Source organism: Mustela lutreola, chromosome 16 (genome assembly GCF_030435805.1).
Source record: "Mustela lutreola isolate mMusLut2 chromosome 16, mMusLut2.pri, whole genome shotgun sequence".
In the NCBI taxonomy this organism is placed as follows: domain Eukaryota; kingdom Metazoa; phylum Chordata; class Mammalia; order Carnivora; family Mustelidae; genus Mustela; species Mustela lutreola.
Window position 1 is genome coordinate 5991579 of NC_081305.1, and position 285465 is coordinate 6277043.

General features: G+C 46.6%; 5 protein-coding genes and 2 long non-coding RNA genes across 17 annotated transcripts in view; 3 read left to right on the forward strand and 4 right to left on the reverse strand.

Moving 5' to 3' along the window:
• Window positions 1-12092: 12092 nt before the first annotated feature.
• LOC131818710 (uncharacterized) lies at window positions 12093-14782 on the reverse strand. Its single transcript, XM_059153348.1, has 3 exons — window positions 14623-14782; window positions 13939-14484; window positions 12093-12999 (listed from the first exon to the last, which is right to left on the reverse strand). Exons 1-3 carry the CDS (start codon window positions 14780-14782, stop codon window positions 12860-12862), a joined length of 846 nt encoding a protein of 281 aa, XP_059009331.1. The 3' UTR covers window positions 12093-12859.
• Window positions 14781-33899, forward strand: MPHOSPH6 (M-phase phosphoprotein 6). Of its 4 annotated transcripts, XM_059153529.1 has the most exons (7): window positions 14811-14901; window positions 19373-19480; window positions 20138-20250; window positions 24970-25109; window positions 29646-29736; window positions 32691-32785; window positions 33198-33899. In XM_059153529.1, the coding sequence occupies exons 4-7, from the start codon at window positions 25036-25038 to the stop codon at window positions 33331-33333; spliced, it is 396 nt and encodes a 131-aa protein (XP_059009512.1). In that variant the 5' UTR covers window positions 14811-14901; window positions 19373-19480; window positions 20138-20250; window positions 24970-25035; the 3' UTR covers window positions 33334-33899. The 4 variants fall into 4 exon arrangements, with proteins under 4 accessions (XP_059009509.1, XP_059009512.1, XP_059009510.1 ...); XM_059153527.1 differs by lacking the exon at window positions 24970-25109; XM_059153526.1 differs by lacking the exons at window positions 19373-19480; window positions 24970-25109 and having other exon boundaries at window positions 14781-14901.
• Window positions 33900-61257: 27358 nt separating this feature from the next.
• HSD17B2 (hydroxysteroid 17-beta dehydrogenase 2) lies at window positions 61258-137732 on the reverse strand. Of its 2 annotated transcripts, XM_059151899.1 has the most exons (5): window positions 137315-137730; window positions 92060-92272; window positions 84869-85054; window positions 64125-64262; window positions 61258-61697 (listed from the first exon to the last, which is right to left on the reverse strand). In XM_059151899.1, the coding sequence occupies exons 1-5, from the start codon at window positions 137559-137561 to the stop codon at window positions 61354-61356; spliced, it is 1128 nt and encodes a 375-aa protein (XP_059007882.1). In that variant the 5' UTR covers window positions 137562-137730; the 3' UTR covers window positions 61258-61353. The 2 variants fall into 2 exon arrangements, with proteins under 2 accessions (XP_059007882.1, XP_059007883.1); XM_059151900.1 differs by lacking the exon at window positions 92060-92272 and having other exon boundaries at window positions 137315-137732.
• Window positions 137733-137956: 224 nt separating this feature from the next.
• Window positions 137957-152555, forward strand: LOC131817959 (uncharacterized). Its single transcript, XR_009348644.1, has 3 exons — window positions 137957-138292; window positions 142213-143153; window positions 152239-152555. It is a non-coding gene; the product is annotated as an uncharacterized LOC131817959 (long non-coding RNA).
• Window positions 152556-158037: 5482 nt separating this feature from the next.
• Window positions 158038-166225, forward strand: SDR42E1 (short chain dehydrogenase/reductase family 42E, member 1). Of its 6 annotated transcripts, none has more exons than XM_059152077.1 (4): window positions 158058-158136; window positions 158384-158639; window positions 162952-163045; window positions 163612-166225. In XM_059152077.1, exons 3-4 carry the CDS (start codon window positions 162978-162980, stop codon window positions 164732-164734), a joined length of 1191 nt encoding a protein of 396 aa, XP_059008060.1. In that variant the 5' UTR covers window positions 158058-158136; window positions 158384-158639; window positions 162952-162977; the 3' UTR covers window positions 164735-166225. The 6 variants fall into 6 exon arrangements, with proteins under 6 accessions (XP_059008063.1, XP_059008060.1, XP_059008061.1 ...); XM_059152078.1 differs by lacking the exon at window positions 158058-158136 and adding an exon at window positions 160390-160538 and having other exon boundaries at window positions 158205-158639; XM_059152080.1 differs by lacking the exon at window positions 158384-158639 and having other exon boundaries at window positions 158038-158136.
• Window positions 161242-162367, reverse strand: LOC131818038 (uncharacterized). 2 transcript variants are annotated; one of them, XR_009348669.1, is made up of 3 exons: window positions 162221-162367; window positions 161471-161636; window positions 161242-161372 (listed from the first exon to the last, which is right to left on the reverse strand). It is a non-coding gene; the product is annotated as an uncharacterized LOC131818038 (long non-coding RNA). The 2 variants fall into 2 exon arrangements; XR_009348670.1 differs by having other exon boundaries at window positions 161471-161663; window positions 162221-162339.
• A 21825-nt stretch (window positions 166226-188050) lies between the features above and the next one.
• Window positions 188051-285465, reverse strand: part of PLCG2 (phospholipase C gamma 2) — a 147159-nt gene continuing 49744 nt past the window's right edge. The window contains exons 3-33 of the mRNA XM_059153472.1: window positions 284733-284876; window positions 282564-282657; window positions 281779-281826; window positions 273169-273253; window positions 271690-271773; window positions 261858-261901; window positions 259698-259770; window positions 255620-255721; window positions 254452-254570; window positions 252713-252798; window positions 251209-251329; window positions 250729-250897; window positions 247776-247880; window positions 246482-246571; window positions 245717-245892; window positions 244268-244468; window positions 243183-243302; window positions 238055-238235; window positions 236626-236697; window positions 234327-234436; window positions 231137-231233; window positions 229729-229795; window positions 228508-228665; window positions 224998-225100; window positions 223513-223722; window positions 221765-221910; window positions 220908-221022; window positions 219878-220045; window positions 214908-214996; window positions 193432-193616; window positions 188051-192703 (exon numbers count right to left, since the gene is read on the reverse strand). Coding sequence (XP_059009455.1) covers window positions 192661-192703; window positions 193432-193616; window positions 214908-214996; window positions 219878-220045; window positions 220908-221022; window positions 221765-221910; window positions 223513-223722; window positions 224998-225100; window positions 228508-228665; window positions 229729-229795; window positions 231137-231233; window positions 234327-234436; window positions 236626-236697; window positions 238055-238235; window positions 243183-243302; window positions 244268-244468; window positions 245717-245892; window positions 246482-246571; window positions 247776-247880; window positions 250729-250897; window positions 251209-251329; window positions 252713-252798; window positions 254452-254570; window positions 255620-255721; window positions 259698-259770; window positions 261858-261901; window positions 271690-271773; window positions 273169-273253; window positions 281779-281826; window positions 282564-282657; window positions 284733-284876 — 3605 coding nt within the window. The 3' untranslated portion in view covers window positions 188051-192660. The remainder of the gene's footprint in view (window positions 192704-193431; window positions 193617-214907; window positions 214997-219877; window positions 220046-220907; window positions 221023-221764; window positions 221911-223512; window positions 223723-224997; window positions 225101-228507; window positions 228666-229728; window positions 229796-231136; window positions 231234-234326; window positions 234437-236625; window positions 236698-238054; window positions 238236-243182; window positions 243303-244267; window positions 244469-245716; window positions 245893-246481; window positions 246572-247775; window positions 247881-250728; window positions 250898-251208; window positions 251330-252712; window positions 252799-254451; window positions 254571-255619; window positions 255722-259697; window positions 259771-261857; window positions 261902-271689; window positions 271774-273168; window positions 273254-281778; window positions 281827-282563; window positions 282658-284732; window positions 284877-285465) is intronic.

Genomic DNA, 285465 nt, shown 5'->3' on the forward strand with positions numbered 1-285465 from the left:
GTGATTATAATCAAAGAACAAATCATTGCTAAATCCATATCATCTACATGAACCCAGAATAGATATTTCCTCTTTTATTGAAAAATCAAGGGTTCCCTTTACTGGAAATTTCAGTTCCAATGAGTTTCCAGTAACAGTTTCACATTCCAGATACACATTTGTAATACATTTGTATTGGTTAATCGGGCTCAATTTATCTAAAGAGCCACTAAAAGGGCCAATTGTTTATGCAAATTAGGAATCATGGCTGTATTAAAAAGTAATTTATTATATAATGTGCTACCTGAATATACTCAGACATACATCATTTAATTTTTCATTTCATTCCAAATTCTTCATTTATTACATATTCATGTCTCACATGGAAAAAAATGGTTAAGATGATATTTGTTAAGTATGTGTTCATTTCTGAAAAGAAAAGAATATTTAATCAACTGAAATACTTTTTTATTAACATATAATGTATTATTTGCCCCAGGGGTACAGGTCTGTGAATCATCAGGCTTACACACTTCACAGCACTCACCATAGCACATACCCTCCCCAGTGTCCATAACCCAACCACCCTCTTCCTACCCCTCTCCCCCAGGCAACCCTCAGTTTGTTTTGTGAGATTAAGAGTCTCTTACGGTTTGTCTCCCTCCCAGTCCCATCTTGTTTCATTTTTCCCTTCTCTACCTCCCAAACCCCCCACGTTGCCTCTCAAATTCCTCATATCATGGAGACCATATGATAGTTGTCTTCCTCTGATTGACTTATTTCACTCAGCGTAATACCTTCTAGTTCCATCCATGTCGTTGCAAATGATAAGATTTCATTTCTTCTGATGGCTGCATAGTATTCCATTGTATATACATACCACCTCTTCTTTATCCATTCATCTGTTGATGGACATCTAGGTTCTTTCCATAGTTTGGCTATTGTGGACACTGCTGCTATAAACATTCGGGTGCACGTGCCCCTTCGGATCACTACATCTGTATCTTTAGGGTAAATACCCAGTAGAGCGATTGCTGGGTTGTAGGGTAGCTCTATTTTCAACTTCTTGAGGAACTTCCATGCTGTTTTCCAGAGTGGCTGCACCAGACTGCATTCCCACCAACAGTGTAGGAGGGTTCCTCTTTCTCCTCATCCTCACCAACACCTGTCGTTTCCTGACTTTTTAATTTTAGCCATTCTCACTGGTGTGAGGTGGTATCTCATTGTGGTTTTGATTTGTATTTCTCTGATGCTGAGTAAGGTTGAACTCTTTTTCATGTGTCTGTTGGCCATCTGGATGTCTTCTTTGCAGAAATGTCTGTTCATGTGCTCTGTCCATTTCTCGATTGGATTATTTGTTCTTTGGGTTCAACTGAAATACTTAATGAGAAATAACACTATTAAATATTTTACTATCTTGGGGCACCTGGGTGGCTTAGTGGTTAAGCCTCTGCCTTCAGCTCAGGTCATGATCTCAGGGTCCTGGGATCGAGTCCCGCATCAGTCTCTCTACCTGGCAGGGAGCCTGCTTCCTTCCTCCTCTCTTGCTCTGCCTGCCTCTCTGTCTACTGTGATCTCTCTCTGTCAAATAAATAAATAAAATCTTTTTAAAAATTTACTATCTTTAAGGGATATCAGGAGAAGCAATGTGGTACAACTATAAAGCCATCAACTGAGAGGCAGGAGACGTGAGTTCTAAATCTAATAGCATTTATTCAGTACTCACTATATACCAGGCACTATGCTATGTGTTGAATTCATGTTCATTTATTTAATCCTCATAGTAGCCCTATAAACTATGTATTATGATCATCCCATTTTCAGATGCGGAAACTGAGTCACAGAGAGGTGATATAAATTGCACAAGGTCACAGAGCTCACAAGTGGCAGGAGGAGGATTCAAACCCAGACCCTGTGACATCAGAGCCAAAACACTCAACCGTAGTGCACTACAACCTCTCTAGTCCTGGAATTGTCATGATTGTTTCACCTTGTCAGAGCCAATTTCCTAATGAATTAAACAGAAAGTTGGGTAGAAAATTTCCAGATCTAGCACTTAAAATGTCAAGAAAGTCTTGACCTTACAGACATCCTCCTCTGCCAAATTATCTATATTAAAGTTATATGTATCATACATGGCCAAACACGTGTGTCTGGACCCTCTACTAACTGCAAGATGATCCAGAGGAAGAAATAACTAAAAAGCCAACAATGGTATGTAAGTCACAGGAAAAATAAAACTCCTTGGAGGAATAAGATGCAGTTTATTAGGCTAAGTTCATCAATTGCCCCAAACACTGGCATGAGATCAATTTAGGAGGCCATCTACGCAGTAGGGTTTCCTACAACATGACCTCTAAATTGACTAAAGGTCTCCCAAAGTATGCTACAATATTTCTGGACATTAGGCAGTAGAAAATTCTGCCCGCTTCAGAGCAAAAAGTCTCTCTTCTGTCTAAGCCTTCTAAAAGAGTTAGAATTGAATTACTTTAAACCATCTCACCAAACATAATTATGAGTATTTTTGAGATTCCACAAATACCCTCTTTGGGGACTCTAGACACAGAGACACAGAGTAGAGCTATATATTTACAATATGCAATAATATGCAATATTAAATTTATTTCTCTAAACAGTGTGAACTATCCATCAAAGTGACCTACCATTCAGCTTGTCTGAAGGGCAAAATTTTAAATCTAAGTGATTAAAAGCTGAAATCTTATTTTAATAATACAAGCAGCATTGGACAGTATCTTCCCATGGTCAGTGAAGTTCCTACATGCTACACTGTTTCACTGTGAGTAAAGAGGGACATCAAGTGGCCTAAGTTCTGGAAGACTCCTGTCTTGTCAGTGGCATTTTCTCAACCCAAACTGTGGAGCAACTATGATCCTTGATGGAATGGCAGAGCAAAGCAGTGCAAAGGAGAGAAAACTTCAAACTACTCATCTTCTTAAATAATCACTTGAATAATTTCAGCAGAATTTTGTAAGGATCAAATTTCATTGGGTTAGAGACTTCTTTTGGGCACACAGTAATATCTCAATCATCTGCAACAGATAAGGGATATAATAACGTGAATACAAAAATAATTCATGTATCATGGTGTTTGTATGTATGGAGGTATTTGTTTTGTAGACAAATTTGCTTTCCTATTGCATTCTTTTTATGTTAAATAATAAATTTGTTATTCCTAACCAATTTTTTTAAAAAAAAGACCAAAAACAATCCTAAAGCATTGTTGGTCAAACTGTGAAAAATAAATTTGCTACTATAGTATGCAAGAACTTATCCATAACTTTTTAAAAAGGATAGTTACAGCTTGTTTACATCTATCATTTGGAATATATTGCATTATATATTGTATATATATTATATATCTCAAAAATACTCAAAAGTGTTGGGCACTTCTATTCATACACAATTCTAATCTCTTTGTCCTGTTTATGGAATAGATAAGGTAAGAAGACTTTTATGACATTTTCCCACTGAAAGCTAAGGTAGGCAGCTGGAGAACTGCATAGAAAGCCACTAGTGACAAGAACCATTTGCCTGTTATTTAAATGTTTCTTTGCTCAGGAAAGCATGATGTTCCTTTCAGATCCTTTCCTCCCTTAGTCCTTCAGGCCAGTCAGAGTCTACGGATGAGAGGAGAAATGAGAGAATTACCCTTCTGTCTTGTCTGAGCCATTGAAGTCATAGTAAAATAGAGTAGTTGAGGCTGATACGGAAATTTCAAAATGAAAGAGTCAAACCAGTACAAACTGAAATAACAAAATTCATTATAGAAGAGTGAGAACTTCAGAACCAAGGGAAGTTTAATCACTGAAGTGATTCAAGTGTGGGCGAGGAGCCCCAAGACCTCAGTTCCAAGCCTGCTCAGCCTCTTCCAAACTTCTGGGTTATTTAACCGCTCTACATTGTGTTTCCTTATCTGTGAAATGGAAAGACTCACCTCCAAGGGTTATGGTGAGAAATAAGTAATCAGACCAGAGGTGCCGGTCGACCGTGCCTGGCACAGAGCCAGGCACATTATACATGCATTATAACTACTCCTCTTGTTAATCCAGGAGTAAGATTATTCCACTGAGAGTATCTGGACAGGACATCCTGACCTAAGAATGCCTCTTATTTTACATATTGGCATAATTTATTTTTAAATTCTTCCTTTCATAAATTCTCTTTTGAAAATTTAGTTCCAGAAGTAATATAAGTTTTTTAAAAAAGTGAAAACTACTGAACAGGTTAGAAGTGAGAGTCCTTTTCCCATCCCCAATGCTGACTCTGATTATTCTTACTTTAAAAAGTAGCAACAGTTCTTGGCTTGAGGTATGTTTCTGATCCATTTACATGTTTAAACAAAAAGATAGGTTATCTATAATTTTTAAAGTACAAATTGAGCCATGTCACAGAAATTATTCTACGACTTGCTTTTTCACTTGGCAACATATCCTGGATATCTTTCATGATATGTTAATACATTTAGATATATACTGTTGACATAAATTTAATATTAAATGTTATGAAAACAAATAAGATAAATGATGAAAATAAGAATAAAGTGTTCTTTCATTGCTGTTTAACTTGTAAGTGTGATGATGGCACTGTGATTATGCTGTGGGGTTTGTTTTTGCTTTTGTTTTTTGAAGTTTTTACCATTTAGGGATACCTACTGAAATTTTTACAGATAAATTATATATGATGCCTACGATTTGCTTCAAAATAATTGGAAGAGGGATGGAGAGAAGGAAATCATATTTAAAAGAAGATTGGGCAAGAGTTGATAATAAAGCTGGTTGGTGAGTTTATGAATATTAGACTCCTTTTTGTACTTTTGAGTATTTATGAAGTTTTCCATAACAAAAAAATTTTAATTATTTTGTGTCCTTAAAATATATCTACTAAATTCCAAACAGCTATATATTCAATTCACAGCAATTAATTTTGTTAAAGATTTATTTTGTTTTTTTAAAGACTTACTTATTTATTTACCTGACAAGTAGGCAGAGAGGCAGGCAGAGAGAGACGGGGAAGCAGGCTCCCCACCAAGTAGAGAGCCCGATGCAGGCCTCGATTCCAGGACTCTGAGATCATGACCTGAGCTGAATGTGGAGGTATAACCCACTGAGCCACCAAGCGCCCATTTTTAACAATTTTATTCATTTACTCCAGAGAGAGAAAGAGAGACAGAAATGGGGGAGGAGCAAAGGGAGGGACAGGCAGACTCCACGCTCAGCTCAGAGCCCAAGGTGGGGCCTAATCTCAGGAGCCTGAGATCATGACCCAATCAAAACCAAGAGTCAGTTGCTTAATTGACTGAGCCAACCAGGTGCCCCGGTTCCTTCCTTCCTTTCTTTTTTTCTCTTTCTTCCTTTCCTTTCTCTTTCCTTTCCCCCTTTCCTTTCCTTTCCTTCCTTCCTCTTTCTTTCTTCCTTTCCTTTCCTTCCTTCCTTCCTTTCATTCTTTCTTTCTAAGATTTATTCATTTATCTTAGAGAAAGAAAAGACTGAGAGAGAGAGAGCTTTGTGGGGAGGGATGGAGGGAAGGAGAGAATCTCAAGCAGACTCCCTGCTGAGTTCAGAGCCCCATGTGAGGCTTGATCTCATACCCTGAAATCATGACCCCTCAGAGGCTTAACTGACTGAGCCACCAGGGGGGTCCCTATAGCAATTGATTTCTGATTAGATTAATCAATAAACTTAATCATTCCTAATGCCTATCCCATAAGCAGCACAAAAGAAAGCAACTTAGCTTCTTTGTAGGTTGAATGTTACTATAAAAAAATCCAAATATGGGCGCCTGGGTGGCTCAGTGGGTTAAGCCGCTGCCTTCGGCTCAGGTCATGATCTCAGGGTCCTGGGATCGAGTCCCGCATCAGGCTCTCCACTCTGCAGGGAGCCTGCTTCCCTCTCTCTCTCTCTGCCTGCCTCTCTGCCTACTTGTGATCTCTCTCTGTCAAATAAATAAATAAAATCTTTAAAAAAAAAATCCAAATATGATAACCAACCTAGAGAAGCGATGCTCACTAATGATATGGGAGGTTATTTATCAACAAGTGTAAATTATAAACTTTTAAAATTATTGCTTTTTAGAGTTAATGAGGAAGTGTTTTCCTTTTTCTGTTATACTGGAATTATTGCAGCTGGATGAAAAAAGGAAAACATTTCTCTAATCTATGTAGAATCAAGAAGTCAAGAAGATAATGTGTGCTCTGTTCACCCAGACAGGACACATTCCATCAGGAATGCACTCACCAAAATTCTGCCCTGCTGAAGCCAAGAGAAAGCCTTTGTTTTGCCAAAGGAGCTGAACAATTTTTTGAGTTTTTGGTTTCTGTTTTGCTCTACACACACCTCAGTAGTTCCAAGAAGGCAACCAAGCCCTTACTATCTCATATGGCACAGAGCAGAAGTTGTGTGTTTTCTACAGCTCTTCCTGACTTTTGTCAAAGCCTACATTGACTGAAGAGGTAGACCTATGTGCCCTATAGGCAGACGGGATAGCCAGAGTACCTTCTAGGACAGCAATGGGAAGAGTTAAAGCTTTCTCAGTATTGGAAAGAGGTCAGGATTCAGAAGGCCCAGTGAGATGCAGTATCTGGAAAGGCAAGGAAGGACCTGTGAGGTACACCCAAAGAGGTTAACACTTGACCCCCAGTCCTTTCAAAGATTCTTGAACACCAAGGATGCACTATAAACAGTGGAGGAGCAGAATCTAAAATGACCAAGCTGGCTGAACAATGGCCATCTCCAAATTATCCAGAGAGATCTAATGATCAGTGATGAGAGGAAGTTTCACTTATGCTTCAACAGATTCAAGACCCTGAACCTTTGCATGAAAGTTTGAGCCAGGAGGACAGTAATAAATATTTAGTTAATTCCTGCCAGCCCAGAAGTATGAGGCAATCTTAGATTCAGGTTTAAGTGAACTTTAAAGATGTCCAATATTATTTATCAATTTGGGTTTGTGTTTGCTAATTCACAGAGTCTACTCCATTTAAAAAGCAACCATGCCAATAAAAGTGCTAGAAAAGCAACCTTCCTTCATGCTGTAATAACCATCCTTCACAACTACACAGCTTTTTCCATTTGGCAAGGTGTTTTGACATGTTACCTCATTTGATCCTCTCAGAGTTAAGAGGGCTTGGTGGCTTTTGAGCTGTTGAGAGTAGATGTGCAGGAGCAAAAATGGCTTAATGGAAGTGAGGGTTTTCTTCCAGACATCTGGTCACTAGATATTTTCTTAGCTTTGTTGTATTCTCTTGCTCTCTGTCTCACACACATCCTTGTCAGAAAGAAGAAGAAAATTTCACTCAACACTTCATTTAAAAATATCTGGACATTGGGGAGGGTATGTGCTTTGGTGAGTGCTGTGAAGTGTGTAAACTTGACGATTCACAGACCTGTACCCCTGGAGATAAAAATATATGTTTATAAAAAATTAAAAATTAAAAAAAATTAAGCCATGTGATAGTAATAATAGGTACATTATGCACAATAAAGTTTGTATATAGAGATAGAAAAAAATATCTGTGCAAAGTTGTCATTTGTAAGGTGAAATTCACAGAACCCAACGCCAAGGATGACTTCACTGCCTAAGGGGTTGCAATTTAGGCTGCCACCCAATGTTGGTAGTAGGTAATGGTCAAACCTTCTTGAGAACTGGAGAAAAACAAAACAAAGAAACAGGCAGGCATTCCCACAAAGGAAAGAGATTATAACACTTTGTAATGCCTTCTTACTATCAAAATCACATATCTTTCCTAAAAACAATTCAAAAAACATTAAGTTTATTTAAGGAGGATTGTTTTTTGTTTGTTTGTTTGTTTGTTTTTCCCAGCGCAAATGGTTTGGTTCAAATTCTCAACAGCCTTCTTTTCAACTACTGGCTTTGACTTCTATAACCTGATCTCTCCTTTTTTATGAATAAAAAGAACTTACCAGGGGTAAAAAAAAAAAAAAAGAAGACTATTTAGTCTCTACAGCTCTCTGCTTTAAGACTTTTCTTTTGTTCCTCCTCATTATTAGCACACAATTTCCCCTTGGGGAAAATAAGCATCCATCCATCTTAACTGTAGCTTGACTTCCACAATCATACATGTTCCCTTAATACTCGATTTCCGCATTCTTTTTCTTTCTAAGGACTTCCTCCATCCTTCAAAAGGTTCTTTCAGGTTTGGACATAGTGGCTTCATTTGTATAAACTGGTCATATTTTTAATTTTTTTCCTTTTCATAATCCCCATGGCAACTGGCTTCTTTGGAAACTTCCATGGAAAGTCCAAAGATATATCTTTTGACTAAATAGAGTATTTTGAATAGAGTTAGTACAGGAAAATAAGCTGGTTTCATTACCACATCTCTGGCCTTTCATTATTGTTTTGTTTTGTAAAATGAAAAAAAAATTTAAATATCAATTCAGCTAGATAGAACTGATTAGGTGTTCTGGAGCTTACATGTTATTAAAGAATGTGAATAATTTTAAAGATGTTGTGTCACCCATTTTAAACAGCAGTTTTCACATATCCACTCAATAAGAATTAAGTATTTAACTGCCTGAAGCTATGAAAGATTCAGATAACTATAAAACTTAGAACTGTCCTCCTGCACCTGCAGTCATGTTAGGTAACAATAAAAGATAGTATAAAACTAAACCCTGAAACTATACAACAGCCCTATCAGCATTTGGAATGAAAATGGAAATGATCATTTTCAGTTGATGTAAGAGGAAGGCAAAATCTGAATTGGGTTCTGAGTGATGCTGAAAGACAACATTATTCTAGGCATCGTCCCAGAAATAGAAGACAGTAGGAATGTTTACATGGGGGCACAGGTATATGTGGAATGTTTGGAGGCACACTGTCTAGATCAGTTTAGCTAAAGGACAGTAAATTGAGGTATACAAGACAGGGTTGGGGAATAAGGCTAGAGGTATTGGAAGCCGTGACTATTAGCCTGGATTTTATCTCGTAATAGGATTAACTAGTTTAAAAAAAAAAATTTAATCTAAAAGAAGTTAGTATCTAAAAGAATTTTTGAGATGACTTTTGTTTTTCCTTTCTCCATTTCCCTACTCCACTTTCAACCAGAGTGACCTCAAAAATGACATAATTCTATCATACAATTTTAAAGTGTCTTTCTCCTCTTTAAAACAATTCAGTAGCTTCGGTGTCTTTGGAAATCCTACTGACTTAACATGCGGCATTTAGAGATCTGGCCCTACCTTGTCTCTCCAGACTTGTCACTTATACCATAGGTATCATTCAAACTGCTTTCTACCTCACTGAAACCCTCCTTTGTCCTCTCAGTCCTTTCCCTTTCTGGTCTCAGCTTAAATGTCACTCCCTCAAGGAAGGCTCTCCAGGCTCCTCAAATCCAGATTAGGTTTCCTGCCATATCTCTTATCTCTTAGTCTTTAGGACCTGTATCTTGTCTGTGGCATATCTTCAGGGGAGGAGCAGTTCCCCTAGCACCTATTAAAGAGCCAAGAACAAAACAGATGCTCAAAAATATTTGTTAAAGAATGAAAAAGACAGGGGGTATAAAAAACAGGAGTCTATGGCTATCCACAATCATTAGGAAGACTCAATCATTAAGTTCAAGGATAGGCTTGTGACAATGGAAAAGAAAGGATGAATAGGAGCACAATAAAAAAGCGAAATGGAAAGTTCACAGACCTGGAATTCTGAGTTGATGCAATTTGGTATACACAATTAGGAGATTCACCTAATTCAGCAGTGTCCAAATCCTGACTGATCCTCAGAATCATCCAGTAATAAGGATGAATTGGGGGTTTTGATGTGTTTTTTCCTGATAATTCTGTCATTACCACATCTAACCAATGTTTAGGAACTATTTACCTAGATGTCCGGCAAGGCAACTTTCAGCACTAAGTTCTAATTTAACCAAGATAACCACAAACAAGTAAGTGTTAAGAGGACTTGGTAAGTAAATGTAAGAGCAGAAAGGATGTATTACACTAACCGGATTTTTTAGGGGACTGACCTAGTCACAATTTGCATAGAAAAGGCAGCCAGTAAACACTAGCTTATCAAATGAGCCAGGTGAGCAGTAAAAGGAAGGGTCGAGTTGATGCTGGATGTGAGTTTCCCAACTGAGGCTCTACCAATTATATGTCCTTCAGGGCTATGTCAACGAACTCCCTTCCTTCTTGCCACAAATGGGTATTTGTACTTGACACTGCTATTTTGGCTATTACAGACATTATCTCTTCTTTGGTTTACAGCACCCAGTTTCCCTTTAAAGAATTACCCTCCCCCCATTTTGCATAGTCCTACAAGAACCATAATTAGGTCTTGACTCGCTCTTAGACTTTGAAAACCTCAGTGTTCTTAGAGCAGAGAAATCAGTTGGTGTTTATCATTATTGCAGGGACAGTAAGTTAAATCCTGCTTCTGAGATCCTTGGGTTGCCCTGGTTTCTGACCTTTCAACTTGGCCTTGTTCTTAGACCCTTACTTCTAGAAACTACCCAGTATCCTTCTAATAAATCCCCATTTTATAAACCATTACCAATTTTTGATAATTGCAAAAGAAAAACTAATAGGAAGAAATATGAGCCATGTATGTAATTTTAAGTTTTACCACAGCCTCATTTTAAAAAGATAAAATTTTCATGCTAGATTTAAATACATCTGAGCCATTATTTCACCATGTCTTCGATATGAAAAAACATTGAGATATTTTACTTTTTGTTGTTCCAAGTCTTTGAGATGTACCATGTATCCTGTATTTTTTTAAACTTTTTTTTTTTAAGATTTTATTTATTTATTTGACAGAGATCACAAGGAGGTAGAGAGGCAGGCAGAGAAAGAGGAAGGGAAGCAGGCTCACTGCCAAGCAGAGAGCCCAATGCGGGGCTCGATCCAGGGACCCAGGGATCATGACCTGAGCCAAAGGTAGAGGCTTTAACCCACTGAGCCACCCAGGTGCCTCCGTACCATGTATTTTACACGTAGAGCTCACCTCACCTTGGACTCTAAATTTTCAAAGGTTAAAGTGAAATTCAATCCTTCCAAACCTAAAATGTGTATAATGAGAAAATATTTTACACTGCTCGTTCTTAAATTTAACTAAAATTAAATATTCAGTCACAATAGCCACATTTCGAGTGCTCAGCAGCTATATGTAACTAGGATTACTGTATTGGGCTGCACAGCCTTAGGTAAGATCTGCTTCAAGGTGAAGGGACTCAGGGGACCTTTTCTTGATATAACTGGAAGAACTGGAAAGTTTTTCACACTTCCAACAAATTCCATTATGAACAGATCCAGAATTGTGTGGAGACCTACAGAAGTATCTCTTCCCCCAAAATGCCATTACCTTGACTTTGTAAATAAAACAGGTCAACACACTGAGTGTGAAACTTATTCTCTGTATCCTATAATCTAGTAGCATAGAGCATTCAAGGAGTTTTCTTTCCAGTCAGGTGATTTAATCCAAAGTTAAAATTACATTAATACTCTTAAGTCACTTCTCATTTATTACATTTTGATGGGTGGGAAGAGTCTTTGGTGACTAGTTTTAATTATAAGTAATTTCATTGTCAAATAAAAATGTAGAAGTTTGAGGGTCAGGTTGAAGAAATTTGACTTTTATCTCTTGGACAGTAAGTTAATATAAATTTTGGAGTTGGAGAGTGACATGAGGAAGGCAATGTCTCAAAAAAGGAATCTGAATCCAGTCTGTGAGTAGACTGGTAACGAGGGGACCATGTGCCACATCCTTAGCTGATGTACAGATGCTCTTATTTCTGCCAGGAACTGTTTTCCTCTTAATTTGACAAGACATGTGCTCATCCTTCAAGATCTAGTTCACAGTCGGGCACTGTTTCCTGGACGCAGAGAGCAGGTTGGATCACGTCTTCACATCTGCTCCCACAGAACATCTTTCAAAATTCTAAACAGAAGTCAAATTCAGAGATAAAAAAATAGAATGGTAGTTACAGAGAAGGAAGAAATGGGGAATTACTGTTTAGTAGGTACAAAATTTCAATTTTGTAGGTTGAAATGTTAGAAAGTAAAGCACAGACAATGAAGTATCCCCCACATTGAGAAGGCACTTTAAGACTAGAAAATGAAGCAGGTCACTCCACACAGTTTACAAAGAGTTTTATTCAGGGTAACTTACTGACAACAGGGATTGGGCAGAGAACAAGTCACAGCAGCTGCACAGTTATTCTCTGAAAAATCCAGACCTTAATGTACAGATTTCATAAAGGTAAGAAACATGCAAAAGGGCACTGTACTGAGATCAAAGGGTTCAAACACACCTCAAAGGGCTCGCACACACCTGACAGCTAAACTTTAGTTACCTTATGGCAGCACCTGTGTCAAGAAGGGGAAACTACATTATCTCTAACCAAGTCATGGGAGGACAAAACAAGCCTCTCCTCATCCCAGCTTTTGTTGGCATTTCCAAGGCATGTACATTCATCTCCAGGGGTCCTGGAACCTAGAACCCCAAGAGAGGCCACTAAGGAAACATGGACAAGACGGAGAATGGTCAGAACTCCTACAAATGCGTCCCATGTATGTATGAGAGTGATGGTAGCACAAAACGAAGATTGATTGGAAGGCTATTCCCCAGGCTAGATCGTCCCCTTTCAGATCTCAACTACAATGTCAACACTTTTAAGAGTCCCTCCGTTTTCCAGGCCAGAAAGGTTTAGGTGCCTTTGCTATATCCTCTCATGAACCCCATACTTTCCTTACAGGCCTCTTATTACCGTAATTGCTATCTGTCACTAATGACGTGGTATGCTAGCTCGCTCAGGCTACCATAACGAGACAGTACAGACTGGGCAGCTTAAACAAAACTTTATTTTCACAGCTCTGGAGGCGGGAAGTTCAAGCTCAGGGTGTCAGCAGAACTGATTTCTTCTGAGGCCACTCTCGTTGTGTGCAGATGGCCACCTTCTATGTCCTCGCAGTGTTCCCTCTGGATGCATGCAACCATGGGGTCTGTGTGTGTCCAACTTCTTCTTACACAGACACCAGCGGACTGGAAGAGGACCTACACTAAGGGCCTTGTTTTAACTTATTGCCTTCTTTAAGGGCCCTACCTGCAAATACGGTCACATTCCACAACAAAACTCTGATGAATTTTGGAGGGACACGATTCAACCCAAACATGAGGACCTCTACTGTCCCCACTTGGGAAAATGATGACAACTCTTGTCTTGCTCTCATCCCAGAGCCTTCCGGTCGCTCTCCCTTCTTCTCAGAACACCCGGTCTCCAGCTCTTCGTGGAAGAGGTTTTTCTCAACTTTTAAGCGCTAGCGAGCACTATCGTGGGGACAGGAGCCAGCCTGGACCTTACCCAAAGTAACCCTAGGAGTCACTCTATCACATCATCCCTTTTCTTCTTCCCTGGCACTGGCCAGTGAGGTCAGCTGCAGGAAAGGCAGGTCGCGCGTCTTTGGGCTCGGCCGCAGCCCACTGCCTCACACGCAGCTGTGAATGAGCTCCTCCAACCACTTACCGTATCACAATGACTTCACGGACTCCACGGGGAAAACTTGCCAGGCCAGGGCCACCGTCTGGTGTGTGTGTGTGTGTGTGAAAACCTGCACGGACTCCACGGGGAAAACCAGGGCCACCGTCTGGTGTGTGTGTGTGTGTGTGTGTGTGTGTGTGTGACTTCACGGACTCCACGGGGAAAACCTGCCAGGCCAGGGCCACCGTCTGGTGTGTGTGTGTGTGTGTGTGTGTGTGTGTGTGTGAAAACCTGCACGGACTCCACGGGGAAAACCAGGGCCACCGTCTGGTGTGTGTGTGTGTGTGTGTGTGACTTCACGGACTCCACGGGGAAAACCTGCCAGGCCAAGGCCACCGTCTGGTTTGGTTGTGTGTGTGTGTGTGTGTTTCTCCACCAAGTGTGTGTGTGTGTGTGTGTGTGTTTGTCCACCAAGTTTCCGGCCTCCGGGCTCTCACACTTACCAGCTGTGTAAACGCAGGTGAAGTGCCTTAACCTCCCTCCCAAGGCCTCAGGGTCCCTAAGGGCACGATGACAACACCACGGCGTCCGCAGCTGTAAGGAGGTGTAGGTAAAACCGCGCAGGCGAGGCAGCCGGCGCCGAGACCACGCGTGGGGCGTCCGGCCCGGGGCTGTCCTGCGAACCGTGGGGACCGCGTCCTCGGGTGGGCCGCGCAGCACGCAGGCTCCTGTCCTCCCGGTCCTCCGGGACGCGCGGCCGCCCGTTCTCCGCCCGCGAGCCCGTCCCGCGCCGTTCCTCCGAGCGCTCCCGCACCGAGGCGAGGGCGACTGCAGCAGGGGCTTCCGCCGCACTTCCCGAGCCCGGACTGCCTGGGTCCGCCCGCCCCCCGCCTCCGACTCCCCGGCCCCCGCCGCAGCCTTCCCCAGCGTCAGTGTCCTCAGCCTGAGAGGAACGGTGACGCGGGCCGCGGTGCGGGGCCCGGGAAGGCCGCCGTGCGCGATGCAAACGCGTGGCAGACGCGGTCCAGCCGGGACAGTGGGGCGAGCATCTCAGGTCTCAGCGGCTCGACCCGGCCGGCGACGCGCGACGACACTCGCCACCGGCCGCTCCTAGGGGCCAGAACTCGGGCCTCCTCCCACGGAGGCGTCTTTAGCCGTTTCCCTCCCCACGTCAAGTCGCTCTCAGCCCTGCGTGGGCGGCCGTGTCCTTACCCCGAGCTCCTCCGTGAGGCGAGCGCTCCCGCGACGCGCGGACTTCAGGGGACGCGCGAAAGCGCGAGCGACCCGGGGCGGGGGGGTTAGGAGGGCACGGGGCGGGGCGACGTGAGTTGCGTGACACGACGCCATGACGCACGCAGCAGTGCGCGTGCGCAGCGGGGGCTGGTGGCGGTGCGCGGCTCGGAGCGGGAGCCAATATGGCGGCCGAGCGCAAGACGAAATTGTCCAAGAACCTGCTGCGCATGAAGGTGCGGGGACACCAGGGAGGCGGGCCGGGCAGCAAGGGTACTTGGGCTTCAGGACCTGGCCGGGGCCTTGGCGGCAGACGCGCGGGGGCACCAGGGAAGCCACGGAGGGCCTCCAGCTCGGACGTTCATTCATTCACTTAGCGCTTGCTTTGCCTCGGGCACTGGGAACTGGGTTATAAATCCGGCAGATTCCCTCATAAACCCTGCGGTGGGATAGGAAAGAGAGACACGAAAGCAAGCGGGATGCCGTGGCACCGCGTGCGGTGGCGCTCGGAGCGCCGTGCTCCCGGGGCCTGACTTGGCTCCTGCGGGAAGTAGAGATTGAAGGGTAGCCGGGAGAGTGGGCGCCGCCGAGTCTGAGTCAAAGCTCAAGAAACCCTTGGGATTTCCAAGAACTAAAGGTAATTCAGTATGTCTGGAAGGCAGGGAGCAAAAAGTGGAAAAGTAGCCAGTGGCCACAACATGTGAGGGATTTTAAGCTAGATGAAGGATTTTTTTTTTTCTCTTGGAAGCGATGGAGCACGGGTCACCGCGTCTCAGCTCTCCTTCTTCGTTTTCAAAGTTACTTTAACTCCCCTGGAGAATACATTGGTGAAAGAAAGACCTGACAGAGGACGAGATTGCAGTCAGAAAGCCCAAACTAGAAGTTCTGATGATCGGATCGCAAGGTCGGGGGGAATCGAATTAGATAGAACAGTTATGGTGAATGTCATCGACTTCAAGCAAAATTGGTTTTTAGATTCGAAATTGAATCAATTTAACAAATAATTTTAAAGTGGGGGACACAAACAACAACAAAAAAGACAAGGGTAGATTTAAAAGAGAACACAGGATCTTAAAACAGGGGAAACAACCAGGCCTTACAAACTTGAATAGTAATAATAATAGCAAACGTTTACAGTTTCTGCTCTGTGCCAGACAGCTGTTCTAAGTGCTTTGCCTATATCAGCCCTGGTACCCGCCTGATAACTGGGAGGCAGATAAGTTCTTACACCAGCCTTCCAGCCGAAGCACTGAAACAGGCAAGAAGGTAACTTGCCCAAAGTTGCACAATCTAACCTGTAGCGTAGACAGAACCAAACTCAGGCAGTCTGGCTCCAGAGCCCCAGTCCTTAACTGCTGTTCTGTACTGCTTGTCACTAAACACTACAGCACGGTGTTAGATATCATGTTTAGAGGGGAATTTCCAGAAAAAAAGGAAGCAAGGCATAACGTTTGGAAAGATTGGAGAGCACATGTTGCACGTGCCAGATTTGGAGTTGAGCCAGGGTGTAACTAGGGGGAAACAGGGTGAGGGAGGGAGGGTAAGTCATATAACTTGAGGTTTCTTAAAGTACTTCTTTCATACATAGGAGCAAATTTGAATTTTTACTGAACAGAGTCTTCTTTGGACTCAACGGTTTGTAATCAGAGAAGTAGAGTGGGTTGGCGAAGCCGGCACATCAGATGAAGATGTGCTGAGTGGTTAGCTAGGACTCGGACCAAAGATCTGACTCAAGAGTTAAGAAAGAAGTTACCTTCAAAAAAAGTCTCAGCCCCTACCCCAGTGGGGGGAAGACTCAGCAGGACTTTGAAAGCAAAGGAGAGGGGGGGAAAATTACACAGTTTTTCTCGTTGGGTTCGTAGCTTCAGTCATGGATGAGAAAGAACTTATTGGTGGGATAGCAGGAGTTAGTATATGTACAGACAGAGGAGTCTCGCAGTGTCCTGTGAGAACGAACGGAGCGGTTGCAGGAGGTTGCTGTATCCCCTGTAGCTGTTCAGCCAGAGCTCAGTATAGAGCAAGAGTGAAAGAGCTGAGGATTTGATACTGATACATTTGTTTTCAAGTGTACCCGAAGTCCTCTGACTTGGTCACCTGTTGGGGTCTGGACGGTGACCCTGCTGGGAAGCGGCACCTGAAGGATGTAGGAAGCATTTCTGCCAGTGTGATGCAATGACTGCAGAGAGGGCATATTTGTGCGTATAGCTCTTTGAGCGTCTTAAGACACGAGTTAGTAAACTTTCTCTGTAAGGGGGACAGATAACAAATACTTCAGGCTGGCGGGCCGGACAACCACTGTTGTACCTACTCACCTCTGCCATTGTACCTCAGAACCAAATGAGCATATCTTTGCTCCAATAAGACTTTATTGACAATAATTGATGTCCAGCCTAAGGACTGTAATTTGTGAAACCTGCTGTAGGCTCTCACTTGTGAGGAAAGCCAAATCACTGAGCTTTAAGAGAGAGTTCTTAAATGCTCTAGAGTCAGGAGAATGGGATTGCTACCTAAGTTTGGAGTCGCTTGATTCATATTCACAGGGTGCTCTAGCCTTTCTGTGTGTAAAGAATACACACACGCATGTGCGCACACATACACACATATATAGCTATTTTGTATGCCTTAGATAATATCTACTTGACTAAAAATAGGAGATAAAAAGGCAGGTGGGTAGGATTGGTGAGTTGTGTCTCCAAGAATATAAGTTACGAAATGAGGCATCTGGGTTTAAAGAGAACCATCCAAGAATGAGAGTCTGGGAGAATAAGACCTCAGGTCTGGATTTACATTCAGAGAACCTTTATTTTATTTTATTTTAAGATTATTTATTTATTTATTATTTGACAGAGAAAGAGCGAGAATGCATAAGCAGGGGGAGCAGTGGAGAGAGAGGGAGAAGCAGGCTCTCCCTTAAGCAGGGAGCCTGACGCTGGCTGACCTGAGCTGAAGGCAGATGCTTAACTCTCTGAGCCCCCCGGGTGTCCCTCAGAGAACCTTTATTGAACTCCCGTATGCCACCTGCAGCCTGACTGCTAGTAATAAAAGATGGACAAGAGACATGACCTGCTATTTCAGGATCTCTGTCTTTTGGGAGACACAGAAGCAGCATACTGAATAATAAGCCAGTGCTTATAAGACTCTTAGATGCAGGGAAAGATGTTCTTTTATGGGAACAGGTCTGTGAAGAGCTTGACCAGACAACAGTCCGGGAAGGCCCAAAGGACATGTGCTCTGAGCCTTTACAAGTGGATATTTGCCAGGCAGAAAACGGACACATGATGTTGAGTAGTAGAGGCAGAAGGATTGGGAACTACAGGATATGCATTCCAGAAACTGCCAGTTCTTTCCTGGGTGAGGATAGAGACACAGGGAAAAGGGTGAAGACTACAGAAGACTTGAGGTAGAGTGCAAACATTTCCTTTACATTTATTTAAAATAATGATGGATTTATAGGAAGTTGCAAAAAATGTACAGGGCTTCCTATGCGCTCTATATTCCCTCTCTCTTATCACTAGAGTGCGGCGCAAAGCCAGGAAATGCACATAGCCGCCATTTTATGTCACTATTTTACTCGTGCGTGTGTGTATGTATGTGTGTGTGATCTTTCTATACAGCTTATCATGTACAGATTTTTGTAACTACCACCTCTTTCAAGATCTAAAACTGTTCCATCACCATGGGGTTTCCTCAGCCTCTGCATTTGTAGCCACACCAAGTCTTTTCTGCTGTCCTTAACCTCTGGGAAATCTGTTCTCCATTCCTGTAATTTTGTTATTTTAAAGATTTTCTGTAAATGGAATTGTACAATATGTAACCTTTTGAGACTGGCCTTTTTTTCACTCAGCATAATTCACTTGAGCTCCATCTAAGTTGCTGAGTATCAATAGCTCTTTCCTTTTTTTTTTTTTTGCTGACTAGTATTCCATGCTCTGGAACTATCGTAGGACTGAACCATCCCCCTGCTGAAGAGTATTTTGGTTGTTTTCCGTGCTTGGCTATTAACAAATAGAGCTGCTGTGACTATACCTGTATGAGTTTTTGAGTGAACATAAGTTTTCATTTCTCGGAGATAGATGGTCCAAGAGGATGATTACTGGGTTGTATGGTAAGGGCATATTTAGTTGGATAAGAAAATGTCAAGCTGCTTTCTACAGAGGTCATACTGTTTTATATTCCCACCAGCAATATATGAGTGATCCAATCTCACCAGTTCCTCATCAGAACTGGATATTATCACTGTATTTTGTTTGCAAATTTCTTCAAGTTTTGTCATTCTGTTTCATCCTTGTTGGTGAAGCCCTTGTGCCGAAAAACGCTTGTGTTTTTGGAAGGGTTGGAATGGAGGGAAAAGTAGTATAGAGCTTGGACAAGGGAAAGAAAGAGGGATAATTGGAAACTAGTGGAATTCTGGGCTTAACTTCCAAAGTTAAGTTACATAGGATGCCTCCTAGATGTTTTCTGAATTTATTTTTTTCTCTTATTAATACTTTATCATTTTGCTGTGTTCACTGGTCCCCTGAAGAAATACTCTTTCTGGAGGGAAGAGGCTAGCAGCTGGACTGCCCATTTTCTACTGGCCTATTTCGAATTGAGCTTCTGTACACTTTAGAATAAAGAGCAGCCGTAGAGGTGGTCAGCCTTTCAGGGGACAAATATTCACGAAGAGCAGGCTTATGGATACAGCTTTGCTTCTGTCTGTCTTTACAGACCCCTTACTACATATCATTCATCATGCTGAAACTGAGGAAGCAGATCATCTAGACAGAGTCCCTGCCCTCAAGGTCTTCAGAAGAGACAGATGCTCAAAACATTAAGGTGCGGTGAGACTGTTTGAAGATGTCATAGGAAGGATCTAGGAGAGAAATGCCAATTTGGCTTGCAGGTGTCAGAGATGGAGTAGTTTTTCCCATATATCAGAAGAGCTAGGAGTTGTCCAGGTGGAGGAGCACGAGAAAAGGCATTCCAGACCAAGATCAGCAGGTGCAGAGACCAGCGGGCTCCGGCGGGTCATTGAGGGATTCGGAAAGTATGGAGTCTCTGCCCCTGCTTTCTGCTCCTCTCACTTTCCAGGTCCACCTGCCTGGCCTGATCTGTGTCTTTTGTCTTAGCCCTTTCCCACAGATTACTGTGTAAAACTGAAATATTGATGAGCTACTAACTGAATGCAGTATTTTTACTGTTTGTTTTTATTAAAATAGACGAGCTAAAGTACAGGAAAGATCTTTCCAAAGTCTTCTGAAGGCAGTCCACATTACTTCTTTGTGTGCTCCAGAAGGCTTCCCTGCTAGTCTGGTGTGACATTGTCAAGGCAGAGCTAAGCTGCCTTGGTTCCGGGGGCTGCACCCTCCCCACTGAGATGGTATTCCTGGAGAAATGACGGAAAGCATGTGGAGGAATAAAGTTATTTGAGTTTTTCTCAAAACTACGTCGAGAAAACTAGCTGCTGACACTGGTTTGGTTTTGTTTTGACAGTTCATGCAAAGGGGCCTGGACTTGGAGACCAAGAAACAACTAGAAGAGGAAGAAAAGAAAATCATTAGCGAAGAGCATTGGTATTTGGATTTGCCAGAGCTTAAAGAAAAAGAGTAAGTTAATTGGAAATTATATTAATGATGCTTTGGGTCTTCAGAGGGAAATCCCTGTAAATGGGATTCATTCCAGCGGCACAAATCTTATAAAATGGTATCTGTTCGGTTTCTTGAATTAACTTTGCAAATAGTTTTCTAAAATTATTAATCTGTATAAGTTCTACTTGGATTGATACATTTTTACTGGCCATCATCACTGTTCTTTTTTTATATTGTAAAGGTATCTAGCCGCTCGTCTCTGGTAATAACTGGGGAGCATTTTATGAGAATCTGGGTGTGCTCCCTGTCACATTAAGTTTGAGGATTAAGTTGGAAGGTGTGTACTTTAGGCCTCTCCAGTTTTGTTTGAATAATAGAGTTCTTCGTTAGGCTGAGCTTCTTAAAAGCAAGTTAAGAGTTAGGGGTGTGTTTCTTTTCTTTTTCTTTCTTTCTTTCTTTTTTTTTTAATTTTTACTGCTTTTAATACCAATCATCTTAGCTGACATTTATTGAGTCTATAGCATGTGCCAAGAACTGAGCTCAGCAGTTTAAATCTCTTAATTATTTAATCCTCAGAGCAGACTTAGGAACTGGCTACTGTCATTCCAGCCATTTTATACCTGAGGAATCTGAAGCTTGAGAGAGTAACTTGCCCAGAGTCAGCCACCTGGTCGTGCCTAATGCTGGGATACCATACTAGACCATTCCTCTTCCACCCTTAAGCGTGGTCGGTGCTCCAAAATAATTTTGCATAAAGAAGTGGTAGATTCTTATCACCGATTGATTTTTATCTAAATTCTTCTTAAAGCTCTCCTCCTTTCTCTTTGGTGCTTTTCTTGCCTTAGTGAGCTCTGTGGTATTTAAACTTTGTGGTATTATTTAAACTTTCTCACATGTTGGAAGATACTGTTTATTCAGGCACATTTATGTTTTTTCTTTTTGTACCTAATTTTTTTTTTTTTTTTTTAACATGTTGTATTCCCTTGTTCATTTGGCTGACCTTCTCTGGGTCTTTTCTGGAAGGAAAGTACTTTGTTTTCTCTGTTTGCTTTTCTCTGCTGCTTCTCAGAGGAAGCAAGATGGCCATGAGGAAGGGGAAGACAATGCCAGAGACGGTGTGGATTTGGGGGCAGGTGGTTAGGAAGGGGCCATTACTAGTAAAGACCTATAAGTTTATTTTATCCCTTGACTGAACTTGCACAAAGTACTCCAGACTTTTTTTTTCTTTTTTTACTTATCGAGAGGCAGGATAGTTTCTATCTTGTTTTTAGTATTTTTCCCCAAACATAACATATTCCCAGAAAAATGACCTTTAGATTCCTTTCCTAGGGGACAAATGTCTCCATCCTTTTGGGCTGCTAAAACAAAATACCACAGACTTGGTAGCTTGTAAAGAACAGAGGGACATCTGGGTGGCTCAGTTGGTTAAACCTCTACCTTTGGTTCAGGGTCTGATCCTGGGGTCCTGGATTCGAATCCCGCATCAGACTTCTTGCTCCACGGGTAGACTGCTTCTCTCTCTGCCTGCCACTCCCCCTCCTTGTGCGTGCGCTCTCTTCCTCTCTCTCTGACAAATAAAAATAAATAATAGCTATTAAAAAAAAAGAAGAAGAACAGAAATTTATTTCTCATAGTTCTGGAGGTTGGAAATCCAAAATCAAGGGACTACCGAAGTGCTTTGGTGATGGCTGTCTCCCCGGTTCATAGCTGGCACCTTCTCACTGTGTCCTCACCCAGTGAAAGGAGCTAAGGGTTTCTTTTCTTTTTCTTTTTTATTCAAATAAATAAGTTTATTTATTTACTATTTGAGAGAGAGAGAGAGCAGGGTTGGGGGGGGGGGTGTTAGGGGCAGAGGGGGAGAGAGTCTGAGCAGAGTCCATGCTAAGCATGGAGCTGACTCAGGGCTCGATCTCCGTGATGCCAAGATCACAGCCTCAGGCAAAACCAAGAGTCAGAGGCTTAACCGGCCATGCCACCCAGATGCCGGAGGTCTAGGGGATTCTGTGGCGTCTCCTTTGCAAGGTGCTATGCCCATTTAGGAGGGCCCAACCCTCATGACTTCAGCCACTTCCCAAAGGCCTCATCTCCTGATACGATCATTTCTGAAGGTTAATACTTCAACATACGTATCTTGTGTGGGGGATACAAGCAATCAGCCCCTAGCAGTGAATAAGAAATCTTTGCCACCATTCAGTGCCTGTTCGTGTATAGATGTGTATATTAGGTAAGTTGTTGGCAGGAGAAGAAGAAGTGATTTGAGAGCATGACAGAGTAGGGCGCAGGGAAACCACCCGGGATGGTGCATACCCCGTAGCTTGTGTGGTGGGAGTAGTTTCCTCTCCAGGCCCAGACGATCGAGGGGAGGTGGGGGTGACTGAATCGGAAGACGTCTTACAAGAGCTGCTACCTTCATAAGAGGGCACAGCCAGCCTGAGGTAATCCCAAAGGAAGGAAACCTGGTTCCAGACTGCAAAGGACCCCTTCCATGTATATCATTCAAATCAGCCCCACATTGTGCCCCCTGCTCAGTGGGGAGCCTTTCTCCCTCTCTGCTGCTCCCCCTGCTTGTGCTTGCTCTCTCCTTCCCTCTCTCTCTTGTTCTGTTTCAAATAAATAAATAAAATCTTTAAAAAAAAAAAAAAGGAAAGATAACTGTTTCTCAAGACCAAAAAATGTTAATGAGAAGAATGGCTTTATCTTACATTTCCGTGCATCTTTTAGTGTCTGGCATTAACAGAAGTCGGGTTCATTCCTGACTAGGTTCTCTCAAGTTCTGCTCTCAGCCTGCTGTATGTGTTGTTGAGGCATGTACAGAATATCCACCCTGGGGCGCCTGGGTGGCTCAGCCAGTTAAAACCTCTGCCTTCGGCTCGGGTCTTGATCTCAGGGTCCTGGGATCGAGTCCCGCATCAGGCTCTCTGCTCAGCGGGGAGCCTGCTTCCTCCTCTCTCTGCCTGCCTCTCTGCCTGCTTGTGATCTCTGTCTGTCAAATAAATAAATAAAATATTTTTTACAAATCCACCCTTACACAGGAGATGTAATTGAAAGGGGACGAGTATCATAATAACCTTTTCAGATAATTGTTTTTACACAACTCCAAATCCGGTAACTTGTAGTTTCTTTAACGGCAGTGTGGAATCTCACGGTGTCAGTACATTTTTCATAATCGTCAGTCTACCTTGCATTTGGAATAAATCTTTTATCCATGCATCATTTCATAACATCATGCATTTCTCATTTGGAAAATATTAGTTCAGTGAGTTGTATAGATTTTCTAAATGTTAACTCATTTCCTTATAGGATATCAAAAACCATATTCATTAATATTACCGTAGGTTTCATCAGAAAAATCTCCTCTAAGTATTGAGAAGCTCTCGAGTCCAAGATGACATACACAAGCTATTCAGAATTCTCATTTTTGCTCGAAAGCTTGAATTTTGTATCTGGCAACAAGTACTGTCAGTTGTTCCTTTGAAGTGACAAGTTCATTTGATTCATTTTCAGAAAAACGTCTGCCAAGTACCCAAGTCTGAATAACCATAGTTACAGTGTTCCATGAAGAAGGTGGCTAGTTCAACTCAGAACTCAGTCACACAAGTGCATTTCCTCAAGATGGCCATCATGCCTCGCTGTGCAGAAGCACTTACCATTTTGCATGTGGAATATTTTTGAGAAGTGTAATCACGGACCAAGATTAATGAAAATTAGTAGCTTTTTTCCTGCTTCATCAAAAGCATTCTTACTGGCTTCTTTCCCTTTTTTTAGACTTTGAAAACCAGCAGTGACTACGAGCATAGTGCGGTGTTCCTACTTGCATTCATGCCGAGATGAGCTCTTACTGGCAATTGCTTTTGCACCTGCCCTGTAACTGTCAGCACAGTGAAGAAGACATCACCTTAGTGGCACCATGAAAATACCTTTGACTTCTTACCAGTGTTCCCTTTTGCCACTCCTTCCCGGTCATGGAGGCCTCCTCACTCTTTCTCAGATGGGCCCCTTCCACTCCCTTCTGAGGGTCTTTAACTGGTCCCACAGTTTAACTGGTCTTCTTCCCCGGGCTTCATGTTGTGTTCCTCGTTGCTTTCTGATCTGGGCTGATCAGATGTCATCTACCCAAGAAGCCCGTCTAGACCACTTTTCATACAGCAACCAAAGACCAATTCTTTAGATAAAAAGAATTTGAATGAATTGGATAGATCCTGTTTTCATTTTGTAGCGGAACTAACTTGAGCTCACTCCTTGCTGAGTTACAGGTAAGGACTACAGACCCGTAGAGTGGTCACACAAAGGAAACTTTTTGCAGCAGATAAAGAGATCATGGAAAATAAGTTTCAAAGCCATGATTCCCTCAAGTGAGGGTGAGTGGGTTTCTTTTATTTAGGGTTAGAATGAGTATTCAGAAAGAGGGGGCTTTGTCATCACGTGTAAAGGCAGACATGAGGTCCTGTGGGCATACTTAAAAAATATGCCTGTGAAGGAAAAAAAAAAAAAATGCCTGTGTAAATGTATCCTGTGATGTTAATGAAGCTTGTGGTCCTCTGAGGGTGGAGGCGTCCACCCTCAGAAGGGTGTCTCCAAGCCACCTTAAAGGTCCCTCCAGGGGAAGGGGCTAATGGGAGTGCTCTGAAAGCTAATATCACGTGTATGGGGCGGGGTCTTGGGCTCCTGATGCAAGGTGTTGCTTGTTTTTGGTTTTTTTTTGTTGTTGTTTTAAGATTTTGCTTATTTATTTGACAGAGAGAGGGAACACAAACAGGGGGAGTAGGAGTGGGAGAAGCAGGCTCCTGCTAAACAGGGAGCCCCATGTGGGACGGATCCCAGCACCCCAGGACCATGACCCGAGCTGAAGGTAGATGCCCATCGACTGAGCCACCCAGGTGCCCCTTGCTTACTTTTGAAATCGCACAGGGAATCTTAGCAGGGATTAATGGTCTCTGATTTGGTCAGGCTATTTACTGGCCTGATAGAGTGTTAGTTTTTGCTTTCTCTTTGTTCCTTTAAAATCTTTAACCTCTGAAGTTTTTGCATTTCTCTGTGATTCTGACCTCCTAGGAAGTTGTGCTGGTTTGTGCGTGAGCAAGTAAAGGCAGAGAGAGTTCCCAGAAAATAGCTGGGCCTATGACACCTTCTCTGGTGTCATGCTGTGCTTTGTCCTTCTTTTTCAGGGGGACCCCTAACTCTTTCCACTTATAGTTTCTCTTTGGTAAAAGTGGAATTGCTGGGTCATAAGGTTGGCATAGAGTTAACTTTATGAGAAACTTTCAGATTGGTTTCCACAATGATTGCACAGTCTTATTACAGATTCACTAAGGAAATAGAATAATTCTCATTTTTCCATGTCATTCCAGCGTTTGGTGTTACCTTTTTAATTTTATCTATTCTGTCATTCTAAGGGTATCTCATTATGATTTTTTTAAAAAGACTTTATTTACTTATTTGACAGAGAGAGAGAGAGAGAAAGCACCAGAGAGGGAACACAAGGAGGGGCAGTGGGAGAGGGAGAAGCAGGCTTCCTGTAGAGCAGGGAGCCTGATGTGGGACTTGATCCCAGGACCCTGGGATCATGACCTGAGCCAAAGGCAGACGCTTAAGGACTGAGCCACCCAGGTGCCCCTCATTATGATTTTTAATTTGCTTTTTCCTGGTGACTAATGATGTTAAAGAACTCCTACGTGCTTATTGTTGGCATTTCTATATCTCCCTTTGTGAAGTCCCTATTCAAATCTGTTGACTTTTTAAAAATGAGATGCTTCCTTTTTTTTCTAGCGTCTTATATTGCATAATTATCCATTCTTCTATACATCTGTCAATCCATTTTATTTTTAGTGTATTTCAGAGTAAGTTGCAGATATGCATATCATTAACTAGAATTCAGTGTTTGTAGGGTTTTGTTTTGTTTCTTGCGATAAAACTTACATACTTCTATATAGGTAAGAGTTCTTTATATTTTGAACACAGGTCCTTTAACAGATATACATATTATGAATATGTTCTCCTAGTTTGTGGCCTATTTCTTTCTTTCTTTCTTTCTTTTTTTTTTTTTAATATTTTATTTGTCAGAGAGGGAAAGAGAGACAGAGTGCACTAGCAGGGGGAGAAGCAGGCTCCCCCCTGAGCAAGGAGCCCAATGCTGTGATCCCAGGATGCTGGCATCATGACCTGAGCCAAAGGCAGATGCTTCTTTTATTTTACTTATTTATTTTTAAGATTTTATTTATTAGAGGGCACCTGGCTGGCTTAGTCATTTAAGATCTGCCTTCAGCTCAGGTGATGATCCCAGCGTGCAGTGATCTAGCCTTGTGTGGAGCCCTGCTCAGCGGGGAGCCAGCTTCTCTCTCTTCCCCACTCAGGCTCTCTCTTGCTATCTCTTTTGCTATCTCTGTTTCTCTCTCTCAAGTGAAATAAATAATTCTTTTTTTTTTTTTTTTTTTTAATTCACCAGTGGGGAGCCTGGATGGCTCAGTCGTTAAGTGGCTGCTTTCGGCTGGGGTCATGATCCTGGGATGGAGCCCTGCATCTGGCTCCCTGCTCGGTGGGAAGCCTGCTACTCCCTCTCCCGCCGCCCCTGCTTGTGTTCTCTCTCTTGGGGTGTCTCTCTCTGTGTCAAATAAATAAAGTCCTTAAATAAATAAATAGATAGAGATAGATATTTTAAAAACTTCACCAGTGAAGCTATCTGGGTCTAGAGTTTTCTCTAGAAAAATTCTTAATAATGAATTCAGTTTCTTTAATAGATAAAAGGACTGTTCTGATTTTTCTCTTCAGATGTTGTTTTTTTCTGTTGTTAACGTTTCTACTTAGTGAGTTTTCATAGTTTCCGTATTTTAATTCAGGTTCTCTGTTTGTATCTTCATTACATTCCTGTGTTTCTTTAAGTCCTTGAACGTATTTATAATAACTGTTTTTGTTTTTAGAGACTCCTGGCACCCAACTCTTGATTTCAACTCAGGTCATGATCTTAGGCTTGGGAAATCAAGCCCCCCTGGGCTTGGAGCCTGCTTAAGTTTCTCTCTCTTTCCCTCTCCCCCTCTCTGCCTCTGTCCCCCCCCACCCCATCTAAAAAAAAAAATAGTAAGTGTTTTAAGGTCCTTTTCTATTAATGCCATCATCTTTTTTTTCTATTGATTTGTTTTTCCTCTGTGTATGGATCACATTTTCCTGCTACCTTACATGACCAGCAACTTTTTACTGTGTGTTTCACATTACGTGTTACATTGTTCAGTGCCCGGATTTTGTTGTCTTCCTAAATGGAGTGTTGAATTTTCCCTCAGGCAGGTCATTAACATGCCAGTCAGCTTGGTCACTATTTTGTGTAGGTTTGACAGCCTGGACTTCTGTGAGACCTCCCCCCGCCCCACCCCGGTCCTCCTGAGGTGTGAGCTTTCTGCTCTGTGTCCACGGGGTTCAGCATGGTTGCTCCATTCTGGAGAGACACAACTCGGACATTCCCCTCCCTTGTGCAAGGTCTTGTATTTGTTCAACATACAGTTTTAGAATACATTTTCTTTCTCAGGTATGGGATGCTGGAAAATGGTCCCCCAATAATATGCAGGTCCTTGTCGCTGGAACCTGTGTTAGTCTATATGGCAAAATCGACTTTGCTGGCATAATTAAGTTAAAGATCTTTAGATGGGGAGATAATTCTGGATTGTCTGGGTGGACCCTAAATACCATCACATAGATCTTTCTAAAAGGGAGATATAAGAGAAGGCAGTGTGACCATGGAAGCAGAGGTTGGAGTGATGCAGTCCCAATCCCAGGACTCCCGAGTTGTCTGCAGAAGCAAGGAGTGAATTCTCTCCTTCAGCCTCTGGAGGGAGCACGGCCCTGCCAACACCTTGATTTTGGTCCAGTGAAACTGACTGTAGACTTCCAGAATTGAGAACATAATTTTTTTTTTACTTTACCCACCAATGTTGTGGTAATTTCTTCCAATAGCCCTGGGAAACTAATGCACCAGGTAATTGTCCTCTGGAAATTGTTTTCCCCTAACACTGTTGGACTTGCCCTGCACGCAGACAACCTAGTACTCAGCCAGACATTCAAGGGGACCATGCGTGCAGGGCCCAGAATGTCTTTAAGTATCTCCCTCTCTGTGGTATCTTGACCCATGTACTTCTGCCTCCCAGGCAGCCCCGAACTTCAGTGTGTTTGTCTCTTCAGCTCAGTGAGACTGGGCTTGGTTTGGGCCCCCACTCCCCGCTCCATGGTCTAAAAGTCGCTTCCAGGCAGAAGGCAGGCATTCAGTGCCTTCAGTCAGAAAGCTTACTTTGGTTCTTTTTTTTCAGGCACCACATCTCTGTGCTTTGACATGTTCATTGTTTCCTACTGAGTCCTACTTTATCATTGGCGTAGGTAGGAGGCCAGTTGGGCTCCAGCTGCTTTTTTACGGCCACGAGTGAAATAAATGCTTCCTTCTTTTTCACTGTAAATACAAATCTTTCATGAATCATTCAGCACCGCTCTAGAATGGGACCTCTGTGAGAGCAGAGACTCTAACTCGTGGCTTCTAGAATACTGCCTGGCACACAGTTCGGTTAAAAAAGTGCTGGCTGAGTGAGTGAGTGAGTGAATCTTGACGCAAGAAGTAGTGCCTGCTTTCTGCCACGAAGCCCTAAAGACCAGCTATTTCCTTCGCTCCTGTGCTCTGTGGCCGCTAGTTCTGCGCTCTCAGGCTATAGTCACATACACTCCCCCACGGCTGGGATAATAGACTGGTGACTCAGAGGAGACTTCCTTTTGGAGACCAAAATGTCACAACTGCATTCCCTTTCGGGGGCACCACTGCCCTCCCAGTGCCGTCTGCTGTCCAGAGCTTAGCCCCCTCGGTGCAATGTCATTTTTACTAGGGTAGATTTTTTTTCACAGTTTTGGTTTTGGGTCAGTGACCTAGCTACCCTTATTTCTGCCTGTTTTCCATTCCTGCTCATCCAGCCTGCCCGGTGACTCTGCCATCCTGGTGTCCTTTCAGTAAACTCCCACTCGTCCACAGCCAAGAGCTCCAGCTAATACGCTCTCTTAAAGCTGCCTGGGACTCCTGTTTCAGAGTATTTAATAAGGTGGCGGGCGGGGCTGGGACATGGAATCATCAAGAAAATTGCTTCAGATTAGAAAAACCCAGATTTATTATAAATAGCCTAGGTCTCTGCCTTGTGTAGGCATTTATGCAGATTAAATGTGTAATTTGGAGGAGACTGTGCCTGCAGACTCCTGCTCTCCTCATCCAATGCCTTTGCTGGCCAAGATAATCAATTCTTATTTTGACCCCTCTGTTCTGAGTCTTACCTTACTTTTACTCAGTTCCACTAAAGACCATAAGTAAGATCGATTTTTCATTTGAAATGTTGACTTTTATTCGTGGTGCCTTGCTATGTGTAGACATGCTATTAATACAGGTTTATTTTCCCACTTAGGTGTTTCATAATAGAAGAACAGAGTTTCTTGTTATGTGAAGATCTTCTCTATGGAAGAATGTCATTCAGAGGATTTAATCCTGAGGTTGAGGTATTAAATATAATTGCTTCAAGTTTTAAAATTTTCCAATTGAATTCTTTCTGCTAATAATTGGGTTTCGGTTTTTTCCCACCAGGTACCGTTTCTTCTCATTATATACAAAATAACAAGTCTTGAAATACTGGTGGAGCTATTTAAAGAAATTGCAGCCCTTTGCAGCCTCGTTTTGTGGGAGAGTTAGGAGGTGATTTCATGGAGCAGCACACGCTCCCAGACAGCGCCCCGCGAGTGCTAGAGTTTCAGCTCCGCTCTTTCACAGAGACGTCCGGCTTTTGTGCATGTGATGCTATTATGAAAAATTATTTTGTGGCACCTGTAAATGTATCTTTCCTAATGGAAGGATATTACTTAAAAATGGAGCAATTTGACTTTTTAATGGGCAGGTTTTAATCCAGGCTTGTAAATAGATTTTTAAATGAACCTCTTAGAAAAGTTTGTTTGAAAAGTAAATATTCACCTTCTAAGCTATTGATTTGAATTCTCCCAGTTCAGGTTTGTAGAAAAGCACAGACCTTCGTTTAATATTTATTAGAATTTTGGTGTGTGTACTAGAAGCTGTCCCGTCAGGTACTCCACCAGTGAAATGGAGCCTTATGATATAAAGCTTAGTTTGATAACTGACACTTGAAGCCAGGGTTTGTGAGGCCTGGCACCAATGACTTCTGGAGCCAGATAATTCTTTGAGGCTGCCCTGTGCATTTTTAGATGTTCAGCAGCATCCCTGGCCTCTGCCCACTGCATACCAGTAGCGTGCACACGCACACACACACACCCCAGGTGTGACAACCAGAAATATATCCAGACATTGCCAAAGGTCCCTTGGTGCGCAAAACTACCCCTGGTTGAAAACCACTTCTCTGAGGATGCCTGTAGAGAATCACAGTTTGTTTTGGGTTTGTTTTTTTTTTTTTTAATAATTCTTTAATTTTTTTATAGACATATAATGTATTATTAGCCCCATGGGTACAGGTCTGTGCATCGCCAGGTTTACACACTTCACAGCACTCACCATAGCACATAGCCTCCCCAATGTCCATAACCCCACCACCATCTCCCTACCCCCTCCCCCGGCAACCCTCAGTTTGTTTTGTGAGATTAAGATTCTCTTATGGTTTGTCTCCCTCTGGATCCCGTCTTGTTTCCTTTATTCTTTTCCTATTCCCCCAAACCCCCCACGTTGCATCTCCACTTCCTCATATCAGGGAGGTCATATGATAGTTGTCTTTCTCCAATTGACTTGTTTCGCTCAGCGTGATACCCTCTAGTTCCATCCACGTCATCACAAATGGCAAGATTTCATTTCTTTTGATGGCTGCATAGTATTCCGTTGTGTGTGTGTGTGTGTGTGTGTGTGTGTGTGTATACCACCTCTTCTTTATCCATTCATCTGTTGATGGACATCTAGGTTCTTTCCATAGTTTGGCTATTGTGGATGTTGCTGCTATAAACATTTGGGTGCACCTGCCCCTTTGGATCACCACGTTTGTATCTTTATGGCAAATAACCAGTAGTGCAATTGCTGGGTCATAGGGTAGCTCTATTTTCAACTCTTTTTTTTTTTTAAGACTTTATTTATTTGAGAGAGAGAGAGCATGAGAAGGGGAGGGTCAGAGGTAGAAGCAGACTCCCGCCGAGCAGGGAGCCTGATTCAGGGCTCGATCTGGGTACTCCAAGATCATGACCTGAGCTGATGGCAGTCTCCTAACCAACTGAGCCACCCAGGTGTCCCTATTTTCAGCTTTTTGAGGAACCTCCATGCTGTTTTCTAGAGTGGTTGCACCAGCTTGCGTTCTCACCAACAGTGTAGGAGGGTTCCCCTTTCACCGCATCCTCGCCAGCATCTGTCATTTCCTGACTCGTTAATTTTAGCCATTCTGACTAGTGTGAGGTGGTATCTCGTTGTGGTTTTGATTTGTATTTCCCCGATGCCGAGTGGTGTGGAGCACTTTTTCTTGTGTCTGTTGGCCATCTGGATGTCTTCTTTGCAGAAATGTCTGTTTGTGTCATCTGCCCATCTCTTGATTGGATTATTTGTTCTTTGGGTGTTGAGTTTGCTAAGCTCTTTATAGATTTTGGTTACGAGCCCTTTATCTGATATGTTGTTTGCAAATATCTTCTCCCATAGAATCACAATTTTTACCAAGTTAATTGCCAGAGTTTATTTAAAGATTATAGGTTTTCTCCCCCCACCCCTCTTCGAGGGTATATGATAATTAAGGTGTCCTGTTCATACAAGTCAACACTAAAAGTGTTTGGTTATAATAGGTATTTTCCGTGGCTTAGCCTGCTTAAAGCTTTGGATTAGGAAGAGAAAGAAGGCAGTGGGCTGAAGGGAGAGTCAGGGGGAAGCAGAGATGATGAGTGTGTGATGCCCGGAGACTAGGGTTGGGGTAGGCAGGCACTCCGGGGTATGTCTCCTCTGGGGGGAAAAGGATTCTGATGTGGGAGCCTGTTCGAAGATGGCTTCCCTGACTGCTCCTCTGTAACACTGAATACGTTTTCTCTGGGGAAAGGTTTTGAACTGTTTGATTTGCAGATCTGAGCTGTCACAAAACAGGAGAAGGGTTAGGTATATATACACCTGGTTTGAAAGATACCAACTTGAGGGGTACCTGGGTGTCTCAGTGGGTTAAGCCTCTGCCTTCGGCTCAGGTCATGATCTCAGGGCCCTGGGATTGAGTCCCGCATCGGGCTCTCTGCTCAGTGGGGAGCCTGCTTTTCCTCTTTCTCTCTCTCTCTCTGCCTGCCTCTCTGCCTACTTGTGATCTCTCTCTGTCAAATAAATAAATAAGGTCTTTAAAAAAACTTTTTTTAAAAAAGAACCCCTCATAAATTTCGGTTACTCCTATACATTGTAACTTCTGTTTCTCTACCTTCACATACATCCGATACCAGTTTCTTTCATAAGCCTGTTCCAGCCCTGAAAGCGTTGTCATATTTTTCAGAAATTAATGCTCCAGATGAACGCTAAGAACAAGGTGGAAGAAGTTGAAGATGAAGCAGTGGAGCTCGATGTGTCAGATGAAGAAATGGCCAGAAGGTAACAGTCACCTCAGAACCGCATTATAATCTGGACCCAGCGTTCACTGGCTCTCCCATGGGCACTTCCACAGTCTTCCGTGGAGTGGCCCACTGGGAAGGTGGCTTTCTGCTTTCTGTACATTTGGCTGGGTGGAGGGGTTCATACCTTTCAGAGGCCGGCAGTTGAGGGCTCTTGTCCGGTGCTGCTTCTAAATATTTTAAGATATCTCACTTTATTTAGGATAGTACAAAAACAAAACGGTGAAGAATTTAATCATTCATAGAAAAGTTCTTAAGTTTTCAATCAGTTACTTTTAATCATCATTTTGATTTTTCTTTTTCGATGTTGTTTGGTTTGATATTCTCGACAAGACTTGACTCCTCCCTTGTTTTTTGTTTAATTAAACTTGTGCCGTTTACTGTCTTAACAGATATGAGACCTTGGTGGGGACAATTGGAAAAAAGTTTGCCAAAAAAAGAGACCGTGCCAGTTATGAAGAAGATGAAAATGGACACATAAAACCAACAGTTAAAGTAAAGAAGATGTTTCTAAAGCCCCAGGATTAAAGTAGATGCTTTGAGACAGAGCTCAGGGAAGCTTCGTGAGAGTTAACATGTTTTGGAACTCATTCTGATGGCTTCTCTACAATTATTAATACTATAATGTTTATTTGTAAAGAAGTAGACAATTTTGGAAAGATGCCATTTTTGAAACACAGGTGGTGGATGTTATACATCCTTTGCTTAATGGTGTTCCTCAGGATGGGATTTTTAGCCCTCGATCTTCAAATATACAGAGGTAGTTGGTTGCTTCCTAATTAAAGATCTTTTTGACCACAGGTTTTTTTTTTAATAGATCTTTCTAGTCACTGACCTTGAATTGACATACATAAATTAAACCAGTGTTTAAGTTGCCTTTATGTTTATATTTTACATTAAATTACTAATCATGCCAAGCCAATTTATCCATATATTTTGGAATCAAATGTCATGAGGACTTATCATATGTAAATTCATCAAGAGCAAACGTGCCACTCCAGCCCAAAGTACTGGCATGCTGCCAGGTCATTGTTAGTTTGTGGAATTGTGGGGTTTTGTTTAAGGCTTTTATTAATAAAAAATTGTTCTGTAATAAATAAGCTTTCGTGTACTTTTTCTGTTCTCTTATGCTTTCAAATAATAGTTTAAGTCTAAATCGGTATTGAAACTTTTATCCAAATGCTAACTTTAAAAAGCCAGTCATTAATTGAGAATATGATAATGTGTTAAATTGAACCATAAGATATTCATTTTTATGGGTTAAAAACAATCATCAGTTTCTTACTTTAATCACTGTGAAAGTCAGTAACCCATATAAATGTACCCTGTTTAATTCTGTTTGGACAAAGAAATCATTTGCCCAGAGAAGTCACCACTTTCCAAACCAGCAGCTTGCTTGTATAACCTAGAGTTTCTTTCCATATTTTGCTGCTTTTCCTTGGAGCCCTGTGTTTTTACCAGCCCCAGGAAAGAAAATGCACTGGGTTTTAGGATACTTATTCTGAAGTAGGAGTGCCCAGATGTGCTGGTACAAAGTCACACTGTTTTCCCTAAGGCGTATTTAATCTGAGTATTTCCTGCTAGTGTCTCTTCCAACAGCCTTGTATGGATGAGGAAAAACCTCTGCCTTCCCGTGAGTAGCAGGGGTAGCCCTGTATTGTTGCAAAAGTGCGGCGGGATCGAACAAGACGGTTTAGGTAATAGAAAGGGTAATCTGCAAATACTGGCAGACTGCGACTTACCATGACTTCTCTCCCACTCACAGCGGGCTTTCACACCCACATCCCCCTCTGACCTCTACCCTAATCATTATTCCCGATGATCGGTCACTTCTTTGCGTGTAACATCTGTGTCAAGTGGATTCTGTCCTCAAACCTGACACCTCTCTGCTCCTGCCTCTCATTCTTTTAACCTCATGGCGATGGCCACAAGTAAAAATGGAGAACAACATGGGAATGAATCTGCAGTTCAGCCCACAGACCTGGATTCCACGGTATCCGGATTCTAGATTCAGTAGTATCAGAAGACCTGACCTCCATCAAGAGCAGAAAACATAAACCCATACCTGGCCATGGGAGACCCTATCTGGCACTTAATGTAGAAGAGAGCAGACAATGGTTGGACCAAGATGTTACCTGGAGGAAAATAAAGCAACGCAGAAGCAGATCTGGTAAATATTCTCCAAATGAATCACCACTGTGACAGCCCTGCAGAGGGGATCTGCCCTTCAATGTTAGCCAAGGGCCAGCGGCAGTTCTGACATTTGTTTGTTTAGCGAACACGGAGTTCTTACACTTGGCCAGGCACTGTGTTACGGGCAGGGGCTGTAGAGTATCAACTCTGCTTTACACATGAGGAAACTGAGCTACCGAGACCTTCAGTAGGTTACCCGATGCCACACAGCTTTTACGTGCTAGACCCAGGGTTCAAATCCAGATCTACTGACAAAGCCCATGCTCTCTCTCTGATGTCGCCCTGTAGAGGAAAGCAGAAGAATAGAATTGTGAAACAGGCAGAACATAGCCTGGCCCCCAAATAAGACTATCCTTTTTTTAAACAATCTTTCGGAATCTTACAGTACTACCTATACACAGTATTGTTGTAGTACATTTTAAATTATTTCCTTTTTTATAATCTTTTTATAAATGGTATGAGTTAAATTCACATTAACCATCAGTGTTCAACACAAAAGATTAATTTTTTTAAATAGGGTTTTCTCAATATTAGCCATCCAGTATTAAGAAAGAATGTACATACGAATCTATGGTAGCAAGAAAAAAATTGAAAAAGCAATTATTGAATGCTCACTTGAGATACAACTATATATAATCACATACTCATTTAGATCCTTCTATAAAATATTATGTAATTTGAAAGCAGGAACCATGCCTCACTCTGTCTGGTTCCAACCCCACATTCCTCATGCAGAGATTTGTTAAAAATAGGTGTTTTCATAGATAGTAGTGAATTGAATAAAAATGTTCTCCTATTTACCCAATCCCACATAAACATTTTTAGTGACTCTTCTGAAAATCTGCCTAACATAATAGACTCCTCAAAGATTTTGCAGGATGATTCTTTCTGCAGGCATATATTCACAAACTCAAAAATCTTCAAGCCTCAAGAGCAATGAAGTAGAATACACTATTTTCCGCAGGAGATCTTAAATATAAAACCCTTAGTCTATGATGAACTACTCGCTCCCTTCTTTAATCCAGGTACCAAATCCTACTCACTTCCGTCAAACATTGAGATACAAAGCATCCAAGGCCAGTTCTTCCCAGAAATGAATTCTAGGAGTCGTCCTGTCTGGTAAGATCTGGCTGGGGAACTTGGCAGCAGCACCTTAAAAGGGACAAAGGCTGCTTCTGGCTGCCTCTGGTAAAATACAAAACAGAGATAAATGACAGAAGGAACCATTTCGTTATGTACCACAGTTTAGAGAAATGTTGAGAGCCAGGCTGGTCTTCCCTAGCAACCAAAGGATTCTCAAAATTAGAGATCAAATCTGGAGTATTCCCAATAAAATTGAGCCTTGGGGGGTGCCTGGGTGGCTCAGTGGGTTAAGCCGCTGCCTTCGGCTCAGTTCATGATCTCAGGGTCCTGGGATCGAGTCCCGTATTGGGCTCTCTGCTCAGCAGGGAGTCGGCTTCCTCCTCTCTCTCTCTCTGCCTGCCTCTCTGCCTACTTGTGATCTCTCTCTGTCAAATAAATAAATAAAATCTTAAAAAAAAAAAAAATTGAGCCTTGGGTTAAATTTTGAAGTAAGCCGTCAAAGTCAAGATACAGCTGTAAAACCATTTTCTGGTTTTGAGATGTCCAGAGATATCAAGACGGTGTGTCTCCTAGACCTTCTTTGTTACAGGAGAGATTCCAAGAATCTTAAGTTCAATTAAGAAGTCACTAAGTTTTGGGGGTAGTTTGTCTTGTAGCAATGTATAACAAATACCAGCTTTAAAACGTTCGCCCCTCTCAGGTGCACCAGTGCAGCATCTCAGCGGTTATGTGCGCTTCTCTGGCTGCTAGACAGTTCGAGAAGCTTTTCTTGAATACCTGTGATTCACCTCACTGTCCCACCCCACCCCTCCCCTTGTAAATTGGATGACCAAATTTGAAAGGAGGAAAAAAGTTTCTCCGAATTAGCCAGGAGAAATCCATCAAATGGGATAACTTACCATGTAGATGTTGCTGGAGAGAAATGTCAAGGAAGAAAATCATGCCAGAATGTTAGGTTGCTGGCTGGCCCATCTCTACTGAGGACTGTGGTGACATTAGAGCTGCCTTCAGAAGAATTTCCTAACAGGTTATGGCCTGGATCTCCTTGATTCTGGAAAGTCGACATGTGGGTTTTTAGAAATGACAGTGCAATTGGTCAAGTGTACAGTTCTGAGGTTGCTCCTATTTTTTCTACCAAAAGTGGCAGAAGCACCTGAAGGCCTCCAGCAGGAATCTAGCAGGTCCCACCAGGTGAGGCACCTCAGTCAAAAAAGAAAGGTTGGAACACGTATCCCCATGTTGACGCAGAAACAGGTGGGTGAGAGCAGAGGGCTTCGAAACACCCTCCAGCACTCATGAATTGTTGGCAATTTTCAAATGAGAGATTAAGGATTTCTAAACTTTATACCTGAGAGCAGAAGAGCAAAACTAAGAAATGCCTGAAGTGTCCCTGAGCTTGCTTCTCACAAATGAAGAGATCACAGAAAACGAGGTCATTAAATAGACATCAGTGATTTCAGAGGCGGGAAGAAGTACTAATTAGGAAGCTACGAAGAGCTTTCTCATGACTATGAATCATGCAAACCGGAAGCTTATTGGCTTTAGATACTTACGAGTGTTAGAATTAGGCGTGCCTGCTGACTCCCACCAGCACAGCATGCAATGCCCCATTTGGGGGTTGTGAGTTCGAGTGCCGTGTCAAGTTTGGTGACTACCTAAAAATAGATAGATAAGTAGATAAATAAATAAGAATTAGTATTGTCTTATTCCAGAAACTCCAATTCATATTAAACCAACTCTGAGCATAAAAATTCTAATATAAACTCACTCTTCATTTCCTCAGTGAAGGATAAATGTTCTTTCGTTCTTAAGAAAGGAAGGGAAGAGAGGCACCTGGGTGGCTCCGTGAGTTAAGCCTCTGCATTCGGCTCAGGGCATGATCCCAACTCGGATCAAGGGAGGAGGAAAACTGGAAAGCCCTTTCTTTGCTGAACTTCCACGAGAAGAGACCTAGGAAGAGCTGAGCTTGAACCTGAGGAATCTGAAAGTAACTCTTTTCCAAGTTGGGAGCACTGCATCTAACCTGATCTTTTGTTTCGACACTCCGTCAACTGCTAAAACAAATCCTTTTAAGTGAGCCTAGAGGCCCAGAAGCAACCCCGTCTTCAGACACCTGTAGTCAGCCGCAGTGCAAAAGCAGATGACCCACCTTGTGGGGAGCCCAACGCTACGCCACAGGTGCCTCTCGTCACCTCATCTCACCGTGTAGGCATGTCATCTAGCACCATCACAAGGAGGGTAAAGTATAGCCCAAGGCCAGAAGGCAAAGGAAAGAGCCTAAGTATAGCCCAAGGCCAGAAGGCAAAGGAAAGAGCCTAAGTATAGCCCAAGGCCAGAGGCAAAGGAAAGAGTCACTACCAGCAGGAGTGACTCTCATGGACTAGCCCACAAGATTGTAAGGTTGCTGCTGAAGACTGGGGAAGGAGAGGAGTATGAATGGTACTCCAGGAACTCACGGGACTCCCCCCCACTCCCCGGTGCCTCCACATCCAGGGAGAATGATACCTCTCAAGGCCATGGCAACCAAAGGTTGGCAGTCTTCAGAGCTAAAGCTCTGAGTTACCTCACTGGAGAAGCAAGCTAGACCACCCAAAGCGGACGAGCGAGAGGGACCTCTAGAACCAGGGGTAGAAGATGGAAATAATGCAGCAGGGACTGTAATTTGTCTCACCAATCCTCCGACTGTGAGTTTTTCTTTTTCACGCTGGGCACTCCCGTGGAGCACAAGCATGTCCGGATGGCTTACGGCCCGGCGCGCACTGGAGAGGATCCGCTTGGCGCCTGGCCCGTTTCCCTTACATACCCCCTTCCCCGTGCTCCAGCCATCGGGATCCACTTCTCTGTAGAGCTTCTCCAGAGTTGGGGGAAAATGCTCTTCGGGCTTCTGCCTGGACACAGCACGCCGAAGTGCCAGCGACTGCGGCTTCTGGGACAGGCCTCACCCAGTCACTGGTCAGACTTGGTATCGGAACACCCCGCCACCACTCCGGAGCGAGCACCTGGGGGTATGTGTTCAGCGCCAGTTTGCAGATTTCTCCCAGTGGTTGAGCCCCAGTTGCCCTCAGTGCTGACCTGTTTGGTCAGACAGCTCAATGGCCGTTCTCCTTTCTCTTTGCTCCTCGCAAGGGTTTCCTGTACCTCCGAAATAAACTGCTTATCCTTGACTCGTCATCCAAGGGTCTCCTTCTGGGGGGAACTCAAATTAAAACAGTGGCTCTGAGCCAGGCACGTAAACAAAGCAGGCAGGCAGACGGGTGATCGATAGATGGCTGTAGATATGTCTATAGATTGTGACTCGCTGATATTTCTTTAAGTTTCATTTTATTTATTTATTTAATTATTTGTTTTTTACGATTTTACTTACTTATTTGGGAGAGAGTGAGAGAGAGCACGAGAGCAGGGTGAGGGGCAGTGGGAGAAGCAGACTCCCCACTGAGCAAGGGAGCCCGATGCAGGCTTGATCCCAAGACCCTGGGATCACGACCTGAGCCAAAGGCAGATGCTCAATAGACTGAGGCATCCAGGCACCCTTCCAAAAGCTTCTTTTAATTTGTATTCTCCCTACTCCACCTCCCCCTCTTTTTCTTGCAATACATTTGTGGAATACTTACTTGACAAATTTTAATTTAACAAAACTTGGTCAAATCTAATGCAAATTACCCTTTTTTGCTTCCTGTGAGTCATGCAATTTATAACCCAGGGAAAAGCCAGTGCTTTGACATGATTCCTTTTTTTTTTTTTGCAGACTAATGCTGGGAACTTTTATTTATATTGTGAAAGGCATTCTCAAAATGTAAATGCTTGGAGGCTGTGGAGGCAGACATATGTATATGAAATTAAAATCGAGGGCTCGGAGAAGCTGAATAAGTAAAATGAAGGAGAAAGCCAGCAGTAAAGGCCAAATTAATATTTAATTCTGGGAATTGATCATGTTTGAATTGAAAATGTTTCTATGGCTTCCCATTACACTGAAAATAAACACCCGTCCTGCATAATTTGGACCTGCCTTGGGATTTCACCTTCCTTCTTACACCACTGGTAGGTTTATGCACATGCTGTTTTCTCTGCCTGGGTGGTGCCTGTTCCCAAATGTAAACCAGCTATTCCCCAAGTTTAAAAACACAAATCAAACCTAGAAACAAGAGGTGAAATACTCCAGAGCCCAGCAGAGGAACTTAGCAGAAATCAAAACCATAGAGGCGCCTGGGTGGCTCAGTGGGTTAAAGCCTCTGCCTTCCACTCAGATCATGATCCCAGGGTCCTGGAATTGAGCCCCACATCAGGCTCTCTGCTCAGCGGGCAGCCTGCTTCCCTTTCTCTCTCTCTGCCTGCCTCTCTGCCTACTTGTGATCTCTGTCAAATAAATAAATAAAATCTTTAAAAAAAAAAAAAAAAAGAAAGAAAGAAATCAAAACTGTGTGGTCCAAGTGCAAAATGGTATAGCCACCTTGGAAAACAGTTTGGCACCTTCTTACAAAATTAAACTTACTCTGTATTATATTAGCATCATATGGTGACAGATGGTAGGTACGCTTGTGGTGGGCACAGCATAACATAGATGTTGAATCAATACGTTATACACCTGAAATTGATGTAAACTGTGTCAGTATACTACAAAAATTTTTTTAATATTTTATTTATTTATTTGAGAGAGAGACCGAGATAGTGACAGAGATAGCCAGAGAGAGCGCGAGCAGCAAGGAGCGTGAGACGTAGGCTCCCAGCTGAGCAAGGAGCGAGATGTGGAATTCAGTCCCAGGAGCCTGGGATCATGATCTGAGCCAAAGGCAGAAGCTCAACTAACTGAACCCCCTCAGGCACCCTGAAAAAATTTTTTTAAAGAAAAAAAAATTTTAAGTTTTTAAATTTTAAAAAAAATTTTAATTTTTTTTTTTTTTTTTTTTTTTTTGTTCCTGAACACTTTTTTTTTTTTTTTTTTTTTTATTTTTTTTTTTATTTTTTATTTTTTATAAACATATATTTTTTATATACATATATTTTTATCCCCAGGTCTGTGAATCACCAGGTTTACACACTTCACAGCACTCACCAAATCACATACCCTCCCCAATGTCCATAATCCCACCCCCTTCTCCCCAACCCCCTCCCCCCGGCAACCCTCAGTTTGTTTTGTGAGATTAAGAGTCACTTATGGTTTGTCTCCCTCCCAATCCCATCTTGTTTCATTTATTCTTCTACCCACTTAAGCCTCCATGTTGCATCACCACTTCCTCATATCAGGGAGATCATATGATAGTTGTCTTTCTCTGCTTGACTTATTTCGCTAAGCATGATACGCTCTAGTTCCATCCATGTTGTTGCAAATGGCAAGATTTCATTTCTTTTGATGGCTGCATAGTATTCCATTGTGTATATATACCACATCTTCTTGATCCATTCATCTGTTGATGGACATCTAGGTTCTTTCCATAGTTTGGCTATTGTGGACATTGCTGCTATAAACATTCGGGTGCATGTGTCCCTTTGGATCACTACATTTGTATCTTTAGGGTAAATACCCAATAGTGCAATTGCTGGGTCATAGGGCAGTTCTATTTTCAACATTTTGAGGAACCTCCATGCTGTTTTCCAGAGTGGCTGCACCAGCTTGCATTCCCACCAACAGTGTAGGAGGGTTCCCCTTTCTCCGCATCCTCGCCAGCATCTGTCATTTCCTGACTTGTTGATTTTAGCCATTCTGACTGGTGTGAGGTGATATCTCATTGTGGTTTTGATTTGTATTTCCCTGATGCCAAGTGATATGGAGCACTTTTTCATGTGTCTGTTGGCCATCTGGATGTCTTCTTTGCAGAAATGTCTGTTCATGTCTTCTGCCCATTTCTTGATTGGATTATTTGTTCTTTGGGTGTTGAGTTTGCTAAGTTCTTTATAGATTCTGGACACTAGTCCTTTATCTGATATGTCGTTTGCAAATATCTTCTCCCATTCTGTCAGTTGTCTTTTGATTTTGTTAACTGTTTCCTTTGCTGTGCAAAAGCTTTTGATCTTGATGAAATCCCAGTAGTTCATTTTTTCCCTTGCTTCCCTTGCCTTTTGCGTTGTTCCTAGGAAGATGTTGCTGCGGCAGAGGTCGAAGAGGTTGCTGCCCGTGTTCTCCTCAAGGATTTTGATGGATTCCTTTCGTACATTGAGGTCCTTCATCCATTTTGAGTCTATTTTTGTGTGTGGTGTAAGGAAATGGTCCAATTTCATTTTTCTGCATGTGGCTGTCCAATTTTCCCAGCACCATTTATTGAAAAGGCTGTCTTTTTTCCATTGGACATTCTTTCCTGCTTTGTCGAAGATTAGTTGACCATAGAGTTGAGGGTCTATTTCTGGGCTCTCTATTCTGTTCCATTGATCTATGTGTCTGTTTTTGTGCCAGTACCATGCTGTCTTGATGATGACAGCTTTGTAATAGAGCTTGAAGTCCGGAATTGTGATGCCACCAACGTTGGCTTTCTTTTTCAATATCCCTTTGGCTATTCGAGGTCTTTTCTGGTTCCATATAAATTTTAGAATTATTTGTTCCATTTCTTTGAAAAAGATGGATGGTACTTTGATAGGAATTGCATTAAATGTGTAGATTGCTTTAGGTAGCATAGACATTTTCACAATATTTATTCTTCCAATCCAGGAGCATGGAACATTTTTCCATTTCTTTGTGTCTTCCTCAATTTCTTTCATGAGTACTTTATAGTTTTCTGAGTATAGATTCTGTGTCTCTTTGGTTAGGTTTATTCCTAGGTATCTTATGGTTTTGGATGCAATTGTAAATGGGATTGACTCCTTAATATCTCTTTCTTCTGTCTTGCTGTTGGTGTAGAGAAATGCAACTGATTTCTGTGCATTGATTTTATATCCTGACACTTTACTGAATTCCTGTATAAGTTCTAGCAGTTTTGGAGTGGAGTCTTTTGGGTTTTCCACATATAGTATCATATCATCTGCGAAGAGTGATAATTTGACTTCTTCTTTGCCGATTTGGATGCCTTTAATTTCCTTTTGTTGTCTGATTGCTGAGGCTAGGACCTCTAGTACGATGTTGAATAGCAGTGGTGATAATGGACATCCCTGCCGTGTTCCTGACCTTAGCGGAAAAGCTTTCAGTTTTTCTCCATTGAGAATGATATTTGCGGTGGGTTTTTCATAGATGGCTTTGATGATATTGAGGTATGTGCCCTCTATCCCTACACTTTGAAGAGTTTTGATCAGGAAGGGATGTTGTACTTTGTCAAATGCTTTTTCAGCATCTATTGAGAGTATCATATGGTTCTTGTTCTTACTTTTATTGATGTGTTGTATCACATTGACTGATTTGCGGATGTTGAACCAACCTTGCAGCCCTGGAATAAATCCCACTTGGTCGTGGTGAATAATCTTTTTAATGTACTGTTGAATCCGATTGGCTAGTATTTTGTTGAGTATTTTCGCATCTGTGTTCATCAAGGATATCGGTCTATAGCTCTCTTTTTTGGTGGGATCCTTGTCTGGTTTTGGGATCAAGGTGATGCTGGCCTCATAAAATGAGTTTGGAAGTTTTCCTTCCATTTCTATTTTTTGGAACAGTTTCAGGAGAATAGGAATTAGTTCTTCTTTAAATGTTTGGTAGAATTCCCCCGGGAAGCCGTCTGGCCCTGGGCTTTTGTTTGTTTGGAGATTTTTAATGACTGTTTCAATCTCCTTACTGGTTATGGGTCTGTTCAGGCTTTCTATTTCTTCATGGTTCAGTTGTGGTAGTTTATATGTTTCTAGGAATGCATCCATTTCTTCCAGATTGTCAAATTTATTGCCGTAGAGTTGCTCATAGTATGTTCTTATAATAGTTTGTATTTCCTTGGTGTTAGTTGTGATCTCTCCTCTTTCATTCATGATTTTATTTATTTGGGTCCTTTCTCTTTTCTTTTTGATAAGTTGGGCCAGGGGTTTATCAATTTTATTAATTCTTTCAAAGAACCAGCTCCTAGTTTCGTTGATTTGTTCTATTGTTTTTTTGGTTTCTATTTCATTGATTTCTGCTCTGATCTTTATGATTTCTCTTCTCCTGCTGGGCTTAGGGTTTCTTTCTTGTTCCTTCTCCAGCTCCTTTAGGTGTAGGGTTAGGTTGTGTACCTGAGACCTTTCTTGTTTCTTGAGAAAGGCTTGTACCGCTATATATTTTCCTCTCAGGACTGCCTTTGTTGTGTCCCACAGATTTTGAACCGTTGTATTTTCATTATCATTTGTTTCCATGATTTTTTTCAATTCTTCTTTAATTTCCCGGTTGACCCATTCATTCTTTAGAAGGATACTGTTTAGTCTCCATGTATTTGGGTTCTTTCCAAACTTCCTTTTGTGGTTGAGTTCTAGCTTTAGAGCATTGTGGTCTGAAAATATGCAGGGAATGATCCCAATCTTTTGATACCGGTTGAGTCCTGATTTAGGACCGAGGATGTGATCTATTCTGGAGAATGTTCCATGTGCACTAGAGAAGAATGTGTATTCTGTTGCTTTGGGATGAAATATTCTGAATATATCTGTGATGTCCATCTGGTCCAGTGTGTCATTTAAGGCCTTTATTTCCTTGCTGATCTTTTGCTTGGATGACCTGTCCATTTCAGTGAGGGGAATATTAAAGTCCCCTACTATTATTGTATTGTTGTTTATGTGTTTCTTTGATTTTGTTATTAATTGGTTTATATAGTTGGCTGCTCCCACGTTGGGGGCATAGATATTTAAAATTGTTAAATCTTCTTGTTGGACAGACCCTTTGAGTATGATATAGTGTCCTTCCTCATCTCTTATTACAGTCTTTGGCTTAAAATCTAATTGATCTGATATAAGGATTGCCACTCCTGCTTTCTTCTGATGTCCATTAGCATGGTAAATTCTTTTCCACCCCCTCACTTTAAATCTGGAGGTGTCTTCGGGCTTAAAATGTGTTTCTTGGAGGCAACATATAGATGGGTTTTGTTTTTTTATCCATTCTGATACCCTGTGTCTTTTGACAGGGGCATTTAGCCCATTCACATTCAGGGTAACTATTGAGAGATATGAATTTAGTGCCATTGTATTGCCTGTAAGGTGACTGTTACTGTATATGGTCTCTGTTCCTTTCTGATCTACCACTTGTAGGCTCTCTCTTTGCTTAGAGGACCCCTTTCAATATTTCCTGTAGAGCTGGTTTGGTATTTGCAAATTCTTTCAGTTGTTGTTTGTCCTGGAAGCTTTTAATCTCTCCTTCTATTTTCAATGATAGCCTAGCTGGATATAGTATTCTTGGCTGCATGTTTTTCTCGTTTAGTGCTCTGAAAATATCATGCCAGCTCTTTCTGGCCTGCCAGGTCTCTGTGGATAAGTCAGCTGCCAATCTAATATTTTTACCATTGTATGTTACAGACTTCTTTTCCCGGGCTGCTTTCAGGATTTTCTCTTTGTCATTGAGACTTGTAAATTTTACTATTATGTGACGGGGTGTGGGCCTATTCTTATTTATTTTGAGGGGCATTCTCTGAACCTCCTGAATTTTGATGCTTGTTCCCTTTGCCATATTGGGGAAATTCTCCCCAATAATTCTCTCCAGTATACCTTCTGCTCCCCTCTCACTTTCTTCTTCTTCTGGAATCCCAATTATTCTAATGTTGTTTCGTCTTATGGTGTCACTTATTTCTCGAATTCTCCCCTCGTGGTCCAGTAGCTGTTTGTCCCTCTTTTGATCAGCTTCTTTATTCTCTGTCATTTGGTCTTCTATATCACTAATTCTTTCTTCTGCCTCATTTATCCTAGCAGTGAGAGCCTCCATTTTTGATTGCACCTCATTAATAGCTTTTTTGATTTCAACTTGGTTAGATTTTAGTTCTTTTATTTCTCCAGAAAGGGCTTTTATATCTCTCGAGAGGGTTTCTCTAATATCTTCCATGCCTTTTTCGAGCCCGGCTAGAACCTTGAGAATTGTCATTCTGAACTCTAGATCTGACATATTACCGATGTCTGTATTGATTAGGTCCCTAGCCTTCGGTACTGCCTCTTGTTCTTTTTTTTGTGGTGAATTTTTACGTCTTGTCATTTTGTCCAGATAAGAGTAAATGAAGGGGCAAGTAAAATACTAAAAGGGTGGCAACAACCCCAGGAAAGTATGCTTTAGCCAAATTAGAAGAGATCCAAAATCGTGAGTGGGGAGAAAGGGGATAAAAAGAGGTTCAAAAAGGAAGAAAGAAAAAAGAAAAAAAAAAAAAAAAGAAAAGAATTTTTTTTTAAAAAAGAAAACACCTAAGAAAAATGTAAAAAAATATATATATATATTAGATAAACTAGTAAAAAATCGTTAAAAAAGAAAAAGGTAACAGTTAAAAAAAAAAAAAATTTTACCCGAAGGCGAGAAAAAAAAAAAAAAATGAAAAAGAAAAAATTAAATTAACTGCAAGACTAAAAAAAATCACAGGAAAAAAGCCATGAGTTCCGTGCTTGGCTTTCTCCTCCTCTGGAATTCTGCTGCTCTCCTTGGTATTGAAACCGCACTCCTTGGTAGGTGAGCTTGGTCTCGGCTGGATTTCTTGTTGATCTTCTGGGGGAGGGGCCTGTTGTAGTGATTTTCAAGTGTCTTTGCCCCAGGCGGAATTACACCGCCCTTACCCGGGGCCGGGGTGAGTAATCCGCTCGGGTTTGCTTTCAGGAGCTTTTGTTCCCTGAGCGCTTTCCGTAGAGTTCCAGAGGACGGGAATACAAATGGCGGCCTCCTGGTCTCCGGCCCGGAGGAGCCGAGAGCCCAGGGCCCCACTCCTCAGTGCGCCCTCAGAGAACAGCGCCCAGTTACTCCCGTCTGCCTGACCTCCGGCCGCGCTCCGAGCTCACCGAGCCTGCGACCGGTTCAAGGTAACACGGAGCTGCGAGCTTACTGTCGGCTCTGTCTCTGCAGCCGGCTTTCCCGTTCCAATACCCGCAAGCTCTGCGACACTCAGACACCCCCGATCCTTCTGTGACCCTGCGGGACCTGAGGCCACGCTGACCCCGCGTGGGCTTCGCTCCGGTTTAGCCTCTGGAGCGATGTCCCTCCGCGGAACAGACTTTTAAAAGTCCTGATTTTGTGCGCGGTTGCTCCGCCGCTTGCCGGGAGCCGGCCCCTCCCCCCGGGGTCTATCTTCCCGTCGCTTTGGATTCACTTCTCCGCCGGTCCTACCTTTCAGAAAGTGGTTGTTTTTCTGTTTCCAGAATTGCTGTTCTTCTTCTCTTCGATCTGCCGATGGATTTTCAGGTGTTTGCAATCTTTAGATAAGCTATCTAGCTGATCTCCGGCTAGCTGAAGCAGTCTCAGCTTGCTACTTCTCCGCCATCTTGACTCCTCCCTCTTAATTTTTTTTTTAAAGATTAAACATACCCTTGCCATATGATCCAGGAATCACACTCCTTGGTATTTTCAGGGAGGTTAAATTCTCTTAAGATCCTCATCTTATTCAAGAAAAAACTAGAAATACAAATTTATGTGAACATTATTTTTCAAATAGAACATTAAGTATACATGATAAAATTTTGAGTAACCATTAAAGGAATTGAAATAGAATATCACCAAGTTATAAAAAAGAGGTAAAAAAAGAAAAAAAACTTATCCAATAAAAGTCTTAGAAAAATAAGAAATTATAACTACATGTCAATGGTACAGGATAGATCAATCTATCAGTGGAATAGAAGAGAATCCAGGAATAGAGCCCGATCTATGTGGTCAGTAACTTTTTTACAAAGGTGTCAGAGCAAGTCGCCAGGGAAGGGAAAGTCTTTTCGACAAATGGCGTAGGACCAACAGGGTATCCATAGGGACAAAAGTGAATCTTGATTCCTATCCTCACCAGTGTGGGCTTACACAGGTGCATTCATTTCTCAAAAATCATTGAACCATCTCCTTGAGGTGTGTGTGTATGTGGGTACGTGTGTGTTTATCACACAAAACAATATTCAGTTTTAAAAATCTGTTAGAAATGAGTATGTCTAATTCCTCCTCAACATTTGTTCTCACCCCAAATGTTCTGTCCTCAGAGGGGTTTTCCATAACTGCTCTAGACCTCCGGCACCTTCAGCATTCTGGATTGTTCTAGATTGTTCTAACTCCAGCTTGGAAGAGGTAAAGTGTTATGCAGCCAAGATTCTCCTCCCCCTGCTCTATCGCCTCCCCCACTCCTCATGCTCACTCACTCTTCTGCCTGCTTTGAGGCCCTTCCCCAGTATGTTTGCACCATTCCCTCCAAGGCCCTTCAGCATCTTGGCACCCCTTCTCTCCTTGTCTGTCTTCCCATCCCACTCCCTCGTCCTCTTTCACCAGAAAAGCCTGCTAGGATATATTTTGCAAGATGTTGAGGATGGCAAGGCAAGAGATAAGAGCAACCACTCCTGGTTGTTAGTTTGGGCTTTAGAACTCCAAATTTGCTTGCTCTGCCTTCTGGGTGTCGTATCGGAGTTGTGCTGTTATTCCTTACCTGATGAATCGCTGCTCAGCATCCAGAATCATCTTTGCTGCCGCTAGAGCCGAAGGCCTTGCAGGGAGGTAGAGTCAGAGCTGATGGCTCCATTTTCTTCTCCAGTAGCAACTGCTCATCCTCTTGAGTCCGGCACTAACTGGAGCATCCCAGGATGCATTCTAAGGAAGAGATGATGGGAACTATCCTTGGAGACCATAAAACTGGGCAAGGCTGACACAGACTTCTGCAGGTTGTGCATTCCCCAGTATACCCTGCTTATGCAGTAACAGGGGCCTGCTCTCCAGGCTTAAGCCCCCTTACTAAGCTATGGTTCTTTGGGACTGTGTCTTTATGCTAGACAATGTTAAATTGCTTGCTAATTTGTAAAAGGCTCCACAGAGGCTAGTATCCACCCTGAAACATAGCCTGGGGAAGACAGGAAGGGACCTTGGCTTTGGCTGGATGCAGGGTCCTGAGGTCCCAGAAGGCGATGGCAAAGTTTTACAGGCTTCTCTGGGTACATCTGAAGGAAGGCAGCCTAAAGGCATGAGCCAGTTTTCAGTGAGCCCTAGTATCTCATGTTTAGCCACAGTGTAAAATCAGTCACAGACCCGTGCCCAAGTTCCATCATCCACTCACCTTTGGCCAAAGATGCCCTCACCCCTCCCTCACCCCTCCTTGGTCCCCTGTCTCCAGGATTGTGTCTTGGTGTTTCACAACCAATTCCTGGATGAAACTGATTCTGTAGCTTATCACCTTAGGTTAGAACACAGGTTCCTCCCTGTGACCCAGGGCTTGTGGACCTGGGAGCTGTGCCCCTACTTTGGGGTTGGCTTTAAGATCCAGCTCTGCAGCGTCATGTGTCCCCAACAGGTCCCAGATGGGTACTGAAGTTATTTCTCAAGAGTCTAGGAGCAGGAGACTTCTGAGTTAGAATGACTTGAGTAGCCTAAGATGTCAGGCAGAGCGGTTGCCTTCTTACACCTCCTGGGGCCCCCGTCGACAGATTTATTTATGGGCTTCTTTTCAGAAAAGCCAGTGGTGGTTGGCTTGGTGGTTGGAGCCCTGGTAGCAAACAGTTAAAATCTAGAACCCTTTGTAATATATGTCTAGAACTCCCTGGGCACTCATACTTTAATATTACCAATCACACGTTCACATCAAACAACTATTTATTGAGCTGCTGCTTGTCTTCCCCATCATACTGTCATTTCCCAGGACAGCAGGGTTCCATCTGACTTATTCCCAGATATGCCCTCATGGCCAAGGACCATACCTGACACAGGTAGGAGCTCAGGAAAGCTTGCGTGGGAGAAGGAGTTGCTAATGCAGTGGGTGAGAGATGAAAGAGAAAAACTAGGGTTTGATGTTGAATCAGGACACCCTCCTGCTAACAGTATGGGTTGAATGGACAAAGCAGACTGGGCAGATCAGAGGAGGCAGAGGAGCCTAGAGTCACAGAGCCAAACTGCTGGGCTCTAGTTGGGGTGTGTGGGATAGATAATGTTTGAAATGCTTTTCCCTTAGAGTTTACTTTGGTATTAGTATAGTTACACTGAGTTACTTCTGATTAGTATGTGCAAGTATTTTTTTTTTTAATCTTCTTGCCTTCAGTCTTAGGATGTTTCTCATATTGATGCTGTCTCATTTTCAATGCCTTTGTGGACACTGACCCTCAGAAGTCCGAGGAAAGTCTTGATACAATCCTGTCTATCACACAGTGAGTTTGGGGAAGACAGGGGCTGTCTCCTTTATTTTGGATCCACTCCTGCCTCCCAGAGCGGCTCACTCAGTGTTTTTGCTTCAGAATCTACCAGAGTGGAGCTGCCTCCCATCTCTCAACAAGGCAGGAATTTTATTGTTGGCTAACAGTGAAGTAAAAGTCCCAGGACACCAAGACAGAGAGATGAGCCAAGTCTTCCCCTTTTCCTTGACTGCATACAAATCAGGATGTGAAGTATCACCTCCTCCGCTTCCGGTCTCTGCCTCCTTGTGCTTTTCTTCAATTGTCCATTCATAGCTGTCCTTAGAGGGAAATGTTCTGTCCCCTTTTATTATTTCACTCAGGACAGAAATCAAATACCCGAATGAACTGAATTACTGTTCTTTTTTTGCCTTATTTGAAACAAAAGCTGGGTGAACCAACTTTTTCCCAATTCTGCCTAGAAATAAAAATGCCAAGTGTAATTTTCAAGCAGGAAATTTTGACAGTTTAAAGTACATAATTATTATAAGAAAGCATAATTATAAGAAAGAACATTTCAACAAAGGACATGGACACACTGCTTAAGTCTTATGTCTTACTACAGATGGACCAGCCTTTACCAGAAGAGCTGCATGGACCCTGCTATAGCTCCCTTAGGAAACGCATTACAGAATAGTAGCAGAAGGTCTCATGATCGTGCTGGGGGAGACACTCTGACAGCTTTCCGTGGGCTTCAGTGAAACTTGACAAACCATAGGTGACAATGGATGACTGTTTCTCCTCCTGGGCCCTACTCTTCCCATTTCTCTTGGTTACAGCAGGTCCATTTACTAGACGGATGGACCATACGCCTCTGTAAGGTCACTAGCAGCACCCACCATAACTAAAAACAAATTCCCCATCCACTGCCACGTTCCTCATGCATTAACATACAACTCTACACTCGATGCAGCCAAAACAACCCATCAACATATAACAAGGAGCTCTGAAGCCATGGCGCTTATTTATGAAATCCTGACTTAGGACCTGTCTAGGATGGGAAAAAAAAAAAAAAAAAGGCACCCTTTGACGTCAAATTTTCTTTGCCCTTTCACCTTCCTTTAATGAGGGATTTTTTTTAAAAGATTTTATTTTTATTTATTTGACCAAGAGAGAGAGATCACAAGTAGGCAGAGAGGCAGGCAGAGAGAGCAGGATACCCACTGAGCAAAGAGCCCGATGCAGGCCTTGATTCCAGGACCCTGAGATCATGACCTGAGCCAAAGGCAGAGGCTTAACCCACTGAGCCACCCAGGCGCCCTGAAGGATGGTTTTTATTTAGGTCTTTCTTCATGGCTAAGCCAGAGAGGTTTTGCTGATTCTCTGGTTCTCCACTGGCCCTCTCATTAATGAATTAAGTAAAACTTTGGTGAGTGTTCACTGGGTTACTTGTATGAAATTTTCAATATCTTCTGAAAATATTCTTTGCCACCTGTGGAAGGAGGAGTGCGGGTGTCACGGAAGTCCCGAGTCCTGCCTTCCTGGCCTGGAGTCCGAGGAGAGGAATTTGAGGTAGGTACCTATACAGGCTTGCATTCTCCAGCTTATCCTGGGCTCTCCATCTGCAGGGAAGCCCACTCTGCAGGTAGAGAGGAACATACGTATTGTCAGTATCCTGCTCAGGCTACCTGGTTACCTAGTGATAAGAGATACCTTGTTGGTATCTGGCAACATCAGATTTTAGTGACCCAATGAAACCCCATCAGTGTTATGTCAGGAAGCAATATATCACCCTAAGCCCAAGCCCACTCCGCAAATCATTATCCTTTCATTCCTTCACACAGTGCTCATGTTCTAGCTCCCCACCCATCATTACTATAGCACCTATAATTAGCAATATGGAGTAGTAGTAACTAATACTCATGGTGGGCCTACTCTTTCCCAGGTAGATTCTGAATACTTAATAGGGTTTGAATTATTTAATACTATAGCCACTCTGTGAGAGAGGTACCACTGATGATCACCCTCTCCATGTACACATCAAGGTATGGAAGCACTAGAAAAATCAAGTAACTTCTCCAAGATCTCATAACTCATCAAGGCAGAACTGAGATTGGAACCCCAGAGGACTCTGTGCTCTTAACCACTGCACAGTTCCTTTCACCAATTAGAAGTTGAACAAACTTGTCTTTAAAAGCTCAATCCTTGGGATGATGAAAAATTCTGGAAATGGATAGAGGTATTGGTTGTACAACATTACGAATGTATTGAATACCACTGAATTATACATTTAAAAATTGTTAAAATGACACATTTTATATTGTGTACATATATTTATAAACATTTTATTTATTTATATTAGAGAGAGAATGCACTCGAGCAGGGGGGAGGTGGAGAGGGAAGATGAGGGAGAAGGAAAGAATCTCAAGCAGATTCCCTGCTGAGCACGGAGCCTGACGCAGAGCTTGATTTTAGGACCCCGAGGTCATGACCTGAGCTAAAACCAAGAGTCAGACACACAACAGACTGAGCCACCCAGGTGCCCCTATATTATGTATATTTTACCACAATTAAAGAAAAATAATTCTGCTACATAATAGCTTTGGAGCATGACTTTTTTTTTTTTTAAGATTTTACTTATTTATTTGACTGAGAGAGAGATCACAAGTAGGCAGAGGCAGGCAGAGAGAGAGGAGGAAGCAGGCTCCCTACTGAGCAGAGAGCCCGATGCAGGACTCGATCCCAGGATCCTGAGATCACGACCCGAGCTGAAGGCAAAGGCTTAACCCACTGAGCCACCCAGGCACCCCTGAAGTGTGACTTTAGGCAAGGTCCCCCTTAAGCCTAGTTTCTTATCTAAAAACTGGAGATGATAACAGGACAGATGTCATAGGGTTATTGTAAGGATTAAATGGTTCCTGGCACATAGAAAGTCATGAATGACTGTTAGCTTAAAAAAAAAGAGAAGACAGTAGGGATTCTTATCAGAAAGAGTAAAGGGTGTGACTTCATTGTCCGTGAAAGATGCCCTTGTGCTTTTGTGGGAAGAGCATTAGCCAATTGGCACTGAAAATCCCCATTTGGATCAGAATGGTCCTTAAGTCCTGGCTGTAAACGCACAGCATGATACTGGCCTTCCCAGCATCTGGCCTCTACCTAGAAAGAACCCACCAGTGTGACCTGAGTCTCCGGTAAAAGCATTCCCAGGGAAAGGGGAACTAAACAACTACCATTACTCCATTTATGGGGCCCGCATTAGATGCCAGGCACTGGCTAAATCCTTTGCATAATTATTCTATTTAATCATCACAGCAACTGCCTGAGATTAACATTACCACTGCCCCTACGTTTGGAGTAAAAAGAGAAAAATAACCTAAGAATCAGAGAAGTTCAACAGCTTGCTGAAGGCCATCAGGTTATGGAAGAGTGAACTCAAGCCTTGAACCCAAGCCCACATGTTCTAGTCAGCTCAGACTGCTCTAACAAATGCCATAGACTGAGTGACTTCGATGACACACATTTATTTCTCATAGTTCTGGAGCCTGAGATGGACACGACCAAGGTGCTGGAAGATCTGGTGACTGGAGAAAGTCTGCTTGCTGGCTTGGAGACGGCTATCATCTTGTTGCATCCTCACACGGTGAGAGAGAAAGGTAAGCTCTCTCCTTTCTCTTCTTCTCAAGGGCACGGATCCCATCACAAGTGCTCCACACTGATGATATAATTACCTCCCAAAGCTCTACCTAATACTGTCACACTGGGAGTTAGGGTTTCAACACCGGAATTTTGAGGGGACATAACCCTGTGCAACTCCAAAATGCCTACAGCATTCCACCTGGCCACTCAGACACCAAGAATGTGACCTATTTGAAGCAATATTAACTAGTATTCCAAACATGGAACAAAAACAAATCATGGTACAGGAGGAGGAGAGAGTGGTCTTTTGACCTCAAAGCAAAGAGAGACTAGTAGAGCTATCAGCCCTTTGTGTAAGCCTCCGTAGAAAAGGGCTTCCTCCAAAATCCTCTCTCCCAACCTGCCCCTTACAACACAGCCCAAAGACTTCTGTCTGGGGGTTATAAAGACATTTCTCAGTAGAAACCAAAAAGAAGAGATGGGAATCCAGGACCTGCCTGGAGCCCCTTCCCAGTGCAATTGTGCCAGTGAGAGAGAGCCCTAGACAGAGCAGGAGAGGAGGAGGGGGCTACTGGCATGGTATACAGGGAAAATACACATGTCGTCCCTGTTTGTAAAGGGTGCATTCTTCTTGGTGCCATTCACCCTGAGGACCCATGAAAATGTGGAGCTGTGTATTGGGAGTGAGTCTTCAAAACACTGTGTTAGTGAGGACGAGGCAGAGGAGGACATAAATTAGAATGTTTATGGTTACAAGCAACAGAATTCCAGTTCCGTCTTTTAACAAAATTTATTTATTGATTTATTGATTTATTGATTTTGCATCATCAAGGGAAGGTTGAAGGATCAAACTTGAAAAATTGATTAACAGGACCAAATGTCTCCAAAGGGCTAAGCAAAAGGAAACACAGCTATCATTGTGGGAGACTACCACCATCACTCTTCATATGCCTCAATTGACATTCCGTGTCCTAGGAAGGTCATAACATTCGTTCATTATACCCAAATCTTCGAGGCTGAGATATGAGTAGAGGCAGCATTTAGATCTTCAGGCTGCTGTAGTTTGAGGAAAAGCATTGCTTTCCACCAAGATCTTACACATGGGGAATGGCTTCCAAATAGGAAGGCAAGTAGATGCTGGACAGCGTCTTTCTCCCACAGTCCACGCAGAAAAAAGTCCAGCATTACAATGGCAATGACATGTATTAGCCTAGACCTCTTATGACTTTTCAGGCCAGTTTTGTTATTTACCATAGATATTCAAGATGAAAGTGTGAAATTTTGAGTTTATCAATGAAATCTTTTTGTGCAAATATGTGAGTCTTACCTAGAAATCGTACCCGGACCAAAGACAACTATGTTTCAAGTCAGGACCTACTCTCCATGGAATTATTCTTAAATAGGAGAGAGAAGACAAGACAATGCCAAAGAGAGAGGTTACATTCTATGTATCAGTGGATCATTGCCTAGTATGGAAATAGGAGGAAGCCCAGAAAGTAGATCTAAATGGGTAAAATTTGCAGGTGATTATCAGGTCACCAGAACACCCTGAACATGAATGGAATATCCTGAAAGTAAAATAATTTAGGACAAAAGCCTTGAGTTTGCTTTTGAATCTTCCTGTTTCCCATGGTAAACTGGAATTCTCACTTTAGTCATTGTTGTATTTACATCTTTATATTACATTTCGTAATATGGTAAATAAGTTTTATGATAAACAAGGACAGAATGTCTTATCACCCTAGCCACAGTGTACCTTACACTGTTATCCTAGGCAAACATCATTCCTGTAGTTTGAGACTGCCAGTGATCTGCTGAAATATTTGGTTTGCACCATGAGGCTCGGCAAGGATTTTGTTTCACCTTACTCCAGAGGGACTGTGCTCACAGGCTGTGTGGATAAAACCTCAAAAGAAATTTTAATAGAAAAATTGCTTTTCTCTGGGAGAGGGCCACTGAGTGGTAATACCCATTCTAACTCCTGTCTTATTTTCTTTGGTTTCATCCATTTCTTCCTCCCTTAGAACACTGTAGCCATGCTTATTTTCTTTGTCAAACGTTATTTTCCTTGTTCCTCACTGAGCTCTTCCCTAGAGTATGTATTTGTCAGGAATTCATTCTGTTGCAAAAGACAGAAAGCCAACCTGAAATAGCTAAAGGAAATGTTTTGGCTCATCCAATTTGGAAATCAATCTGAATGGTGGATCTGTAGGTGTAGCTAAATCAAGGAGTTCAAACTATGTTATCAGACACTGGTTTTCATCATGATTCTGCTCCATTTTCCTCTATCTGGGCTTCATTGTTGGTGGGCTTTTGGTGGGCTCTAGAAGGTTCCCCATTTTCCCATAGCCTTAGCAATTCTTCCACCATTAGGAACCATCACTGGCTCTTCTTGGGTCAGGAGCCTACCCTTGAACCAACCTCTGGAGCCAAGGTTATAAGTGGATTGGCCAGCCTGGGTCACATGACTACCCCCACCCCCGGTGGGGAGGTGGGATCTCTTGAATGACAAAATCCCCTAAAAAGTAGTATTGATAGCAGGCAGAAGAGTATTCAAATTCAGACTACAAACATATTGAGATCTCTCTATTTTTAGCCTTCAAATTAGTTTCTAATCTTTCCTTTTGATTTTTATTTCTTTTTTTAAATTTTTTATTAACATATAATGTATTATTAGCCCCAGTGGTACAGGTCTGTGAATTGCTAGGCTTACACACTTCACAGCACTCACCATAGCACACACCCTTTCCAATGTCCATAACCCAACCACCCTCTCCCTAAACCCCTCCCCCAGGCAACCCTCAGTTTGTTTTGTGAGATTAAGAGTCTCTTAAGCTTTGTCTCCCTCCTGACCCCACCTTGTTTCATTTTTTTTCCTTACCTCCCCCCAGAACCTGTAATGTTGCCTCTCAAATTCCTCATTTCAGGGAGATCATATAAAAATTGTCTTTCTCTGATGGACTTATTTCACTCAGCATAATACCCCCTAGTTCCATCCATGTCTTTGCAAATGGCAAGATTTCATTTCTTTTGATGGCTGCATAGTATTCCATTGTATATATATACCACATCTTCTTTATCCATTCATCTGTTGATGGACATCTAGGTTCTTTGCATAGTTTGGTTATTGTGGATCCTGCTGCTATATACATGCCCCTTCAGATTCCTACGTTTGTATCTTTAGGGTAAATACCCAGTAGTGCATTTGCTGGGTCATAGGGTAGCCCTGTTTTCAACTTTTTGAGGAACCTCCATGCTGTTTTCCAGAGTGCTTGTATCAGCTTGCATTTCTACCAACAGTGTAGGAAGGTTCCCCTTTCTCCGCATCCTTGCCAGCATCTGTCATTTCCGGTTAATTTCAACCATTCTGACTGGTGTGAGGTGCTATCTCGTTGTGGTTTTGATTTGTATTTCCCTGATACCGAGTGATGTGGAGCACTTTTTCATGTGTCTGTTGGACATCTGGATGTCTTCTTTGCAGAAATGTCTGTTCATGTCCTCTGCCCATCTCTTGATTGGATTATTTGTTCTTTGGGTGTTGAGTTTGCTAAGCTATTTATAGATTTTTGATACTAGCCCTTTATCTGATATGTCATTTGCAAATATCTTCTCCCATTCTTTCCGTTGTCTTTTGGTTTTGTTGACTGTTTCCTTTGCTGTGCAAAAGCTTTTGATCTTGATGAAGTCCCTATAGTTCTTTTTGCCCTTGCTTCCCTTGCCTTTGGCGATGTTTCTAGGAAGAAGTTGCTGCAGCTGAGGTTGAAGAGGTTGTTGCCTGTGTTCTCCTCAAGGATTTTGATGGATTCCTTTCTCACATTGAGGTCTTCCATCCATTTTGAGTCTATTTTTGTGTGTGATTTAAGGAAATAATTTCATTCATCCAGTTTCATTCTTCTGCATGTGGCTGTCCAATTTCCCCAACATCATTTGTTGAAGATACTATCTTTTTTCCATTGGACATTCTTTCCACTTTATCAAAGATTAGTTGACCATAGAGTTAACAGTCTATTTCTGGGATCTCCATTCATTCCATTGATCTATGTGTCTGTTTTTGTGCCAGTACCATACTGTCTTAATGATTACAGCTTTGTAATAGTTGTATTTCTTTGGTGCTGGTTGTGATCTCTCTTCTTTCATTCATAATTTTATTTATTTGGGTCCTTTCTCTTTTCTTTTTGATAAGTCTGGACAGGGGTTTATCAATCCTATTAATTCTTTCAAAGAACCAGCTCCTAATTTCGTTGATTTGTTCTATTGTTCTTTTGGTTTCTATTTCATTGATTTCTGCTCTGATCTTTATTATTTCTCTTCTCCTGCTGGGTTTAGGCTTTCTTTGCTGTTCTTTCTTCAGCTCCCTAACCCTTTAGGTTGTGTACTTGAGACATTTCTTGTTTCTTGAGAAAGACTTGTATCGCTATATATTTTCCTCTCAGGACTGCCTTTGCTGTGTCCCACAGATTTTGAACAGTTGTGCTTTTATTATCATTTATTTTCATGAAATTTTTCAATTATTCTTTAATTTCCTGGTTGATCCAGTCATTCTTTAGTAGGATGCTCTTTAGCCTCCATGTATTTGAGTTCTTTCCAACTTTCCTTTTGTGATTGAGTTCTAGCTTCAGAGAATTGTGGTCTGACAATATGCAGGAATGATCCCAACCTTTTGGTACTGGTTGAGACCTGATTCGTGATCCAGGATGTGATCTATTCTGGAGAATGTTCCATGTGCACTAGAGAAGAATGTCTATTCTGTTGTTTTGGGATGGAATGTTCTGAATATATCTGTGATGTCCATCTGGTCCAGTGTGTCATTTAAGCCTTTATTTCCTTGTTGATCTTTTGCTTGGAGGATGGGAATGAAGATGGCAGCTTCCCAGTCTCTGGCCGGAGGAGCCAAGAGCTCAGGGCCCCCCCCCCCCACTCAGTGCACCCTTGGAGAAAAGCACTCAATCACTCACATCTCCCTGAACTCCGGCTACGCTCTGAGCTCACCTGGCCTGTGACCGAGCATTGCTGTGTCTGGCACACAGCCCTGTTTGGAATCTCCAAACCCAGCAGATTCTTGCCACTCTGCTCTTCCAGTGGCCCCGGATCTGCCACTTATGGGGTCCCTGCTCAAGGAGCAGTGGTCTGATTGTGCTTCAGATCACAGTTTAAGGTAATCCCGAGCTGAGAGCTCACTCCTCAGCTCTGTCTCTGTAGCCGGCTTCCCCGCTCCAATACCTGCAAGCTCTGCTACACTCAGACACCCCCATCCTGTCCTTCGAGGGCTCCACCCCCACTTAGCCTCTGGAGCGATGTCTCTCGGTGGAGCAGACTTTTAAAAGTTCAGATTTTGTGCTCTGTTGCTCCACCACTTGCCAGGAGCTGGTCCCTCCCCCAATGGTCTATCTTCCTGTCACTTTGGATTCACTTCTCCGCACATCCTACTCCAGAAAGTGGTCAGTTTTCTGTTCCTAGAATTGCTGTTCTTCTTCTCTTTGATTGCCTATTGGGTTTGTAGGTATTCAGAATGGTTTGATGACTATCCAGCTGAACTCCTGAGACCTGATGTCATCTTGGTCCACTACACCTCTGCCATCTTGACTCCTCCCTGATTTTTATTTTGTGATGTGGAATTCTGAGCTAGGAATTGAGCTGAGACTCAGAAACACCCATCCAGTCCTGCCATGGTCATCCCCAAGCCTGAGATCCTGGAGGGAAATACTGGGTTCCAAGACAAATGGGTAGAGAAGCACTTTATTTTGAGCCACTCCAGAGCAGGTGTCCTAACCCCTGAGTGGCCCACTATGTGTGACCTGGACTGAGGAATTTCATTGGGCAGGAGATGCCACCACTCCACAGAACTGTATGCATGGAATTATTGTTCTTCAGAATTACACTATCCAGAAGAGCATTCCAAAACATGATCTTTACCACCAGTATAATGAAACTGATGCAATTTAATGTTCCATTCAAATAATACAGTAAGGTTTATTTGTAGGCATTTATCAGCCCCTTATGTAATAAAGAAATTCTATTTTCCCTGGATGTTTTCCAGATTCCTCCCTCTTACCCTATGTGTATTGTAAAGATCACCCACTTTCTTGTTCCAGTACTGGGAAAATATAAAAAAGGAAGAGATAAAGAGGAGTGGGTGAAGTTTTGTATGCAATTCGAGTGTGATGCTGTGGGACCAGGTATTACCAGTACCTTGTATCCTGCCCTTGAGTAGAAGAGCAGGACTGGGAGGATGAAATATTTTTACCAAGAGTTCTGTTGTTGAAGCACCTGTTTGTTCATCATACTGGTCAAATTGTGGGCATACGGAAGGCTTCCCTCTGCCATTAACTGTTTCTGGTTTCTTATGGTAAACCAGGGACAACAGTACTGAGTAAACATGGTCAGGGCATGGGGGTGCTTTGTATGTAATACTTGTCTTTCTTGTTTTCTGAGAAACTGTAGGTATTGTGCTAAAAATGAAATATGTTTGGGGGCACCTGGTTGGCTCAGTGGGTACAGTAGGTCACTCTTGATCTTGGGCTTGTGAATTCAACTTCCTTTTTTTTTTATAAGGACCCCTGTGATGGCACTGGACCTACACATAATCCAAAATAATCTCCTTTATCTCAAGATCTTTAACTTAATCGCATCTGTAAAGTTCCTTTTGCCATATGAGGTCACATAGTCACAGGTTCTGGGGATTCATGTACCATGATCATTATTAGGGACCTGTATTCTACTGACCACATCCTCTGAATCAGAAATTCTGGGTGTAGGCCAACTTGTATTCTACTGAACCCTCCAGCCCTTAGAAACCTAGTGTGGGGGCCACTTTCTGTTCTGATGAAAACTCCATGAAGTACGGGGAGAAAGTGCTGGATACAGACCCAGAGAGTGTGACAGTCCTGGATCAAGGAAGCTCCTAACTGGCTCCCCCTAGGAGGGCTTCCACTGCTTGTGGGGGAGACCCCATCCTACCATCTCCAGGGCTCCAGGTAGAGGAAGAGAGAGGAAGTGCACGGAGCACTGATGACATACAGGAATCACTACCTTGTATGCACAGTAGGTTCAGCAAGCTATCAGTTCCCGGTGGGAAAAACTATCTGACTGTGGTCCTAGTTCCTCCTCCCTTTTCCCCTTCCCTACCTCCTTTTTCCCATCATCTCTTTCTCTTTCTCTTCTTCTGGCAGGCAGCAGAGTATAACCTGGGTTTCCATTCTAACCACCTTTTGCTAGCAACAATGAACTAGCAACTTACCGTCTCTGATCTTTAATTCCTTTACCTGTTAAGTAAGGGTAGAGATACCTACCTTGGTTCTCTAAGGAGAACTAGATGAGAGGATATCTGAAATGTATCCGTGCAGAGCAGGGTACCACCTTTCATGGTGGTCATCTCCAGCCACCAGCATTCTCACCACTAAGTCCTATTCAACCAAGAGAATTCACAGGGAATGCAAGGTAGGAAACCACAACTTTAATGGGAAGTTCAAGTTGCCCTTATGTTCCAAGAATAACACTTCCCACATATTTGCCCATGTGCCTTATTCTTCAGTTAGGCCTTCTTAGCGCTCTGGGCATGCCCCCTCCAAGGCTACACAGTTTTTTGCTAAAATAATCAAGTACACCAGTAGGACTAAAGGAAACCAAGCAGAGCAAGGAATAAGCCATTGCCCCTGGCGCATAAAAGGCAAAGGGGCTCTTAGCAGACACAGCATGTCGGATGTCCAGGAGCACAGGGGACACATCTGCACTGGCCTTCGTGTTGATGAGCTTAAGATAGTTGCGTTGCTGAAGGATATAGTCCTGGCCGTAGTCCTCCTGCACATCGGAGGTAAGGTGGTCCAGGATGTCCTTCTCATGCTTGCTCCACGCTTCACTGGTGCCTGCGATATCTGTGATGTGAGAAGAAGGGAGGCTCAGATCCTGGGGACGCCAGATCGGGCATGTCTGACCCCTACCGGGGAAGCAGGCCCTTGTGATTGGCTTCTGTTGGGAAAGATGGGAGTTCCCAAACACCTTTTTTTTTTTTTTTAATGTACTTTAAATGGTATTTAATATATTTTTTCAACATGCATACAGAAACGATCACACATGACTGGGTTTCCACAAACTGAAGAGCCCAGGCAACCAGCAGCAGAACAAGAAGGCAAACCAACCGTGACTCACAGGCCCCTTCCCAAAAGCCACTGTCCCAGTTAACAGAATAGAGCAGTTTTACCTGGATTTGGACATTATGTAAATGGAATCATACAGTACACTGTGAGAGTCCTCTGTGTACTGTGTGGTCATTCCCTTCATTACAGTTTCCATTGTGCAAATGTGCCATAAATTATCTGTCCACTAGACTATGATGGGTCTTTGGGTTGTTTCCAATTTGGGATCCTTACAAATAGGGCTGCCACAAACATTCTATGACGTCCATGTTCATGATTATCACATATAATATAAAATGTAACATATACAATATGACATATATAAACCATATATGCACATATAGGTGTACCCATATATCATCTATATATAATTTTTAATCTAGAACTCGCACCTAGTTCCATGGATAAAATTAAATATACAATGTTGACTATCATCTTAGCTATCTAATAAAGATAATTTTGAAGAATATATAATAAGTACACCTTTAAATATACATTTAAATTTTAACATATGTTATATGTGATTAAATATTTAAGCATTTAATGTAGAAGCAATGGTTGCCTATCATATATAATTAAATTATATATATATTTACCTTAAAATATAGTAGCAATGCCTATAAATAAATAAAGTAAATAATGGCACATATATGTTTTTAAAATTAATCTCCTCTCAGGTAATTTACAGTTTTGTGGGTGCTTCTATATTCCCTCCTTGTTCATACAAACATATACACACGTAGAAAGCTTTGGCTTAATTTTATATTACCAGGAACAAACAGAAACCAAACTAGACATGTTTTCCAAAGATTTGATTGTTGGCTTGGTAATAAATCACAGACCTGCCTCTGATAGTCAGTGGCTACAGATTTAAACCAGAGCAGCAGAAGTTCCTACTGAACAGCTTTTAGACAACCAATTCTCTATCACAGGATTTTGCAGTCCTTCCTAAGTTTCAGCATTTCGGGGATGCTGCCGTAAATACCCCTGCACAATACATTCTTTTGTATTTCACTGTTGTTAGGTGTGCGACAGCTGCAATGTGATTAGCTAATCAAAAGGTACTTGCATTTTGGATTTCAACACCTACTGCCAGATTACTTTACAGAAAGTTGGCAGTACCCCAGGCTCCCTCCAGCAAAGTGTGTGATTGCTCTGGTACTGCTGTGGGATGAGCTTTGGTTTACCAGCTTGGGTGACTCAAGGATATCAGGTCTGTGGGGGAGCTTGGTTGTGAAATGTAAACCAGTGACATCCAATTATACTCAACAGAAATGCAAACAGATTTCAATTTCTTGGTTCTATCCATGAAGGCAGAAGACCACATTAAAGAAACGGTTACCCTGACAATTACTCTAAAGACTTCTGGGTCTTGAACAACATGTTGTGTGAACTGTCGTTCCTCCAGCTAACTCTTCCCCAGTCTCTGCTTTCCCAGGCTGAGGGATTCCTTTCCTCTCTATTTCCTCCTTCTCTAAACACCTCATGGACTTTCTAACCACTTCTGTAGGTACTCTGTGCAGAGTCCCCAAAGCTCTCTTTTGTGATGACAAAGCCACCAGACTTTTGTCAACCTTCGTTTGCCACTTTTGACACCCACAAACCCATGCCCTGCTACTTTGGGGCCACACACAACGACATTCTGAGGGTGACCTGGATCTAAATCTCATCTCCAACTTGTACCACCTCTGTGGCTCTTAACTTCTCTGAGCCTCAGTTTTCTTCCTACCTGCCCTCCCTACTCCTGGCTGAGATGTGTGGGACATTCCTCCAGGAAGATCCCAACTCTCTTCATGTTAATGCCTTACTAGAAGGAAAAACAACCTGAAATTGATAATGGCAAGACCTCCAGTATCTTGGAGGTCCTCTGTAGCATAGGAAAATCCTTATGAAACCTCCCTTTTCCTTACCTCCCCCAACTCCCGAGCATACTGTCCATCACCCCTCACAAACCCAGTGCAACAGCTCTTTCTGCCCACAGGTCCTATCTTTGTGCTTTAATAAAAACACGGTTTTTGCCTCAGAGACAGCTTAAGAATTCTTTCTTGGCCATCAGCTCCAGACCCCACCCCACCAAATTTCATCTATATTCCAAAACCACACCCAAAGGACCCTCAGCACCCCTTTCAGGTGAACATTGAGGGGCTCTTGGGCTTAGACACCTACTTGTTCTGAAGCCTCCAGGCTGGATGACGGAGACTTTAACTCCCCATTTGGAAAGCTCTTGTCTCATGACTGCTGAGAACATGGTCAGAGCCGCCTTGGATGCGCTATAGGCTGCCAGCTTTTCCATTGGGACCCCTCCTATGGGAATAATGAGAGAGAAAAAAAATCAGGTCTGATGTTTTCATTTATTCATCCACTGAGTGGGTTTTTTGGGGTTTTTTTGTTTGTTTTGCCTTTAGATTTTATTTATTTATTTGATAAGGGAGCATGAGGGCACAAGCAGGGGGGATGGCAGGCTGAGGGAGAGGGAGAAGCAGGCTCCCTGCCAAACAAGGAGCCTGATAAGGGGCTTGATCCCAGGACCCTGGGATCATGATCTGAGCTGAAGGCAGACACTTAACCGACCGAGCCACTCAGGTGCCCCAATCCATTAAGTGTTTAAACAGGACCTACTGCATGCCAGGAGCTGGTATCAGTGGTGACTAAGGCAGGTAAAGGGCAGGCAAGAGCCCTCTGCACCCAGGTTAGTGCCTACGTGCCATGGGTTATAACCACTGCCTGGCATCCCTTACTTCTGCCTTCCACGGCAGCTCCATCATAGCTGGTCCAATGACAAACCAAGGTCAGTCTAAGCTAAATGTGAATCAGGTGAGATAAAGAGTCTGCCCCAGCCTCTGATCTTCCGGTTTGGCCAACCACTGTACTAAGGTTCTGGGTGGACCCATCTGGAGGAGGGGGCACAGGTCAGCCAATTCCAGCATCCGTAGTTGAACAGATTGGCTCGAATACTTGTCAAAACAAGGAGTAAGGCACACCATAGGGAACCATGGGGGCATCTCTGTACTAGGGAGTAGGAAAGGGCTTATTCTAGGAGGGCGAGCTGGGGCTGGGAGTGGGGGTACTGGACCACACTTAGCTTAGAAGCCAGGAGAAGCTGAAGGAAACTAATACAATGTTACATGTCAACTCTATCCCAGTAAAACTTGTTGGGGGGGGACATGGGTAGAGCATAGGCATTAAAGAAGAGAGACCTAGAATAATTCAATTATCTCCCTTATTTTTAAATGACTATAAATGATTTTTAAATGATTATAAAAATGTTGGTTGGGCTTATACAATTTTGTTTGGGGAAATGCTCCTCCTTACCTCCCTGTTTTTGTAGGAAGATTATCGATTCCTGGATCTTTTTCACTGAAAGGGGCAGATGGGCCAATCACAGTGCTCCATTTCCTGGAGCAGCCCATCAGGGTGGGGCTGAGCGCGTGACCTCAGGCCAGCTAGAGTCCTGATGATGGCGGAAGGGAGATGACTTTATGGTTTATTCTTGGCTATGTAAGTATGATAATGGTGGAAAACCGGAACTTCCAGGGGTCATTTCTGCTACCCCATTGGAGAAGGGAAGTGGAGGAAAGTGGAGGAGCAAGAAAGGCAGAGCAAAGATTGTACGTGGGGGTTTGCGAAGGGAAGCAGGAGTGGAGGTATGGGGAGAGCTATGATGATCCCATCTTAAGACTCAGTTCCAGTCGGGGCACCTGGGTGGCTCAGTCCTTAAGCATCTGCCTTCAGCTCAGGTCATGATCCTGGGATCCCGGGATCCGGGATTGAGCCCCACATGGGGCTCCCTGCTTGGCGGGGAGCCTGCTTCTCCTCTCCCTCTCCCATAGCTTGTGTTCCCTCTCCTGCTGTGTTCTTGTCAAATAAAATCTCTTAAAAAAAAAAAAAAAAAAAAGACTTAGTTCCAGTCAGTCGGTGATCTAACAAATTCCTTTTCTATCTTCTGTTTCAGTAGCTTGAGGTTTGATCCAGTCACTTAAGAGTCCTCGGGGCTTCACTGATGAAATTTCAATATACCCTCTGGCATAAAACATTAAAACAAACAAACCAACAAACCAATACAGTGTTTCCTATATTGCCTCCAATAACCAGCTGATTCTTTTTTAAGTAGGCTCCACACCCAACATGGCGCCCAACTCAGGGCTTGAACTCACACTCCTGAGATCAAGAGCTTGACCCTTAATTGACTGAGCCACCCAAGCACCCCTGCTGATTCTCTTTAAAGTTTTAGTTTCACAAAATGTTAAGAGTTCCAAACCCAGCTTGTGTTCCCTCTGGTGAGAAAGACCCAAGAAGTTAAAGCAGCTTGTTCTAATTTTCAGCCTAGTTTGCAGAACCCCACCATTCTCACTTCTCCACGATTTTTACAGATGAGGGGAGCTTGGCTGGCTGCCATGTCGGTTAGCAGAAGGCCACGTTGAAGAGCTCATTGTGGAGCCAGTGCTTCCTAGGTTCAAGTTCCAGAAGAGTGCCTGGTACAGTCAGCCCCCCCGTAAGAACTTTCTCACGTTAGGGCTACTTATGGTTTTCAGATAGCCTTTCTCAGTAGCCCAAACAGCTCCATATGTTTGGTGTTTCTTAGAGAACCAAGTGCACCTGTTTCAGACTCTCCCAGCGGAACTTGATGGATTTCTAGGACCCGCCCTAGATCTACTGAATCTGAATTTGCAGTTTAAACCAATCCAAGCGATTCTTTGGAATGCTAAGCCTTGAGCCATTACATTACGGCTTGGGTCACATATTTCTGAACACGTGCTTGCATAGTGACCTACAGCATTATGGATGATACGACAGGTGGTAAGAATTTATCATATTCCAGATTATCAGTCTAAATAAAAAACATGCTTTGGACCAAACATTTAAGACACATTTGTCTTTTGTATGATCTTGAATCCTGTGCAACTGGCATTATTAGACCATTTCCGACCTACAGAATGGGCATTCTGTAAGGTTCAACCTCATAGATTCAACCTTGCTGTTACCATTTCCTAGTAATGGCTAAGATTCCTGGGGGCATGAGATGAAGGAAGTGCAGACGTCCGCGTCTCACTGACCATGAGCCTCACAGGGTCTCAGAGCATGCTCCCTTCCTGGCCCTTTGCACTCCCTCATTGCCTGTCCTGTTAGATTTGTAATTTCTGCTTTTGCTCCATTCAGGTTAAGATTCTATGGCCAGAAGGCAGCAAGGGACAAGGTTGCCAAGAACTTGGTAAGTTTCTTTCTATTTCTAGGGGAAAACTTGACTTCCAAAATAGAGGGCTTATCTATGGGGACGTGGGAGAACTGGTAAGGAACGCACAACCCTTTGTAAATGTTTGGGCTATAGCTTTAATGACCATCCAGAGTCCTGATGTAATTCCATGAAGTTCTGTGTCCTGACTGTGTTAGTAGTTACAGGAATCACACACATAAGTGACCGCAGATACAACCAGTGAAATCTGAGAAGTTTTGTACACGGCAGCAATATCTGTTACATGGTTCTTTAAATTTAAATTCCATTCCAAGAAGGCTAAGTCTGGGAAATTTACATACTCTTCCACTAGCTGACATTAAATAAAACCAGAATGCTCAGAGAGACGAATGTACACTTCATGCTTATTTTTAAATTTTGTTTTTTCACTCCAGACCCGAGATATATAACTCTGTAGGTACAGTAGAATCACCTTGGGGACATGAAAACACACACACACACACAACTAATACCTAGGCCCTACCCTAGAGCGATGAAATTAAAAAATTCTGGCAGTGGGACACGAACATCAGTATTTAAATAAAACTCTGTAGGTGGTTTTAGTGTGAGGACAGTGTTTGGAGGGTTGGGAGTCAGTGGTTCTCAACTTGGGTGAGTATCAGAATCACCTGGGGAGCTAATGAAGCACCCAGAGGTCAGGGTCCTTCAAGGAGGAAGGAGCCTGGGCTTTTGTGGCGTTCCCACATTCCCCCGGGGTAAACCTGATTTACTCCGGTGGCCCCAAATTTTGCGACCATCTATTGCAGCGAATTGTTTTAGAGCAATAGTTTTCATACTTAGTAATCAGAACTGTCTGGGGAGCTTTAAAAAAAAAAAATCTATTCCTCCCCCACATTCCCATGTGATTTAATTGGTCTGTGGTTCATCATAGGCATGGGAATGTTTAAAAAGCTCCCCCAGGTGATTCTAATGTGCAGGCAGGGTTGTTAAACACTTCTAGAGAACATTTCTGAAAATCTTCCGTGTATTTCTATCCTCTGGACATGTAAATGCTAATACCAGCTTGAGATCTGAAAAAAACCTCATCGTTTTTTTTGGCTATAGAAGGCGCATGTGATCCCAGAGGTTGGATAGAGAACTGGCAGTGTTTACCCTTGATTTAAATCTCACAGATGTTGTGGGGGAAAGATGTGTTGTGTTTTGGGAACTGGAATGAAAGAAACTTCCTAATGTTATGCTGGAAGAAGGGGAGTTTTTTTGAGCTGTATAAACCTGGATCAAAATATACTCCTTTCGGGGCGCCTGGGTGGCTCAGTGGGTTAAGCCGCTGCCTTCAGCTCAGGTCATGATCTCAGGACCCTGGGATTGAGCCCCACATGGGGCTCTCTGCTCAGCAGGGAGCCTGCTTCCTCCTCTCTCTCTGCCTGCCTCTCTGCCTACTTGTGATCTCTGTCTGTCAAATAAATAAATAAAATCTTAAAAAAAAAATATATATATATATATATATATACTCCTTTCAAATCAGTTGAGTGAAAGCCAGTCTCAAAAGGTTGCATACTGTAGGTTTCATTTATAGATCATTCTTGAGATAACATTATAGAGACGGGGAACAGAGTCGTGATTGTCAGGGCTGGAAATGGGGTGAGGGAGTGGCTGTGGCTATAAAGGGGTATCTTGGAGGATCCCTCTGATGGGAACTGCACACGTAAGGGACCGCAGGTCTAACCGGTGAAATCTGAGAAATTCTGTGCGCGGCAGCAATGTCTGTTACATGGCTCTTTACATTTAAAGTTAATTTAATTAATACAGGCTGTATTATCCATTTCAGAGGTAGAATTTAGTGATGCATCGGTTGTAGACAACAGCCAGTGCTCATTCCATAGTGGGGCAGGCATCTTTACTGCCCATCCCCCCAGCCACCCCCCCTCCCGCAACCCTGTTTGTTTCCTAGAGTTCAGAGTCTTGCGGTTTGTCTCCTTCTCTGCTTTTGTCTCATTTTTTTTTCCCTTTCCTTCCCCTATGTTCATCTGTTTTGTTTCTTAAATTCCACACGAGGGAAATCATATGGTCTTTGTCTTTCTCTGATTGACTTATTTCGTTTAGCATAATACCCTCTAGTTCTATCCATGCCGTTGCAAGTGGCAAGATTTCATTCTTTTTGATGACTGAGTAATATTACAAACACACACACACACACACACACACACACACCCCACATGTTCTTATCCACTCCTCTGTTGATGGAAATCTGAGATCTTTCTCTGCTTGGGCTCTTGTGGACGTTACTGCTACAAACACCGGGGTGCAGGTGCCCCTTTTAATCACCACGTTTGCATCCTTTGGATAACTATCTAGTAGTGCAATTGCTGGGTGATAAGATAGTTCTATGTTTAACTTTTTGAGGAAACTCTATATTGTTTTCCAGAGTGGCTGCGCCACAACGCATGGTTTTGATATTCTATGGTTATGCAAGATGTTATTAGTGGAGGTGAGATGAGGGGTAAACAGGACTTCCCTGTACAGATCCTTGCAACTTCCTGTGAATCTATGATTATTTCCAAATAAAGTTAAAATATATATATATATACTCCCTTTTAAGACAGGCTTAACAAGGGAGAATTGCTCAGGTCCCATGTAGGTCTTTGGCTGAACAAAGGTCCATGAAGTCTCCTAAAATTTTGGTAAAAATTTGGTAAAGATTTTTTTATCAAAAAAAAAATTTTTTTTTTTTGTAAAAATCAAACAAACTGAAAATTTAAGTTTTTGAAGTTTGGCACTGGAGGTCAAAAAGTAAGGCCTGGCTTATTTGAAATCTTAAAGGATGAGAAATCCTCCGGGACAAGCTAGAGCTTTAGAAACTTCTGCCAAGGCTGCAACCACATTTAAAGTGACAGTGTACTTCTTTCCTAATGAGGGAGCAGAAGGTAGACTGAGGACAAAACAAAATATCAAAATATACTCCTTTCACCCCACAAACCCCACAAACACCCACCCCACCCCACCCCCCTCCTGGCTGGGATATGTGGGACATTCCTCCAGGAAGATCCCAACTCTCTTAATGTTACTGCCTTGCTAGAAGGGAAAACAACCTGAAATTGACAATGGCAAGACCTCTAGTATCTTGGAGGTCGTCTTTAGCATAGGAAAATCTTTGTAACACCTCCCTTTTCCTTACCTCTGCCAACTCCCAAGCATAGGATCAGCCACCCCTCACAACATCTGCCCATGGGTCCTGTCCCTGCGCTTTAATAAAACCACCTTTTTGCACCAACGTCTTGTCTCCAGAATTCTTTCTTGGCCATCCACTCAGGACCTCACCCCACCCAACTTCACCTAAATTCCACACTATATCATTTCTCACTCCATCCCGTGCATACCCCCATCACAGATACGGCTAATGTAAAAACAAAACTTTGCCCTTAGCACAGTACTTGCTTAGGACATATCAAAATTGAATGTTAGGTTCCCCTACAACAGACTCAAAGTAGCCTATTCTAAATAAATACGTGGGGTGATTTACTTACCCAGTCAAGAATGGGACTTATCTTAACCAACCACAGACAGACCTATGGACTCTTTCTGATGTGGGAAACAAAAGCAGAGGAAAAGTAGATAAAATTAAACGTCCTTATAAATTGCAGTGAACTCACAAATGCTTGAGGCAGGAGGAGTGTAAGTTTCTTCCAGGAAATGCCTGACTGTCTTAATGTTAAGCCTCGCTAGAGGGAAAAAACAACCTTAACTTGACACTAGCAAGGCCTCCAGGACACTGGGAGTCTCCTTCAGCATATGAGAATCCTTCTGGAACTTCCCGTTGTCTTTACTCCCCCCCCCCCCCCCCCCCGCGCCTGAAAGTATATAACCAGCTGTCCTCACAATCCTGAGATGGCAGGTCTTTCTGTTCTTGAGTCTAGTCCCCCTGTTTTACTAAAAACCACCTTTTTGCCCTGAAGACCTCTCAAAAATTCTTTCTTGGCTGCCCACTTGAGACCCCAACGCTACTCCAAATTACATCCTTTTCCTCCTTCCTATCTACAGACTTTCTCTGCTTATTTAGGGGAGTCACCCCTCTTCCAGAAGGTTTCACATTCCTCCATCTAGTTTGTTTGTCTCGGGAAGTATTCAGTAACTTTGTTCGCTGGCAAGTGAATAAGCCCGGGATTCATGGTGTTGATACCGTTGATGTAGTGTAGACCCTCTCTCTCTCCAGGGTGTGCTCAGACATGGACTTTTCCTGACTCCCTGGGCATGGTGTAGGCAGTAAGTTAGTAACATATCCTAAGGTCCTACCAGCCAAATGGCCTGGATGTCCTCTGAGATAACACAGGACCTCAAAAACTCTTCAGCACTGTCTGATCAATACCTCCATGGAGACGGTATATGGGTACATAGGAATTATGGGGGTCAAATGGTTTGCAAGTGAATGCCCTAGCAAGACAGCAGGGGCCGGAAATATTGCAATCTTCCAGCCCGAGGCTGTGCTATACTGTGATTGAGAATAAGATCTATATTTGGTCTTCCCCCAATTTCTAGCTCAGAGCTCCTAAAACCCTTGGAATTTCAACACTAGCAGTGGCCACAGAGAACTTTCAATCCTTCCCCAAACCCCCAGCTCTGGGAGGGGAGAGGGGAGATTGAGATCAATCACCAATGGCCAAAAGATTTAATTACTAGTGCCTATGTAATGAAGCCTCCATAAACACCTGAAAGGCAGAGGTTTGGAGAGCTTCCAGGCTGGTAAACATGTAGATTCAGGGAGCATGGAAGTTCCCTGGCCTTTCCCTATGCCTTGTCCTATGTATCTCTTCATCTGGCTGGTGATTTGTATCCTTTAATATTCTTTGTAATAAACTGGTAATCTAGGAAGTGAGCAGGTTTCCCGAGTTCTATGAGCCACTCTCACAAATAATTGAACCCAAGGAGAAGGTCACTGGAACCTTTATTCTACAGCTGGTGGGTCCAGAACCACTGGTGACAATACTGGTATCTGACGTGGGGGTGGGGCAATGTCTTGTAGGACTGAGCCCTGAACCTGTAGGACCTGATGTTATCTCCAGGTAGATAGTGTCAGAACTGAGTTGAATTATAGGACTTCACAGTGGCAACTGGGTATAGCACACATTGATAAGGAGGCAGAAAGAAAAACCAAAGGCCCAAAATGGAGTCACTTATGCTAGGCCACATCACCCGATGAAGGCTTAATACCTAGACTAATTACAGTTTGAAGCTTCTCCAGAAATGTAGTCTTAACTGGGTCGGTCAGGAGTTTTCTGGTCAACAACAATGAGGTAATCTGTCTCCATTTCCCCCACCACCACCCCAGAAGGAAAATGAAGTCTTTTTTTTTTTTTTTTTAAAGAAATGTTTGCTGTTTGTTTTTTTTTTCATTTCATTTATTTATTTGACAGAGATCACAAGTAGGCAGAGAGGCAGGCAGAGGGAGAGGGGGAAGCAGGCTCCCCACTGAGCAGAAAGCCTGATGCAGGGCTGGATCTCAGGACCCTGGGATCATGACCCGAGCCGAAGGCAGAGGCTTAACCCACTGCGCCACTCAGGCGCCCCGGAAGATGAAGTCTTGATAAGACCCTCTGCTCTTGCCTCTCAGGGAAAGTGAATTTATCTGAAACAATCCTTTCTTCTGCTAATAATCTCCATGCCCCACCCTCCTTCCTATAAAAACCTTCCGTTTTGTACAGTTCTTCAGAGCTCAGCTTTACTTGCTGGATGGGGTGCTGCCTGACTCATGAATCAGTTAATAAAACCAATTAGGTCTTCGAAATTTGCTCGGTTGAATTTTTGTTATTTAATAACAAGAGGTCCCAAAGTCCCATGCCCACAGCAGCTGTCTCATTCTCTAAGAACTTCCTAAACCAGAATTCAGATGACCTCATTTTAGGAAAATGTAAATGAGGGCTCCTAGCCAGTTTCTCCCTCCTTCAAGGTCATCTAGAGTCAACTCCAGTAACAAGGTCCATTGCCTTATTGAGCTTTCCCAAGCTGAAAATACAGACCGAGCCCATGGCCCCAAGAGAGGCAGGTTTGTTAATCTCCTTTAGGCATGATAGGCAGAAATTTGAAACTGATAGTATTTGGTTGTTCCTTGTAATCCAATAGTCCCTGGGGATGTGACAAACCATTTGAATATCAAAGTCAAAGTTCGGGACCTTGTTACTCAAAGTTGGAAACCAGGAGCAGCCCAGAAGCTGTTAGAAGTGCAAATCCTCTGGTCCCACTCCCAGAGCTATTGAATCAGAAATCTGGGAGTGGGCACAGGTTTTTTTCTTATTGTGCTAAAATACAGATGACATAAAATCCACCATATAACCTTTTTAAGGTACACAATTCAGAGGCATTCAGTATATTCACAATACCATGTGGGGCGCCTGGGTGGCTCAGTGGGTTAAGCCTCTGCCTTCGGCTCAGGTCATGATCTCAGGGTCCTGGGATCAAGCCCCACATTGGGCTCTCTGCATGGCGGGGAGTCTGCTTGCCCCTCTCTCTGCCTGCTGCTCTGCCTACTTGTGATCTCTCTCTGTGTCCAATAAATAAGTAAAAATCTTAAAGTATATATAGATAGATAGATAGATATAAGATAGATATCTATATCTCTATAGATATAGATATAAGATATATATAATATATATAATATGTTTCATATATATATATATATATATATATATATATATATATTCGCAACCATGTAACCATCACTTGTATCTAGCTCATTCTCATTGCTGCAAAAGAAAACCCTATAAGCATTAGGGACACAGGTGGTTAAGCATCTGGCTCTTGATTTCAGGGGTCAGGTCGTGATCTCAGTGTCCTGATCTCAGGGTCATGAGAGCAAGCCTTGGGACAAGCCTGAGTCAAGCCCCCAGTTCAGCCCCGCATCAGGCTCTACGCTCAGCATGGAATCTGCTTAAGTTTCTCTCTCTCTCTCCCTCCGCCCCTCCCTGCCATACTCAAGCACTGGCTTGCTCTCTCTCAAATACATAATCTTGAGCAGATAGGAAGGGAGGGAGGAAAGGAAGAGAGAGGGGCTTGGGGATGAAGAAAAGAAAGGAAGAAAACCCTAGCCACGAAGTAGCCGCTTCTTATTCCCTCTCCTCCTGCCCCCGATAAATACTAATTTTCTCTCCATCTCTCTGGACTGGCCTCTTTTGGACACTTCATATAAATAGGATCATCCAATACGTGGCTTTTTGGGTCTGGTTTCTGTCACTTACCATAATTTTTTCAAGGTTCATTCGTTTCTCTACCACGTGTCAGGGTTTCATTCATTTTTATGAATTTGTAATATCCCACTGTACGGATATATGACATTTTGCTTATCATTTCATTAGTTGATGAACATTTGGGTTGTTTCTGCCTCTGTTATGAATAAGGAACGCTATAAACATCCGTGTACAGGTTTTTGTTTGCACACCAGTTTTCTGTTCTCTTGAGTGTATGTAGGAGTCACATTGCTGGGTCATATGGTAATTCCGTGTTTAAGTTGTTAAGGAACTGCCAAGTGTTTCCATTGAGGCTGGGTCATTTTATGCTTTACTCACAGCAACTCGTGAGTGTTCCAGTGTCTGTACACCCTTGCCACAAGTGTTGTTTCCTGGGTTTTGTTCCGTTTTGGGTTTTGTAGCCGTCCCAGTGGATATGAAATGCTATCTCGCTGTTTTGATTGCCTTCGGTTGTTTTTAAGAAGCCCTCCTGGTGATTCTAATGCATCTGAAATTTGAAAAAGTTGTCCAGGGACCAGTAGCATCCACTCAGAAACTAGTTGTAGAAATGCAAAATCTTCCACCAATTAAGTCTCCTCAGTCGAATTGTGCATTGTAATAAGATCCCCAGGTGATCCCACACACCTTGGTGTTTGAGAAGCACCGGTAAAGGAAACATCCCTAAGTTGTTAACACTCCCTAATCATCATTTCAATTTGCGGGAGTTGGGGTCTGTTTTTAATGCCCCGTTTATCTAGCATATTCTTGTTGGACAGTCTGGAAAAGTGAGAGGAACATAGAACTTGGAGTAAAACAGGCAAACCCAGTTTCCACCACTGACTATAGCTCATGGGCTGGGCGACCCCAGGCTAGTGTGCTTGATCTAGAGAAGGAACTAATATCTGCATCCCACCCCCATTAGAGTTCAATGACTTTAGCCATGTGCGAGCATCTAAGACAACTCAGCACAGAGAAGTTCACTCAGTCTGGTTCTACCTCCTTGCCTTGCCCTATGCTAGCCCTGGGGATTCCGTGAGAGTTTTAGGGAAGCAAATCTCAGCTTTGGCCTCCTGTTACATCAGTGAGGCACGGAATGACCAGCTAAATGTTTTGCCATATGATTTCCTTAAGGTACGAAGTTCAGGATTGATCCCAAAGTCAACTTCCCGGGACTAAGTAGGACCTCGCTGAAGGCTGGAACTGTGAATTCTTTGGGATCGCTATAATTTATAGACTTGTAAGAATCTCTCGGGCCACTCACTTGTGGTGTAAAGTAATTTTAGTGCATTTTCAATTGCTTGATGGGGGCGGGGGTGGGCAACTATTTCTGTCTCTCCGTAGAGACATCTCATTACTAGGATACTTCTTATGCACCAGTAGCTATACTTCTAAGCACTCAGAACCCCAAATGCATTTATATCTCCTGTAAAGGGGTGCCTGGGTGGCTCAGTTGTTATGCGTCTGCCTTCAGTTCAGGTCACAATCGTCCTGGGATGAGCCCCGCATTGGGCTCCCTGCTGAGCAGGGAGCCTGCTTCTCCCTCTCCTTCTGCCTGCCACTCTGCCTACTTGTGCTCTTTTTCTCTGGCAAATAAATAAATAAAATCTTTAAAAAAAAAATGAAATAAATCTCCAGCCAAGACCAGAGGTTCTCAACTAAGAGCGATTTTGCGTGCACGCGCGCGTGCGCATGCGCGCGCGCACACACACACACACACACACACACACACACACACACTCACACACACACCCCTCCCTCAAGGAGACCTGGGGCAACATCTGAAGATTTGTCATCACCGGGGATGGGCCTTCTTGCATCCACTGGGTGGCGAACACTGAGTCACTCCTCAACCTCCTGAGTGTATCAGGCGTCCCCGCATGGAAAGACTTCACCTCTCCCCAAATATCAGTACTACTGGGGCTGAGAAACTGCAGCCCTAGACTCAAAGGCCACATCATCCTGTCATGGACAGATGATAAAATGGACTCTTGGAGAAGGGCGGTGACCTGCCTGTGGCCACCCAGCTACTAACAGCAGAACAGGATTCAAACCAAGACCAGCTCACAACCCCTGAGGCCAGAGTTGTTTTCTCCTGTTTGTTTTCAGCCCTTCTTGTTCAAGCACAGCTTGCAACTGTTTACTCTGAAGTTGAAGAGGAAAACTGGCCAGAAAAGGCTTTTAGACCGCTCAGAGATTTTTCCACTGCCCTTTGTACAATCAATCAGAGCCACCTCCCAATTCCTCCCAGACTTGCTTAAATATTTATCCAGCTGCCTGGCAGGGATTTGGGTGAAAGAGCTATTCCATTTCTGTGAGAGGGATGTTACGCACACTGGCGGGGTTAAGATTCTCCCAGAGCAGGTGTGGACTGAGGGGCCAGTGGGCGTTTCCTGCCCAGGGGCAAGTGAGGGCCAGGGAGCAGCAGGATGGAAGGTAACTCAGAGTCACCATCAGGAGCGGAGCCAGAATGTGGCAGGCTAGAAAGCCTCAGGCACACAAACGGCCAACGTTTCCCCAGAAAAGCCCCTCAAGCCTGCCACCTGCCAGGTGTCATGTCTTGTCATGTCTGTGTCATTGCACGTGGTGTTACCACAGCCCTAAGAAGCGGCGGTTCCTCCGCCCATCGTCCTTTGAGGACACGTCCACCTGGACCTCGGTCTGGGTCCCTCCACTGCGCATGGTAAAGACAGTTTCAAAACCTGGCCAGTCTGTCTCCGTGCCCGCGTGGCTGGCTTCCTCTCCTCTTTGAAATCTGATTCTACCTGCATAGCTGCTTGTTGTCTTTCTCTCTGCCTGTTTCTTGTTCCTTTCTTCGGGGATAGGAGATGTGGGAGGGAAGGGTGTATTTATAATGCAGTTGAGCCTTCTGGGTGTCTCCTAGAAAAGAATTTAAAGGAGATGTGTTTCTTCCCTGCCCTGGTTCCTCTTCAACTTGCCATCCGCAGGACCGATTTAGAGGGAGGCTCTGTGACCTTACTCCCTCCTGGGAATGGGAGTGAGGCCGGAGTGAGCGTCCAGCAGTGGGGCTAGTAGGAGGAGGAAGATGGTGAGGGGTGCTACCTTTGGGAGAAGATCCGTTGAGGCTCTTAGGCTTGTGGTTGGCATGGTGGTAACACCTGCCCCAGCGGAATCCGCAGAGGAGGCTGAGGCTTAATAAGTAAGAACATGAGGCCAAAGTCCAAACTCCAGGTCTAGCTGCAGGGCCACTCACATAACTCTTCTGCACCCCGGTTTTCACAGCTATGCAGAGTTTGGGGGATCATCTATCTGGCAATACCCAACAAATGCCTGAAGCCCAAGGAATGCTTCTTAACTATTATTAATATTTATTAGATATCCACTACAGGCCAGAGACTGGGTTCTGAGTTTTGTTTTGTTTTTTTTAAGATTTATCTACTTGACAGAGAGAGATCACAAGTAGGCAGAGAGGCAGGCAGAAAGAGAGAGAGGTGGAAGCAGGCTCCCTGCCAAGCAGAGAGCCCGATGCGGGACTCGATCCCAGGACCCTGTGATCATGACCTGAGCCAAAGGCAGCAGCTTAACCCACTGAGCCACCCAGGTGCCCCGGGTTCTGAGTATTTTAACATCAGTTCCAACGGTCACAACGGCCCTATGAGCAGGTTCAGTCTTTATCCTCATTAACTCTCTCTGAGGAGATTAAAAAAAAAAAAAAAAATCTAAGTGCGAAGAGCTTCAGCTGACACCCAAGGTCCCAGAAAGTGATAGTAATGGCTAACTCTTAGGTAGAATTTTCCATGAGCTCACAAACACTGGCGCGTGAATGTTTGTTACCACGTTACTCACATTAGCGAAGAAGTAGAAACAACCCCATGTCCGTCTGCTGATGAATGCGTAAACAAAATGTGGCCTGTCCATGCGGTGGGAAACTGCTGAGCTCTAGGAAGGAATGGAGTTGTAATACATTCTTACAAGACAGATGAACCTTAAAAAGATGAAGGAGGAAAGATTGTGGAACCAGCAGGAGGAGGGGGAAATGCAACCAAAGGAGAGGGGGTTAGCAGCTGACGAACTTGGGGAGAAGAAAAGAAGCATCTAAAAGGGTTTGCATTAAAATGAGTTTTGTGGGGCCCTTGGGTGGCTCAGTGGGTTAAGCCTCTGCCTTCGGCTCAGGTCGTGATCTCAGGGTCCTGTGATGGAGCCCTGCATCGAGCTCTCTGCTCAGTGAGGAGCCTGCTTCCTCCTCTCTCTCTGCCTGCTTGTGATCTCTGTCTATCAAATAAATAAATAAAATCTTTTTAAAAAAAATAAAATAAAATGAGTTTTGTGGGGGCAGTAGCTCTTTCTGCCCATAGTCCTGCATAAAATCACCTTTTTGCCCTAAATAAATAAATAAATACAAAATGAGTTTGTGGTATAGGATATAACCCTTTCTTCAATCTTTGCAAAAAAAAAAAATCTTTTTCTAATTTAAATTTTAGTTGGCTACCATACCGTGCAATCTGGGTTTCAGGAGTAGAATTCAGTGATTCATCACTTCCATACAAAACCCAGAGCGCATCACAGTAAGTGCTGTCCTTAATACCCAACACACATCCAGCCCACCCCCCACGCCCACCTCCCTCCATCAACCCTGCTTGTTCTCTAATTTTAAGAGTCTCTCTCTCTCTCTTTTTTATTTATTTATTTTTTTTATTTTTAAGAGTCTCTTATGGCTTGTTTCTGTCTCCCTTTTCCACCCTCTGTCCCATATATTCGTCTGTTTCTTAAATTCCACATATGAGTGAAACATATGGTATTTGTCTTCCTCTGACTTACTCATTTCAGTTAGCATAATACGCTCTAGCGCTATCCGTATCATTGCAAATGGCAAGATTTCATATTTTGATGGTTAAGTAATAGTCCATTGTCTACATATACCACGTCTTCTTTATCCATTCATCAGTTAATGGACACTTCGGCCCTTTCCATAGTTTGGCTACTGTTGGTAATTCTGCTATAAACATCAGGGCACATACATCCCTTCGAATCTTTATTTTTGTATCCTTTGGGTGAATACTTAGTAGTGCCATTGCTGAATTGTAGGGTAGTTCTGTTTTTTAACTTTTTTTAAAAAATATTTTATTTATTTATTTCTCAGAGAGAAAGCGGCATGCAGAAGCAGGGTAAGTGGTAGGCAGAGCAGGCAGAGGGAGAAACAGGCTCCCGGCTGAGCAAGGAGCCCAATGCGGGACTTGATCCCAGGACCCTGGGATCATGACCTGAGCCGAAGGCAGACACTTAATGGACTGAGCCACCCAGACATCCCCTGTTTTTAAGATTTGAAAGAACTTCCCTACTGTTTCCACAGTGGCTGCACCAGCTTGCGTTCCCACTAACAGTGCAGGAGGGTTCCCCTTTCTCCGCATTCTCGCCAATACCTGTTGTTTCTCGTGTTTTTTATTTTAGCCGTTCTGACAGGTGCCCAAAGTCTTTAATAAAATCTATGCTGAAGATCTGAGCCAATCTGACAATGGTTTTGCTTTTGGGGGAGTGCAAGAAGGTGCTAAGTGTGGATTCCACACACTAACAAGGGTGAGGAGAAGAAGCTGTCCATGAGGCCCTGGGTTGCATAAGTGTGTTAAGGTTTCAAGAAAGTAAAATGTTTGCAATAGGAAATTAGGTGCGTATGGTAAGTTATTCATCAGATTTCATCAAAGTTTGATAGAGAAAGTCCCAGATTAGGATTGTAAAGCATGTACTTATCGCTGCAGCAGAAGTTGGTGTATTGGTGCCAAAGCTGAATCACAGTTTGCCAGTTTTTCAGGCATTTCTACTGTAATATTGGAATTGAACACGTTGGCAAAATAAAGTTGAAATTTTTAAAAAAAACTTTAATTTTTCAATTTATTTTAAGATTTTTATTTATTTATTTATATTTATTTTATATTATTATATACTATATATGTTATCTGTGATATATGATATATTAATTTCATTTATTTATTTATTAAAAATAATTTTCCCAGCCTTACTAGGAAGGATGTCTGTCTGGGAGTTCAAACTGCCAAAAGATATCCTCCAGGAGTGCTTGGAAGGCGGGGGGCACAGTGAGTTTTGACATCAGAGCCCATGCTGGGTGTCATCCCTACAGTCTCCCCCTCCAGCACCATCTCCCCACCCCCCACTACTGTGAGGAAGGCAGGGAAGAGGGGTAGATGTACCTCCATCTACCTTTAAGGAAACTGGGATGGGCCGGAAGATATTACTTTCCTACTGCTGTTATGGCAAATCACCACAAACTGAGTGGCTTAAACAATATAAATGTATTATCTTATGGTTCTGAAGGTCAGAGGTTTCACTGGGCTAAAATCAAGGTTGTGTTAGGACTGTGTTCCTTCTGGGGTCTCCAAGCAAAAATCAGTTCCCCTGAATTTTTCTGCTTCTGTAAGTTGCCTGCATTCCTTGGGTCTGGGTCTGTTCCCCGGTCTTCCAATCTCGCTCTTGCCTCCGTCTTGTAAGGACTCTTGTATTGGAACCATCTAGGTACAGCAGGATAATCTTTCCATTTCTAGCTCCTTAACTCGATCATACCGGCAAGGCCCCCTTTGCCAGATAAGGTCACATATTCCAGGTTCCAGAAATTAGGATGTGCATGGATCCGAGGAACCACTATACTGTCTAGCAAACTGGTTACCTACCTACTCCCACCAGCCTGAGACACTTTATTTGGGGTTATTTGTTATGCAGCAATGGATAACTGGAACAGAATGGCCAATTCTGTTGGTCAGAAGCTGGCAGAAGCTCAGCTTCTCCTGGCTGATGCAAACTTCCATGATAGATCTACCCCACTGAAATTCTTGTCATGCGGAAGGTGGTAGGGGTACCAGGCTCAAGAGAACCTGATGGGTCAGGGCTACCATGAGCTCCTTTAGAGGAAACTTAGTAGTGACTGATTGCCTATCTCTCTTTCTCCATGACTCCTACCTCAAAATAAGAAAAACCCAGGGATGAATTCCCAGACAAGCATGTTTCCCCAAATTGCCATTATATCAAATTTGCCAAGAGATCTGTCAAGTTGGCATTAAATTGGACGCTAATTTCTACGGATCAGTTGCTTATATACTATCATTCATACATGCTTTGACCTTCCCTGATCCTGTGTTACACTCCAGCTCCTTATGCCCTGCTCAAAATCCTTTCCATTGTTTCGCAAAACTCTTGTCAGCCAAGTGCTAGGGATTCCCTTATTTTGTTTTCTGCTGAATTTCTCTGGTCCTCATCACTGAAGGAAACTGTAAGCACCATTTAAGAGTTTTGCGCCTATCTTTTTACAAACACCTGCTCTGTCAGGTGCACATGCTTCCCATCTATCCTGACTCCTTGCTACTGCTTTAACAACTTTATAACATACCTTAGGTGCTTTCCGCATCCTACAAATGAACTTACCTCTGGAGTTTCTTTGGGTCCTAAGCATTTAAAACTGAGTATGATAAAGGAAGCCTGCATACATCTCGGTGACTGACTGGGTGAGAGAAAGGAGGGAAAGGCAGAGGGAGAAACAAATCGAAGAAGGCTCAAAGCTCTGTAATTCAACAGCCAAGGAGGAGAACTGAAAGAAGGGGGAGCCGGCTTTTTTTTTTTTTTTTTTAAGATTTTATGTATTTATTTGACAGAGAGAGATCACAAGTAGGCAGAGAGGCAGGCAGAGAGAGAGAGAGAAGGAAGCAGGCTCCCCGCTGAGCAGAGAGCCCGATGCGGGGCTCGATCCCAGGACCCTGGTATCATGACCTGAGCCGAAGGCAGCGGCGTAACCCACTGAGCCACCCAGGCGCCCCGGGGGAGCCAGCTTTGCCGTGCTGATAACAACCCCGGTTGCAGACATGTCGACTGACTGATGACGGTGAGACGGCGGAATGGAAGTAGTAAGGCTGGATGTAAAGAATTTGCACATCCACGGTGAGAACAAGAGGGAAGGTATGTGATTCATTTTAACACTCCTGTTTCCCTCCAGTAGAAATATATGAGAAGCGTACTGAGTCTTGGCTCAGAACGTTTTAGAGGGTCGCCTGGGTGGCTCAGTCCGCTGAGCATCCAACTCTTGATTTCAGCTCAGGTCATGGTCTTGGGTCCCGGGAGGGAGCCCTGCAGTGGGCTTCATGCTCAGTGGGGAGTCTTCTTGGGATTCTCTTGCTCCTTTTTCTCCGCCCCTCCCCCACTCACACAAGCAGGCAAACTCTCTCCCTCTCTGAATACATAGATAAAATCTTAAAAAAAATTTAAAAAAAAAAGAAAAAGAAAAAAGGAAAGAGCTTTAGAAGCCAAGTTGAAGATGTATGAATGGGCATCCTCGGCACTATAAATTTTTCACTCCTTCGTTCCTTTACCCGTGTTTTATTAATTCTCGCACTTGCATTTCTTCATTTCTTCGTTGAGCTTCGTGTATGCCAGGCACCAGGTGCATAGCAGATAGTGTGCATACTAGGTGATAAGTCAAGTAAAATCTTCTGAACAAGCTGCTCCAAGTTGAGAACAAAGAGAGAAAACAGAAAAACCGGGCCACCTGGGTGGCTCAGTCAGTTAATCGTCTGCCTTTGGCTCAGGTCAGGTCTTGGGATCAAGCTCCGCATCAGGCTCCCTGCTCAACAAGAAGCCTGCCTCTACCTACCCCTGGTGTAGCTCCCCTGTTTGTGCTCCCTCTCTCTCTCTGTCGAGTAAATAAATAAAATCTTTTTTAAAAAAGAGAGAAAAACTGTCTTGTCCTTGTGTCAAGAAGCAGGCAATGATCAGTTATTTTAGTAAATATTTGTTGAATGAGTGAGGCAAGGAACATGGGAGACATTTTCAGAAGCACCAGTCTGTGCAGAAGCACCAGTCTGTGCCAGGGCACGGAGAAAGGTGAGGTATTCACAGAGGTGAAAATCTGAAGGTGGGGTTCAGAAGAAAGATAAGGGTGAAATTTTGCAAATGTGTTTTTCCAGAATTTGTTTGCTTGTGCAGGTGGCAAGAAATTGGAAATCGCTCAGAGTCCTCATACAAGTTAAAACAACACTCATTGCTCTTAACCGCCTTAGACTTCTCTATTCCCGCTCGCCTTCCCTTCCTCCCCCCGGCTTTTCCTTCCCTGCTTCCTTCCTCTTCAGGCCAACCCACAACTGAGCGACACACACTCACACAGCAGCTAAGTTCAAGGAAGTTCCTGAGTGAAAGCCAGGAAAGGGAACACGGCAGATAATGATAATTGCCCTTAACACAGAGAATACCCCCTCAAAAAACAATGAAACAAAATAAAACAACTATCAGATGCCTTGTTTAAATAAAAAAAGAAAAAAGAAAGGGGCGGCCTGGGTGGCTCAGTGGGTTAAAGCCGCTGCCTTCAGCTCAGGTCATGATCTCAGGGTCCTGGGATCGAGCCCCGCATCGGGCTCTCTGCTCAGCAGAGAGCCTGCTTTTCCCCCGCCTCTCTGCCTACTCATGATCTCTCTCTGTCAAAAATAAAATAAATAAAAATTTTTAAAAAAAAGAAAGAAAGAAAGAAAAGGGGCATCTGGGTGGCTCAGTCGGTTAAGCCTCTACCATCTGCTCAGGTCCTGATCTCTGGGTCCCAGGATTGAGCCCTGTATTTGGCTCTCTGCTCGGCAGGGAGCCTGCTTTCCCCCTTCTCTCTCTGCCTGCTTGTGATGTCTCTCTGTCAAATAAATAAATAGAATCTTAAAAAAAGAAGAAGAAAGAAAGAAAGAAAAAAAGGGAGAAAGAAGGAAGAAAGAAAAGATAAGACACGACTCGACTCTTCGCAACCAACTGTTGAAACAGAGAAGACCAGGGTTCCTCTATGCAAAGGCAGGATCCTGGAGTCCACGCCACACGCCTTTGGTTTCCCTTTCACCCATGCAGCATCCAGAAACACAACTCCATGGACATTTCCAAACCTGAGTTGGGATCTGAGGAACCCCAGCTGGAAAATAAATCTTGTCCTAGAAGAAAGGATATGATACGGCCTACCTGGACATTGTTAATGGAAGGCAGATTGTTAAACCCTGGACTCAAGTTGTTGACTCTCTGTTCTTTGAAATGGAAAATGATGGGTCCTCTAGTATCACACAGGACCCAATTGCCTTGAGATTGCAAAATCATGGGAAGGATCTTAGGGAAAGCTCTAACCAGCTAAGACACGGAGCTCTGGCAGTGCCAACGGTGCGGACATTTGCCTACTCATCTCACAGGGAACAACAGGGTGTGCCCAGTTCAGAGAGTGTTGAAAACAGGTTATCAGTAACTCTATGAGGGATTTCCTGTCCAAATCTTGGAAGCTTCTGTGCTATGAAGACATGTAAGACCCTAAATCCCCAGGAATGAATAGATGAGTTAAGAGGTAATAGTTTGTACGTGAAAGGATCTGAAAGCAAGGTTTTATTGTACTAAGATCAACGGTAAACAGACAATTTGAATAAGCTTGACCCAGCCCTGCAGGAGCTTGTCCTGCTTTCTTGTTTGGCCCACAAAGAATGCGAAGAGCCTTGTCTTGCACAACAGGCATCGCACTACCTTGTGGGGAAAGGCCGACTCACCTGCCATGCTACTGATGTTCACCAGCCTGCCCTTGGATTTCCTTAGAAGAGGCAAAAATGCCTTCGTGACCTCCACAGCCCCGAAGAAGTTCACAGCCATGCATTTTTTGTACCCGGTCATGGGAATGAGCTCGCCGTCAGCTGGCAAGCCGAGGATGCCAGCGTTGTTGACCAGAGCCCACAGACCTGAGGACAGAAAGGAATGACTTTGATGTCCAGGGATGCCAAAGAATAGGAGGACTTTTAACACGTGACACTCTGGAGTCTCAAGGACCCCTTTGAGATTTAGGATCTAAGCAGACCACTCAAACTCTTGGACCTTAATCTCCTTGGATACCTAAAACTACTTACTCTGAGGTGACGTGGGGAGAGTAAATTTGAAATATTAAGTAACGGGTTTTGGGAGGTATTTTCTTTTCCTTAAAGCACTTTCCTAGATACAGCTAGATGTTTGCGGTATCTGGAGCCAGAGGACCCAGCATGGGGGAGAGTAATAAGAGCCTGTGTCCTGTTTCTCCCTCAAAGGACAGTGCAGGGGCGGTCTAATATCTTGAGGCCATGCAGGATGATATATGCACCTTATCCCTGGGCTAGAAAAGATCCCCTATGATCCAGGAAAACTAGAGAAGCGCCAAGAACTAAGGAGATGGCAGAGTCACCAAGCCCTAGTCCTTTCCCCAGCAAGCCTGATCCTGCTGATGGGATCAGAATCACCAGGAAGTCTTGTTCAAAGGGACGGCTGGGCCCCATTTCCAGAGACTCTCATTTAGGGTCTCTGGGATGGGGCCTGAGAATCTACATTTCTACCAGGTTCCCAGGTGACACTGTTGCTGCAGTTCTGGACCAGACCTGGAGAGCCTCCGTCCACAAGAAGTGGTTTCCAACCTTGACTGCATGTTAGAATCACCTGAGGGGCTTTTTAATGCCTCACCCCGACCCCCCAATGCCCAGCCACACCCCAACCAATTAGTTCAGAAATCCTGGGGTAGGGGAGAGAAGGGACCTTGGCATGGAATTTAAAAATTCCCCGAGTGTGGGACGCCTGAGTGGCTCTCATTAAGTGTCTGCCTTCAGCTCAGGTCATGATTCAGCACCTTGGGATGAGTCCCACAATAGGCTCCCTGCTTAGCGAGGAGGCTCCTTCTCCCTTTCTAGCTTCCCCTGCTTGTGTTCCCACCCTCGCTGTCTCTCTCTCTGCCAAATAAATAAATAAAGTCTTTAAAAACAAAAAATTCCCCAGTTGGTTCCAATGTACAAGCAAGCTTGGGAACCATGGCCCTAACAGGCAGGGAAAGAGGTCATTCAAGATCTCCAGATATCTTTCAGGGGGCGGGATCTGTAGCAGAGGGGAGGGCGTAGGGTCCCCTTTACCCAACGGAGGGGACAGAATCTGGGCTATGTTTAGTTGGGCAGATCTGAAGCAGATTCTCTGAGACCCCTGAGCCTCCACATGGTTTAGAATAATGATTCTCAAGATACAGTTCAGAACCAGCAGCATCAGTGGGAACTTAGGAATGCAGATTCCAGGGGCACCTGGGCAGCTCAGTCGGTGAAACATCCGACTCTTGATTTCGGCTCAGGTCCTGAGCTCAGGGTTGTGAGATGGAACCCCGATTTGGGCTCCGTCCTGGTTGTGGAGCCTGCTGAAGGTTCCTGGGTCGCTCAGGGGGTTAAAGCCTCTGCCTTCGGCTCAGGTCATGATTCCAGGGTCCTGGGATCAAGCCCCACATCGGGCTCTCTGCTCATTGGGGAGCCTGCTTCCTGCTATCTCTGCCTGCTGCTCTGCCTACTTGTGATCTGTCAAATAAATAAATAAATAATCCTTAAAAAAAAAAGAAGATTCTCTCTCTCCCTCTCTGTCGGCCCCTCCCCCTCCCTCTTGCAGGTATGCACTCTCTCTCTCTCTCTCTGTCTCTTTCTCAAAATCGAAAAAAAAGAAAAAGCACCTTCTAGAACCCCACTTCAGACCTGTCAGATCAGAAGCTGGTGGTCAGAAATTGCTGTGGAAGCTCAGTGTCCGTGACAGAACATGTCCGCTCCAGTGTGAGAGCCTGCAGTGTGGACCGAAGCCAGAAGACCCACACACGGCAGGAGGGCCAGCCCCTGATGGCCTCAAGGAGGTGGGTGGCAGCCAGACTGCACAAGGACTGGACAGAGCACTGGGCACCCCTGCAGGCACCAGCCAGAAGCACTGGTGATCAAAGACGAAATGTCCCGTCCCCAGGACCTTAGAGGCTACCCTGGGGAAATGAGATGAAGCTCAAGCTGAAAGATGTTCATCGTGTGGCAGAAAGATGGCTCAAAACAGAAACAGAGCCGAGTTGTGGAAAGTAACACCACACTTCTCACACCCCTGAGCGGGGGGTCCGACCCGGACACGCGGTAACGACTGGGGGCTCTAAGTGACAGAACGGCGAGCCCGCCCGAAGCGCTCCGCAGCTGTGGGCAGGACGGTGCTGGGCGCGGCAGAGGCCTGGGCCAGCCCCCCGACGGCTGGTTTTAATTCCCTCCGCCTGACGCACACCTCTGATAGACAGCATGCAGGAGCAGCCCGAGGCTGTGCTAGAATGGGGGTGAGAAACTTGTTCTAGGAAAGGCCAGGGAGTGACTATTTTCGTTGTAAGCACTCCTGCTTCAACGCGGCCACCAGCTGTCATCTGGACGTGAAGGAAAATGGGAGTGGGACTCGGGTGCAACTTGATTATGGACATTGACATTCGAATTCCATCTGATTTGCACTTGCTAAAATAATATTCTTCTTCTGACGGTTTTAAGCATTTAAAAATGTAAAAACCAAGGCACCTGGGTGGCTCAGTGGGTTGAGCATCAGACTCTTGATTTCAGCTTTGGGGTGGAGATCTCAGGGTCTTGAGATGGAGCCCTGCCATAGGCTTCCCAGGGCATGGAGCCTGCTTAGAATTCTCTCTCTCTCTCTCCCCCTCCCTTTGGCCTTCCTCCCTAGTCCCCACCACCTGCTGGCATGCTCGCTCACTGTCAAATAACATTAATAATAAGCAAAAATAAAAATGTAACATGAGAGAGCTTGGTAATGATGGAACAGTTCTGTGTTTTGTTTTGTTTTTTTAAATATTTTATTTATTTATTTGACAGAGATCACAAGTAGGCAGAGAGGCAGGCAGAGAGAGAGGGAAGAAGCAGGCTCCCTGCCAAGCAGAGAGCCCAATGCGGGGCTGGATCCCAGGACCCTGAGATCATGACCTGAGCCGAAGGCAGAGGCTTTAACCCACTGAGCCACCCAGGTGCCCCCAATTCTGTGTTTTGATTGTGGTGTTTTTACACAAAGCTACACACACACACACACATTTGTATATAGAGCTGCAAATTCTGAATAAGCCCCATGGGTTATACCAATGCCAGTTTCCTGGTTTTGACATCGTACCATAGTTAGGCAAGAAGTTAACATTGAGAGAGACTTGGCAAAGCAGGCACAAGAACTCTCTGTACATTTATTTGCAACTTCCTGTGAATTGACAGTTCTTTCCAAATAAGATGTTAAAATAATAATAATAATAATAAAATAGGTGCATAGTTTGCCAACCCCTGCCCACAGAATTTTAAGCTGATCAATAAGCTCATTATACCTGTGGGGGCTTATAAGTTTAAAAATAAGATAAATAAAATCTTTAAAAAAAAAAAAAAAAAAAGGGATGCCTGGGTGGCTCAGTTGGTTGAGCAGCTGCCTTCGGCTGAGGTCATGATCCCAGCGTCCTGGGATGGAGTCCTACATCGGGCTCCTTGCTCGGCAGGGAGCCTGCTTCTCCCTCTGCCTCTGCCTGCCATTCTGTCTGCCTGTGCTCGCTCTCTCTCCCTCTCTCTCTCTGATAAATAAAATCTTTAAAAAAAAAATTAAAAGAAAATAAAAAAATAAATAATATTAATGAGTTATTAAAAATATGTAAATACTTATGTAATAGTGTGTAGGGCTTAGAGACACAGGGCAGGGCTAACCTTCTTATAGGACACGGTGAGATTTTGTCATTCATCTGCAGGTCCCAAAGCATACTTTAGGAAACCTCCTTCTTGGTGACTTTTAAATTCCCCTGTTTAACAGCTTCCTTTTCTCTTAGACTTGAGAGGTTGAGGTTGAGACAACCTCAAGGAAAACAGGGAGAAGGTGTATTGGCAATTCTGTCTCGGAAGAGGATTGCTCTCAGGGTGCCTGGGTGGCTCAGTTGGTTAGGCAACTGCCTTCGGCTCGGGTCACGATCCTGGAGTCCCGGGATTGAGGCCCACATCTGGCTCCCTGCTCAGCAGGAAGTCTGCTTCTCCCTTTGACCTCTCCCTTCTCATGTTCTCTCTCTCAAATAAATATGTAAAATCTTAAAAAAAAAAAAAAAAAAAAAAAAAAAAAAAGAAGAAGAAGAAGAAGAAGAAGAGGATTGCTCTCCAGAATTCTGACCACAAAACAGCATAGACTCACTCACTGGAAAGTGTACTCACCGTACCCCTTCATCCCTCGACGCTGGCATGGTATTTCCAGATCTAGAACCCATTGCTTTATCACGCAATATAGAATATGGCCAATACCCCTGGGCCGCACTAGAGAGGTCTGTAGCAAATATCTCCTGAGCTAGACACCATGACGTCACATTCGTAAGAGGGATAAGCATCAAGCCAGCAAGGGAGAAAGCAGAGACAATGACAGATGACTTTGCTTAAGGATCCAGACATGCCTGAAGCCAACAGGTCCTTTCAAGTAAGCATATTCATTCCTTTATGCATTAGCAATTTCGAATTGGGTTACACTGCTGGCACCTGGGAGAATCCTAATTGGAACATGGATCTCTTTCTCAAGGAAACAAGTGGTGAGGCGTGGGAGATGGCCAGATGGTTAGAATAATGCAGCAGTACAGGTGTGTGCGGGACCTAACAAGTGAGTGTCCAGAAGAGGAAGTGAATGATGTAACTTGGGTCACCAGGAAGGTCATGGAAGAGATGTTATGTTTGCGCCAGGTCTTCCGTGGGAGTAGTGTCTGCAGCTAGACAAAGTCAAGAGTCTTAGAAAAAGGGAGTAGAGACAAGAGGGAAATTTGGGTAAGAGAACATGAATCTGCAAAGTTATGGTACATTTAGCACATTCTGTTCTGGAAACCCATCAGAATTTACTGAGGGGACCATCAGGTATTGCAAATTAAGGGTTTGGCTGGAGCCATTATCCTGAAAGCCTTCAAAGCCTTATGAATATGTTTGGATTTTATTTGGTACCGGACAGAGAACCACTGAACCATTCAGTGAGACAAAGCAAAACAACTACCACAGGCCTGGCTCATAGGAGGAACCCAAGACATACAGGGTCTGTATGCCCAAGGGTTTTTAGGAGGTGGGTGACGTTGTAAGGTGCACATTGTAAGGATTACTGTCCATTCAGAAAGTTAATGGGAGAAGAAAGCTATTGAGGGGCAGGTGGAAAGTGAGGGCCTGCACTAGGTCACGGCAGCCTGGTGATGACAGAAAGGGACTGGAATGATAAAGATCGAGGAGATAGAACTGAAGGACTTGGGACCCATAGGATTCAGGAACTGAGGGTAAGCTGCAGGTCTCAGTGCCCCACCCCCACCCCGGCTGCTGGCATAATGGATGGACTAGATGGCGTTACCGGCATCCGAGCTGTGGGGTGTGCAAATGACCGCTAAAGCTCATTTGCAGACCGGCAATGAGGGAAAAGGTCACGAGGTCAGGCTTTGACAAAGTGAGGTGGGATGCCCGGCAGACAATTTTATACACATTTAAGTCCAGATGCTGAGAAGAGGGCTCAGTTGGTATGATTCGGAAGAGACTGGCGTACGTCTCACGGTTTCTCCGTTCTAACAGAACATTAGCACCACCTGGGGAACTTTCGAGTATACTGAGACCTGGCCCCCCAGTAGGATTCTCTTCACAACTGACGTTCCTAGCAAAAGGAGAGCAACAGTAGCAGTCCCCTGATTGCAGGGTCAGCTGAGCCCTTGCAGGGAGACACCGATTTAATTGGCTGGGGAAGGGCACCAGGCTGGGTGGGCACCATGGGTGTGCCAGCTGTGTACCCACATAGGGCCCCGTGCTTCTGAAAGGCCTCAGGCTTGCTTTAATTCTCGGCTAGCATCACCTTAAAGTCTTCATCATTTTTTAAAAACAAGGTGCCCCACATAATTTTCAGCTGGGTCCTCCAAGTTACATACGCCATCTTGAGCCCAGGCATGGGCATTTTCAGACATTCCCCGGTTGATTCTAATGTGCAGCTGGGTTGAGAGTCTAGCCCAGAGACACACCACCTTAGCCCAGATAATGTGGGGTGGGTAGTTTGGGGACGAAGCCCTTGGAAACATTCCCATTTATGGGAGGAATGGAGGAAAGGGTTCATGCAGGAGAAGCAGAAAAATGATCAGAGAACAAGGGAGGTGGGGTGGGTGCTGGAGGCCCCAAAGCTAAGACAAGGGAAGGTAGTGAACACATTTAAATGTCGCTGAGAGATAAAGAGCTCGGTGTTCAGGAAGATACTCATTCGCTCGGCCAGATTAGTTAGCCAACGCGGGATGGAAGGTGAAGAAGTAAAAACAGGGTGATGGGGTTCCAACGAGCTTGACCACAAAGGAAGGGGAAGGAAAAGGGCCGTGGCTAAAGGAAGACAGTGATGGTTAAACTTATTTTTTTCTTAAGTCTGTTCCTTGTTTGTTTTTTTTGAGATTTTATTTATTTATTTGATAGCGAGATCACAAGGAGACAGAGAGGCAGGTAGAGAGGGGGGTGGGGGAACAGGCTTCCCGCTGAGCAGAGAGCCTGATGAGGGACTCGATCCCAGGGCACTGAGACCATGACCTGAGCTGAAGGCAGAGGCCCAACCCACTGAGCCACCCAGGCGCCCCTGTTCTTTGTTAATATTAGTGGGAGAAAAGCAGTGGGAGTTGTGGGCATGAGGGTAGGTAATGGGAGAGTGACCAAGCAGATGCTGGATGAATGGGTTCTAGAATTCTTCAAGTTCTGTGAGGACGGGCCATTGCTGACTTACTCATACCATCTTTATATCTGTAAGAGGCCCTGGCATGTGACAGGTGTCCAGTACAGCTGTTCTCAGTGTGTGGTGGACCGACAGAATGGACTAGAGGGCAGCGGTCAGGAGAGGCTCAAAGCAGTGCTGGTCATTTGTGAGGAGGGTGGGGGGCAGTTGAGGGCATGGACAGACAAAGGCAGTACCTCTGTTCTGCACCTTTTCCACCACTTTGCTGTGGGCATCTTTTATCTGCTGTGGGTCGGTGACATCCATCTGGAGCACAGAGAGGCGCTTGGAGCAGATTCTTCGCAAGTCCTCTGCTCCGGATCCCTTTTCATCCAGAACTCCCACAAATACCGTGAAGCCAAGTTCATCCAAGTATTTGGACAGAGCATGGCCAAATCCGGAATCGCCACCTGCAAGGGGTTAAGGCAATACAGAGTGGGTTCAAGGCCAAGTGGCAGGAGAAATTACTTAATAATACACTGCGTACTACGTATGATTGATTCTCCATGTTTTCTGGAGCGAGTGGGACTTGAGGAAGTTTCTTTACCTCCTATGTGGGAAAATGGGCAGAGAAGCCAAAACAGACACATTTCTCTGTATAAAAAGAAGAAAAGCGAGGTAGAATCTGGAGTGGGGCATAAGTGGAAGGGGAATTGCTGGTGGAGGGATGGTCTAGGAGTGGTTGTTGGTCAAAGAACTAAGGAGGAGGGAGAACTGTGACATTTGCTGGAGATTTCTCTATTAATCTCTGTGGTGTCCTATTTGATGTAACTTCCATCACTCCATAAAATCTTCAGTGAATCATTCATTACAAATTAATACTTCAGAGTTGGTTTGGGGTTTTAGAAATCTAACAAAATGTCCTGCTTCAGAGTGGACACAAATCAACAATAAGAGGCTTCCCAGCTCCTTCTACGTTGTGAAAGATGGTGGCTCATAGCCACCTGCACTTATCAGCTCCTCAGAGCTTTTTCCCTTGTGGTGATCTTCTCCCAAACCATTGACTAGAAATCCCAACCTTGGAAAGAAGCTTACAACAGAAACCAGATAGAAAACCCTAAATGTATTGCTTTGCATAAATAAGTGGATGGCATAATATGTAAAATATGTCTCAGAATTTGAGATGGGAGTTTACCCAACCCAGTCTGCAGGACATTTAGACCCTGGAAAAAATATTTTATGCTCACAGGTGTTAAAAGTAGATATCAGAAATTCTGAATGAAGGCAACATAGACCGAAAAGTCACCCATTGAGCGTTAGAAGAATAAACATGTAACAGTTAAAATGTCCCCAAAGCTCTAAAGATGAGAAATCATCTTCATATTGATTATGTTGCGTCATCTTTTCTGTAAACCTTGAGGGGTCTCTCTTATCAGAAGTCAGGGGCTATAGTCAGGCATCTACCTAAGAATTGGAATATATAGGAGCACACTGACAGTCAACTCAAGTCTCAGTATGGAAGCCTTACTGTCCCTAAGAAGAGGATGGCCTTATTAGGCAAAAAGACAAACTCAATACCCAATAATCAAACAATCTGATTTAAAAATGGGCGGAGGCACTGAACAGACATTTTCCCAAAGAAGACATACGGATGGCCAACAGACATGACAAGATACCCAACATCACTCATCACCAGGAAAATGCAAGTCAAAACCACAATGAGATACCACCTTCCACCAGTTAAAATGGCTAAAATCAAAATGACAAGACATAACAAGTGTTGATGCAGAATTGGAGAAAAAGGAACACTCACACTCACACACTGTTGATGGGAGTGCTGGTTGGTGCAGCCACTGTGGAAACAATAAGCTCCTCAAGGGATTAAGGATAAAAATGCCATATGATGTAGCAACTCCGCTCTTGAGTATTTATCCAAAGAAAAGGAAAACACTAAATTGAAAAGATACACGCATTCCTATGTTTATTGCAGCATTGTTTAAAATGGCCAAGAAATGGAAGCAACCTGAATGTCCATCAATAGATGAACAGATAAGGAAAACAGGTTACACACACAGAATAGTATGACGCAGCCATAAAAAAGAATGAGATCCTGCCATGTGAAACCACGTGGATGGACCGGGAGCGTTTTTTGCAAAGTGAAATAAGTCAGACTAAGAAAGACTAATACCAAATGATTCTCCTCATAAGTGAACTCTAAACAAACAAACAAACAAACTGGAAAAAACAAACAAACAAACAAAAATGACAAAAACCAGAATCAGACCTGTAAATATAGAGAACAAACTTAGGGTTGTTGGGGGTGGGGGCGGTTGAACAAAATGGCCAAGACAGACTTCTAGTTAGGAAATGAATGCATCATGGGAAAAAACCACAGCATAAAGAATGCAGTTAGTGATATTTGTAACAGGACACATGGGAGCTACATTTGTGGTGAACATAATTTAATGCATGAACTTTCACTAAGTTGGGCACCGGAAACCAAGGTAACATTGTGTGACCTATACTCAAATAGTAAATAAATAACAAATAAGAAGACTAAAAGATAGAGAAATAGGCATTCATACACACTGCTGATAAATGTTAAGGTCTAAAATCTATGACTGTTTTCAGTGTGTAAATCTTTTGCCCGAAAGAGTCTCACGATCTGTCCCAGAGAATAAACACGTATATTCAGAGACACACTTGTGATGTTTTCTTTACAGCACTGGGTATAATAGCAAAAGAAGGGACTGACCTAAATGTTCATGAATAGGAAAGTGATGACATAAATTATGGTCCCTAAAATGGGATATAACATAGCACTTCAAAAAAGTTGGGGTAGAACTACATGAACTAGCCTAGCTATTGCTCCATGATATTTTGTTAAGCAAAATAAGTTATGGTATAGCACTCATTACATAGAATCCAACTTATGCCCTCCAAAAAGGGAGGGAGCTAATTCTCTACCTGTCTGTGCATGGAAATATACAAGAAGGAATTTGGAAGGAAAGACATCAAAATGCTAACAGTGGACGCCCTTAGCAGTAGAGGCATGATGGAGGGGCCTGATTTAAATGTCTTCCATTTTGCTATATGAAAGCACATATCTTTATTGTATAATTTCTCTTCCTTTATTGTTTTAAAGATTTATTTACTTGAGAGAGAGAGAGCATGCACACTCAAGTGAGGGGGAAGGGCAGAGGGAGAGAGAGACTCCTCAAGCAGACTCCCTATTGAGTGGGGAGCCCCCAGGTGGGGCTTGATCCCCGAATGCTGAGATCATGACCTGAGCTGAAATCAGGAGTGGGCCACTTAACCAACTGAGCCACCCAAGCACCCCAAATTCTCTTCTTTTAAAGGTCATTCCAATTAGAATGAAGATGGGCCAGCCCCACAAGGGTAGAAGATGGTACAACAGAGAAGCCACTGTGGCTCATGCATACAAACATTGCCCAGGAGAGTGTCAGCCTTAGCAAAAAGCGTAGGTGCTCCTGCTCCTTGGGCACCCCTACTATGACATGAAGGCATCTAGTTGTCATAATTGATTGCATTTAACTTTTTAAGAATTATAGTTGCAGTCTTCCTTAGTTTTGGGTGTACGACATAGTGATTCCACATCTCTATCCATTCAGCTATGTTCACCACAAGTGTAGCCATCATCTGTCGCCACACAGCGCTATTGCAATACCACCGACTATATTCCCTCTGCTGTCCCTTTCATCCCCGTGACTTACTCATTGTATAACTGGATGCTTGTACCTCCCACCCCCTCCCATTCCCCTTCCCCCATTTTGCCCATTCCCCAACCCCCTCCCCTCTGGAGGCTGCCACTCTGTTCTCTGTATTTATAGACCTGTTTCTGGTATTTAATATATTCGCTTGTTTTGCTTTTTAGATTCCACATGGAAGTAAGATCATATGATATTTTTCTTTCTTTGTCTGATTTATTTCACTTAGCCTAATACCCTCTAGGTCCATCCACATTGTTGCAAATGGCAAGCTATCTCTCTTTTTTATGGCTGCATAATATTCCAGCATGTACCTGTTGTGTGTGTGTGTATGTGTGTGTGTGTGTATACCACATCTTCTTTATCCATTCATCTATCAATGGACACTTGGGTTGCTTCCATGTATTGGCTATTGTAAGTAATGCTGATTGTTTTTAACTTTTGCTCTGTCTCCTTCCTGCTTATATACCCATGTGCATTTATGCTCAGGAAAAGGCCTCTGTGTATACATGTTTCACCACCTGGGCCTGGCCAGAGGAAGAGACAGTAGCATTTGGAACACACACACACACACACACACACACACACATCTGGGCCACGTGACAATCTCTGCCTCGGTGTAAATTAGCATATTAGAATTACGGTTCTTTTAACATATAATAATCATATATGTGTATGACAGGTTTGTGAGCCCAGTGAATGGAGCTTTGCCCTGTAGAAATAGACTTACAGTAGGACAAATCCAACTTCTGAGTCTACAGCGGGGAGACCAGATCCTGGACAATAGCAAGTTCATTAGATATTGGGTACAGTGTGTGCAACCCTTTTCTGGAAGCCCCCTATGGCACTGGTGATCAGTAATGTCTTCCAAAATTATTCTCCAAATGTCAACAGTCAAGATTACCTTTCCCACTTTACATACGGGAGACCGCTGTCACAGAGACAGTGGGAATGGACATGGACTGTTTGCCAGAGCCTAAAACCAAGTCCATGTGTCTTCATCATCCTGGATCAGCCACCTTCTCTTTTATCTGTTTAGCTAGAGAGGTGAGCTATGGGGAAGCCAACTCCAGAATGGTCCTTTTCTGGCCCAGCAAGGAAGGGTGAGATTAACCTTAAAAATAACTAACTTATAACCCAATGGAAGAGCAGATCTGGAGCTGGGTTATACATGCTGTGCTGGGTGAGGCCAGGTGTTCAAGGACAATGCCTCCCACTTGGAAAGCACCACAGCCTGGGCTTCTGCTTCCTGTTGGCACAGCTGGGTATATTGGGATTAAAGCTGGATTAAAGCTCCCCATTTCCCTGAGAGGTTTGTGTCCTCTCGGGTGCCAGCACATTCCCTCTCTGCACAGAGAATCGTTCTGCAGGGCAGAGGTGAATGCTGTGGCCCTCGGTTCCATGCAGCAAATAAACTCAGCCAGGGATCTACAGAGGAAGGTGAGACAATGTCTGTCACCTAAATGTCTATCAATTGATGGTTGGATAAACAAAATGTGGTGTATCCAAACAGGAAAATATTTTTCAGACATGAAGGGAGTAAAGCTGTGATACACACTACATCAAGGGTGGATCTTGAAAACTTCCTGCTAAGTGAGAGAAGGAGACACAATGATCCCAACTCCATGCTCTCTGAGCAGAGAAGAGTCTGGAAGATATTTTTAAAGGTAGTGCCTTTGACCAGCTTCGTGAATCCAGGACCTAACTCTCTCTGGAGAAAGGTCCGAGGAAGAACCTGGCATATGGTAGATGCGGGCAAATCACAGATGTGTTGTTGGCTCAGTTCCAGGCCAACACAGTAAAGCAAACCACAGTAAAGAAGTCAAATGGATGTTGTGGTTTCCCAGTACATATAAAAGTTATATTTATACTATTTACACTATTATACTGTTTAAATGTACAGAAGTATAATGCCTAAAAAGAAACCCAATGTGCATGCCTTAATTCAAAAATAATTTAATGGGGTTGCCTGGCTCGTTCAGTCAGTAGAGCATACGACTCTTGATCTCAGGGTTGTGAGTTCAATCCCCACACTGGGTGTGGAGCCTGCTTAAAATAAATTAGTTCATTTTAAAAAAGACTTTATTGATAAAGAATGATAACCATCATCTGGGCTTTCAGCAAGTCATAATCTTTTTGCCACGGAGGTTCTTGCCTGGAAGCTGATGGCTACTGACCAAGCGGGGTGGTGGTTGCTGTTGCAATTCCTTAAAATAAGATAACAGTAAAGCTTTCTACATCGATTGACTCTTCCTTTTGAGAGCAATTTCTCTGTTTCACATGTCGTTATCTCATAGCATTTTACCCACAGTAGAACTTCTTTCAAAATCGGAGTCCGTCTTCTCCAACCCTGCTGATGTATCAGCTCAGTTTATGTACTATTCTGAATCCTTTGTTGGCATTTCAGCAGTCTTCAGAACATCTTCACCCAGACTAGAAACCACTTTCACAACGAACCAGTTTCTCTGCTCATCCATAAGTAGCAACTCCTCACCCACTGAGAGTTTCGTCGTGAGATGACAGCGATGCAGTCCTATCTTGCGGCTCCACTTCTGATTCTGCTTCTTCTGCTCTTTCCACCACATCTGCAGGGACTTTCTCCCCTGAAGTCTTGAACGGCTCCAAGTCATGCCTAAGGGTTGGAATCGACTTCTTCTAAACTCCCATTAATGTTGATAATGCCGACCTCTTCCCACGAATCCTGAATGTTCTGAATGGCATCTAGAATGGTGAATCCTTTCTGAAAGGTTTTCAATGAACTTTGCCCAGATCCATCCGAGGAATCACTAAAGGCATCTTTAGCCTTACAAAATGTATTTTTTTTTAAGATTTTATTTATTTATTTGACAGAGAGAAATTACAAGTAGATGGAGAGGCAGGCAGAGAGAGAGAGAGACGGAAGCAGGCTCCCTGCCGAGCAGAGAGCCTGATGCGGGACTCGATCCCAGGACCCTGAGATCATGACCTGAGCCGAAGGCAGCGGCTTAACCCACTGAGCCACCCAGGCACCCACAAAATGTATTTTTTAAAAGATTTTATGTATGTATGTATTTATTTATTAGAGAGAGAGAGAGAGAGAGATCACAAGCAGGGGGCAAAGACAGAGGGAGAAGCAGACTCCCTGCGGAGCAGGCTGCAGAATGGATGGTGTGTTAGCGGACATGAAAACAATATTAATGTCCTTGTCCGCCTCCATCAGAGCTCCTGGGTGACTGGGTACACTGCCAGTGAGCAGTCACATTTTGTTTTGTTTTGTTTTGTTTTGTTTTGTTTTTTTTTAAAGATTTTATTTATTTATTTGACAGAGAGAAATCACAAGTAGATGGAGAGGCAGGCAGAGAGAGAGAGAGAGGAGGAAGCAGACTCCCTGCTGAGCAGAGAGCCCGATGCGGGACTCGATCCCAGGACCCCGAGATCATGACCCGAGCCGAAGGCAGTGGCTTAACCCACTGAGCCACCCAGGCACCCAACAGTCACATTTTGAAAGGAACTTTTTTTTTTTTTTTCCTGAGCAGTAAGTCTCAACACTGGGCTCAAGGTATTCAGTGAACTGTGTTGTAAGCAGATGCCCCATCATGCACACTTTGTTGTCCCATTTATAGATCACAGGCAGGGCAGGTGTAGCTTAATTCTGAAGGGCTCAAGGATTTTCTGAATGGTAAAGGAGCCCCGGCTTTATCTTCGGGTCACCATCGGCATCAGTCCCTGATAAGAGAGTCAGCCTGGGGCACCTGGGTGGCTCAGTCAGTTAAACCGCTGCCTTCGGCTCAGATCATGATCCCAGGGTCCTGGTAGGTCTAGCCCTGCATCAGCCTCCTTGCTCGGCAGGGAGCCTGCTTCTCCCTCTCCCTCTGCCTGCCGCTCAACCTACTTGTGCTCTCTCTCTGTCGAATAAATAAATAAAATCTTTAAAAAAAAAAAAAAAAAAAAAAAAGGAAGGAAGGAAGAAAGAGAGAGAGCCTGTTCTTGGCAGCTTTGAAGCCAAGCGTTGACTTCTCCTCTCCAGCTATGACAGCCTGTTGTGGAGCGACAATCTGTTGTTCGGTGTGGCTGCCTTCCTTGTCTCAGCTCCCTCTCCGAAGAACTTGCTGCGGCTTCTGCTTCAGCCCTTGGTGCCTGACCATGCACTTTCAGGTTCTAAAGACGGCTTCTTCCCTTAAACCTCCTCAAAGCACCCCTGCGAGCTCCAGACTCTTCCCCTGTGGCTTCCTCACGCTTCCCAGCCTTCGCAGAGTTGAAGAGAGTTAAGCCTTTGCTCTGGAGTAGGCTTTGGCTTAAGGGAACGTCGTGGCTGATTTGATCTTCTGTCCAGATCCCTGGAACTCTCTCCCTATCAGCAATAAGGCTGTTGCCCCTTCTTAACATTGGTGTGTTTGCCCGAGAAGCACTTTTAATTTCCTTCGAGAAATTTCCCTTTGCTTTCATAAGTTGGCTGACTGGTGCCAGAGGTCTGGCGCCAGCTTATCTCAGCTTTCAATGTGCCCTTTTCATCGAGCTTAATCATTTCTAGCTTTTGACTAACAGTGAGAGATGGAGGACCTTCCCTTCACTTGAACACTGAGAGGTCATTGTAGGATTACCAACAGGTCTAATTTCAGTTTGAGTTTCAGGGAACAGGGAGGCCTGGGGACAGGGGGAGAGATCTGGGAGCAGACATTTAATGGAGCAGTCAGGACACAAACACCCTTTATCAATTAAGTTGGTCATCTTATATGAGCTCACTTCGTGGCACCCCAAACCAATTACAACACTAACATCAAAGATCACCGATCACATATCACCATAAAAAATAAAATCGTAATGAAAAAGTTGGAAATATCGTGAGAATTACCAAAATGGGACGCATAGACACAAGAGCAGGATGCTGTTGGGAAAAAGGCGCCAAGAGACTTGCTCAACGCAGGAATGCCACTAAGAGGAGGTGTGTCTGTACTAGATGCAACTGTGTGATGACATGCTGATCTCTGCCAGGCTCTGGGATCCTGGAAGACCACAGACAGAAACATCCCAAGCAAAGAGGTCACCTTTCCCATGTGACTTAGGGAAGACTCACGGATACGCGCTTGTTTACGAACGATAAGGCCAGACCCAGTCCTTCCAAACTTCCATTCATTGCTTCGTAAGTGACTGACCGAACTGCCTATTGCCAATGATTCACTAGTTAAACTAAACTTCGGTACAGATTCTCTGCTTTCCCAGCACCTGGCCAGCCCTCAGCCTGAGCCAGCAGACAGCCCGTCCTGAGAACAAGCTGGTCTCAGGGGGCAGCATTCTCTCTTCTGTTGTCTTGTCAAGGCACTCCTGTCCATTCCAGTCGCCCTCACCTGGTTCTGTGGGGACACGTTTACTTCCTCCTATGAAAGCAACATTCTTTTCTCGCCTAACTCATGAAATACGTGCCATCCTTTGGTCAGAGTGTTTCCCATACTGCGACAATCCCCTCTCCCACAATGACCCTTTCAAATAGTCTCTCCTTAGTAAATCTGTATTTATTTGTATTCGATGGTGACTTAAGAAAGCCAAAGTTCATAGGAGGAGGCCACCTGCTTGTCCTTACCTGTACGGAAGCATAGCGTAGGGGCTTGGGGGAGAGCCTGGGTCCCACCATCCCTACCTGTGCAACCCTGGACACTTTATTTAGTGTCTCTGTGTCTCAGCTTCCTCATCTATAAAGTGGGCTTCATGATGGTACCTATATCTGTTAATATTTGTGATGTGCTTAGCAGTGCCTGTTCCAAGTAATTCTTATCTAGATCTTTTTTTTTCTTTAAACAAAACTCATCCTTCCTGATGTTCAGGCCTTTACATGCCCAAATTGATAGATGGGGAATGTGTGTCTACCGAGAATCAACTGAACATCTTGGGTAAGACCCAGGCTGCCTCAACCTGCCTCTTCTAGGTTTGAGCCTTGGAGAATGTTCCATGGAGTTCTGTAGAGCCTCCACTTCCCCATATGGGAAGTGGGGTTGTGACAGTAAGTCTCCCCTCAGACTGATGTTGTGAGGTCACACACAGAGGAGGTCTTACACAAGACCCAGCGCATTGTCAGTGGCTGTTATCAGTAACATGGCTGGGACCTGGATATCTCCTCTGATTTACAGTGTTAAAGATGTCTTAGTCTTGGTGTATTAAGGGTATGGGCTTGTGCAGGTGTTAGAGGACCTTGGGAAAATATAGTCTGGGGAGCTGCTCCCTGTTGAGTGAGATAGGATAACCCTTGTGTACTCTGGAAACCCAAAGACCAGGCTGGGGCTTTCCCTGTTGACCGAGTTCCAGCCAGCCTTCCACATACAACTCATTAAATCCTCCCAACCACTCTGAAAGGGAAGTCCTTTCACGGTCACCAGTAACAGAGCAGGAAACTGAGACACGAAAGGGTTAAGTCATTCAGCTAGGACATGGCAGAGGGAGAGTGGAACCGAGTCAGGGTTCAGGATATAAACACCGGGGATGACTTCTAATAGCGGAATGCACAAACACAAGTGGGAAATCTGCTGGGTATGGATAAGAACACCTGGTCTGGATATGTGTTTTGCTTGCACAGGGTTATTTTGTAGAAATCTAAACTCACAGCTAGAATCAGGTGATTTCACCTGGGAATCCAGGTCGGTGGTTTCTCATGGTTCACCAGGAGGTGGGCAAACTCCAGGCCTGCATTCCAACAAGGAGCCCATGAGTTCAAGCTGAGGATCTCCGTGGCTGCTGCCGTCCATGGGCCATACGCTCAGAGCAGGGCTCCATGATGGGCACTGAGCCACTGCCAACATTCCTCACTACTGATACAGACCTCACCCCTGTAGGCTTTTGAGCCCAAAACCCCTGATGTACTTTGCCCCACCTACAAAGATCACCTGAGTCAAGAGCTATTTATCTTAAAACCTGCAGAAAACTAAGGAGGAAAGGACTTTCCTCTCCCTGAAGACTTAAGCAATCCATCAGATTGCCACTCTCAAGTTGACACTGCCCGTTCCCTATAAAATAGATCAGGGTATGATAAAATGGTAGATAAATAAAATAAGACTCCAGTGCTCTTAAGACTTCCCTGAGGGGCCATTGAAGGCTCAGCTCCAAATCCAAGAAGAGCAAATACTTGACAATTATACCGCCAACACCCACCTCCTTTGCCTGTTGCATTCTCAAAGGGTAGTAACTGTTGGGTGGTGAGGCTCTGGGAAAAGTCCATGTTTTACTGCAAGTAAATGCATTTTTCCTGGAATGTAACCTTTATGAATGAACACGATTAAGGTGGACAACTGAGATGCCAAAATGTTACAGCTGGGTTATGCCAGAATTGTTTGTCGGTCTTTCTTTCTTTGTTTCTGGATTCTATTTATTTATTTGAGAGAGAGAGAGTGAGCAAGAGTGAGAGGGGGAGGGGGAGAGGGAGAAGTAGATTTCCCACTGAGCAGGGAGTCTGACATGGGACTCGATCCCAGGACTCTAGGATCATGATCTGAGCCAAAGGCAGATGCCCAACCCACTGAGCCAACCAGGTGCCCCCAGATTTGCTCTTTCTAAAGCCATGTTCTTTTACTACTATGAGTTGTTGTCTCCTTGAACACCTTGGGCAGGGTCGGGGGGTGGGGAGGAAGATGCACAAAGTGGGGACACAGGTGATGAGAGCTGTCTGCCAGAGAAGGATCCCCAACATGGGTGCCAGACCCCTTCATCATCTGTGCAGCAGCACAAACTACTGACAGCTGCTCTTCCAGGAAGGGAAAATGCAATGATTTGTTCTCAGTGGTGCATGAAGGAATAGCTCCAAGCATGGTTGCAAATAAGAAACCAATCCAAATAACTCTGCTGGGTTTAAACAAGAGGTTGTATTCTCAGGCTACAGTCCAGTTCTGACCCCTCTCCTGGACTTCACTGGCTCTACCCCAGTCCATCGCCAACTGCTTCACCTTCTGGAATTCCTTATTCAAACTATTCGAACTGGCTTCCCCCTTCTTGCAGTTACCCAGCACCAATGCCTCTCTCTCGATCCTCACTGCCATTCGGTACCCTTGCCTTCCATCCTAAGATTTTGACGACTGTCTCTATATCTCCCTTTGTGCCTCTCGTGACAAAAAACAAACAAACAAACAAACAAAAAGCCAGCTCAGCTCAGCTCAGCCTACCATCAGATCGCTACCAAGTTGGGAATATACTTTCTCAGATGTGACAGAGGATGACATCATCATTGTCCCAAATTTCATATGATATCTGTTGAGATTATACCAGTTAAGAAACAGTGGACACGACTCTCAATACTGACATCCCGGAAACTGATGCTGATGGGGATGCTGTGATCAGAATTTCTGAAATCCTTGGCCAAGTAGCTTAAGTATCCGGATGAGGGTGGGGAAACTCCCTATAGACAGGACTAGGGGACGCAGCCAAGACTTCTCAGTCCCATTTCCTCTAAGGGTGTCTTTGCAGAGGTTTGGAGAGTACTTTTTTTTTTTTAAATCCCTACTTTATGCCCACTTCCTCATGAAGAAAGAAAACAGGAAGAAAACTATCCAACAGATGGTACCCATGATCATAAGAAAGGTGGTATGCTGACTTTCCCCAAATGCCACTTTTAAGTTCAGACATGTCTTCCTGTCTCTCTACACATTTATTAACGTGTACATACATCATTCATTCAGCGATCACTGTGTTAGGTCCTAGAGACACCACCATAAAAGAGAGACATCTCCCCACCTTCATGGAACTTACTGCCTGGGAGACCAAGCTTCTTAATCCGGAGTCCCATTAAAATCGCTGGAACACTAAAAAAAAAGGTCAGTGTCCAGGCCCCATATGTACACAGTCTTATTTGTTTACTCTGGGATGGGGCGAAGTACTGGCAGTTGTTTCTAGAGCTCTCCAGATGATTCCAGTGTGCAGTCAGGGTTGAGAAACGCCGATCTGAGGCAGAGATCTCAACCGGTGGTGACTTCAAACCCCTAGATATTGGGCAATATTGGGAGGCCTTTTCGTTTGTTGCAAGTCTGAGGGTGTTCTTGGCATCCCGTGGGTAGATGCTAAGGATGTTTCTTGACCTACTGTAATGCACAGGGCAGTCCCTACCACAAAGAACCATCCTGCCCCAAACAGCAGTGCTGCCGAGGCTGAGATACACTGACCTAGGATGAAGACAGACGTTCGGTAAATCATTACCATACAGAGTGATAAATGTTATATAGAGAAAGTTCTAGGAACTATGGGCCATAGCTTCTATCTAAAGGGAACTCCAAGTCCCTTCTTCAGTAAACATTCCGTCGGAGAAGAATACAGGCAAGAAAGAGAAGGAGCGAGATCACGTCCAGCAGGCAAGGACTGTCTTGTGATGTCTAGTTCACTGTTCTATGCCCTGTGCCTAAAACAATGCCGGATGTACCAGAGCTGCTCCGTAAATATTTGCTGAATGACTAAAGGCCCATCTGATGAAATGGAGGCATCGGGCACAGTCACCTTCTTCATCCCCTTGCTGTGTACGGGTTTCCTTGATTCATTGCTCCTCCTCTGCAGCCTGCTAGCTCCTGCCTGCCATCCTTCTGGCCCACAGTGCCCGCTTCTGTCTGTGAGCTTACCTTTCCTCTGCTTCACAGCCCCAGACGTTTCAACTGATCGTAGGATAAAATTCAAGTTCTTAAGTCCAGCGTCAAAGACTGCATAATCTGATTCTAATCTACATTCCCAAGTTTATCTCCCCCACCTTCCACGGGCATGTCAAATGTCCCAGAGAACCATACCTGGAATGTTTTTTGTCCTTCCTTATCCACATCTTTGATGACATGGGACGTTCTGCCTGGAATGCTCATGTTTTTAGCATTTCCTGCCATTTTAATTTTTTTTAAATGATTCCCTACCAAAAATATAGAGAATTGTATAACGGATTATGTACCTGTTTTCCATCAACAAGAATTATCAATACTTGGTTTCATCTATTTCCTTCCCACACACTTTTTCTCTCTTTCCTGCATTTTAAAGCAAATCCCCCCCACCCTGCTTAATATGTTATCCACAAACCTGTGAGTATGTCAGTATACGCAAAGATCAGACACGGACTTTTCAAACCGACCATACGGTCATTATCAGCCGACCAAAGTGAGCAATTCTTCTCTAATGTTATCTAATATCCAGGGCGCATTCAAAGTTCCCTGTTTATTTCAAAAATGATTTTTCAAGTTGGTTTCGCTCAAGGTAGGAACACGTGCCACACATCACACTTGGTTCGCACATCTCCTCAGTCTCATCCGTTCTACAAAATTCTATTCCCTCTTCCCATGGCATTTATCTGTTGAAGAAACCATGGTGTTTGTCCTTTAGAATAGCCTACATCCTAAATTTGGTGATTTGCTTCCTTGTGCTGTCAGATAATTTGCTCCTCTGTCCTCTGCATTTCTGGTAATGTTGGAGCTACAGGCGGAGTTCGATTTGGGTTCATACCCCCTCCCCGCCTAGGACTGCCTTATAGGCGATGTTGGGGCGTTTCCTGTTCCATCACCAGCGGATGTAAGGATGAGTCATGTCCCGCTTTTCATAATGATGATTGATCGGCGAATTCAGACACTGTCAACCCAACCATATAATTCAAAGTTCCCCACGGACCTTTCACACAAGGCTGCGCCTACATTAATGACAGTAATGACTGTTGCCTCTGTTCACATTTCATTCAAGATTAAAAAAAAAAACACGATGATTTTTCTACGTCTGTCATTTCTTTTGCATGTGTTAGCTAAAATTGTGAAGACTGACACAGATTTTAAATTGCGTTCATTAGCCTTATTACTATTATTGTGATTTCTTATTATCTTGAACTGTCATATGTATATTAAGAATAAAGCAAATGAAGTATTATGTTAATTATTAGGAACCAAGATGTTTGGCATCGAAGGGGTTCAGTAAAAGTCTTGTCATCTTAAATTTGAATTGAGGGGCACCTGGGTGGCTCAGTCGGTTAAGCGTCCACCTTCAGCTCCGGTCATGATCCCAGGGTCCTGGGATCGAGCCCCATATTGGGCTCCCTGATCAGCGCAGAGACTGCTTCTCCTCTCCTTCTGTCCCTGCCCCGCTAACCCCTGCTCAGCTCTCTCACGCTCATGCTTGCTCTCTCTCAAATAAATAAATAAAATCTTAAAATTTGAATTGAAAGTCTCAGGACAAATTCATGATTGATTTTGCTCTTTCTAAACATCACATAGTCTTTAGTTCTGTCCCCTCAAAAGGCTTTGAAGCAATAACAATCCCCCCAATTCATATTTTAAAAACCCTAGTCGCAGTGTGACGGAGTTAGGAGTTGGGGCCTCTGAGAAGTGATGAGGTCAGCAGGGTGGAGCCTGCGAATGGGATTAGCGCTCTCGCCAGGAGAGGCCAAAGAGCAAGCCTGCTCCCTTGCCTCCGGGGTGGGATGGAGGGCAGGATACGAGGAGTATCAGCAGCCTGCACCCTGAAAAGGGCCCTTCCCTGAACCTGACCATGCTGGCACCAGAACTGTGAGAAATACATTTCTCTTGTTTATATATGGTATTTTATTACAGCAACCTGAGCTAAGACACTTAAGCTGCCAATGGTTTAACAATCAGCTCCCCAAATTTCTCAATATTTAACAATTGCCTCTCCAACACAGCACTGGAAGCACACAGCAGCTTGAGAAAAACCCAGAGTTAGTTATCAGGGAGGAAAAAGAATATCAACTTATTTTTCTTTGTTTTTTTTTTTAAGATTTTTTTTATTTATTATTTATTTGACAGACAGAGACCACAAGTAGGCAGAGAGGCAGGCAGAGAGAGAGGAGGGGAAGCAGGCTCCCTGCTGAGCAGAGAGCCCAATGTGGGGCTCCATCCCAGGACCCCGGGATCATGACCTGAGCCAAAAGCAGAGGCTTTAACCCACTGAGCCACCCAGGTGCTCCTCAACTTATTTTTCTTAGCGGCTCAGGTCAGAGGTAGCCAGACTAAATTCTTTCCTACCTCAGGACCTTCACACATACAGTACTTCTTTCTTTCTTTCTTTCTTTCTCTCTCTCTCTCTTTGTTTTTGCTTATGTTTTTTGGCCTTCTGGGCTCATTCTCATCCTTCAGGCCTTAGCTTAATGCCCCCACCTCAGAAGGACCTTCCTGACTATTGTGTCTGAAGTAGATGTCCCCAGGGTACCTGGGGGGACTCAGTTGGTTAAGCAGCTGACTCTTGGTTTCAGCTTAGGTCCTGGTCTCAGGGTCACAAGATCGAGCCCCATGTTGGGCTCCGTGCTCACCACAGGGTTCTGCTTCTCTCTGTCTCCCTCTGTCCATCCCCCCTTCCTCTCTCAAATAAAGCAACAAAAATCTTAAAAAAAAATACAGTAGATGGATGTGGTGGATGGCCCTGAGATGTACTACCCAGACGCCCTTCAAGAAGGACTCACGGCAGACCTCCTTCAGAAGTCAGCTCCCCCACAGGGATTGTCTCAGCTAGCGAGAGCCACCCTCCCCAGTGTGGTCCACACCCCATCACTGATCAGGGTAAGAGCCTAAGCCAAGGCCTGGTCCCTTTAACCCAACCTGAATGGAGAAATCCCAAGGAATTGACCATCCTGCTTCCTTCTCTCCAGGACACTCCTTGGGAAACACCTTGCATGCTCAACTCTGCCACGGCGTCTGTTTCCCGGGGGACCCCCCCGGGACCATTCCCCACTCCAAGTCTCACACTGCATTATTCTTTATCGCAGCCTTTTCACTGGTTCCTTCAATTCAAAAGTGACTGTATTTGTTGATTGACTTGCTTTTTAGAAAATTCCCTTTGTAGATGGGCACCGGGGTGGCACAGTCAGTGAAGCGTCTGACTCCCAATTTTGGCTCAGGTCATAAACTGAGTGTCTGGAGATGGAGCCCTGCGCTCAGTAGGGAGTCTGCTTGAGATTCTCTCTCCCTCTCCTTCTGCCCCTCCCCCCTCCAAAATAAATAAATAAGTCTTTTTAAACAATTCCCTTAGTAGAATATAAAGTGACGATTTATGCACAGGAACTATTTGTTCTTATATCCCTATGCGATCACAATGGTCAACGTGTAACAGGTATTCAAGGACTTTCTTGAAAACAAACGCTCCCTGTATAACCAGCGATACACTGATGGCCCTCAGAAAGACACCCCCTTCCCCAGCTCAGATCCTTTTTAAGTGACCATTTATCCGTTCATTTTTTTTTTTTTGACACACACCTAACTTATTAAAGGTTTCTCAAATTTTATATTAAAAAATGAAATTAGAGTACACAAATGACTCTAATTCAGCATTCTACTGAGATCTGGTTGAAAATCTGCTTTGCCCCTAGGGCATATAGGAACGCATAAAAAGCTGGTGTGGCAATGGGTAGAGTAGACAGGCCCTAATGAATTTTGTGCCATCTAAGGGAATCAGGTCTCGAAGATATGAGAGCCTATATTTATGATCAGGGTGCCTGGGTGGCTCAGATGGTTAAGAGCCCACCTCCTGTTATCAGCTCAGGTCTTATCTCAGGGTCATGAGTTCAACCCCTGCCCTGGGCTCCATGCTGGGGGTAGAGCCTACTAAAACAAACAAACAAATAAATACAACTGTTATTTCATTTCATGCCTCAGATCTCCAGGTAAAGTGGCTCCTTTTAAAAAATAGATTTTAGGGGCGCCTGGGTGGCTCAGTGGGTTAAGCCACTGCCTTCGGCTCAGGTCATGATCTCAGGGTCCTGGGATCGAGTCCTGCATCGGGCTCTCTGCTGAGTGGAGAGCCTGCTTTCCTCTCTCTCTCTCTGCCTGCCTCTCTGTCTACTTGTGCTCTCTCTGTGTCAAATAAATAAATAAAATCTTTAAAAAAAATAAAAATAAAAAATAGATTTTAATTTTTGAAAGGCCTCACTGGATCAGTCAGTGGAATGTGTGACTCTTGATCCTAGGGCTGTAGGTTTGAGCTCCATGTTAGGGGTAGAGCGTACTTAAATAAAATCTTTAAAATAAATAAATAAATAAAAATAGATTTTAACTTTTTAGAGCAGTTTTAGATTTACAGAAAAATTGGGAAGATGAGTATGTGACATATCCTACAGGCTGTGAACCAATTTGGATATGTTACCATGAACTCCATCCCATATTTATTCATATTTCCTAACTTTTTACTTAATGTCCTTTTTCTGTTCCAGGACATACCAATATCATGTTAGGTCTCCTTGGGTTCCTCTTGGCAGTGGTGGTTTCTCAGCCTTTTAATGTTTTGGATATCTTTGATGGCTTTATTTATTTATTTATTTAAAAGATTATTTATTTATTTATTCGACAGAGAGAGAGATCACAAGTAGGCAGAGAGGCAGGCAGGAGAGAGGAGGAAGCAGGCTCCCTGCTGAGCAGAGAGCCCGATGCGGGGCTCGATCCCAGGACCCTGAGATCATGACCCGAGCCGAAGGCAGCGGCTCAACCCACTGAGCCACCCAGGCGCCCTCTTTGATGGTTTTAAAGAGTACTGGTCAGGTGTATTGTAAGACACTCCTCTCCTGGAATTTGTCTGATGTTTTTCTTCTGATTAGATTGTGGTTATGGGTTTGGGCAAGGAGATCACAGAGATAAAGCGCCATCATATCATATCACACAAAGATGAAGCGCCATTCATCATATCACACGAAGAGTACGTACTATCAGCATGACTTATGACTGTTCATGTTACCCTTGATTTCCTGGGTGATGCAATGTTGTTGGCAGATTTCTCTACTATAAAGTTGCTCTCTTCCCCGTTCTGTACTGTGCTGTTGGGAAGGAAGTCTTTATACATAGCTCTCACTGAAGGAGTGAGGAGCTATCGTCCCTTCTTTTAGAATGAAGTATTTGGAATTATTAGGAACCTTTCCACATTTATTTATTTGTCTTTTGATTAATTAAGTAATTTTTAAGTTCTCATTTATTCATTTATTCCATTATTCACTTATGTCATTATGGACTCATGAATATTCATTTTCTATTTTGGGTGACAATCCAATACTATTTTATTGCTCATAAATTTTTAAAAGATTTTATTTATTTGCAAGAGAGAACGCGAGTGTGTGAGAGAGAGAGAGAGAGAGCATGCAAGAGCCCAGGGGAGGGGCACAGGGAGAGGGAGAACCAAACTCCCCGCTGAGCAGAGAGCCCAACGCAGTGCTCCATCCCAGGACCCTGGGATCATGAACTGAACCGAAGACAGACGCTTAACCCACTGAGCCACCCAGCCAGGTGCCCCATTTTATTGCTCATATTATTCTAGCTTTGGCCATCTGGAGTTCTTTCGGTTGGCTCCTGTCAAAGTATATATTTTTATTCCTATTTTAAAGGTAAGGAAACTCAAAAAATGTAGTGTTTCCACCATCACTCAGCTAACAAGAGTAGAGAATCTTAAGATTCTACGGCATGCGTTTCTGGTTTTGTTTTCATTTTGGTTTCCCTATTTATCATGTTTTATCTGAATCTAGTCCATGTTTACACATCAGTGACTAGTGTGTATTTTACCTGATGGAGTTATTTAAGGCAATGACAGCTTTGAGACTCTCAATGCTCTATGTACATTAGAGGGAAAATGTCGTAGCTACTTTTTGACTTTTATAGTGTACACCTTGACGAATTTTCACAGAGCGAATCCACTTATGCAACCAGCTCCCTGGTCAGGACCCAAATCATTACCAGCTCACCCAGAACCTCTCTGTGCCTCCTTCCAGTCATCTCCCAGGGCCAGGGTTGCCACTATTCTGACTTCTAACAGCATGGATCAGTTGTGCCTGATTTTGGCCTTCTATAAAGGGAATCGGGCATTAGACATTTTAGAGGCTGGCTTCTTCTGCTTTCTCCTGTTTTTTTTGTGTGTGTTTTGTTAATGGAATTTTTTTCTTAAGGTTCCAGCCATATATATCACAAGAAGGGTAACAAAGTTATACTTGTAGAAACACGTTAGGCAACTACATAAAAAAAAATCCCACACTGTCACATAAAAAGTAAATTTACTTAAGAGCAACATAACGCAAAGAAGGGGAAACTACCCAGAGATGTAGTTAAATTGCCCCATTATCCCGAGGTGGCTTGGTTCCTCCTCCCTGTCATTATCTACAGTTTCATCTGCAAAGAACTGCCTTAAAAATGTCTCCCTGGGTCTTGTTCACAGGAAAGGTGTTTCCTGAGTGACAGGATGACATTCTTGCCAACAGATAGCCCAAATCTCATCCAGCTGCTTCGATCATATAATGGTGCAAGACACTACCTGCCAAGTTTGACTAAAGTACTGTGCAGAAACCCAAAAGCTCCCTGATTTAGAGTTCTCTGTTTTCTGTCTCAATAACAATCACCACCATGGACCCATTGATATGGTTCCTGGATCCAATAGGGGTGGCAACCCCTTGATGCCTCTGCCACCATGATGCCACCGTGGACATTGTTAAATCGAAGCAATCTCTCCCCCAGAACCTACTCATCCCAACACTCCTAACCAAGCAGAGATGGCACAAGAGAGAAAACCCAGGTGTCCCCTTCACGCCCTCACCCCCGCATAAATCATTATGTGACTTTCTAGTTGGATCCATGTTTCACTGCATTGTTTTCCAGTCGGACTCAGGCGTCTAATCTCTACTCCATCCCTATCACATCTCTCCCCTCTTCAGGAAACCACTCTGGCTCCTACTTGTGTGATATGTAATAGAGGAAATTCCCCACCCAGATTTCAACAGCTGGATTTGCTGACACCCAACCAAGCCCAACTTCCAGACCTGCTTTGATTCTAGTTCAGCTGGTTTCTTCCCCATCTCAGCAATATCCTGCCTTTTCTACCCTGTGTGTTCCTTCCTACATTTCTAATGGTCACACATCCAGGCATTAATTCACTCTTTCGAATTTGTCACATTCTTTCAGTATATTCGTTGAGCGCCTCCTATGCATCACACACTCTTTCAGATCATGGGGGGGGGGGGAGCGGGGGGAGACAGCCGTGCATGCAACCAGCCGAGTCCCTGTTCCTGTGGAGCTGACGTTGTAGAGGAAGATGCGATGCATTCAATGTACAAGCAGATGCATAGGGTGTTGAGTGGTGATGAGTGCTAGGAAGCAGAATGGGAACTGGGGAGGAAAATGTCACGTTCTTTATGGAAGTCAGGGAAAGGAGCCTGAGCAGGGAATAGTTGAACAGAGATCCCAGGGAAGGCTTCTCCAGGCACAGGGAAAGTGCAAGGAAAAAGGCTCTCCAACATAGCTTTGGTTGAGGAACAAGGAAGCCATTTTGGCCAGAGGAGCATAAGTCAAAAGAGAATAGTAGAAGGTAAATCAGAGCAGTAGCTCAGAGCTAGTTCATGTGGGGCCTTTAAGCCAAGCGTTCTCACAGGTGTGAGACCGAATTTCCTCTACAGGCCCTACCTCCAAATGCCATCTCACTGGGGGTTAGGGCTTCAAGAGATGAATTTTGGGGAACACAACTCAGTCTATAGCATCGTCCTCACAAAAGTTACAATCCAACGTGGAATATAGACAGTAGTACAAGCATGATGTAAGAAGAAAATCATGAATTGTGTTAAGAGCCACAAGGAACTATGGAAAGGAAAACAAGTGTTGTGAAGTGTTGGGGAGGAGGTAAATCATGGGGAGCAACTTCCATAAGGAAAGAACATACAAACAAATCATCAAAAATTCAGTACCATGAAAAATACCTCATTAAGAACTTTTATATTGATTATGTGTTGAAATAATATTTTGGATCTATTGTGTTATATAATATGGACTATTAAAATTAATATTACCCATTTCTTCTTTACTTTTTAAAATGTGACTACTAGAAAAAATGTGACTACTAGAAATTTTTAAGTTAAATAAATTTAAAATTTAAGTTAAATTTAAATAATGTGGCTTGCATCGTGTTCCTTTTGGAGAGTACTGCCATATACTATTCCCTTCCTGCTAAAGACACCGTTGTGGTCGGAAAGAGTAATTTCCCTGAAGAGGCAAGGTAGGGTGGGATTGGTGACCAATATGGCAGGGGAGGTTGGGAAGTCAAGTTGGCAGAATTACTGACATTTTAAGAATGGGCAGTCTGCTCATGGTTACCGGTTTCTTTCAGGGGTAATGAAAATTTGGAATTAGACTGTGGTGATGGTTCATAACCTTATAAATACACTAAAAACCATTGAACTGTACACTTTACAGTGTTCAGTTCTAAAGGGCGAATTTCATAATACGTGAACTATAGCTCAAAAAAAGTAAAGTATAAAAAAGAATAGGACAGTCGAATATCTATAGCATCTGCTGTCACAGAAGACCCTTGAATTTTCAGGAAGGTTCTACTTTCAGGTGGGGTGTGTGTGTGTGTGTGTGTGTGTGTGTGTGTGTGTGTGTGTGTGTTAGGGTAATTAAGAAAAAAGGACTCCTACATATTTGGGCTAAAAGCAGGGAAAGAACAAGAAATCACCTTCACATTAGAGTGAGAAATGACTTAGAGGAAAATGAGCTTGGGAATTTGCAAGCCTGTTGTGTGGGCACCAGAGGACCTCTCACAGGGTATATGACAGGGATTCAGGCAGACAACATACAGAGACTAATGGGGCAGAGGGACTTTCCCTGGTATCTGAGTCACTTCGATTATTAGGAACAACTGTCTAGGTAAATCAAAACTCAAACTTCTCTCTGTGATTACATGCTCTAGGTTAGAACATCCCCTGTGTAATGCAAAAGGGATACTCTGCCCTTTGGGGACTATCCATATCTAGCAGCAACCTGAGGTAAGCTTCCTCCCCAGGGGCAACAGCACACATGGTCAAGAGTTCTCTGTGCACAGTCTCAGAGTTGATTCAGAACATCTTCAGAAGCCAGCTCCAACCAAAGAGTCTTGCTCGTTAAGTCACTGAGCTTCTCTGTGGCTTGGTACTAGGGTTCGCATGATGACCAAGATGGACCCAATCCCTGCCTTTAAGGCTCTACAGGAACTCAGAGTTTATGGCTGGCACTTTGAGCTTTTCCCAACCCTGTTGTATTTCTTACTGGTTATACTGGTATTTGTCTGAGTTGGCAATCTCTGTCATTGTGTTTGTTTGTTTATTTGCTTTAACTCAGCAGAATGAAAAAATGGTAATGATTTCAGTGACCTCTTACTTACCTCTTCTGTAGCGGGTGTGTTCATATTCACCTGTGGACTGTGTGTCTCTTCCAGATCTCCCCTACTATTGATTTTTTTGTTTGTTTGCCCTCTTTTCTGTCCAGTACAGGTACCTAACTCCCTAATTCTGCTGGCTGCTCCCTCTGCTATTAGGAAAATGAGTTCTTAGAAAGAACATTTTATCAGGGAATGTTGATAATGTAGCACAGAAGTAACACAGAGAACTGGAAGTCATGGCCAAGGTCTGTCATTTAGTAAAATGTTTATTTTAAGAGGAAATAACAGGAGAATGAACATTTCTCAGAAGTGTAGTGGACACCTGTTGATTTTCCTGATCCATCAGCCAGGATCCCTAGAGCAAGGACACAGCATGGTGGGTGATTGCAAGAAAATTCAGTAAAGGGTGTAGCAGAGGTTTGAACACCCCAGGGCACATGAAGAAGTCAGGATACATTTTCCTAGGCCTGACAGAGCAAGGGAGGGATTACTGGAAAGGGAGTTGTTGGAATTTAGAAAGGGTAAAGAGTGACCTTCAGGCAAGGGATTTGAGCAGCCCACAATGACCCTGCAGGGAGGGTGCCAGGGGGAATATTCTGATTTCACATTTCTCCCTTCCTACAACTTCTGTCCCATGCTCTCCATTGGCTGAAGCTGAGCTCCAGAACTTAGAGCCAAGAGGGGAAGATGAATGAGGAAGGGAAGGTACAGTATGGATTCACCCAAAACCAGCACATCTGCTCATCTCCCATCCCCTCTTCTGGTAATAGAAACTTGCTCTGGTTTGGGAGAATGTTATAAGTTAATTGTGCCCCCCCCATTCCCAAAAGATATGTTAACATCTTAATCTCTACTACCCCAGAATGTGACCCTATTTGGGAATAGGAGAGTTACAGATGGACTCCACTAAAATGAGGTCATAGTGAAGCCAGGTGGATCCTTAATCCTGTGTGGCTGGTGTTCTTGTAAGAAGAGGGACATCTTGGTGCGGCCACCAAGGGAAGAAGGCCATACGAAGATGGAGGCAGGTATTGGAGTAATGTGGCCACAATCCAGGGATTACTGGGGGGGCTTCCAGAAGTTGGAAGAAGCAAGGAAGTAGCCTCCTCTAGAGGTTTCAGATAGAAAGAAACCCTGCCTGACACCTTGATTTTGGAGTTCTAGCTTCAGAACTCTATAACAATGTGAAACAACTGTTCTGTTTTTTTGTGGGCCTTTTTTTTTTTTTTTTTCAGGGACAGATTCCATTTTATTTTATTTTATTTTATTGTTATGTTAGTCACCATACAGTACATAATTAGTTTTTGATGTAGTGTTCCATGAGTCATTGTTTGCATATAAGATCCAGTGTTCCATGCAGTACCTGCCCTCCTTAATGCCCATCACTGGGCTAATAATTTCCCCACCCCCTCCCATCTGAAACCCTCTGTTTGTTTCCAAGAGTCCATAGTCTCTTGTGGTTCATCTCCCTCTCTGATTCCCCCACTTCATTTTTCCCTTCCTTCTCCTGATGTCCTGCATGCTATTCCTCATGTTCCACACATGAGTGAAACCATATGATAATTGTCTTTCTCTGTTTGACTTATTTCACTCAGCATAATCCCCTCCAGTTCCATCCATGTCAATGGAAATGGGTATTCATCCTTTCTGACCACTAACAGTTCATTGTGTATATGGATCACATCTTCTTAATCCATTCATGAGATGACCATGAAAATCATCTCAGTTCCTTCCGTATTTTGGCTTATGGATATTGCTGCTATGAACATTGGGGTGCATGTGACCCTTCTTTTCACTACATCTGTATCTTTGGGGTAAATACCCACTAATGCAATTGCTGGATCTTAAGGTAGCTCTATTTTTAACTTTTTGAGGAACCTCCACACTGTTTTCCAAAGTGGCTGTACCAACTTGCCTTCCCACCAACAGTGTAAGAGGGTTCCCCTTTCTTCATATCCTCTCCAACATTTGTTGTTTCTTGCCTTGTCAATTTTTGCCATTTTAACTGATGTAAGGTGGTATCTCAATGTGGTTTTGATTTGAATTTCCCTGATGGCTAATCCTCTCCCTCCCTCCACCCCCAAAAAACTCTACTGAGCTTCACAATCATACACTAAACTAAAGAAAGTACCTATGAAAAGTCCAGCAGAAAAGACACAACACACTGTGGAGCAAAACCAGTCAGATCTTGACAGATAGAGGAGGGCACGACAAACAATTTGCTTGACCCTCCTCACCCCTGCCCGTGTGGCACAACTCTGAGCCAAGAGATACCTTCCACCCTATGATTTCCCCAGTGGAGGGAAATGAGAACATCTGAAAGACCACAGGACTCCCCGAGCTCCAGAGGATGCTGCCAAAGAGAACCTTCTTTCTAGACCCATTCAGAATACTGAGGTATACTGCTCACTGGTGAGTGGGGTGCACCTAGCAGAATAGCACCTAGGGCTCTTGGAGGGCAGTAAAACAACATGAACCTTACAAATCACAGCACAACCTACAACAGGAATCTGTCCATGAGCAGATGACATGAACAGGCACTTCTCCAAAGAAGACATACAAATGGCTAACAGACACATGGAAAAATGTTTGTGGGCCTTTGCTGAGCAGCCTTAAGGACTCCCCCTTCTCTACCACATATGGTCTTGTCTCTACCACACTGGACAATCCTGCCCAGGCTGGGGGAAATGATGCTTTTCCCCCAGAATGTGGATTTGGAGAAGAAAATAGGGAGATGGACAAGACCTACATTCAGATCCCGGCATTATCTAGTGGAAGTGGAATGAGCCAGTCTCAAGGGAAATGCACACTAGAGGTTTTCTGAGCAGCTAGGACATCTCAAAGGGATGCCACCTGAGAGAGCCAGTGCTGCAAGCAAGCTGAAACTCATTGTCAGCTCTGCTCTGGGAGAGTTGTCATTGTCATTGTCATTGTCAACCCTGCAACAAGAGCTTTTTACTAGAGCCATTTTGACAGTATGAAGCTGAGCTTTTCTGACCAAAGCCTAGAGAAGAAGGAGGAAATAGAGAGGTAAGAAGACCCTGGCCTAGCTTTCTAGTTTCTGCAGGAAGCCAGAATGCCCACCTCAACATAGACCCACAACACCATGACCCACCAAGGAGGGACTTGGGATTGGGCATTTTCCCCAGGGATGAACCAAGTAAGAATCATCTCTGCAGGGCGCCTGTGTGGCTCAGTGGGTTGGGCCGCTGCCTTCGGCTCGGGTCATGATCTCAGGGTCCTGGGATCGAGTCCCAAATCGGGCTCTCTGCTCAACAGGGGGCCTGCTTCCCTTCCTCTCTCTCTGTGATCTCTTCCCTTCCTCTCTCCTACTGTGATCTCTCTCTGTCAAATAAATAAATAAAATATATAAAAAAAAAAAAGAATCATCTCTACAGTCGGGCCATGGTGCTGTTATTAAAGCACAGATACAACTTGACTCCTGGTTATGCTCTGCAGAGTTCATTGGCTGAGCACCTACAGTATGCTTGGGCACCACGGGAACGGTGTTGATTCCCATCCTCAGTGATGGTGAGCTCTGAGGGAGACCTGCTCCGGCAACCAAGGGCATGTGAAAAAGCATCAGAATCACCTAGGACCTGACGCTCAGATGCTCAAGGATAGCACCCCCATCTCACAGATGACTACACTGAAGCTCTGAGAGGTTAGGTAAGCTGTCCCAGATCACACAGCCAGGAAACCAGAATTCAATGGCTCCAAAGTCCATGGTCTTTCTGCCATGCTAGCTCATCCTCTACCCCGGGGGCGAGGCACTTGCCTGCCCAGCAGTACCAGCTTGTTCATTCATGCATACATCTGTTCAGTGAATGTTTTTTTTTTTTTTAAAGATTTTATTTATTATTTATTTGACAGAGAGAAATCACAAGTAGACGGAGAGGCAGGCAGAGAGAGAGAGAGAATGAAGCAGGCTCCCTGCTGAGCAGAGAGCCCGATGCGGGACTCGATCCCAGGACCCTGAGATCATGACCCGAGCCGAAGGCAGCGGCTTAACCCACTGAGCCACCCAGGCGCCCTGTTCAGTGAATGTTTATTGAGTATGAGCTCTATGTATCTGTGTTAGATGCTGGTAGTACGGAACTGGGTTAAATAGTCAAGGTAGTCTAGTAGGGAGAGTGCAGATACAGACACTTCCTAGAGAAATGAATGTATATTTCACTTCAAGGTGAGAAGAGTGGTATGAAAGTCACAAGTAAAACACGGAGATTAAGAATTCCAGCTGGAGACTTAAAGCCGGGACACCAGGGAACACCTCCTCCAGAAGGCAGTATGTCAACCAGCAGTGTTTCAATTGGTCAGTAATTTTGCCCGCATGGGACATTTGCCAATGTCTGGAGACATTTCGTTTGGCTAGTGAGATGCTACTAGCATTGAGTAAGTAGAGGCCATGGATGTTTCTAAACATTCTACAATGCACAGGACAGCCCCAAATGACTTTCTGGCCTAAAATGTCAGTGGTGTTAAGACTGAGAAACCCTGATTTAACATGAAAACGAAGAAGCCAGCCCCGTAAAGGGCATCTCCACCCGAACATCCCAAGGGAAAGGAACAGCAAAGGCTATTAATTCCCAGGAAAAGCTTGGTGTTTCAAGTTAGTGAGTACAGGAGAGGGGAGTGGGATGAGAGAGGCCTCAGATTTTGGGCAGAAGTTTGGGTTTTTACTCTGTAGAGTTGAAAGCCTTTGATGACTTTTAACTCAGAGTGGGGTGCTCTGTCTAGTCTGTAGAGAAGGGGTTGGGGAGACAAGAGAGGACTCCCAAAAGCCAGGGTAGCCCAGGAAGAAATGACAGCAGATCTGGGTAGCACAGAGGCCTTGAAAAGGAGAGCAGTAGGTTTATCAAGATCCGTTCTCAAAGTACCAGTTACAGTGCCGGGAATGAACTGATATGGAGAGGGAAGGAAGAGAAACAGGGATGAATAGTGACTCTCAGAGATTCTGCTCTCTGCAGGGTGACAGGTAGAGTGGCTCACCTACATGAAGTAGAGGGGGTCCCAGATCAAGATCTCAGTTTGAGACAATATAAATTCCGAGAGACACTCGGTGGAAGGGTACACAGGTGATAGAGAGAGGAATTGCTCATAGAACACTTTGAGCTGTGGTTCATTCCCAATGTGGGGCTTCCACTTTAGTTTCACCAGGGGTAGGGGTGCTTTATAAACCACCAGGGCTCAAAGATACACCTTAGATCAGGTAAAGCTGGGCTCCAGGACCTGGTGCTCGAACATCAGTATGCTTTAAAGGTGCTTCTAATGCACAGTGATGGTTGACAACCAGCAGACTCCCAAGATGGAAATGTTCCTTCTGTGCATGGCAGCCCACAGTCGGCTGAGACGCCTCACCTTTGTGCATCACCCAAGAAACACTCTCTATTTTGTGTCTATTTAAAATTCGATCTCTGCTGCTTCAGTGGTTGGCTGAATTCTATCTGTCAAAACAATGAACTGTTCGTAGTCTTGGGTATTCTTGTGTTACCTGTGTTCCAGACCCTTTGTTCTGTGACTCTCTTGTTTATAGCGATGTCAGTCTCCTAGTGCAGCCCCAGGGCTGTTCATCTTTTCCATCCCTTTGAGGATAGAATATATGCAGTCTCTGTTGTGAACTTTCTTCCCAAGTAAGTCCCAGGCACCCTCTGCCACTGTGTACTCAAAGCAGAAGGAAATACATTCAGACCTGGTCTTTTCTGCAAACTCCAGTTCAGTCCAGAATAAAAATTTCCTTTTATTATTACTGGGTGCCCAACATGGAACTTGCTCTGTACCTGACACTTGGGGATCCCATGATCAATGAGAATGAAGTGGCTCCTGATCTAGGGAACTCATCCTCTACAGGGTTTCAGCTCAGCAGCATTGACACCTGAGATCAAATAGTTCTTTGTGGTAGGCTGACCTGTGCACTGTATGATGTACATAACAGTGTTGCTGGCTTCCACCAGCTAGATCCCAACAGCATGTTCCCATACCTCCCAAAAATATCTTCAGACAACGCCCATATGTCCCCTGAGAAGTAACATTTCTCTCAGTCGAGAACTGTTTTAGGAGAAAGGAGATTTTTTTTTTTTTTAAACCAGCAAAAATGGATTTTTTTCAAGAATAGCAAGGAATAGCAGAGAAGGGTAATCTGGGACAAGCAAGCCTCAGCAAAGCCAAAGGCAAGTCCCTAGGAGGAAGAAGATATTAAGCAAATGCTCATAAACGTTGGTAAAGGTGATGAAAGGGGCATCAACAGGAGAGATCTAATTTAACTTGATAGAGATAAGAGCTCAACATGGAGACTACCTGTTCCAGCCCAGGAAATAGATGATATTATTTCCACCATGATGCTTTCTCTGATTGCTTATTGTCTTTTGTGTCCTCCAGTCTACTAAGTAGCAGTCACTGATTATGTCCTATGCAGCCAGGTGCCATATTAAGCATTTGGCATGCCTTATTTCACTTTATTCTCATCACTACCCTATAACCGTAATGGGCACCACAAACTACTTAAGATTCGCTGTGTAAGTAAATTGCCTTTTTAACCAATTGTTTTGCATATTCATCTTGTAAACTAACTAGAATAAAAGCTGAGACTCTCATGGCTTCTATTTTCTCTTTATCCCTTCAAAAACAGCCTCCTGCTTCATCAATTACCACAATCTCTTTGGCACTGCCATTGCCTTCTTCATTGAGTGCTTCCTTTGGGCCCTCCAAAGTCACATCCCCAAAGTTTCTCCATCTCTCACATTTTTTTTCTTTTGATCTTACTATGCCCTAAAGGTACTCCCCCATCCTGCTTCTTGCTTTTTCCACTAGTGTTGTTAAGACTCCAGAGTTGCCCAATAACACCATCTCCTCACCGTCTTTGCACTGGAGCTCCTTCTCACACCCTCTACTGAAGCAATCAGTAATTCTCCAATCAGTAATTCCCAGGGACCTGAAGCCAGAGATATCCTGTCATCCCATTCAATCTCTCCTCCATATTGAATGTTGTTTATCACTCTTTTCTTTGGAAATCTTCTCTTCCTTGGGATCCTACACTATTGCAGGTCTACCTTCTATCTCTGATCCTGTAGCCTTGAGAGGACTCATTGCCCAGTTCCTCCACTCCTAAGCTCTATCTGTATTTTTCTCTCACATGTCACTTTAGCTTTCAGAGCTTCATTTACCCCATTTATGTGGAAGATTAAGCCACTTGTATCTCCAGTCTTAGGCTCATTCTTGCATTTAGCCTCCCTTTCCCAAATCCATCTGGACACCTCCAGCTGGATACAACCATGGCATCTCAAATTGAACATGTCTCCAACAAAAGGTTTTATCTTTTCTTCAAAGTCAGAGTCTTCCCCCCCTCAGTCTCTCCAAATCTGCTGTTTCTTAGTTGTAAGAATCATTCTCAGACCCCCAGAATTATTCTCTACATTCATTTGTTCATGAATTCATTCCTTGAGCCTATTGTAGGCACCATACTTTACACATTGCCGTCCTCACAGAGTCCACAATCCATCCAGCAAGACAGATGGGCAGAAAGAACTACAAAGGGCTCTGATGAGTATTACAAGAGGGAAAGTCCAGTGTGTGGTGGATCTTTTCACTTCTACTTTACCTAAATCCAACAAGCTAGCAAGTCCTCTGGTTCTTCTACCATGAAGTCCCCTTTAATTCACTGCCTGTTCCCCAAACCCATGGCCTCTGCCCCAGCCTCCTGGGTGGTCTTCTCCCCTCTCACTCTGCCCACTTCTCTGAACACTCCCATGCTGCACTGCCTTGTAATGTCCTGGTTTCTTTTTATCTCCCCCACTACACTACAAGTTTATTCAATGTAAGGAATGCCATTTGTCACTGTATTCCTAGTACCTGGCACAGAGCACTTGGTGATTATTCATGAAATAATGAAGGAATGGATTCTAATCCCCCTTCCACACTACAAAAAACATCATAAAACTCAACAATACACAAGGTAGGTTTGGAGCAACAACCTGAAGGTAGCCAAGTGACAGCTCCTGGGCACAGCTGAGAATATTTGGAAAACAAGGACTGACTCCATGAGAAATGAGAAGGCATCTTGCATGGAGCACCCATGGCTTCTCATTGGACACATAATAGCCCTGCTCGTGGAAGGCAGATGCAAGGAAGTCCCTGGTCGTTCAGTCCTAAGTGTTCTCTGGAGCTACCAAGACAAGCACTGCTGGGTGACAGAGTTCTCCTTTTATTGCTGAAAGCCAGCTTTACCATAGGACCCTGGGTCTGAATGTGAAAGCCAAAGATGCTTGGGGCAGCTTAGCAGAAATATTTGGCAGTCATTACCCCTTTCCGTCAGGGGGCCCACCTGTCATTTCCTTGTCTGCATTGTATGTGGGTTCCTTGAATTCTAGCATGGCTGAATTTTATTTTATGTTATATGATCTTAGTTATCTCTTGAAAGCCTCAATTTCTTCATCTCTGAATGGGAAGAGTAATAGAAATTATCTCATCAGGGCGCCTGGGTGGCTCAGTGGGTTAAAGCCTCTGCCTTCAGCTCAGGTCATGATCCTAGGGTCCTAGGATCGAGTCCTGCTTCAGGCTCTCTGCTCAGCAGAAAGCCTGCTTCCCTTCCTGTCTCTGCCTGCCTCTCTGCCTACTAGTGGTCTCTGTCAAATAAATGAATAAAATCTTAAAACAATTTTTTAAATTAAAAATAAAAATAAAGAAATTATCTCATCGATCCCTTGATCATGGTTGTTCTAGAATATGTATATTGGGCATGTTGTCACTATTAATTCTACTTTTTGTATATTTAAAGCTTTTCATATTTAAATGATCTGATAAGGTGTCTGTGAGAATTAAATGAAATTAGGCATGGAAATACTAATCACAGTGCCTGACAAATAGCCTCCAATAAAAGGTAGCCCTTCGTAGTACAGTAAAACCATTACCCATGCCTTCAAAGTCTTTCAGTGCTGACAGTATCTCCCCTATTTACCGATGTGTTTGTTGTATGTCTTATTCCAGTAGAATGAAGTTTCTTGAGGGCAGAGACTTCATTTATCTTTACTTTCTCTTGTATCTCAAATGCATGCAGTAGACAATCAACAAGTGGTTAGTAAGACATGAACTGTGTCAGCCCCTGTGAGAAGGGCAACTGTAGGGCCCATCTCTGTTGCTATTGCTACAGGCCCTCAGTCATTCCAGTTCTATAAATAAGGAATTTATTATGGTCCAGACTGCAGCAGCAAAGAAAGACCCGGATCCTGGGTGGTTGGCTATGGCTTTGAAGGAACAGATTCAAATAACAACAAATTTCGGATTGTCAAGAACAGATGTGGTTCAGAAAGGGACTGGAATAGTTCCATAAAAACAGCTGAAGAGCTGAACAAGCACCGTGGAGTTACCACAGCAGCCAGCTCACCACTGTGTAAGCCAATGGACCGTGTTATTGGATGACTTGAGGTCAGCATATCTGGAGCAATTTTGTCTTGAAACTGACCAAACCCTTATTGTGTAAGACAAGACACTTGAATCATTGAGGATCCAAGTGGTGATTTGAATTCTGTAACATTTCTATAAGGGTCAAACAGCACCACTACTCTCATTACAGTTTTAAATAGCTTTATAATATTAAAGACTCATCACTTAATTCCATGACTTTTGAATTGTCATTTTTTTCAAAGGATATATAAAAAGTTTGCTTTTAAATTAAATTCTAACACAATATGTGAAAAATAAGTAAATAAATAAAACGTGAACTGTGAAAACAAACAGCTGTGTCTCCCACAACATGTCAGATCAGTTACACAACCTCATCCCTTAGCAATGCCACCACCACGACCTGGACACAGATGTAGACTCAGAAGGAAAGGTGGCTGCTAAACATTTTGCCCAAAGCAAGATCCTTATAACTCAGTGCCCTCAAAAGACTCTCTCTCCAATAGAAAAACTGAAAAGACAACTCAGAGTAAAGGGTCAAGACTGAGAGTAATCAAGGGGGAGAATTCAAGAGACCAGAGTGGTTACACAGGGATGAGGCCAGATGAGGCCAGAGTTTAGAAGGCAAGAGCCTCGGGTACACATAGCACAGAACAAAGAGTCCCAATACAGGAGAAGCCCTACACTCACCTGTAAGAAAAGCATCTGTAGACAAAATCTCAGATTAAGGGTTCCTGGGTGGCTCAGTCAGTTCAGCATCTGCCTTCAGCTCAGGTCATGATCTCGGGGTCCCCGAGACTGAGCCCTGAGTTGGGTTCACTGCTCAGCAGAGAGAATGCTTTGCCCTCTGCCTCTGTCCCTCCCCCTGCTTGTGCTCGCTCTCTCAAATAAAGTAAATCTTTTTACAAAATATGCCCAGATTAGACTGGCCTGCAGAAGCCAGTTAACCACAGAAAGAGGACGAGGTAGTCAATGATAGGTCATAATACAAATGGACAAAAGGGGCAGGACACTACCGAATGAGGCCAGGGAGTTGGCATTCATGATTACTACAGAAGGCAAAACTACCAAACTCCTCTTTTGTTTGTGTCTCCTTTGCCAAGATTATTAGACAGGACAAGATGGGGAAAAGGGGAAAATCATATTTCATGAAGCATCTACTATGTGCCATGCAGCAAAATATATCACAATCTTATTTAATCCATAGAACAGGTACCAGTCATGATTCCTGCTTTACATATGAGGACAGTTAACCCCAGAAAGTGAAGCAAGGTGTTCAAGGACCCAGAGCCAGTGAGTGATCTAATACTTTCATTTAGATACTGTGCATGTTAAGAGTGAAGCTTTGTGTATGTGAGAAAAAGGGAGAGAGAACGAGTGGGGGAGGGGCAGAGGGAAAGAATATGAAGCAGACCCCCTGTGGAGCACTGTGCCTGACACAGGGCTCCATCCCACAACCCAGGCAATCACTACCTGAGGTGAAACCAAGAGTCAAACGTCTAATCATTTGAGCCACCCAGGTGGTGCCCCTGTGTATGTGTTTCTCTTGGGGGGCGTGGAGGGCTTGGAGAGAGGAGGCTGTGAGCCAACAGCTCACTGCTGACCCAATTTAAGTTTGCAGTCAGTCACCGCTCCCTGGACCTCTGTCATACAAGCTGCAGTTTTAAGACGGCATCCTCCATCCAGAGAGCTGTTTTTCAGAGCCTAATAGAAGAGGGACCACTTCTTTCCTGCTTCTTATGTTTCCTTCAATATGGAGGAATACCTGTTAGTGTGAAACTCCTGGAGGATCTCTGTCTCCTTCTCTTCCCTCTCCTGAAGAGGTGGGGCAAGGGGTCTGCTGAGTTTGAAGGAACAGGACAAGAATGTTTCAGTCAACGCAAAGCTCTCTTGTCTCTCTAGAAGAAGAGCCAAAGGACAATTCAGAGCAATTCACAAACTCACCATCTTGGAGCCCTCAGGACTGAGAAGTGAATCAGAGGACCCAAGAGGCCCGAGTTTCAGCTTTCTGCTCTTCTTTGGGATCTCCCAGCTGGCAAATGCCTGTGCTCTTGGGCTGGAATGGCATAGCCGTTCAACCCAAGATCTTCCCCATGGGTGAGGCTTGAGACTTTTCAACCCTGTCTTGAGAGGATGCACCGTGAGCGCCACATATCTAAGACACTTTCTGCAATGTTCCTTTGGGGAATAAAGCTGAGGACTCTGTCTCACCCTGCCTTGCTTCCCTATCTCAATCAGTTTAGAACTTGCTGGGAGGAAAAGGGTGTTATGGATTGACTCCACCAAACAAAGCAAAAACATCCAATGAACCTTGCATTTATTCTGATTTCTTTTCACCCCATGAGCTCCAGTCTTGTTTGCCTTGTTCATATCAAGATGCACATGGTGTTAAGTCTGAGTCAAAATCTCGAAGGAAGGACAAGCAACTGGAAATGGTCCAAAGAAGACTGAATAGAATAATGGAAGTTCTGGAAACCCATCCATGGGGGGAATGGTGAAAGGAATGAGAAGATTTAGTTCAAAGCAGATTTGGCCATGATATGATTGAGTCTTTGTCTCTTTCAAGGGCTCTAATGCAAAAAGAGTGCTTTAGTTAGATTGTGTGACTTCCAAGGATAGAACTCAGTGCATTGATGAATGTTCCAAGCAGGCATATTTGGCTCCTTTGAGACCTATTAGTATTGTGTAAGAGTGGAATGATTCTCCTGAGGAAGTAGTGAGCTTTCCATCACCAGGGCTATTCAAACAACCCCACTGGATGAAGGGGATGATCCTGAAAAGAGCAAGAGATGATTGGTCGTGTAAACCCCACAATGGCAGAATGGGATGTTCTCCCCCTCACCACTTCCCAACCCTTTAACTGACCTTTAATAGGAGTGGACCAGGGGAGACGCCTGGCTTGTGCCCAAACCCTGCCGAGGCAATAGGATGCGGTAAAACCCCAACCCCTACACTTTTGCCCTAAATGACGTTCCCTTAAGATGACTTATTGGTTTACTATCTGTGTGTGAACACATGCTTCCTGGGGCTTACTCTAAAGTTTCTCTCAACTCTAAGTGAGAAAAGGTCTGGGTGTTGGAAGGGAGGATTCCAAGGGAGTGATTTCATCTGTCTCATATCCCAGGGCCTATTGCAATCATGCTTACTCTTTCTTCTCTTTCCAGAGTTAGGGGCTCTTTCAGCAACGTTGTCCTCTGACTATCTGATCGGCTCCCTTAGGCATCCCTGTTTGGCTCCGGATCAGAATTACCACATACAGATGGTCCTTAATGTGTGTTATTTTGTTCCATGCTGGCAGTAATCCTGGGGAAATCAATCTTGTGATTAGCTCCATTTTATAGATAAGGAATGGAAGTTCAGAGAGGTTAACCCACTTGCCCTATGTCAGAAAGCTGGTGAGTGGCAGGGCAGGAGTTGGTAGCCAGATTGGTCACTGCCTTAAGTGTATGGTCTTAACCAGTGTACCTTCCTTCCCACCCCAAATGACAGTGACCAGGCCTTCAATTAGGTGCACATATGCTATGGCTCTGTTTTGAGAAAAGAATGTAATTTTGATTTTGTTTCTAAGTGCATTATTTTCTTTTCTCTCTTTTTTTTTTTTTTTTTCTTTTTAAGGAGAGGGACAGACAGGGGAGGGGCAGAAGGAGATGGAGAGAGAGAATATTAAGGTGGCTCCACAGCCAATTTGAAGTCCAACGTGGGGCTCCCCTCTCGTGTCCCTGAGATCATGACCTGAGCTAAAATCAAGAGTCAGATGCTTAACCAAGGGAGCCACCCAGCTGCCTCTCTAATCACCTTCATCATGATGCCTGGATTTGGCCCTCTGTAGGCCTCAGGACTTCAGTAAACACAAGTCTTTAGAAAATAGGATTCAATGAAACCCGGTCCCTTTCCATTGTTTCATTGACCTGTCAGAGGCTTTGACTTATAATAGTGGAATTTGGGTTCCATTCAGTCTCAGACCATGTTGCACACTGCCTTGAATTAAAATGCCCCTGGCTCAGGACCTTGACTCCTCTGCACACAAAGGGCATTCAACACAAAGTTCCTAATGGCTCCTGTTCTTGAATTTTAGAATTGTGTCTCAGTGGACACATTTCTTTCCAGTGTCTGTTTATGGCATGAAATTAATGGGAGTTAGTATTTCTGGGCGCAGAGGAAGGAAGTCATGATGGGGAGGAGTCAGGCAGTGCCACAGTTTTACCTGTAGCGAATCCTGTGCTTAAGAGGAGCCAGCACTTTGTGATGACAGGTGGGATAGAAGTCCCAGGGGTCACTGGATCATCTAAGCTGGTCAGGTTCCCCCACTCCACTCCATCACAGCTCTCTGCTGACTTGGCCCCCAACTTGTCCTCTTTGGGACCTGATTTACTGACTTCCCTCATTCCAGATCACCTGCTTATGTCTATTTGGTTCAGTACAACAGAACTACCTGAACCTTCTACCCAATAACCCGATGCCAATGGCCTTGCCTCAGAACCTTTTCCCACACCGATGTCCCAAAGTCAAGAAGGTGTGAAATGGGACAAAGGAACAAACAGCACCTAGAGAGGATTGATCTTTGGGAGCATCAATAAGGAATTCTGCAACCTGCAGGGTAATTAAGGTTGGGATGCGGACATAAATTGACAAGGCAGTTATGGCCTTGAGGATATAGACAAAGATAATCTTGTCACTTTTTTAGATAAGAACTTGTTTGCACTTGAAAAAACTCAGGTTTTACCTCCCTGGCAACTCTTGACCTGTGTCTTAAAGGTAGTAATTTTTTTTTTTTTTTTTTAAGTACAGTGGCTTGGATAGCTTACAACCTTTTGGAAGGTTAAGAGATATCCAGAACTATCCTGGAAATTTGGAGAGTAGAGAGGTAGTGTATGATATGACCTCTACTGTCAAGGACATTTGCACACAAAACATCCAGACTTGATAGGGAAATAGAAGGATTTTAACGGAGATGTGTGGACTGACTAGTTTCACATTTTTTTAAAAGATTATTTATTTATTTATTTATTTATTTGACAGACAGAGATCACAAGCAGGCAGAGAGGCAGGCAGAGAGAGAGGAAGGGAAGCAGGCTCGCTGCTGAGCAGAGAGCCCGATGTGGGGCTCGATCCCCAGACCCTGGGATCATGACCTGAGCCGAAGGCAGAGGCTTAACCCACTGAGCCACCCAGGCGCCCCTAGTTTCCCATTTTAAAGAAGTATTATTCTGGCTACAGGATGAGGATGGAGAATGAGGGACAGTGATAATGACCCAGACACTATTACAAGAGTCCACTTGAGAAGCTTTGAACACAGGGAGTCTCGATGGAAGGAAAAAGAAGGGGGAGATTCAAAAGGCAGAGAAAGATGACCGAGTTATGAATATAGCCTAGTTGGGTGAGGTAGAAAGATAGGAAAGAGTCCAGAAGAACTCTCCGGTTTCTAATTTGGGTGGATTGATGGAAAGATTCGAAGGTGGCTGTGAATTCTCTGACTCTGGCACATGGGTGGACGGTGATGTGAATTCAACAGAGTAGGGAGTATTGAGCTAATGGCAGGATTTCAGGGACAGTTAATGAGTGCAGTCAGGGTCAGGTGGACTCTTGTACATTGCAGGAGAGACAGGAAAGAGTGGGGCATGTGTTGCAGAGTGTAGGAGACAAGTCTGGGCAGGACACAGAGATTGATCATCACCTGAATACAGGTGGCGGGGAGAGTCATACATGAAAACTGCAAGAGAATATAATGTGGAAGTAGTTTCTAAAGGGAAATGCAGAGAATTGGGGGGTGTAGGGATTGCTGGCACTTAGGGGGCTAGACCAAGGAAGATGAGCTCATGAAGAAATCATCAGGAAGGGACAAAGAGAACCTATGGGAAATGGCGACACGAAGATGGGAAAACAGGGATGGGAAAGAGGCAGAATAGACAGAATTGGGAGAAAGATGAGAACCAGAAAAGCTAAGAAAAAGAAGAGGATTCGGGGAGCACATGATAAGTTTGCTTTAGAACATGTTGTCTTGAAAGTTTTAGTTTAACATCCTGCAAACATGAGCCAGGAGGTCAAAAGTGTCAGGTGCACAAACCACTGAGTCACCAGGCCTCCCAAAGAGACTGTTGAGAGCACAGGAGCAGGTGGGAGCTCCATGGTAGAGAATGTAGCGGGTTAAGATGGACAGAGAGAGCCATAGGGGCCATCTTATGGGAGAGGCAGGAAGAAGAACTTAGATAGAGAAGTGGGGGAGGCACGTGGAAATACAGCATCCTGGAAGGCAGCACTGGTGTGGAAGTCAAGTTCCAGCGAGTAGGACACCCGTGGCACTGAGTTTCTACAGTTTCTGTAGCCTGGTTGGGGCCAGAAGATGTATGTGTGCACCATATCCTGGGTAAGCAGGAGCATGCTTAGAACAAAGTCATCACAAAGCTCTGTCCAGAACAAGCCAATAGTTAAGTTACTGTAGAACAATGGGGCCTTCAGAGCTTGGCCATGTCATGCTGTCCTTTCTACACAGGTGATCCTACCAGAAAGAGTGAGCAGAGTTAAGGATCGAAGCTCGTGGGCAGATTGGGGCAGTGCCATTGTATCCAGCCAATGACCACAGAGAGGGAAGGATATTATACCAACTTGGTTTGCTCACTTACAACTCATCCACTCCTTAACATTGCATTAGTTCTCCTGGACGCAGAGACCTGACCTGTGCCTTCAAACAGCTTACAATACATGGGGGTGGGGAGGGACTTTCATACCCCTGGTCGGAACAATCCATCCAGAGTGCCCAATAAAATCACATTCCAACCTTTACAACATTACCTTGGTTAACAATACCTTTTTATGCTTCTTTGTAGAGGGCTAAGGTAAAGCTTAAAGTGAATGACTGGGGCACCTAGGTGGCTCAGCAGGTGAAGCCTCTGCCTTCGGCTCAGGTCATGATCTCAGGGTCCTCTGCTCAGCAGGGAGCCTGCTTCCCCTTCTCTCTCTGCCAGCTGCTCTGCCTACTTGTGATATCTCTCTCTCTCTCTCTCTGTCCAATAAATCAATAAAAAAAATCTTTAAAAAATAAAGCTTAAAGTGAATGATAAAGCAGGATATGTGAGCATATAAAAAAAGTTCCATAAACTCACTGGATTACAGGCTCATGATGGACTGTATTGATTTCTTACTATAGACTTCAAAAAGCTCTTCCCTCATGGCATCAACCATTACTAAGTGGCCCATGTTTCTCCAGGCTCCTTCTCTAAACCTAACCAAGGCCTCGTTTTGTATTTCCAACCGCCAGTGACTTTCCACCTGCATTGCCCGCTCCCTGCCCTCAAAACCAAACCTGAAGTCAGATTCACCATTGTGGCATATCTGAAATCATCACCCTTTTCAAACAGCCCCGTCCCTCCGTGGTCCCTTCATTTTAACTTGTCGTCTGGATCTCTTGCATCCAATCAATTGCCGGGTTCGACATCAAGCAGAGTCTTGTACGCAGAATAGATCTTTAACATTTACTTGCTGATCGAACGAACACATTTTATATCCTAGACCCCATGACCAGTTAGTAACACGGATAATGACGGTGGTTCAGATCATGGCTTTGGGTGGGTGGCAGGTGGTTCTGATCTTAGTAGCTCAGGAACTTTGGACACATAGTGCCCTTGCTCACGAGATGTAGGTGATTTGGGTTGTGAGAATCAGATATGAAATGTAAAACTCTGAGCACGGAAATGTTATTTCTTAGTCCCCTGCCCCGCTGTCACTATTTCGCCATCTTAGTAACCTAATGTTAGATCGAAAGGAGCCCCAGAGGATGCCAACAGTATTGAGTTTTAGAACCACAACTGGAAAAAAAAAAAAAAAAAAAAAAAAAGAACCACAACTGGACTATTTAATAAGTCCCAGAAGGGATCAGCATCCACCTAGGACTTTCATTTGGAGCCTAAGATAAGGACTTCCGTATAACACGGATCCTTCTTCCAGCACTTCATCCGTCCCTCACTGTACACTGTTTTGAAAATTCCAGTTAAAAATGACCCAACTCAACAAGTTTTAATGAGTACTAATTGTACTGTGTCATAGCTGCTTTAACCAAGGAGCCTGGAAGACCTTTCTATTTTCCCTGTAGAAAGATGCTTTTTAATACCTAATGAGGTCCCCTTTGGGTCAAGCTTTCCCCAGCCTCCAACACAGGAGCCTCGCCCACCCGTGGGCTCCAGGCACTTGGGAATCCTTCTGGAGGCCCCTCTGTGCCCCACCGCACAGCCGTGCTTACATCTCTCCCAGCAGACTGTAAAGCCCTCACGTGTGGGCCCTGCACCCAACAAGATGCTGAATGGAGGCGGCTGGAAAAGTCGGAGGGGCCGGGATGAAAAGTCCAAGGGCAGGAAATCGGTTACCTTGGTGTTTTCCACCTATTTCAAAGGGTAGGCTGAGCAGGAAAATGCACCACCTCAGAGGAGGAAGAAGCCCAGTGGTTGAAGATCAAGGGAAACTGAGAACCCTGACTTGACAATGTAGAATTTTCATGGGCTTTCATTTTCTTCCCCCACTGCTTCTAGGTAGTACACCACACATCCCCAGCACTCAATAAATAGTTGTTGCATGAATAAACGGATGTTTCTTCTCTCCATTTCTTTTTCAGACTTCTGTTTTCTTTGTTCTACCCAACCCTGCCCTTCAATCTTTCCCCTCCCTACCTGATGCACAAAAATCACCTCCTTCTCCCCCACCTCTTTTCCTCCTTCCCGCTTTCCTTCTCCCTCTGTCTCATCCACCAAAAGTCATCTATAAGACAGAGAGTGTGCATACTGTCATTTCTAGTCTATGGAAGAGAAAACAGAAATTCAAGAGGCCAAAGCTGGGTACCAACGGTCACATAGCTGCTAAGAGTTATATAACAGGTAATGTTGCCCTGCTCCAGATCCTTTGGCCATTCTCTGTGCTCTAATCCATGGAGTTCTCCACTCTCAGCAGCCAGCAGATGCGACTTTGTCCCAGGACTGCCCAGGACACCAGAGCTCACTTTGTCAGTGAACATGGAAAGCCACAAGTGCCAGGAGTTAAAGCCTCCCCACCTCGCCACCCCAGACAGCCCTTAACTAATGACTGACAGGTGTGAGGGCATTGGGACTACAGCTTCCTGGCCCCCAATGGGGACAGCTCTCATGTGTTCGTGTGTGACTCTAACTGCCTCCAGATCCACCCAGGCGATTAAGCCAACATGACCCTCAGCCAGGTCCCCTGGGGGGTGAACCCTGGCTTGGCTTCCACCCCATCCCTGTCCACTCTGTCTTCTATCCCCAGACCAGTGCTGCTTGGAAACCTTCCTATTAAATCCTTTACACACACATCCTCATCTCAAGCCCTGCTTCTGGAGAATACAGCCTAAATCAAGCTAAATACAGGATTCAAACCCAGGCCTGTCAGACTTCAACATCTTTTTCCCATTATGTTGTGCCTGAGATGCTGTCGCAAGCACATAGGTCTACTCTGCACGAATTTCACTGCCATTTAAAAAACTGAATGGCCACTGTAGCCTTGAAGACATACATGATGTTTCAGAAGCTCTATGCTTGCCTATTTTTTCTCACCATAATGACAGGTCTCCGAGACAAAAGACCTTTGAATAACTTAGCAAAATGACATAAGGGACCCAAAGAAAAATGTTACTGTTTTCCAACTTGTCTTTGTAATTATCTTACACTTGGGTCTGTAATTAAGTAGGCACTGAAATGGACTCCATCCTTTTAAAATGATCTCTTCTTAAAATGTTTTCATTATATAAGGACTAGAACTGCACTGGAGGAATTCTACGGGGAAAACAAACACTAGTGCTCAAACCCAGCCATTCATGGCATCCTTCCGTGTTTTCCTATCCCTCTAACACGGGAACAGTCTTATTCAAACACATGGAGCCCCTGGGTCTTCCGTCAGCCCAGTTTTCCATTTTGTGACACAGTCCTATGGTTGTCATCCTTAACACTGTCCGTTGTTATACCCAGAGTACAGACGGTAACTTATCACCATTTTTGTCGCTTATGATAGTTCATGATTGTAAATGATGGTGCCGAACAACGTTGGGAACGTGCCATGTTGTTTTGCGTCTACCTTTTCCCATATTTCAGATTATTTCTTTCAGACAAGTTTCCAAATCTTGACTTCTCTGATAAAGGAATAAAACCTATGGCTTTTGATATATAGTGTCACAGGTCTTTAACCACACTAAAATGTGAACCCATTTAGAACATAAGCTGACCTGAAACAAAGATTACTATTCCGAGTCATGCTGCCTTATTTATAATGAGTTCTGGTCTAACTAGGTGAATTCATTTTAAATTTCTCCATTTCGTGCAAAGGTCTGGAAACCTCTAGAATCTCTAGAATGTTACATTCCTCATGAAAATGACTAAGAATCGTAAAGGGGACATTGCAGTCACCTGTCAATGGATGTAGCTCCTTTCTTAATTCTAAGCTGTCTAATTGCTAAACATTTCATGGAGGGATTAGTCACTGGGTTTGAGTTCCTAATTGAATCAGTCATTTTACACGCAACAAAACACAAGTCAGGACATTTCAACGGCTGATGTCAGCTCACTGACTTGGGTGTGTATTTTGTGCATTTCTGCATGCCTCCTTCTTCAAAAACAGAGGATAAAGTGCATTGACAAGAAAAATAAACAAGCACTAATTCCCGTTTTCTCTGTCACCTCGAAGTCTGTCAGAGTTTACTCCAAAGTTTGCTATTTTTACTTATTAGCCTGAGAAGTACTGCTCCCTAAAATTGATTTTCCAGGACTAGTTGGACCTCCAAGAGATCGTGTCCTGTTAGCGTCAAGCACAGATTTTTTTTTTAAACATACTTTATTGTTCCATCTTCTTTCTGGCACGTAGGAAAGTACAATAAATAAAAATCTGCAATTCTTCTGAAGACCCTGGGTACCCGATACTACACACACAACAGAGGATTTTCCACTGCTGTTACAGATTTTCATTCAGCCCCCCCGTAAGAATGCTAGTGATAAGTGGAAAGCCCACCCCATCTTCTAGCTGCATGATTCCAGACGATACTAAGTATCCTTCAGGTTAACATCCCACTGATCGACTCTATTTTCCACCTTTGAACTGTTTGTGAAGAGAGAGAGTTTGACTTCTTCATTGCCAATTTGGATACCTTTTATTTCTCTTTGTTGTCTGATTGCTGTTGCGAGGACTTCTAATACTATGTTGAACAAGAGTGGTAAGAGTGGGCATCCTTATTGTGTTCCTGATCTCAAAGGAAAGGCTGCAAGCTTTTCCCCATTGAGGATGATATTTGCTGTGGGTCTTTCATATAGATAGATTTTATGAAGTTCAGGAATGTTCCCTCTATCCCTATACTTTGAAGCGTTTTAATCAGGACGGATGCTGGATTTTGTCAAATGCTTTTTCTGCATCAACTGAGAGGATCATGTGGTTCTTCTCTCTTCTCATATTAATTTGTTGTATCACATTGATTGATTTGCGAATGTTGAACCATCCTTGTAGCCCAGGGATGAATCCCACCTGGTCATGGTGGATAATGTTTTTAGTGTGCTGTTGGATCCTGTTTGCTAGGATCTTGTTGAGAATCTTAGCATCCATATTCATCAGTGATACTGGTCTGAAATTATCCTTTTTGGTAGGGTCTTTGCCTGGTTTGGGGATCAGGGTAATGCTGGCTTCATAGAAAGAGTCTGGAAGTTTTCCTTCTGCTTCAATTTTTTGAAACAGCTTCAGGAAAATAGGTGTTATTTCTTCTTTGAAAGTTTGGTAGAATTCCCCAGGGAATCCATCAGGTCCTGGGCTCTTGTTTTTTGGGAGGTTTTTGATCACTGCTTCGATCTCATTACTAGATATCGGTCTATTCAGGTTGTTAATTTCTTCCTGGTTCAATTTTGGGAGTTTATAGTTTTCCAGGAATACATCCATTTCATCTAGGTTGCTTAGCTTATTGGCATATAACTGTTGATAATTTCTGATAATTGTTTCTACTTCCTTGGTGTTAGTTGTGATCTCTCCCTTTTCATTCAGAATTTTATTAATTTGGGCTTTCTCTCTTTTCTTTTGGATTCGTGTGAACTGTTTGGGTTGTTCCCCGCCCCCTCCCCCCAACACACACACCCATTGAAGAAGCTTGTTTTCCATAACATTCCAAATCTCTCACCAGTGTTTTATCTTTTTTTTTTTTTAAGATTTTATTCATTTATTTGACAGACAAAGATCACAAATAGGCAGAGAGGTAGGCAGAGAGAGAGAGGAGGAAGCAGGCTCCCCGCCGAGCAGAGAGCCCGATGCGGGCTCGATCCCAGGATCCTGAGATCATGACCTGAGCCGAAGGCAGAGGCTTTAACCCACTGAGCCACCCAGGCGCCCCTCGCCTGTGTCTTATCTTAAGAGAGAATTTTATTATTGGGTTAACGTCAAAGGCAAAATGGACAGGTCACTCGACAGTCCATATCTCAGTGAATCGAGAAGAGCCCGGTTTTCTGCCATCCACACGCCAAGTTTGCCTTCATCCCAGCAGGGGCAGCATGTGGGGCGATGACCTTGGGGCACATGCTTTGGCAGCTTATGCCCCACCTTGGCATGCCGTTCTGCGTTAGGATAAAGGTGGGTAATCCTAATTACAGCCCGGTCCAAGCTCGAACTTCACAACCAAACAAACCAGTTTTACAACACAGAGGAATTTAATTTGGCCTCACACTTGCAGTGGAAAAAAAAACACAAAGAAGAAAAAAACTGGCCACTGAGCTAACAGGCAACTGCTTTCCAGACACACAGCCAACCTGATTCAATTAAGAAACATTAGCGGTCTGATGACAGATTTGAAGACAAAAGGCACAGTTTCTTGACAGCAGCAAACTGCAAAATTTCCAACCTGGGTAAGAGTCCCTTCGATATTTCAAAAACACAGCAGAGTCTCAGGAGAGGCTGACTTTGCAAGCTTTCTTGCACATCTAAAGAACAAGAGCCCAACCCCACAACACAGCCAAACACTAATCTCAGAGCAAAATTCCATTTAAGCCTAAAGTAAACCGATGCAGCTTTCCTGGGTGCAAGAAAACACACGAAACACCGGAGGCTTGCTGCTGTTTCTTTATCCTGAGAAACGAACAAAATCTCAGCTTTGTTAGGTGCCCTTGACCTTGTCCGTTCATCTTCCCCCGGCCCCTTCCAGTTCATCTCATGAAAAAAAGAACCAAAACCCTGAGGCAAAAGACACTTGGGAATGCGCTTTCATTTACTCCATGCCAAGTATTTTATCGTGAAACCTAATTTGAAAGAGTCCCGCTGCAGCAAAGCCAGCGCCAGATTCCGCCCTGAGTGAGAGCAGCAGAGCCGTCCACTTACCTGTGATCAGCACTGCCTTTTGATCCACAGGTAGCAGCTCCTGACCAGACAGGTAGGTATACAGGAGGAAACAGGACAGGAGGCAGAGGATCAGGCTCCAGGACAGGGACAGGCTGAGCAGCAGGTAAGCCCCTCCCCAGAGGCCTGCCAGCCAGACCACCTTTCCTCCAGCCTGCCCCGGGCTCTTCCTGGCATTGCAAAGAGCTATGCCTCCCAGCACAACAGTGACAGTCAGGCAGAGCCACATGGTCTCCAAGAAGGTGCTCGTTCTCAGAGACGCGCTGCAGGACCAGAGAAGCAAGTGGGCAAAGGCTGGCTGGAGGCAGCCTGGGTTATATGAACAGAGGAGGCGAGAAGGGAGGGGAGGAAGCGGCTCTGGCACACTTCGGATGAGCAGGGATTAAGCACACTCATGCTGGCCCGTTTTTTTTTGGTGGGTCATTGAAACCGGAGAGCAGTTTCATATAAATACCAGATGACTTCCTATTCAGTAGCTCCCCCAACGCCACCTGCACTCATGACAAACACACAGACTCACCCACGGCAAAGCACACAGGTTATTTTTTCATGACCCCTGGCGAGATAACTAGTTGGGTAATAATTGACAGAATTCAATCCAAACAGTCATTAAAAAACCTTTAGCTCACAGGAAACGTCTTCTGCTTTAGGCGCCCGGGTGTTACTGTCAAGTTCTTTTTCGGACCGGGAGTGGGGTCTGGCCAGGGTGGGGCACGGGGATCGGGGTGTGTGTGTGTGTGTGTGTGTGTGTGTGTGTGTGTGTGTGTGCGCGCGTGCCCCCCACGTAATCGCAGGCAACCGGTGAGGTCTGGAAGATCTGGAAGGGGAAGACTTCATGTTCGTGTGTGCATGCCATCTCCCACATGCGTCGGGTTGAAGTGCTGCATGGAGAGGGAAGATACAATACAGGGGAAGAGATTCTTGGCAGAGGACAAGCGTGCTGGTCTTGCCAGCAAGGAGGTATGCCAGGCAGAGATAAGAGCAACTATAATACAATTATAATGGTCAATATCCACTGTTACTTACTGGTGCCAGGAGCCGCGTTCTGCTACTTATTCATTCATTCTCTTTTTTCAAACTGTCTTCTCTGCCATGCTTTCCTCCGGCCGTGGGGACTCAGCAGTCAATATCCCCAGTCACTTTGAAAACGTATCTTTGTGAGGGTGGTTCTATCTTTGTAATGATTTTACAAGGGAGGACACTGAGGCACAGAGAGGTCAAGAGACTTGCTCAAGGGGCACCTGGGGGGCTCAGTCTGTTGGGTGTCTGCTTTCGGCTCCGATCATGATCCTGGGGTCTTGGGACTGAGTCTCACATAGGGCTCCCTGGTCATCAGGAAGTCTCTTTCTCCCTCCTGCCCTTCCCTGCTTGTGCTCTCTCTCTCTCTCTCTCTCTCTCAAATAAATAAATAACATCTTTGTAAAAAACAAAACAAAACAAAGACTTGCTCAAGATCCCACAGCAGTGCAGTCAAGCAGCCTTGTTTCTGTGGCTCTGGGTCACCCTACTGCCTGCTTTAGGCAAAAAAATAAAACACAGTCAGAATGTTAGGAACTAGCTTCCCTGTTGCCTTGTTGGAATCTCATGAACCACTTCATGGTGGAGCCCTGTGCTTGCTTACAGAGAGGAAAGCCTCGGCTGGGAGAGGGTCCATTCCTTAGGAAGGTACTGACCACCAGGGACCGCACCAACAGCCCCAGAGCCCCCCCACCTCGTCCGCCGCTGGGTTTAGGGGATATCTTACAGGTGCTAGGCACCTGACTAGGAGGCACCAGGATTCTGATAAAGGCTGGGGGGTGGCCTGTCTGGAGAGAGAAGATCTCGGTTGGAGGTCAGATTACCCGGATTCACATCCAGCCTGAGCCCTGCCACTTACCAAACTAGGCCGTCAGGAGGGTCTACCTCCCTAGACCCCCCCTCAGCTGTAAAAGAATAAAAAATACCCAGAGAGAGCACTTAGCTCCTGCTGCCTGCAATACTGGAAGGACCAACTGATTGATTGATTGATTGATTGATTTATAAAGGGAGCAGGGGGAGGGGCAGAGGGAGAGCAAGAGAGAATCCCCAGGCAGAACCCCCACTGAGCAGGGAGCCCAATGCCCACGGGAGACCAGGTGGGAGGCCACGACTCGTGGACCTCACTGTCCGCGGAACTGTGTGGGGTGATGACAAAGGTCTTCCAGGGGTCTTGTGCACGGCAATGGCACCTCCCGTCTGCCTTCCCAGCCACAGGGACACCTGAGGTGGGGAGATGTTGGTGGCTCCAGGCCAGGAAGCGTCGGGGTGAGGATTTGGAATTCCTGGAGATCCCCTTCCTTCCACACACCCTATTCCCTCCTGTGGGCCGTGTGCACACCCATCCCGGGAGCAGGGACCTCTCCTGGGCCTCGTGGCCTCGCCACCCAGGCACTCCGGTATAGGAGAGCTTTCTGGGGGAGGGTGCAGAACGAATTCGGGCTCTTCGCTGGGGGCCTTGGCGTTTCCTCAGTGGCTCCCACACTAGGGCTGGAGCGTAACACCCTTGTGGGTTTCCTCATGTGGGCGCAACCACGGAAAATGAAGCAAATCTGCCCCTGGTGGCAGCCCACTGGGCTTCCCAGCTGCTTGGTCCTGGGGCTCCCGAGGAGAGGGCAAAAGCTGCCATGACACAGACGTCTAGGTAAGGATGTTCCGTGCCCTCTGCCGGGGCAGGAGGTGCACAATATTAGGGTGGTGAGCTGTAAAGCCCTGTGCAACCGAGTTCGAATCCTGACTCTGCCGCTTACTGGCCTTTCCTGAGGCTCCATTTCCTCTCCTGAAGAAAGGGAACCCAGCCCCCTTGGGTTTTTTAGTGTTTTGGTTTTTTATTTTTTACTTTTTACTTTTTTTTAGGTTTATTTATTTATTTATTTGGGAGAGTGAGAGAGCACCCCAGCACGGGGAGGAGCAGAGGCAGAAGGAGAGAATCCCAAGCAGACTCTGCGCTGAGAACCAACCCCAACGTGGGGCTCGATCTCACACCCCTGAGATCATGACCTGAGCCAACAGAGACACTCAACCGACTGAGCCACTCACCTGCCCATGGGCCCGGTCCTGATGGGAGGACTGTTGGGATCACATGCTGCCTCTTAGCTCCATTCATAACTCTGAACACGGTTTCTCTTTAAGGCTATTCTGTCTCAGGATGCCTGGATGGCTCAGTTCATTGAGCATCTGACTTTGGCTCAAGTTATGATCCCAGGGTCCTGGGATCAAGTCCCACGTCAGGCTCCTTGCTCGGCAGGGAGCCTGCTTCTCCCTCTGCCTGCCACTTCCCCTGCTTGTGCTCGCTTGCTCGCACTTGCTCTCAAATAAGTAAATAAAATCTTTAAAAAAAAAAAAAAAAGACTGTTCTGTTCTGTCTCTCCTACTTGACCATGATCTTCAAGAAGGCGAGAACCGTATCTGTGTTTTGTTTTTTATTCACTGTGCACCAAATGTCTAGCCTGGTGCCTGTCACATTGCATGTACATAATTAACAGTTTTGAATGAGTAAAGGAAAGAGCAAATCTTTCCAGAGTGCCTTCTAGATGGCAGATTCTGCACCAGCCATGAGGGAATTCAGCAGAGAATAACATGAACCCAGTTCCTGACCTTGGGGAGAAGCTGTCACAGGAGCAGTGACCAGTGGGGTGGGTGATGGGGAAAGGGAGGCTTTATACCAACTGGGAGTACAGATGGAGCTGCAGAATTCTCCAACGAGACATGCCCAACCCCGCTGACTCCTGAATGAGGACATTAGGATCCTAGTCTATCTGAGGGCTGCTCTATCTCTGAACGAGGACCTCCTCTATCTGGCTGAGCTAATTTGTACCTCCTTTTTGTCCCCATCATTTTGTTTTAGGGCTATCCTTGAGGCCATCCATACACGGAAGTGTCCCATTTTTTGCAAGCTGCTTCTTCACTTTCCTGGAGAAAGGAGCCAATTAAACCAAGCTATTATCACTAATGATGACAATGGGTCAATGTGCTGTTTCCTTCTGCTGGCAGATGGGCCTTCCAGAGGGTACCTCTGAAGGCAAGATCTCTTTACCCATAAGAGAGGATTTCCCAACCTGTGCCAAAACAAACAACATTTCTGAGAATCCTGGAATGAGCCCTCTTAGAACCCTTGAGTTTAGAAGAGAATGTGAAGTACCTTCCCATTAGATTGTCTCTGTGACATCTCCACCAAGTGGTTATCTTGTCACAGGCACAGCAAAGCCCCTGGAGGCTGACTTTCCAATTGAGGATACCATGAGGAAGTTCTCCTCTAGACCACATCTAGTCCTTTTCTTTCAGATATTTGAAGATTGCTTTCTTCTTTCTCCAGGTTGACAGTCCTCAGTTGTCTTAATTGCCCCTTGTAGACGTCATTATGTGGATTTTCAGGTGCCAAGTGCCTGAAGCAGCCACATGATTGAGAGTTCAATCCCTTGGGGCACGTGAATGGCTCCACAAATTAAATATCTGCTCTCAAGGTCCTGGCGTGGAACCTGACATCCGGCTCTCTGCTCACCGGGGAGTCTGTTTCTCCTTCTGTTTTCTCTCTCGCAAGTAAATAGGTAAAATCTTAAAAACAAAACAATACAGAGTTCAAACACTTAAAAAATCATGCTGTTGCAGTAACTGGAGAGGGTAGCCTGGTGATCATGTGATTCACCAAGCAGGGATAGACCACGTGTTGACGTCATGGTGACCCAAACTTCAAGGGGTGGACTGGCTGGGACAGGTAATAACAGATCATCTCACAGAGCTCAGGGCAGTCTTGCTGATAACACAAGATTTGTTGTGATTTTCATACTTTTGGGTGATAAGTAATGTCTTGAATGTTGACTTGTCATTGTGTAAATATTCTATATCTCATTTTCTATTTCATACAGTGGGAGAGGAAAAAAGCCAAAAGACAACCAGAAATTGAGGCTGGATCAAGTCTTTGTTCTTTCATCGACTGTGTGGGGTGAAGATGTCTGAACTCGACGATTATCATTCATTTCAAGTAGGTTTCATATTTTATGTACTGTAAAAGGTTTTCAGGATCCTTAGCAGCCTGGTCTTTTTTTTTTTTTTTTTTTTTTTGGCAAATGGTACAGAATAGAGCAAGATTATTACGTCCCCTGGCCATGATGCAACATTCTTATTTATATGTCCAAAGCCTCGTTTGATTTTTTGACAACTGACTTATTTAATTGACACTGTGTTTGCGATCAAATAAAATTTCAGTTTTTGTAGGAATTTTCTTGTCATTAAATTTTTTTTTGTAAAATACATGGGGAGAAATTGTCCAAAATGTAAATGTCAGTAAATATCCAAGGGTCCCTATGGCTATAAGTTAATGATGGAATGAATGAATAAATAAATAAATGGAGGAAAAGAGACAAATATCTCACATGGGAAAATGCCCCAAAAAACTTGTGCAGCTATTCTCCACTCAAGGAGGTGACACAGAACTCACACTTCACGAGCTTGGCTGCACAGATGGTTTCCTTCTGAGGAGCACAGCGTGGAGACAGGGAAACAGAGTAATTGGACACTGGAGAAACGTGACAACCACAACCTCAACCAGGTGATCAAGGTCGGCATCAATAGTGATAAGTCATGTGATGAAAATGCAGAACATTCTACAAAAGGCCTGATCAGCACTGCCAAGTTTATCCAAAACAAGGAACTTCTGAGAAATGGCCACAGACAAGGGGAAGCTAAGGAACCCTGAGCAGTCAATGTCACGCAGGATCTCGGATGGGTCAATGTCACACGGGATCTTGGCTGGGTCGATGTCATGAGGGATCTTGGATGGGACCCTGCAGCAGAACACGGACATCAGGTAAATACTAAGGAGCTCCGAATAAAGTATGAACTTTAGTTCATGAGAATGTATCCATATTGGTTCAGTAGTTGTGACAAATGCCCCAGAATAATGGAAACTGTGAGAACAGGAAAGTGAGTATCGGTATCCATGAACTCCATCCTGTCTTCAAATTTTTCTGTAAGCCTAAAGCTATTCCAAAGTTGAAAGTTTATTTAAATATATAATAATATAGAAATATGATAAATATGAATAATTTTATAAAATATAATTTATTGTTCTAGACTTGTACCTCTATGAATATGATAGTAAATTTATTTTTATACTAAAAATAAATATAGCAATAAAAATATGTTTAAATAAACTTTTGTTTTTTAAAAGATTTATTTATTTGACAGAGAGAGATCACAAGTAGGCAGAGAGGCAGGCGGAGAGAGAGAGGAAGAAGCAGGCTCCCCGCCAAGCAGAGAGCCCAATGCAGGACTCGATTCCAGGACCCTGAGATCATGACCGGAGCCGAAGGCAGAGGCTTTAACCCACTGAGCCACCCAGGCACCCTAAGTAACATTTTTTTTTAAGATTTTATTTATTTATTTGACAGAGAGAGAGATCACAAGCAGGCAGAGAGGCAGGCAGAGAAAGAGGGGGAAGTGGGCTCCCTGCTCAGCAGGGAGCCCAATGTGGAGTCCTGAGACTCCAGGATCATGATCTGAGCTGAAAACAGTTGCCGAACCAACTGGGCCACTCAGGTGCCCTTGAGTAATCTTTCTATTTTAGAATAGATTTGCAAAAAATTATGAAGATAGTACAGTTTTATTTCTACATATACATATGCAGCAGGATTCCTACTCATACACAGTAATATATATTATTATAAACATATTACACACAAACATATTTATATTTTATAATTTATATATAATTGTGTGTGTAATAATATATGTATCTATCCCAATGAATAAAAGAAATTCCTTTGGTCAAGAAGAAGAACATTGCCAGCAGCCCCCAGAAACCCCTCTCGTGCTCCCTCCCAATTACTGTCCTTTCTCTCTTCCTCAAAAATAACCACTATCCTGACTTTTAACAGAATGATTTTGCTTTGCCTGTTTTGTTAAACCTTATGTAAATACAATTATATAATATTAATGTCAGCTGGTCATTCGACACTGTGCAGATTCCTCCATCCAGGTTGTATGCATAACTCATTTTCACTGTAGAAAGCAAGGGTTAGCCAACTGCAGCCGATGGGGCAAATCTGGTCTGTTAACTTGTTTTGGTAAATGAGGTTTTATTGGCGTGCAGCCATGCTCATTTATTTACTCATTTCTGTGTCTGCTTTCCTGCCACAATGACAAAGTTGGTTAGTTGAAAAACAGAGCATAAGGCTGGCTGGCAAAGCCGAAAATATTTACTATCTTCTTCTTTACATAAGCATTTTGCCAACCTCGGCTGCAAGGCATTTTGTTGCATAAATATCCCTCTATTTGTTTCTCCATTGTATTAATGGAAAAATTAGTTTTTCATTTTGCTGGCTATCGTGACTGGCGCTACTATAAATATTCTCTCTTTTTTTAAGATTTTATTTATTTATTAGAGAGTGTGGGTGTGCATGCACGCTGGGTGAGGGGCAGAGGGAGGAGAAGAGAGAATTTCAAGCAGGCTCCAGGCTAAGCACAGAGCGGGAGGCGGGACTCAACCTCAAGATCCCAAGATCATGATCTGAGCCGAAATCCAGAGTCAGATGCCTAGCCGACTGAGCCACCCAGGCGCCTCTGCTATCAATATTCTTTTTTTTTTTTTTAAGATTTTATTTATTTATTTGACACAGAGAGAGAGAGCACAAGTAGGCAGAGAGGCAGGCAGAGAGTGAAGGGAAAGCAGGCTCCCTGCTGAGCAGAGAGCCCGATGCGGGGCTCGATCCCAGGACCCTGAGATCATGACCTGAGCTGAAGACAGAGGCTTTAACTCACTGAGCCACCCAGGCGCCCCTGCTATAGGTATTCTTATAAACATCTCTTGAAGTACATGTGTAGTTATTGCCCTTGGGTCCATTCAGTGGAGTAGAACTACGGAATCCATGGTACGTGCATGAATCCAGCTTCGGTGCCATTTCCTCCCTAAAAAACGATTGTACCATTTCCAAGTAGACTATGAAAGTTCTATGGGCTCCACATCCTTCCTCAAGTTTAGTATTATCAGACTTCTTAATTTGAACTATTCAGCTATGTCTGCAGTTGGATCTAATTGAGTTCTTTTCTCTGATGACTACTAATTTTGAATACATTTTCATATGTCAGTTGACCATGTGGTATTCTCTTTATGAAGCACTTTATCAAGTTTTTTCTAACTTCGTTAGATGGATGATCTTTTAGCCCCCGCCCTTTTTTTAACTATATGCATTTTAAGGTTGTACAATATTTTTAAGTATGTCTGAGCTGCATTCCCCATGTTTGGTATGTACTGTTTTCATTACTGTTCAATGAAAAATATTTTATAATTTCTACTAGGATTTGTTCTTCGTTACATGAGTTATTTAGAAATGTATTTTATAATTTCAGGGATGCCTGGTTGGCTCAGTTGGTTAAGTGTCTGCTTTCAGCTCAGGTCATGATCTCAGGGTCCTGGGATCAAGCCCAGAGTTGGGCTCCCTACTCCGTGGGGGGTCTGTTTCTGTCTCTCCCCTCTCCCTTCTCATGCTTGTGTGCTCTCTCTCTCTTGCTCTCGCTCTTTCTCTCTGTCTGAAATAAATACATAAAATCTTTTTAAAAATGCACATTATAATTTCGCATGGGAAATTTTAGTGATATCTTACTGCGCTTTCTAACTTTACTCAAGTTGAAAGCATGTTATGTGTGATTTCAGTCCTTTGAAATATCTTGAGCCTTGCTCCGAGGCCCGTCGCATAGTTGACTTCTGTAAAGGTTCACATGTGCTCAGAAAGACTGTTTGGTTCCAGGGATCCATGCATCACAGTTGGGTCTTTTTACCCCTCTAGCTTTAATTATGCTGTATTCGTACAGTTCAGACACGTCTCTTCGAAGCACCAGACACTAGAGTACTTGTTTTCTTTTCCAGGGTAACAGTCTTTGACTTTCTCTTGAAAGCAAACAATTTCGTGCATTTATTTACATTTCACTAAATATGGGTATGTTGACTTTAGATCTATCATTTTATGGGTTCCCTGCTATTAGTCTTTTCTATTCTTCATTACTTTCCTTCTACTATCTTGACTTCCTTTTAATGAATTATTCTTTGTTATTCTTCCACCCTCCCCCCTCATTACCTTGACAAGCACGTGCTCTTTGTGTTTCTTTTAACAGTTACTTAAATGAATTACCAAAGTCCTCTGTGACTTGGTATTTTTGCTCCCTTGGTAGGTCATACCAGGACCTTTGAACATTCGCACACCATTCCCCACTGTCCTGAGTTGTATGCTTATAGTCCTCATAAATTTTTGTTACCTACATATGTCAAATGCCCCAGGATATTATGATGTTTGTTTTATACAGTCAACATTCATTTAGATTTTGCAACAAAGTAGTGACCCTTTTGTGGCTTCTCATTCCTTCCCATTATCTCCATGCTTGCCCTTGAGATCATTTTTCTTAAGTATTTCTTTTTCTTTTTTAAAGATTTATTTATTTATTTGAGAGGGAGAGAGAGCACAGGGAGGGGTGGCAGGAGCGAGAAACTTTAGCAGACTCATCACTGAGCTTGGAACCCGATGTTGGGCTTGATCTCACAACCCTGAGATCATGACCTGAGCCAAAACCAAGGGTCAGATGCTTAACTAAGTAGCCCACCCAGCGGCCCCTTTCTTTAGTATTTCTTTAGTGTGGGTGCTAGTGATAAAATCTGTTTTTGTTTTGTTTTGCTTTTTTTTTTTTCTGAAAATGTCTTCATTATCATTTTCGAAGGATAGTTTCACTTCGAGAGCATAGAATTTCAAGTCGGCAGTTGTTTCCTTTCAGCATTTTCATGTCTTTGAGGAGATATGTTTTATATTTTATCTGGCTCTCTTGGATAAGCTCTCAGCCAGACAGTTCATCCTAATTATCTTCTTTGCCATTACCAGAAGCAAAGTTCCTAAGTCTTTTCATACCCTCTGGTAAGGCTCAGATCTCCCTGTCCTTATAAGATTTTTTATTTGTATCAAAACGAAAACCCTGTTAAATTTCATGTTATTAAGATTGGGTCCACTATCCCTTCCTCCTAGTGACACATCATGGGAAAGGCTAAGCAAATGTGCCATAACCTTATTAAGTGTTGAAGCAAGACATTTCATAAGATTTCTATTCATTCACGACGTATTTACAGAGTTCCTACTGTGTGCCAGGTGCTGTTCTAGGTACTGAGAACACAACAATGAGTAAAATGACTTGGTTCCTGCCCTCACAGAGAAATCTAAATTCTAATTAGGGACACAGACCAGTAAATATACAATTACGCTATAGCTATTAAAGACATACCTTTGGAAGTCTTTCAGATTGATACTAACCATCTGACATCTCTTTACATTGCCAGTGATATCAAAAGTGACTTTGTCAAATCCCTTGCTGAAATCCAAAATCTGTGTGTTTATTCATTCCATAACTGGTAGAGTCATTCTAATCATTCTAATTTATTTATTGGTCAGCCATGTTAGGTCCTAGTAACAGTCTGTTCCTCTTCTAAGATCACCTAAGCCACTCTTTTTCTAAGGTTCATGAAAAGAATCAGATTCCCCTCTGCTCTATGGTTTTCTTTCTTTTTTTTTCCTAATTTTTATTTTTATTTTATTTTATTTATTTATTTGACAGAGAGAGATCACAAGTAGGCAGAAAGGCAGACGGGGGTCGGGGGGAGGGAAGCAGGCTCCCCGCTGAGCAGAGAGCCCGATGCGGGGCTGGATCCCAGGACCCTGAGATCATGACCTGAGCCGAAGGCAGAGGCTTAACCCACTGAGCCACCCAGGCTCCCCTGCTCCATGGTTTTCAGAAGATATTATCTTTCTCTTTTTGAAAAAGACAAAAATTGGAAGCTTAGAGCCTCAGACTTCAGAAGCACTTCTCAGAGTAATTAATCTATGAATATACTCATGACATTAAAGGTGTTTGATAAAATCCAAATCTGGATTTTAGCACTATAGAGAAAGTCGTCTTACCTTTAAGTTTAGAAATGTTTTCCTTTTTTTTTTTTTTTTTAATAGTTTCTATATTGTGTAACCGTCTTACAAATCTTTGATGTGGTTCTGGCTGATAACTTCCTGGGACTGTAACTAAGTAATAAAATTGCTTAGATCAGTACTTCCCAACTTTTGTACTTCATCACCAGTGCAGTCTTTTTAAAAGGAGGGAGATACACATGGAGTCTCCACTATTTAACTTTGCCAAGTGAGAATGCATTAAAAACCAAGTGTCAATAGTCTACAGAAGAAAAGGTATTTTAACACCAAAAAAAGAAAAAAAATGGGCCAAGTATCAGAATGAAGGGTGGTCTCATACTGAAAAAAATTTAACTTTGTGAGAAATTTTCTACATTTGTCCTCATTTTTTTCAGAGAGCACCCCCAGATGGTAAATTTTGGTCCCTAACAGTCAGCAGCCAATGGATGGCCATTTGGGAACCAAAGTGAGAAAGCCATAGGGCCCCGCTCTTAAGAAAACAGTAGAACTTCATACTGGTGAGATTCAGGGAATAAGTTCTGGATTTTGTGAACAGGAGGTGGCATGCTCAATCCTGATCTTTTTTTTATCTGGGCTCTGGTCCTTGGGCTTATTTCTTTCTCCTCTCGGTACTAACCACAGCAAAGAACAAAACAGCATCCAGAATGGAAAAATCAGACTCATTAACTTAAGCTCATTAACCCATTGTCCTTGCTACATTGTGTAGCAAAGCAAGAACATTAGGAAACAGCTAGCCTGAAAGATCCCTGAGTTCTACTTTGAGATTGTGTTGCCAACACAATAACATTAGGAACCGGGGGTGGAGGGATGGGGTAACTGGGTGATGGGTGTTAAGGAGGGCGGGTGAGGTGATGGGCACCGGGTATTCAGAAACTAATGACGTGGGCGCCTGGGTGGCTCAGTGGGTTAAGCCGCTGCCTTCGGCTCAGGTCATGATCTCAGGGTCCTGGGATCGAGTCCCACATCGGGCTCTCTGCTCCGTAGGGAGCCTGCTTCCTCCTCTCTCTCTCTGCCTGCCTCTCTGCCTACTTGTAATCTCTCTCTGTCAAATAAATAAATAAAAATCTTTAAAAAAACAAAAACAAAAAACTAATGACATGCTCTATGTTGGCTAATCAAACATGAAAATAAACCAAAAAAAACAAACAAATATTTTTTAAAGTACAAACAAACCAAAACAAAACAAAACAAAAACAGTAACATTAGTAAAGAGCTAGTTTAAAGGATCCCTGAGTTGTATTTTGAATTATCCTCGTAATTTACAGACAAGGGTTCTTCACCTACACAGCTCTGTTTTCCACAGATACATTAAGGAATCAACATGTAGGAAAATATTTCCGCCCGTGCCTCCAAATCTCTCTCCTTTCTTGTTCTCCCTTAAATGCCTTGAAATTAGTCTCCATTCCCTGTCTTCACTTCCTTTCTTCCCTCTTGGGAAGGGCCAGAGTATGAAAATTCTACTCTGAATCAAGGGGGATAATGGCATGAGTGACCCATTCACACTAGGCTGAGTGGTTTGCCAGCTTCTTCCTGCTGCAGAAGGAAGGCCGTGTAGCTCCTTCCACACGGGTCAGCCAAGCCCGGGCAACAGTAGTAACACAACTTCCAGAAGCAATTCTTTCTTCTTTTTTTTTTTTTTAATTTTATTTATTTATTTGACAGACAGAGATCACAAGTAGGCAGAGAGGCAGGCAGAGGGAGTTGTTGGGGGGTGGGGGTGAAGCACTCTCCCCCTGAGCAGAGAGCCCATTGCAGGGCTCCATCCCAGGACCCTGGGGTCATGACCTAGGCTTTAACCCACTGAGCCACCAGGCGCCTCCCGGAAGCAATTCTTAAATGTGCTCTAGAGATAGTAACCTCTGTGCACTGGCCCATGGTCAGATGATGGTCATCAGTAAGCACGTCTGCTGAGTCTTCAAAATACTGCATTCATTCAATTTCAAGGATTATCCTTAGAGACAACAGCACTCCTCTCTTTTTGCCATTAAAACATATTTTGGTGAATGAAATCATGGTGATAGGATACCAGTTTAGTTTTTGTTTCTGTTCTGATGTTCTGTTCTGAAAATTAAAATCTGACAAAGCCTACATGTCTCCCCAGATTTTGGTCTAAAATCTTACCAGTGTTCAGAATTCAAAAACATGGGAGCTCCACTAATAGCAAGAATGGTAGCTTTGAGTTAGTGAAGTTCTGGGTAGAAATCCAGCTCTGCTATTTACTTGGCTGTATGAACCGCCCTCTCTGCTCCAAGGCACAGTCTGTCACCAATAGTGGGATAATAATTTGTGCCTCATATTGGTTATAAAGATAATCTGTGGAAAAAGCTTGGCATATCAGAGTTTTCAATGGCAGCCATTATCACAAGAATCTTTTTGGTTTCAACAAGAACTCCTTTCTCTCAGTTTCTGTCCCTTTTCCTTGGGACTTGCAAATAGAGAAGGAGAGGCTGAAAGCAAACAACGCACAGTTTGGTGACGCTTTTCTCCTGTCGTTGTGGCTCCCAGGCTGAAGGTTCACAGAAGGGAACACATTTGCATCTGCATCTCCAGAAGGGAAATTAGATCTAGGATGTCTGTTAGAAAGACAACATTTCAAAATTTGGGAGCACAGCTGAATACCAAAAGGAAATTACACCATAAGCCAGATGTTCCAGGAACTTCTCCATTTTTTTTTTCTTTTGCCTGAAGGGAAAGTTGGAGTTCATAAAGAAAACAATGAGCAGAAATTGCTATCGCAAAATTGTTCATGGTTATTTAAAATGAGCCCATTCAAAAATAATCAAAGATGTGCATTATGATTTATTTTTTTTTAAGATTTTATTTATTTATTTGACAGAGAGAGAGATCACAAATGGGCAGAGAGACAGCCAGAGAGAGAGATGAGGAGAAGCAGGCTCCCTGCTGAGCAGAGAGCCCAATGCGGGACTCGATCCCAGGCCCCTGGGATCATGACCTGAGCCGAAGGCAGAGGCTTAACCCACTGAGCCACCCAGGCGCCCCATGCACTATGATTTATAAAGGAAGTTGTTCACATTGGTGTTATTTATCATGTGTGGAATAGAGAAGCGTCCTAAATGGCTAACCGTAAAGGATTTGTTATATCAATTATGGTACTTTTATCTGACGGACTGCTATACGGCCATTAAAAATCATTTTGTTGAAGAATATTTAATGACTTAAGAAAACGTTTGCAATATTTTTTGATCAAGGAGAGCAGGTTACAAAGCAAGATATATAGTATGATCACATTTTATGTCCTTATAAGACAGATATCAGCAGGAAGCTCCTCCTCAGGATTCAGATAAGACTGGCTTGCACGCCCCGTCCTGTGGCCTGGATCATCAGAACCTTGTGTAGATTCCTTCAAGAGCCTTGCCTAGATTCCTTCGAGATCCTAGGGACCTACCCTCTCATAGTTCCTCCTGCCTCTTGTCAGTCACTGCTTCTCTCTACCATTCTGAGCTCAGTGTGAAACTCCACTTGTCTTTTCTGGTAGCACTAAGGTCAACAGTAGCAAAGTTCCTCCTAATTTTAACGACCTGAAAGTTGGACCTGACAGAGAGGGAGGGATGGAAGAATCATGTACATCAGTGTAGTAGAGTGAATAGTGGCTCCAAAAAGAGACGTCCATGTCCTAACTCTATGAACATGTGATTGTGACATTATTGGGAGGGAAAGGGAGGTTGGGGATCTTTTTTTTTTTTTTTTAAGATTTTTATTTATTTGACAGACAGATCACAAGTAGGCGGAGAGGCAGGCAGAGAGAGAGAGGAAGGGAAGCAGGCCCCTTGCTGAGCAGAAAGCCTGATGTGAGGCTCGATCCCAGGCCCCTGGGATCATGACCTGAGCCGAAGGCAGAGGCTTTAACCACTGAGCCACCCAGGCGCCCCGGGGATCTTTTTTATTTAAAAAATTTTTTATTCTTTTTTGGTGAAAAAGCTTATGTTTCGATTCAGCCAGCTGGACTCAGTTTAGATGCTCCCAATTTGGTTGGCAACATCCAAAACATCATCGTCAAGAAACAGTTGAACATAACATGCCTTCTTCTCTCCATCGGGCCTGGTCAGGATGTTGACCTTGGCCACATCAGAGTCCTAGAGCTGCTCCACAGCCTGACCGATCTGGTGCTGGTTAGCCTTGATGTCCACAAAGAACACACGTGTGCTGTTATCTTCTATTTTCTTCATGGCTGGCTCCTCTGCCCCTCCCCCATGCTCGAGTACTTGTTCTCTTTCCCTCAAATAAATAAATAAAGTCTTTTAAGGAATGAAATATGAAATTGGGTTTTTTTTTTTCTGAACAGCTGATCATGAAATATTACTAGGGGCATATAACTCGGAAAGAACTCGCGTACTTTGATTTGGCTGATGGACTTGGCAAGGTGGAATGGCTTTGCCAGTTGTATGAGGAACTCCTTTCCTCAGTTGAACAAGGTAAATCGGTTATAAAGTTGCTATAAAATATATTGAAGACACTTGATAAGATTAAAGCGTTTTAGCAAAAATACGACATTCACAGTTCGGCATTTGTATTGAAATTAACTGTTTTTATTGACCCAACTCTGAGGACACCTCGTTAAACAAGACGCCTCCAAGTGGAAGAATGGCGGCCACTCCACAGAGCCACCCCACGGAGCGGCAGGAACCTCTCCCCACTTTCTCTCTCCCTCCACATTCCCAAGTCCTGTGGTCCACGAGGTGCCCTAGCATTGTCCCATTTTGTGTCCTCCTCTTGGACCTGGGGCTCTCGCTCAGCTTCGATTCACTCCACAGGACTCTAGGGAGGGGCATTTTTGGACCACGGGAGGAGAAGAAGGCAGTGAGTAGGGAGCTCTGTGGCCTGGCCTCAGGATGGATTGTCTCTAAGACATACACTCTGAAGATGACCAAGATTACCCCTCCAGCACTCTGGGGTACTACTCTTATCAGGAAGCCATCAGGAAGATAGAAAGGAAGCAGAAGGAATGGAAAGAGAGACTGAGTCTGAGACACTTGCCAAGGCAAAGGTAAATAGATACAGGAATGAAGGACGAGAAGCGGGTGTCACAATAACACAGCCAATGTCAGGTGCTGCTGGAGACAAGCAGTACACCTGTGCACGTGAGGTTCACATAGGTGGACGTCCCCATAAATACTTCCCAGGGGCAAGATCATGTACGTCTGGGAGTCCCCTGTGCAGGGTTAAGAGTTGAAACCAAGATAACTAAAGAGTTCTTTCAGGCAAAGGATGTGGATGGAGAAGGAAAGAAAGCTGGAGGTTGACTCTTGGGTTGTAGCTAGTTAAGAGCTAGGAAGAAAGTTCAAAGGAGGCAAAGAAAGAAGATGGAGAGGAGGGGTGAGGAGGGAGGGGAAGGGGAGGAGGAGACGGAGACTGGTGTGAATAGGACAGGGTTAGTCAAAGGAGATGGCGTTCCAAAGGAAGAGGGGACGAGTGATACTGTCTGTGACCGAAATTCAAATACTAGGCAACTGGTGAGGAAAGGTTCCTTGCAAAAAAGGAAAATCTAAACAACTGGTGAATTTTGTCTTGCATAACTGAATGCCTGATGAAACATCTGTGCAGGGATTGCATTCAGTGTCACCGAATGAACTCGTCACACTCAGAGGACTGCCTTTAGTTTTGTTGATGCTGCTGAATAGGATACACGTTGCTCTCTCGAGAAATAGCACCTGAATGTTTCTTACAAGCGAGGAGGGCGAGATCAGAGGAACTTCCTTTCTGTACTGTGCATGCCTATTCAAATGACATTGACCTGCCGCGCTCTCTGAGGGAGGAGCCCCTTTGGGTCTGCTGAGGGTTAGGTAGACACCCACTAAATATTGATGCCTGCATAATTAGAGTGACTAAAATAATCCTGGCATAAAATTACCCTACCAGTTAGAAGAGAGACAAAATGAAGTAATTTGATCATGAAAATTGATCCAGGTCGACTCTCGGTTTTCAATGCAGCTAATTGGAAGCCATTTATTATTCAAACCCCACTTTTGCTCATTGGTTTATAGTCTTTTCTCCTTGCCCTGAGAAAGAGGAAGGGGGGAGGAGGGTCCCGTGGGCAAAGCTGTCACATGGGGATGGTGGAAAGGAGAAGGATGCTTATTTCTCTAAGGCAGGGCCCCTCGTCTCTTCCCTGTATTGGTCTGGTCATCTATGACATGATTCTGTGGGCATGTCCGGGATGACTGGCCATCCTGTTCTCTCCTACTCGAATGAAATTGCAATTGCAACAAAACGGACATTATTGCCCTGCTTTTCACCACATCCGTATCCTTGGGGTAAATACCCAGGAGTGCAATGGCAGGGTCATAGGGAAGCTCTATTTTTAATTTCTTGAGGAATCTCCACACTGTTCTCCAAAGAGGCTGCACCAACTTGCATTCCCACCAACAGTGGAAGAGGGTTCCCCTTTCTCCACATCCCCTCCAACACATGTTGTTCCCTGTCTTGCTAATTTTGGCTATTCTAACTGGTGTAAGATGATAACTCAATGTATTTTTAATTTGAATCTCCCTGATGGCTACTGATGATGAACATTTTTTCATGTGTCTGATAGCCATTTGTATGTCTTCATTGGAGAAGTGTCTGTCCATATCTTCTGCCCATTTTTTGATATGATTGTCTGTTTTGTGTGTGTTGAGTTTGAGGAGTTCATTATAGATCCTGGATATCAACCTTTTGTCTGTACTGTCATTTGCAAATATCTTCTCCCATTCCGTGGGTTGCCTCTTTGTTTTCTTGACTGTTTCCTTTGCTGTGAAGAAGCTTTTGATTTTGATGAAGTCCCAAAAGTTCATCTGTACCCCAATGTTTATAGCAGCAATGGCCACGGTCGCCAAACTGTGGAAAGAACCAAGATGCCCTTCAATGGATGAATGGGTAAGGAAGATGTGGTCCATATACACTATGAAGTATTATGCCTCCATCAGAAAGGACGAATACCCAACTTTTGTAGCAACATGGACGGGACTGGAAGAGATTATGCTGAGTGAAATAAGTCAAGCAGAGAGAGTCAATTATCATATGGTTTCACTTATTTGTGGAGCATAACAAATAGCATGGAGGACAAGGGGAGTTACAGAGGAGAAGGGAGTTAGGGGAATTGAAAGGGGAGGTGAATCACGAGAGACTATGGACTCTGAAAAACAATCTGAGGGTTTTGAAGGGGCGGCGGGTGGGAGGTTGGGGAACCAGGTGGTGGGTATTATAGAGGACACGGATTGCATGGAGCACTGGGTGTGGTGCAAAAATAATGAATACTGTTATGCTGAAAATAAAAAATAAATTTAAAATAAGACATATGGAATACCAAAAAAATGGACATTATTGTAGGTGTAGTCTTATTTTTTTAAAGCTTTTATTTATTTATTTGTGAGCGAAGGAAGAGAGAAGCAGCCCCTCCCCCCAAGCAGGGAGCCCAATGAGGGACTCAATCCCTGGACTCTGGGATCATGACCTGAGCCAAAGGCAGGCACTTAACCAACTGAGCCACCCAGGCTCATGGTATAATCTTTTTAAAATAACAGTTTTATTGGGCTCTATGATTCACATATCATAAAATCCACCCCTGGAAAGCATGATTTACAAACCGTGGATGTTAATGTTCACAGAGCTGTACAATCACCATATTGCATCACTGTAGAGAGAAACCCTATTCCCATTAGCACTCATTCCTGTGGCATCCTAAACGTCCAAGCTGCTTTCTGTCTCTACGGATGTGCCTACTCTGGCCATTTCATATAGATGGAATCATGAAATGTGCGGTCTTTTGTGACCGGCTTCTGAAACTGGCCAATAGGAACATGAGCTCGGTTTTCCTAGGTTCATCCATGTTGTAACATGTATCAGTACGGATGGCCCCAGACCTACGACTTAGGATGGTTCGACCTGTGATTTTTCAACTTTACCATGGTGAAGAAGCAATGCGCCTTCCGTAGAAACTGCACTTCGAATCTGGAATTTGGAATATGGATCTTTTCCCCAGGTCAGCAATATTTAGGATGACCCTTTCTTGTGATGCTGGGCTGCAGTGAGCCAAAGGTCTCCGTCCACCACAGGATCCCAAGGATAAACAAGCGAGCCACTTGCAACCATTCTGTTTTTCACATTCCATACAGTATTTGATAAATGACACAGGATACTCAACACTCTATTATCAAACAGGGTTTGCATTAGATGATTTTGCCCAACTATAGTCTAGTGGAAGGATTCTGAGTGCATTTAGCCTAGTGAGCTAGGCTAAGCAATGATATTCAATAGGTTAGGTGTCGTAAATGCATTTTTGACCTATTTTATTTTCAACCTACAATGGCTTTCTCGGGACATAACCCCATTGTATGTCAAGGAAGGTCTGTACTTGGTTGCTTTTTACAGCTGGATAATATTCTGTTTGTACGGGTTTATCATGCTTTATCTATCCATTCACCCGTTGATAGACATTTGGACTGTTTCTCTTCTGGAGCTACTGTGAATAATGCAGACGGGAACGTTCCTGTGCAGATTTTGCACATGTTGTCTTGAGGGTGATCTGTAACCAAGAGCAGGTAACATTGCCCAGGGGGTATCTGCGGGGGACACAGACCTCACCTCATCTCGTCAGTTCAGGACCCCTCCGTGCAGAGCTGGCGTTCAAATCCCCACTACTCTGACTGCAAGGTCTGTTTCTTACCTCCTTGCTGTACTTCCTCTAAGTCTAAAGACTAGAAAGGGAAGCTATTCTTTGCTTCACGCTCACTACTGTACTCTAGGTAAGACATTAGTCATGACATGTCCTAGCTGATCACAACATATGCTGTTTGAAAACCGCCAAGCCCGAAAGTGTGGCCTCCTGGAGAAACGATCTCGAGGGACACAAGGAAGTCCACCAAGTGTATCAGGACAAAGTTTTTCAGATGCCGCAGTTTCCTGAAACCACAGCAGAGCCCTAAGGAAGCCCCAGTACCTGAGTAGCATGCAGAACCGTATCATAGCACAGACCTACCCAGCACCTGTCCATTCCTCAGACATAGCAAACTCCATCTCGACTCCACGCATTTACCATTACATCTTCCACCAAAATGTTCCTTTCTTCTCTTCTTGGGCCACCTCCTACTCATTCTTCAGGGCTCATATGATAAGCCACTTTCCCAGGAGACATTTGAGGAGCTGTGCCCAAGGAAATAACAGCGACTGGAGAGAAAGCCCACTCCTCAGCCACCTCGGTGTGGAGCATCCTTTAAACGCACAGCCTTACAGGATTCCGGCGTGCAGCAGACACACCTGGTGTCCCACTGCCACCCCTTCACACCTACTGGAACTGGGAAAATCAGGGACACCCGGAAAACATACGGACACACATAAATGTGGAAACTCGGAGATGGAGGGTTAAAAAGAGACATGCAGAGTGAATATTCAGGAGTCTTCGGGAGCCTCATCGTCATCCTTCCCCCCAACAGCCATCAGCCATCCAAGCCCTCCTGACCGGGCTGAGACACCCTCCCTACCCTTCCCCGCATTAACCAGGCACTGTGCTCCGCACTGTGGGTACACAAAGACGGAGGCAGACGTCTAAAAGCCGAAATTGGAGGTGGCGGTAAGCGTAGACGTGCCCCCTGAAGCTGCAACAGTCGGACCGGGCACGCAGGGGACATTCGGGGAGCAACCCCGGCCCAGCGAGCGGCCTAGCGCAGGTGCGCACCGACGGGAAACCTGCGCATCGTAGAGACGCCGAGGCCTCCCGCCTTCCTAGAGAGGCCGGAAGTGGCTCCGCCGCGGGCCGGGCGCAGGGGCGGCGGCGGCGGCGGGCTCGCGAGGCCTGGGCTCGTGGCCGGTCGCGGTGCGCGGGTGCTGCCGGCGGGCGCCGCCGTGAGTGAGCCGGGGGCGGGGGCGCGGGGGGCGCCGAGAGCGGCTGCGCGCGGCGGCCGGCTGGGGCTTGCGGGGCGGGGGCGGGGGGGGGGGGGACAGGCGCCGAGGAGGGCGCCCCGGTGATGGCGGGAACCCCCGCCCCCTCCCAGCTCCCGGTCGGACTCGCGGGGCGCCGCGGCTTCCGAGAACGGGCCCCGGCCGCTGGCTTCTGTTTTGTTTTTCCTTGTTTGTTTGTTTGTTTTACCAGAGCAGCGCCAGCCCCGAGTTCCCCGCAGGCCCGTCTGGCTGGACGTGCCGGTTCCTTCTCCTCCCAGGGGTCCTGGGAATCCCACCTGCCCTGGGGGCCGGCGCTGCTGGTTCCCCATCCCGAGTGGGAATGTGAGGTTCGCGCTCACACTGAGCGTCTGTCTTGTAAAGAGGGAAATTTGAACAGAACGTCAGGGGCGAGTGGTGCGTGGTAGCGGCACAGGTGCCGGCTGTCACGGACGCTGTGAAGGTGGCAGGTAATGGCCCGCCGCATGGCCCCAGCCCCGGGGGCGGCCCCTCGCCTCCCGAAGAGCCCAGCCTTGGGGGTTCGCGGGCGCCCGTGGGGGGCGCAGTGCGTTTGGACTCTCGGTCCCTGCGCTCTGAACTGGGGGTGGTGCGACTGAGCCCTGCGTGGGCTCTGAACTCAGTGCAGAGTCTACTTGAGTTTCTCCTCCTCTCGCTCCTCCCCCCTGCCCCAGCGCCATCTCTCTCTCTCTCTCTCTCTCTCCTCCCTGAAAGAAGTAAATATCAAAAAACAAACAAAAAACCTAGGCTGGGGAGTGCTGCCCATCTGGCTTCAAGCCCTGGGTCTAGCTCAGCCACTAGCGCAGCCACTGAGAACCAGTTCTGGGTGAGGAGTTTAAGATTTTTTTTTTTTTCCTTCCAGTTAATGGAGATAATTGACATAACTTGTAGTTTGTTTGTTTGTTTGTTTGTTTTAAAGATTTTATTTATGTATTTGACAGACTGGAGATCACAAGTAGGCAGAGAGGCAGGCAGGGGGTGGGGTGGGGAAGCCGACTCCCCGCTGAGCAGAGAGCCCAATGTGGGGCTCGATCCCAGGACCCTGAGACCATGACCTGAGCTGAAAGCAGGGGCTTTAACCTGCTGAGCCACCCAGGCGTCCCATAACTCTGTAGTTTTAAGGTGTGCAATGTGATGGTTTGTTATACTGTGAAATGATGATCACAGTAAGGTTTGACAACATCTCAGGCACCTCACATAATTAGTGTTTTGTGTGTGTGTGTGTGTGTGCGCGCGCGCGCGCGCGCGCGCGCGCGCATTGCGCTGAGCTCTTAAGGTTCTAGGCTTGTCAACTTTCAAGTATGTAGTAGGGTGTTGTGGGCTGTAGTCTGGTATACTGCTATGTATTGGGACCCCAGAACTCATTCTGTCCTTACTGGAAATGTGTACACTTGACCAACATCTTATTTCACCCAGCTCCCAGCCTTGGGTCACCATGATGCTGTCCCCCTGGGGTATATGGACTTTCCACGTAACACTATGCCCTCAGCTAATTTTCTTCCCAAGTGTATCTGGCCTTTTAGGTTGTACACCTCACATCTCTTTTACCTGTGTCAGAGTTACTCCCCTTATCTTTACTAACTTAATCTTTATAGTTTTAACTGCTTGATATTAAGCACGAATAGTTTTCGGATCCCGAATGGAATTTGAACCACTATTTCTAAACCGTCTGGCCTCTGTATTTTCCTGATCTCGATACAGGAAGAACACTGTTCCGTTTTGCCTCTAGGTAGTACTTGCATAGTAATTTAAAACATACCACCACAGAGTTAAACCACTTGAAGCTGTTTTTATCATCCTTGAAGCAAACACAGTAAAATTTTATTTTTATGAAAGCAGTCTTCCATTCTCCTTTCTGCTCTGGGCTCCAGGGGCACGTAGATTTGTATATTGCATTATAATACCAGAGGGTTAGTAGCCTCATCATGATACTCGAACTCCAGGGATAAAGGAGCTGTGTGGGTAATCTAAGGTTCTTATTACTGATCTTTAGCATTTAATTAGGTCTTTGTAAATCTAAAGTACCCATAGTCATTTTTATGAGTTTTCTCATAACTTCCCTGTGCGATATCAACTTTATTACCCTCACTTTTATCTTAGTATTATCAAGAGGTCAGGTGGATTTAAATTTCATTTTTTCCTGTTTGTAATTAAGATTCCTTTTCCTCGATCATGTACTTAACTTTAACCCATATCCACTAGAACGAGTGCTCAGGTCAGATGTGACCTTCTACCCTCCACCCAGAGGAAGGCGGTTAGTCACGAAGCTGGGTTTTGAAAGAGCCTTAAAGCGATTGTGACTATCAACATCAACGGTGGCATGAGTGCCCAGCCCCCGCAGGAATCAGATGGTAACTAATTAATAAAGGAGAAGCCATAAAGTGGGTAAAAATCAGGCAGCTGGTTGAAGAAAAAGGGTGTCTGCTCTTCTCCCTTGCGGCATAGTGTTCTGAGGAGTACCTTGCAGTTTTCTGAGAAACGTGTCTACTGCATTTTTTTTCTGTGCTTATTGATACAGGGAGCTAGGGAGGGAGGAGCTGGGTTTTGCCCCCCTGGTGGTTAGGCTTCTTTTCCTTGCTGTTTGTCTTGCTAATCATTGCTTTTTCCTTACTCATCGACACCTTTCTTGCCTGACCGTCCTGATCAGGTCAGTATCCAAGTTCTTGCTTCAGATCATTATGGAATGAGTTCAGGGTAATGAGGAGTAACGTGAGTAGGCCTGGCAGGTACTCTGACGCGTTAATAATTTGAACTGGTACGTTCCCAGCGTGACTGATGTGCCCATGTGCACAATCACCACATTGTGGTCCTGTGACTGCACTGGAATGTGCAGTTTTAAAAACAAAGAATAATTAGAGATTAGGAAGAATTTCTGTTGCAGTTTTCTTTCTTTCTTTCTTTTTTTTTTTTTTTTAAGATTTTATTTATTTATTTGACAGACAGGGATCACAAGTAGGCAGAGAGGCAGGCAGAGAGAGAGGAGGAAGCAGGCTCCCTGCCGAGCAGAGAGCCCATGTGGGGTTCGATCCCAGGACCCTAAGACCATGACCTGAGCCGAAGGCAGAGGCTTTAACCTGTCTCAGTTTTCTTAAATGGACTCTGAGGCCTGGTGCATTTTCTGAATCCCTTCTCTTGGAATGCTTGTGGCGATATTAAGAATATCTTCAACTTTGTTATCTGGCATCCTGTTAATCAAAATAGAACATCTGTTAACCAAATGGAACATTTCGAAAAACCTGTGTGTGCTGTTTCAGTGAATGACTGCACACTCTTCAGACTTTACCTGGACGCTGCCCACTGGGCTGTAAGTCCCTCGCCAGCTCCCGTCCTGTCGTCAGCGCCGCTCCCTGGCATTTCTTTCTCACAGATGAGCCTCTAGCCCAGTCCCATCACCTTTACCTGAGATTCTTCGCTGTTTCCAGACTCCCTCCCTCCAGGAAGAGCTTGACCTTTAGCAAGGACCAAAGGGAACAGGCCTGTTCAGTAAACATAAAAGGCTTTCAGCTGCTCACAGAATAGAATCTACACTCCCCACCCCACCCCCCACCCATCCAGGAACTCAAAGGTGGCCCCAGGCCCTCCTTCCCACCTTAAACACCAGCACCCTGCTTTGGCTTCAGTTTGCCCACCAGCCACAGACCCACCATATGGCCTGCCTGTTGGTGTTCCTTTCCTTAATGATGCTCCCTCAGCATGTGGTAACCTGCCTGGGGGTCTCAGCCCACCGAGAACTCCCTGCTGTCCTGATTCACCCCTCAGTGAAGTCTTCTCTCAGACACCCTCCAGATTTCTCCCGACACCCACCCAGGTACTCCCACAGTACATTGTTGACACCGTGTTTACACTGTCGTATAAATAATCTTATTTTCTCCTTTTGGCCTCATAGTTTAGGTATTTGCAAAAGGCTCTCTCTCCATCCTAACTTCCAGAGAGCAGGAATTCTGTCTCATTTAACTCTTAGTTGTTTTCATCCCATGACCCAGAATCTGTTAGAAGAGAAGTTAAATGAAAATTGCAGTGTTTCTTGACAAACCTGATGATGAGTCTTAGACACCTCGGGGCTCTGTGTCACTTGAGCCCATGGTCTTACTGAGCTGGGTGTATTTCACAGTGGTCCCCGTCCTCCGTAATTTGACCGGATACTGGTTGAGCGTCTGCGACGTGATAGGTGGTGGTCCAGACTCCCCAGTGGAAAAGGTAGACGGTCTTAGTTCTCACGGAACTTAACGCTCTGTTGGAAGGAGAGCAGTGGTTAAAGGAAAAGTCAACAGATAATGTTAGGTTGCGAAATGTACCATGAAGAAACAAAGCAATATTGAAGGTGAGAAGAGCTCGAGCGTCTCTGATTGAGCAGATGACATTCAAGCAGACCTAAATGTTGAAGGGAAGAAGTCAGGGGTGAAGTGTCTCTGACTGACATGCACTGTGTTTGGAAATAGCCTCAGTGGCCTTCCCACCAACCGATTGCTGCAAGATGGACTGGTTAGCTTTCCCGGCCATCTGATGTCCTTAGCACGCTCAGCCGGAAGAACTTGTCAGGCTTTTTGCAACCCTGTGCCCTTGAGAGGGGTAATCATGGTATGTGGAAACGTAATAGAACAGCCCATCACCAGACTCTAGAGCTTGAAGATTAGGTGATTGGAGAAATGGGGTCATGGAGAGCCCATCGTATAGGGCTTTTTGCTGGGGCTTTGTAAGCCTCTGAGCTTATCATCAGCGCCCCTTTTTTGATGTAGCAGTATGTTGCATATTTCTTTCTTACAGGTCCAGCGATCTTTTGACTGCCACACATGGACTTCCAAAAATCCCCAAAGGAAACTGTCCTCATTACCGGAGGAGGTGGCTATTTTGGTTTCCGGTCAGTGCCTCAGTCACCCATGCCCATGGAATTATTTCCCTGATAGTTGCTGACATTAATACAGTATCAGCTTCTACATGTTGAAATAGTGTTAAACCAGAAATGAATTAGGTTGCCCACTGTGTGGTTGCTGAAATTCGGAACTACAGATGTATTCTACTTTAAGAAAAATTCTTTGTAAACATATCAAATTAGGGAGATAACTGGTGTCACCAAATCATGTGACAATAATAGTTATTCTTTTGCAACTTTATCATTCATAAATATGCCAAAGAACGGGTGGTAGTTTCTAAAACAGAGGGGGAAATATGGAACATGTAGATGCCATGGTATCAGAAGATCAAGCTTCTCAGTATAATCCGAGGAGATGTGTGGCTCCCCAGTTTTGAATCTTTGCATATTTACTTACAGAAGTAAGGGTTGCACCCGTGAGCATGTAAGGGGAGGGACTCAGGATAAGCCTAGAAGACGTGGATCAGCCCTACATCAATTGGTAAAATTATCTTACGCACTTTTCCTCAGGCATAGCTTACCAGTGATTCGATCTGACTTGCTTCTCATTTCAGCCTGGGCTGTGCTCTGAGCCAGAAAGGATTCCATGTGATTCTGTTTGACATCAGCAGCCCCGTTCATTCCATTCCCGAGGGAATCAAGTTTATCCTTGGAGACATTCGCCACCTCTCTGCCGTGGAGAAAGCCTTCGAGGATGTGGATGTCACGTGTGTGTTCCATGTTGCCTCTTACGGCATGTCCGGGCGGGAGCAGCTGAATCGGAGCCTGATTGAAGAAGTCAACGTTGGGGGCACAGACAACATCCTCCAGGTCTGCAGGAGGAGAGGGGTACCAAGATTCGTTTACACCAGCACTTTCAATGTCGTCTTTGGAGGTCAAGTTATCAGAAATGGAGATGAGTCTCTGCCTTACCTACCTCTTCACCTCCATCCCGATCACTACTCTCGGACCAAATCTATTGCAGAGAAGAAGGTGCTGGAGGCCAATGGTACCAGCCTGGTCAGAAGTGATGGCGTCTTAAGAACCTGTGCTCTGCGGGCGGCTGGCATCTATGGGCCTGGAGAACAGAGGCACCTTCCCAGGATAGTGAGCTACATCGAGAGGGGTCTGTTCAAGTTTGTGTATGGGGATCCTGGGAGCCTGGTTGAATTTGTCCATGTGGATAACTTGGTACAGGCTCATATTCTGGCCTCAGAGGCTCTGAAAGCTGGCAAGGGCCACATTGCCTCTGGGCAGCCCTACTTCATTTCAGATGGCAGGCCCGTGAACAACTTCGAGTTCTTCCGGCCTTTGGTTGAGGGCCTAGGCTACCCATTCCCATCTGTCCGCCTACCGCTGACCCTCATCTACTGCTTTGCATTCCTGACAGAAGTGGTTCACACCATCTTGGGTCAACTCTACAACTTCCAGCCCTTCCTCACCCGCGCAGAAGTTTACAAAACTGGCATCACACATTACTTTAGCCTAGAGAAGGCCAAGAAGGAGCTCGGTTACGAGGCTCAGCCATTTGACCTCCAGGAAGTAGTAGAATGGTTTAAAGCCCATGGTCATGGCAGAAGTCCTGGGAATCGTGACTCTGAATGTCTTCTTTGGAATTGGCTGATGGTCTTACTCTTGGCTCTAGCATTTCTCACATGGCTGCCTACCTCTGTGGTTCTGTCACTGTGCGGGAACTAGAAGTAAGCTGATCACACTTGCTGAGGTGGTTTTCAAGAAATACAGGTTTAAAATATCTATAGATCTAAATGTATCTGTATAGATACCTAGGTGGATAGACACAGATCTCTGGTAGCAAATTTTGGCTCTTCTAATTGCTACTTCAGAATAGATTCTTGGATCAGGTCTTCATTTCTTACCTTCTTACACTAATCCTGATGGGAGAAAATTAGAAGCAAAGACAAGTTTGAGATGTAGTTTCTTGTATCCTCTTTTAGATGAGTATGATAGAAGTGGCATTGGAGCCTTGGAGGCAGACTGAGGAAATCTGGAAATGTCTTGAGTGTCTCTGAGCCAAAAATGCACTTATTTCTGTTCCCTAACACTCTGTATCCACTGAAAATAGAATAAAATGTGCACTGATGGGGAATGGCAAAACACTAACAGGCTTGAAAATGTGTGAAAAACACCAAATTTGGGTCAGATCCCTACAGACCAACCCTCTGAGGAGATGGTGGCTGCTGAGAGGCGTTAGGATTTAGGAATTATTTTTTGCCCTTTAGGATATAAAGGTGTTATACCCGTGTGACCACGTGACAGTGTCTGATTTTTAAACAGAACTTTGTCTGACCTCATAGGATTCTTTTGAGGATTAAATTAGACAAGACCTGTAAAGTGCCACTCTACACACACAAGCCAGTGTTTTTAATATCGTTGCTATGCATTCCATGTGAGGGTTTTCTTCCTCAGGGGAATTCTGTTCAGAGGCTGCTGGTGCCACTCACCTTTCCAGAAGGTCTTTGTGGTGAGCCTTCTGAGTCCACAGCAAGCACATTTGAATATACTCAGTATTTGTAAAGTTTAGGTCTCTAAGCGTACATTGAAATTTAGGAAGCAGCTACAAATGTGATTAAGGAAGATGATGAAGCAGATGATGTTTGGAATTTAAAAATGAAACATAACTCTCAACCGATAGACTGGTTTCTCTTCCTGGAAGGACTTGGGTTGTCGGAAGGCAGCTTCTGGTGAAGGATGTTTTGAGCAATGGCGTTGCTGTCTCGCCACTCTTGAGGACTGCTGGGGAAGACATTCAAGGTGTCCAGGAACCAAAGCGAAAGGAAGACAAAGAACCTTTACCCGTTCCATGGTTCCAGCTTCAGAAAAGACAGCATTAAAGCCCGAGGCAGATGAATCGTTGCAGAAGGTTACGTTAGAGTCATGTTGGGATTATTTGTAGAAAGAGGAAGCTCGAGGAATCCTCCCTGGTAAATGCTGCCTGGGTGTTTGGGGAAAAGTGCTCAACTTGACACCAGAAGACCTGCACCATGAATGGAGATACTGTGTGACCCTAGTCCAGTATCTGAAGCCTCTTAGTTTCCTCACTCGGTAAATAGGAATGACTTGTCTTTGCCTTTTTTACAGACCCACCACCCAGCTCACAGGGTTTGTTGTGAGCACAAAATAAGATGTCGTGAAAATACTTTTAAGATATAAATTACAACATCACTATGAGGTAGTGGTAGTGTTCATTTTTGATAAAATGTTGTTGGAGTCTTTTCTAAAGTTGTTTTCTGACAGGGGAGAGGTAGGGAGAGAATCTCCAGTAGGCTCCACACCCAGCGCGGAGCCTGACATGGGGCTGGATCTCACGACTCTTGAGATCATGACCTGAGCCAGAATCAAAAGAGCTGGATGCTTAACCGACCGAGCCACCAGACACCCCTGTCTTAAGATTTTGCTTTAGTCTCGTGTCACCTTGTGTGAGCGCTTGCGGCATACCCAGTAGTCCAGGTGCTACAGGTCAGGCCAACTTAGAGCCCAGTAATGGCATGGTGTGCCCACACGAGGTCACTGAGAGAGTGGGTAAGTTCAGCTTATCCACGGTCATTGAGAGGCATTGCAGACTTTCAAATCATGTTTTGAACGAAGTCCTTTAAAAGAATGATAGGTACTTCTTAGTTTTCTTACACTAAGTACACTGAGTACAGTGGAGTTTTGATTGGTTTTGTTGTTTTCTATGATCAAGAGATACTCATGAGATTCAGGATGGCTAGACGGGGTCTGTTGGCATCCAGGCATGAGGGATTTGGCTATGCCGCAACATTTGACACCATTGTCCACGCTCTCCTTGAAACAGCTCATTCACTGTTAATGAACTCATTCTTGGTCTCTTTCCTTATATTAATTATCTCTTGTATTACTTCAAGACCTACTACAGATTACCCTAAGCCATATCTTAACAAATCACCCCCAGGACATATCCTAAAACAATAAACCTTATATCCCAGTTTTTATGGGTCAGGCACTTGGGTGCAGCTGAACTGGGTTGGTCTTGCATGGGGTCCCTCGTGAGGGTCATCTCATCATAATGTGGCACTACAGTCATCTGGAAGCCTGACTGAAGCCAGAGGACCACCCCCCCCATACACACACACACACACACACAATGGCTTATCCACATGATTGGAGGCAATCCACATGATTGGCAGGAGGCTCAGTTCCTCACCATGTAGGCATCTCCATCAGACTGCTTGAATGTCCTGACATGGTACCTGGTTTCCCACAGAGCAGGTAATCCAAGAGAGCATGCTGGAAGGTACAATGTCTTTCATGATTTGTCCTCAAAGGTGACATACTGTCACTTCACAATAGACTCCTTACACAGGGCCATCGTATTCAGTGTGGGAAGGACATACCCAAAGGTGTGAATACCAGAAGATGGGGAATGTTGAGGGCCACCTTGGAGGCTGGGCTCCTGGTTCCATCTTCGGAGTCATCTTTCCTTTTCCATAAAAGGTAGCCCGTATTCACACGTACGTCGCTTTCTCAGCCTGCTATCACCCAGTAGAGTATGGGAGGTCCAAAGACCTCTTTACATTTTGTAGTGTGTCTTTTTTCAGTCCAAGCTGGTAGTGTGCTGCCAGTGTAGTTATTTTGAACACTGTGTCTCCTGGGAGTCTTGCTCCACCTCACTCCATTAGCAAAGGTCACACCCACAAATTTCTTTGAGATAAGTCCTTTTCTACCTTGGGCTTCTGCTCAGGCTGCTGAGGGACAATAGCCTTAAGACTCTTAAAAGTTTTATTATTTGAACAACATTTTTAGGCACCCCCTCATGTCTCTCTGAAGTCTTAAAAGGTTTTATAGCCGCTACCTCAGTTGTGCACTGTCATTTCCACAATACCTGTGTATTGGCTACACAGGTTAGCCCTGTTCCATGTGGGAGGAGACTACCCAGGCCATAAAGACCAGGGGATAGAGAATCCTGGAGCCCGCTCCCCCACTCCTATGTCTGACCAGTTTCCTTGTCCTCTCCTCCGCTCTGGTGGTAAGTGGTAGCTGTCTTCAGGGCTCAGTACTAGACCTACTCTTCTAATACCGTAATTTCTCTGAGCCCCTGATCTTGTCCAAGTCCTTAGGTTTCATTTCCATCTCTATCCAAATACATACTACTAAACAGTTCCCGCCCAGACCATTCTGAGCTCCAGACCCATCTATCCAAGTCCCTCTCCACCTGGGTATGTCACACGCACCTCTCCACCAACATATCACACAAGTCCTCCCAATTCTTACAGGGTTTCTTTCTTTAGTAAATGTCACCAGTATCCTTTGAATTTCTTAGACCAGAAATCTGGATAACCTTCGATCCCTGCCTTCCCCTGACACACCTAACCCCCCTTGAAGCCCACTGGCTTTAACTTCTGCTCATACCTCAACATTGTCCAGTGAAACCTGTCTCTTCTTAACTCCAGTAATACCCTCCTTTCCACTGACATCCGCTCCTGCTCTCCTTCAATCCGTTCTCCATGGGCCAAGCAAAGTGATCCTATACGTAAATGTAGGTCACTTCCTTGCTCAAAACTCTTCTCAGGTATACGCTGAAAATCCTTAGTGTGAGCCCGAGGCAGGCCTAATTAGGTTGACTCTAGTAATCACTTCATATATGTATATAAAGTCCTTATGTTTTATGCCTAAAATATATACCATTTTTATTTTTAAAACGAAAACCCAGAGGAGTGATGTGATGCAGAGTAGCAGAGAGAGAAGCTTTTGGGGTTAGTTGTTTAGCCAAGGTAACCATTAAACCAGGGGGAAAATGATCAGAAACCAACAATTGCAGAACTCTGCCTTATGTATCCTTTACTACAGTACAAAGTGTGTGCAGACCCCAGACTCTTCCCCTGGCAGTTCCTGGTTCAGAAGGTCTGTGTGGGCTGGGAATGTGCACTCCAGGTGTTTCTTGTCTTCTGAGAAGGAGGTGAGAAATGCTGCCAGATACCAGCCACGTGCCCCCTTTGCAAGATGCTAAGGGGGAGGCTCCTGAATCCTCCTTGCTGTTCCCTCCTCGGGTGTTGTGGCGTCACGTGCTCAGCACCCCTCTGGTGAATGAGTAAAGGCAGGGAATGGGACTCAAAAAGGACTTTAGACTCCGGTGGCCTCCCACCTTCTCCTTTGTGCAGGTGCAGTCTTTGGTTGCCTAACCAGCCTGGCACACCTCTGTGTGGACTCCAGCCACCTGCAACCCACTGCTTTTGGCCAAAGGGCTCGTTCTGCAATCCATGTGGTTGGGCCTGGTTACCTGATCTTTTAGCACAGAATCACCATCTGGCATTGAAAATCTAACTGGGAATGGAGTCATCCAGTCCATGACGTTTCTAAGCTGTGCAAATTCATAAGATGTTATCCTTCTGTATGTTAGAACTTAGGCGCACCCGGAAAGATCGCTTTGTTGCTGGAATCAAGTAATTGCAGATGGCGCAAAACCTAGCTCACTACAAAGAAATTACACATAGTAAAGTGACTTGGGCAAGTGTCTTTCAGCCAACAAGGGGTTTAGGTGCAGTGATCGGCAACATTTATTTTTAACAGAGCTGGTTGAAGCATGAAAGTAATGGAAAAATTTCTTCATCGCTAATATGTAGGATTTTCATCCTGGCGGATATTCTAGGTGTCTTTTCCTCCAGTCTTCCAGGGAGCCTAATTCCAGATCTAAGAGTGAAATAATTTCTTGCCAATACCTATTTTTAAGTTCTGTTATGTGAACGAGTTGATGTGCACCCCGAACCATCCCCTACGTGCTCGTGTCCCGAGTAGCTAATAGTGGTTTGAAGCGCTGCCCAGCTGTTTGGAGGAATTATTTGCTTTGTTGCTGGGGCAATTAGAACACACACACCCCCGCCCCGAGCTGTGGTCAAGTAGCTTCCGTTGGGATTTTGCTCCTAGGTATGTTCAACACTGGGATAATGATGAATATTACTGCCACCCTTGTTGACTAAGTTACTCAAAGACAGCCATTCTTGGGATGCCGGGTGGCTCAGTTAAGCATCTGCTTTCAACTCAGCTCATGATCCTGGGATCTTGAGATCAAGCCCTGGTTCAAGTTCCTTATTCGGCAGGGAGCCTGCTTCTCCCTCTCTCCTTGCCTGTTGCTCCCCCTGCTTGTGTTCTGTCTCTGTGTCAAATAAATTATAATTCTTTTTTAAAAAGACAATAAATCTTAATTTATTGTTAATTAGCTAATTGCTACTACTTGTTGACCATTTACCATGTGTTAGACTGTCTATATTTCTTAAGCTTATTTAGTTCTCTCAGTGACTTTTTATTTTAAAGATTTTATTTATTTGAGATAGAGTGTGAGTGAGTGAGCATGAGTTGGGTGGGGCAGAGAAAGAAGCAGACTCTGTGCTGCTGTGAGCAGGGAGTCTGATGCAGGCTGGATCCCAGGACCCTGAGATCATGACCTGAGCCAAAGGCAGATGCTTAACTGACTAAGCCACCCAGGTGCCCCCCCCCAATTACTTTTTTTTTTAATTTTATTTTGTTTTATTTTTCAGTGTTCCAAAATTCATTGCTTATGCACCACACCCAGAATTCCTTGTAATACGGGCCCTCCTTAATACCCACCACCAGGCTCACCCTACCTTCCAACCCCCTCCCCTCCAAAACCCTCAGTTTGTTTCTCAAAGTCCACAGTCTCTCATGGCTCATCTCCCTCTCCAATTTCCCCCAATGCACTTTTCCTTTCCATCTCCCCATGTCCTCCATGTTATTCCTTAAGCTCCACAAGCAAGTGAAACTATATGATAATTGACTCTCTTTGCTTGACTTACTTCATTCAGCATAATCTCCTCCAGCCCATCCAGGTTGATACAAAAGTTGAGTATTCATCCTTTCTGATGGAGGCGTAATACTCCATTGTATATATGGAACGTATCTTCTTTATCCATTCGTCTATTGAAGGGCATCTTGGCTTTATCCGCAGTTTGGTGACTGTGGAATTGCTGCTATGAATATTGGGGTACAGATAGCCCTTCTTTTCACTATGTCTGTATCTTTGAGGTAAATACCCAGTAGTGCAATTGCAGGGTCATAAGGTAGCACTATTTTTAATTTCTTAAGGAATCTCCACACTGTTTTCCAAAGTGGCTGTACCAACTTGCATTCCCATCAACAGTGTGAGAGGATTCCCCATTCTCCACATCATCTCCAGCATATGTTTTTACTGTCTTGTTGATTTTGGCCATTCTGACTGGTGTAAGGTGTTATCTCAATGTGGCTTTGATTTGCATCTCCCTGATGGCCACTGATAATGAACACTTTTTCATGTGTCTGTTAGCCATTTGTATGTCTTCTTTGGAGAAGTGTCTGTTCATGTCTTCTGTCCATTTTTTTTAAAGATTTATTTATTTATTTATTTATTTATTTATTTGAGAGATCACAAGTAGGCAGAGATGCAGGCAGAGAGAGAGAGAGAGAGAGAGAGGAGTAAGCAGGCTTCCTGCTGAGCAGAGAGCCCAATGTGGGGCTCGATCCCAGGACCCCGGGATCATGACCTGAGCCGAAGGCAGAGGCTTTAACTCACTGAGCCACCCAGGCGCCCTTCTGCCCATTTTTTAATGTGATTATCTGTTTCATGTGTGTTGAGTTTGAGGAGTTCTTTATAGATCTTGGATATCAGCCCTTTGTCTGTAGTGTCATTTACGAATATCTTCTCCCATTCTGTGGGTTGCCTCTTTGTTTTGTTGACTGTTTCTTTTGCTATGCATAAGCTTTTGATCTTGATGAAGATCCAAAAGTTCATTTTCTCTTTTGTTTCCTTTGCCTTTGGGGACATATCTTGAAAGAAGTCGCTATGGCCAATGTCGAAGAGATTACTGCCTATGTTCTCCTTTAGGATTTTGGTAGATTCTGGCTTCACATTGAGATCTTTTATCCATTTCAAATTTATCTTTGTGAATGGTGTAAGAGAATGGTTGAGTTTCATTCTTCTATACATAGCTGTCCAATTTTCCCAGCACCATTTATTGAAGAGACTGTCTTTTTCCACTGTATATTTTTCCTGCTTTGTCAAAAATTACTTGACCATAGAGTTGAGGGTCCATATCTGGGTTCTCTACTCTATTCCATGGTCTATGTGTCTGTTTTTGTGCCAGTACCATGCTGTCTTGGTGATCACAGCTTTTTAATAGAGCTTGAAATCAGGCAATGTGATGCCCCCAGTTTTGTTTTTCTTTTTCAACATTTCCTTAGTAATTCAGGGTCTCTTCTGGTTTCATACAAATTTTAGGATTGTTTGCTCCAGCTCTTTGAAAAATGCTGGTGGAATTTTGCTCTGACTGGCATTGAAAGTATAGATTCCTCTAGGCTGTATAGACAGTTTAACAATGTTTATTCTTCCAATCCATGAGCATGGAATGCTCTGCCATCTTTTTGTGTCTTCTTCGGTTTCTTTCATGAGAATTCTGTAGTTCCTCCAGTACAGATCCTTTACTTCTTTGGTTAGGTGTATTCCCAGGTATCTTATGGTTCTTGGTGCTATAGTAAATGGAAGCAATTCTCTAATTTCCCTAAATTCTCTAATTTCTAATTTTCATTGTTAGTATATAAGAAAGCAATTGATTTCTGTATATTAATTTTGTATCCTGCCATATTACTGAATTGCTGTATGAGTTCTAGTAGTTTGGGAGTGGAGTCTTTTGGGTTTTCCATATAAAGTATCATATCAACTGTGAAGAAAGAGAGTTTGACTTCTTTGCCAATCTGAATACATTTTATTTCTTTTTGTTGTCTGATTGCTGTTCCTAGGACTTCCAGTAATATGTTGAACAACAGTGGCGAAAGTGGGGATCTTTGTCATGTTCCTGATCTCAAAGGGAAGGCTGTCAGCTTTTCCCCATTGAGGATGATATTTGCTGTGGGTTTTCATAGATAGATTTTATGAAGTTGAGGAATATTCCCTCTATCCCTATACTTTAAAGGGTTTTAATCAGGAACAGATGCTGTATCTTTTCAAATGCTTTTTCTGCATCAATTGAGAGGACAATATGGTTCTTTTCTCTTCTTGGTTTGTTCTGTCACATTGATTTGCAAAGGTTGAACCACACTTGCATCCCATGTATAAATTCCACCTGGTCATAGTGTATAGTCTTTTTAATGTATTGCTGGATTCTATTAGCTACGATCTTTTTTTTTTTAATTAAATTTATTTATTTTCAGCATAACAGTATTCATTATTTTTTCACCACACCCAGTGCTCCACGCAATCCGTGCCCTCTATAAATACCCACCACCTGGTACCCCAGCCTCCCACCCCCCCCCACCACTTCAAACCCCTCAGATTGTTTTTCAGAGTCCATAGTCTCTCATGATTCACCTATTAGCTAGGATCTTGTTGAGAATCTTGGCATCCATATCATCAGGGAAATTGGTCTGAAACTCTCCTTTTTTGGTGGGATCTTTGCCTGGTTTGGGGATCAAGGTAATGCAGGCTTCATAAAAAGAGTCTGGGAGTTTTCCTTCTATTTTTTGAAAGAGTTTCAGGAGAATGGGTATCATTTCTTCTTTGAATGTTTGGTAGAATTCTCCAGGGAATCTGTCAGGTCCCGGGCTCTTGTTTTTTGGGAGGTTTATGATCACTGCTTCAATCTCGTTACTAGATATTGGTCTATTCAGGTTATCGATTTCTTTCTGATTCAGTTTTGGAAGTTTATAGGTTTCTAGGAATGCATCCATTTCGACTAGGTTGCTTACCTTATTGGCATGTAACTGTTGATAACAATTTCTGATGTTTGTTTCTCTTTCCTTGGTATTAGTCGTGATCTCTCCCTTTCCATTCATAATTGTATTAATTTGGGTCCTCTCTCTTCTCTTTTGGATTAGTTTGGCCAGGTTTACCGATCTTGTTGATTCTTTCAAAAAAACAGCTTCTAGTTTTGTTTTTGTGTTTTACTATATTTCTAGTTTCTATCTCGTTGATCTCTGCTCTAATCTTGATTATTTCCCTCCTCCTTTGTGGGGTTGGCTTAATTTATTGTTGGTTCTTTAGTTCTTTTAAGTTGTAAAGATCGCTGGTGTACTCTGGATCTTTCAATTTTTTTTTTTTTTTTTTTTTGAGTGAGGGTTGGATAGCTATGTGTTTCCCCCTTAGGACCGCCTTTGCTGTATCCCATAGGTTTTGGACCAAAGTGTCTTCATTGTCATTGGTGTCCATGAATTCTTTAAGTTCTTCTTTATTCCTAGTTGATCCAAACATTCTTAAGGTGGTATTTAGCTTCCAGGAGTTTGAATTCCTTCCAAACTTTTTCTTGTGGTTGAGCTCCAGTTTCAAAGCATTTTGGTCTGAGAATATGCAGGGAATAATCTCAATCTTTTGGTATCGGTTGAGCCCTGATTTTTGACTCAGTATGTGGTCTGTTCTGGAGAAATTTCCATGTGTGCTTGAGAAGAAAGAGTATTCCATTGTTTTAGGGTAGAATGTTCTGTATATATCTATGAGGTCCATCTGGTCCAATGTGTCATTCAACACTCTTGTTTCTTTATTGATTTTCTGCTTGGATGATCTATTACTGAGAGTGGTGCGTTAAGATCTACTATTAATGTGTTCATATCACTATGACTCTTTATCTTGATTAACAGTTGGCTTATGTAGTTGGCTGCTCCTGTGTTGGGGGCATAAATATTTACAATTGTTAGATCTTCCCGGTGGATAGACCCTTTAAGAATGCTGTAGTGGCCTTTGTATCTCTGACTACAGTCTTTACTTTAAAATCCAATTTATCCGATATGACAATCACTACCCCAGCTTTCTTTTGAGGCCCATTGGCATGAAAGATGCTTCATCCCTTCACTTTTAGTTTGGATGTATCTTTAGGTTCCAAATGGGCCTCTTGTAGATAACATATGGATGGGTCCTGTCATTGTATCCAGTCTGCATCCCTGTGCCATTTTATGGGAGCATTTATGCCATTCACGTTGAGAGTGATTATTGAAAGATTTTTTTTTTTAATTGACATCATGTTGCCTGTGAAGTCCTGGTTTTTATAGGTTGTCTCTGTAAATTTGTTCTATGTCACTCTTGGGTTCTTTCTTCTTTTATAGAACCCCCCCCCTTAATATTTCATGTAGTGCCGGCTTGATGGTCACATACTCTTTTAACCCTTGACGATCTTGGAAGCTCTTTATCTCCCTATCCATTTTGAATATCAGCCTTGCTAGATCAAGTATTCTTGGCTGCATGTTCTTCTCATTTAGTGTTCTGAATATGTCTTGCCAGCCCTTTCTGGCTTGCCAGGTTTCTGTGGATAGGTCTGACGCTATTCTGATGGACCCTCCGCTGTACGTAAGGAATCGCTTCCCCCTAGCTGCCCTCAGGAGCTCTTGTCTAGAATTATGATTCATCAGTCTCACAATTAAGTGTCTTGAGGTCTTTCTAGATTCGTTGATCTTTCAGTCTCTAGGACACGAATGCTGGCTCCATTCCCCAGATTGGGAAAATTTTCATCCAGAATTTGTTCAACTATATCTTCTAGTCTTCTGTCTTTTTCTACCCCCCTCAGGGATCCCAATAATTCTGACACTGCAACATTTCATGGCGTCATTTATTTCCCTAATTCTGTTTTCATGGTTTCTAAGCTGTTTCTTCCAGGCCTCCTCCTGATTGTTTTTCTCTATCTGTTTGTCCTCTAGATCACTATTTCTGTCTTCTGCCTCCGTTACACTAGCTATTAAGAGTATTTAGATTAGATTGGATCTCATTGATAGCATTTTAAACTTCTTCCCAGGCAGCTTTCACTTCTGCCCTTAGAGATTCTCTGTTGTCACTAACGGGTTTCTCCAACCTAGCCATTGCCTGAATAACTGTTACCCTGAATTCCCTTTCCAACATACTGTTTGTATCCATGTCCAATAGTTCTGATGGAGAGAACACAGTCTCTGAATTTTTCCTTTGATGTTCTTCCTCCTAGTAATTTTGGTGACAGGTGGTTGAGGGGGAGAAAGAGCTGAATTTATCAACCACAATCCAGGCAAGGTGCACCCTGGAATGCTTCTGAGCAATCAGAAGTCACCACTCTCCACTGGTATCTTCTGCCCCCGTAGAGATCCGGAAGTGTATAATCCTACATCTCAGGCTGATTTCATGGGTAGTCAGAGTGTTCTGGTAGATAATTAGTTCACTTGAGGGGACTGTTGAAACAGGGTCTCCTGGGGTGCCTGGGTGGCTCAGTGGGTTAAAGCCTTTGCTTTCGGCTCAGGTCATGATCCCAGGGTCCTGGGATCGAGCCCCACATTGGGCTCTCTGCTCAGCAGGGAGCCTGCTTCCTCCTCTCTCTCTGTCTGCCTCTCTGCCTACTTGTGATCTCTGTCTGTCAAAAAAATAAATAAATCTTTTAAAAAAAGAAAGAAAGAAACAGGGTCTCCTACTTCTCCACCATCTTGTGTCTGAATCGCTGTCAATTACTTTTAAAAGTAGGTACATTTATTATCACCTGTTTACATGTGAGGAAATGGAGGTTTAGAGAGATGGAGCATCTTACCCAAGGTCACCCAAGGTCATTCATCTAGGGAGCAGCAAAGCTCAGATTTGAACCGGGTCCACTTGGATCTGCGCAAAAAAAGTTAAAAAACTTTTTTTTAAATATTTTATTTATTTATTTGACAGACAGAGATCACAAGTAGGCAGAGAGGTAGGCAGGGAGCCTGATGTGGGGCTCCATCCCCGGATCCTGGGATCATGACCTGAGCCTAAGGCAGAGGCTTTAACCCACTGAGCCACCCGGGTGCCCCTGGACACCAAACTCTCGATGGCCATGTCTGCAGTGGCTTTTAGGGTTTTAGTTTGACATAAATTCAAGGCCAGAAGTCACCCAGCCACTCTTTTCCATGAAAATACTATTTTATTAGTTGCAAGAAACACTGAACTTGTACATTGGGTCACAATGGTGACACAATGGTACACAAACACCTAGTTCTGTCCACAAGGAAATTATTTCACCATATAAATGGTAAAATGTGTGTGTGGGTAGGTCAGTTAAGCAGTGCAGCACTTGTAAGCCTTAATAACTCCTAGAACATCCTGCATGAAGAGTTGATTTGTTTTTGCACCTAATCCCATACAGGCATTGGGCATAATGTACCTGTGCTAATCTCTCCCCAAATAGCATCTTAAATCCCATTTTGGGAGCAGAGCCCAAGAATTACCCTCTGCTGATTGACTTTGGCTTTCGCCACAGTCTCTTACACCATTCTGGGTACAGAGCACGAGCCTAATAAAAACCTGCCAAAGGAATGAACATCTGAAGTCCAACTTGTTGGGCTATCCTTAAAGGATTCAGTTCTCCTACAGGTGTATTTTTTCAAAACACTTCCGAGGGGACATTTCTCTAAGCCCTGGGAAGACCTTAGACCTTTGGGCCAAGTGGAAAAGAATTATTAGGTGGTGGGTGATCACAGACGCTCAGTGCTCAAGGAACATGTGCCCGTGCTTGCCCAGCCCTACATGGGGTCCACCTTTTATTTGCACTTGACTTTGAAATGACCTTTGAAATTACCTTTGTGGAGGTAAATAATTCCTAGTCCTCTCACAGCAGAGCTGCGTCAGTGAGGGAGCGTGGAGGCCCCTTTGTAGCCTGCAAAGCATCGGGCATACAGATTCTCAAAATGAACCGCTGTTCTGCTGGGGGAGGCAGAAGGTTCTGGAGGGGGAGAAGAGGCAACCTCTAGCTGAGCTTGAGACATCCAGCCAAAGGCTCCGTGAAAGCTGAACCATGTGGGACTGGAGCATAGGGAGAACCGGATATTCACCCAGGGAAGGGGGAAATGAAGATGTTGCCTTGACTGCGTGTCCTGCAACGGGCGCTGGTGCGCTTCCTGTGGCTTTAATCAAGACCTCAGCTCGGTGGTTTCTTGAGCTCTAAAGTTCCAGAGGCTTGTTTAGAAGTTGGAGAGCAGATCGCCCTCCATTAGAGGAAAAAATGGTCAGCTGTGTCCGGCTGCTTTACGTTCTGTTGTGTTTCTTTTTCTTTTTCTTTCTTTTTTTTTAAGATTCTTATTTATTTATTTATTTGACAGAGAGAGAGAGAGAGAGAGAGAGAGAGCGATCACAAGTAGGCAGAGAGGGAGGGGAAGCAGACTCCCCGCTGAGCAGAGAGCCCGACTCAGGACTCGATCCCAGGACCTTGAGATCATGACTTGAGCTGAAGTCAGAGGCCTAACCCACTGAGCCACCCAGGCACCCCCATCCTGTTGTGTTTCAACAGTCACAGTGGTGTGTCTTTGTTCTAAATCAGGCAGGCTGGAAAACCAATTCGGAATGGAGTATCAGTTACTGCGAGTTCTGTACACTCAGAATACCCTTTTTTAGGTGGGGTTTTGTGCTTTTTTTTTTTTTTTTTTTTTTTTAGTTTTAAAGTAACTGCAACCAGTGCACCAATATGTAAAAAGTAAAAACACTGCAGGTAAAGCCAAAAAAACGCTCTTACCCGTGTGTTCCAAATTCTGCACGTGTACAGATGTGTATAGTGGCTAGGGCTGCAGTAGTCATTTTTCTGCACACTGTCGCTTCCTGCCCTACAGTTCCTTCTGCTGATTGTGTTTCTCCTTAAATAGTGCGTCACAGGGTGCCCGGGTGGTACAGTTGGTTAAGTGTCCAACTCTTGATTACGGCTCAGGTCGTGATATCGGAGTCCTGGGATCAAGCTGGGCTCTGCACTCGGCAGGGAGCCTACTTCAGATTCTCTCTCCCTTTCCCTCTGTCTGTGCACTGCACCCCCATCCCCGACACATGCTTGCACTCTCTCTCTCCATCTCTTTTTCTTTCTTTCTTTCTTCTTAATTTTATTTATTTACTTGACAGAGAGATCACAGGTAGGCAGAGAGGCAGGCAGAGAGAGAGGAAGAGAAGCAGGCTCCCCGCTGAGCAGAGAGCCCAGTGCAGGGCTCGATCCCAGGACCCAGGGATCATGACCTGAGCCGAAGGCAGAGGCTTTAACCCACTGAGCCACCCAGGCACCCCTTTTTTTCTTTTTTTAAATATATCATGATACTCTGCTGATAATAGTGTATATTCCTTATTTGCCAACACAGGAGGTGTGCTGGTGTATAATATGGTGACTACATGTCACCATTTGGCAAGGACCATTCCAATTTTATTCCTGTATTCTCATTCTAATTTTTAATAGTGCTCCCTGGCTTTCGAATGTGCCCCATTTTCTATAATAAATGGAATGGTTACTCTATATAGATGATCTTGAAATTATATGAAGAATTAAATATTTTTCCATAATATATGTATTAGAAGCTATTAGGAATTGGTTTTAAAGGGAAAAAATACTGTTTTGCACATGTACAGTAGGCTCAAACAGGAAATCCTAACTTCTGAGTATGCAGCAAAATTTTACCACTCCTGAAATATCAGTAAGAAGTTACCTAGGTAAGGGAAATTTTAGGTACCTGTCTTTAGCAGTGATCCTTTGATCTAGCTAGCTGCAAAACACATTTTCTGGTGGAAGAGAAGGTAATTTGACACGTGGGAGTGTACAAGCCACCCCTGGCACTATATTTCATTGAATACTGGGAACTAAAAAAGAAAGCCACGACGCAAAACATATTTGAAGGAATTTTTCTGCAGCACAGGCAACAAAAAGCTAATCTCAGTAAAACTTGGTAAAAGTCATGCAGCAAACTATATAGTACATTGGAATAAATTCCTCTGCCAGCAGCCATCGTGCATGTAGAAAAATAAATATTTCAGTTAATATTGGTACAAATTATGCAGCACAATGATACACTTGAAAGAATTCCAATATCAACCTTGTGAATGCTGTAAAATAAACTATTTTGCAGAATACTATAGGATTCAAGCAACAAGGAAAACAGTCCAGTGAATTCAAATGGGCTTGCTATTTCAGGAAACAGAGCATTGTGACTCCAAAAGTATTTGTAAACTGCATCATAAATGTTTTACTCTTTGTTTTCTCAAAACCGCACGCCCTGAGTACGGGTAATTCTCCCTGTGACTGCCCATCACTGCACTGGTAGTAGAGTCGGCAGTTGCTTCCAAAGATGCATTGTCCTTCGCAATATTATGGTGCTTATTCCTGTGATTTCAGCGTCTCCAACTTGGGAAACGATCCGCAAGGCTGGCTCAGGCCAGCACGATCGCAATGGAAGTGTTCAGAGCAGGTGGCACGACTGCCCCCGCCCCCACCCCCCAGTCTGCCCAAGAAGCTAGAAGCTCCCCAGGTGTGGGAAGAGCTCTTGATCTAAGTCCTCATGAGAACTTCACTCCTGACCTGGGGTTGTGCTCTGTCTACCTCTCCCATCTCCCTGCCGAAGTCACCAGCATGACTCCTGGGGGGAGGTCCGTGAGCTGGGGGGTCTGATGCCTGGATTGCCTTTCTGTGCCCCACATTGGGCGCACACTCTGGGCTGTGCCCGGGCTCCCAGGGAGAAGCTGTGACAGGTCAGCTCACCTTTGTTGGATAGGACCACTGACATCTGTGTGTGGTACTTCTGGACACCACGGCCTCGTGGAATGGGTCTTCCTGATGACCCATGAAGTAGATCTCCTGAAGTAGATCTACCCAGTTTTTTCTAGAGCTGCGCGGTATTACATGGTGCACACACGCCCCTGTTGATACAGCCATTGCCTCAGTGGTGCTGACTCCGTTTTCTGCTTGGCCGCTTAGCAAACAGCACCATTGTGAATCCTCTGCGACACGTCTCCAAATGAGTCCCAACGGTAGACCCCCAGAAGTGGGACTCAACTGTTAATAGATGCTACCACTTCACACGTGCCTTTAGATGCTCATTTAAAACCTTCCCTCCCAGTAGCTTAAATAAGCAAGGGTTGGTGGTTCTCATTGCTGCAGAGTCCAGAAGTCAGCAGGTATAGGATGGTGACCTCAGGGACCAGGCCCCAACTTTCACACCGTTAGGCCTGCCTTCTAATGTCCTTGCTGAGAGGGTGGCTGGCTGCATGTCTAGGTGTCTCCATGGCCAAGAAGGAATAAGAAGATAAGAAAAAAGCCTCTGGAAAGCCTACTTTGCAGTTTCTTCTTGTGCCTGTTGACCAGAACGGAGACCCATAGCTACTCCTAGACTAACTCTGAAAGGTGGGTAGGGTGTGGGGGGGGCGGGATGGGCACCTTGTTCACTTGTTTTCTGAAGTGGCCATACAAATTTACCTCCCCTCCCCCGCCCAGAGTTCCTAGCTCCCTGATACCATTGTCCATATTTTCTCACGTATAAATCTCTGCCAATCTGATGAGTACAAAATGGTTAATTTTTTTTTTTTTTTTGAGTTTTACCCTTCTGTGATTACTACCAAAGATAACATCTTGTCAGGTATTAGACGTTTGGGTTTTCCAGGTGAATTACACTTCTCTGTCAGTTTGCTCATTTTTGTTTGGACTTGTAGATGTATTCTGGGTCTTATATTTTACCAGAGGAGACATGGATAGGTTCTTAAACATTTGCCTTTTAGCCTTGTTCCAATTGTCTTTTCAGTTAAACAGTACTTCTGATTTAGATTCTGATCCATCTTTTTGGTAGTTATTTCTTTTAATATTTGTGAAAACCTTTCCCATTCCAAAGGGGAAAATATTTCTTTTAATACTCTTAAAGTTTTAGTTTTTACCCTTCTACTGGCAAGGTCAAGGCTGGCGTTCCCCTTGACCTTGCTTATCTTCTACTTTACCTTTGTCTGGTATTTAGTGGTATGAGTGATAGGAAGTAAATTTGTAACTTGAGGTTTTCTCAATGACCAGTCCTCTCAACATAATGGGATTACTCATCCCACTAACCTCTCCTTCCTTCCTCCCCGCTTCTCATTTCCCGTTTCTCTCCAAAACTTCTCTCAGGTTGACTGATTCATACCTTTCACTGTGGAGATAACATAGTTTCAATTATTACGGATTTATAAGGTCTTTTGTATTTGCTAGGACATATGTCCCCCTTCTGATTTCCTTTCAAAATTGTCAGGGTATCTGCATACATTACTGATGTGACTTTTGAAATCAGCTTATACAATTCTATGAAAATGTTCCCTTCAGCTCTGCCTCCTGCCCACAGACCCGTGTGCTCCGCATGGGGCCACCTGCAGTCCTGTCCTGAGCCAGCTTGTCCCCATGGTCCACCTTCTCCCTGGGTCCTCAGAGGGCAGCACCCATACCTTCTATTACGTGTTGAAAACGGGCGTGGACAGTTGTAAATAAATGCTTTGTGGCTTTTCTTGTGAACCTTTAGGAAAAAAAAAATCCGAGTACAAGGGAACCCCGTGGTTCAAACTGGGGTTTTTCCAGGGTCGACTGTGGTTCTCTCACCCCACCCCCTGGGCTTGGTCAATATTTGTAAATGTGCTCGAACAAAAGCAGCGCTCTCTGGGTAAGAGCTCAGCTGGGTTTGCGGGAGCATATGTGCCGTGATCAAACTTCTGCCTCAGATTACTCAGATTCTGTTTGTCCTTATTTTGTCGCTTTAAACTGTAATCTCCAGAGCAAGAGCTCTTTGTCCCTGACTGCAGTTGTGAACTTGTTTCTCTCCCCTTGTTTCTCTCCCCGAGTCTGCGACTGCAGTGTTCTGGGTCCTTATTCTTGTTACTAGTGTAAAATGTTACTGTTAGGGGTACCTGCCTTGCATTGTAATTTATCTGATATTAACAAGCTACTGGGGCTGTGTTTTTATTAGAGTTTGCCTGGTACATCTTTTTTGTATAACTTTATTTTTCTTCCCTTTTTTTTTTTTTTTTTTGGAAGTAAAATAGAAAAAAAAATTATATTGATGCAAAAGGAACAAAACTTTAAAATTTTTTTTAAAATATTTACTTGTTTATTTTAGAGAGAGCGCACATGTAGGGTGGGGGACTAGGAGAGGGCGAGAGCAAGAATCTCAACCCCGCTCTGCGCTTGACTCCCCCGACCCTGAGATCACAACCTAAGCCAAGACCAAGAGTGGGCGGCTCAGTGGGTTAAAGCCTCTGCCTGTGGCTCAGGTGATGATCCGGGGCAGGCTCTCTGCTCAGCAGGGGGCCTGCTTCCCCCTCTCTCTCTGCTTGCCTCTCTGTCTACTTGTAGTCTCTGTCTGTCAAATAAATAATAAATAAATAAATCTTTAAAAATAAATAAATAAATAAAATGTTTAGGCATTAGAGAAGTTTTATTTGAACCCAAATTAGGACAGCTGCCAGGATACAGAATCTTCACAAAGAAGAGAGTGCTCCAAGGAAGGAACTTTCTTTTGGTGAAGGGTTATATATATTTTGTTCTGTTTTTTGAATATTTTTTTTATTTCACACACACACACACACACACACAGAGGAAGAGAGAGTGCTTGCTTGAGAGCCTAAGCGGGGGGTGGGGGGGGGAGCAACAGAGGGAGAAGCAGACTCCCTGCTGAGCAAGGACCCGCCCCCACCCCCACTGTTGGACTCCGTCCCAGGACCCTGGGATCATGACCCCAGCTGAAGGCAGACACTTAAGGATTGAGCCACCCAGATGCCTCTTGTTTTGTTTTACATAAAGAATTACAGAGCACAGTTAAGCATCTGCCTTCAGCTCAGGTCATGATCCCAGGGTCCCGGAATCAAGTCCCACCTCGGGCTCCTGCTCGGCAAGGAGCCCGCTTCTCTCTCCCCCTGCCTGCTGCTCCCCTACTTGTGCTCTCTCTCTCTATATCAAATAAAGAAATAAAATCTTTTTTGAAAAGAGTTAGAAATCATCATAAGGAAGGATGTGCCAGAATGTTAAGAGACTTGATCTTATGTTGTCGGGAAACAGGGAGGGGTGTGTGTGTGTGTTCTCTTTGTATTTGCAATGTTCCTTTTTGGTTATTATTATTATTTTTTTAAGATTTTATTTATTTATTTGACAGACCGAGATCACAAGTAGGCAGAGAGGCAGGCAGAGAGAGAGAGAGAGGGAAGCAGGCTCCCTGCTGAGCAGAGAGCCCAATGTGGGGCTCGATCCCAGGACCCTGGGATCATGACCTGAGCTGAAGGCAGAGGCTTTAACCCACTGAGCCACCCAGGCGTCCCTGGTTATTATTTTTTAACAAAGCCAACGTACATGTGTTTGGGGCAGAAATACAGTCCATGCTTTGCGGTCTTGCTGAGTCCTTTGGATCCAGATAAATGTTAAAATACAGCTTCCCTGAGCCCATGAGCACGGCCCACAAACGTTAACAATTGAAAATTTCCTTTCTCCCATAATGGCATTTTCTCACTACCCAGAAATATTAGCTGCTACAAATTTGTGCTGTTTCTTCTAGCCTTCATCCATGGTCTCTATCCCTCCCTTCTTCCGATGCCCCTCCCTGGGCTCTCTCCCTCACTGATTTTTTCACTATTACTATTCTCCTGTGTAAGTGCTCACCCGCGGACCCGACAGCTGGGCTATGCCTGCACCCGGTCCTGGTAGAGCAAGCCGAGTTGTACGTTCCTACCAAACTGAAGAACCCTTCCAGTGTTTCAGTGACAAATAAAATCTATGGCGGGATTTGACTTACTCTGTCACCTCCCCTGTGCCTTCCCCACTGACTCCGTCTTAGACTCCTAGACGCTCCTTTCAGTCCATTGTCATGCTCTTACCTATCCATCCATAGGTCCGCTACAAGCAGTCTAGAACGTGGTTTGTGTGTGTTTTTTAAAATGTGTGTGTTGTTATCGCTGGGTGTGCGCTGCTCTGCATTTTGCGTTCCTCAAATAGAGTGTGTATCTGTGTTACCCACAGGTGCTGGGCCTCATTCTGTTTTCCCTCCTTGTAGTGTCCCACCTTATGGACTCCCTGCATTTTCCTGTATCTCTTTCTACTAATTTAGATTATTCCATTTCTTTCCTTTGCTACATTTGGGTTTCTAGCTTCTTTCCCTCAGCTTGTAGTTGTGAGATGCATCCATGTTGTCACATGTTGTCACAGCTCAGTCACTCGTCATCATTGTCTATGCTGCATGTGTAATCACATTCAGCTGGCCAGTTCTGCAGTAGACGGACAGCAGGACTTTTCTGTTTTTGACTCTTGTGAATAACAGTACTGCGGACACTCTGGTCTATGCCTTTTGGGGTGTTTATGCATGCATTTCTGGTATGCATATATTTTGGAGAGGAATTGCTGGGTTGTAGGGTATCCATGTGGTTTTAACTCAGTAGAGAATGTCAAATATCTTTATAATGCAATTTTGTAACAATTTACAAAACTGGCAGTGTGCCAGACATTCTGCCTTCTTACCAACAGTTGGTAATGTCATGAGGCTGTTAAACTTTTGCAGCTCTAACAATTGTGTAGTGGTCTTTGATTGTAGGGTTTTTTTTTTTTTTTTTTTTTTTTTTTAAGATTTTATTTATTTGACAGACAGGGATCACAAGTAGGCAGAGAGGCAAGCAGAGAGACGGGGGGAAGTAAGCTCCCTGCCAAGCAGAGAGCCCGATGTGGGGCTCGATCCCTGGACCCTGAGATTATGACCTGAGCAAAGGGCAGAGGCTTTAACCCACTGAGCCATCCAGATGCCCTGATTGTGGTTTTAATTTACATTTCCTCTCACGAATAGTGGGTGAGCATCTTTTCATATACTTTTCAGCCATTCAGATATACTCTTGTAAGTTGCTTATTCCTGAAACTTACCCTTCTTCTAATGAATTATCTTTTTCTTTCTGATTCGTTGGAGGGATGGAGTCCTATTTTGACAGAGGCTCTTGGCCAAGTGTGTTGCTGCCAGTACCTTCTCCCACCCTGCAGCTTCCCTTTTTTGTTCTTCTAATGGCATCTCTTGATAAACACTAGTTGTGAACTTGAATGGAGTAGAATGCAGTCTTCCAAGGGCGGGTGCCTTTGCTGTTTCTTCTAAGGGGCTTTTCTCTATTCCAAGGTTGTGCATACCCCCTAGAAATGTTACAATTTTATCTTTTACATTTCGATCTGCACTCTTAACTGGACTCGATATTTGTGTGTGGTGTAAGATGGGGGTCATGACGACTGTTCACTCAGGATGCTGAAATAAACAGATACAAAACTTGGCAGAACTGGTAGACTGCCACAAACGGTATACACGTGACTCTCCACTGGGCGTAATTTGCATGTCTATGGACAAGAGTCACCTGATTACAATAAGTGTAGAATCCGACATCGGATAGCCTGTATTATGTGGTGTTCTCTGAATAATTCCTTGAACCAGTTGTAACATTTTCTTGGTTCCCTTGTTAATGTAAATTTTTTGGACCGGTCTTCATTTTGTATCTTTTGGAGAGTTCTAACTTTATCCATTAAAAAAGAGAGCTTAGCAGTTCTAATTCTTTCTTTGCCTTAACTTTTTGCGGCTCTTTGTTCATCTTCTAAACACAAGGGGTTTGTCATAGGCTGTTCTGAAGTTTTTGATGGTGGTGACTGATCCAGTCGGGGGCTGATGGTCAGGGTGGGACAGTCCTAAGATACGCTGCATGGTTTCTGGTGTGCAAGCACTCTGGGCAAGAGAATACAATGACTGCTCACTCTAGCATGCCCTATCACCTCGTTGAGACATACACGTGCTTGTAATAACCCACCTCGTTGGCCCTCTAGCAGCAGATGGTCTTCCAAAGAGCCACAGACTGCTGCTGAGTGATCATGTATTAATTGTATCTATAAACTTGGGTTTTTACACTGAGTGGCTTTTTCCTAAACAGAAGATAGATCCATAACATAGAAGGGTAATAGGATAGAAAAACACATTTTATTTTATTTTCTTAGAGAGTGTGCCCGCTTGGGGCGTGGAGTGGGGGGTGCAGAGCAGAGGGAGAGAGAGAATCTTTTTTTTTTTTAAAGATTTTTATTTATTTAGGGACGCCTGGGTGGCTCAGTTGGTTGGACGACTGCCTTCGGCTCAGGTCATGATCCTGGAGTCCCGGGATCGAGTCCCGCATCGGACTCCCAGCTCCATGGGGAATCTGCTTCTCTCTCTGACCTTCTCCTCGTTCATGCTCTCTCTCACTGTGTCTCTCTCAAGTAAATAAATAAAATCTTAAAAAAAAAAAAAAGATTTTTATTTATTTATTTGATAGACAGAGAGAGATCACAAGTAGGCAGAGAGGGGGAAGCAGGCTCCCCGCCGAGCAGAGAGCCCGACATGGGGCTCGATCCCAGGACCCTAAGATCATGACCCGAGCCGAAGGCAGAGGCTTAAACCACTGAGCCACCCAGGCACCCTGGGAGAGAGAGAATCTTAAGCAGACTCCACACCCAGCACAGAGCCAGACATGGTGTTTGATCTCATGACCTGAGATCATGACCTGAATCAAAAATCAGGAGTTGCTCACTTCACTGACTGAGCCACCCAGGCGCCCCCCAAAACCCCACATTTTATTACATTTATTTTTTGAAAGATTTTATTTATTTATTTGACAGAGAAAGAGACAGCAGGAGAGGGAGAAGCAGTCCTCCCCCTGAGCAGGGAGCCCAATGGGGGCTCGATCCCAGGACCCTGGGATCATGACCCAAGCCGAAGGCAGATTGCTTAACCAATGAGTCACCCCGGTGCCCCAAAAAATGCATTTTAAGAAAAGAATTGTAACTGTACCTATCTCAAGGCTGAAGATTTTATTTACTTATTTGGCAGACAGAGATCACAAGTAGGCAGAGAAGCAGGCAGAGAGAAAGAGGGGGAAGCAGACTCCCCGTAGAGCAGAGAGCCCGATTCGGGGCTCAATCCCAGGACCTTGAGATCATGACCTGAGCCAAAGGCCGAGGCTTTAACCCACTGAGCCACCCAGGTGCCCTAGTAGTTTTTGTTTTTGTCTTTTTGTTTGTTTGTTTGTTTTAAAGATTTATTTATTTGACACAGAGAGAGAGGGGCAGAGAGGCAGGCAGAGAGAGAAGGGGACTCAGGCTCCCTGCTGAGCAGAGAGCCCGACGGGGGGTTCGATCCCGGGACTCTGAAACCATGACCCAAGACCATGACCCCAGCCAAAGGCAGAGGCTTAACCCACTGAGCCACCCAGGCGCCCCAGTATTTATTGTTTTATATGGGAGCAAAAAAGTAATTTGTATTTAAACACACACACACACACACACACACAATTCTAGGCAGATTGCTGTATTGATTTAGACCAGATCTTTATTTTTAAAAAATGGGATATAGCCATTTAATTTTCACATGAACAGTAGCCAATGTTTGTGTGACTCGTTCACATGATTTTCTAGGTAACACAATCACACAGTTTATACAAAAAATAAATTAAGCTTTAACAATGAAACACAAGTTTACAAATACAGCTTTTTAAGGCCTATTGAGAAGTTAAGAAATGAGGGAATTTCTGAAAGACAGGGTCATGGTGGAACCTGGTTCTTCAAGAAGAAGGTACTTCAGAGAGGACAGAGCCTAAGAGAAATCACCGAGTGTTTTTCAAATGTCAATTTTGTCATTCTGCATATTTCTTAACTTATTTATTAACTTTCCATTGACTAGAGTATGGCCTTTTAGGGTTGTCTCCAAAAAAGTGAGGAGTCACCCAAGTTGCAAGTTAATTTCTTTTTCTCTTTCTTTCTTTCTTTCTTTCTTTTTTCCCCTTTCTTTCTTTCCTTTCTTTTTCCCTTTCTTTCTTTTTTTGTTGTTTTTTAAGTCCGCTTCGTGCCCAGCGTTGGGCTTGAACTCACAACCCTGAGCTCAAGACCTAAACTGAGATCATGAGTTGGACACTTAACTGACTGAGCCTGATGCCCTGAAAATTAACTTTATCCATTTTAAATTTGTTAAAAGGATTGGGGCCCCTTTTAGCCACCCTTCTTGGTTTCAAGTGCAGCTCACCCCTTAGATCAACCACCTTAAAATTTAACACTCAGAGACCTCTTCAGTGCATTTTGAAAATCTGAGTATTCCCCTGAACATTTCTAAATTGATGTCTAAAATTTTCATCGTAAATCATTGCAAAGGATCCAAGTTGCCAGCGTGTTGTAGATACTGCATCTTTAAATAAAACGGTTACGTTCCTCTTCACGTTTAGCCTAGAGGTTCTCAGTACGATAGCTGAGACAGTATCGCCCTCCTAACAGAGCCCATGAATAAGGCAATTTTTGATGGTAGAAAATACCACCTTTTTCCCTTTTACTCCTTGAATGTGTATTTTTATTCTACTTCTCTTCAAAATTTTAGCCTGTTGATTTTTGGCTTTTTATCGTTTCTTTGCAGATCTGTAACACAGTTCTAAGGACAGCCTATCAGTCGTAAGGCTGTAGGTGCTTGAAACTTTCTTCTGGACTGAACTCGATCAGTAAAACTAATACAGCACAAATTGTAATAACCAAACATAGCAAAATTTCATTGGCAATGTATCACTCAATGTGCTGAAGAAAACTTCTGCCCTGGGTTATTTCAGCTCTCTGCCAATGAACGTGTCTTTGGTTAGCATGATCACAATATCCTTTCTTTTCTCCCTTGGCAATTTTATGTATGGAAGTATGACTGGTCTTTGTTCAAGGAGACAGGGAGACAGGAACAGAAGGCATTTCTGTGATAGCGTGATAGCTGAATTCTTCCAAGTCCTTCAGAATTACATGCTAAAATACCAAGAAATCTCAGGTGTTCCTTTAACTTTCTTGAAATTAAAAGAATTGAGAGCCACTGGAACAGCAGAAGGATTTGTACCTGATCGGTAAGAGGCTTTCACATTTCAGGCACTTGTATTTTAAATTTTATACCTCGGGTCATGCCCTGTAGTTTCAGACTGATTCTGGGGGAAAGAGCATTTTCTTTTGTAAGGGGTGAAAAAGGTGTTTCCTGAGGCTTATGAGTCTTAAGAAAGAGTCAAGTAGGAAGATAAGGATCTTAAAATTGATCCCCTCAAAATATTGGAGCCCTTTGTATTCCTTACAAAGCTGTGGTAGACAGTTGGGGGGTAAGGCTGACCCGATTTGAAGACCACTGGCCTTGGTGGCTTAAGGTCAGATTTTATTTAACTAAGTCCCAAAGTATATCAAATATTAGATTCTGCTGCCTGGCCACCTTTTTACCTTTTCAGTCATCTCTTCACCCAACACAGAGCCTCCAACTCAAGACCCTGAGATCAAGACTTGCTGGCTCTTCCCGCCTCACTTACACTCCACTGCACACAGTCCCATGAGCTAGATACCCCTTGGCGAGAGAATTCAGAGATCTACTTTGGGAAATGGGATAGTCTACCCCTCTCTGAACTGTGCACATTAGGATATCCACGTTTCACAACAGAGAAACTGTTTAACTTTGTACAACCCGAATTTCCCAAGCTCTAGCGACGTAAGCAGGCCCAGGCCTTTATTTTTCCATGTGATAAAAACCTACAGAGAAAGGGTTAATGAAGACAGAGTGACACGGGCCCAGTCATGGTTCGGATCTGCTATGCTGCTGCCGTCTCTCGAGATGTTCCTGTCCCTGTTTTGCTTGGCCTGAATTGCACTTATCCCATGATTGTTAAGCCACAATCTCAGCTGAATATTTATGCTTAGTTATGGGGCACCCGGGCAGACTGTGGGAAGAGTAGGGTATCACCTGTGTCCTTCCTTTTCCCTCCTTCCTGAGAGAATGCTAGTAACCACCTGCTCGGTTCGAGTCCTGTGTTCCCCTGTTAAGGAGAGAATGAAGGAGCCAAAGCAAATACTCCCTAATGGTGGATTTAAGTGTCTGTAGCACCTAGAAGGAGAAAGTGACAGGAAGAGTTCTTCCCAGCCACATTTATGGTTTAACCCCCACAGCCCCCAGTGCCTGCTTTTTCTCTGCATAGGTGTGGCTAGGTGTGGCTTTTACACAGTAGCAGCTGAAAAAAATGCTTAGTTTTTGTCTTCAGTGCCACCCCATCTTAATTTCTTTGCTACACCAGCAGAAAATCCATTTTAAGCAGGAAGGGGATCTAGGCTTTAGCTCTGGGACTTCAAAGTGGAGTGAAGGGGAAAGGTTGAGGTCTTTTACTCACCCTTGAGCTGAAAACGGGAGGAATGAGAGCAGCACCTGAGCTCTACATGTAGAGGTAATGATGGAGGCAAAAAGAAGTCTGGCGGTAGGGCTGGGCGTGCAATAGTTAGGCTCCAGTGGCCCACCCAGCCAGCGGGGAATGGGGCACTGCGACGGAGTCAGCACTCGGCTCGGTGTCTTTGCTTCTCGCCGCTATTCAAGGGTGCTTTAAACATTTGCCACCATCAGGAACATTCGCTCAGTTGCTGACTGCCAAATAAAACAGCAACTCCGGTCCGAAGATTAAGTAATGTCGCAAGGAAACAGCTCACCTAGTCAGACTGCAGTCACCTGTACTCCTGGCTTCAGGGAGGGTCAAACCCACTTCTTTCAGGAGCACGTGGATAAGTTCCAAGAGGCAGTAACTGGTCCCCCCCACCCCCGCCTAAAATTTTTTTCTTTACATGGTGCCCCTAACCTTGGGCACAGTGTTTTGTGTACGGAGGTGTTTAAAAACTGTGGAATGCGGGCCTAAGGCCTCTTGATCACACACAGCCTGGCTGGTTCTAATGGACTTCCCAGCAATAATGCAGACCTGCTAAGTCCCGGGGAACCAGGGGAGGGTGGAAGGGGTCTCTAGGGTCCAGTTCCAAGCAGTCAAGCCACGGGGGCTTCCTGCTCGTTCGTCATCCTGACGCAGTCATGGTTGCCACCCCCCTCCCAAGTCCGTTCTCCGTTCCCTCTGACCAAGTCGGGCCTCTGCGGAGTCCTGCCCTCCAGCCCACGCTCTCCTCACGCTGCACAGGTCACACAGCTGTGTCAGTGTCCAGCTGTAGAGGAATGTCCTCTTGTCCTAGGTGGGTCTGCCCCTTCGGGCATGGCTGTCGATGGGATTTTTTCTTTTTTTTTTTTTTAGTTTGCTGAGGCTTAAGGCTTAGCTCGCTGCTCCAGAAAATGGGGTGACCCGGGGGGAGCTGAACGGTGATGACCTTTTTAAATCAGTCTATGACCTCTCGTCTGCAGAGAGCCGCCCACGCAGGGCCTCTCCACGGGCCTCTCCACACACCCAGCTCCTGAGTGGGCAGAGCCAGGGGTAAGAGGCTGGCGGGGACTTCGGGTGGCTCTCTGGCCCTTTGGATGGACTTTGTAAATAAAAGCCCCCCCCACCGGCAACGGCAGTCAGAGCGAGTGCCCGCCGTGGACTGGCAGGTTTCCTCCCGAGCCGCCGCATGCCCCGCCCACCTTGCAGGCAGGGCCCGCTGACCCCGGCCGGGCAGCCCGCAGGGACAGCAGCCAGGGCAGGCTCCCCTTGGGCCCTGGGGAGGCCAATGGCCTTAACTGTGGAATCCTTTGCCTTTTAGTTAAAATCCTTTTCAGAAGCTACTGAGTCCGGTCCTTAGAGATCAGGCTCCTCCCCGTGGAAGTCAGCTCCCCGGGTCTTTAGCGGGAAAGGGCTGCTGCTCCCAGGGCGCGGCGTGCACGGGAGGGTAACGGAGCGAGACTTTCACTGCTTTTATTCAAGGAGGTTTGGAACAGGAGAGGCCAAAAACGAGGGGCACGTTTCTACGGTCCTCTATAGAAAATGTAAGTTAGACTGTCCACGATGAAAAACTGACGGGAAATAAGCCCAACTCCTGCCAGTGGGACTTTGAGAAATGTCCTCTTGGCACCAGGCTTGAGGGGAGGATGACCTCAGAGATGAGCGTGTTCCCAGGACTGGAAGAGAGGACGTTCTCCTCCACGTGTGCACACGCACGCGTGACACCCTTGCTCGTGGACCCCGGCTCCTAGGTGTAAAACCTGCTGTTGCTGACTCTCTTCTCTCGCAACCTGCAAGCAGACACATTTCACCGTTGTGCATTCGGCTCAGACACGGGCCGTGGGCCGAACAGTATAAACTGGGGCCACTGGGACCCGGGGCTGGCTAGTAGAGGGCTGACGATCGCAGAGGTGGGCGCCCCCCCCAAGCCAGGGAACGTCTCCGAATCTCCGTGCGCTCACTGGGCCATTGCACTGGGCTCCCTGCTACTCTGCAGGCTACAGTGTGGACAAAATGAGCACGAAGGGAAGGGGTCTACACTGTTCCCCCCTGGAGTCTGCTCTCACAGGTCAGACTAGTTCTGTTGAGCCGGGCTGTCTGGCACACTGCAGGGCCCTGGGTGGACCTGGCTGCCCCCACCCCCTGCCCCGACCCCATTCCTTCCGTAGCACAACCAGAAGCATCCCTTGGGGGCCAGGGAGTGGGTTCTGCCCCAATCCAGAACCACTGGATGGTGGGAACCGGACAAGGCTCTTGAGAAGGTAGAGGTCATGGTTTATTTTCACTCTTGTATCGAAGTGTCCTCCTAGTGGGGACAGTTTGGCTTAGGGAAGGTGCAGATACTTGAGAAATAAATAAGCTGGAGGTTTATTTATAGAGCAAAGAGACCAGCATCGAGGGATCAGTCAAGGGGTTTCTAGACACGGGGACTTCCCCAAAGCCTGGCCCCCAGCGTCCAACACCTCTGCTTGCGGGAGCTAGACCTGGGCATCTGCGGGTGGGGCAGGGACCAGCCTACCTCCGGTTGCACTTCTCCTGGTACAGCTGGAGCTGGTTCTCGTTGACATTGAACTCCTTAACGAGGGCGTCACGGTTGGCATTGCGCAAGTTCTGGTGCGTGTCGTACAGAAAGAGCTGATTGTTTAGCTCTTCCTGCCGCCTTCGCAGCTGGCGGCAGGAGGAGTAGAGCTCCTCTTCGCTCTCCTGGAGGGGGGACAACAGCCACATAGGGACCGTGCAGGGCTCCGCATCTTCACAGCAGGAGGGAGCGGAGCAGGGGGCAGAAGCTTTGCAACTGGCATTATCCCCCAAAAGGCTGGGCGCATTTTAACCAAAGATGAAACTCACAATTATTTATTCCATTGGAAGCAAGCAGTTTAAAAAGCCCTGGTCCCCAGTTATGGGAGACACTGAGAGAACCACATTGTCCACTAGGTCTGCAGTTTTATTCTCCGTCCCCTTCTGCTCCTCACCCAAACATAAAGGGTCTAAGAAGCTATGTGCTTAGAGTAGAACACAACAGGGAAGGGCGGGGAGCAGCGGGAAGCAGGAGCCAGCAGGACCTTAAGAGGCCAGTTCGCCCACTACAACACAGATGAACCTTGGAAACATCATTTAAGTTAAAGAAGTCAGTTCCAAAAGACCACACACGTTGATTCCTTCTCTATGAAATGTCCACGACAGGTGAATTCATGCAGACAGAGAAGTAGTGGCTGCCTGGGCTGGGGGTGGACAGAGCTAATGAGCAAGACTTTCTTTTTTGGGTGACGAACATGTTCTAAAGTGGATCATGGTGATGGTTGCACAGCTCTGAATGTGCCAAAAACCACGTAACAGTACATCTTAAGTGGGTGAATTACATTGTATTTGAATTATGTCTCAAAGGGTTACTCCATCCCCTCCAAACCAAGCTAGGGTAGGTTACGCCCCCCAGAGGTGACACGCAACTCAGTTCTAGCCAGTAATGATGTGTTACCCCCACCTCCCCACCACCTGTGAGCATGTGACCCAAGCCAAGGCAATTCCATGAGAGTTTGGTTGGTGCTCTTTTTAGGGAAAACAAATTTAAAAAGCTTCTTTTCTTGGGGTTCAGCTGAAAGAGCAGTAAATGTTTCTAGTTGCTAGTGGTCCCTTTGCTATCACGTAGAGAAAGTTGGGAATGAAGTTAAAAGAGAGGGAAACAGAGCCACTGGGGGAGCACCTGGATCCAGCCAAGACTGAAGCAAGACCAGTCCATAAACTCTGCAGTTGTCTTACGCAAAATATTCCCTCCAATATGGTAAGAAAAAAAAGAATTGGGATTTCAGCATGGGAGAAAGAGGATGTTTTACTCCATTGATTTTTTTTTTTTAATTTTAAATTTTTTTTTTTTTTTTTTTTTTTTTTAAAGATTTTATTTATTTATTTGACAGAGAGAGATCACAAGTAGACAGAGAGGCAGGCAGAGAGAGAGAGAGAGGAGGAAGCAGGCTCCCTGCTGAGCAAAGAGCCCGATGTGGGGCTCGATCCCAGGACCCTGAGATCATGACCTGAGCCGAAGGCAGCGGCTTAACCCACTGAGCCACCCAGGCGCCCCGTTAATTTTAAATTTTTACTTGAAGGATAGCTGACCTACACTATTAGTTTCAGTTGTACAACTAGGGATTTGGCAATTGCAGACATCATGAAATGCTTACCATAGTAAGTGTAGTTACCATCGGTCACCATACAAAGTTATTTCAATATTGACTGCACTCCCTCTGCTGTACTTTTCATTCCCATGATTTATCATTGAAGGTGTGTACGTCTTAACCCCCTTCCGCTGTTTTGCAAATCTTCCCACCACCCCTCAACCTCTTTGGCAACCACTAGTTTTCTGTATCTGAGTCTATTTCTGTTTGGTTAATCTGTTTTGGTTTTCAGATTCTACATCTAAGTGAAATCCGGTAGTATTTGTCCTTCTCTAACTGATGTCATGTAACATAATACCCTCTAGGTCCATCCATGTTGCTGCAAATGGCAAGATTTTATTCTTTTTAAAGGCTGAGTAATATTCCATTGTATGTGCATCACATTTTCTTTTTCCATTCATCTATCACTGGACTCTAAGGTTGCTTCCCTGTCTTGGCTGTTGTATACAGTGCTACAGTAAACACAGGGGTGCGTGTATCTTTTTGAATTAGTGTTTTCATTTTCTTTTGGTCAATACGCAGAAGTAGAATTACTGGATCGTATGGTATTTCTAGTTTAAGAAATTTCTAGAAACCTCCATCGTCTTTCCATAGTGGCTTCACAGATTGACATTCCTCCCAACAGTGAAGGAGGTTTCTTTTTTCTCCACGCCCTTGCCAACATGTGCTATTTCTGCTTTTCCATACTGGTCTTTCTGACAGGTGTAAGGTGGAATATCTCATTATGGTTTTGACTTTTATTTCCCTGATGAGTGATTTGGGCATCTTCTCATGGGTCTGTTGGCCATCTGTATGTCTTCTTTGGAAAAATGTCTGTTTGGTCCTCTGCCCATTTTTTAATCAGATTGGTTTGTTTGTTTTTGGTGTTGGGTTGTATGAATTCAGTAGGTTGCCTTTTCATGTTGTTGATGATTTCCTTTGCTGTGAGAAAAGCGTTTTAGTATGATGCAGTATGCCCACTTGTTTATTTTTGCTTTTGTTTTTCTTGCCTGAGGAGACGGATCCAGAGAAGCATTGTTAAGGCCAGTGTCCAAAGAGTTTACCACCTGTATTTTCTTCTCGAAGTTCTGTGGTTTCAGGTCTTACATTTAGGTCTTTAATTCATTTTGAGGTGTGTGTGTGTGTGTATGGTGTAAGGAAGTAGTTCAGTTTCATTCTTTTCCAGGTAGCCATCCTGTTTTCCGAACAGCATTTATTGAAAAGACTGCCTTTTCCCCATTGTATATCACTGCCTCCTTTCTCATAGACTCATTGACCGTATAAGTGGGGGGTTATTTCTGCACTCTCCATTCTGTTCCATTGATCTATGTGTTTTTGTGCCAGTACCGCGCTGTTTTGATTACCATAGTCTGTAGTGTATCCATAAATTTGGAATTGTGGTACCTCCAGCCTTGTTCTCTCCCAACACTGCTTTGGCTGTTCTTCTGTGATTTCATGCAAGTTTGAAGATTATTCAACTTTTGTGAAAAATGCTGCTGGTATGTTGATAAGGATTTCAGGGAATCTGTAGATTGCCTTGGGTAATACGGATATTTTAACGATATCCTGCCAATCCATGAGCATGGTATAACTTCTAATTATGTCATCTTCAGTTTCTTGCATCAGTATCTTACAGTTTTCAGAGTACAGGTATTTCACCTCCTTGGTGAAATTTATTTCTAGGTACTTGATTCTTTATGATGCAAGTGTGGACTCATTATAAGTGTACAGAAACAGGACAAACTTCTGTATGTTAACTTTTTTTTTTTTTTTTAAGATTTTATTTATTTATTTGTCAGAGAGAGAGAGAGAGAGAGAGAGAGCAAGAGCGAGCACAGGCAGACAGAGTGGCAGGCAGAGTCAGAGGGAGAAGCAGGCTCCTTGCGGAGCAAGGAGCCCGATGTGGGACTCGATCCCAGGACGCTGAGATCATGACCTGAGCCGAAGGCAGCTGCTTAACCAACTGAGCCACCCAGGCGTCCCTGTATGTTAACTTTGTATCCCGCAACTTAATTCATTTGTTAGTTATAATGGCTTTGTGTGTGTGTGTGAAGTTCTTAGGATTTTTCTATATATAGTATTGTGTCATCTGCAAAGTTTTACTTCTTCCTTACCATTCTGGTTTCTTTTTTCTTTTTTTTTTTTTTTTTTGTCTTGTCTCACTGCTGTGGCTAGGACTTCCAATAGTATGTTGAATAAGGGTGGACACTCTTGCCTTGTTCTTGATCTTAGAAGAAAAGCTTTTAGGGATGCCTGGATGGCCCAGTGGGTTAAAGCCTCTGCCTTTGGCTCAGGTCATGATCTCAGGGTCCTGGGATCAAGCCCTGCATTGGACTCTCTCTGCTCAATGGGGAGCCTGCTTCCCCCTCTCTGCCTGCCTCTCTGCCTACTTGTGATCTCTCTCTTTCTCTCTGTCAAATAAATAAATAAATAAATAAATAAATAAAAATCTTTTTTTAAAATAAAAAAAAGAAGAAAAGCTTTTAGTTTTTCACTGTTGAATATGATGTTAGCTCTTGGTTTGTCAAATGCAGCCTTTATTACTTTGAGTTATGTTCCCTCTATACCCACTTTGAGAGTTTTTATGATAAACAGATGTTGAATTTTGACAAATGTTTTTCCTGCATCTATTGAGATGGTGTTTATCCTTTGTCTTATTAGTGTGGTATATACTTTGATTTGTGAAAAATGAACATTCTTGCTCTCCTGAAATAAGTCCCCCTTGATGGTGGTGAATGGTGCTTGTGTTGTTGAATTCACTTTGCTACTATGTTGCTGAGGATTTTTCCATCTATGTTTATCAGGGATACTGGTGTATAATTTTCTTTGTGGGTATGTGTGTCTGGTTTTGGTATCAGTATAATGCTAGCCTCATAGAATAAATTTTGAATCATTATTTCCTCTTCTATTTTTGGAATAGTTTGAGAAAGATAGGTTTCTAACTCTTCTTTATAAAAGTGTTTGGTAAAAGGACGTCTGGGCAGCTCAGTTAGTGAAGCATCTGCCTTTGGCTCAGGTCATGATCCCAGGGTCCTGAAATCAAGTGCCACATCTAATTTTCTCTCTCTCAAATAAATAAAATCTTCAAAAAAATAAAAATAAAAATAAATACTTGGTAGAATTTACCTGTGAAGCCATCTGGTCCTGAGCTTTTGTTTGTTGTGAGTTTTTTGATCATTGATTTGATTTCCTTACTAGTCTATTTTTTTCTTATTCAGTCTTGGAAGATTGTATGTTTCTAGGAATTAATCCATTTCTTCTAGGTTGCCCAGCTTGCTGGTGTATAATTTTTGTAGTAGTCTTTTATAATCCTTTATATTTCTGTGGTATCAGTTGTAACTTTTCCTGCATCTGTTTGAAGTCCCCTTTGATTTCAGGTCCGATGAGTCTGACTAAAGGTTTATCAATTTTATCTTTTCAAAAAAAAAACCAGCCTTTAGTTCCACTGACTTCTTTTTGTAGACACTATTTCATTTAATTCCATTCTGATTTTATTACTTCCTTGTTTCTATGAACTTTGCGCTTTGTTTTTTGTTCTTCCTCTAGTTCCTTTAAGTAGAAGTAGAGATTGTTTGAGAGTTTTTTTGTTGTTGTTGTTTCTTGAGGTAGGTCTGTATTTCCATAAACTTTGCTCTGAAAACTTCTTTTCCTGCTTCCCAAACATTTCAAAATGTTGCATTTCCATTTTCATTTGTCTCACGTGTTTTCTGATTTCTTCCTTGACCCACTGTTATTTAGTATCATGTTAGTTTCCTTGTTTTTCTCCAGTTTTTAAAATAATTGATTTCTAGTTTTAGACCATTGTGGTTGAAAAAGATGTTGAATATGATTTCAGTCTTCTTAAATTTAATGACACTTGTTTTGTGGCCTAGAGTGTGACCTGTCCTGGAAGTTGTTCCATGTGCTCCTGAAAAGAATGTATATTCTGCTGGTTTGGGATGGAATGTTCTGTATATATCTGGTCTAATGTGTCACTCAAAACCACGGTTTCCTTTCTGATTTTATGTCTGGATAATGTCTCCATTGACTTAAGTGACATGTTTAAGTCCCCTCCTATTATTTTATTGTCCATTTCTCCCTTTATGTATTCAGGTGCCCCTACATTGGGTTCATAGATTTTACCACAGCTGTATCCTCTGACTGGATTGAGCCCTTTATCGTTATATAACATCTTCGCCTCTTGTAACACATTTTTTTTTAAATCTTTTCTTTTTAAGATATAAGTATTGCTGCTGCAACTTTTTATTTCACTTCCATTTGCAGGGAATATTTTCCATCCCCCCACTTTCAGCGTTTATAGGTCCAAAGTGAGTTTCTTGGAGGCAACATCAGAGATAGAACATTTAGTCCGTTGACATTTAACATAATTACTGATAGGCATATACTTATGGCCATTTTGTTCATTGTTTCCTAAATGTTTTTGTAGTTCGTGTTCCTTTCTTCTCTTAGTCTTTCAGGATTTGATGACTTTCTTTAGTGTTACGCTTGGATTCGTCTCTGGTTTTTGTGTATCTATTATAGTTTCTTGGTTCTATAGGTTCTTGACTACCGCAAGGGTCACATATGATATCCTGTGTATACAGCAGTCTGTACTAAGCTGATGATCTCTTTAGTGCGAACCAAAGTTTGAACAGCCTCAAAGTACTACATTTTTACTCTCTTGCTTCACATTTTCTGTATAAGGCATCACATTTTACATCTTCTTCTTTTGTGTCCCTTAACTAATTTCCGTCCACGTAACTGATTTTACTACTTTTGTCTTTTAACCTTTGTATGAGCTTCATAAGTGATTGATCTCCTACCTTTATGTTTGCTTTTACCAGAGAAATTTTTTCCTTGCATAATTTACTACTAGTTATGGGCCTTTCTTTTTGACTGAATTAAGTCCCTTTAATGTTTCTTGTGAGACTGGCTTAGCAGTGATAAACTCCTTTAACTTTAGTCTGGGAAACTCTCCTTCAATTCTAAATATCTTGCCAGGTGGAGTATTATTGGTTGTAAGATTTTTGTTGTGTTCTGTTTTGTTTTTTGCTATCAGCACTCTGAATATATCCTACCACTCCCTTTTGGTCTGCAAAATTTCTGCTGAAAACAATCAGCTGATAGCCCTTTTGGGGGGTTCCCTTGTATGTAACTATTTGCTTTTCTCTTGATTTTAAGATTTTATTTTTATCTTTACTCTTTGACATTTTAATTATTATGTGTCTTGATGTGAATTGGGTTCATCTTATTTGGGACTCTGTTTCCTGGATGTGGATGCGTTTCCTTCTCTTCCTTAGCAAAGTTTTCAGCCCCTTTCTCTTCTTTCTGGGACCCCTATAATGTGAAAGTATAGAATACTTGATGTTTCCCAAAGGTCCCTTCACCTGTCATTATTTTTTTATTCTTTTTGCTGTTTAGCTTGGACACTGCCCACTGTCCCACTATCCCACCCGGATACTTTCCACTGCTTCGTCTTCCAGATCACTGATCTGCCCTACAGCCTTCACCCTGCTTTTGAGTCCCTCTAGTGTCCTTTTAAGTTACTGCACTCAATGCTGACTGGTTCTTCTTTATATTTTTCTGTCTCTGTTAAAATTCTGAGTTCACCCAAGTCTGGTGAGCATCTTTATGACCATTACTTTAAACTCTTAACTAGGTAGATTATGAATCTTCATCTCATTTAGTTCTTTTTCTAAGGTTTTATCCTGTTCTTTCATTTGTAACATAGTCCTCTGTCTCGTTTTGTTTGTCTGTGGATTAGCAACTCCTGGTCTTCAAAGCAGTGGCTTTATGTCGATGTCCTGTGGAGCCCAGTAGTGCAACGGCCCCTGGTCACAAGAACCAGGAATTCCAGGCGGGTCTCTCATGTGGGTTGTGTATGCCCCTCTATGGTGATTGGGTCTACCTCTCTCTCTGCAGGAGTCACTGTGGAGGGGCTCTGGTCTTGACCTGCTGTGAGGGGGTGGGGGTGGTGGTCTGCAGGAGAATGCTAGTGGGGTGAATGGCGCTAGCAAAGTAGATGGAGAGTGTCGGAACCGGCCGCCCCCAGCATCCTGCCCCGCTCGGCAGAAGGAGGGCAAGGCACGTGGCAGCTGCCTGCACTTCCATTCCTAGAGAAAACTCCCACGGCCCCCTGACCCTCCAGCACATGGCCCGAAATTGGTAACTCCTTCACGTGTCACCTGGATGCTTTACGACTGCTGCCTCTGTGCTGGGTCTTGGACGGAGTGATAGAGCCCCACGGCCCTATGAGCGTGGAGTCTTGGTTTCCTCTGGCCCACTGGCTCTCATAGAGTTCAGCTGCACTTTGATTTTCAAAGCCAGACTGGGGGCTCATCTTCCTAGGGCAGGTCCCCAGGGCTAGGCGGTCCTGATGTGGGACTGGATTCCCTTGCTCTTCAGGGAGCATCTCTGCACTGTGATGTTCCTTCCGCTTGTGGGTCCTTGCCCTGGGGGGGGGGGGGGGGCGGGCGGGGGGCAAAAGCCCAACCTTGTCTCGCCCCTCTGACCCTTCTTGCTGTGGCTTTTTCTTAGGTCTTTAGCGGAGGACAGTTGGCTGTGCTGGACTTCGGGGTCATTTTCAGAGTGTGTGCATTATCTGTAGATGTTGTCTCAGTGTGTCCTTGGGAGGAGATGAGCTCAGGATCCTCCTAGTCTGCCCTCTGCTGACTCTGATGGAAAAGACTGCTGCTGCGGAGGTCAGTCTGTCGGTCACTCTTACTGATAGAGTAGTTCAAGTGAGATGCCAGCGCTATAGAAATGTGCCATCAGTATTCGTGAATGGGTTTCTCTTTCATTTATTTTTACAAGAAAGCAGACTCTGACCATACCTTGCCCTGCAATTTTTTTTTTCCCACCTTAACAACCTAACAAAACATTGTGGACATCCCCCAGGACAACACAAGTGTGACTTGGGAGAGGGGGAGGGCACGGCAAAGGTTACTCTGGCCCCGTGCAGAGGTGCAGAGGGAGAGGAGGAAGATGCACAGTCCTTGTCCTTGTGACTATACTGAAGTTTATGTCTTTTCTCAAGGAAACCAGCTTTCCTTCCTCCTAGGAATAAAGCAGAGGGACTCCTGGGTGGCTCCGTCTGTTAAGCATCCAGCTCGGTTTCAGCTCAGGTCGTGATCTCAGGGCGCTGATTTTGAGCCCCGTGTCAGACCCCGTGCTCAGCACAGAGTCTGTTAAAGATTCTCTCTCCCTTTCCTTCTGCCCCTCCCACTTGTGCTCTCTCTCTCTCAAATGAAATCTTAAATGCAGTTTCTGCTCTTATTTTTTTTTTTAAGTCTTAGTCCTGTACTACAAATGATCTCTCTTAACCTTCTCGCTACCTAGAATAAAACCACTTCTGTTGGTTTCATTCATAATGACTTCTGTTCAGGTTAAGTTCAAAATCCATGTTCTCTATGAACACACCTGCACTTCCAGACCTTGATCTCATTTTTCTGAACCCCAAAGCATTTACAGCGTGTTATAAAAGCCAGCACTCAGTATTCCGTAACAAACATTTAAAGAGGGATGTAGCAACATCGACACGGTTTAATGAATAACTGTAAACATCTGTGGAGATGCCAGAGGGGGAAACCGAAGGTTGTCTGCCCTGCGCACCCTTCCTGATCGAGGCTCCTTCACTCCCTCTTAGAACTTTGGGATTGTCATGTCCTGGTTTTCTTGTGAGTCTGAGTTTTCACATAAAATTTAGCTTTTTCCAAGCCTCCAGTTATTTTTCTTTGTTTTAATGAAGATTTTATTTGAGAGGGAGAGAGCGGGTGTGCACATGAGCGGGGTGAAGGGGGCAGAAGGAGGAGAAGCAGACCCCCCGCCGAGCAGGGAGCCCGACATAGGGCTCGATCCCAGGACCCTGGGATCATGACCTGAGCCGAAGGCAAACGCTTAACCAGACGGAGCCCCCCGGCACCTCCTACAGTTACTTGTTTTCTAATTTCAGTGGTCACCATTGCTTCTTGCATTGTAGTCTTTCTTGCCTACAGAAGGACTTCGGTAGCTCTTTTATAGCAAAGGTTTATTAGTACTAAATTACCTATCCCTGTAGGTCTGAAAACTACCTGCATTTTGCCCTCCCTCTTGAACAGTTGATTATTAGGATCCAGAATGTCTAGACGTACAGCTTTCTGTCTTAAGTGTTGTGAAGACAGCCCTTAGTCTGTAGAAGGGAGGGCTTGTGGTCTGCCAGTCCTTCACAGAATCCTTTATAGGTAACCTGCTTTTTCGTTTTTATAATTTTCTCTTTGCTCTGGTATTCTGCACCTTCACTGGGATGTGTTCTTATGTGCACGCGTACACGTGCATAACAAAATTTGAAAGCAAATTCCCGAACATAATCTTCACATTTACAGATTCTTTCCTTAACCATATCCATAACCATATCCATATCCTTAACCGTATCCATTCTGTAAATGAATTTCCCACTTACTAAGCTTTAAAAAAAAAAAATGAAGATTTTCCAAACTGTATTCCTAGGATTTCTAACTGGCTCTCTCATTCCTCCATAACAGTAAAAAAAAAAAAAAGAAAGAAAGAAAGAAAGAAAAGCTGGTTCTTTTTGAAATGCAGATACTCAGCGGATTCTTTTCCTTTTTAAATTACTTCGTTTTTAGATTCACTGGGGGAATCCTCTTGCTTTTATATGTGTTAGCTCTGTTTTCCTTGAGGATCTTAAAATTTTAATGTGCAAGGTCATCCTGAATGGGGTTTCTTTCCTCCCCGAATCTGTACATTGGTATCTGGTTTCCTGCAGTTTTGTTGTTGGGTTTTTTTTTTTTAATTATTTAAGTAATCTCTATACCCAAAGTGGGGCTCAAACTCAGGACTCTGAGATCAAGACTTGAGCCAGCCAGGGGCCCCCCGTCTCTTCCTGAATGTTCTAAGTGGGGGACTCCCAGGGCAGGGCCAACAAAGGGCTAAGCTGATTGTTCAGAGCTCTAGGTCCCCAGGAATAGTAGGTATCCTGGCTACAGGACTGTGTCCACTTTTACCCCCAATGCCTCCCACAGGCAGCTGATGGCTGGCCTGAGTCCTAGGCATATGCCATTTCCTGTTTTCTGAAGCATGTTACAGGAGAGGAAGCTTCACCTAGCCCTGAATCATCTAATTGCGTATGGCCTTCAGCCCCCACTGCATTAGCATCCAAAAAGGATAGGAAATAAATGAATTAAATACTCAAACACAAGGAGCTGTGAAAAGAACAGGTCTAAAAGAAGCAGACTGAGTCAGTAAAGGTAATCCTAGAAATGGTAGGAATTTGTGAAATAAAAACCAAGATGATCATGAAAAGAATATGTATTTGTACTTGTTGTAAGGCTCTTATATCTCCAATTTTTATTCTAGAGACATATATATTTCCTATTACAGAAAATTATCCCATAAGGGAAAAGAAAAAAAAAAAAAAACTCGGAAGAGACTCCTTTTATCCTAGAAGAAAATGAGAAGGCTCTTATAACTGGTCCAGAAAGTCTGACAAATGAGGTCTTTAACATCTGTTAGGTGTAGTTAGCACTTATTCCAGTTCCATTCAAGATGTGCACAGTTCTGAGAAAGACGGCCTCCAAGTAATTGTTAGGAAGTCAGTCAAACAAAACCGGATGGAAAACTACAGACTGTCCGTACAAAAGTCCTAAATAAAATACTAACGCCTGGGTCATGGAAGTGCGGCAAACTACCACCCTACTGTATTGAGCTCAGAAATTCTCCTTGCTGCTCTAAGAGGACTGTTTCACACGTCTTGCTCAGACCTCCCTGGTTTCAGCTAATGGCCTTACTTCTTGTTTTACGTCGAACAGAGGAGGAAGTACGTGGAAGAGCTGCCCATCTCAGGTCTGTGTGCCATGTCCATTCTTTCCTCCTGGCCCCAGGGTCCCCTCTGCCCTGCACCAGCCTTCCCTTCTCTAATAAATGACTCCCGGCAGCAGCAAATCCATCTCACAAAACTCTCCTTCAGCCCCCAGCCCCCTCCAGCTACTGAACCATCATGTCTCTTGTCACCTTCACACCCAATGTCCTGGGATACGTCCTGTGCTCCCCAGTAATACATCAGCTACTCCTACTTTGGTTTTTAACATTTTAATTTCGTTTATTAATTATATAAGCACAAAGTTGAAAGTGAAGAAGCACTCTAAGGATTATTAGCCAACCCCCCCCCCCGCCCAAAAAAGTCCCAGCCTCTTCTTGTTCTCCAGCCCCAGCTCTCATGATCCCTGCTCATCGAAATTGGGAATTTCTTTTTTTTTTTTTTTTAAATATTTTACTTATTTATTTGAGAGAGAGTTTGAACAAGGAGGTCAGAGGGAGAGGCAGACTCCCCGTGGGGCTGGGAGCCCGATGCGGGACTTGATCCCCAGGACTCCAGGATCATGACCTCAGCTGAAGGCAGTCGCTTAACCAACTGAGCCACCCAAAATTGGGAATTTCTTTTGATTATTGACAAAACAAAACAAAACTTAAAATGCAAAGTCTTGGTTTTTCAGTTTTTAGGAATGATCTTTGGAGAGAAAGGTCTGTTTTCGCCAGTTCTCTTATGTTCCCCTATGGTGATCTGTCCATCTGGGGAGGCGGGAGTTTGTTTATTGTGATTTTATTATTCCCACCATGAACCCTTGAACCATCTGTAATCCTTTCTTTTAGGTGGATCTACGTATTTTTAAAACTTCGGTCCTTGAAGTGTTGGAGAATATCTTCGTTAATAAACCGTATCTGGCCTGTGACAAGATCTTCATGGAGTTCTGTACCTTTTGGTGTTTTGTGGGTTTTTTTGTTTTGTTTTAATCCCCCACTGATGCTTTAATTTTTCATAAGATAAAATGAAGTCGTACTGCAAGTACAGAGTTCCCCCATATCTTTCATCACCCCCACTCTCCAGGGCTAAGGCCCCAAACACCCACAGGGCAATGAGCCAAACTAAGAAGTTCACTACACACTGGTTTTCACCGGCTTTTCCCCAGGCTCCAAGATCCCACATTGCCTGTCTTGCTGTATCTCCTTAGAGGCTTCCAGTCTGTGACCAACCCCCCCATCCTGTCATCTTTTAGGACCTTGACACTTTGGAAGAGGTTAGCCAGTAATTCTGTACCATGTCCTACTATCTGCGTTTGGGGGTCTTCCCATGATTTCTTTGTCTGGCGTGGTGCAGCTCGGGCGGAAATGTCAAAGAAGTGATGTAGCCTTCTCAGGAGGTAGGTGATGTGGACGTGGTGACCTTGATCACTTGGTTCATTCTCTTTCCAGTCAGTAAATATCTTGAAGGAAGATGCTTTGAGACTATGCAGATGTCCTGTGTCTCCTCAAACTGCCACTAATTTTATGGCATCCCTTAGATCTTACCGGTAGCAATTACTGTGGTGTTGCAAAGGGGATTTCCTGTTTCTCTCATTCCCTTGTACATTTATTAACTGGAGGTCTTCTGTAAGGAAGAGCGGTCTCTTCCAATGCAAATGTGCATTTGTTTCTGTGTGTCTGTGTGTGTATGTACACTTTAAAAGTTATTGTATAGTGATACCTCTGATTCCCATCAAATAATTTTTGGAAGGGTTGGAATATATTTCTATTTGTTCAGGTGGCGTTTATAAGTTATATTCCTCTTTTAAAATGATTTTAAGTAATCTCTACACCCAGCATCGGGCCTGAACTCACAACCCTGAGATCGAGAGTTGTTTGCTCTCCCAACTGAGCCAGCCAGGGGCCCCATAAGCTGTACACTTTCCTCATTTAGATTTCACTAATGTGTTGTTACAGTTTTTTATCAGTATCAAGAATGAGATTTCCTGGGGCGCCTGGGTGGCTCAGTGGGTTAAGCCACTGCCTTCGGCTCAGGTCATGATCTCAGGGTCCTGGGATCGAGTCCCACATCAGGCTCTCTGCTCAGCAGGGGCCTGCTTCCCTTCCTCTCTCTCTGCCTGCCTCTCTGCCTACTTGTGATCTCTCTCTCTGTCAGATAAATAAATAAAATTCTTTAAAAAAAAAAAAAAAAAGAGGTTTTCTTCCTGTCCCTGCCTCTCACCCTACATTTCCAAGTGTTCTTTCTAGAATAAAGGGGTTAGACAATAAATACAAGACCAATAAAGATCAGTCCCCTTACAAGGGGAGTCTTTAAATATATAGACTTATTTGTGGATGGAGATAATCAGTATAAATTGTGAAGAGATAAAATTACTTTGACTGGTTACCTCTGTGGCATTTAGTGATTAATGTGTTGCCACTAGAAGTGTTGACCCAACCTTGCATTATATATTATAAACTACTCAGTTGTGATACATTGTTCCAGAAAAGAGCTGGAAATGACTTGCTGTTTCTTGAAAGAATTATCTACGACTCTTGAGGGGAAAAATAGGGAGAGGCGCACTACCTTCAGTGTTGACAGAGACTTCTGTAGCTTCAAGACACTGATGCAGTATTTCCATCTTTCTGTTGACCTCAGGGGGTTGACGTTAGAATCATGTTCTTTAAATCCAGATGGAACTGAGCTATACAACCATCCAGATCTAATACCTGTTTTACCTGATAGATGCTCTAGTGCTAGAGGACTTCTTGAGTTTTCTACTGCTTCTTAAAACACTTTCGACCCGTGTATATTCTTCAAGGCCATCACCCATTGGCCCTCGTTTACAGATGTAAATCATTTTAGGGGTCACTCTCGTTCTCCATATTTTCTCTTCTATTGTACCTGCTCTTAATTTGGCCTTCATGAGGCAGGCAGAGATGCATTTAATGGATCTTAATGAATCTGTTTTTTTCTTCTATGTTTTCTGTTACATTCAGGTGGCTTTTACCTTTATTTTGTTCCTACCAACTTCTCTGATCGGTGTTTTAAAAAATTCCAAGATGAATAGTTAGTGTATGTTGTCTTCAGTCTTCTCTCGTTTTAAGGCAAGAATTTTCCTCTTCTCAATGTAGTACGGCATAAATATTTTACTGCTGTTTAGATAACCGTTTTCATTTGTTTTATCGAGGAATTGCTTTTCCGGTGGTGAACATTTGGGCTTTCTTTTATTATCTTCCAAATCTTACCGACTTAGGAAATCCTTCTCCCTCAAAATGTATTTAAGTTGTCTTTGTGACCAATTATGCTATCGAGTTTTCTAAAGTTTCTGGGAAACAGAAGGAACCAGGGTATATTATCCACTGGTTGGATACAAAGGTGTTTATCTCTTAAATCAAGCTCGTTAACGTGGACTTGACCATCTGTCCTCGCTGATTTTTTTTAATCAAGTAATCTTTGTGGGCACTTTTGTTTATAGACTGAGGGATGATGCTGTGTCCTAATTAAACCCCAAGGCCTCTTGCATACCTTTGTAAACCAAACGACCCTTCTGTACGGTTTCTCTTAATGATCTTAGAGACTTTTGATTGTAAGTCAGACTTTTTTTTGAGAGAGAGAGAGAGAACAAGCAGTGGAAAGGGAGAGAGGGAGAGAAGCAGACTCCCCTGTTGAGCAGGAAGCCGACCACTCAGAGGTCATGACCCGAGCTGACGGTAGTCGCTTAATCTACTGAGCCGCCCAGGTGCCCCTAAATTATACTTCGAGACTAATTTTTCTTTCCCAATTTCTTCCAGCAATTCTTCCACTCCTTGGCAGGGAGGGGTTGTTACCTTTGCTCGTGCAATACCCTGTTGATTTTAGGCTTGTTTCTTGTAAAAACTGCAGTTAGATTTTCTAACTTTTCTAATGAGAGAATTCAGCCCATTCGCTAGATCAAGTTATGTTTCATCCCTTCCATTTTGATTACTGTACATTTTTATTTCATTTTTAAAAAATTTTATCCTTTATTTTTATTCCCGGTCAACTTCCTGTTTGTTTTCTAATGGTCCTAATGAAGTTTCACATCCAAGTAGCAGAATTAGCTCTCCGACTTGCAGGATGCTTTATTTGCCAACTGGGAACCCCCAGGCATCAAAGTCAAAACTTTTTAGGATGCCTTTAGATATTTTCAGTTCCAGACTAGAAGAGAATTTCTCACAGTGTATTTCTGTTTCAGGAACACTTGTATTCACCGACACAAAATCTTAATCAGACTTCGACTATAAAATGTAGCTGTAACGAGTTATTTCCCTTTCTTCCTCTAGGCTTTCCTGAGGTGTCCCTTGGGGGGTGGAGGAATGCAGATCTCAAAACTGTGCATGTCCACACCTGCACTTCTGTTGCCTTGACATGTGCGCGGTTGCAGACCGAGTTCTTCCATCCTCCTAGGGCTGAAGAGGGCGAGTCTGCTTTTAGCTTTATTTTCTTCATAGATAACTCAGTACGTCGAGAAGTCTAGCTTTTTATTTATCCTTGGAATTCCAAAGTTTGACAGGCTCACCTCGGCTACTCCGGGCGTGCTTCCAGACCACCCCAGGAAAGCAAATACCACGATAAAGTGAGCCCATTGAATTGGTCTGACTTCCCAGCGCATCTGCCTTTTTATCCCGAACACTCTGCAGCGGTCTGTTAGTGTGAGATGACATGGTCTAAAAAAAAAATGTACGTATCCTCATTGAAAAATACCTTGTTGCCCCCAAATGCTCCCCATGATGTGAGGTGCTCAGCCAGCCCATCTTTCTGCAGGGGAGGGTCCTGCCTCGATCTCGCCGCGGTCAGGGCGGCAGCTGCCGTGTCGGGGGCCGCGGCAAGTGTAAAGCCTCGGCTCCCCCCGCTGATTCCTTCCCCTGGAGCACACGGAGGCCATCGGGGTCCTCTTACGCCAGAGTAATCCAGATGCGAACAGCAAGGATCGCCGTAACGGAAGTTTTACTGGAATATGCCAGAGAGAGGAGTGAGCAAATGGTTTTGGAAAAATGGTGCCACTAGACTTGCCCAACACAGGGTTGCCCCAAAATTTTACTTTGTTTAAAAAAAAAAATCCGTATCTGCCAGGCACGATAAAACAAGGATGCCTGTGCAAGAACGCAACTCGGGGTGTGGTGTGTTTTCTGTTCATCCCTCCAGGGACTCGAGTAGACCCTCGAGTAGCAGCAAATACGAGAAGGTTCCCTGCAGCGACGGTCATGGGTGGCGCCTACCCACCTGCCCCGGCTGGCTCCAGGGCAGCGCGCAGGGAGGTCCCACGGCTGTTCTCCGAGCCTGCATCCTGGTGCTGTGGCTCCGGCAGGGGAGCCGTTTCTTCAGGTTCTCTTTTGGGTCACTAATGTGGATCAATGTTGATGCATTGAATTTTTGGAGTCAAGGAATCTGGGTTTTGTTTCACATTCTAGAAAGTTGTCTTTTCAGTGCTCTCCTGAGACGTTCCTGAAAATCTGTAGGACGTACATGGCCGGGTTCTCTGAGGACGCTTCTAGGGCTCGGCTCCGGCTGCCGGCCGCGGGTGCCACCTGTTCGCTGGGGTCTGTCGGCCGCTTACTGCCCTGGGCCGGGTTTTTTCTCAACCACGTACCGCTCGCAGTGTTTGGTCTGCTGAGTAGTCACATCGGGTTGGTGGGGGTTTGTGGCAGGCACAGGAGTCTCTGCTCCTTGGGGTCAGACTAGCAAAGGCTAGCTGCTGAGGCACAGGGAGGGTCTTCCCAACTGTAGGGAAATTGTCACCATCCGCCAAAACCAGCACCAGCTCAGCTTCAGGGAGCTGCTCCCCCACTGGTCTCTAGAGCCTTCTGCAAAGGGCTTCACTGGTCTCTTCCAGCTGAGCCCGCCCGCCCTGGTCTTTGCACCCCTCAGCACCCCCAAGCACAACCTGCCACAGGATCCATCCCCAGAGCTCCCAGCTATTGTCCGCTTTGCCCATCAACAATAACTAGGGTGCACAGTCCAGTTCTCACGCTCTGTCCTGTCCCATTCTTCTGAATCTCCCCAGTGGAAATCATTGGAATGGGAGCCTTTTTTCAGTTAATGGCAAGACTGGATAGACTACATCCACTTAAAAGAAACTACTTTCAGAGAACAAGTCCATATGCTTTCAAAAAGATGGTTTTTTTCCCCCCCTTCCTGATCTAGTAGTCCATTACTACATACCTAGCCCCAGGAAATGATTTTTAATCACAAAAAGGTTTATGAAGACCTTCATTATTTATAAAGTAAAAAACGGCCAACCCACTTAATTGTCCATCACGAGGAGCATGGCTAAGGGGCTGCGGGACCCTCACCTGAAGAAACAGGCATTCACGGCTTTGGACATCATCATCTAGAGCAAGGCTTCAAGTCCTCTGGGAAGTAGGTAAAGGGCGCCCATTCGTGTGTCCTGTGCAAACCCAGCTGTGCATCTTTCGTGTGCAAAAAATGAAAGTGGCCCAGATGCTCTCCGTGGTCGGGTACAGGTAGCCCACGGGGATTTCTCCCTCACCCGCTGCCGCCTCTGTTTTACTACTTCTCCAGTGTAGGAGAGAATCAAATGGTGATGGAAAGATGCTTTGGAAACCACATGTACGGCTCCCAGGGCAGAGGACTGAGCGCTGATAAAGCAGTTGTGACATGTCAAAGGCCTCTTGAGAGGGAGCCCGAAGCACTCACTGACAGTCTCCGGGAGCCCTCGACTCCCGCCGGCCCTCGCTGGATCAATTACTGCGTCAGAGGAGCCTGTTGTGAGGCCACTTACCAGTGTCTCCCTGGCATGAAAGAGGAGACGGTGATAACTAAAACAAGGTCTGACCTTGGGCAAGGAGAACACCCAGGAGTACCCCACACCCCAGCTCGGCTCCCCAAAGATGCCGCGTCACACTGTGGGGCCAAAACTCCAAATGACGCCTGTGAGCACCTGAGGACCAGGTGACAGATGCGGAATTAAAGCTTAAAAACCATCAGCTGCCGTGAGGTTTGCACAGACTCAGACACCGTTTCTGCCAAAACTCCTTCAGAGAGCGGATCTGGGCACATTCACGGTCCCCGTGGCACCCCCCACCCTCCCCTCTCTCCCTGCCGGGCTCCACGGGGGCAGCCCCCACCGCCCCCACCCAGAAGGTTCCTGCATGGAGGAAGTTACGTCTGGACAAATACATTTGCTTTTAAGTTTCTCTGCTGCTGGTGGTACCAAATTATTTATAACATTTCCAAGTTGTTTACAACAGCTTTGCAGAGCAATGTCTAGACCACTGCGGCCCCGTCCCCATCTGAAACCAAGTCTGTCACATCATTTTTCCATGAAGTGCCTGCAGATGGGCTTTACGTGCACGCGAGGAAACGCTGATTCCCTTCCCCAGGCAACAGAATCCCAGATCCTGCTGTGGCTCAGGGAGCGGTAAGCTTGACTAAGCCAGGGGTCTTCAAGCTTACTTGTTCCGAGTTTTCCAGGCTTACCATCCTGCTAAATACACTGATCCGGGGGCCGCCTGGGTGGCCCAGCCAGTTAAGTGTGTGCCTTCAGCTCGGGTCGTGGTCCAGGGGGTCCTGGGATCGGACCCTGCGTCAGGTTCCCTACTCAGCGCAGGGTCAGCTCTTCTCCCTCTGCCCTCCCCACTGTCCCTGCTCCTGGTCGGCCTCTCTCTCGCAAATATCAAGAAAAAAAATAAATAAATTAGTCCCATATCTGGGAACCAAGCCGAAGAAAATAACTGAGTCAAAGGAGGAAGACGGTAATTACATTTGTAAGTGGATTCCACGAATGCCCTGCTTGGAGGAGTGATGATTGATCTACGTAGGGTCAGACCACTCGATGGAAAAACCTGTCCATCATTTAAGTGCTAATAAATTAGGTTAACTGTATGAAAAGTGTGGATAATTTCACTTAAAGCCGTTCTCATCAAGGACAGTTCTGCCAACCAGGGGACTTGGAATGATGTCTGAAGACAGTTTGGTTGTGATACAAGGTACGCTCAGCAGCCCCAAAGCAGGGGGCACCTGACCACAAAGGATGACCTGTGAATGCCAGAGTTTAAAAAACAAAGTGGGGCGCCTGGGTGGATCAGTGAGTTAAAGCCTCTACCTTCAGGTCAGGTTAGGGATCGAGCCCCACAGGAGGCTCTCTGCTCAGCAGGGAGCCTGCCTCCCCCCCACCCCCGCCGCCCCTCTGCCTACTTGTGATCTCTGTCAAATAAATAAATAAAATCTTTAAAAAAATAATAAATAAATAAATAAATAAGTCTGTTTCTTGGTTTAAAAAAAAAGAAAGTGGACCTATGGATTTGTATTATTATCATACTTAAAGAAGGCATTGGCCTAGCAAGAGAAGGAATCAAACAGACCTGATGCTTACTGTATAAACTCATCTCTTCCTCCTAATTATAAACCTGTATAGTAGGCGCAATCGGGGCTGTGTGTAGCCATTCGCACAACATAATGTATCTGGCCTAGGTCTCTTTAATGGACTTATTTAAGGAACTCAGTCTTATTTGGTGATAAATTGATGAAAGAGCCACTTAATTAAGTCTTGGGATGACTAACTGGGTTGTCCTTTCAGGACCGAACATTGTTATCACGGTAAGAATCACAAAAGTTGATTTTTCTGATCATTGAAGGTTCAAGTGACCATCCAGTTCACACGGAAGCGTTTCTGTTGCCTGAGTCTAAAGCACTGACGTATGGAATTTGTTTCAAAATGGAACACTTGGCATTATCCATCACCTGATCCTTTCAAGACACAATTTTGTCATCAGGAGTGCGTTTTCTACCAACACAAGTGATGCCTCCGTCACTGAGGTTCTCTGGCCCCCAAAGAACTATGCTTTTTAAGTGTCACTTCCTGCTTTTGGTGCTTTGTCTGTCTGTCCTTATCTTTGCATCCTTTTCCATTTCAATGTTCATAAAATGCTTTGAAGTGGAAAACTATCAAGGTTGCAAAAACGGAGTGCAAGGCAGACAGCCATGCAGAAATGCCTAATGTTCTCTCCTCTGAGTCGAGTTCATGAATTTTTACTGCACGGACTATGGCTACAGCTGTTAAAAGGCATCTCCACCCCTGCCATCTCCCTTTCCCGTTGGATGGTTCTCAGCTTTATTGTGGAAGTTGCCACATAAGCAACTTCCAAATCCCTGTTTAGTTCTTAAAGCCAAAACAACAAGTTAGAGGCTGTGAGTTCTCTATCCAAGGAACAACAGAGAAGGGAAGATGAATATCCAGGGCCAATGACCAAGGCCACATCAGGCCACTGGGATCCAGAACCATGGTTTTTCTGGTTTATCCAAAGAGGAGTGGGGTGACCACACACTCACCCGGCCCATGCTGAGTTCTGTGGTGGGGAAATGGAAAGATCTTAGAAGACTGCATGGGCCACATCATGGGGTCTTGCAAAAACACATGCCAAGTGGGGCTCATTCTGTGGGAGAGGCCGTTCAGAGGATTGTGCAGCTCCAGAAATCACATATCCAGACATTCTCCTAACAGTAAGCCGAGACCTGAACTATCCCAGCCCGCTGCTGCCTTCATCGAGGCCAAGCCCTTCACGTCAACCCTCTGCAAACTGGTGAATCAAAAGAGAGATTACACATCTTCAAGGACTTGGCAAAAGGACCAAGGTGGCTGGCTCCTTCAGGAGCAAAGAGAAGGACAAGAGTAGGGCGGAGCCCTGGGAATGTGCGGCCCCAGCACAAGCCACAGCTCGGCCTTGGTGGGTGCTCTCAGCCCTTCTGAAGGGACCCCCCCACCACCGACAGCAGGGGGAGCATGCAGGAAAGATGAACTATTCCAGGAAAGCATTATCTGGCTTGACTCTACTTGCTGAAAGGAAACTGTACGGAACTTCCAAAGAGCTTCACCCTTTCCAACTCCATGACCTGCTCAAAGCATCGTACGGCCTTGTCCAAGAAGGAAGAAGGAAGGATGCGAGGAGGAAAAGCCTGGGACCACGGAGGAATTCTTTGATGATATGGCATGTCTTGCTCCACCATTCCCAATGGGTGTTTAAGTCCATCAGCCAACCATACCCAGAGGCCACTCCCTCCCCACCAGCAGACACAGCTCAGGGAACCCCCAACTGGCGTTTCTTCACTCACCAGGACTGGCTGCATCTCACAGAAAACCAGGAGGGAAGCCAGCTCGATGTCTTCACTGTACCCGTTCTTCAGAGGAACAGATCTGAATCCTGCAGCAGAGAAGGGAAAGTAATGCAAAGACAGACCATTAACATCAGACCTTAGCTTTCTTAGGGTTCCTGGGGATCCCACGTTTGGTGCCAGAAGCAGATAAGTTAGTGGCCTATGCTGGGGCATGACTTTCTGGAAACCAGGGGTCCCCTCCTGATGGCCCGTGTTCCAGTATGCAGCTCCGACAGATGGCCCCACACAGAAAAGTGCAGTTAAAGATCTCTGCCATGTAGAAATGAAAATCATTCCCTTGAAAGAAATCCAAACATACAGAACACGACACATTTAGAGGGACTGCAGCTGTGGTTCAATTCCTTATGTCCTCTGGAAGCCAGAAGACTCACAGGAGTAACACACCTCTGTGTCCCCTCCTCCGTGTCTGGATTTACAAACCATAGGATGGGGGGATGGGGGGCGGGGGCGGGTCATCCTGAAGGATTTCTAATAGTAGGAAATCTGTCCCTGGCAGTCCCTAGCAGTATTGATCCTCCTCTGAAAGCCTTTCTCTATTTATAATTAGGACACTCATTGTTAAGTTATAATTTAGGGGGGAGGGTTGAGGTAGAGCTGATTTCCCCACACACAAATGTTTATGACAACACCTCTCAAAGGTTGGTTGGTTTGCTTGTTTTAACTTAGTCTAAACAAATACATAGTAAAAACTGAAATCTCGCCCCTACCCGCTCATAATCCTTTCTTCCCGAAGGAGCCATGTTCACAGTGTCTTCCCAAGACACTGTCGTGATTTCTTCTAAGTCACTAATGATAGTACTGGATGGTTTTCGTTTAACTTTCTGTTTTGGAGATGCTATGGCCCTAGTTTGTCTCAAAAGCTTTTACTTGCATTGTCTTCTCCTTCTCCTGGACAAGCCATGCCTGCATTAGGGCACGTGCACCGTTGCCTCTGACTTCCACCATCCGGGTCTGGGCTTGTCCGATGATCATTCTTGCTCTCTTGGAGCCTGCACAGTATCACTTGACTGAGCCCTCTCTCCCTTCCCAGTGCTTTCGGTGAGGAAGTTGATGTACCTTTTGCAAGGCCACACCTCCTCTCTCCTTCCTTCCCCTAATTTGGGGAAGCTGAATCACTGTCTCTATAAGACACTCCGTGTAAATACTGCTGACCCTGGAGCAGCACAGGTTTGAACTGTGTGGGTCCACTTTATACACAGATTTTTTTCCCGATAAGTACAGTACTCTAAGTGTCTGAACATGTTTTCTCTTCCAGCTTACCTGAAGAATACAGTATAAAATACAAAGTCTGTGTCAACTGACGGTTACGAGGCCTCTGGTCAGCCATAGGCTGTGAGCAGGTTTGGAGGAAGTCAAAACTCCTAGGTAGCTTTTTTACTGCTTGAGGCATGGACATCCCCAACTGCCACATTGTTCAAGGGTCAGGTATATAGTGTTTCATTTTCTAACCGTAATTCTTCCAGAAAAGGAGACTTGGTTATAAAGTTGTCATACATACAGCAAAGCTAAGGTATCAGTACAAGAACACTGTGTGCCAGCCACACAGATCCGTCATTAACCTTTTCCTATGTTTTTTTAACCACACTTCCCCACTCCTCCATCTAGCATACAGGTGTGTAGATATGTGTCTCCACGTGAGACGCGGACACCTGGGTACGTCCCTCCTGCACGCTGGCAGGCGTCTCACAAGCTGGACCTCAGGACTTGGTGTCCGTGTCTTCCCATTGAAAATCTGTGCATTTCATTGTGTGTAAGTTTCAAACATCCAGTGCTCGTCGCCTTTATACTGGACTTCTCTGTCAGTGCTTTTGTCGGCTCACCTTTCCCTCTCATTTTCTTCAGTACTACTTCGTGACACCTAAAATCCTCGAACGCCACGTACTTGAATGCATCCATTCTTCGGTTTTGTACCTGACTGACAGTTTGGGTATAAAACTCTCAGGTCAGACCTCTCCCGGGAGGATTTTGAGGACATGGTGTTCTGTGAATAGTGAAGTTTTCTGACCTCTTCTCGCTTTCTTTTTTGTTTTTTTAAAAGATTTTATTTATTTATTCAGCAGATCACAAGTAGGCAGAGAGACAGGCAGAGAGAGAGGCGGAAGCAGGCTCGCTGCTGAGCAGAGAGCCCGATGTGGGGCTCGATCCCAGGACCCTGGGATCATGACCTGAGCCAAAGGCAGAGGCTTTAACCCACTGAGCCAGCCAGGAGCCCCTTCTCTCTCTTCTCCCCTTCTAGGTGATGCGATTTGTCTTGGCTTGTCTGCTGGTCTGGTTGTTTGGCCTGAAATTCTGCATCTGTAAGAGCTGGTCTAGGGACACTGGGGAGGAAGTCTAGGTGTTGAGTGACTGTTGGAATATACTAGCCTGGACTCGGGAAGGCTGTGAAGTAGCCCACACACTCCAATGACGGGGAAGTGCCCTTTTGCTTAGAACCGACAGGCAGCATGTGCCCCCAGATTTGGAGAAGTGCGCCCCATCCCGAGACGCCTCCTTCCAACGGCCAGCTCTCATTTCCTGAGATGTCTTCATGCATCCTGGGGTTAAGGCAGAAAGGTGTTTCCCAGTTCACCCGAAACAGTTTGGTTCTTTTTTTGTTGTTGGTTTGGGCTGTGTCATAGACACAAAGGAAACAGAGACGTCTTCTGAAGTGTGCTCCGTATTTGGTTTATCAGAGTAGCAAAGGCCTTCAGGGTAGGAAGAACGTGGAGTGTGCAGTGAGACATTCCCGGGTCTGTAGCCCAGCTCTGGTCCTGCAGGTGGGTGACCCTGAGCAAGATAATTACATCTCTAGGCCCCAAAGCGCTGGTGTTTAAAAGGCAGAGATGATAAAACCCCTTTCCCAGGACTGCTGCAAGGATTAAAGAGTTGAAGGCGCAAAACGCAGTAAACGCTGTTTTCCTTCCTTTCTGAGCTCCACCTGGCTCAAAAGCTTAAGTGCGTCCCTAATGGCCGTGGGCAGAGTTTGTGAGTTCAGAAGGCTCCCGACGCCTTGTGCGAAAGGGGTTGTTGTGCGCCTTCCCTGAATATGGACGCGCCAGGCCTCGCTGGGAATCGCACAGGAGCAAGACAAGGTCCTTACCGACCATTCTCCCAGCGGGGCAAAGGTCACCTGTTTCATCATCCATGTCCTATGTCTCTTTTAAAAAATTACAAAGATTTTATTGATTTGAGAGCGAGGCGGAGGAGAGGGAGAAGCAGGCTCCTTGCTGAGCGGGGAGCCCAACGCATGGCCCTATCCCAAGACCCCGGGATCATGACCTGAGCCGAAGGCAGCCATTTAACCAACTGAGCCCCCCAGGCGCCCCTGTTCTTTGTATTTTAAATCTTCAAGCTAAGTGCTAACATTTTCTAGATTAATGGCCACAATTCAGCGGTAAAGTACGGGCAGGAGCATCAACTCTGACCTCCCTCTCCAAGGCATTAGGAGCAACTACAAAGCTCACATCCCTTCTCCTTCCAGAGGACACGGTCACGAGGTCCTGACAGCACGGCAGGGGGGTTCCGGGGGACTCTGAGAACACAGTTACCAGAGAAGGAAATCTCTCCCAGGCTCACTGTCTGCTTTGTCAAAGCGCACATTACAGAACTGCAGCTTCACCGCTGGCTTTAAAGTAGCTGCCTGAGGGGGCCAGGTCCGCAAGAGGGGTTGCCCGATAGCAGATTTCAGGGACTCCCATGTGCGTCCTGTGAGAGAACATGACGAAGACGGCTGTCTCCAAAATTCTCTACTCCTTCACTTCGGAATTTGTTTCCTGGATGGTAAGATGAGCAGCTGCGCTCAGTCCTCTCCAGGTGCCCGCTGAGGAGCTGGGGAAGCCTGCCCCTGCCTGTCCCCCAACCCAGGCAGAGCCAAGTACCCAGGGACAGGGCCAGGGACCTGCACTTTCTAGGCCCAGGGTTAGCTGGGCGGGTGCTGGAAATGATCAGCTTTCGGACACTAAGGAAGGCAGAGGGTTGGGAATATCGGCTATTGTTTCAAGTTTAGAACAAAAGAAACAGGACACGAGATTTCCAAACACCACCAAGAAAAAAGACTATCTGGGTATATAAATCACTAAAATGAGGGATCTGTGTCTCTCGAAAAATGATCCTTGGGGAACAGTGACCTCATGAGGACTCCCAAAGGATCTATGATCTCGTGGCTCTGTCCTGCAGAAATGCTAAGGAAGGGGGAAAAGGGAATTCGGCATCGAGCGAGGGCCTGTTTGTCAAAGGTGACACCATCCAGCAGGAGAGTAAAAGCGAAGAAACCAGACAAGGTAAGGACAGTGCCGTTCACAAAGCACATCCAGCTCACGCACAAAGCACATCTGTGCTCCCTCCCTGGGAGGGTCTTTCTGCACTGGGGGGATGGGACACAGTTTCTTTGTTTTTCGGGTTGTTAAAGATTGTGCATGTTTGCATGCCAGAGCGAGCACGAGTAGGGGCAGAGGGAGAAGCAGAGTCCCCGCAGAGCAGGGAACCCAACATGCGGCTTGATCCCCGGCCCCGGAGATCATGACCTGAGCAAAGGCAGACGCTTAACCGATTTAACGATTAACAGTTTATCAATGGTTCCAATTTTATGGAACAGGAAGGGGAAGGTCTGCGGGTGCGGGAAGCGGCAGATCGGAGACTGCGCCTCCCAGCTGCGCGGGGGGCCCTTCCTTCCCTCCCGGGGCACAGAGCCGGCCCAGCGGGTGTGGGGGGTCAGAGGCCTGACTGCGCAGGGTGCAGCCTCCCCTCCCTTCCCTGGTCCGGTCCATACTCGTGGGGACAACTTGACGTGATCAGCTGCCTGAGCCACCCAATCCCTTTTGCAACAATGTCATAAACACCAGAATGCTGCTTCATTCTTTCTAAAGCCAGCAGCACACACCTCAAGTCCTGCTAAGCCCAGACCGCACCTCTTAATTAAAATGACTTACCCGATTTGATTCCTTTGATGGGGTAAGTGGCGTGGGCAAGGAAGTTGGGATCACTGAACATATCTTCCTCGTAGACGACAAAACGCAGAAACGCCAGGTTGGGGTCATAAATTTCAAAGGTCACTTTCTCCTGTGTTGGAGCCCAAATCGGGCTGAGGCCATTGTCATCTGGAAGGAGACAGAGGCTCAGCACAGGCTCCACTGGTCCTGCCCCCTCCTGGTTAAACCACCTCTTTTGTCCCCCCGGCCTTTTTGAATGTCCTTAGCAGCCCTATAAATAGGCATCAAGGCCAAAATCTAAGAATAGTTATTTTTCCAGGAGCAAGCCTAGTAAAGCGGCTGTCAGAGTTCTGGTCCTTAGTAAGCAGAGAAGAGGAACCACACCCCTTGCTGCCGCTTCCCTCTGGGCTCCGGGCTAGGCAGGGGTAGGAGGGCAGGGCACGGGGAGATCAGAGTGGGGAGCTGCAGCGCTCCTCTGGACAAGGAAGTGGGGCTGGCTCTCTGAAAAGGGGGAACGGATGTGGGTTCTGGAGTAAACGGGGTGAACCAGCCTCTTGGAGCAAGGGCAGCTGCGGGCCTGGCCCACCCCCGGGGAAATGTCAGTTTAGCTGGTTACACGTGTGATTTGTTGCTCGGGCTGCCTCTTACCGGGGACAGTGATCCCAGGCCTTAAAACACTGACCGTTTCTTCCTGGCTTCAGGGTCTCCCTTCCCTTGAAGGATAGAATCGCCCAGGTTGGACCCACGCCTGTGGGCCAGCCACACTGTCTGTGTCTCTGCGTCTTAGCCTTGGGCGCAGTAGATAAAGCGGGCGGGGCCAAAAGAGGCTCACCCTCCGTCGCCCCAGCTTCCTAGCACAGGGGTTTGGTCCAGGACTCCCACCATGACTGGCTGGGTGTCTGTCCAACTAATCGTGGGGTCCTGTGTTTCCGCCCCCCGCCACCAACCCCAAGCTGGACAGTAGCAGAGGGATGAAGGAAAAGCCATGGGCAATAAAAGTACATCAAATCCCCCCCAGGATGCAACTTACTCACAACTGTTGTCTTAAACTTGTTGTTGTCATACTCAGCTCCACAAATTTCCACCTCCACAAAGGGACACGCAATACTTCGTCCAAGTTTGGGGAGATGGCGAGCCCCGAGAACCTAGGACACCAAAGGTCAGTACTGGAAGTCCTCCTGAGCAGAGAGCTTAGTCTCAGTGCCAGAGTCAGACCAGAGGAGGTCCCAGGCAGCCTGACGTCGCTCAGTAGGGGCCACCCCACTGCTTCCCTCTCCTGGATGGGGAAACAGGGCTGGAGAAGCCAGGATGGGAACGCTCATGCCGTCACAGAGACCTCCCCGAGCACAGACATGCACACCTCCCCCCTCCCCCTCCCACCACCCTAGAACCTCCAGAGACCGCCCAGGAAAGGACAGAGGAGAAAGTGGTATTTTTTTAAAAAAGACTTTTCATGACACATGCTGAATTTTTCTTTTCCTTCCTTAATCATATGAGAAATGCAATTCTGATCTCTCTCTTGCATACTTTCCAAAAGAGGAAAAAACCAAAACTCTTACAAAGAGGCAACATGTTCTCAGGAAGTTGGATGCATTTTCATCCGTTGTCACCCACTAAACCTGGCTGCTGTGGGGAGACACTCTCTCCTCTGTGAAGACCAAATGGCCATTTCTCATGTTGATTTCCCTCCTCTAGCCGGAGGCTGATGTCCCTGAGACCCTGCTGAACCCAGCAAGACCTGAAACCCTACCTCTCCCCTGACACGGGGAGGTGACCAAGTCTCCCTGGGACCTGGGGTGCCCTGAAATTCAGATCTGAAACAGTGACTGGACGTCGATGGTTTCAGCAGGCTGAAACCCGGCGTTACGGGCTGGAGGCCTGAGTTACCTTGACCGACAGGGTCATCAAGATCTTTCTCTGGTTCTCGGGAGGCATCGGGTCGTACTGCTCGGACCTCATGCTCTCGGGCTGGAGGACGTAGCCCGTGCGACCATTGAGTGAGAACAAGGCATGGTTCATCTGCATGTACTTATCTGGGAAGGAAAGGAAACCTGGTGAGGAAAGGGAGCCTCCTAGGCAGGCCGTGCTGGGGGCGTGGGGGTGGGCAGGGGGGTGGTGATTTACACCTGTTTACAAAAATAAGTTTCAGGCAGTCGTTAAATTAGGAGTTTCAAAAAAAAAAAAAAATCCCAACTGGTGAACACCATTCTAAATGTGACACTAAAACCTACTCAATGCTCAAAATTTCTTACATTTTTTTTTCCCTGAGAGTTAATTTTAAAATTTCAGTTAAGATAGGCTGCACATGAGAAAGTCAATTATCATATGGTTTCACTTACTTGTGGAGCATAAAGAAGAACACGGAGGATATTAAGAGAAGGAAAGGAAAAGTGAATTGGGGGAAACCGGAGGGGGAGACAAACCATGAGAGCCTGTGGACTCTGAAACAAACTGAGGGTTTTAGAGGGGAGCGGGTGGGGGTGGTGAGCCAGGTCAGGTGGTGGGTACTCAGGAGGGCACGGATTGCACGGAGCCCTGGGTGTGGTGCATAAACAATGAATCTTGGAACACTGAAAAAGAGACTGCATGTACACACACACACACAATCATTTTAGCTCCAGTGACAGGGAAGGAGCAACACACGAAAGCGATCTGATAATGTTGCTATAAATGACTTCACCCCATTAACGAGATGAGGTAAAAAGCACGAACAGTTTGCAGGAAAGAAAACGCTTTCTAAGTACACAGAAAACCGGCTCACTTGACTCCTAGTAAGGTGTACCATTGTGACATCGATTTGTACCTGTCGCAGGCACAAAGATCAAAAAGGTTGACTATGTTGGTGAAGTCACAGGGGAAAGGTGTATTCGAACACTTGCCTGCTTCGCATTCCCTCCCACGGTCTCTCCGGAGGCCCTCACCTCCGGTGAGGCCGCAGAGCTCAGGCACGGCGGGGTGCAGGTGTTAGTGGGCCTCCTCAGGAAAGCTGGCCCAAGTGCCAATGTGGTAGGACCTAGCCGGCACTGAGCTCTCGGTCCCGCCGCTGGACTCCCCCATCTGTGAAGCCGTGCTCACATAAGCTTACAGAGGGCAGGGCCGTCCTTAAGAGCAAATGAGGGAAGTGCCTCGGTGGGGGAGACCTGTTAAACAGGGTAGGGTTCCACTCAACCGAATCCTGCACAGGCATTAAAACAATATAACGGAGACTACTGATGAGATTCGTCGACCAAAGAGCCCAGTGCTGGATCTGTGCTACCACTGGTATGAAAATGTTTTGCATGTTGGCTTTTCTCAGCAGTGAGCATCTCTGAGAGTCTAAGTGTGAAGCCCTCAAAGGAGGAGAGGCCAGGAGAAGAGCTCCCTGAGGATGGCCACTGAACACCTGGATCCAGCTATGCCTGAAGCTTGCTGCTAACTCCTGGACTTTCATTCCACGAGCTTAAGTGTTTCCTTTCTCCCTTCAGCCACCCCACTCCGTCAGCTGCCATCAAAGAGCCTGCCAAATACAAAAGCCCAGTGTCCCACCATCACTCCATTCAATGGCTGGGGCCGACACTGGCGTGCTGGGTGAACCCTGATAGATTCTGGGACAGGGGACTGGGCCTGGAGTGACGCCACCATCAGGGCTCCTTTACCTGGAGTCTGGAAATTGAGAGCCACCATCTGGGAGCCGCACAGCCAGAGGCGAAAGGGGTCGTAGTTGGAGGAGTCCACCCTCTGTCCCTTGGGGTAAACTCGAGTCAGGCCTTTCTGGTTGTACTTCAGGAGGTCGACGGGTTTCTGCCTGACGACACTGTCCGCCTTCGTCTCCACAAAGGAGCGGATTTCTCGGAAGTCGGGGTTTTCTGCGCATAAGAGAGGGAGTCACCGTTTATTCTGTCTGCTGCTCTGTTGTGATGTTTGCTGCGCCAGCTGAATGCGCAGGTGGAAGCAGAAACCAGGAACCTCGGAGCCGAGATGGCCTGGGGTGAGATGCTCTTACCCTCACCGGTATTGCTCTGGGCTCTTGCCTGCCAAGGATCCCCACATGCTCACAGCCTTGTGGTCTGGGACTCATGTCATTTACTTCTTGTTTAAAATCACCACCAGCCTTGTGCCCGAAAACACGAGTGGTACAGTTACAGAAGGGGACACGGTGGCCGATGGCCACAGGAATCAGAAGGAGGAGGAGAGCTTAGGATCTGGCTTCCTCCTCCCAGATACTGTGCAGAAGACAAGTGCACCAGGACCCACGGGGGAGGGAGAGTCTGCTGCCTACAGGCAGGGGTGGGGTCCGAGGGGGTGCCAAGGTACAGGACTGTGCAGCTGTGGCTGCCCGCCCCTGACCACGCTGAGTCCGGCTCTGAGCTCCACCACAGGGACCAAGGGACCCACCGCCCCGTGACGGGTAACTAGGCTTCAGTGCTGTTTCTCTGGCCCTCCATCCTGGAATCACAGAGGCTTCAGACCAAACAAAGAGGGAGGAAAAGAATAGGATCTTATTAGGGCCAAGAACTTACTCCTGTGGAGATGGGAAAAGATTCCTTTTTTAATCCTCCTACGGCAAGCTCCATGGCCCCAGAAGCCCTCCAGGTCCTGACTCCTGGAGCCTGGGACTGTGACTTACAGTGGCAGAGGGACTTTGCAGACGGGATGACATTAAGGACTCTGAAAGGGGGAGATTATCTGGGCCCTAAACGTAGGGCCTGTGGATAAGAGAAGTGGAGGGAGACGTGACCACAAGACACAGGCAGAGACCAGAAAAGGCAAGGCACGGACTCTCCCCTTGAACCCCTGGCTGGAGCAGGACCCTGCCAGCACCTGGACTTCAGCCCAGTGACCCTGAAGTTGGAGGCCTGGCCTCCAGGGCTGCAAGCCGGCAAAGGGGTAGTGGTGGCTTTCCCCCACCGGGCTTGCTGTGGTCGCGTGGAGCAGTAGGGGGATGCTAACATGCCTCCGGGAAGTTCTCCTCCTGTCCCCTCGCCCTGAGGACAAAGTCCACTGAGAGCCCTGGAGGCGGAGCTGGAGCCTCTCTCTTTGCCCTGGGACAGCACCTGACTCCAAAGGAAAGCAGGGTTTGCAGGGCGGGGCGGGGCGGAGCCGGGGGCGGGGCGGGCCGGGGCGGGGCGGGGCCGCAGTACCGAGATTGTCCTTGGCCTTGCTGGTTGGCTTGCAGTAGACGACCAGGTCTGAGAGCTCGATGGCGATGGACTGGTTCTTCTCCCAGTACTTCATGCTGTTCTCCTGTGGAGCCGGCCCCCAGCGTCAGCCCTGAGGCTGGCTCCATTTCCCTCCCCAGAACCCCCCGCCCCGTCCCCTTTCTGCCTCCTGCAGGCTCGGATCCTTAACACAGTTGGAAGCTTTCCTGTGCTCTACGCCTCCGCTCCTGTCTTCTGAATTTCCTCTGTTGTTTCTGCCCAGAACTGGGGTCGAGCTGGATCCCTGGGCATGGTTCCCAGGAAGGGGGGGGGGGAGGGTCCCTGTTGTCAGCACCCCACTTTCCTCGACCCTCTGCTCTCGGGCTCCTGCCACATCCCTTCCCCGAAAGTCACACGGTTAGCACGGAGCCTCGCGACAAAGCCTCCCCAGGAGCCTAGTGTGGAGGACACACTATCCATTCGATCCCCATCTGTGCACGGATGAGTGCCTGCTTCACCCCAAACCACACACCTCTCTCAGATCTCCCCAAATTCTGCTTCTGCCCCACCGGCAAAGGGGGAAGCCGGAGCAGTAAAGATGTGCAGCTGCTACCCTTCACTGGTCCTGGGGCTTCTTAGCCTCAGGCCTCACAGGCTACATGCTACGTGCATGATGGATACGACGGAGGGTGGCCCCCACCTCCTCTGAGTGGTAGAATTTGTGTCCGTTTTGCAAAGGAATTGCAGCACACAAAGCTGAGCAGCGTATCCATGCTCCACAGCAGGCCAGGGACGAGAAGAGAGGCTTTTGCACCAGGCCTCACCCTCGTTAGCCCCTTGCTTTATCCCTTACACATCATCTCCCAGAGAAGATTTTTCTAAAATGCCACTGAGTTCACGTCCTGGGTCCCTTTGAACCACAGCACTGACCTCCTGCTTCTCACCCTGTACCCCCCTCACCACCCCAATCATCGTTCCTCTGCCAGTCCAGAAGCTCACTCCTGCTTCTGGGTTCTACCCCAATCACGCCTCTTCCAGGAAGCCTTCCCGGTTAACTCCAGCCAGGATAAGGAAAGGAATTGTGCTCTGCACCACTCATGCCTAGCGCCGTCCTCACAGAGCCCTGTGCGGGGAGCAAGTGTTCCGGGCACAGATGATTTGGTGAGCGAAACTTCCTACCACCTGGTTAGGACGGCAGGAACTGGAATCAGACCGGGGCTCAAACGCTGGCCCTCTGGGCACATTGTATAATCTGTGCCTCAGTTTCCACAACTAGGAAATGAGGCTAACTGGAAGACTCCCCTTCTAGGGCCTCCAAGCTGTAAGCAGGGAGCCCTGTGCCCCCCACCAGGTATGTGGAAGGCCACAGAGGGCAGCCCCTCGGGCGGCCCCACACGTGCCCCCGCTAAGGAGAGCAGAGCTGCAGGAGACGAGGGCGGTGGGACGCGTCCCAGCAAGGCTGAGTTGTGGAAAGCTGGTCTCACTAAGCACAGAGCTACGACAAGCCATAGGGTGTCCCTTTTTTTCCCCTCAACCTCAGCAGAAAGCAACGAAAGACCTCTCGCTTCTTCCAAACTGTGTAACAATTACTCTCCAGACCCGTTAGGTTAGACCCAACAGGCGGTCTCAGAATTTGAAGGCACAACCCACTGCACTGGCCAGGCTTTTGGAAACTAAGCCCTCCTGGAAACTAAGAGGGGCGAACAGATCTTAGTGAGTGGACTTTTGTCTTCCACGGTCAAGTCACAGAGCCCTGAGCAGGAGGTCGCTGGTAAGGCCCCGGCCAGGAGCCGGCAGTGAGCTCAGCGTTCATCCTGTGACTTTCCCCAGGACTTGTGCCGGGGGGTCGGCGGACTGCTGTTTTCTTAACCTTCACACGTAATCAGCATCAGCAGAAGTAAGAACCAGTGGAGGAGGAGCATAGATCAAAAGCAGAGAACGGACTGCGAAGGACCAGGCTGCATTTCAGAGCCCTTCCTGCGGGGGTGGGGAGCCTTCGGGTCCCCAATAAGCTCAGGGGTCTCCAATAAGAACAGCAGAGAGCACCAGGTTGCACCCCTTCTCCTGGGGAGCCCCACATGCCCGCCTCGGCCTCGGGGCTCTGGGGATGGAGAACAAGCGCTATAGGGAACAGCGGCCAAGGGCTCTCTCATTAGTGTTTTCGCCGCTCTCAGCCGGGGCGGGGGTCCCAGAACCACAAACACTAGAACACACTCGGGAGGGTCCTGTCCCGTGCTGGCTGACGGTGCCCTCCAGATCAGGGTGACAGTGGTTCAGCCAGCAAAGAGAACGGACCTAGAAGGCAGGGGGGACCGATCTCTCAAATGCAGCCCAGGATGTGGTGCGCCCACCCCTCCCCACAGCAGAGGCCCAGGAGAACAGAGAGGCTCCCCCCCGAGCAGCAGCACACACAGCCACGCTGGCCACATGCTCAGGGTACATCCCACGTGTCTGGTGGGGGTGGGAGAAGCCTTGGGAAGAACGTAAGGCCTCGGAACAGAGTCGGCCACAGGGCCCAGAAGGTGCCATCAGCCCAGCCCCCTGGAAACTGCCATCTCAAGTAGATGACCATATTCCAGGGTGCAGAAAAGAGGGGCAGGGGCTTCTGGGACCATAGACTGGCCAAGATGTGAGGGCCCCCGCCTCGAGGGAAGGAAAGAACAGGCGGGTGACCCTCCCAGGACCCCAGAAGAGGGAGACTAATCAACGGTGACCAGGGGGCCGAGGCACCCACGAGATCCTGAGGAAGCTTAGAAATCAGTCCTTTGGGTCAAGATCTGCCATAGAAGCAGCAGGGCATGTGGCAAACCCACAAGAAAGCTCAGGTGGCACCTTGCTCCCTCGTCCCAGATACAGTACCACGGGCCCGTGTCGTCCTGGTGGGACAGAGATGGCCCCCGAGCCCTGCTGTGTCAGGCCCAGGGCCTGGCTCCTTCCGCGCATCATCTCACTTCCCCGCCCTGGATCCTGTGGCGTAGGAATCAGGTTCACTTTACAGACAAGACAACGGAGGCCCAGAGACACATGGGGACGGGCCCAGGGTCCAGCGCGGCCGTTCTCAAAACCCCTCCGGCCTCACGCCAGCGCTCCAGTTAAGATGAACCTGCAAACACCCCTTCCTATTGGAAGTGGAAGGCCCCCCCCACAGGACACATTGGTGAAAGGACAGAACGGGTCCAGTACGAGGTCCCCCTGCAGCTCCCAAATGGGGAGCTCGGGCCATGCTGGCTACGGAGACGCAGGCCGCTCTGAACAAGGCAGCCAACCAAGAACACGTCCCGTGTGAGGAACACAGTACTCCGTGACGGACACGCAGGGTCAGAGGCTCCAAACATCCGGGATCCCTCCACCCACCCCAGCCCTGGCCTCCCCGGGGACCGCCAGGGTCCCTTTCGGCTCCGCGACGACTGGCGCACCTGTGGCCCAGCCCGCGTCTTCCCCGGCCTCCCTCGGCCCCAGCACCCCTGCCCCCGCCGCCCCCCCAGGGGGAGCCCTGCCGAGCCAAGTGCCTACCTTGGTGTCCATCTTCCACGTGATCTCTCGGATACTCTGAAACCACTCGAAGAGCTCCTCCACCTTGTCCGTGGCGAACTCCACCGGCGGGTCGCCTTGCTTCTTGGGCTCCAGGATGAACACGAACTGCTTCTGGTTCTTCCCGTGGGGCGCTTTCACTTGGGTAAAGAGCACAGCGGCAGTCCTGAGCAGCCGGCGCGGGAAGGCCGGACCTCACACCGCCCACGCCCGCCTGGTGCACGAACCCAGCCAAAGGGCGGCTGCTACGGCCCCAGCCCGCAGTGAGCGGCGCGTCTGCGCCTGGGCAGGCGGGGTCCGGCCTCTCCCCTCCATCACAGCCCGAGAGCTGCCGCGGGCCGAGTCATGTCCTCTGAGAAGCAAAGTCTGCTGCCTGACCCCCGCCCCCGTGAGTGGGACCTCGCTCGGAAATAGGATCTTTGCAGATGTCCTTACGGATCTTGAGGAGATCCTTCTGGATTTGGGATTGCCCAGTCCAAGAGCTAGTGTCCTTACCAGAGAAAGGAGAGGGAAATTTGAGACACAGACACAGGAAAGATGGCCCCGAAGACAGAGGCAGACAGTGGAGCGTTGGAGCCACAAGCCCAGGAGCGCCAAGGATCGCCAGAGGCTACCAGAAGCTAGGAAGCAGGCATGCAATAGATGCTCTCTGCAGAGAAAGTATTTTCTAGAAAGAAAATGCCAGGGGAGGAGGAATTATGTGCTCAGTCTTATCCGGGCGACCTGTCTGAGCTCTTGCAGGCCGGGAACATTGTAAGCAGACGGCACATACTAGATCGCACTGGACCTCCTTCATTACCTTTCAGGGGGTGCTACTCATTTTATACTCATGTTATAGTATGGGGACGGGCTCATGAAGACAAAGTCACACCGCTAGTAGTGGCAAAGCAGAGGCTCAAATCAGACGTGGCTCTGAGCACTGACTCCATAACCCCGGGGCCGAGGGCCGTGCTCTGCAGACACGGTGTGGACAAGCTAAGTGCAGTGCAGGTGAAGGCCTGAACCCAAATAGCCCGGCCCCCTTCGTCTCGTAACCAGCCATGGGACCTGGTCCCTGAGGGGCTGGCTTTCCTCATCTGCTAACTGGAACACAGGCTCGGTGTCCCTGCGGTGCAGGCTGACGGGCGGGCAGCGGCAGCCCCCTCCCTGCCGGGCCCTGGGGCTGCGGGCAGGTATCCACGCTCCGCCCACGAGTGCACCTACCCACGTTATAGGTGTTGAGATCCAATATTCCCCGACAGAGAGACCCTAAGGGATTGTCCTCAATAATCTGTGAAGAAACAAGACATAACTCACGTTAGTCTGAACAGGGATAATAAAAAGACAGCCAGTTTTCCAAAGCTCGCCGTTTCACAGAGCCCCTGCCTGTGCAACGGTCTAAAACACATTTTCGCTACAAGACGCATCTGTGGGGCGCGCACTCGACAAGGACGCATGCTGCTGACCAGGACCCCGCGGCCGGCAGGACCCAGAAAGTTCAGCGGTTCCTCTTCCAGTCTGTGCACACAAACCTGGTGAATTCCAGAAAAGGGTTGCCAACGCTTCCACGGATCTCGTTTCCAAACCCAGCCCCGACCCTTCTTCTGACATTACCATGAAAGGAAGCCAGCTAGCCTCCTAAAGGCCAGCTCCAGAACATTCTGCGGCTCCGCATGTCCTAGGGCTGCGATGCCCATGCTCTGGGATCTGCATTAAGCCTTCCCAGGCCCTGGCCGGCCTCAGCTGCACCTGCCACTGAGTGTTCGGGGCACAGGGTCCGGCTGTGACACACAAGAGCTTGGTCTCTGGACAGCTGGCAGAACCGTACCTGCTCATTGCTGGTCCTACCTCCACCCCGCACCCACCCACCAGGATAATGCTGACCGGGGCGGGGCAGAGTTGGGGCAGGTGAAGGGTCTCATCCCTGCCTTAGGCCCGACCTGCTGAACACAGCCACGTGCCCAGAGCCACACCTTTGCTTGTGGCTGTCCTTCCCGGCCAGAATTCCCTTCTGCCAGCCTCGCTATTGACCTCTAACTTGACTTCTAAGACTCCAGTGTCCACTACTCCATGCAGGCTTCCAGGATTGCCCCAAGTCCCTTAGGAAATTCCCTGGGCACGAAAAGGCCTCCGAGACCTCGTTACAGAGAGTCCCTCCTGGGTGCAGGGCGGTCACCTCCCCACAGAGGCTCTCTGCTCTGGGCAAGAGGAGGGGAGGGAACAGAAACCACGTTGGCAATGTCACCAGCAGGGCCAACCTCCTTGCTCACACCAAGCACGTCTGGAGTGTCTGGCAGCCACAGTAAACGTGTTCCATTTGCAAGCTGCTTGAGGCAAGGGACCAGTTCCCTGTTTGGCCATTTTCACTCCGGAGGGAATTCTCCTGCCTACGCCAAGCCTTCCAGCCCAGCACAACCTGATTAAAACATGACGGGCTTGTCACTGTGACTTTCGCCCACGACTGGGGGGACAATCCCAAGTTCCCTGTCACTCTGGCGTCCCTGTTCCGCTGCTCCATGGGGACCACACGGCAGCAGCGTGCGTGACACGGCCTTGTGGAGACAGCTCAGCGGATTCCTCGAAGAACAGGATGGACGGTCCCCACCCCCCCAATGCGGTGACCCGGGCTCACCTGCTTCTCCAGCTCCTCCACGTCGGCTGTTGAAATGTCCTCGACGTAATTGGACGGGAAGTACTGCTGGATTCTGGTTCCATAGTCCCCTCTCCACCTAGATGAAAACAGAGGGCATCCGGGGGCCTTCGTGGGGCCGCGTTAATGATAGCTCACCGCTCGTTAGATCGCAGCCACTGCAGGGGGCAGCGGCAAGCGGCCAGGTGACCAGAGGGGATGATCATTATCTGTGACAACTGGGCATTTCAAAGGGATCCTCTGCTTTTTTTTTTTAATCAGCAGTGAGTGAGTGGAGGGGCCGTGTCCTCTCCATAACAAGATTCTCGTGTTTGCTCAAGGGCACCAAAAATGTCCGGGCTTGAGGTGGACCTCGGAGACCCTGTGAGGCCGATGCTCAAGCCTAGGGCAGGCTGTGCCCCATTTCGGGGAGAGCTGTGAACGCAGAGACCAGCGTGAATCAGAGACCAGCGTGGGAGAGAAGAACGCTGCTGGGGCCAGACAGCCAGGGATCAAGTTCCAGCTCCACCACCACCGTCAAACTGGAATAGCCCCAGTGCCTTCCGCAGAGGGCTTTACTGGGACCAGAGGGTTCCGCATAGGCTGAGTGTTTTTAACAGTGCCCAGTATACAGTAAGTGCTCAAATGATGTTAGTTCTCGTTACTCAGCCAGAATACCGCCCCCGTGACCTTCCCTCCTCTGCAATAGCACGGATAACAAGGGCCGTAACTGATCTGTGTGTGTGTCTCGACTCTGCCAAACTGTGCTCACCTCTAAGGTTCTCCCCCTAAGCAGTGCCCGCGCATACAGGGCCTGCCCCTCTGTGGGTACCCTCTGCAGCCAGGGGGCACACCCACAGCTTTCAAAGTCTTCAGAACAGAGCCTAGATGCTTTAGCGTGACCCTAGGAACCCTTGGACCTCAACTCCTGCCTCTCTGTGGCTCAAACTTGACCTTCCTGCCAGACAGCCTGTTGCCCCCACCCTTCTGCCCCTGCCTAGCTTACAGGCCTTGGTCCATGCCCCTTGTATCTAGCTTGTCCCTAACAACCATGTGAGACTCAGCTCAGGAATGCCTCTTCCAGGGAGCCTTCCCTGACTGCTACCTAGCCCAAATGTTCCTCCTTTGTGCTCCTGTTGCCTCTGTCCCCACAAATGGGGAGGCAGTCTGTGCCCTTATATGACTTGTACTTCTGTCTTCCCCACTATGTGAGACCTTTGTTGATCTTAACTGAGTGGGTACTCAGAGGTGGTGGAAAGCACTTAGTAAACGTCTGTTGACCTGACCCTCATCCTCCCGTTTCTCCAGACCCCATTCGGGCAAAGATTGGCTATAAGCACGGTGACCATATGTATTGCTTGCCCAGAACCAGGTTCAGACCTGTTGTCTGGTTGTTGGTGTGATTATTGACAAGAACATTCCTTTCGCTCTAAAATGTATCCTACTGGTTCAGTCCCCTAACCATATTGGCCCTAGGTTGGGAGAATGCACAAAAAGGCGGACCAGGAGCACCTGGGTGGCTCAGTGGGTTAAAGCCTCTGCCTTCGGCTCAGGTCATGATCCCAGGGTCCTGGGATCGAGCCCCACATCGGGCTCTCTGCTCAGCAGGGAGCCTGCTTCCCTTCCTCTCTCTCTGCCTGCCTCTCTGCCTACTTGTGATCTCTGTCTGTCAAATAAATAAATAAAATCTTTAAAAAAAAAAAAAAAAAAAAAAAAAAAAAAGGCAGACCATGCCCCCCACCCCCGGGGATGGTGCTGTTGCCACCAGAGCAAAGGAAACGAGGGGACCGCAGCAGGCAGTGACCCACAGCCCCTCACCAAAGGCACGGACACCAGACTCTCAGCTCATCTCAAGGGCCCTGGAAATTTAGAGCACCCCACGTTGGACGTGTGAAAAGGCAGGAGGCAGTTTCACACAAGGAAAAGAGTGTGACTTAGAGAGGTCTGCCCACGGCTTGGTAAAAGTCACCCACACACATGGAACTGGGGCCTTTTACAGAGGCAGGCTACAGAAAGGGGCATTGTGGGCCCCGGGGAGACCCGGATTCTGGCCGGGCCCCTCAGGGAGAGACAGGTGGACGATACCACGGATGGCGCGTGGAGGCCGGGAGCCTACAAACAGGGGCTCCGGCCCCCACCCTCCACTTCAGCACTTCGCTGTTTTGCTACTTTTTTGGGGGGGGACTCTGGGGATCCAGGTAAGATATGGATTAGAAAGAGGGAATTCTCAAAAATAACAAACAGGCCAACAAAAAACTCTGAAAACCACAGAACCTAGTACATGGGTCAAGTCAGGAATACGGGCTTTAGAGTCAGAAGGCCTGGCTTCGAATCCCCGCCTGCTGTGTGGGCCTGGCCGTTTCTGTACCTGTCTGTGCCTCAGTTTCCTCATCTGTACAATGCAGGGTAGGCTTTCAGGGTCACTGAGTGGGTTTAAGTGAGTTCTTTCACATGAAGCGTTTAAAACAGCTCTTGACACAAAAAGGTGCTCAAATGTAGATCTCTAACTCAGGTCCCGCCACGTCACCGGAGAAAGTGATGCCACACTTGTGAGGTGGCTGTTGCTCCACAGTAAGAAATAATCCTGCAAGATCACCTACCTGGGGATATACGGACAGGCAGCCAAACTTCTCCCCAGGTGGAGAGGGAGAAGAGATAGCTGAATGCTGGTGCACACCCAGGGGGCTCTGGCCTAAGCATGTCCCTGCTTCCATCCAGGCCGGGGCCACAGGACAGGACCAAGCGATAGCTTAAGATTTTGAATTTAAAGTAACACACAGGCTCCCCTAATGGGAAGATCCCACACTGGTGTGTAGCTAGATAACTTGGAAAAGCCCCGTTTGCCACCTCTGTAAAGTGGGGGTACCCAGAGTCAACCCCGAGGGTCGTATCAAGAATCTCGTGAGACCATGTGTGAAAGCAATTAGCACGGCCCACAGCACAGGGAAGGCCTCAGTGAGTGGCAGCTGCTGCTACAAATAAAATAATACGTAATACGATGGGATAGGTTGTTCCTAACGCTTTTCTCAATAGAGCATGTCTTAAGCCACCTTCACAGAGAAGGTACAAAGGTCAAAGCCAGCCCAGAACAGCAGAGAAAGGGGTTCCCAGCTCAGCCAGCGCCTCAGTCTCACTGGCAAGAAGGGACAGGTCAAGTTCCTCCAGCAAGTGGCCCGGCCGCCCTCCGCCTTACCAGCCCCAGGGCTCCTTGGAGACGTTGTGAATGAGGGCCCCACGGCAGAAGCTCAACTCATCGTTCCGCTTGGCTTTGTAGTCATACAGAGCTTTCACAGTTCTCTGAGGCTTTGGGGGAGAAAACAAGAGAAGGTCAAGCTGGGAGACAGTAGCAGAGAGAGGCATCTGCGTGGGGTCTTCTCATTGGGAAACAGGAGGCTTCAGCCCAAGGTTACAGTGCCATCTGCTGGCCGTGGGCTGGCACTGCGTGGCAGAGGAGCCTCCCAAAGTCACCAGGGAGCAGGGATGGGAACTGGCCCCAGATCAACCAGCTGTTAAGTGGCTGAGCTCAGAAGTCAGTTCATGTGGGTTACTGCCATTCTGTAAGAAGCAACATGGGCTCTAAAAGCTCTGCCGTAAGAACTTCCAAACAGAGGTGGTTTCACCTGCACATCTGCCTTCAAGGGTGGATACAACTTTGCCCCGTGAACTTCACAGGTCTCTGCCAGGCTCTAAGGCTGCGAGGTACAGCCAGTGGCAGAGGAAGTTGGCATATAATGGCCTCCATGAGGAGCAAGTCTCCAGCCTCTCAGAGGACAGGAGAGGTCCTCAAGTCAGCGCCTTCACTAACAAGAGAAATGAGCTGTCCATTGGCTGAACAGGCTTGCAGGAGGCACAACGAAATGACAAACAGTGCATGCACCCAGCCAGACTGACCGGGCCAGATTCCAGCTCCATCCCATCCTGGCTGTGCGGTGGGCACAGAAATTGCACCCGTGCATATGTATGTCCTCTTAGGACGGCTCTAATCATCCCAGTTCCGAGAACACATCCGAAGGAAATAATGCAGAAGATGCCCAAAGCCTCAGATGTGACGTTCATGTTAGTGTTAACCAGAACAGCAAAGACCAGAAATGACCGATGTGGCCACTGATGGGGATGTAGCTAAACTGGCACAGCCACCTGAATACTGAAAACATTCTTTTCTTCAAAGTTGAAATTGTAGCCCATGTGTTGGGTTTGGTTCACCAGTCTTAGTTAAGAACGGTCATGAGGAAAATAAGCAAAGGAGGCACCCACACAGGACCAAGAGGGAGGTGAACAGAATACAAATGGCAGCGAGGGGCTGGGGGGGGTGCTGTACAATGCGTCTCCGTGCAGATAAAGGGCCAGGGGTGCAGACAGCGACGGAGTTCGCACCGGGAGACCAGGGCTCATCACCGGTCTCGTTCCCAGAGCAGTGGTTTTCTCACTGCTGACCCATCTTCAATCGCAGCAATAGTAATGATTTTATTTTGAGGGGCTCCCCCTAGTCTGGCAGCCTGCGCGCCCATCCAGCGGCCATGGTGCTTTACTGGTCTCACTCAGGACAGGGAGAGTCTCTCTACAACTTGGGGTGGTGGCCAGGATTTAAAAAAAAACAAAAACAGGGAGAATTGACATAAAATATCCAGATGAATGGCTTGTCTTGCAAAACCAGGAGACCTGGCCCACTCTCTGGAAAGGCAGCAACCGAGGGTGAATAGGGCGTAGCCGCCCTCGAGACTGGCTGGGGGTTCCTCAGTTTACCCCTGTGACCACGGTCCCCTGACATCCAGCTGACAGGCGGCCTTCTTCTCACTACCAACAGCTTCTTCACATCGAATAAAAGTCCCCTACTAAGTTTACACACAGTCCCCCTGCCCGCATCCTTCCGAGCCTTCATCTGGGATTTGCACTGGCCAAGGATTAGACATTTAAAAGAAGAGAAGAAATTCATCTCCGGATTTGCAGGCAGCAAGAATTATCCGTGAACCGTGCGCTGGGTGCACCCCGCCCAACAGAAAATTCTGATCGTTCTTCCTCCGCAGGAACCCGAGCGAGGAGGAGCTGGGGACGGAGTTAAAACCCAACCCCACCTGGGGGCGGGGGTTCACACCGCAGCCGGGGTGGGAGCGGGAGAGAAGGCGCACACTGCAAGGAGGTCAGTGAACCAGACGGAATTCATAAACACCACGGGCTCCGTCCGTGAGCAAGAAACATCTGAAAGACTTTTAATTAGAAGCCGTTTGGCCCAAAGGTGGTTCCTCAAACCTCGGAGCTTTAGCAAGTCACCGTCACTTTTAGGTGGAGTTCTATTAATCTCTTCCCTGAAACCAGATGTCACACTGTCAATCATCATTCCTTCTCAAAAAAATGACATAAAATCAATTTGGGGGGGGAGGGGCAAGTCTGCCCTCAAGTCCCCTTGCCGTGCTCTGCGGGGTGGGGGCATGGGGCGGGCTCCGTGTCCGTTTGGGGACCAGGTCGTGGTGGGCATGGGAGGGATGGCGCCGTACCATGGAGGGGCTGATTTCACTGGGATCCACATACATTCTGCTGACGTCGTAAAGGGAGTTTATGTCTCTTTCCTAAAAAAGAGCAAAGCAGAGTAAAGGGACACCCTCCGAGCACCCGGGGCGGCCCGACACAGAGCCAGGCTTCTCGGCCACCCCCAGGGACGAAGCGTTGAAACCTCCCAGTTTCCTCGTGCCTCCTGGTGGAGACGGGGAGAAGCTGCTGAAAAGCTCCCCCAAACTTGGAAACTGCACCCCCAGAGGAGAGAGCTCTCTGTGCCGGCCCTCCTCTGCCCGGCCCTGCAGCAAAGCCAAGCCTGGAGAGCAGCGGCAGGCGGAAGCTCCTGCGGGCCAGGGCCCGCCCCACACCGCCCCGTGAGCCAGTTCCACGTCCACGGGGGGACACAGGCCACCCCCTCAAGGGACTGCCACTGTGGAAACTGGCAAGCACCCCAAACCTAGACACGTTCTACATTTACCGGCTCACACTGAACACCCATCCCGCCTCTGTCTGCTTTTGTCACTGTCTCTCCGGGTTCTCTCTGGCCTTGGGCGACAGCGGCTCCCTGACTTCGAACTGGCTTTCCCCATGGCCCTGTGGGTCCCGGCTGTCAGGTCTGGGCTCCCGTGTTGACCCTCCTCAGACCTGGTCCAAGCGCTCTGGCTGCGGTCGGCTTCTCAGTCATCCACCTGCCCGGGACAGCTTCCTCCTGCAAGCTGTCCAGCTCCCCCTCCAGAACCGGAATTTCCCAAGCCAGGCTGTGCTCCACCACATGGCCAAGGGCTACGAGTGCTCCTGGGCCATGGCTGGTATATCCTGAATCCTGTATCCTGTCACCTACGTGGCAGGAACTGAGATGGAGGCAGGAATCAAATCAGGTCTGTTTTCGGCTCAGAACCCTCTGGTGGCTCAGAATAAAAGCCAGTGTCTCTCGGGGGCCTGCCCTGCTCCAAGGAGTCCTTCCTTAGGTCTGCCGCACTCTGGCTCTCTCAGTGCCGGCCACACTGGCTGCTTCTCTGAGCCTCCAGGCACGCCCTCGCCACAGGACCTTTGTACCCACTGACCTTCCTGTCCTTAGCTGCATGAAGCACTCCTCCATAAGCGCTCGAGTCTGCCTGAGTACCTCATTCCCAGTGAGAACTTTCCAGAACTTTCCACACTCGGGAAGCGCAGCCCCTTCCGCATCACTGCCTCCATGAACCGCCCCCCCGCCCACTTTCCCTCTATACTGCACGTCACCCTCTGTCCCACAATGTGTTTTTTCAGTTGATCCCACTTATTATCTGTCCCACACGAGACTGCAAGCAGCACAAGGGCGGGGTCCGTGTCCCCCGGTCCCCAAGCCATCCCGCACACCTGGGGAGGGCTCAGCGGAGGTTTGCCGGACGACGGCAGACGCGCAGCCAAAGCGCAAGCGGGTCACCCGCCTACCATGTTGTAGCGCTCCAGGAGCTCCGGCGTCACGGGGTAGCGCAGCCGCATCTTCCGGTACAGCGCGTGCTTCTCGTAGTAGCTCACGAGCTCCACGAGGCTCTCGAAGTAGGCCGAGGTCCCCAGCACGAAGTGCCGGCCGTCCCGGTGGATGCGGCAGTGCTTGACCTTGCCCCTGGCCCTGGAGGGGGACACCACACAGAGCTGGCCACCGAGACCCCAGACGCCACACGGTCGTGCACGCCCCACTAACGAGAAACCACCTAGCTCCCCGTCCGGGGGACCCGGGAGAGAAGCGAGGTTCGGCCCTCCTAGGGGATACGACCATGGCAGGTCTTCTCAACACAGACACAGAGAAAGCTGCACCTTACAGGAGATACGGAGTGACCCAACAGCTCGCTCCTCCTCTGCCTACTCCCCCTGACCCCAGTTAGAGGACTTGCCTTTGGGAAAGGCCAGGTATCCAGATCAGGGTCTGCAAACAGGGACCCGAAGGCCAAACGGGGGCCCCACCCCTCCCCTGCCCTCGCTTTTGTAAATAAAGTTTTATTGACACACAGCCACAGTCGTCCACTTGGGTGTGGCCTGTGGCTGCTTCCACCCCACAGCGCCAGAGCTGAGTGGCTGCACCCGAGGCCACAGGGCTCGAAGGGCCGACAGTAGTCACCCTCCGGTCCTCTAACAGGAAACGGCCGCTGGTCTCTACTCCACAGCTCTGGGCTTTGATGCTCATATCCTTGAATCTGATCTTGAGTGGCTCAACTACGACAACCACCAATTTCTTTCCCCCCCAAACAGCAAAGCAACCTTTGGTGGCCTCACCCTGCTGACAGAGCGGGTGGGAAAAATCGAGAGCAGAACTCAATCTTCAGTCTTACTAGATTTATCGCCAAGAAAAAGGACCATTTGGGAAAATAAGTTTTGACCCTAACTTCACAGCCAAACGGCATCTTCTGAAACTGTCTAAAGACATAATTAGAGGCATGAGCTACTCATCGTTTAAGAATCTTGCACCTTAGAGGGGCGGCCAGGTGGCTCCGCTGGTTAAGCATCTGACTTTGACTTCAGCTCAGGTCATGATCTCGGGGTCGTGAGATGGAGCCCCTGCTGGGCTCCCGTGCTCAGGGCGGTGGTGGTGGGGGGCTGCTTGGAATTTTCTCTCACCCTCCCCTTCTCCCTCTGCCTCACTGCCCCCCACAAGCTTGTGCGCGGTCCCTCAAATAAATAAATATAAAAACTCAGCACCTTAAAGATACTTTTTGTTTTATTTTTTATTTTTTTAAAGATTTTATTTATTTATTTGACAGAGAGAGATCACAAGTAGGCAGAGAGGCAGGCAGAGAGAGAGGAGGAAGCAGGCTCCCTGCTGAGCAAAGAGCCCGATGCGGGACTCGATCCCAGGACCCTGAGATCATGACCTGAGCCGAAGGCAGCGGCTTAACCCACTGAGCCACCCAGGCGCCCAAAGATACTTTTTGTTTTAAAAAACACACCCTGTTAAGCCATTTCTTCAATAAGTCTGGCAAAAACACAAACAAAAACAAAAACCAAAAAAAAAAAAAAAACAAAAAAAACAAAAAAAAAAAAACCCATGCTAGAAGGGTTCTGCCTCCATGGCTTATTTGCAGGGATATTTTATTAGTATTTCTTAAAAACAAACAAACAGTTGAGCAGAAAAACAAACTGCAAGATAAAACGACAGTAGGGTCCCGTTAGTATTTTTTAAAGATGGAAGTGAATTTCCACACATGAAAGAGCACAGTATTTTCCACAGGGACATACCCATGGAGGTCATTTGGGTTTTGTTTTGTTTTGTTTTTTCCTGAGCCCACACGGAGATACCAGTCAGAAAAATGTGCTTCCTACCAGGACGAGGACCCAGATGGATGGACCACAGGGGGCTTAGCCTTCACCGTGATGTCTTATTTTCTAAGAATATATTTGCATAATAAAGACATTTTCAACTTTTGGGGCACCTGGGTGGCTCAGGTGGTTAAGCATCTGCCTTCAGCTCAGGTGATGATCCCAGAGCCCTGGGGTTGAGCTCCCTGCTCAGTGGGGAGCCTGCTTCTTCCTCTGCTCAGAGGGAGGGGCTCATGCTCTCTCTTCTCTCACCTGCTCACTCTCCATCAAATAAAATCTTTTAAAAAATGTTTTTTAAACTTTTTACAAAAGTTTCCTAGCGCAGGGAGGCTCTAGGGTCTGGAAATTAATTAAGAGTAGGGACCAGGTTCTGGTTCCTTCAGGGAACCTGACTACACCTGTGTTTCCCTGTCCACAAGGCCAGGGACAGACAGTTCCTGTCTCAGGGCAACTGTTAGGACCGCCATCCGACAGCCCAGGGTAAGCCTCCTGCAATGTGGCCAGCACCCCAAGGGCAGTCCATGAATGAACAGCTAGGAAAACAGAACCAAGGTCAAGCCAAAAGGAGCTTTCCTGGCAAAAGAAGAATCAAGAAGGGAGACACACCAGGGCTGAGTGTGAATCACACCTTCCAGGCCCCCGGAGGCCATAAGCCCGTGACACCGTGACCCGAGGTCTCCCTCGGCTCTGCCACGAAGCCCCGTCCCCACGCCCCACTGAGGTCAACGTCCCATTGCTCACACCTGGACAGCAGCTTCATCTCTTTGCACAGACATGAAAGCAGACACCTGTCCCCTCCCGTAGAGATCTATCCAGAAGTCCAGTCTGTGTTCTCTGAGCCTAGACCACCACCCGGCCCAGGAGAGGCACTCCACAGATACTGGGGAGGGGGCCGGGGAGGGAGAGTTCCTCCAGACCCGTGCTCTCCGTCCGCCTGGAGCCCATCCCCCACCGTGTCCCCCTAGCACTCCCGTTCACCCTCTGTCACCTGCCCGTCCACTCTGTGGCATTTACCGCACAACATCACAGTGATGTGTCGGTCATGTGCCTGACCTTTCTGCCCCAGGCAACACTTCTCAGTGAGGGACAGTGACCCCTACCCCACACCATGACCACAGTGAATTAGAAAAAGTCTCTGTGTCCGGGCGGGGGGAGGTCATCTTTGACTATTACAGTGACCACGCCCCCCACGGACATGCGGGGGGTGGAGGCCAGGACATGCACCGTCCCAACACAAAGGAAATAGCCTTCCCTTCCTCTCCTCCTTAAGACACCAGCACCTCGTCACTGGCTCACTCAGCCAGCGCGTCCCGACCCCCTGCTGCTGGCAAGCCAATGCTCAGCAAGAGGGAAGCGCTCGAGAGAGACACACGAGGAACAGGATGTCTCGGTCACAGCAGACTGTTGGCCTCATGAGAGCAAGGACTGGCCGGTTTGTATCCCTTCTGTGTTTCGGGAGCCCAACAAGGAGCCCGGCACATAGTAGGTGCTCACTGAACACTTAAACATTTACTGAGCCCTAAAACTTAAAAACTCCAGCTTTTAGGGTACCACCAGTCTCAGGGGGAGGGCAGGCAGGCAAACAGCAGGGTGGACGCATAAGGCCAGGCCTCCGTCTGGGGATCTCATTTTCATCCACATGGTTCCAGGGAAGTGATTCCAACCCACAGCCAGCCTGAAGGTGCCCAGTCGGAACCATGACACCCCACTCAGGCAGGGGCCGGGGAAAGCGTGGGGATCACAGGACTCGTCTTTTCTACCCAACACCGGCTCCCAAGGGGAACCCAGTGCAGAGTAGCACCAAGACAGACACACAACTGGCCTCCCGAGAGCTGCCCGGTGAGACGTGGATCCAGGCCTGCTGGAAGCCGGCTCGCCTGCTGAGCATCTCCGCTAGTAGCCGGTAACGCCTCCTTTCTGGGATGCTTGGCCACTGAGTCTGGTTTCTGTCCCTTGTACCCCAAAGCCTCCCGACTGACAGAACTACCGCACAACTCCACGCCCAGCACCCAACATGGCGGCTGGCACAACAGGTGTTCATTAAACTTGCCCAATCCCATCCGGGTGGGAGGCAGCACCACCAAGAGCTTTGGGGCCAAAGGCAAGGTGCCAGTGCCAAGCAGCCCAGAGCCTCCCTGTCGGCAGCACAAAGCACAGAGGAGCCAGGCTGGCCGGAGCCGGCACAGAGTAAACATTGCTCAGTAAACAGCAATGATAACAAGCCTCACCACCACCACCACCACTCACCAAGAAGGAAGGAGTAACAGGGTGGGGGGGGGAGCAAATCCACATGCCCAGAGGGCAGCCTGGCAGGGTCAGCAAGGGGAATGGGCCAAGGCAACAGCAATGGAAGGAACAGAGTGGCCTGGACGCACCAGGGCCTCTCCTGAACCGCTGGGAACCATCATCACCACGTGAGAACGTGGGGTCTGGAGCTTCCGCTTCCTCCCACTTTTCCCAAGGAGAAATCTAGACTTCCAAGAGCAGTTTCCCAGTACTTAACATAACCACGCAGGCCGAGGCTCCGTCTGGCCCATAAGCCTCTTGAAACCTCACTGTGGCTTTGAACATGGGTTAAGTCCAAGTCTGAAATTCTGCCTCAGTCCCAGGACAAGGCTGTGTGGCTCTAGACAGGACACTTAACCTCTCTGGGCCTCCATTTCCCTACTCGCAGTACCTCCTCTACTCTTCATGGGCTGCGAGGAAGGACTCGGGCAGACGAAGCCTCCACGGCAGGCCCGTGTCGGGAACGTTCCTTAGGGCTCCACACGCTGGGGTAGGGGAGACGCGGGGACAGTAAGGTAAACCGGGTCTGAAACTCCCCGACACTGCCCCTGGGGGAAACCAGAGCAACCTGGGGTTTGGGGATGGAACTAGAGGACAGAACCACAGTCTTGGAGGCGGTCGGTCCGTGCGGCCTTCCCACTGCCCACGCTGGGCGGAAGGACAGCAGGTCTGCCACGTCACTGCTCTGGGCTGCCAGGGCTGCCTGGGTGCAAACCCCAGCTCCGCCGTTACTGGCTGCATGTTTCAGCGTACCTTAAGCTCCCTGTGCCTCAGTTTCCTCCTCTGAACAAGAAGGATCATGGTCATGAAGCTGCTGGAAGACGGAATGAGCTCCCGGGGCAGGTGCAACTCCTAAGGACCCAGAGCCGGGCCCCGCACACAGAGAGCTCCCCTGAGCAGACGCCGCTCGTGCCTTCCACACCCGGGGTGCCTCCGGCGAGCACGTGCTGGCTCCCACCACCCCCCCCCTCCCGCTCACCTGAAGGTGATGGCGTACGAGTCGGTGCCTTCTCGCCTCCGGATGAGGAAGGCGCCGTCCCGGGGAACCCTCATTAGCATGTCCTCCGCTTCCCCGCGGCTCAGCCCGTCGTAGTACCACCTGCGGCACAGGGAAATCGGCCAAGTGAGACGGGCACCCACGGAGGAGGAAGCCCTGGGCTCCGAGGCTGCCTGGAAAAAGGCCCCAGAGACCGCCGTGGAAATTCCACCGCGGGCTTCCCCACCCAACAACGCCGCTGAAGACGGCAATCTTTTTTTAAAAAAGACCACCAAGATGGAGCTCAGGGAAGACATTCCTATAGTGGGTTCTGCTTGGAGCACGAGAGAAGAAATTAAACCCACCTGTACCCATCCCACCCCTGCCCCCCATCAGCCCGACCAGGGCCAGCATCTGTCAATGTGGAGAACAGAAAATCGGAGGCAGAGGACACAGGAACAGAATTTCGGGTCTTTTTGTCTGGTTAGTCTTGGGTTACTTTCAAAGATATGAAATGGCAGATTTTAAAAAGGCAATCTATACACATTCAGATAAAAGTAAGAAAGCTGCGGTAAGTTATAAGGCCTCTCAGAAATGTACATTTTAGCAGCCTTCTGCTTAAAAATAGCTCCCCCGCTCATTTCCAGAATGGGTTAACCTTTTGCGAGGCGTAACTAATATTCATTTCACTAGATAAAAATGAAAGGAGATGTGTACAATTACTTTCTTTTTGTTCACTTGCACAATGAACAGGGAATGAGCTTTGACAAGCAGAACAGTATCACCGGACCAAAATTCAGCTCCGGAAATCAAAGCCCGAGAGCTCGGGACTGTGAAGGTACGGGAGGAGAGGGGCAGGCAGAGGCCGAGGGACGGGAAGAAAGATGGAGTCGGTGTTTGGAAACAGGGGCCATCCTGGGGAATTTAAGAGATCCCGGGGGCCTGGGTGAGGGGCCTTGGGGGAAACTGAGCCCCAGCACACCCACAAGACTGGCTTTCCCGACTGCTGAACCCAATCCGCCTGGGTGTCTGCACCCACTAAACCTGGCGCCTGAGGCCTGCGGCCCCGGGAGCACGGGCACACATACGGCTTTGACTCGTGGGGGTTGGGGTTGGGCACGGGGTCGGTGAGCCGGAGCTCGAACTCGGTGCAGCGCAGGTGCGTCTCGCGGTAATGCTGGATGAGGTCATAGATGCTGGTGAACGTGACGTTGTCGGTCAGGAAGTACTTCATGGTCCCACCCTCCATGGTGGACCGGATCCGGCAGTGCTGGACCCGGCCAGACCGCCTGCAGGGAGAGAGACGACGTCAGCAACGAGGCTGGGCCCACTGACCCTGCCTGCACCCGGGGTGGCGGAGGACATGCAGGGGGGCGGGACGGGGACGGGGGGTGGACCAGCACTGCGGCCGGGGCACTGACAGGGAGGCACCACGTGTGGCCACACACGCCTCCCTCTGCTCTTAGAGAAGGCTGGCCCTTGAGCCTGGATTCCAGAACATTCTACCAACTTCCTTCAACGACATTTACCTACCTAACTCCTACTCTGGAGCCAGAAGGTCTAGGGGTAAATCCAGACTCAGCCACTGATGTGCTAAGTGACCCTGAAAAAGTGACTGGTCCTCTCTGAGCGCCCCCCCCCATCATCATCCCTGTGGTCTGTCCTCGCTGAGCTGTCCTAAGGATTGACCAAGATCACACACAAAATGTGTCTACAACGCTGCCTGGCACATGGGAAGTATCTTGTAGGAGTTAGCTGTCACTCTTAGAGGTATGTTGTTATAATGTGTATCCTTCGGGTCTCCATGGAAACACCACTTCTTACAGGAAGTCTTCCCTGACCATTCCCAGCCCAATGTTCCATCAGGCCCTGCTCGTATAGACTTCTGTAACATCTAGCATTTTCTGCATTGCACGTTATCACAACTACAATTATAGATCACGGACTCCTTTTTCATTGTCCATCTTCCTGACCAGACTCTAATTGCCATCAGGACAGGGACCTGGACTGCCAGATCGCTGTGCCCAGCACACAGCAGTCACTCAATGCACACCCTTTAGTGAATGAAAGTACTAAGGAGTCAATGAGCGAGAAAGCTCCCAACGGCCCCATAAAGCCACCTTTAGAATCTCTGCTTTAGGGACAAGAAAACAAAGACAGAAGGAGGCTGAGTGACTTGGGATGCCCTACCTGCTCTAGACCAGGACTGGGGGACAGTGGAGGGGGGATGAGTAAGGCCACATTGTCCTTAGTGCAAGGTCAGACCCTGTCTTGACTTAAAATGATAATGATACTTTGCTCATCATGGATTTTTCGTTACTTCTGATTTTTAAACATTTTGCACTGAAATACCACTAGTCTTGATTGCTGTGTTTTGGGCCTCACCTGCCTCGGCCCACCCCTGCCCCACACAGATTCCCTAAACGAAGTCTGGGGTTCTGGTGGAGGCCTGAGTTTGCACAACTCATGCCATGCCCACCTCCCCCCCCCCCCCCCGGCCCCGGACCAGCTGCAAGGGGAAGGCGGCGTGCGCCTACCAGAAGGACAGGGTGTAGTCGTTGGGGAAGGTCTTGCTCTCTCGCACCAGGAAGGTCCCGTCTTTGCCCCCCGTCTCCGCACAGTACTCCTGCAGCAGCCTCTCGGCACTCGTCCTCTTCTCCACCTTCTTGTGGAACCACTCCTCCCCAAAATGCAGCTCTGTGGGGGGTATATCCTGGGCCACAAGAGGAGGCATTTCTGAAAACCTGAACCAGACCCCCAGCACGGCCAGACCGGTCCCTCTGCGCGTGCTGGCTCGGGACTGGATAGCAGACAGGCTGGTGTCGGCTTGCCCTCACCCCAAGAGGTCTGGGAAGGTGGCTTCCAACAGCCCTCCCTTGCCTGCCGCCATGGGCAGTGGCCTCCTGGAGTCCTAAGACATCAACAAAGGGGCCCCGCCCCCAGTACAGGTTTCAACTCTACTGCACAAGAAATCTGAGAGCCATAAAGCCCTGGAAATTGCCCTCAAGAAACAGCACCGAGGACGGCCAGGAGCCAGAGGGGAGAGGGCAGGAAAGCTGGGAATCAGGCTGGACAGGGGGCTGGATGGAGCATCCAAATGACTTCCATTCCCACCCAGAGCACAGGCCCACCAGGCCCCGCAGAGAGCAGGAAAGACATCCTTGAATCTCATTGGTTGGTAAGCCAGCCAATCAGAGAAGAGCCAGGCAGACCTTGGTACCCGAAGGGGTGGCTCCTTGGGCTGAGGATGTTGGGGCCTGTGGCCATGGGACAGAGGACGGGTAGGAGGCTGTGTCCCCTACCTGGGGCAGCTCTTCTTCTGCTGTCTGTTCAATGTCATCGCTGAACGACAGCTTGGCATCAGCGATGGCACAGTAGTGCCGAGTCCATTTCTGGAAAGGGAAACCAGCATGAGCTCTCCCCTCCGTCTTCGCCGCATCAACTCTGGGACCCAGGGGCCCTGCCCGGCATCACCCCAGCATTTTCGAGGGATGAACCTTTCCCACTTCCGTAGACGTATATGGTGGTTTCATGGAATTCGACCCCCTTCAGGATGTTTCCTTTAAAACATCTATTTTGGGGTTCTTTTGGCATTTTCAGGACTTTTTTTTTAATCACTGGGTCTAAGAGTAGATACAACTTCCTGCCAAATTTCTAGTTCCTATTTATTTAATTTGAAGCCCTTTATGAATGATGGGATTGTTTTTTGGGGGCCTGGTGGCTGTCTTTGTCTATTACCTCCACTTTTTATGACTTTCAGGAGTTCTCAGTTAGTCTGGCCAGAGACTCTTCAACATCTGACTTAATTCTTTATTTACACATTAACAATTTTTAGTGTTTCTAGGGTGGAAGAACATACATATCAAAATATATGCAGACAGATTTGCATGTCAGGTTAAAGGATGTGAGAAGTGGCACAAGCATTCAAAATGCATTCCTCTCACCCAAATAAGTGGTTCACCCGGTCGAACTGTCCCGAATGGAAGGGTAGTAAGGAGTTAGGACAGCCAGATACAGTCACATCCTGGACTGAACCTTACACCGAAAACAGGACCTCAGTGGACCAACTGGTAAAACTGAAAAAGGCCCATGAATGAACACGCGGTAGGACACCTGTGTTCATTTCCTGCTTCCAACAATTCCACTCTGGTTATAGAGGATGTTAGTATTTGGGGAAGGTGACTGAAGGGTACATAAATATTCTTTATGTGCGTGTGAATGTCCAATATGTTACTGGGAATATAAAGTGATTTCAAAGTAAAACATTAAAAATTCAAAAAGAAGGGCGCCTGGGTGGCTCAGTGGGTTGAGCCTCTTGCCTTCAGCTCAGGTCATGATCTCAGGGTCCTGGGATCGAGTCCCGCATCGGGCTCTCTGCTCACCTGGGAGCCTGCTTCCCTCTCTCTCTCTCTCTGCCTGCCTCTCTGTCTACTTGTGATCTCTGTCTGTCAAATAAATAAGTAAAATCTTTCAAAAAAATTCAAGAAGAAAAAGAAAATAAAGGTGAAGATGGGAATAAGATAGGAATATTCTCAGAGTTCTCTGGTAGGCCTCAGATGTGCTCATGGCCCTGAGAAGGGGTGCAGGGAGACCCACCTGGTCGATGGAATCCCACATGTACAGTTCACCCTGTTGCTTGTGCTCATCCTTCTTGTCCTCCATGTTGACATCCACGTCGCCCCGGGGACCCAGCTTCTTATGCTGAGGGGAAAATGCACACAGTCTCCTCAAGACCCAAGTTCAGGATCTTGGAGCTAGCAAGCGTTCATCCCCATCAGCCAGCCAGCCAGCCAGCATCTATCTGCAGTGTCGACCTCAGGGCCTTTGCACTGCCTGTTTTCGCCACCTGCCTTCTCTCTCACTACATTCAGCTCTGTGCTCGGTGTCACCTCCTCAGAGGAGCTTTCTCTGGCCCCTGGGAGTTATTTTCCAACTCTGGGCCCTTTGTGGTTCTCTGTGACTTCTGCTTCCCTGTCAAAAAACATAAGCCCCACGACGGCAGGACTTTGTGCGGTTCTCGGTTGAATCTTCTGTGGAAGCTCAGCAGATAGTAAGTTCTCGATAAACAGTGGGTCAGTGACACCACCCGCATGTCCCGTGTTCTCTGCCACACACACAGGGAAGGGCAGGAACAGCCAGTCCAATGGCCCAGAATGCAGGGCTGTGGACGGCACACCGGGGACACAGAGTTAAGCTGCTTTCTCAGCTGTGTGACCCTGGGCAGGAGGCTACACATCTCTGGGGCTTACAGTTCTCATCGGGGAGACTAAGACCATGACAACAACAATCTACATCCAGATGGGCGCCAACATCCATGCAGGCCAGTATTTGTGAATCTTGATTCTGGTGGCCCAGAGGAGGGAGCTAAGGGTTGGGAGTCCAACCAGGGCTCAGATTCAGAGCCTTACTAGCTGGGTAACAGCGTGTCTCGATCTCAGTCACTTCCCCTATGAAACGGGGGTAACGCCAGCCCCTGCTGGGTCCTGTCAGCCAAGGGGCATGAAAGCCACCTGTCAACACTGAGGCAGCATGTGTCATTTTGAATGGCCTCGAGTTCCCTCTTGGGCAGGAGCCAACCACAACTCAGCTAAGCCATCTTCTAGAACTCAAGGTCCCCATCTGGAAAATGGGTCTGGGGGCTGGGATCTGCCACCCCTCAGGGCTGCAGGAGACTGGACAGCATTTACTGTCACACCTAGCCAGGCTCCCCTGCGCTGTTCTCACCCTCTTCCCTGAACCAGAAACGGAGGGAGCCACGGAGTACCAATGGGGAGGCAAAGGGTGCTCTGATGGGGCCTCCCCGACCTCACACCCTCAAACAAGAGCCAGAAACCCTCTGGGGATGCACAGGGAGCGGTCCCACGAAAACAAAGCTACAGGGAAATGCACCCTCACTGACCTAACGCCTGAGAAGCCGCGGACCCTGCCGGGCCCAGCTCTCGCGGCCTCTCGTCCTGCCTTCCCCAAGCTGGAAGCTTCCCTTGGTGTCTCGAAAACACTGCCCCAGCATCATAACCAAATCCTCCAGATACACTAGTGCCTTTACCCTGAGGGCCCAAACATGCCCTCCTCGGGATGAACCTCTGAGAAAGCCCCCTCACAGCGTTTGGCCCTCCTCTGTGGACGGGTCTGTCTCCCCACTAGACCGTGACCTCCCGGCAGGCAGGGATTATTCCCAGTGCGGCTGGGTGGCCCAGTGACAGTCTGGGGAAAGTGTCACCCGTTCACACGACCCCCACGTTGACGGAGTTACTCCCCCAACCTGAAGGCAACGCCCCCCTCTGTGTGGCAAACACCTGTCTGTCCTTCCACACGACCCTGCCACCTGGCACCAAAATCCATCTCTCTCCTTCCGCCAGGGGCTAAACCGGAGACTTCACATCCAGCCGCCTCTGTGGGAGCTGTGGACATGTGACGGTCTCACACACAGGGCAGGACAGGCTGGGACATACCGAACTGACACCCCACTTGTTTGCCAGAAATCACGGACCCGGGACACGTCCAGGTTGCCCCTTCTCTGCGCTGAAGCTCAGATGGGCCCATGATCTACCATCGACCCCACACATGGGGACCACGTCCCAGGGCAGACCCCCACCCCTTCTGTGCCAGTGACCTCCTTTGAAGTTGGGGAAGACGACAGACCCGTTTCTCAAAACATTTACAATGCACATAAGACTATACTTTCAGGGATCATTTCTATAGTTTGTTACAATGCACATAATTTTAAGAGAAACTATATTGAAATACAGTTATTAAGACCTTAAATATTTATAATGTAAATAGGTGTGCTTCCTTATTAGCTTTTTATAGAAGATCTACAATCAAATCGATTAGCCACCATAATTTCAAAGCAGTGATGCGGACAAGATTATTTTAAGATATCTGTACTGTCAACACGATATGAAACTATCCATGATTTCTGCTGGTGACAAAGCCCCAAGTGGCTTGTTGCTGATATTCACAATGGAAGGAAATGTTAAGTTTTAGTTACAGGTTAATAATAATAAAGAGGCAACATTTCCCCCCAAGTTCACATGCTACCATACCCCAGATTCTGAATGGATTCTCTGGGGGTCTACAGAATAAGAGGATGCTGGTTCCCTTGACAGCCTTGTGGACCAGAGCTCAAACCTTCTAGAACATTCTCCCTCAGTTAAAGAGGATATGACCTCTTCTGTGCTTTAAGCTGCAATATACCTGGTCTCTTCGTCTTAGTAATAAAGATCCCCAAACATCACCTCTCTCCCCGGCATCCCTGGCACTCGGGCACAGCTGAATCTTCAGCTCTCCCCCTTGCCAGCAGCTGGCAAGAGACCCCCTTCAGCCATGAGCACACACAGCCTTTTGGGGCAACTGTCTACCTCCATTCTGTGTCCATCTCACACAATGCACTGGGACACAGAGGCTCCTCGAGGTGAAACAACTTTGCCCAGGGTCGCTCAGGGCGTCAGTAAGGAGAGCTGGTGGGAGTCTGGGCGGTGGAAGCAGGACCTGTGCTCTGAGCCACTGGCTTTCCTGAATGAATGCCAGGCCACCCGAGGCCACCCACCTTGATGATGAACTTCTCCCGCAGCTGGCTGGGTGAGGGCAGCTGGTCAGCGCTCGCCTCCGTGGGCTTCGTCAGCAGCTGGTCGCCAAACACCTCCTTGAACACCCGGGCCATGTGGCGCTGCTGCTCCACGCAACAGTGCTCCTCGATGGACAGGATCACTGGGAAGCTGTGTGCGGGAGGAGCGGGCTCAGCCCAGCAGGTGGGGGGTGGGGCCGGGGTGGGAGGTGGTGGGGGGGGGTGCAGAGGGCAGCAGTGTCCCAGCACCCGCATCCTCCCAGCTCCAGAACCAGGGAGGGACTTCCGCTTTGGGCCTGAAGGGGGCGCCAACACTCAGCTGAAGACTTGTTGGGCTAGACCAGAGGATGGAGGCTGGGCAGGTAGGTAGGTGTGGGTTGTGTGTGGTGTGTATGGGTGTGGGCAGGGGCGTCTGTCCACCGTTCCCTTAAAGACGAACCACCAGGAAATCAGCCAACCGACCTGGAGGTGACAAAGGCATGGTCTTTGATGGCCTGCACGACGTCATCAAACTTGATCTTGGTGGTCCGTGTCCAGCCATGGTAGATGATGGGCTTCCCGTCGGGCCCATCCCAGCAGTCCACTGAGGGGAGAAACATGTAGTCTCGACATCTGGCCATCTGTCCCTGCCTGGAGAGTCCACTGACGGCAGCCACACCGCAAGGGGGGTCGGGGCGGGGATGGGCATCTGCCAGCTTGGGCCCGGGGCCCCCGGTGGCTCAGTTACCGATGTGAGGGCCACACACGAACTCCCCTCGGGGGCTGGCAACACGAGGAGCCCTGTTACCTGTGTACATGCATTACTTGTGCAGTTATGGGAAGACTGTAGTTGCTTAATTAAAGATCCCCAATACAGTCATCCCAAAGAAGCTAGTTTCAGTGTTTCCTTTTTTATTTTTTTTTAAAGATTTTATTTCTTTATTTGACAGAGAGAGAGATCACAAGTAGGCAGAGAGAGAGAAGGGGAAGCAGGCTCCCCATTGAGAAGAGAGCCCGATGCGGGGCTCGATCCCAGGACTCCAGGATCATGACCTGAGCTGAAGGCAGAGGCTTAACCCACTGAGCCACCCAAGCACCCCTGTGTTTCCTTTTTTAAAAAATAGATTTATACTGTGGGATTTGTTTCTGATTTCCCTTGGCTTGTTTGTTCTGCTAGTGGAAATAATACAGAGCAATGAGATGCTGATCTTTCTCAGCTTCATAGGAAAACATTCAAACAGAACTAGGTTAGGTAGCAGGTGAACATCCCCTCTATTTTTAACCCCCAGAGGTACCAGGAGCTGATTGCTTCGTACTTAATTTTTTCACACTTGCTTTTTCCTGGGATGGGGGGCATACACCAGACAACCGTCTGGAGGGTTAGGTGCCATTGAGTCTGATGGTCGGAGGAATGGGTTTGATAAAACTGCACCCTCCGTCAGGGCTCTGGGCCCTTTCTCAGCCCAGTGCACCTGCACAGCTCCGCAGGTGCAGACAGGCCAGAGGGAAGCAGCAGGCTCCCGAGCGCATCCAGGGCCTGTGGGTGCCCGTGAGCAGCTGTGAAAAGAGTGGTCAGGTGGCATCCAAGGCCCGGCCAGCTGCCGAAACACAGAGGGCTCCTTCCTTCCTCCGTAAGTAGCCCGGAGGGCAACTGAAGGAGAAAAGCAGCCTAACCAAGCCCCCCAGCCCTGCCGCCACATCAGGACACTCTCCAGAGGCCCCGGGCCGCCGCCCCAGGGTTTCCCACTCCAGTCCGGCCAGGCTCGACACCATGCCTCGTCCTGCGGGGAGACCCTCTGGGGAACAGCGGCTGGCATTTAGTGACCGCATCCCCCGCCCCCAGAGGCTACGGGGACCTGGGTCCTCCCGTGGCCTGTCCCCGTCACCCACATGACTCAGGCCTTTCAGACAACGCGAGCATCAAGCAGGGACACGGCAGAGCTCCAGTCCCCCCGAGTGCCCCCCACCCCGGGCGAGCAGCACTCACGCTCAATGCAGCGGCAGCCCGCCCGCAGGCAGCGGATGTAGGCTTCTGTGGACGACTCGCTCCGCAGCTGGTCGCCGGTGAGGTACCTGAGGGAGAGGACGCCATGGCCATGGAGGGGACAGGCCCGCACCCTGGGGCGTCTTGGGGAACCCTGCAGCCCAAGTGCCCAACATCCTGAATTCTTCCTGTCTAGAAAGATCCCCAGTTAGGATCTGGGCCAGACACAAGCAATCGTGTGGCCATCCTGGGCACAAGTCTTGGGCTCCAGGCCACAGTCACAGGACGTGAACGACAGCCATCTTGGTGACCCAAAGGAAGGGTCAAGACTATGTATTCTTTGGAGGAGAATTTGGTCCAGGGGTATCAGGAGTGACACTGACTTATGGCAATCAATTAAAGACCCTACTATCACCCCCCATGCCCCACCACCACGGTGCCCGCTAGGAGGCCATTCGTCCAATGATGGGCCGCCATTGTGGTACCAGGGCTCCAGGCCAAGATCAGGTCTTGAACAACAATTGCTGGAATTCACTATGCTTTGAACTGTGTCCACCAAAACTGACATAAAAATGCATATTTGTACGCACTTTCCCCCATGTCCGTGCCCCACACCCCTTTCAAGAGTTCACGTTCCTTCACTATCCTCTGGGTTTGGTGGCATTCAGCACTCTAAGCCAATGGCCATGGCAAACAATCAGTCTTCCCCTAAGAAGACATCACCTTCCAAAATGCCTTCTGACTCCTGCCTGCGGTGACCCGTGGGAAGGTACCCGTCTGCCGCTCTCTCCAGATGGCCAGGCCCCAAGATCTACACCCTCTCACCCCACAAGCGGACTGCGCAGGGGAACCTGACTGCAACTTCTCCCTTCCAGTCTACCCTCTCTTCTGAAGTTGGGATAATCGGGATAATAAAAGGTAAATGTGAATGCGTTGCTCTCTGACTGCGAAGCGATCGGTGGCTCCTACTGCCCTTTGCTGTGATTTTAAAGGTTCCACTCAAGTGTCCTCCTCTCCTGCCACTCACCCTCCTGGATTGTACCATCTAATAATCTTAACAGACGCCCTCGGCTCCTCCTGCCCCCGGGTCTTTGCACGTGTGGCTCCTCCTTGCCTCACCACCTGTACTTCTCTCAGCAACTCCTGTTCATCCTTGAGTAAAAGGAGGCTTTGGGGACCCCTGGATGGCTCAGCTGGTTGGGTGTATGACTCTTGGTTTTGGCTCATGATCTTGGGGTCCTGAGGTCAGGCCCCGCACAGGGCTCCCTGCTTGGCGGGGAGTCTGCTTCTCTCCCTCTCCCTCTGCCTCTGCCCCAATTCATGGGCTTCTACTCTCTCTCTTTCTCTCTCTCAAAAACTGATAAATAAATCTTTAACACAAAACAAAACAAAACAAGGGAGGCCTTTCCCCTCCGAGTCCCCAAGGACAGGGCTGCTCCTGCTGTCTCCCCTGCTATGCCTCCCATACCCAGGCACAGGGAACACGCTCAGTAAGTACCAGTTCAATAACTCATTCATTGCTTTGCTGTGGCTCCCCAGAGATGTCTGTGAAAAACAGCTAAAACATGATTAATGCAAATACCAACTGGGAAAGTTGGGAGTACATCCCCACATCCCTTCCAGAAGCTTTTGTACTTTCTAGTCTGAGCAGCGTGGCCTTGGACTCTGCCTGCTCCCACATGCCTCCCCGGAGCGGGGTGCTGGTGCCGCTCGGCCCGACACAGGCTCCCCGAGAAACTCACGTGTTATGCGAAGAGGAGATCCAGTAATGGGACAAGGGGTTGTTCATGTCCTGCATGTCCACCACGTCGTACTTCTCATCCCAGATGCTGTTCTCCCGCGAAAAGAGGTACGTGAGGAACTGGGGGAGTCACAGAGGCGAGACCGTCATGAGGGGGATGTGGACGGGTGAGGCCGGGGATCTCTCTTGTCTCGGCCAATCCCGGGAGATGGCGGCTCTGATTCGGGAGCTCAGAGGAAGGTCTCCTGGCCTCAGGTACCCAGATTTGTCAGGCAGAAGGCTCAGATCACAACAGGACAGACAGACACCTTTCACTCACCCGTGTGATGTTTCCCTTTAATGTGAATCCGGAGATAGTGGATACTACAAACGTACCTGCCTCCCGCGCGGAAGATTTAAGGCATAGCAATACCATGAGTATCTGTAAGCTCACCGCCCAACTTAAAGCAAAAGAATATCACCAGTCAGGGCGCCTGGGTGGCTCAGTGGGTTAAGCCTCTGCCTTCGGCTCAGGTCCTGATCTCAGAGTCCTGGGATCGAGCCCCGCATCAGGTTCTCTGCTTGGCAGGGAGCCTGCTTCCCCCCCTCTCTCTGCCTGCCTCTCTGCCTACTTGTGATCTCTGTCTGTCAAATAAATAAATAAAATCTTAAAAAAAAAAAAAAAGAATATAACCAGTATTCTAACATGGAAAAGGCAGGAAATTTCCTACCCCAATACCTCACTCAAAAAAAAAAAAAAAAAAAAAAAAACCAGCCAGAGTGGCCCAGGGCTACTCTCTGCTGCCCGGAAACAGCCTTCCGCGAGGCAGGAGGACCCCGGTCCTCCTCTCAGCCCCACCTCCCCAGCTGCTTCACCCAGGGCAGACGCAGACGTCCCATCAACTTTTCAATCTGGTCGCCACGCTTGCGTTGTGAGACACTCCCTGGCGGCAGATGTCGTCTGGTGGGCAGAGCCAAGCACCCCCCCAGGACACACAGCCCAGTAGAGAAAGATGAGCAAGACCGAAGGCGGGACTCAGAACCTAGAAGAAAAGCAGCTCTCAACCAACAGGGTCAGTTGGGGGCGGACGACAGCAAAGCCTTCTGAGGGAAGAGAACTGAACAATGAACTCCAGGGGTCACAGACGTGGGTCAAAAAGATAAGCCGAGTTGACAAGGAGCCCGCTCACCTCATCGACAAACAAGAAGGGCTCGGCAGTCTCCCTCATGGTGTCATCGATGAACTTAGTCATCCGCTCTCGGACTTTGTTCAGATCCTGAGCCCAAAGCTCCTTTGAGTGACAGAGAGAGAACAGGAGATCATCAGAAGCAGGACTGGCAACACCCTTCCTCTCTCAGGATCCGGTTTCCATCAAAGACCAAAATATCAACCTATTTCAGATTCACATGCAATCAAGGGCCTCACAAATACCTTGTGACTCTACCTCACAAATATCTTCTATAAAGGACCAAAGGGTTGAATAATTTAGTCTTTGGGTCATGGCCAAATTTCTGCTCCTGTACTACAAAAAGCACCATAGACAAAACATACACAAATTGGCATGGCTGTGTTCCAATAAAACTTTATTTACAAAAAGCAGGTAGTGGGCCGGATTCGGCCCGTGACCAGAGTTTGCCAACTCCTGCCCTCTGCCAGCTCCTTACATTTACTGGCATGAAGAGGCCATTGAGTCAGGTCAGAGTGCTTGGTTACTCACTTGGCTGACCCCAGCAAGCTACACCCCTCCCATGCCCCTCATCTATTACATGAGAATACTTCCCAGCTGCGGTTTCTGTGTAAGACCGTGTGAAATAGGATTATGGATTTAACCCAGCCTCTGGTATACAGACACTGGTTGGATCCCAGCAGCTGGCTCAAACCATCTTTCTCCTTGGACGGTCACCTCCGTTAGTCCATGTGACTCTGCAGGTCGTATGTCATCATTGGAAAGAGGAAACAGAAACTCAGGATGTTCCGTGACAATCCCAAGTTCACACAACTAGTAAGGAGCAGAGTGAGGGTTCCAAATAAACTGACACGGAGGGTGTCCTCTTTTCAAAGAGTCAGCTAACTCAGGGTGCCTGGGTGGCTCAGTGGGTTGACCTGCCTTCAGCTCAGGTCATGATCTCAGGGTCCTGGGATAGAGCCCCATGTCAGGCTCTCTACTCAGTGGGGAGCCTGCTTCCCCCTCTCTCTGCCTGCCTCTCTGCCTACTTGTGATCCCTCTCTCTCTCTCTCTCTGTCAAATAAATAAATAAATAAATATTTTAAAAACGTTTATAAAAAAAGAGTCAGCCAAGTCATGCTGCTCAGAGTTTTGGATGTCTGAGACACACATTCAACAGGTCAAGAGCAGCTTCTGGAGCTTAGACGTACAGGAGCCCGTTAGAAAAAGAACACACAGCATAAACTAACTCTACTCTTCTCCTAATTCCTAAAAGCCCATATATTCATAGGCACAAAGATGAAACCTGGCACAGAGAGTAGTCACCTTTGACTCATGTTTTATGGATTTTGAATATTCTAAAACCTTGGCCTTCTAGGATAATAAAAGCAAATGTGCTACCAGATCCATGTGTGCTTGGATGGGAAAGGTCAGACCAGGATGTCAGAGAGAAACAAAGGCGTAAGGACAGATGCAAATGAGGTGGTGACAAACAGCCTTGCACCGGTGCATGGGTCGCAGATCCACGCTGAGCCTCTGCTGTTGACCCTTGCAAATCTACCTGGATAGGGACACAAAACAGCCAGGAGGCCGGGGAGAAGCCAGTTTATCTGCCCGTGAGGTGTCATGATCTTTGAATAGGAGAACACGAAACCCAAATCGTAGGCTCCCTAATGCAAATGCCTCCCCAGCCCTTGATGCCCGCCAGAAGCCAGGGGTTTCCTCCTTCCTTCTGCTACAAAGCTTTTGCGTTTATTAAAAAAATAGGGGTGCTTAGCCCGTGTAACCTGGAACTAGCCTGGCTGGGAATAAAGAAATTTTCTACCTAAAGGAGCTTCAAATACCAATATTCTGGGGGTTAAAAAAAAAAAAAAATCTACCTACTTGGTATAGGGTCTAGTGCCAGCAGCACTGGGCACGGACTACATGCCAGGCTCCATGGTAAATCTTTATCACATAGCGGCTCATTTTGAACTCCCACACCCCCCAGGAGGTACGTATGACTCTCCACATTGCATAAGTGGAGAAACAGAGACTTCAGCCATTGACCGAGACCTGACCATGAGCCCGAGGCCAACCCAGGGACATCAGTTCTGGAGTCTTCCTTTTACCTGCTCTAGGGCTGGGCTGTGGCACCTTTAACTAGTCCACCAGTGGGAACTTTGAAGTCACTTCCAAGTTTTCATTTCTGTTCAAGATTCTGCCACTACTTCTATAGGACAAGTTCCTAGAAGGGCAATTATTTCATCAGAGTATATAAATTTTTTCCCCTCAAAGTTTTTGTTTGAATTGCATATTGCGGGCCCCTGGGTGGCTCAGTCAGTAAAGTGTCTTCCTTTGGCTCAGGTCACGATCCCAGGGTCCCGGGATCGAATCCCTCATTGGGAGCCTTGCTTGGCAGGGAGCCTCCTTCTCCCTCCAACTTGTGCATGCTCTCTCTTTCTGACAAATAAATAAAATCTTAAAAAAAAAAAAAAGGGGAAAAAGAAAAGCATGTACCCCTCTTTGCTTTAGGCCACGAGGAGCCCAGTACCCAGCATGTAAGGTGCCCAGACCATGCGCTTGCCCCTTCAGTGCACCCCACTTTAGCTTTTGTCTCAGGGGGTACACACAAGCCCTCTCTTGGTCACTCTGGTTAAGCCCACATGGGGAAAGCACAGCCTCGCCGTGTCCTCGGTCCTCACTCATCAGGCACCGTAGCAGCTACCGCCTTTGTCTGGGCCTCCGCATGGCTGACCTTGGGCAAAGCATATGTCTCTGTTCGTTATTTTCCCTACAGTCAATGAAATCTGAATGTGGGGTATGCGGTGGGTAACATTAAGAAGGTAGTGTTGGTAGGAGGGCAGGACTGCTGTGGTTACGTTTCGTTAATTTAAAAAAATAAAGTTTGTATCTTCAGGAGAGACACAATGAAGCATTTACAAGTGAAATGATCCAGTCTGGGTTTGCTTTAGAATATTCCAGCGACAATGAAGAAGAAGGGGAAGTAAATGAAGAAGAGGGGTCGGGCAGGAGGAAGCCAGGTGTGGAGATGGAGGACAGGTGAAATAAAACCGGAAAACACGTTCATCATTTCTTCATCTAAGTGACGGGCACACGGAGACCCGGGATGCCAGCCTGTCCGCTCCTGTGTCTGAGATGGTCTCCAATCCAGAGTTTTTGGAAAAGTAAATGAACTGAATATTGCTATGAACCTAAAAAAGCTCTAAAAATATAAAGTCTGTAAAAAATAAATAATAGTAAAATGAGATAAGGAGGGAAAAAAAAAAAAAGCAAAGACAACTCCAGCGAAACACATAAAAAATTTAAATGCGTGACCATGCACATCTACAAACTCACAGACAGAGATCATTATCCTCCGACGAATTCTGGGAAGCAGGGCTCCCGTCCTCATTTACAGAGGAAACTGGGGAGCAGAAAGGTCAAACTACCCGCTTGAGGTCACACAGTTAGTTAAGATGATCTCAGGTTTCTCTTAGTTGAACTGGAGAGTTTCTCAACCGCAACCCTATCGACCTTCGGGCGTTGGGTAACCCCTTGGCGGGGGAGGCTGTCCGGTGCATTTCAGAATGTGGAGCAGCGTCCGGGGCCTCCACTCACTACGTGCCACCAGCCCGCCCAGCTATGACGACCAAACGTGGCTCCAGACATGGCCAGTATGCCCTGTTGGGTAGAGCCACTCTGATGGGAAAAGCACCACCCCAACACAAAGCCCCTTCACTCCGCCACCTGTCTGTCCACAAACACGCCGGGACACTCCCCCATATGTCACTGCAGGGCTGTCTTATCCCCTAGAGGACCTGGCAGGCTCGTCTGCCAGGTCCCACCTTCCCATCAACCAGGGAAGGCTTCCAGGAAAGGGACACGTGCCACATGCCGGGAGGGGGAACAGACACCACCTGGTCGGGGGACACACCACCCCCGGACCCTGGATGGCTCTTGCTGTCCCCTTCCTCGGTCTGCGCCTGGGAAAGGGGCCCAGATGAGGCTGTTCTCTTTCCAGAGTCTGAGACACCAAGGTGGCCCTGGACAGGGAGCCCCCGTGTTTCAGACAATCACAGGGGAGGTGGCAGTTGGGGGGAAGGGGAGACGCGCCTCTCACCTGCTGCTCGTGTAAGAGAAAGCGCTGGAAGTCGTGCAGGTAAACCGCGGAGGCGTCCGGCCGGTCGGTGTTGCTGTCCTCGGGGAAAAGGAGGGTGTTGAGACAGAACACAAGCCACAGAAGCTGCCACCAAACACCCTGCGAGGCTCTCTGGGGACACAAGGTGACAGACACTACACCCCCGGCCACAGAGGATACAAGAAGGGGCTGTGACGCCCCAGCCTGGGAGGGGCCCGGAATCTGCCTTTTGCTGCTCCCAGGGCTGCCGGCGTGCTCTGGGATCTACAGAGACCCTCCGGGAGTGTGGCCTCGGGGGACACAGTGCAATAAGGAGAGGAGGTGACAGAGGAAAGAGGGGGGCCAGATCGAGACCCGGAGGGCCAAGGGAGGCTTTCTGGGGGACGCGGCAGCTGAGGGAGGCAGAGAATGAGGGACTCAGCAGGAGGTGGAAAGGGTCTCAGGCAAAGGGAAGCAGGTAGGCAAAGGCTGAAAGACCGAACAACAGAAGGTGGAAAGAGGCAGGAGTGCAGGGAGAGAGCAGTGCAGGGGGCAGGCCTGAGCCACACCGCAAAGGCTTGGGTAGGGCTGGGTAAGGGCAGAGTCTCGGGGAAGCCAACTCTGCAGAAGTGAACAGGGCCCGTCAGAGAGTCTCCTCAGAGGCCACAATGCAGACTTTGTTCAGCCACTAAGGGCTCTGAAGCAGGAGTGGGGGGGTCAGATGACGTCCCCCCAGATTCTGGACAGATGGGGAGACTCAACCTGAAGATGCACTACATGGGCTTTGGGGCAGGCAGAGGCTCCCTGTCGGGATGATTTACTGTTTGAGAGGAGGGAATGCCAGCAGCCTGGTGACAGATGGCCTCGGGGGAGAGGCTGCTCACGGTTACTGAAACACTGGGACCTCGCAGGACCAGAAACCCTGGTCTCTACGGAAAGTGTTTCCATGGAACAGAACTTTCCAGGGAAATCTGTACTTTACCCCAACCATTCACAAGGTGTCAGAGAGAGAGAGAGAGAGAGAGAGAGAGAGAGAGAGAGTGTGTGTGTGTGTGTGTGTGTGTGTGTGTGTGTGTGTTGGGGGGTGTCTTTTTAAATATACGAGATAAAACACATTTTTAGAAGTTCCCTTGACTAAACACTCGGGGTTCAAAGGATTTGATGTTCAGTTAGGATCTGTCCGGATCTGCACCTGCTTTGCTAACCAGCCTCACGGTCTATCACTAACTTTCCCTTAAAATACCGCACAAAAATCACATCTGTGTCACATGGACTTTGCAGTCTGGAGGTTTCTGGTTTAGAAAGGGACAGAAGGATCAGTTGCCAGAGTGTCTTCATCAACCAGGGCCGGTTCGGAAAAGCAGGTCCAGGTCAGCTTACCTCACACCACTCTACGTGCTATTAGCTCTAGGGCAAGCATTCCTCCCAGGCAGACAGCCTTGGGAAACACAGAACACTCCATTTATCCCACGCTCAGGGAGTTAGTACCAACAGTAAAGGTCCTGGGGTGCATGGGTGGCTCAATCAGTTGAGCATCTGCCTCTTGGTTTTGACTCCAGTCATGATGTCAGGGTTGTGAGAATGAGCCCTGTGTTGGGCTCTGAGCTCAGCACAGAGTCTGCTTGAGATTCTCTCTCTTCTCCCTCTAAACCTCTGCCAGCTCACTCACACTCTCTCTAAAATAATAAATCAATCTTGGCGTGGGGGGTGGGGGATAAAAACAATAAAGGTCCTGACAAGTCCTGCAACACTTACCCTGTAATAATAATACCACTATCCTTATTCACAAGCCCTTTGCCATCCCACACACTGTGTGTAGCACTTTATATGCGTCGACACATTTTACTTCACTTGAGCCTGCTTAACCCGGAATTTCCCAAACTCCTTTCTGGGAAAGCAAGTCCTCAAGCATACGTGCTTCTCTATATAGAACCTTCTGGGCCACCCTCCTACCCTGCCACAAACCCCTTTGCTGTTCCTGTTTATCCATGCCACAGGCTCAGGAAAGACAACTCCCCAGTAGGAGACCTTGTCCCAGTGCAGACCAGTGGCTGCCCGCAGAGGTGGTCCTCTTGGCACCAGCTGGCCCAACTAGGAGGGCCCAAGTGGACACCTGTTCCCAGCACAGCCACCCTGAACATAACCCCAGAAGAGATGCCTCACCCCAAGATGAACACAGAAGAATCTTTTTTGAATTCATCAAGAATCTGAAATATAAAACAAAGAGAAACACATTAAAAAAAATAAGAACATTAGATAAGGTGAGCCGCTCAATGCAAATAAATGGTTTTTTAATTAAAAAATTATAATTGGTATGAACTATAAATAGGCAAATATGAGAGAAACTCATAAACAAAAGGGAGTCGTCTTCCTCACCCTCTTTTTAGTGTTACTCCTGAGAAGCTACCAACCTCAGTAATTTGGTAGATTTCCTTCTAGAATGTGCTTGATGGACAGTCATTTAATTACATCTTCTATTACATACATGTCTCTAAACTTCCAGCTGTTCGTTCTACGTGGTCTCTATTATTCTGCAACCTCAAACAGTCTTGCCTCACTACTTTGAAAACCCCATTTTCCATAATACGTCGTACATCACGGATTTTCTGCCCTTGCATTCAGTATTACAAAGGACGACCATAAACAACATTTGTGTCCAGCTGCACAAATGTTTCCATCGGGCAGAATCCTAGACTGGGATGGGGCGCCTGGGTAGCTCAGTGGGTTGAGCTGCTGCCTTCAGCTCAGGTCACGATCTCAGGGTCCTGGGATCGAGTCCCGCATCGGGCTCTCTGCTCAGCAGGGAGCCTGCTTCCCTCTCTCTCTCTCTTCCTGCCTCTCCATCTACTTGTGATTTCTCTCTATCAAATAAATAAATAAAATCTTTAAAAAAAAAAAATCCTAGACTGGGAAGCACCTGGGCAGGTAGGGGTGTGCACATTAACCCTAATACATTCACCGCGCTGCTCTCCAAACAAGGTCCCGACCAGCACCTGCACCAGAGAACGCAAAATCCTTTCCACACCTTCACTGTTGCATTTCAAGTCTGTAAGATTTCTTTTTTTATTTTTAAGATTTTATTTATTTATTTGACAGACAGAGATCACAAGTAGGCAGAAAGGCAGGCAGAGAGAGAGAGGAGGAAGCAGGCTCCCGGCTGAGCAGAGAGCCCAACTCAATCCCAGGACCCTGAGATCATGACCTGAGCCGAAGGCAGCAGCTTAACCCACTGAGCCACCCAGGCGCCCCTCAAGTCTGTAAGATTTCTGAGCTAAGTTTTCATCTTCAAATTCAAGAGCAAGAAAGAAATACTGGACAGCCTTGTTCCTGCTCTTCACAGCCTGCTGCTCTGACCATGGATGTCGCGATGGCGAGCTCCTCTACCAGGAAGCCCGCGGTAGCCCTCCTGCCAGCTTCCACGGAGACTCCCAAACTCACGGGCCAAGCACCTTACACACGCACGTGCACATGCACGCACACGCAAACACACTCGTACTGTGTCTGCTTCTGGTTAGGTAGCAACACTTAAATGGTCTTTCATTGAGTCTGCGATTGAATAATGTTTCGGAAAAATGCGGGGCACAGGGGTGCCTGGGGGGCTCGGTCAGTTAAGGCTCAGGTCATGATCCTGGAGTCCCCAAATGGAGCCCGGGCTCAGAGTCAGGGCCCTGTGCTCAGTGGAGAGCCGGCTTCTCCCTCTCCCTCTGCCCCTCTCCCTGGCTTGTACGCATGCATGTGCTCTCCCATCAAATAAATAAATAAATAAATAAATAAATAAATCTCAAAGAAAATAAATTAGGGCACAAATGGAAATGCAGCCACTGGGATGTTACAAGCAGTTAATGATGTAAACAGCCAAACAGCCCCCGGCTCTGTCCTTCCCGGTCCTCTTGCCAAGCTGCGTGGAGTCCAGGATGACACGTGGAAAAAGCAAACTTCTAGAAAAGGTACCTCCAGGCCCCCAAGAAGCATCAGGATATCTGTGTCAGTCTCTGCACGTATGCACTTTTTTTCCCCCCCTGGAAAGATGACCTACAGCTGTAACTGACATCTCAAAGAAATAGGTCACCCAGAAAGGTTAAGAGCCACTCTTTTAGAAAAACTCAGAAGTACTTCCTTCTATTTACGTGTCATTTCCAGCATACCCATTTCTTTATTTAAAAAAAAAAAGAGAGAGAGAGAGAAAGGGCGGGACTTGTGGCAGAGCCTGCATGCTCTTTGAGATCTGGACTTACTTGCCACTCAGATCCCTAGACCAACCTAGTGTTTAAAGCCAGATCCCTTCCAAACCCAAACCCTGATACTGGTCTCCTTACACCTGGAGAAAACCCCTTCTTTTCAATGAAGCACAAAAAAAAAAGCCCCACCCCATTTCAGCCAGGTGGACAGCTTGGGACAAAGGAGGTGCCCTTCCTGCACAGATGCTTCCAGAGCCAGAAAACATGGGGAGAAACACCCCAGCTTCCCCTCTCGTATGCCTGTATCTCCATCCCAATCACCCCACTGGCTGACCCTGCTGGCAGAAGCACATGGGAATGTGTTTTGTTTTTTTTTTTTAAGTTTTTTTTTTTTTTAAGATTTTATTTATTTATTTGTCAGAGAGAGAGCGCGAGCGAAAGCGAGCACAGGCAGACAGAGTGGAAAGCAGAGTCAGAGGGAGAAGCAGGCTCCCTGCGGAGCAAGGAGCCCGATGTGGGACTCGATCCCAGGACGCTGGGATCATGACCTGAGCCGAAGGCAGCTGCTTAACCAACTGAGCCACCCAGGCGTCCCGGGAATGTGTTTTGGGGATTCGTCCCACCTGCCCCAGGGTACAGAGCAGGGCAGGAAAAGGACTGAAGCAAAAAGGCTCACCACTTGCTCAAACACAAGCAGAATTCAAAGATGCAACAGAACAGGGCAGGTGTGGCGGTGGGGGTCACGGGGAATGGAACGCAAAAGGAGAGAAGATTCCTGGGCCCATCCAGCAGAGCAGCCAGACACGTACCCCCTGAAGGGGAGTCTGGAGGGAGGGGAGAGGCATCAAGGGGTCTCTTCCAGAAGGGGTCTCACTCCAGAGTGACGAGCAAGACAGGCAGGTAGTTAGATGGGAGAGTCGAGCTAAGCCCTGGCCCTGCCGGGGATGCACCAACCTTCGGATGCCAAGAAATCAAAGACCCAGCCACGGACACTGTGAGTGCATAGCTGGTGAGGTGAGAAGAAAAAGGAGACAGCGCAGTGTCCCAAAGACCCGTGGCTTTGTCGGCGTGGAGGTCACTAGGGAGAGGACGAGATGAACGGCCGAGGGGTGGCAGGCCTGGACCCATGGCTGGGACAAGGTCAGGAAACGCAGTGGGGGCGAGACGGTGATGCTGATGGAGCTCCTGGAGCGGGTCCCTCCACGGGGCAGAGAAATGGGGCAGCAGTGGGATGGCGGAAACATGTCAGGGAAGGCATTCGGCAGATGCAAGAGGTTACATACAGCATGCCTTGTTGTGACCTAACAACATCTTTAGTGATCTGTGCAAGCTCCACTCCCTCCCCGCTACATTCTCAGTGTGGCCTGGTTTGCAGAGAAGGTCTTTGCAGATGTGACCAGGTGAAAGCAAGGTCCTTCTGGATTAGGGTGGGCCCTAAGGCCATGACTGGAGTCCTTATAAAGGGGGACACGTGAAGCAGGCACGGGCCAGGACAAGGCGGCCACGTGATGATGAGGCAGAAACGGGAGTGTGGGGAGCCCCCAGGAAGGCCAGCGAACAGCAGGTGCAGGGAGAGGGCAGGGGACAGACCCTCCCTGGAGACGACCGTGGGCGCTCAGCACGGCCAGCGCCGCACGGCGGGGGACAGAGGTCTGTTCTACTCTGCCACTTGCCCGGGGTCTGCTGGGACAGCTCTGAGGACTCAAGAGGGCCTGTCCTGAGCTGGTGCAGGGCAGCCACGACCTCAGTCGCCCGTCGTGCCCACCCCATCAGGAAAGCAATAAAACAAACCCCACATCAGACACACAAAAACAGACTCTGGGACGACAAGCAGGAGTTCCAAGATGACACATCTAGAACATCAAGGGGTCAGAATGTCCACCCTGGTCTACCTTGGTAGTTGTCCACTGGCCCATACAGTATGGGCAGATGTACACAGAATAAATAACGGCCTCCTAGCAATGACAGAGGAATATTCTGGACGATACAGGCACACAGTAGAGAGACAGCAATTAAGTTATTCTAGCATTACTGTGTGTAGGATGTTGCTGGCCCCGTGTGATTCCAGGTGACATCCTTGAACCCTCCGGCCGCAGCCAGGGCTCCGTGAGGTCAGAGGAAGTGTCTGTTTTATCAACCGCTGTGTCCTCCTGGCCCAAACGTGTTGAAGGAATGCCTAAAATAATGGGTAAATTAATTTTCTCTGGGGAAAACTAAAGGCTAAGAGGAAAAGTCACCTCTGACTTGATTCCCAGGAGACAAGGGAGGGGGCCGTGCCACAGGATGGGGACCACAGAAGCAAGGGCCCAGAGGTGTCGAAGTCAACCTGAGGTCAGGGAATGAGTCTCCCCATGGGGCGGTGGGCCGGGGGGCACCCTCCAGGCTGCGGCTCAGCCTACACCTTCTGCGCTTAGCAGCTCACGTGAGCCATTTGGCACCAGGAGGCCAAGGCGAAAACGACACTGACGGGAAAAGCTAACCAGAGATTCTCCACCGACTGCCGAACTGTGGATGTTTCTCCACGCCCCCCACCACCGTCCAACAGAATAATCTGCCATATTCCCTGGAATCCGCAGGCAGAATGCCATCAGCAAATGTGACTCTCGCCCCCCACTACGCTGGCACCTATGCACAACCTCCAAGAATAACTATTAATCTTTCTCCCAAATGCATAATCCTACGTATCATCATGGAAGGTTTGGGAGACTTTTTCATTTTCTTTTTACTTGTATGCGCTTCTTGCTTCTAGGTAGGAAGTATGCATTACTTGGCTTATACTTTCTTCACACATCAGCATGGAATTTCTTATGAAGGGTTCCTGGTCTGGTGGTCCAGCACAGTGAGGTAGCGAAGGACCCCCTAGGGAAACCCACGGACTCTGACCTCGATGGTCCCGTTGAAGCAGGACACGGAGCAGGAAGACCAAGGCCACCCAGGACTCTCCTGCCTCAGGAAAGGACAGGCCGTCCTGGGGGCCGGCTGTGTGTGGGACTGCTCTCCATGAGCCTTCTTCATCCTCTCAGTAAGCCTGGAGCCGGGACTGTCACCCCAGGTAACAGACAAGACGGAGTGTCTGGAAACAATGCTGCTATCGGCTATAGTTAACACTGAACCAAGATCAGTGCCACCTTTAAAAAAAATTACAGCCAGGGGCGCCTGGGTGGCTCAGTGGTTTGGGCTGCTGCTTTCGGCTCGGGTCATGATCTCAGGGTCCTGGGATCGAGCCCCACATCGGGCTCTCTGCTCCGCAGGAAGCCTGCTTCCCTCTCTCTCTCTCTCTCTCTCTCTCTCTCTCTGCCTGCCTCTCTGCCTACTTGTGATCTCTGTCTGTCAAATAAATAAATAAAATCTTTAAAAAAAAAAAAAATTACAGCCATTTTCTCCTTTAACAGGCAAACGAGCAAGAGAAGACGCCTACATTCGGAGCCCAGGGGGGTGGCGATGGACGGCAGAAGGCTGTGTGTGCTTGTCTGCTGGTACCCTGCAGGGCTGGGGAGGCCCTTGCTCTTGGAATCACACTGGACACCATTTGGGAACTGATGAGTATTTGGAAGATGCTGGAGAGCAACTCTGAATCTTGGGTTTATGGGAGCCCTTGCTAGACAGACTTCTCAGACGGCTCCAGGATGTCCTCCTCCTGGCACCCACAGCCCTGCATGGTCCCTGCCACGTGCAAAAGTAACGGGACGTGCGTGATTATACGTCTATGACTACGAGACGAGCACCTGTCTTGCCGCCTTTGAGGAAGCCAGCACCCATGCAGGGCAGCCTCATCTATGAGGGAGTTTGGGCAGCGTCTAGGAGCTGTGGGTGGCCTCTGACCAGCAAGGCACTGAACCCTCAGTCCTACAAGCTACAGGGAGCTCACTGCTCTACATCCTCCTGGGCTTGGAAGCAGTTCTCCCACTCGAGCCGCAGAGGAGACCACAGCCTCGGGCTGAAAATGGGAGAGCCCCCAAAGCAGAGAATACAGCAAAGGCATGCTAGAATGCCCACGCCCCGGAAACGGAAAGAACAAGGTGCATCAAGGGGATTCTGCTAGGCAGCTACTGCAGAACCGTAAAGCATTTCCAGAGGAATCTCCCGGAGGATCCGGAGAACAGATGGTACAGAAGGCCAAGGGGTAAAAACAGTAACTGACCACCGCATCCCACGGCGGTGAAACTCAAGTCCTGGACCAAGAGCAAGAAGGAAATCAGTCAGCCGTCCTCACTGCTGATCAGAGCCTGCGGGTGGCTGATGCCCAGAGCGACTAAGCCAGGGGCCTTCACACGTTTGGGAAGGTAGCAGAGCAGGAGTTAGGAAGCTGGGTACTCAAGCTCTTATGAGAGAACTGATACCAGCCGGATTTGCCTCAAAATCCCATGGGCAGAGGGAACTGGGTTAAGAGCAAGATGAAACAGAAGGGCCCTGAGCTGATTGCTGCTGAAGCCGGGGGTTGTCAATCACCATAAACAGTCCTGTCTCCCCAAAGGAGCCTAAGAAATCAGGCTGAGCTTCTAAGAGCACACAGCTGTTGTTTCCCTGGGCTCCGAGCTCAGGAAGCAAATGATATGCTGACCCTAGGGGAGGGGCGTTTACCTACAGGAGCCAAGCTAAGGTTTCTCAAGGTGGCCCCTACCTATAGAGCCTGGGGCTTTGTTGTTCCAATTCCAAGTCAGTTCTGCCCTCTGGTGCAGGAAATTCAAAGTCTTTGGGGCCTGGTAGGCAGCAGAAATCAGTTGAGAGAGCTGGGTGGGGGGGGGGGGGGGCGCGGGAGGGAGCTGGGGCAAACCAGAGAAGGCTTGCTTCCTTCCTACCCAGATGTCTGCACCGGGAACTCAGAACCTATACAGAGCCACGTGTCAGTGTTTTTTCAAAAGCAGCAGAAAATCTAGATCTTAATATGGAATCTCTGAAGTTTTAAATGTAGGCCATTCATTTTAAAAACATTTAAAGCATTAGGTCAAGTGCCATTGAACGCAGGCTCAACAGAAGCGACCTTGGTTGCAGATGTCTTCCCCCCAAACTGGGCAACCTAAGTTACCCCCCAGAGAATTGAGGGATTCTACAGAAATCTGACTCAAATTTCTCCCCCCCTCCCCCTTCCCAAACACACCCACATTAGCCTTAAAAATAACCGTCAACGAAAGTGCAGGTTGAAATAGGTCTTAGGTGGAATTTTATCACAGTAGAAACACACCACCCCGGGCTAATCTGGGCGGGCAGCTGCATTAGCTTCTGTGCAAACCTCATTCTCAAGCTTTGCCTGCCATCTGTCTGAGACAGCATCCTGAAATTTCAAGGCAACCGATTATAAAAACTGTTATTTGCCAACTACTTATCTGGAGTGAATCGAGCTTTTCTCAACCCTGGTCAATTGCATAAGACAGCAGTTGTCATTATTCTGGTTTTCCCTTGTGCATTGTCACCAACCATTGTCACTGTTCTCCAGAACTGATCATCAATAACACTTACAGGTTTTAACCTAAAAAACATGTTTTGACCAGCTATTAAGGCCGTTTTTTTAAGTTCGTTTGCATATAAAAAAAGGGAGGAAGGTTACGTAATTTAATAAAGTTTTATAACCAATGACCCGATTTCATACCTTCATTTTACAGAGGCGGCTGAGTGAAGCGGGGGAAAGATGACTTTCCCTAAAATCACCTGTGGTGGGTCAAGGTCAAGCTGGGGCTGCAATCCAGGTCTTTGAATCCCCAAAGCCTACAGAGTCTTTCTACTCTATCTGGCAAACCAAGAACTAATGTGTGAAAATGCACACAATGCAGAGGAACGTTTTACTCTACAAAATAATATAATAATAATATAAATAATAATAATATAAAATAATATATTTTTCCCCAATCTAGGCAGGCTGGAAATGCTACTTCCATGTCTTGGTCTCAGATGATAACAATAAGCGTCTTCTAGCAATGGTGGTTTTTGTGGTTTTGTTTTTGGTTTTTTGTTTTTTTTTTTAAAGATTTTGTTTATGTATTTGACAGGCAGAGATCACAAGTTGGCAGAGAGAGAGGAGGAAACAGGCTCTCCGCTGAGCAGGGAGCCCGACCCGGGGCCCAATCCCAGGACCACGGGATCATAACCTGAGCCAAAGGCAGTGGCTTTAACCCACTGAGCCACTCAGGCGCCCCCCCCCTTTTTTTTTCCCAAAGCAGGCACTGTGCCCTATGTGGGGATTGAACTCACCATCCTAAGGTCAAGATTGTGCTCTATCAACTGAGCCAGCCACGCACCCCTCCCCCCTTTTAGTGACTTTCAGATGCTCATCATTTAAAAATGCCTACGCTCTTGGGGCGCCTGGGTAGCTCAGTGGGTTAAAGCCTCTGCCTTTAGCTCGGGTCATGATCTCAGCGTCCTGAGATGGAGCCCCGTGTCGGCCTCTCTGCTCCACAGGGAGCCTGCTTCCTCCTCTCTCTCTGCCTGCCTCTCTGCCTGCTTGTGAGCTCTCTCTGTGTCAAATAAATGAATAAAATCTTAAAAAAAAAAAAAAAGCCTGCACTCTTGACCTTCCCGTCCCAAGCCCTCATTCAGTCCTCCCTAGAGCCCAGGGCGGGCAAGAATCCCTGCCCCCGATCGCACAGACGAGTAGACGGAGGCTGAGAGTAGCGGGGGGCCGGCCCTAGATCACACAGCTAGCTGGAGAAACCGGAACTCTGGCTCCGAGCCCCAGGTCCTCTCTGCTCTGAACCCACCTCTGCCACCTGCAAAGCCCTTTTCCAACAGCAGTGGCTCCCGTCTGTGGGGTGAACACCGCCCACCAGCAAGGTCTACAGATACTTCACCGAACGCCAGTTTTTAAGCTTTACACCTTACAGGACTTTTTTTTTTTTTTTAATCGCAAAAGTAATATGCTCTTTTGAATGAGTCAAAGAAAATGGAGGTGTGCAAAGAAAAAATGCAATCATCTCTCCTGCCCATCTGCCCAAACCCCTTCAAAACACAGACAAAACCAACATTAGAGGTGAAGTGTGTGTCCTTCCGTACTTCTTCCTTTTTTCATAAAAACACACAGAGACATGTGGAGGATTATGATAACCGTTTTCGGTTTTCATCAGACCTAGTTCCTCGCATGAATCGGCTGCTGGCTTTGCTCACCAAGTATCACGAACATCCCCCCAGATCAACAAGCACACAGACTCGGGCTTCTTCATCAGCCGCATAATGTTCTGTGGGATGGACGGGACCGTAATTTACTCCACTATTTCTCTACTGAGAGGCAGGCAGATGGCTCCCAGGTATTTTGCCAGCATGAGTAATGCTGCAATAAACAATCTGGTAATAAATTCCTAGGTCCCCGTGCCCTCATTCCTCTCAAACAGAGTCCCCAAAATGCCACTGTCAGGTCAAAAATGTATGCACATCTTAATTTAATTTTAAAATGGCATATTATCTTCATAAAAAAATCCTCATACATAATGAATAAAAGCATAAAAGGAAGGAACACACGCATAATCCGTCCACCTAGAGATGATCTGCCTTAATAATTTGATAAATCTCCTTCTACAATGAGATCAAGCAGCTGAGTTAACGGAACTTTTTTTACTTTAATAGGCTGCGATTAAATTCCAGACTTCTCCCGTTCCCCACAGGAGGGTACGAGAGAGCCGTCACCCCCCCCCCCCCCATTTCCCCATAGCTCTCTCAGGTGTCTACAATTTAACAGAAGCAAACAGAATGTCCTGGTCATTTCCACTGTGTCTTTCCTCGGCGAGAAGGGACACTGAGCCCTTCTCCTGGGTTTCTTCGGAACATGCCGGACTTTGAAACAGAGGGGAAACAAAAACATCACTTGATCATTTGCTCAGGAACTATCTTACCGACTTTTGCTGCTCAAACATAAGTTTTTTATAGAACAGGTGGAACTGCTCAAAGCTGAGTTCATCTTTGTGTGCACCAATTTCCTGTAAATTTAAAAAAAAAAAAGTGACCATGTGATCTCTGAAAGTCCCCTACAAGAATGCCACCGTGCTGTGACCAGGCAGAACCGCTGACCTACAGCACTGGTTACACGCAAAGTCACCTTCTTCTGAACCCAAACTGTCCACGGGTTTCCTCATTTATCTGCCTGGAGAACATACCCACCAGGGGCCCCATCAGGTAAGATCCTGACCTTGACCCCCATCATGGAAGAGACGTGGCCAGAATTTCAAAAGCGGGAATTTACAACTCCTCGCTCTGGGGGCAGAAGACATTTCCAAATCCAGACCTAGTCTAGGGTCATTCTAAAAGCATGGGAAGACCAACCAAGCCTTTGGAGTGGGACAGAGCTCAACTCTAGTCAACGCTTATCCCCTGCATTGCTTAATGGCTTTGGGTAATTTACCCGATCTGTTTTGACCCTCAGTTTCTTCATCTGTAAAATGGGAAAACCACCACCACCCTCCCTAGAACTTCCCCAAAACCAAACCAGTAACATCTACGTATCACCAGCTCAGGAAAGCCTTGATCAAGAACAAGATTCCAACGATGCGACTTTGAATGGCAAAGTCTCTCTCTGTCTCCATTTCTGCCTTCTCACAGTAGTAAGAACATTCTAGGCAGGTCAAAAGATGGCCTGATAGCCACAAAATGGGTTAACTCATCCGTCAGCTCACTGGCGCAAAACTGAATGTGCTTTCTTGGCTAAGGAAGCCTGTGACTGGGCTTGCCACTGGCAAGGCCACGTTGAGTCTACAACTCGAGCTAGAGAGACAGAGAGGGTCACTGGGCTCCTTGAACGGAGTCGGGCTCTCTCTAAGCACTGGTCGGGGGGCCTACACATCAAATCCATCCTTACCCGTTCAGGAAGGTCCCACCTGCCCTATCCTGTGTCATCACTCACGGAGAGACTTAACCTGCCACCGATCTACCAAGAGCCTAATTCACCAGACCATAACCAGACTAAATGATGGATGAGGGCAGGCCAGGGAAGAGCCAACTCAGACAACTACGTTATGAGGACTTGGAGACAAAACGCCACACCCCTGACAGCCTACATAAGGAACCTTTCATAACATTTTCCAGAAGAAACACATTCGTTGGTGTTACTTGAAGGAAAGTAGGCTGTGGGACGATGAGGCAAGAGACAGGCTATACTGGGGGGAGCAAGGCAGACAGCCCAGCAAACACCGTCTGTGGAGGACGTCCTCGGCTAGGATTGCGAACAGGGTCCTACGACCTTCACGTGGTCTCTCTGTCTGGACTGGGACAGATGCCACTGGAGGTAAGGTTCCTCCTGGCCACCATTCGATGGGGCTCAAAGGCTAAGGGACCCCAAGTTCACAAAATTGCCAGGCCAGCCAAGCTAGGGAACTTACCACAAACTTGTCTTTGAGGAACTTGGCACTGCTCACTTTGAAGTTGACCAGGGGTAAGATGGTCTTCAACTCTCGGAGGCTGATGCTGCAAAAAAAGAGAGACCCCAGCTCTATTCACCTCAAGGGGCTTCAACGGTGGAGGGTGTGGCTGTTCCCACCCCCACCCCCCCCGCCATCTGGAGCCCGCTGTGAGCCAAGGGACTGGAAACATCGAGGTGGGTCTGGAAGCTCAAGGCTGGTCTCCACCCTTCAGGGATGGCACGGACTCAGGTCACATAAGAGATTCAAGGCGTGAGCAGAACATGGTGCCAGGAGACCAGATAGCCTTTGTAGATATGAAAGATCCCAGGGGTTCAGACAAAGATGGGGGGTCAATGAAGGTCAGAGGGCAAGGGGGCAGGAGCCAGCCTCATGCGAGCACCTACTACGTGCCAGGCCGCCCTGCGTGTCGTCTGGGCAATGATGGTCCCTAACCCCTCCCTACATCTGACCCCCCACCAGGAAGCATTACCCACCCTCGGGGTTCAGAACAGGCAACAGGGGAGGGGTTTGGGAGGGACACGCTGCTCGAGGTCAGAGCTCGGTGACAGCAGAACCCAGGTTTGAATCAGATCCCAAAAGGTAGAGTCATGTGCACCACATCACAGAAGCCTTCACGCGTGATTTCACTTGGACCAGGTGGCAAGTTCGTCACGGAGGAGAGAAGGGGAGAGCACATTCGGGGCGGAAGGAATGCCCGGACCAGCACTGGTTAACGGCAGTGGCTGCAACCGCCGGGCACCGCTCTGGGGCCTGGACGGACAGACGGACACTACTCCCTCCACGCTCTAACGCCCTGACGGTGGGGACCGTCACCGCCTCCACGTTTTGGGTGAGGACACGGGCTCAGAGAGGTTCCGGGCGGGGAGGTAGAAGGGGTGGCCTGCAGGGCAGTCTGCCTGTAATCACCGTATTTCCCCACCTCTCTGGGGACAGCACGAACAGGGGGTTGGGATAGGGGGGAGCGTGGGGGCTCAAGTGCACGGCATGCAGACCCTGCGGCCGCAGAGCCGAGTGTCCGCTAGGGCGAGAGAGGGCAGCCTGGGGGTGTCGTTGGTGTGGTCAGAGAAGACCGTCTGTGTTCTGGAGACTGGACAGGGCTGTGCGTGGCCAAGGAAGGAAGCCTGCCCAGGATGTGGGCAGAAAATGGCCCAGTTTCCCCAACGTTGTCAACTCGGCCTCTGCCGGTACATCCGGAAAGCATGTTACCCTCAGCAGCTTCCCCTGCAGACAACTAAGGGGGACTCCCCGCCGTCCCAATGTCCCCACCTCCAGCCTCTGTAGTCTAAAAGCCCCCCTCCCATCAGACCCCCTTACCTGCAAGAGGCTGCCCTAGCCCCATTGCCACGGGGCCAGCACCAAGGGCTTTCCCAAAAACATTGGGGTGGGGCTGGCCTGGCAGAGAACCAAGCAGGCTGGCTGAGACCCTCTTTCTGACCCAGCCCCCGGGCTGTCCAGGAAGCGACTGGCCAGGACAAGATGAAGAGAGAGGACCAGCAGGGGCTGGTGCTCCAAGACAGGGCAAGGAGAGGATCTGGCCAAGCTGGTGGCCCTGCAGGGCTCATCCAGGACCAAGAGAGAAGTCAGAGTCTCCAGGCAAACCCAGAACCTCCAGGCACAAATAGGGTCAAGAAACCTCCCGACCTCCAGGTACAAAGACAGGGACACTAGGAGTCAGTGGGGCAGACGTCAGATCTGGGGGCACTGGGCTCTAAGCTACAGGGCACCCAAATCAACCTGCTCCAAAAGCCCCACCTTGGAGCAGAGCAGTGGAGCACCCCAGTAAAGGTGGGGGCCACAGAGCTTCCTTGGGCTCCTAGGCCGGGACCTTGCCACTGCGCCCCCCTCTCTGGGCCTGCGGGTCTGTGCTGCACCGCCTGACCCTGAACCACGACAGGCTGGAGGGGAAGAATCCAGCAGCCCCTGACTTCATCCCCTCCCCGTTTGGAGCAAGGTCACATCCAGCATCTCAGCCCTCTCAGGACGTCGACGGAGGACAGCTCTGCAGGCCGTGGCTGTGACCGAGGCAGCTTAATTCTGGCTACTACGCAGAGGCACCTCTGCCCCACGTCCTTCCCAGTAAGCTTCCTGCACGCTAATGCCCATCTCAAAGTCTGCTTCCTGCCCACTCAGTCCGTGACTGTGGGTTAGGACCAGGCCATTTCCTCTGGAGAGGGAAGCCAAGAAATGGTCCCCGCCACAGGCCACAAAGAGCACCGCCCCGCTTCCATGGCAGGCATCACTCCACGATCGTGGCACCTGCCTCTGTTGGCCGTGCCAGGTCCCAGCTCCTGGGGCACGGTACCCTTACAGCCTTTACCATGATGCCCCCAGGAAACCTGCCTGCCTCCTGGAGGCTGGACCGACACCTCCACCACCCCTGGCTTCATGAGCGTTAAGGACAGCACAGCGCTCCGCATAAGCCAGGAACCGCCCAAGCACTTTCACGAACTCACCCACCGAGACCTCACACCAACCCAGGGAGGCAGCAACTGCTGGCTCGCTCATACAGCCTAGAAAACTAAGGTGCCGAGAAATTAAGTCATTTACCCAAACTCACACAACCAGTAATGGTTAAAGCGGAGATTTGAGCCTCACCACGGCCCCAAAGAACTTTCTATGATGATGGAAATGTTCTAGAACTGGGCTGTCCGATGCAGTAGCCACCAACCACATGCGGCAACTGAGCATTGGAAATGTGGCTAACATGACCCAGGAACTAAATTTTTTAATTTTATTTGATTTTCATTAATTTAAATAGCCACCTATAGGTAGTGGCCACCATATTGGACAGAGCAGCTCTAGAGGCTGGCTTCTAGAAGAATCCCGGGGTGGGGGGGTGGGCACCAACATCCAAGGCACCAGCATCTGCTGGGAATTTGTTAGAAATGCAAAACTCTTGAGCCCCAGGCTAGACCTAGTGAAGCAGCGTCTTTGTGGGGGGGGGGGGGCTGCTCCAACCTGAGGCCAAAGCCCACCCCCCCAAGCCCAATGTGCTGGGGCCACACTATCACCTTCATTCCTGCTGAAGGAGGGACCTGGACATACATCCTTGTCTCCCACCTGCAAGCCCTGCCCCTTCTGCCTCCTGAAACCCAAAACAGTCTTCCCTCTACCCCTGCCAGGCTGAAGAAAACCGGGCAGACCACCTTCGGCAGATGCAAATTCCATGTTCTATGCCCGGGGCAAAAGGCAAAGAAATGTGCACAGGAGACCCCCTGCTCTCAGGCCTGGAGGCTCCTGCCCCCTCCGCAGGACTCGGCCACTGAGAGCCTCCCACCAGGGAACACAGTTCCAGGGATCCTCACGGAAGGTTTCGGGGGCTTTCTCAAGGAGTATTTTGATCACAAAAATGTTCACCTTTTGCCCCAACCTCAGAACCTAATTCCCAGATAAGAGACAACTCAACCATAAAGCCTCAAAGATTGGGGTGGGTTGGGGGTTCTCCTCTAAAAATCGAGCCAAGAGTTACCGTTAAAGCATCGACACCTTCGATTTAGTCTCCCCAGGCCTGGAAATGTCACAAGGAAAGCTTTCCCAAGCTAGAATGTTCCATTTGCTCAATGTTATGTCTAGGAATGAAAGGGAGAACTTTCCAACAAACACTAGGAAGACCAAACCAGCGAGACCCCCGACCTCAAGGAGCCTCTGCCAACGTGAGCGGCAACAGGAAGCTAAGACTCAAGGAAAGCAGAGCCTGTCTGCCCAGTGTGGGGTGGGGAGTCATGGCACAAGGCCAAGAATGCTGCAGTGACCCCTAAAACTCTTCTCCTGAGGGTGCTGTCCTATGTTCACTTGGAACACGATTCAGTGATAATGTGACCATAAGGAAAAACTAGAACACAGATTAAATGACAAACAAAAGACAACTTCTCAAACCAAGTCTCATTCCCATTGGTGGATTTCTAACGTAGGCTCCGACATCACTTTCCTGAAGAGCTACGAGGAAGCCTAGATGTTCTTACAGTTTAACTTGACCTAAAAGTGGTCTAATCTCCCCTTTTTTAAGGTGGGCTGGATTCAGTAACTTATTCTCCAAGAATGGCGGGGCAGGGAGTGAGTTTACAAAGGAGCTATCTTCCCAATGCCACCTCGGCCAGGTGACCAAGGGTGACATCACCGCTGACAAGCCCTGGAGAACACACAGCCCTCCAGGTGAGAACAGGACGACAGGATAAGAGTTCACCTCTGTGGGGCGCCTGGGTGACTCAGTGGGTTAAGCCTCTGCCTTCGGCTCAGGTCATGATCCCAGGGTCCTGGGATCGAGACCCGCATCGGGCTCTCTGCTCAGCGGGGAGCCTGCTTCCCTTCCTCTCTCTCTGCCTGCCTCTCTGCCTACTTGTGGATCTCTGTCTGTCAAATGAATAAATAAATTAACAAAAATAGTTCACCTCTGCGATATTCGTCCCAAACACCCACGACCTCAGCCTCCCCATCACTCCTGTCTCGTCATGACAAAAATGTCCCACCAAAACCAACTAAGGGAGATGCTAGGAGATACCTGGACGTATACCTCAAATCTGTCAAGGTCATCAGGAAAGATGGAGAAATGGTCCTGACCCAAAGGAGACGAAGCGGCAAAACAAAGCGGTGTAATGGGGGGACCCGGGGTCAGATCTGGAACCAGGAAGAGCACTTCGGTGGGGAAACAGTGAGCTCCAAATGCCATCCAGGGCTCTCCTCAGAGTCCTGTGCTGATGCTGGTTCCTCCGCTTCCACAAACACGACTTGGCAGTGCACGAGGGGAGCCTGAGAGAGACCCGGGCACAGGGGTATTTGGGGAGTTCCTACGGTATCTTTGCAACCTCTCTCTAAATGTGAAGTTATCCCCAAATGTACCTTTTTTACGATTTTGAGAGAGAGAGCACACACGCGTGCACATGCACAAGTGGGGGAGGGGCAGAGAGCGAGGGAGAAGCCGGCTCCCCGCTGAGCAGGGAGCCCGATGCAATGAAGTAAAATGAACGAGTGAAACAACGAAGCTGAAGGGGGACATCTACTGAAACAAAGTGTCGCTGGGGTTAAAGGTGCTTATCATTTCATATCACCTTTACAGATTCTAGTGCTCAGAACTTATAAAGTTTTCTATAATGCACATGAATTACTTTTATATTTTAAAAAAATCCACGTATGCTTTCATAATGTTAAAGAAAAGCATCATAAAAACTAGAAAGAATGAGAAACAAAAGGTCCTGTGGTTCCTACCAGGGTCAGCCCTTGAAAGCTGAAGGACGACAAAACCGCGAGGTGGAAGTTTTAAATGTGCAAAGGAGAACCTGAACGGACATTTTGCAAGATGAGACAGACAGTAACAAGCACATGAGAAAAGGTTCAACATCCTTGGCCATGAGGAAGAGGCAAAACAAAATCAAAATGAGCTATTCCTTCACTCCCATGAAGATAACTAGGTTTGAGAGAGAGAGAGTGCGCGCGGGAAGGAAGGGAGAGGGCAGGGCGGGAGGAGGGAGGAGGCAGGGGGAGGAGGGAGGGGAAACAAGCTCCTGCAGGCAAGTGGGAAGCAGGGAGCCCTGGCGCAGGGCTGGAGGGAGAGAAGGCTGCAGGCGCCCTGGAAAGCGGCCAGGCGCTCGGTGTCAGGATGGAGCCCCACTACCCCTGGTTCAGCACTTGCACCGCTGGGTCCTGCACACAAGAGCTGAAAGCGGGGCGTGCACACCCACGTTCCCAGCAACCTTCCTCACAGCAGCCACAACAGCGAAGCCATCCCAGGGCCCATCGACTGATGAACAGCTCAGCCACACGTGGGCTCCTCCTTCGGGGGATATTACGGAGCCTTCCAGAGGAGGGACATTCTGACACCTGCCCCTGGAACACGGAGGAACCGCAAAAACGTTGGCCTAAGTGAAACGAGCCGGTCACCCCAAGACCAAGATGGCCTGACTCCAGAGCCCGGAGGCAGAGCAGAGGTCATCAGGGTGGGGAAGGAGGAAACTGGGGGGGGGGGGGGGGGGGGGGTATGGGACAGAGTTTCAGCTGGGGGGGGGGGGGTGAAGGACGCTCTGAAGAGGACGGCCGTGACGGACACGTACGCTGGTACTGCATCCCATGGAGGCATATGCTGATGCTGCAATCAAACCAATTAACTAGTTTTTACTTAAAGGCTATGGCAGGGGGGTGGAGGGGAGCTAAGAGTTCTGCCTTTTACCGGCTTTCGTGAGTACTTACAAAAGAAGACAAGCAACACCCAGTCCTGACAGGTAAGCCCCCCACCCCGGAGTCCTGCCCGGCAAGCCAGACTGCTACGGACGAGTCCTCTAACTCGGCTTGGCCTCACTGTCCTCACGAAATGACCCAAGGGCGCTGAGCACCTCAGTCCACGAGCATTCCAGAAGCACGCCCCCACCCCAAGGGCACGCAACGCGCCAGCTCCTCTCAGCAAGGGACGGCTGCTACCATTCCGCGCCGAGAGATGCTGGGCCCGGAGAAGGGGGGCGCGGGCCAAGGAAAGCATGGGGAGCCGGCACCGCCGCCGCAATCTTTCGTTGGCTGCTGCCACTCCTTTGTTCTCCTTCAGGAAATGCCACCAGTGGTGGGCGACAGGAAGGGAAGGGAAACTGGCAGAGCCGAAGTCAGCTGCCCTTTCAATGGGTACCTCAGTCAGAGCTCCTTTTGCAAAACTCCCTCCCGGCCTCCCAGAACTACAGGAAAGGTGGGATTTTCCACGTGTTGATGGAGCCGCTGGGCTCTGCCCACTGGGAGGAAGGTCGGGGAGCGCGAATGGGACGCAAGTCACCGGGGCATCAAGTCCCGAAAAAGGCTTCCTCTCTGCCGAAGGTTCTGGACCGGCCGTGGGGAAGACGGGTCTCTGTAGAAGAGGTGCGGGAATCCATTCTGAGCGAGACGGCCAAAGAGGGGGTTGACCAGTCTGACAAGAGGGACAGGCAGACTTCCAAACCAGATCAGGAACTCCGCACCACCCGCGCGCGGAGAGAAGGCCCGGGGCGGCGCCGTCTGTCTTCCCTGCGCCAACCTCAACCATGAATCACCCCAAGCCACACGGAAAGGAAACACCGGAGAGGCCCCACCTAGGAGGCTGAAAGACACCAGTGTGAGTAAAATCCTCCAACGTGGGGACCTCCCCAGACCCCATCTGTCACACCGGATCGCAGCCCAGGGGATGGGCAGACAGTGAATGCCGGACAGATGGAGGGGGAGGGAGCGTGGCAGGACGGGGGGAGGGACACGGGGTGCCCTCTGGGCGGACCTGACACCATTACTGAACGTCCCCACGCTGGTGAGGACTGCTCTTCCGTCATCCCGTCCCGCGGCATACGCAGGAGAAAGCATGGCAGCTGACCCGAGTCTGACGCCACCAGTGACTGCAGGACCCTGGCCCGACACCCGGGAACCGCAGAGATGGAAAGGGACAGCCGGGGAGAGCTGGAGAGTTAGCTGGGACCTCACGTTCCGGGCTAACAGATCTTAGCAGAATCGAAGGAAGGAAAATCACATAAAATTTTTTAAGACGGTCTTACACGACCCTAAATTGATAAAATAATTTTAAGCGCCGAGCACAAGCATGGTGCGTGGCACGCCGAGTGCTCAGTAAATGGTAGGATTTACCGTTACCTTTTTTTTTTTAAAAAAAAAGATTTTATTTGAGAGACAGAGAGTGAGATAGAGAGAGAGAGCATGAGGGAGGAGAGAGGCAGAAGGAGAAGCAGACTCCTCGCTGAGCAAGGAGCCCGACGCGGGACCCGATCCCGGAACTCCAGCATCATGACCTGAACCAAAGGCAGGTATCCAGGCACCCAGGTACCTCTATCGTTACATGAATAATAACTGAATCATAACCTAAAAAACTGGGCCAGAGAACATTCAATCTCACTCATAAATACATGCCAATTGAAGCAAGTATCTGCTTTTGCCTTTCACCCATCCGATCGCCGAAGGTCTGGTGACGCAGGGTGCCGGGAAAGGCGTGCCCTCTTGCACCACAGGAGAAATACAAATGGTCAACGCCTCTCTCGGAATGTTTGACCAGAAACCCCTCACTGCTGGGATCCCTCCTGTAGGACTCGATCCTGTCTGTCTCCGCTTCACACCACTTACAACACAGGGAGACCCCGAGGTTTCCAAGCAGCAGGACTCCGGCACTCACGACACTAACAGACAGGGAGGGACTCTACGTCTATCAAGAAAAAATGATTTCTCCTGAGTGAGGAAATCACATTGCCAAGTTCAAGGTCAAACCACGTTTGTAACAAAAAGGTCCCACACAGAGGACCACCGCACGCGCTGACAGGGAAACGCTGTGAGACGCGCTGTTCGGGGAACTCGTGTCTCCCCAGGACACAGAAGGTGCTCGATGCAAGGGCTACGAGGACACGGTCCGAGCGCTCCACGGCAGAACAGCGGTCTCTGCAATGTCCACGGAATGGAGACAGCCATGTGCAGGCGGTGCCACCATCAGCCCCCAGCACGTCCAGCCAGACCGCACGAGGGCCTCTCCACACCATGGAACAGGCTGCGACTGCCGTGGATGGTTTCAAGAAGGAACATCAGAAGCCAATACGTTCTGGAGAAAACCACAGAACCACGAACGGAGCTCACCTGTTTCTTCTGGTTTGATCCACTGAATAGATCTGCTTTCTCAGCCAGCTGGGGAGAGAGTTGAGACAGACAGACAGACAAAGACAGACAGCACCGGAGAGAGAGTTAGTTCACAGCCAGTGTCGCTCGGTTCTATGGAATGGGGACAAAGGATCCTGGAAACAAGCAAATCTTTCCAACTTGCTAACCTGAGCAGCTCGGGAAAAAGCGGTTGCCTCCTTGTGGTTGAGACGCCCTGGCTGAGCCAAGAGGGCCCCCCAACACGCAGAGGCTGTCACTCCTTAAACGGACAATCCTCTCTGACGATGTTCATTATCTCCCAAAACAGCGGATGAGAAAAACGGTGGGGATCACAGGGTTTTAACCGAGGGGACCATCATTCCCATGCCAACCCCACGTGGACCTCCATGATACTGGAGGCACGGACAAGGCTACCCCGAGCAGGTGACAAACCCCGTACCCTGTATGGAACAGCCCTTTGGTGAGTCGGCTGAGCCCCTTCCTAATGCTGTAGGAAGGAAGCCCTGGGTCTTCCCGTCAGACGCCACCAATGCCTGTTCCAACCTCGGTTTCAGCCAACTCCTCACCCCAGCAGGCTCAGGACGGCCCCGCCCTCGGAGAAGCTCCTCCGGCCAGATGCTGGAGAGCCCACAGCCTCTACCCGCCCGACCCTCCCCGAGCCTCCACGGCAAAACATCGCTCTTTCCTTTCCTTCCCTCATGTTGGAGAAAGGGAGCAGAATCCATGAATGTGGCAAGAAAAGATACACGAGCACAAGTCCATACCTCTCAATGATGGTGGGTGTAGACGCGCTCATCGCTTCCTGGTGAAGGATTTTCAAGCCCGAGAGCCACTTACTCGCATCCTCCTTGGAGTCGGCTGCAGAGGTTGAACACGGATGGAAACGTTGTTAGACCCTGGGAAGACCTCCGCAGAGAGGTCGGGGCCCCTGGCCATCCCAGCCCCACACAGACCCCGAGGACGGGAGCAGCCAGCACTGGTTTCCGGTTTTGCACACGGACACCAAGAAGGCCTCTCCTTCACGCCTTCATAGTTCTAAGACCTGCTTCTGGTCCGAGATGAAGCCACGTGCCCCTAATGACCCTTCTACAGCAAGGGTGACAAGTGGGATAATTTTTTTCCTTCCAAGAGTTTTAGCTTTTACCCTTAGATGAGCAAATATGGTGCAGGGTCTGGGGTACTTCCCACCCCAACCCTGAGCCACCCTCAGCATTTCCTGTTTCTCGTGAAGGCTAGGGAGAGGGGACAGAGGCAGCATCAGGCAGTAGGTAAGAGCCTGGCATCACTGACAAGTCCCACTGCACTGCTTTGGGGCTGTGTGACATTCTACCGACTCCGTAACCCCTCTGTGCCTCATTTCCTCACCAGTAAAATGAAGCTAGCAGTGCAGACCTCTCGTTGAGTTAACCACCTCCGAAGGACCAGATACCTTGTTTATCTGGACGAGGTTGATACTCTCCCTCTTCCCATGGAAATGAGGAGAAAATTAAGTTCAGAAGCATAGGAGACCTAGCCCCAGCCCATAAGTGGGAAGTGGGATCTGAATCAGTGGGATCCATGTCCTCACTGAACCTGAATTCTAGAGCTCTGAAAGAAAGACCCCAATGTGGAACAGAGATGGCATCTTGGACTCCAAGACGTGTAGTCTCTCTCTTGCTCTCGTTGTTTCCTTACCAAGAACCACCAGGCCTCAGCCTGCAGCCTTAGCCTGCAGCTAAGTGGACTAAAATCCTGAAGTTCATGGGCACAGGCCCCGCTCTCCTGCCCCATCTCTGCACTAACCACACACCAACAGTCAGACGTCCACTCATCATGTCCCACACCCAGCTTGCTATTTCCCTCTTTCAAGCGCTCAGACATGGAAAACTTCTCCCCGGACTGGCCTCCCTCTCTCCACTCAACTCCTACAGATGCCTCAAAACCCAATTTTAAAGTCACCGCCTCTGCAAAGGCTTCCCTGAAATTGACCCCCTGCCCTCCTACAGCGTGCTGTATTGTGAATGGACTGCCGCTCTTATCACAGTGTACTGTGAGCTCCTGAGAGGCAGTGACCGGTCTCCTTCAGCCCTAGAGTCCTAGTGGCCTCTAGCCCAGCACAAGCGATGTGCTCAAAGGTGCATGCAAGCGAGAAAGCAAATCACAAGAGCTACTGGGCCCTAATTTCAATGTTCCCGACACTCCTTAGCTTTCATTGTTCCCCCCACGTGCGTCTACTTTGAACGGGATTTATTTTCTCTCATCACTCCCAGCTGTACAGACGGTTCTGAGTCAATGAATTCTAGGACTGGACCTGAAGGGGGTGACAAGCTTCTGCCCCTGAGTCAAGTGCCTGAGCTTTTCCACAGCTCACCCTCTGGCCTCTGAGAGGCCCCTTCGACATTTGGGTAAATTTATAGGGATGGCTGGAACTCTCACCTCCAGGTCGTGGGTCTATGTGAGTGCATATGTGCCTTCACGTGTTTGTGTGTATGTATGTGTACACGGGTGGCAGCTGTATTGTGTACATGCGTGAGCTTGCATGCATCTGTGTAGGGGTGTGTGTGTGTCTGTGTGCACACACATACATGTGAGAAGATTTCAGGATAGTGTCCCCAGTTTAGTTGGATGTAGACCAGGCTCTGCTGGACGACAACTATAACCTGCCTCCAGCTCTCCGCGGGAGCCAACCAGGCCGTTCACACAATGCTTACCACGTCCCAGTGAGGCCGACGTTACCATGCTCCCCGGCTCAGAGCTGAGCAAACTGAAGCTCAGAGAGGCTGAGTAGCTTGCCCCAAGGCACACAGCAAGAAAGGCGCAGGGTGAGAATTCAAAACCATGATGACCCCTAACACACATCAGGGTCAGGCAGATGCGAGCCTTCTGCTACTATGGAGCATCCTAGGAAGGAAGCCAGGCATGGGCAGCGACAAAAGCCCGCAGGGGGTGCTCACCTGCCAGGCTGAGGGTGCTGAGGACGAACTGGGTCCCGTAGAAGATGGTGAAGCAGCAGTCTTTCTTCTGATGCACAACCTTTGCACGCTCAAAATCCTTGGAGTTCTTCCCGGGGCGGATTTCCTTGATTTCCATGATATCCACTGAAAGAAGGTGAAGACGGGCCCATCAGAAGCCTGAGTTCACTCCACCCGAGGACACAGCCACAGGCCTGCCCCGTCCCTCCCCAGCCCCTGAGCCCCATCCAGACTGCAGGATTCCACGCAAGTAAGGAAGACACGGGCTACTCTAAATGAAGCCCTGGGGGAGCTGCAGAAAGACAGACAGAAGCAGGAGGCAATCTCTCCTCCCTATAACCCCTGCTGCGGAAGGGCTCCAACCCACTCCTTGCCAGACTGGGCCAGGATGGCCATCTGACCCGGGGGAGACCCCTACCCCCACCCAGAGGATGGCCACCTGACCCAGGGGAGAGGTCTCCCCCCACAGAATGGCCACCTGACCCAAGAGCAGCCCCTCCCCCTCTAAATGGCCACCTGTCCCCAGGGGATCTCCCTCCCCGCCACAGGATGACCAGGGACTGTCACAAAGAAGACAAGTTTGATCAGTTCCTTCCTCTTCGTTTTTCTGTCAAAACACAACTTTTCCTGGAATGGACCCATTCTACATGCTTCACATGAAGCTGATCTGCCTCTCCTTACTGGCAACAGGGGCCCAGCCTCCTGGGAACGACGA

Coding starts and splice junctions, on each gene's coding strand:
- LOC131818710 (XM_059153348.1), bottom strand. CDS start 14,782: ATGGCGTCGTGTCACGCAACTCACGTCGCCCCGCCCCGTGCCCTCCTA. Junction 14,485..14,622: donor GACACGGCCGCCCACGCAGG/GCTGAGAGCGAC, acceptor CTGAGACCTGAG/ATGCTCGCCCCACTGTCCCG. Junction 13,000..13,938: donor CACCTGCGTTTACACAGCTG/GTAAGTGTGAGA, acceptor GTCCTCTTCCAG/TCCGCTGGTGTCTGTGTAAG.
- MPHOSPH6 (XM_059153526.1), top strand. CDS start 14,851: ATGGCGGCCGAGCGCAAGACGAAATTGTCCAAGAACCTGCTGCGCATG. Junction 14,902..20,137: donor AGAACCTGCTGCGCATGAAG/GTGCGGGGACAC, acceptor TTGTTTTGACAG/TTCATGCAAAGGGGCCTGGA. Junction 29,737..32,690: donor GATTTAATCCTGAGGTTGAG/GTATTAAATATA, acceptor CATATTTTTCAG/AAATTAATGCTCCAGATGAA.
- HSD17B2 (XM_059151899.1), bottom strand. CDS start 137,561: ATGTGGCTCTGCCTGACTGTCACTGTTGTGCTGGGAGGCATAGCTCTT. Junction 92,273..137,314: donor AAAGGCAGTGCTGATCACAG/GTAAGTGGACGG, acceptor AACCCCTTGCAG/GTGGCGATTCCGGATTTGGC. Junction 85,055..92,059: donor GGAAAAGGTGCAGAACAGAG/GTACTGCCTTTG, acceptor TTCTGTCCTCAG/GTCTGTGGGCTCTGGTCAAC.
- SDR42E1 (XM_059152080.1), top strand. CDS start 162,978: ATGGACTTCCAAAAATCCCCAAAGGAAACTGTCCTCATTACCGGAGGA. Junction 163,046..163,611: donor GGTGGCTATTTTGGTTTCCG/GTCAGTGCCTCA, acceptor TTCTCATTTCAG/CCTGGGCTGTGCTCTGAGCC.